This window comes from Lynx rufus, unplaced genomic scaffold (assembly GCF_022079265.1).
Source record: "Lynx rufus isolate CCGP_SWC_20201006 ecotype Redwood Valley unplaced genomic scaffold, mLynRuf1.p SCAF_4, whole genome shotgun sequence".
In the NCBI taxonomy this organism is placed as follows: Eukaryota; Metazoa; Chordata; class Mammalia; order Carnivora; family Felidae; genus Lynx; species Lynx rufus.
This window is the reverse complement of record NW_025814856.1, coordinates 148629907-148917546: the sequence shown is the minus strand read 5'-3', so window position 1 is coordinate 148917546 and position 287640 is coordinate 148629907. Positions and strand designations below refer to the sequence as shown.

Sequence of the window (287640 nt, the reverse complement as noted above, 5' to 3'; positions counted from 1 at the left end):
GGGATTGACTTTAGGTCCCCAGTGCCACACACTGAAGAATGCACATAGAATTTGTTTTTGATGAAGGGAGTTGAGGGCTGGGGAACCATGCCTACATGGCATGTCCTTGAGCCTACAAAGACTTTTCCACTTCTTGGGGGACAGCCAGACTTCTAGACCCCTCAGAAAGTTGTCTCTGTGAGTTTAGTGACATTGTCCTGAATCCTTCCAGAGGCTGGGCTAGGACGAAGCTGGGAGTGGTTTGAGTCTCTGGAGAATGCTCAAAGACAAAGACTAAGATGACATGGAAGATGAGTAAGCACCAGTCAACACATTCCAGAAGACTCTCCAGCCTCGCTCTGACCAGGTACCTATGCTACCACAATCCCTCCTGGGCCTCCACCAGGACTCAAGACCCCGGCCAAACTCTCTGCTGTGTAGTGAGGAACACAGACAGGTGGGCCATCAACATTAGAGCCCTGGCCTAAGTGAGTTTGTGACATCCAGGATGGAAATGGAGGAGGGCAGGAAGGCAGCCCTGCCTCTGTTGGTCTTTACCACACACACTCAGCACACCGTTTATCGGGGCATCTCTCTGCCACCTTGAAAAGGATGGAGAGCTCATCCCAGGGGAGAAATTAACTTGCCATGGCCAGAACTAACTCTTGGCACTCTACTTACCCCTTTACATATCTTTTTTGTTCCCCTGGAGAAGGCTGGAACGTTGTTGTGGATTTAAGAGTAAGCATGCCTGTTTGAAATGACAAAACAAAATGCAAGATGAAAATGATATACTCTCTGTCGGTGCAAGCGCTGCCCACAGATTTGCCTAGAAGTGAAGACTGTGTTGCTAGTCACGGCCTTTCTGCTTGTCTTGGGTTCAGGACTCAAGTGCTCAACAACTTGTGTGCCTTTTGCAATAGTGGAAGAAGAGCCCAGAACCAACACTAGTGCCTGTCGAAAACCCTGGGCATGTTCATTTCTACAGGTTTCCGATGGATGCGCTCTGATACCCGCCAGTGACTTCTACTTATGAGCTGTCCTTGTTCACTTTCCCCTCAGCCTCCATTGGCTCAGGCCTAGCGTTTCCCAACAGCTTTGCCTTTGATGTCCCGCTTGTCTGGGGAAGGAGTCTGTCATGTGGTATTAGGTGTGGAGGATCAGCCTCTCCGAACTGAGAGTGAGACCCCCAGATAGAACTGCCTGCGACAGGAGAGATGAGTTGGTTACAATCCGCAGCTCCTAATGAACGTAGCCATCCAATGCTGATGGGAACATTAAGGACTCAGACATGGATTAAAGCCACAGAGCCTTTCAAATGCGCATGCCCTCCAATAAACCACACGTTGAAACTGGTCAACTTACTCTTTGGTCCTCTCTTAATAAAGACCAGGACAAGCTTCCTGTTTCTCAAAGCAGGAATGCATGGGAGCCAGGCTGCCACCTTCGTCTGGCCCAGGTCAGGGTGAAATGGTTCGAGGTTCTTCTCTGATGTGCCACGTCTGGTGTGTTGCTGGACCGGCTGCTTTGCAATCGATCCCAGCTGCTGGGCAGGAGAGGTGGCGGTGGGGGCCCAGCCACCTGAGCCTCAGGTTGGAATCATCTCTTATATCCCCATTAAACTCTGAGCCCCTACCACATGGGAGAGTTTAAGGGGAAAATGAGATTTTATTAAAGCCAGGGGACCTCCCTGACTGAGCAGAAAGCCTAATAAGAGCCGTAAGGGTTTCTTATCTCGGATGAAAGTTTCCCATTTTCCCAGATTCCTCCCTTTTGTTGCTGCTGTATCGCCCCTCCTCCACCTCCTCACTTCCATGGGTGCCTCATTATTTAAAGCCACCGCTAAAAAGTCAAAAAGCAGTTAGTAGCCAAACCATCCAACAGCTTTTTCTCCCCCTAATGAAGGCCAGAGGTTTTGTGTGTATGTGTTTTATAGTGTGAACACAATGACTTCAAAAGGCTCCTGAGTTTCAGAGCAATAATGTAATATGGATTTCAGGGGGGAAATAAGACAAGCCAGAAAGGTGGATGTGCGTCTGTATCTCCTGCTCTAGGAAGTGTCCGTGACCCAAACAAGCCACACTGCCAGCTGGTCTCAGCAGCTCACATCAGTGCATCTAGAACTCAGCAGCCTACCCCCAGTCATAGCATCCCAGCATGTAAGGAATGGCCACTTTCCCCCCTCCCTGCCTCTTAACTTGTCCCACAGACCCTGGGGAGGATGTTGCAAGACTGGGCTTGGCCAATGACTGGGTCACCGGTCAGCCGGGACTGGGGATTAGCTCAGCCATGAAGTTCAGCGAGGACAGGGCTTGTCTGCCTGCCTTATAGGCTTCCTCATTACGTCTTCTCTCGTGCCCTGGCCACTTTCAAAACTCGGGATTGTTGCCTGTGCAAAATGGGGATCATGATATTTATCAGCCACATAGCATTGTGAAGATTAAAAAGGGTCATGGATTCTAAGCTCTCATTAAAGTGCCTAGTAATAGTAAGTACTCACTAAGTGTTTAGTATTTTATCATCGGCATCGCATTAAAGTGTTTTGTGATTTTGCTGGCAGACACTTGAGACATCCCAGTTGCCTTAGTGCTTCCCTCCTTTCCATGCCAAGCCCTCTACTGAACCCACAGACATAGACGATTTTCTTTAAGCCTCCCAACCTTCCCTGTTCATAGGTGAGAAAGTTGAGGCCTTGAGAATCAGCTCAAATCACACCATTGATGGAGGCAGAGCCAAAATTTCATTCATCAGGTATTTATCCAGTGCCTACTATGTGTCAGTCACTGTTCTTTGTAACTTTGATTCTAAGCCTTTGTCTTTCCTACGCATCATGCTGGTTTCCAGTGTGCGAAATGCGGGAAATGGTGAACGATATCTTCTGACCCGGGATGGGCTTAAAGATAGAGAAGACAATGGCTTAGCATAGAGCTTCTGCCCCTGCCTGAGGAAGGGATGGAATAGCTGAGCAGATGTCATTCAGAGGAGCGATCTGCCGTGGGCCTGTGTCACCTCTGTTAGAAGACCAGCACCCCCCCCCCAGAAAAGGAGCCACTTAGGTATCCAAGACGTCCTCAATGAGGAAGACACTGCTTGAGGAAATATGCACAAACCACATCGTGTGTGTGCAGAGTATGGTGATACAGAACGCTATGCAATTTATTCAGGTGAAATTTAAAAATCAAAATGGCAGAACCACTTAGGGGTATCATCTCTGGCTTAGCTTAGCCATTCCTTTCTGCTTCTTTTTTTATGATTGAAGAATAATTGACATATGATATCCTATTAGTTAAGGTGTACATCATGGTGATTGGATATTTTTATACATTTGGAAATGATCCCTCACAGTAAGCCGAGTTACTATCTATCACCATCCAAAGTTATCACAATACTATTGATTATATCCCCTATGCTGTGCATTACATCCCCATGCCTTATTTATTTTTAATTGAAAGTTTGTATGTCTTAATCCCCTTCACCTATTTCTGCATCTTTTGGATTGGAAAATTTAAGCTCTTTGCTGTCAGGAACTTTAATATTTGCTCAATATCTGGCCCCACATGGTATGCCACGTGAATATAAGTCTTTTTTCCCAAAGCATACTTGTTTGTCTGGTCACTGGAACACTGTGAGTTGATGAATATGAGATAAGAGCAAGGCTGGGGCACAAATAAGATGGGTCTCAATCTAGAAGCAGTGATCAACAATAATTAAATAGAGTAGTGACACAGATAATGAAAAGACTGTATGGTTTTGCAGTTTCTTTTTTTTTTCTTTTCTTTCTTTTAGAGAGAGAGAGAGCATAAGAGGGGGGAGGGGGCAAATAGGGAGAGAGAATCTCAAGCAGGCTCCACACTCAGTGCAGACAGAGTCTGACCCAGGGCTTGATCCCACGACCCTGGGATCATGACCTGAGCCAAAGCCAAGAGTTGGACCCTCAACCGACTGAGCCATCCAGGCACCCCAGACTGTGTGGTTTTGATCTGGGAATGCTCAGTAGCAGGCTTTCATACCAGGTTGAATTTCTTACCTTCACAATTAAGTTTCTCCAGGGTTATTTCTCAGCCTGTTTTTTGTGGACTAAAGCACTCTTCAGAGGCTGGGTGTGTCCTTGACTTTGTGTATGTGTTGAGGGTGGGGACAGACTGGGGAGGCCCCAACCTTGGGCTGTGATAAGGGAGCACTGTCCCTGTGCCTGGACCTCTGGCACAGTCTCGCAGCCCCCACCCCATGCCACCCTGCTCTGGGGCTCCCGCCCGAGGCTCACTGCCACTATGGTTTTCCTCATTCGTTCCCTCAGTGCCTTGGCTTTATGAAGCCCTCCAGGTGGGTGAATTCCCCACCCCAGCACTTCCTTCTCAGAACTACGCCCAGAAATAGGCTTTTGTCTGAGAGGTACTGAGCTCTTTGGAGAGAAATTTTCATAAGAAGTGATTCAAGATCCTAGAGGCTATGAAACAGGCAACTGAAAATGGTGGGAACACTCTTTCTTTGAGGGTCCTAGGCAATCCCTGAGGGGCTCCTGGGGTAGTTCTTGGTAAAGTTCTTTCTTGTCCACCCAAATGGCTCTGGTCTTCATTTTCCATATCCTTTCCTTCTGTTGTCTTCCCTGCCTCCCTTCTTCCCTCAACTTTGTGCCTATTGTATATATAACATGGAGCCAACTTAAAACTCAGTTCATCATTTCCTTTTTTGCTCCTGTCCCCGTCCCCACCCCCAACTCCTTCTCTGTTCTCACCTGCCTCCTCTCCCCCAAGTCCAGAGGCACATTCATTAGCAGTCAACTCCACCCTTCCCCAACCGCCCCCCCCAACCCCCCGCCATGTTCTTCTCCTCCAGGATTTCCTTTCCACTCTCCTGTCCTCTCTCCAACTCTGCCTCTGCCCACCAGTGAGGCTATCCACACACAGCCCACACTGCCCACACATTCAGGTGCTCCCACAAACCCGGCACCAGTTCCCACTACCTGTCAGGACATAGCCCCTCCTCACCGGGGACCCTTGGGGCCAAAATTGGCTTTCACATTGGCTGAGACACATTATGCCCTTTGGGAAATATAGTTGTATCTACAGACAGGGGCTGGCCTAGCTTAGTCATAGCACCCAGCGGCTGGAGCAGGCTGGGGAGAAAGGACTCGAACAATGAGTCAACAGAACCCAAGAAAGAAATCTGCTTTGAGTGAATTTGCTACTCACTGACATTTAGTTAGGTTCTCTTATGTTAGTGGTAGGAGAGGAATAGAAATAGGTAATACACGCCAAGCCCAGGAGAGTTGGCATTGTTAAGTACAGGCAAAGCGAGGCAATTTTACTAGCTAAGTAGAGATGTTTTTTTAAAAACCTAAATGAAAAAAAGAAAAAAAGAAAAAAATAAAAAAAATAAAAACCTAAATGGACGATTTTATAGAAGCTATTTTCAAGAATTAAGAATTCTAAATAGGGCCAGGGGAGGGGTGAGGTCATCACCAAAGTCCGAGAGCTGATGTCCTCCAGCGTTGGTTACATCCAAGCTAAGAAACCACGGCCACTCTGTCATGGAGGCCTGTGGGCTCTCGGGGAACCCCACTCCCACTGGCTGCCTTTTACATCCTGGGGTCTTGCGCCAGCATCTACACCGTCCGGGACAACATCGCAAGGTGTAGACTTCCGAATCCCAGCAGAACGGCATTTGGGCAGAATGGGTCTGGATTTTTCTCTGCTCAGATTCCCAAACAGGGTTAAGACGGGGAAGGGAGGACACCCAGGTTGACTCTGTCACTTCAACACTAAGCGCTTGGGTTCTCTTGCTGGGGGACCGGTGCTCCAAACTTGCTGTTCCAGGCCACACTGCCTCTACCTCTTTGTACTTACTTCCTGGGGGGCCATAATGGATAGATTAGGCATCAAAATCACTCCTCTGCAGAGAGTCTACAAAATTCTCTCTCTTTGATGAGCTCATTGTTCAAAGCAATGGTTTCAGGGCAGACATGAAGTGCCTGCTTGTCAGCGGAAACTCTGGTGGAGGTTTTCTGTCAACAGGGTAGGTGCTTGCTCTTTTTGGTGAATGTTGCATCCACCTGGGGCTCTTCCATCCTTTGCACACAGCCCCCTGGCTTCTCCCATCATCAGAGCCATGGGGATCGCTGGCCTATGCCCCCTGCAAGGCTCCTCTGGACAATGGCTGAGGAGTAGGGGTCAGGAACGTGTGCTCCTGTTCTCACCAGGCTCCGGGAGTTCTCTGCTCACCCTGCTCCTGGAAGCTGCTCCTTCATTTTCGCTGAGAAAGAGAAAGTGCACACAGTACCAGCAAGTGGTCTGGTGCTTTGTCTTAGCAGGTTGCTAGCGCCTGGGTGGCTCTGGGGGCCTGGGAATCAAAGGAGGGGCTTAGGCCACTCAGCTTAGTGCTGTCTTTGCTGCTGATTTTGCCCGAGGGGAAGACAGAAGTTGAAAGGAGCTGCCTTGGTTGAATGGCAGAGAGCTGGGATGCTCTCATCTCCAGTTAAGGGGCCAGGAGAAGCTCTGTGCCTCTCTGAGCAGCTGGGCTCAATCAGGCCCACAGACCCAAGAAGGTAACCCAGATGAGAGGCAGAAATGGAGAGGAAGAGTCAGGGCAGGGGGTGGAAATGAGCACTGCCAGGAGAGGCCCTCAGGTCGCACTGAGAGCTGCAGACATTTATAGAGTGGCGTGTGAGGTGAATGCAGATGCCAGTTACAGTGGGATGTGGGTCCCAAGGTCAGTGCTTGAAATCCAATGTCACCACGTGACTCCGGGCTGGCGACTGCAGGTTTCACTCTGGCAACCTTGCTGTTTGGGGGACTGGGCCGCAGTCCTTCAGGGCTACACCTGGCTCCTCAGCAGACGTGTGTGTGTGTGAACCCCCCTCAGCCCAGGCCTTGTCTGCAACCGTTGGCTGAGATGGGCACAGTGCCCAGAGCAGAGCGAGGTGTCCTTGAGCGAGGCAGGACAAGCCTCACCTGTGCACAGGTGCTCTGAGCCCACATGGCTGGGTGGGGGCCATGCTGTCATCCCCTTGCCGCTGAGGTTCCAGCCCTGGACCCTTCCATGTGCCAGCTGGAGCAGGGGCAGGGGTGGTAGGAGGGAGCAGGGCCCTGGCTCCTCCTCTGGTCCCCAGGTCAGTGAGGCATTACGCCAGCTGGACCCGGGTTCACACAGCTGCTCCTCTAGATTCAGGACAGGCCCACGGAGCCACTGGCAGGAAGGAGAGTGACAGGAAGCGAGGCCTGTGTGGACGCGGCCCCTTCTCTCCCTCCTCCCCTCCCCTCTACTCTCTCCTCCTGGCATCATATCTCTTTGCTGCTTTCCTTTTCTCTCACACCCTAATGATTGATCAGATACTTTTTGTACATTAACTTAAAAAAATAACTAACTGGAATAGAGTAGGCACAAATGCTCTCATTCTAACTCCTCCTTATTCTGTGTCATCACAGAAGACTCCTTGCTGTGAGCTCTGCCCCTTCCATGATCTCTTTCTTCCGTTGGGTCTGGAACATTTGGAGAAGGGTGTCACAGGGGAGGAGGGCTCTGGCCAGCAGACCTGGGTGGGTTCCAGTTCCACTACTCCCTGCCAGGGGACCGAGGGCCAGCCCTTTAGCCTCTGGTTCTTGGCTTTCTTCTGGAACACAAGCCTGAACTGCGGGTCTACTGTGAGCACTCAAATCAGTTGAAGGACGTGGCTCCCAGTGGCCATTCCGTCCCTGCTTATCCCCTTTGTTCACTTCTTCCTCCCCTCTCTGTGCCAGTCCCCAGGGATGCTCATTCTCCAGGGACATGCTGCCTCCATATGTGGTCATGGGTCCCAGCCAGATGGGTCCTCCCTCTAGACCGAGCCATCTGCGATATTCCCTGCACATGGGGGGGTGGGGGAGAAAGGGGTGGGTCATTGCCGGTGTCCTCCTTCCCCCACAATTTCTTTCCTGTTTCTCCAGCTTCTCTGTGCCTCCCTTCATCCCTCTCCCCTTATTCCCGGCAGGCCCCATCTCTCGCCAGTCCACCCTCCATCCTCTCTTCCTGGGACCGCCACCCCTCTTTCTTCTTGCGCATTTCCTTCCTCCCCGCCAACTTGTGCTTGAATCCTTCTTGAGGGCAGTATGGTTCACACCGAAGCCGGCAGCCTGCAGTACCTCTTTGATCATCGTCTGTGGCAGAACCACCAGCCCGGCCTCCTGTGCAATGTCTGGTCCCAGGCAAGGGAGTCTGTGCAGTGTCCAGGGCCTGGCCCCCTGCCACTGACCACACCCGTACATTTCCACCCCTAAACATAGCCAACCGAGTTCCCGACTTGCTCTCTATCCACGGGTAGAGTGCTATCTTTAGCAAGGGTTTCATTTCTAGGTAAGTTTAGCTGTCTCTTCCTTGGCTTATTTAAAGCTCTCATTTCCGTATCCAGTCAACAAGTCTCAACTGTTTTCCAGTGAATTTTTCCAAGGTGAATGTAAGTGGCCCTTTGTTGGAGTCTCTTTTCTGGAATACCAGCTGTCCATCTCCTTCCCAGATGGTGGCTCCTGATTTCCTGGAAAGCTGGGGGCTGGCTGGAGAAAGAGATACTTCTTATTTAATTCTCTCTCTTTTAGAAGGTAGGAAAACCCAAGGCCTAAGAGGCATAGGGCCTATTTCCCTAAAACACCGGACTTCTTCATCCAGAAAGTGAGAAAAGAAGCGAGGACTCCTTCTCCAGGTACTGAACCACATCTTGTAGGGCTCTGAGCACAATGAGCAAGGGGTGAAACACACCATTTCCTCTGGGGTCATCCTTGGATTACAGATTTCTTCCAATTTCTCTCAGTGTGAAGCTCCCTGTAACCAGACAGTCATCTTTGAGACAGGTTCACGGCTTCTAACTAATGGAGCTGTTCCTCTTCAGGAGTCGCCAAGCTCCCTGAGAGGTAGGGAGGCACCCAGGGGACTGGGAAGCTGAAGGAAGCTACCTCCTGTGATTAGTGATATGAAAGGAAAGGTGGCAGGACACCCAGCTTTCTTCCTTGCAGAGTGTTCTGCTAACTCATATTTTAAGTTCTCAGAGGAATAGAGTTTCAACAATGTCCTTAGTGATACAGGTTTCTATTTAAGAGGACTTGGCAGAAGAAATATTTCCTTGCTGCCGCCTGTCTCCTCCCTCTGAATCTCCTTCTCCTCTACAGCCTGGGTATCAGCAGTCCTGGCTTTGGGCTCCATTTTTACCCTCTGCCTCATGGAAATGCTCTTTTTTCCTTTCCTGTTACTTGTATCCCATCAGCTATAGTCCCAGAATTGTGGATCCATGAAACTATGGAGCATTCTAGAAATTAATTTATGCAGACCTTCATTTTAGAGATGAGGAAACGGAGTCCCCAAAGGGGGTGTGTGAGGAAGGATAGCCACATAGGTGGGCGTCTGTCAAAAGGGACTCTGGGTATGTTCCCCAAGGGGGAGGCTCCACTGGAAAAGATCTAACCTTTGTCACTTACATTGCGCTCTCGTGTGCCAGGCCCCTCACATCGCTCAATGAGGTAAGGCTGGCGTTCTTATTTATCTCCAGTTTACAAATGAGGAAGTTGAGGATTAAGCAATGTAGTAATTGTAGTAACTCCCTAAATTTACAAACTAGTAAATGTCAGTCCTGAGAGTCAACCTGAGTTGGTCAAATCCCAGAGCCTGCCTGCTTAACCACAGCGTTTAACTATGAGGAAAAGAAGCCATCTTTCTCCACATCCCCAGAGCAAGAGCACAGAATGGGAATTTTTGGTAGTAAGAAAAATTCCTGCTGGTCTGTGATGATTTTGCTAAGGTCTGTTCTAGGCAGGAGTGTGGGCTAAACCCTTAGTGGGTCCTGGTAAGTCCAGTGACTTCTAGACAACTTTATGGAGATGGAAAGAGACCCTCAAGCTAATCGTCAGTCCCAGATGCCAGTGGCACCCTGGGATGGGACGTGTCCAGGAAGCTCAGCCTCTTAATGGCTATGAGCTGGCATTAAATCGCTGGCCCATCACAGGAGGACAAGAACTCCAAAGCTTTGTACTCTGACAGGCTGGCTCTGATCTCGCCAGCTGCAAGGCCTTTGTGGAACAAAGAAAGGCAGTAGCATTTCTTTCTTTTTAGCCCATTATTTGAGAGCTGAGTCTCTCTATCAGAATATCCTGTTATTTGCTCCACATGACAAGATCTGAACATAAATATGTCGCAACCAAAATGCTAATGGCTTCCTCCCACCATGGCTGCCCATCCTTCCCCAACCTTCCCTCCCCCTTACCCTTCCCATGCCTGGGTCTGTGTTCCAAGAGGCAGTATGTGAGCATTCCCCCCTGCCAAGGGAAACATTACTGCCAATGAGTGGAATGTTCTTTCCCACTAGTGCGCCGGTCCTGGCCCAGGGACCACATGCCCTCCACATACCAGCGGGTGGCAGGGCGGATGGGATCAAGCTGTGGCTTCTCCGACCTGGTACTCTGCTGGAGCAAGACAGCCTGCCAGCCAAAGCCTGGGCAGCAGCAGCAAGGGAGGGAAATTTGCCACATGCTCTTGGCCAGGCCTGGGCCATACCTGGCCAGCTTCAGCTGGAGTTTCATCAGCCTTTGTTTCCTTGTGATCTTTCAACCTCTCCATAAAGTATTCCACGAAGTATTGAAATGTTAAAAGGGGTAGTGACAGTACGATGGTTCCTCAAAAAATTAAATATAGAATTTCCATATGACCCAGCAATTCTACTTCTGGGTATTACCCAAAAGAATTGCAAGCAGGGACTTAAACAGATCATTTGTATGCCCATGTTCGTAGAAGCATTATTCACAATGGCCAAAAGGTGGAAACAACCCAAGTGTCCATTAACAGTTGAATAGATACACAAAGTATGGTATATGCAGATAATGGAGTAGTATTCAGCCTTTAAAAGGAAGGAATTTTGGGTACCTGCTACAACATGGATGTATTAGGGACACATGTTAGGGATATTATATTCAGTGAAATAAGCCAGACACAAAAGGACAAATACTGTGTGATTCCACTTTTATAAGATACCCAGAGTGGTCAGATTCATATGGATGGAAAGTAAAATGGTGGCAGGAGGGTGGGGAGAATGGGAGGTTAGTTCTTAATGTGTACGGAGTTTCAGGTTGGAAGGATGAAAATGTTCTGGAGATGGATGGTGAGGATTGCAGAGCAGTGTGAATGCACTTAATGCCACTGAACTGTACACTTACAAATTTGTTAAAATGGTCAATTTTATGCTATATAATTTGCCATAATAAAAAAGAAATAACGTACTTGAACACGTTTCACAAATTGCAAAGTCAATATACAAATGCCAATTTTCATGCCATTCATATTATTTCCAATGGCAGGGCACCTGTGGCTCAGAAAGTTGTCTTTCCTAAGGTCATGGATCATGAGCCTTGGACTCCATATCTGGTGCTGTCTTCAACATACCAGGGATGGCACATCCATGGCACGTGTACCAGTGCTTTCTTCCATCCCTATGGCAGACATCAGTTAAGAGATCTCCACGCCTTTTCAGATGAAATTCACACTGGACCTCAGAATCATTCTTAACATAGCCCTCCAGGCAGTTACTACCAATCGGTCAGAGTCATCCAGGCAAGTGGCAGCTTACTTCTCATCCCTGTACTTCTGGCATTTGTATTCGTTTCTTAGTCCAGGTGCCCCATTCCCCTAGGAAGTTTTGAAGATGCAACAGACTGGTGTAGAAGGGCAGGAGCCTTCTGCAGAGAGCAGGGGGGCTAGTTACACAGGTTCCCAGCCCAGAAATGAGTCAAGTGCTTGCAGCTTTGTCTTATATGAATACTGCCTCCAGCCATCTCATCAAGATCAGTGTAGCAGCCCTACCACATAGGGGGCACCCCTTCCTACAGGTGGCTCAGCAGAGAGTCCATTCAAGATGGAGATATGAATTGAAGGCCTCTCAATCACCTGTCCCTCCCACCGTGGTCTGACTTGACCATGCGACCAAGACCTCTGTCTCATGCTTTATGTGGGGACCAGGGGAGGGGACAGGATCTGTGACTGAGAGAGGATCTTTGGTGACCTACTGGCCTTTTGAACTCCCTTTTGTTATAAGCTCCTGGTTTCTATTTGTGGGAAGCCTGGACTCAATAGCTGTTCAGACCCTACTTCATTTCCAGTTGAGTTATTGACACAAGTGAAGAAAAGAAAGGAAACAAGATTGGTGTCAATTTCCCTTCTTCTTTTTCTTTCTCTAATGTTCTTCTTTACTTTGAAAGATCAAAAGAGGGCCAAATAGATTCTTTTTTTTATTTTTTTACACCCTCCCCATCATAATAGAATACAGGAGGGAAAACTCCAGCAAACCAAATTGTTCTCAGACATCTTTTTATTTTTCCTTTCAATAGCTTTGATTTAGGTCCCATGGCTTTAATCAAAGTGTTCAGGGGGCACAGAACTGATTCTGTAAAACGAAGTCCTTGCTGCATTCACTCTTCCTACCCTAACCCTTTCTGCTCCTGTCCCGCTCGCCACATTTGTTATTATTGGTTTTTATTAATGTGGTTGGAAAAAAATATTCTCCCGACAAAGGAGAGAGGACTGGAGAGAAATTTTATTTTCAGAGCTAATAACTGGAAGCTGGCTCAGCCACTCTGCAGCTGACAGACTGTTATCCAAACCCAAGTCCCTTCTCTCCTCCTCTCTCTACTAAATTCATCCGTCACTCTGGGCAAAATAAATAAAAGGCCCCAAAACAAACCAATCCATCCATCATTTTCTGTGAACTCACCAGGCATCTAAGGTGGGCACACGAATGGGTTTCTGTGCTCGAGGCAGTGAGTGCCCACACCAGGCATTGAGGGCCCACGGGGGCCTTTGAAGACGCTGGCTTCCGTCATTGGATGGCACACTGAATGGCCTCCGTGGTTGCCATCTCTGCCTTCTGCCTGCCTGAGACACTTCCCTCTCTGCCAGCTCCTCCCAGTTTTCCCTGGAAGGTACCCTTTGAGTTTACCTCTAGAGTACAGCAGCAACACGCCCCCTGGGGCTCATTATGGCTGACTCTTTGGGGAAGGGGATGGCATCGGCGACCATCCATATAAAGGCCAGTTCCCGGGACAGGCCATCAGGCAGCTCACAGTAATACATTTACTCACCTCTTTGCCCTCTTTAGCATTCGTCCTGCAAACACTTAATGAGCAACTGGGCACGGTTAAGAACAGGGCCAGCCACCGGGGGTACAGGTGAATATGGCAGGTGTGGCTCCTGTCCTCAAGCCACATGCACTCAGTAGACTGACTTAGAGGGGTAGGGGCTAGACAAGGGTGAGTGTGCAGGGCTCTGCATGCTAAAGCCAGCAAAACACTAGGGGCAACACCCACCATCTCCCTCTTCTGGCATACCCCCCCTGCCATGTTCTAAGCCGCAGTGTGGACTGAGGCACTGGCCACTCTGCAACACTTCTATAGCAGGTTTGGCTTTCCTCTTCCAAAGCTGCTCATTTTTATATTTTTATTTTTTGGTTGAGAGAGGCATCATTTAATTCTGAGGGCCATTGCTAAGCCTGTCAAGAGTATTCAATGTTCCTACGAAAAAAAGAAATCAGGATTCCCTCCCTGCTCCCCACCACCACTTTTTAGTCCCATCGTCCTGGGAAGTAACTGAGTATCACTGGTCTCCATTTTTAGGATGAATCCTACCTCTGATTTGATATGCACAGTCTTTTACCTTGGAGTTGCAGGGAAGGGGTGATGCCTGGTACCTGGCGGACAGAGCATATTCTCCCAAGCCTTCTTGGAGTTCATTAGGAAGGCCTGAGGGATAGCAGGAAGGCTCATATCTATTTATAGATGAGGGGCAGATGCACCTGGAGGTCCTGACCTTGATTTCTCCCATGCCCTCTGAAACCGTGTGGTCCTGAGCAGCCGGCCCGGCAGAAAGGCAAGCTAAGGAGGAAAAGGCACCCATGGTTTGGGGACGTATGTAGCAATGGTCCTGAGAGTTGTAATTTGGCAGGATGAGGGAAGGGATGTTGTGTCTTTAACATCAGGTCCCTAAAGGGAGTATATTTGTTAAACATTATAATTACCCTTCAGCTGCTGAACTCCATGGCAAATGAGAACTCCATAGCAATTGAGAACGATATAGCAATTGAAGCCACACCGAGGCCCATTACTGTTCTCAAATGATGCTTTCATTTAGATAAGGCAGATAATTATACATCTTGATTAGGTCACTGCTCCCAAGGGGATACAGTGGTTTGTTATTTTTTTTCCAGGAGTGCCCCCCTCCCTGTAAATAATGCCATAGAGCTGCAGCCAATCTTCCAACTCTCTTTCCTCTTTTCTCTCCAGATCTAGATAATGAGATCAAGAGACACAGACACAGATGTATATACATACATATGTATACGCAGGCATGGCTCCTTTTTTCTGTCTGGTCTTAGTCCTTAGGGACACTGAGATGCGTGAGTCTGTGGCCAGGATGGAAGAAGTCAGAAATAATCATAATAATAGTCATAATATCATCTTAGGTGTATATATTATCCTTTATTTTACGAAATGTATTTGCATGCATTATTTCTTTTGATCACTGCTGCAATCAAAGCAGACAGAATGGGTATTAGAAGCCTTGATTTTTTTTCTTCAGACCTAGGAGGGAGCTGGACTCAACAACAACAACAACAACAACAACAACAACAACAACAACCTTCTGAGTGCCCTCCAGTCCCAAGTTTGAGTCTATTTGTGTTACTGTTTTATAAATGAGAGGACAGAGATTGGAGAGGCCCAGTGGCTTTCTCAGGGCCACTGGCGGGTTAAGATGTTGAGCTGGGTCTAGAGCCCAGACCTTCTGATTCTGATGTTTCTTCCTTTCTCTGATTCTAAACCCTTCAGTAGATTCTTACTGCATTCACAGTAAAACCAAGAGCCCCTTGTGTGACCAGCAAGATCCTGGCTACTCCAGGCCATGCCTTGTTCGACCCCTCCTCCCCTTCTCTCTTCAAGCCTCAGCTCACCTGCTCTGTCCCAGAGCGATGCCACCCAGGTGTGCCGACAAGAGCATGCCCACCCGAACTCATTCGAAGTCGTGGTTCCTTTCAGCTTGACATCACAGAATTTACACAATTGTAATTATTTGTAAAAGTAAAAAATAGGGGCCCCTGAGTGGCTCGGTCAGTTAAGCGGTTCGGCATCCAACTTCAGCTCAGCTTGTGATCTCACGGTTTGTGAGTTCGAGCCCCATGTTAGGATCTCCACTGTCAGCACGGAGCCTGCTTCAGATCCTCTGTCCCCTCTCTGAACCCCCAACTCGCTCTCGCTCTCTCTCTCTCAAATAAACATAAAAATTTTTAATTAAAAAAGTAAATATTAAAAAAAGAAGGAAAGTATGTTTTCATCCCTTTATCTCTAGCACCTACCAGAGCTCCAGTCATATAGTAAGCATCGAGTCCATAGTTGTTGAGTGAATGCATGTGTTAAGACATTAGCTGTGAATAAATAATGGTCTCGATGCTCTGAAATCAGCACACCTGAAGATCCTGTAAGGCTAATTGCTTCCAGAGAATTTAATAAAACACAATCATTCCCTTGCTTAGTTTTGTTCTCCACCAACTCTCCCCCAAATTATTTGGCCAATTGCTACTATATTTAGAGACCCCGCTGCTGTCTCCTTGTATGGGAAAGACATATTCTTCCCAGAGCGTGCAGGCTGGGGCTTCAGGGCCACTTGTTAATATAAAGGGCATCCCTGTGAGATAATTGAGCTCGAATCCCCCTGGTTTTCAAATGAGAAACCTGAGTGGCAGATACTCTCTACAGATGACAAACATCTGGGTTAAATTGGAAATGGGGGGAGAAAAAGGATTCCTAGATTTCAAAATATCTGGATAATTAAATAAAACCTCTCAATCCCCTTCCAGATGGCTGATGCCACATAGATGCAGAAAGACTTTGTTTTGGAATCTAAAACACAAGTTCGTGGTGGCAATGGGATTTGAATCTTGGTCATAAATCGTCATCACCCCTGAGGTAGCTGTCCTTCCCTCTCTGTGGAGTACCCTGTGTCCAACAACCTCCTGCTCTCTGGTGTGGGTTTCTCCATAATTCCTTTCCCCGACTCTGGCCTAAGAAAAGCCTGTACTTAACTCCGCCCGGCGCTCAGCCGAGCACTGTTATTTATTTATTAGAGTTGCCTGCAGAGTTCCAAGACCACCAGGCCTACGCGCAAATCTATAAAAACACACAATGCAATTTCCAAACACTGCAGTAAACTCCCCCTGAAGAGTCTGCTGTCATTGAGGATCCCAGACTGAGAAGGTTTGTGTAAAGGCAAAGAGAAGGCCGGCTCTCTACGAATTGAATGCTCGGGGAGATGTGAAGCCCTTGATTCTTTCTTGGGAAACGTTCTGGACCCCCCCCACGTGCCTGAGATGAGATGTTGAAGGATTCCTGGCAACCCGGGTGGAGAGACAACACAGTGGAGGGCACGTAGTTTGGAGTCTTGGTATCTTAAGACTCGAAACTGGACGTGGACTAGGGACCAGGCTACTGCACAACTCCAAGGGGGCGTCATTTCCAAAGAAGGCATGAATTGTGTCCTCAAGAGTTATTTGACACAGTGGCTCTGGGGTTACTCCCATTGGACTGGGACCCTGGGTAAGAGCCACTTTGCTTGAGTCATATACGCCTGACCACCAGGGGAAGGTGAAAACAGCCCTTTGTGAAGGGGATTACAAAGGTGAGAAGGGGGGTGAAGAAGAGAGGGAGGACAGGGGACAGGCAGGACACAGAACCCTGCACTCAGTACACCATGACAGGTCACAGGCACACCAACAGCATTCTTGGCTGGGCAGATCTGGCTCACAAGCAGCCTCCTCTGTTGACCCGTGTGTCTTCTGCAGAGATCATCTTTCCCTGGAGCTGCAATAAACACAGGCTGGGGAGTTCTGTTTTTAGATGGAGATGTCTCTGGACAAAAGTAAATTTTGAGGCTTCTAGGTGACCAAAATCCCTTCCCTACCATCCCTGTCCATGTAGACAGTGCATCTCCTGTAAGCAAGGATGATGCCTATTGGGTGAGCACCCTTGGAAACAGGTGGGTTCACAAACTCTCCTCGATAATCTTCCCCCATGTTCCTGTCTTCTTTATTCTCTAATGTGAATCCCTCGTGGAGCACTTTTGACTCTCTAACATGTGTTAGACTAAAAAAAAAGAAAGAAAAGAAAAGGCTGGCCACCAACATTCCTATGAGAGCCCCACATAGAGATAAGCAGTTCTAATTCAGTCCTGCCCCTGATGTTTTGTTTGGTTTAGAGCTTTGAAAAGTTCTCTTTGACCTTTAAAAATCCTCATTGCTTGCCTCTGGACTTCTTAGGACTTGCTGAGGATATAGAACCAATATTTCCTGGGCCAGAATAATTATCCAGTCTTTGCTCCTGGGTGATCACTTCCATAATGCTCTCGCCCGGGTCTTACTTCCGTTATGGTCTCGGGCAGCAGTGGACTTAGATCTGTCTTTGCAAAGCAGCCAAAACAGCTATGGGTGATAAAGAGAAGAACGGGGCTACTCCCTTGCAAGGGTTTGCCCTTATGCGGTTTTCTTGGTTCAGAGTAGGAATAAGAATATGAGACTATTTAAAATATGAACCTTCTACTTTTGTTTTTTAAAAACAGCATTGACCGAACGCAGGAAGTTCATCTTTAATATCACTGTTTATAAGCTGCTCAGCAATGTTTACCGTGGTTATAATTGGTATCATTAAGCTTAGGTGACATTATTAATGCTGCTGATTAAATTGCTATAAACCCCACTTCACGATTTATACAAACAGCCGAGTCTGAGCTCCCAGCGTTCACACTTGAGCACTGGGAGAGGGAAACAAGCCCATTGGGGGGCACAGTTGGGAAGGAAAATGGAACACCTATCCATCAGGTAGAACTTCTAAGAAGCTCCACCTCAAAATATCTTCACCCACTCTTAGTAAAGTGTGTTCCCTTTGTAAAGTGATTCTTTGCAGCATTGGACTTCTTGATTCTGTTTGTGCATGTCAATAAGGGACATCAAATATCTCCCTTCTTGCTCTCCTATCTCTGGATCTCTCCCTGCTCCTCCCTTCAAACCCTGCATCCATCATCTGCTGCCGTGCTGGGGTCTTTGTCTGTACCCCAGTCTACCTCTCTACTACTCTACCACTTAACAAGATGAGTACCCCCTCCTTTTAAAATTTGATTTTGTAGGGGCGCCTGGGTGGCGCAGTCGGTTAAGCGTCCGACTTCAGCCAGGTCACGATCTCCCGGTCCGGGAGTTCGAGCCCCGCGTCGGGCTCTGGGCTGATGGCTCAGAGCCTGGAGCCTGTTTCCGATTCTGTGTCTCCCTCTCTCTCTGCCCCTTCCCCGTTCATGCTCTGTCTCTCTCTGTCCCAAAAAAAAAATAAATAAACGTTGAAAAAAAATAAAATTTGATTTTGTTTTTTTATTGTGGTAAAAAAACACATAACATGAAATCTACCCTATTAACAAATTTATAAGCGTGCAGTACAATGTTAGTAACTAGAAGCACAACGTTGCACAGCAGATCCCTAGAGCATTTTCATCTTGCATGACTGGAACCTCAATACAGCAGCCACCCTCCCCCCAACTTTCCTCCTGCTCCTGGCCCCTGGTGAGCACCCTTCTACTTCCTGCTTCTGCTTTACATATCTCATATAAGAAGAATCATACAGTCTCCGTCCTATGGCTGGTTTACTTTGCCTAGCATAATGTCCTCAGGGTTCACCCATGTTAAAGCATATGACAGGATTTCCTTCTTTTTAATATTCCATATTATGTAAATCCCACCTTTTCTTTTTTTGCCGATATTGAAGTATTTTTATTGAGTTATAATTGACATACAACATTATATTGTTTTCAGGTTTACAAAATAATGGTTCGTGGGGGGCCTGGGTGGCTCAGTAGGTTAAGCGGCTTGTCTCCATTTCGGCTCAGGCCATGATCTCATCGTTCATGAGTTCAAGCCCTGTGTCGGGTTCCACATTGACAGTGCAGAGCCTGCTTGAGATTCTCTCTCTCTCCTTCTCTCTCTGCTACTCCCCTGCTCATTCCCTCTCTCAAAATAAATAAATAAACTTAAAAAAATGATAATGGCTCAAATTTGTATATATTGTGAAATAATCACCATGATAGGTCTGGTTATCTTTCATCACCATACATAGTTAGAGCATTTTTCCCCTTGTGATGAGATCTTTGAAGATTTACTCTATTAGCAAGTTTCCAATATACAATGAATATTATTTAGTTGCCATGTTGTACTTTACCATCCCCATGACTTTTTTATTTTCAACTGGAAGTTTGTACCGTTTGTCTCTCTTCACCCATTCTACACCTGACTCTCTTCTCTGTATCTATGAGCGTGTTTTTCTTTAGATTTCACGCGAGTGAGATTGTACAATATTTGTCTTTCTCTGACTTCTTTCACTTAGCATAATGCCCTCGCCATGCATCCGTGTATATAATATACACACACACACAAGTCTTTTGCCTCCTTAGCTAAGTTTATTCCTAAGTATTTTATTCTTTTTGATGTTATTATAAGTGGGATTGTTTTCTTATTTGTTTTCCAGATAGATTGCTGCTCGTGTATAGAAATGCAACTGAATTTTTTATGTTGATTTGTTGTTGATTCTGCAACTTTGCTAAATTCATTTATTAGTTCTAACCCTTTTGAGGGAGTCTTCAGGGGTTATCTACATAAGAAATCATGTCATCCGCAAATAGAGATAGTTTTACTTCTTCCTTTCTAATTTGAATGCCTTTATTTCTTTTTCTTGCTGAGTTGATCTAGCTGGACTTCTAGTACTGTGTTGAATAGAAGTGGTGAGAGTAGGTATCCTTGCTTCGTTCTTGATCTTAGAAGAAAAGCTTTCCGTTTTTTCCGTATGACATGAGCGGTGGCTTTGTCATATATCAGCCTTTGTTATGTTGAGATAGTTTCCTTCTATTCCTTGTGTGTTGAGTGTTTTTATCATGACAGGGCATTGAATTGTGCCAAATGCTCTTTCTGCATCTTTTGAGATGATTATGGGATTCTTAACCTTCATTCCGCTAATGTGATATATCGCAGTGATACCACACTTGTATCCCAAGGACTAAATCCCACTGGGTTATGGTGTGTGATCTTTTTAATGTGCCGTTGAATTCAGTTTGCTAGTATTTTCTTGAGGATTTTTGCATCTTTACTCATCCAAAGATATTGGTCTCTAGTTTTCTTATAATGTCTTTGTCTGGCGTTGGCATCAGAGTAATGCTGGCTTCAAAAAAAGAGTTTGGAAGTGTTCCCTCCTCTTTGATAGTTTGGAAGAATTTGAGAAGGGTTGACATTAAGTCTTCTTTAAATGTTTGGTAGAATTCTCTGGTGAAGCCATCTGTTCCTGGGCTTTTCTTTATTGGGAGGTTTTTGATGACTGATTCAGTCTCCACACTAGTTCTAGTCTTTTCAGATTTTCTGTCTTCATGATTGAGTCATAGTAGGTTCTATGTTTCTAGCAATTTATCTTTATCTTCTAGGTGATCCAATTTGTTGATGTACAATCATACCTGGTAGTCTCTTATGATCCTATGTATTTCTGCGACATCAGTTGTAATGTCTCCTCTTTCATTTTTTATTTTATTTAGTTGAGGTTATTTTCTTAGGCTAAGGGTTTGCCAATTTTGTTGATCTTTTCAAAAAAGTATTTCTTAGTTTCATTGATTTTTGTTCTATTCTTTATTTTGTTTATTTCTGTTCTAATTTTTATTATTTCCTACCTTCTGCTAACTTTGGGCTTGGTTCTAGTTTTTTGGGGTGTAAATTTAGGTGTTTATTTGAAAGCTTACCCCCTCCTTCAGACACTTTTTTCTCTTGGCCTCAGGGGGTCTCTCTCTCTCTCTCCCTCTCCCCTTCCTCTCTCTCACTTTCCCCTCCTCCTCTCCCTTTTTCTCTCCTTTCCTCTCTCTCCCCCTCCCTCTCCTCCTCCTTCCCTTTCGCTCTATCTGGTTTTGCCTTCTTAGACCTGTCTGCTTAGAGTGCCAGGCTCCTTATCCTTGGATCTCTTCTTTTCTCTAACTCACTACCTAGCAGGCCTCATTTACTTCCCTGTCTACAAACACCATGTAGACATTGGTGGCTCCCCAAATCACGTCTCCGGCCTCAAATCTTTTCCTTGAATTCCACGCTGACACCCATATGCTTGTTCAGCATCTCTGCTTGGGAGTCCAATAAACATTTCAGACTTAACATGCCTAACGTCACACCCTTGATTTCTCTGTAAAACCTGACCCTCCTTCCAGTCTCCTCCAGCTAAGTTAAGAGCAACCCCATCGCCTAGACCTGTGGCAATAACCTCCTCACTGGTTTCCTTGCTTCTTCCCCTTCCCCACCCCAAAGTCTATTCTCAGTACGGCACCTGGTGGAGACCCACCAGTGGGGTCATGTTGCTCCAGTGTTCAGCATCTTCCGGTGGCTTCCCAACCCGCTTTGTGGAAAACCCAGGGTTCTTCCAGTGGCTCTGGAGGTCCTTCCCCCGGCGACCTCCTGCTCTCTCCAAGCTCACCTGCCACCATGTTCCCCCCTGGCCCGTAGTCTCCAGCTTGGCCTCCTGGCTATTTCTTCAGCACACTTCAGACTCCCACAGAGTCCCTGAATCTTTGGTTGCCTGTTCTAGGGACTGTCTCTCCCCCATGTCTGCCTAACCAGCTCCCTTCCTCTCTGGAAGTCCCAAAGCCATTTCATCAGAGAAGCCTTCTCTAGCCCCACTTTATTAAGCAACCACACTGTATCTCCAGCGCTGTCTATCCCTCTTTCCTGGGTTTCTTCTCCTTCACAGCACTTACGAACACCTGACACAGGAGTTATTTATCTGCCTGTTTGTGATTGTTTGTCTCCCCAACCTCAACCAGGACATAAACTACATGAAAACAAAGATGTTCTCTTATTTGTTGCTGTATCTCTTGTACCTAGAACGGTGCCAGGCACCTAGTTAGTGCCAGGTAGATGCTAATTGAATGAAGGAAGGAAGGAAGAAAAGAGTCTGCCAAGCACTTGATGGTCTCATTTATCTGAATGTTATATGGAAATGGAGACGATTGGGTGCATTTCTTGCTCATAGCCAGTAATGAAATCTGACGTCAGCTGTCTTGGGGATTTATCAGTTAGGATGTTTCAGTTGCAACTAACAGAGACTGACTCGGGTTATCTTAATCAAAAGGAGAATTTATGGGGAAGGATATCAGGGCCTCCCAGAATGGATGAGTAGCTTGAGGAACAGGTTCGGACGAAGTACAAGAATCAGGGCACTCGGGCATCTGGAAGTGTGACGGGCATCTTTTAGCAGGAACAGTCTGCAGGATGTGCTGTCCCCACTGTGACTCACCACGGCCATCCTGAACAATTTCTAACCATTCTTCCATGTGTGTCATTGCTGGAGATCCAAAGTCTTAGAAGCAAGACTTCATTGACGAACCCAGGGCTCTTATGGCCAGAGGCAGGAAGAGGGCGCATCCAGCCCTTTCTGCCTCCAAAGTGAGGGCACTGGGTCCTGCCTGCCACCAAGACCTCCCTTGAATGGTGGGGGGGTGGTACTCCAAAGGAGGGGATGCTTGGGTCCTGGACTACCCCCGCAGTAAGTCCAGTAGAGGAAGGCATGCATTTGCCTGATCTTTTGCAATCATTTTGTTTCAAAGCCACTCAGAGAAGCACCCTAGAAAGGCGCCAGTGCTGACAAGGAACTCAGGCGCCTTCTCCACGCTTTCCTGGGGCTGTCAGCAAGTTGCCTCCCGGGAGGCCTTTGTGGAGCTTCAGACCACTTCTCTGGTTCTCTGCATTTGCCGCATCTGTACGTGCTGGTTGCTAAGCAGAGGGAGGAGCTAGATTGTCTTCCCTTTTGAAGGCAAAGAATCCCTCTCCAAGAGCTTTCCTTGCCCAGACTAATTAGAGCCATCTGCAGAGAAGGGGTGCATTAGGGACACACACATATGTATACAAACAAACACACCCACGGAGCCATGCACTAAGCAGCCTGCCCCTGCGTCCGTAACCTACACATGTTAGTGCTAAACAATGCTGACAATGTATTCTGATAAAAGTTATTTTTATTAAAGACTCTAGCCTACCACCTTCCACCATCTGAATATCCTATTCCTCGATGGGAAAAGCAAAGCTGTAATGGTAGAGCAGCAAAAATGTGAACATAAAGCACTTCAACTCCAGATAACTGAGCCCTAGAAAGATCTTAGACCCCAGTGGGTTTCAAATAAAACTTGTCCTACCTTAATTATGAAGTCCATGAGTCCATGATGATACAATACATGTTTGTGGATTTGCACTCATTCCTGATTTAAACCCCTTGCTATGCATGTATTCAGCACATGCACATGTGCACACACACACACACACACACACACATACACACACACACATGCACACACATTCTGCCAGTGCCCCCCGCTTGCAGGCGTGCACAGTTCTGGCTGTAATGATTCAGATGCCATTAATCCAATCCCAGCAGGACAGTTGCTCCTTTGATGTTCCCTTGGGGGAACATTCCAGGAGGTCCCCCTCTTACTGATGTGGATCTCTCTGGGGGTCAGTGAGCAATGAGGACATGTGTTGGGGGTAGGGAAGAGAAAACCCCTGGGGCTCAGGCTCCATGAGGGAGACAGATCTGACATGAAAAGAGCACAGACACCAAGGAGGTGCAAAGCGCCCAAGAAGCATGGCAGTCTTGGTGAATGCCTGAATAAGAGGGCCTTCCCTGCAGAGAACAGAGCAGCAGGTACCCACCCGCGAGGTCAACCAAGGTACTCTCTGTCCTTCTGCCTCAGTTTCTCCCCTTGATTAATGCGGGGGGGGCGGTGCAGAACACATGCTTTCTCTGCCTCTGAGATAGAGCCAAGTCATTCATATACTTATTGGCTCAAGTAAGACAGGTGGAGGAAGCTACAAATTGCAGAGCTGAGATCATGCTTGTCTATTTGTCTTTGTTCTTTAATAAGGTTTCTCCTCAGTTTCGGGACATTCAATATCCCAAATACACTGCACTTGCCAAACAGATATTTTAAGGTGCGACAATACGTATTGGGGGGAAAAGCTTCCTAGCGAATATAAAAAAAAAAGATTCCGTTTGTAAATATCAGATCGACAAGTGACTTTCCCGACATCTATCCGTTACATGGAACTAAGTGCACACACCTGTAATTAAGTAATAATGATAAGATTATAGCAATTGGCATCACACTGATGCTAAGTTTATACTATACAATTAGCCCTTAAACATGAGTTAATAAGGGCATAAACACATATTTAAGAGTGGATCTAAGAACAACTTAGAAAGTAATCACAAAAAGTATTCTGGGATGGAGCCATAAAATCTAGGCCAATAAATCACTGCCAACCAACCAGACATTCTGTTATTTGATAAAACTAATAATGCAAAACTTATTGCTATAGCAGAAACGTCATAAAAATGTAGTAAAAATAAACAAGCACATGGCTCTGGCAGAAGAGCTAAAAACAAGTGTGGAAATTGAAGACATCAAAGGAAAGCCAAGAAGCATCTTGGCAAGTGGGAGCAGGCGATGTTCACATATATTAGTGGAAAATCTTAAGGAATTTGGGATTTTTTTTCATGTTTGAGCAATATTTTGGGAAGTGGTATTTCATACATACTTGTCTGTGTACCAAGATATTTCTCTTCCCAACATTATTTTGTAATGTACTTGACTGGTGAGGTCTGTTACTGTTATGATGCCTTTTGGTAGAAATATTTGAAATTTTTCAAGCAAAGGAGAGGCACTAATGTTCTTAAGACATACACTCACAGTTACCTGCATTGTCTCAATTCTCAAATCAACCCTGGAAGTGGAAGGAAGGGGTGTTGCCATGTTACAAAGGAGTTACAAGGAAGTTGATCACATGGCCCAATGGTAGGCAGGGGTCTGTCTGACTCCAGAAGCCATAGGCTTGGCCACGGGACTAGCTGCTTCATACTCCTAGTCCTCGGCAGAGATTGCAAAGGATAAAAGAAGGAGGTTCCTGTAGAGCACCATTCTGGGTGTTCAGAGCCCAGTGTCTGCTCAGTGAACATTCGTGAATGCTCATCTCCCCATTCCGTGTGTGAACTCCTTTCCACCTTTCTTCCACCTCAGACTCAACCACCTGCCCCTGGGGTGCAGCCAAGGACTGACCGGAGGGAGTTATTTCCCAAAGTCTAGCAGTTGTGTTTGGGGCAGGCGATGAGAGGGGATTTGAAGGCCAAGGCCAACAAATCCCCCTCTTCATCAGCTCCCTGTGAAAAAAACCCATCTTCCACTGGGGCTCAGCCTTTACATCCACAGCTGCCTGGAACCAGAATAGGTGAAGCTGCCTGTCTCTCTCACTCTCTCTCTGGGACTCTACTCCTGCATCAGACAGATGTCTGCTGCCCAGCCTTGGGGGTGCCCACAGCTCTGAGAACGGGAGAGTCAGTGATGGGTGCTCATATTTGTGGGAGGGGCCTGCTGGGCCTCTGGGCAGTTTATCAAAGGAGGAAGAGAGAGAGGAGGAAGAGGAGGAGGACAGCTGTGTTTTGGATCTGAATGGGTCACAGGCCCCGTTTGGCTCTCGGAGGGCCGCCAGCAGGGGAAGCGGGAAAGCCGTGAGGAGAACGCCAAGTCTCCCCTGCAGGGGCCTATGCAGCTGAGAGCAGCCTCCTCACCCTCAAATCCAATTAAAGGCCAGTACTATGTCAGTGGAAATGTATGCCAATCCTAATACAGTCTAATAAGCCTTAAAATAGCACTCTGTAAGTGGAAAGCCCTGTGGTTTAATTTGATTCACAGCCTAATAACAGGCTTAATAAGAGGGAATTGGCCCCCTTTTATTTTCCAACTGGTCTCGGCATGCTCTTTTCTTCCCTTCTTTTTTTGCCTCCTCTTTCTCTGGAGCTCTGATGAGTGACAGAACGACGAAGGAGTGAAAGGCAGATGGACACTCCTTTCTTTTCAGAACTTCTGGCTGAAAAGCCCATGGCTCCTGCCGCTTGAGGGAAGGTGGTTCTGGCAAGTGGCCGGGACTCTACGTCCTTGGTCCTATGCTTGCCTCACTTCATGCCTGGACAGCCCTGGCTGTTTGCGTTGCTGCCTTCCATCGGCAATGGAGCAGATGGACGTGGGGCTCCTCCAGACACATCCTACACACCTGCCTTCTTCCTGGGCCCAGGGTCCTCCCTCCCAGGATAGTGGAGCCAATGGCCATTCTCACATCCACTGCCGGCGGTGATGGGATGGCCAACTATGGGCAAGTCTTAAGAACACAGTCCAGAAATTGATCCAAGGACCTGTTTTATGGAACCTTGGTCCAATTCTCAAGAGAATAAAGGATTCCCAAACATTTATTAAGCAGAGTTCAAGGATTTAGTATAGTGTTTCTTTTTTAAACAGGTTTAATGAGCTATAATTCACATTTTACACAATTCACCCATGTAAAGAATACATTTCAATGGCTTTTAGCATAATTACGGAGATGTGCAACCATCACGACAGTCGATTTTGCAACATTTTCATTACTCCATAAAGAAACGCCTAACCTTAGCCATCATCCTCCCCGGTCCCCATGCCTCCCATCCCTAGAAAATCACCAGTGTGCCTTCCATCTCTACAGATTCTCCTGTTCCAGGTATTTCATAAAAACAGAATCATACACTACGTGGTCCCTTGTGATTGGCTTCTTTCATTCAACATAGTGTTTCCAAGGTTCAGACATGTGGTAGTATGTGTCCACACTTCATTCTTTTTTATGGCTGAGTAATATTCCTTTATATGATTATGGCACATTTTATTTATCCAGCCCTCATGTGATGGTCTTTTGGGATATTTTCACTTTTTGGCTATTATGAATAATGCTGCTTTCAACATTTGTGTATAAGTTTTTACATCAACATATGTTTTCATTTCTCTTGGATATATAGCTAGCCCTGAAATCTGGGGATGATACCCTCAATCTATATTGACATTCCCACTGGAAACGTGTGAGAATTGCAGTTTTCCCAGCTCCTCGCCAACACTTGTTATTGTCTGTCTTTCTTCATAGCCATCCTGGCGAACGTGGAGTGATATTCTCAGTGTGGTCTTGATTCACATTTGTCTGGGTGGATTTAATACAGTCTTGGTCTGAACGGGTCTGTGAGTGACCACTGCAGATCTGAGCTACGGTGATTATGAACCGGATAACCTTGAACAGGTGACTTACTCTTTCTGAACCTCAGCTTCCACCTCTGTGATTTGAGGCTGAGATACCTCCTGAGGCTGCGAAGAAGGAGAGGAGCTAGGGGGAGCAGCCAGCTTGCAGGGGGTAGGCGCACAACACAGGCTCCTTCCCTTCCCCCACTGCCAATACTTCAACCTCTACTCTGATGCTGGTGCAGTGGGAATGATAGTTATATGTGCTCCACCGATCTTACAACAAGGCTGGGAGAAAGACTGTAACTTTAAAAAGAAAAGGAGGATGAGGATGGGTTGGGATGAGTTGGGACAAAGAAAAAAGGCCTTTGCCACTACAAAGAAATTGGAGTTTTTTGGTTTTGTGGGTTTTTTTTTTTCTAACAAGGAGATGCAAAGGGTTAGGGGTGACATAATAACCATCGTCAATATAAGAGGGGTTATGAAGTGGAGGAGGGTGACCAGCTGTTCCCCATCTCCACGAAGGACATCAGAAGGCAGAATGCATTTAAGCTGTGGGAAGCAGCCTGTAGCCTAGTTATTAGGAAGAGCTCCTTCGCGGTCAGGGTCGTGAAGCGTTGGAATGGGAATTTATCAAATTTCCTGTCCCTGAAGGTCCTTCCCAAGTATGATGAACTGCATCCGGGAGCATGAATGAGATGCCCTGAGGGGATTCCTTCCATCACAAAAGTGCTACAGTTCCTGCCAGTGCCCGCCCTTGGCGCGTGCCCCGTGTAAGACCCCCCTCTGCCCACGAGGGAGTGTCGTGGTGACCTCTCTCCCCCTCCCCCATTTGGGCTGGACCTGGTCGCTCTCCCTGCTCTCCCGAAATGGTGCGGGGGAGTTGTACAATCTCTATTTTAGTAGTGAGTGATGTGCTTTCTATACATAGCCCTAGCTCAGAACTTCTTTGGCAGCTCCCGGGTTGAAAGGTGCCGTGAAGAGAGAGGGAGAAAAAGAACTAAATAACCCTTTTATTTTGGAAAAAAAAAAAAAGTCTTTCAAGAAAAGCTCAAATGTTTGGTCCTTTAATAGAAGGCTCACCGCAGCCATTGTTGTCCGTGGCAGATCTCTCGGGGCTGGAAACCTGGCTAGCTACCCCTGTTTTACAGATGAGCAGACCGGAGTGTGTATTGGGGAAAGCATCACAGGGGGAGTGTCTCAGCCATGGAATGCCGTTCCTGTGAGGATTCCTGTCCTGATCCATCTGTGGTGGGCGCTGTGGGAGGTTCCCCACCAGTCATTCATTTCACTTTCCTCCCATAGCACGGTGACCAGAAATGTAAGGAGGGTGGCCTCTACCCCCAAGACTGCAGGTGGGTCCCCTAGGCCTGAGCTAACCAGGGGAATCCTATCTGCCTTGTCTGGCAGGGTTTGATGCAAATAATCCTAAACGAGAAGTGCCCAGAATTTCCCTGGCCCCAGGGTCTGGGGTCTCCCTAACCTGCTTTACCCCACCCTTACCCTTATCTGGGGGGTTGTGCTTTCTTGCCCCTTGCCTTGGTTGCAGTGTGCCTAGCTATTGATCCCTACAGCCCTGGGAGCCACCAGGAAGGGCCTGGGTAGCCAGAACCCCTGGAGCCATCCGCCTGCCTCTGCGAGCAACCCTCCAGGTTACCTCGGCACACACTGGAAATATGCAGGACTTTGCTGTGTGTGTCATGATGGGGAAATATTTGGGAAACACCGAAGCAGAAGAGAACAGGTTTGGAAAGAGAAGGATAGATGGGCAGTCTCCCATCTACTTGCTCACATGCTGGGATGTGTCTGCTGTGTCCTCAGACTGGACTGCCCTCAAGGCTGTAGGAGAATTGCTAGCGACAGCACTGGCCTACGTGGGTAATGTTATTACCCCATATTAGCGATTAGGGAACTGAGGCAAAGAGGTTGTGTGGGCGAGGTTATACAGTTAGCAAGTGGTAGGTCCAGAACCCAGGCAATCTGGCCCGTCCACCTCCGTCTTTCCAGCTGACTAGTGGGCAGGTGGAGGAGGGGGGCAGGTGTGCGTCTGACACCTCCTACCCCATAAATCACCCCTCCAGCACCAACCTCAGGAAAAACTGCGAGGCAAATGAAATTTGTCCCTCCTTCCCTTTTAGGGTTCTCCCATGTCTGTCCCAGAAGAGCTGTGTCTGGGAACGTACCCAAATCATGGTGTCCAACCGTCCCCTCTCCATGCTTCCTTGCAGGGGAAATCTGGCTAAAATGAACATGCCAGGAGCACTGAAGTGCCTCTGAAAAGCAAAGGCTGCCTGGACAAGCTGTGAAAGGGGGAGAAGGAGAAAGTGAAGCCAACTGAAGAAACAAGGAGAGCCCTGGGCCAAGGGTTAGAAGCCTGGGATGAGGTCCAGGCTCTGCCTCTATCTGTGTGATCCTCATTGACTGCCTTCCCCTCATCCCCCAGACCTCAGGTGTGGTTTTCAGACTCTTCTAGGAGCACACAAGTGCCTGTCCTCCTGGGCAGCCGGCTAAGCACTGGACTCTCAGCCTGCCTCTCCTTCTGTGACCGCCCCATCTCCTCCTGCTTGGCCATCTTGGACAGCTCTTTCTGTGGGCACCAAAATCTCTTCACTGAGCTGGCATTGATTTTGTCATTTCCCAGTCCGTTTCTCAATTTGTTTCTTCCCCTTCCCTCACCCACTCAGACACTCATCGACAAACACACACATGCACATACAAACAGGCTCATCTTAGGAGAATCCAAACTCCCCAACAGCTACTCCCTCCGTCTGTCCGTGTCTTGTTTAGTTTCCAGGTGATGAAACTGGCCTTGGGCCTGGGTGGTTGTCATGGAGATGCATCCCAGCTTCCCACCCCACACTGGCCCTTGAGCTCTTCCCAGCAACCTTTCTGGGCTAGAAAAGAAAGATCTGACCTTGCCCTCTGTTTCTCCTTTGTGGGGAGGGGCTTCAGCTGTGAGGGCCCGGATGCTGCCTGTCGCGGGTCATGCCACCGGGGAGGGGCAGAGGGCAGGTGAAAAATCCGAAAGCTTTCTATTGGCCTTGTTTGTATTAGCTAATTGTCCCAAGTGACAACCAGAAAAAAAGAAAACGTGGTAACGTCCATGATATTTATATTTTATCATCCTTGCCAAGGTCATCAGAGGAATGTAATTTATTTCTCTCTGACCCTTCACTTAACGTCATCTTCTTGCTGCTGAGCAAATCTCACCACCTACTGATAGCACCATCAAAAATACCTCACCTTGTCATTCAAGGCTCTGAATAATAGACAGCTCATCAATAGTATCTACCTGAGCCTTTGCAAAGGCACATCCTTCAAGAGCTTAGACTGGTCTGAGTTTCTAGGAAAGTGTGTGTGTGTGTGTGTGTGTGTGTGTGTGTGTGTGTGTGTGTGTGATTTCTCCAGAATTAATCTCTAAGTATCTCAGAGGACTTTGGCCAGTGCTCTCCATAATCCTGACCATTTTCAGTAGGAGAGCGGCATCTGCTCCTGCTGTGGTGGGCAGACAGAGGGAAACTGAAGCACAACGTATAAATGAAGAATGGCATGTCCTTTCATGGAGTCCAACAGGTTGAAATCTAGTGGCCGCAAGGGGAAAACAAAGGTTTCCTGATTGTTCTGTGGTCTTTCCGTCATGTTAGGAGAATAGGCCTACCACAAAAATTGTAGCCACAGGACTTACTTTTACAGAGAGAGGGGTGGAATTAGCCCTGGAGGGGGAATCTGGTAACCTGGGTCTTAGTCCTGCCTCCTCCATTATTGAGTTGGTCAAGTCACATAATATTTCTAAACTGGGGGGATTTTTAAAAATTTTTTTTCCTTAAAAGTTGAGTTAAAATACCCACCTTCCTCCCTCTAGGTGATCCAAAGTTGTGAAGATACTTTGAACCTTTCAAGGCATGCTAGAAATGCTAAGTTTAATTAAAGCTATGAGATATCTCATTGGGTGCTTACAACCCGCCTGTGAGGTTTGCATTATTTTGCAAGGCTCAGAGAGATCAAACATCTTACCCGAAGTCACCCAGGTAGCGAGCGGCAGTGTCTGGATCAGGGTCCGCTGACTTCAACTTGAAAGCTTTTCATCTGCCCACAGCTGTCTGTCTGTCTAAACCAGCGCAGAGACTCGGATCCAGAGAGAGGGTCATTTCAAGGTCATCCCAACAAACAGCCTGCTGTACCAGCTCTGGAATGATATGCAGCTCCAGTGACCAGGAATTATAGGAGCCTTATGGCTCGTGCAGCAGATGGGGAAAGAGGAGAAAGGGATAGAGTGGGGAGTGGAGGAAAAGTGGAGGAAAGAGGAAGCCATGTGAATTCCCATGCTGGCCTGGAAGAGGGGAGGGTAATGTGCCACGCTGACGTCTTTGAGCCAAGAGAACATGTGTGTCTTTATCTCTGTCCATACAATTTATGATCCAGCTGGGCCCTTCCGCGAGGCACTGCCAGGAGAGTTACTCTTGGGGCCAAACACTGGAGCCCCTGGGGCCCTGCCAGGAGCGTACTGTAGTCATGGTTATTGGAAGGAAGCTCCCGAATGGGGTGGGCTAGTAGCGCCCAGATTTAGAGGGCACCACTCTGTGGAGTTCCCAGAGCAACTGACTGGCTTGAAGTCATGTTAGAACCACGGATTGTATCATTTCCTTCCCTGTGAGTTGTGACAGATGCTCTTGTTGACCCATCCATTCATTCATTCAACAGAGATTCATGGCAAGCTACACGGTTATTATCATTGTAGTTGAGATATGACATGTCTTTCTGTAGGAGAGCTCAATATACAGGGTACATCTGAGTTTTTCTGCCCTCAAGAGGTAGGCAAGAGACAAATGTTAATGTGACAAGCACCCATGGATGTACAAATTATTATAGTTCACCATTATCCAAATGGCTCTTTGGAGTTGTTCATTTACTGAGATTAATGATGATCTTGTGGAGTGTCGGGTTAGTGGAATAGGTAACCAATGCTGTATATTTATATGTGTTCTGAGAACTCGAATATTAGAGTAACCAGGCCTAATGTGCTGTGAATCTGGACTTTAATGCCTGTGTCTTGTAGATTATTAAACACTCTGCCCATCAATGAATTTCCTACTTTCATATACCTACAGCCTTCCCGAAAGCAATTATTTTGAAGATCTAAGATCTAGCCAAATATATGTGTGCATTCATCCATTTGTTCACTTTACATTTGTCAGTGGTCAGTACCTATTCTGTTGAGGAAATATTTATTATGTACAAATTTCCAATGAGAAAGCTGAGATAAGATGCTTCCGAGGACACACTGGATCTACGATGATCCTCATTTCTCTTATTAGAGGAGATTTTCTCCTTGCTATGGCATGCATTGCTGTGGCTTTAGTTACAGGATCCCTGCGTGCCTTGGAGATATTATTAGCCCCTTGTTCCACTGAAAAGTGAGTTCCTCTCAGCTCTCTCCATCCTTGACACATAATTAAATTGTAATACAGACAGTGACATGACAGTACTTTGAGGGCAGAGGTAGAAATAGAAGATGTTTTGATGAACAGCTGTTGGGAATCTGCATCAAACCAGTCACATAGATAATGAAACAACATAAAGGAGAGCAAAGGAAGGAGGAAGCTGAAGAATAACACAGAGAGAAGGGGTGAGGGTGTGGGCACCAGCCCTGATTTGCAGGGGTGAGCACACTATTCTGAGTGCAGAAAGTAGGCAAGGCTCATGGTCCTTGCTCTACAGGAGTTGAGGCTCTAAGTGATCCTTTGTTGCACTAGTCTCCCCTCCCCACAGAGAGGCTCGGTATTCTGAGTGTTTTGTCTTGTGGGATGGGAAGATTCATACTTCAACAGTAGTATTATCAACAGTCCTTTATCATATCATGGCACACACAGGAAATGATCATCTCTGGGGGGCACACTGTGTCTTAGACACTGTTGGGATGCGCTCATTCAGGGGACTTGTCTCATGTGTACAAGAGCAGGTGATTTCGAGGAGGCCATCTATTCCCCTTCCTCCAGGCAGGCACTGCACTTATGTCATCCTGGTAAGGCACAGTAGTCGAGTTGACAGTGGGTGTTACGGGAGCTATGGGCGGGAGCGAGGGAGGGTGACAGCTGTGGATCAGACTAAGTACTTCTTATCAGAGAGGTGGTACCTGCCTGTGCACTTAACCTATTCACTGCTCCCAGGCAAGCCTCAGTTTCCCACTTGCTCTCTTACCAGTGTTTCTCCAAGCCAAGGATTCTGGAAGGATGACCCTTCCCTCTCAAAGGGTGAAAGTTTCAGAAGGACTTTAGGCTCCCTGAAAGAGCAGTGCAATAATGATTATGAAATGGTCCATTTAAAAGGGACTTTCCAGACAGAAAGAAGGGTGGTTGTCAGGGGGCTGGGGCCAGAGAGGACTGGGAGGCTCATATTTCATGGACACGGAATTTCAGTTCTACAAGACAGATGGCTCTGTGGATGGACAGTGGCGATGGGTATAGAACAATGCCGACATATTTAACACTGTTGAACTATGCACTTAAAAAATGGTTAAGATGGTATGTGTTACATTATGTAGGTTTTACAATTAATTTTTTTAAAAGGACTTTCCATCAAAAGCATATACCCTATCTACTCTTTGTCATTTCAAAGTAGCTTCCTTTCTTTTTACAGTATTTCTAACCTTAAAAAAAAATCTTACTCTGTCAATTGATCCTTAACACTATAACATTGAGTGCTGTTTCTCTTACCCTTTTTCCCAAGAGACATCTGCCAGACCCGGTCACCCTCAGTCCTTACAAACCTCCTAGGGAGGCTCAGCCAGGGTACCTTCTCTTGAGATCAGGGGCAGTGCCTGGGTGGTTCAGTCAGTTGAGCATCCGACTCTTGATTTCAACTTAGGTCATGATCTCATGGTTTGTGGGATTGAACCCTGGATCGGGCTCTGAGTCCGGCTCTGCTTGGGATTCTCTCTCTTCCTCTCTCTGCCCCTCCCCCACTAGTATGCGCACACTCGCGTGCTCTCTCTCTCAAAAATAAATAAAAGCATTAAAAAAAAAGTCAGAGATCACCCCCACTCTGGCCTGTGAGGGGACCAGTGGGAAATGCTGGCCTCTCATCTGTACCCACAAACACATGTAAGTCAGTGAAGCAGGAGACAGGGCTCTTGCTTTGGGTTGTGCTTTTCAAGTTTTCTATAGCATGATACCTTAAAGCCCAGCTTAACTTATAATAACAACAGCAACAATCACAGAAGCTTCTTATCTTATAGCTAAGATTAATCTGTCTGTAACTCATTATATTCACAGAACCCTTATTTGCCTAAGTATATTACTATGGCTCCTGAATTCTATTGTTATGATCAGCATTGTTATTCATATGTTTATCCAGTGTTACTATTTTTATTGAGTTGCCTTTTCCCCTCCTTTTCAGTAACGCCTTCAAAGTCCGTGTTTTACTTCCAATCATAAATTCCCCAACAGCAGGAATGATTTTCCCGATGTTACGGGGCAGAGGAAGAGGGAGCCACAGAGCAAGAGTAAACAGTCTCCTCAAGCTCTATCGATGCCACAGGGAAATCCCATGATGGATTGATCGTTCCTGTCCCATGCATTTACTGAGTATTCACTTTATGCCACTTGCGATGCTGGTGCTTAGGCCGCTCAGATCCAAAAAGATCAAAAATGGGGCGGCGGAGTCACCCAGACCTGGGTTTGAATCCCATTTAGATGAGGTACTCTACTTAGTCAATAGCTTGTGTGAATGTGGCACAGCTGCCTTCTGTTATCTGTTTCCCTCATTGCATAACAATAGCACCCGCACAGACAGAATGCATGTAGCCGTATACACTTCTATTACCTGGCATGTAGTGAATACTCAGTAAACATGAACTATCGTTCTGTCTTCCTTGAGGCACTCATGACCTACAAAAAGAACCGAACCCTGAAATACTCACAACTGTGCTGTGGAGGAATGGGGTAAGGGCCACAGGAGGATGAACCAAAGGGTCAGACGGGCCCAGAGGAGAGGGGGAGGCTGGGGCCCAGGGCGGCCTTGCATGCAGAAGGAGAAACATCGACCCAGGCCCAGAACTGAGAAGGTGTGAGGGTGCCGATGAAGGAGAATCAGGTCTGGCTGAAGTGCAGTCCACACAGCGTGGGGCCTGGGCATGAAGCTAGACGTGTTGATGAGACCATTGGGAAGGGCTTCAATGCCAAGGGATTTAGATTTTCCTGTATTTTAATACCTCTAAGACACACATTTTCCCACACATCTTAACATCTCCAAACTGAACGTATCTTACAATCAATGTGTTGTCCTAGTTAATTGCCATCATTTTTTTTCTTTTTCTTTTCTTTTTTGTTTTTTTTAGTAGTACACAAAATTATAGTGTACTTTGCAATTGGTACCTCAGATTAGATGAAATATGGTGTGTTAAAGGCCACAGGACCCAAGGTCTGATTGGAGCAAGCTTCATGCTGCTATCGTTTCCTTTCCATTCCGGTAACTTGTTCAGTGCCCCGTTGTGCTCACCTATAATTCAGTGCTGGTACAGGACGCAGTCCTCCCAGCTCTTAGCAGTGGTCGCCTCGGTGGAGCAGCCCTGGCCGGGGTCGAGTCTCCACCCGATGTGAACTCTGAGCCACATGTGGAAAATAACAAGTGCAGGCAAAGAGACAAAACGACCAAGAAAAGGCGCGGTATGTTCCGAAGACAATTTACAAACAACACTCAGAAACCTGCTCTCTTGTCCTCCACACGCACTCACCCACGTGCCCCTTGAAATGTCCTACAACCTCCTCCCAGACTGCTTCTCGCCGCCTGCACACCACTGCCAGTGGGGTCCGCAGGATGAGTTAAGAGCCCAGGCAGAAAACTGGGCTCCAGGGGTGATGCTAGAGAAGAGATCTTTTGCTGTTTTCAATTTCTTGGTTCTTTCGTATGCTTCCCCATCTCTTTTGTTCCCCCATTCTTTATGCCTCTCTTTTCTGCTTCTCTGCACTGAGTAGAGCTGTTCTTGGGGCACAGTAAATCCATGGCTCACCTGTTGTGGGGACAGGGGCAGGGGCAGGGGCAGCAGGCAGACACTGGAGAAGAACTGGGAGGTCCTACCAAGTGATGCTGAACTAGCGGAGGCTTATCTACATCCGGTCCACACAGAAGCGCCACCCCCTCTTTGGTGGGGGGGAGGGGCTGATTGCCTAGCAACAGTTCCCTCTGCTTTTTGCTCTTTACCCTCCTTCTTCTAGACATCAGGCATCATTCCTTCTCCTTGCTTCCCATCAGACCAGCCTATGAAACTCATTTTTATCCAGCTTTAACTCGAGTAAATAATTGAGAAGTGTTTGATGTGATATTCCTTAGACACTCAGCCTTTAAGTTCAACCAGGCCACTGAGGGCTGTGCATGGAACCCCCCGAGTCCTGCAACTTAGCTGTGCCACAGACTCACTGTGGGACTGGTCAAAAGCAAAGGTTGTGGGCAAGACCTAGAGAGTGCAGAAAGCCACTTGGGATCTGTCAGGTCCAGAATCCCACTGTCACCCTTTCCCTGTTATAACCAGGCAGGGAAGCTGAGTGAGTGTCTAGTCCAGATCTGTATTATCTGTTGTATATAATGTGTATGTTCATTACAGGATCTTTAGTGAAAAACAAGTCTTCATTATTAGGTTCAGTGTCTCTGCTAGGTTCTTTCAGTTAAGAATCATTGGAAGATCTGGGACACCTCGATGGCTCCATCGGTTAGGCGTCTGACTCTTGATTTCAGCTCAGGTCATGATTTCATGGTTCGTGAATTAAAGTCCTGCGTCAGGCTCTGCGCTGATAGTCCCTCTCTCTCTCAAAAATAAACTCAAAACAATCATTGGAAGTTCTTTTCAGAGCTTTCAAAGGAACTTTCAGTGAGAACCTAGTCTTCCACAGTCTCATCACAATAAATCCTGAATGCAACGTGGCATATAATTCAGCATTTAGACCGAGTGTGGGGGCCTTTTGAGTATTCTCTCCTAACCTAAAATGATGGAAAACTCAGGTCTAATCAGTTCCAATTTCTGTATCCCAGGAGACAGAGAAAAGTTATGTTTTTAAAGTTTATTTATTTAGACATGAGCAATACATTCCTAATTGCTACTTTTCATGAAGTGGACTGCTTTTTCCTTTTTTTATCAGTGGCTTGCATAGGGTAAACACACAATAAATGTGTGTGAATGGAAGGAATCTCTTGTCCCATGACTTTATTAAAACACTTCTGATGGGATAAAATATGGAAAATTGATATGTGGGGTACATGATCAAAACCTGAGATTAAGTTGGGGGATTATGTCGTTAGATAAGTTTCATATATGTTTTACCGGAGTTGTGTGGGTGGGAACAAGTCACATTATCTGGTCAGAGTTTTCACTTTCAACATGAGGGGTGGGTTGCAGATCTCTGACTTGTTGACCAGCTCTAACGTTCATGATTCCAGGTGTCGATCACTTCCTTTCACTGGTTTCTTTCCCAGTTTGTCTTCTGGTCCGTAAAATGACACGGATGCCACTTTCCCTATAGTTACTAGCTGAATAATTTCCTGAACCAGAGTGGAGTCCACGTGAGGTCCTTCTCCTCCCTGGGATTCTTGACATTCCGGGAGAACCTGTGTCTCATCACAGAAGGATCTGTGGGCTTCCATTTCTTCTCATCAGCCATCACATCCCCTGACAGGTGCCTGGCATAGAAAACAGAGATGGGGGTGGGGGTGACTATGTCATCTTGCTATCAGTGATGTGAGCCATCCTTCCTCCTCCATTTGGCACAGGGGCAGCCGAGTACCCAAATGTCTCTTTAGGATGCTGCTAGGGCCCAGAAATTTATCTTCTTGGGGGAAGAAAAGGACTATTTTCTTGTCCAGAGGACAGGAGCTAAATGCCAGATGAAGGAAGTGGGCGGTTGGGGTCATCAGTTTCCAGTTATTTTTTGAGAGCGGATCCTGTGTCTTGTGTTCAGTACTGAGTCCCCAGAGCCAGACCACCCCCATGCCCCAATATTTACAATGTGGTCACTAAGTAATTATTTGTTGAATGCTGAGTGTTATAAAAACATTCCACGGCTAGACTGCAAAGATATCTAGCTGTCTATAGAACATCCTCCTGTGATTTGGAGGGTGAGGATGTTAATCACTGTGTAAATATCTGGGTAATTACTGCACTAGCTGCATTTTTAAGACAATCTGTCCCCAACCTGGGGTGGAGCAACCCATTCTTCCCAGTTACATTTCATCCAGACTTAACAGTTGGCTGGCTCTGACAACTTCAGGGGTATTCTTTTTTGTGGGCTCTGTTCTCCATAAAAGCAAGGCTAGCATTTGCTGGTGGATTTCAAAACATTCAGGGGTCACAGAGTTTGGGGGTGGGGGGCTCTGATGCGCTAGAGTGACCCTGAGGGATCTGAGTTTGTAAGATTCCTGTGCTGGTGGCAAAAGCCAGCTCTCCTTACTCCAAGCCCAGTGCTCCTTCTTCCAAGGCATCCAGAGCCAACCATCCCACAGTCCTTGCAGAAACTCGAAGTGGTAGGAACTTGACCTCACCACAGTCTGCAGCTGGAAATCTGCGAAGAGGAGACAAAGTCTTAGTGACTTTCAGAGAGGAGCTCACCATCTGAGAGGTGAATGAATAAATACATTTCTACAGTGTAAGCATAACGAGTGTGACGAGCAGCTGTTTTCTCTGACCGCAAGAGGAAAGGGACTTAAATCGCTCCAGGAAGGACTTAGGGCAGACAGTCAGGGGAACTTCCTGGCTCTGCGATCTCTGTAAAGACAGACGTGTCAGCTACTGACTCACTCACTGCCGAGGGTGGTTTTCTGTTCTTGCACACCCGTGTTCTTCCAAAGTGCAAAGGAAGCCCCTTTCGTGAACAGGGCTGCCTGGAAGTATGTTAACAAGCAGAGCCTCATTCCCCCTCGGGCTCGTGGGTCTCAGGTTGTGAACTGGGGCGGGCTGCGTCATTCTGCGTCCAGCTAAGCCAGCTGAAGCCACTGGAACTACCTTGGCGGAGTCTTCTTAGCAAGAAGTCAGGAAGACAGTGTTCCAGCTTTTCAGCCTTATTCCTCACAAATGGTCTGAACTCACTACTACTGGGGTGCAGTTGACCACACATTTCCATGGTGATATTTATGCGAAAAGGGAATTAAGCACATTCTCTCCATATGACCGTCCATTTACACAGGTGTGTTGTGCAAGTGTGAATATGTGCATTGCAGGGATATGTGCATGGGTCCAGCTGTGTGTTTTTGCACATGCACCTGAGTATTTGTGTATATAATTGTGTGGGCTTCTATAGCCAGGGCACATGTGTGGACACGGGAAATGTGTATGTGTATATGTGTGTGCAAACGTGCACATGTGACCCTAGTCCGTTTTTTATTTTCACGTCACCCATAGCTTCTTATATGTACAGGTATCTGCAGCACATTTGCAGATGTCCATGCTATTTTTTGCTCATTTATTCTCCCTGCCTTTATGGGGGAGAAATTGTTAAATGTTGGCAATGCAATAAAGAGAAACTGATTTCAATGGAATGTTCCCTTGCCCTGCAGACACATTGCCACTGCTTTTATGCTGCACATTACACCGTGGTGAAATTTAGTTAATTTTATGGTTTGTTATTACAACAGCAGAGTGGATTGAGAGAGGCAGCTTCTGTTGACTCCATGTCCCAAATTTCCTGGGTGTGATGGGAGTGAGAGCAGGAAACAAAGTCAACCCAGAAGCAAAGTGGCTGCCCTAATTGGCTTTCAACTTCCCTAACAAGAGGAATTAATTGGTCAGCAGAGGCTTGGCTGCTGCCCTCATGGAGTGTATATTTTGATCAGGGAATCAAGACGCACGTTCACAGAAACTGTGAGAAAACAACCAGGGGCTCGACTATTTTGCTGAAAAGCAACACGTTTTGGTGAAAAGAGCTTTGCAGTCTGAATATCCCACACTCAATGTCCAGCTTTGCCAGCTATTGGCTCCCTCTTCTCTAACCCCAACATCTTCCTCTGGAAAGTGGGGATAGTGATGAACTCCCTCTGAGGTTCCTGGGAGGCAAGCGCCTAGAACGTAATGGGTGTTCAGGTGGAACACTTCCTCACTTCCTTCCTCACTTCCTGCCTGGGAAAACCCCTCTGCTCCAGAATATCTCTGGAGTCAAGAGAAAGCCAGAGCAGCGAGGTTTTGAAATCAGACCAAGTACCAAGTGGGAAAGGAATAAGGATACACAAGTGATTGTGCCCATAATGTCTGAACCCGCAAATTAGGACACACGGTCTGAAAACTTTGCAAGGTCCATTCTGGAAGATCCGCAACAAAAATCGGTATTGCCTGCATCAGATGCTGATCATTCTGAGTGTGAATGTGACTGAAACCCATTAGCTCATTGAGATATATGCCATCAGTCACTCTGAATGAGGCAAAGCTATTAACATTCTTATTTATACTACTAATGAAGCTAATTAAATCTTACATCCGAAACAGAGTTGGTGTGGACTAGAATACTTGGAGAGCAGAAGCTGTTTCCACGAGAACATGGCTTTTCTTGTTATTCTTCTCAGCTGGGTCCTTGGATCCCACCACCAATGGTAGGACAAGCAGATGACAAAGAATATGTCAGCCCTACTATCATTCCCCCGAGGTCTGGCAGCTTCTTCCCCAGGCTGGAAGACTGTTCATCTCTCTACTAGTCACTCCTTGGTTCCGAGCGTCAGGATCCCAGCAACTTCTATGAGTCCTCCCAAGTGTCATGTGCTAGCTGGGGTAGACCCCACTTCCGTCCCAGCATGGGGAGAAAGTTTCGATGGGAGGCGAGTAAACAAAGACTTACAGATTCAGGTGCTTGGGTTAGCTTTTCTTCCTCCACTGATTCAGCCTCTCATCTTTGGGAAGTTTCTTCTTTGGGAAGTTTCCTTGCCTGTCCTGTCTTAGAACTCTGGGCACATGGAAATACCATAAATTTATAGTCTCTGCCGGTTTGGATGAGAGAACAAACAACGATACCTTTGTTTCCTGAGCTGAAATGCATCATTTCATGGATAATGTCAGAGCTCATCATTTTAATATAGAGTGGCCTTGAGCTTTAATGCTCAAAAAAAAAAAAAGTTTCTATTTTGGCCCAGGAAGCCCCAGAATGAAAGTATTCGAAAACCACCAAACAAGGCTGACTCATTTAAAGACCGTTAACTCACGTGCTGTGGGGCAGTGAGGAGAGGAGGGCAGGGCTTGGGGATGAACACTGAACATCCTCTGGAGGAGAACGCAGGCTTCTGAGTCATAGCACCACAGAATAACTTGATTTGGGTGATTTTAGCTATCACTAAACCAACCCCCTTATGGTAGAAAAGAGAACACTATTCATTTATTGTTCTCCCTCCAGATTCAAAATATTCTTACTGTACATCGTCCCCAGTCCTAACTTTTTTTAAATGTTTATTTATTTTCAGAGAGAGCACGAGCAGGGGAGGGGCAGAAAGAGAGTCCCAAGCAGGGTCCATGTGGTCAGTGCAGAGCCCAGCACAGGGTTTGATCCCACGGACTGTGAGATCATGACCTGAGCCGAGATCAAGAGTCAGACATTTGCCTGGCTGCGCCGCCCAGGTGCTCCTCCCCAGTCCTAACTTTTCAATAAAGCTTGTGGAAGGTGCTAAAGAGAACTGGTCGTTTTTGAAGAACAGGCTTAGGGAATAAGGTATCGTGAGTCACTGAACTACAGATTTGGGGTAAGCGGTGACGACTTTTCAACCGATTAAAAAGCAACACATTGGCCTTCACGATAGCACTAGCTGAATACAATGTATTTTTAAAAATTATTTGGAAGCCGTCAAGATGTTCACAGTGCTTAGAGCAAATGTTAACCTGTCAATGTAAACGTGCAGACATGTGGCTCATAGAAAGATCTGGTAAATAGAACAACAAACATAATGTACGGTATTGAATTTTTTTCCGAGGTGTTTTGTAATCTGGCTTATTTTACAATCAGAAAATTAGACTCTCGTGAGAATCCCCTGTTATATTCCCATGCAATCCTGATGGCCCAGGCACTGGGGAGTGGGGTCTCTGAGGGTGGGTTTGAAGAAATGTCAGAAAGAGCATTTCTCCGGCAGTCCACAATATACATGGATGCGAGAAGGGCTTGAGGACACTCCCTTTCCCTCTTGCTTAACCCACAAAGTCCAGTTCTGATTCTGGCCCTAAGAGAACGAGTGGTTTCTAAGTCTTGACTTCCTCACTGCTTGCATTCAGGTCACAGAATCTGAAGTGCCATTTTCTAAAGTACCATAAAACTCCAGAGGACAATTCTTAGCAGAAGATCTACCTCTTTTTAAGCGTAATCACTGTGGGGCCCCTGGGTGGCTCAGTCTGTTAAGCGTCCGACTTCAGCTCAGGGTGTGATCTCCCCGTCTGTGAGTTCGAGCCCCCCGTCGGGCTCTGTGCTGACAGCTCAGAGCCTGGAGTCTGCCTCAGATTCTGTGTCTCCCTCTCTCTCTGCCCCTCCCGTATTCTTGCTCTCTCTCTCTCAAATATCAAAAATAAATAATTTTTTTTCAAAAAATAAATGTAATCACTGAGACATCTCTGGGAAAATAATAATAATAAAGACAGAAAGAAAGAAGAAAAAGAAAAAAGACTGCTTTCCACTTTCTGCCACTTAAGTATTTTACACCCAGCCACAAAAATGCCATTAAAGGTATGCTACCTAGTGTAAAAAAAAAAGTTACAGATGTTATAAAATCATCACAATTATCAAATGCAATTTAATTAGTGTACCAACAGTAGCTAAATATGTGTACAAAACACTGCTATGCTCAAAGCACCTTATAAACAGGGAAGAATTAGGTCTTACAGGACCCTGGGGAGGGACTGGAGTTCTTTCCCTGTAGAAGAGAGGAAGAAACAGAGAGGCTGGCCGTGGGAGTGAGTCCTGCGCCATGCCAACATCTGGCCCTCCTGCAGAGTGCTGCTGTCAGTGCTTATGAGACAAGGCAGGACGGGTGGCATCGCCTTGGACAGTTTCTCACTAGCAAGTCCCCACAGGACTCCTGGGAAGTGGGTAACTGTGCTGATTCTCTTCACTGAAGGGGAGACGCGCTTCCTTCTGACTGCTTTATTCTTCTCTGGGGACCCCAAGCCTGGACTCTCACCCCTCCAAGCCCAGACACCTCCTTGAGGACACCCCACAGTGGCCACATCCCTCTAGCAGCTGAGGGCCAGGCACAATTAGGCAGCCCCGTGAGCTCCAGCCCACCTGCTCCCCCCGTGGGGCTGTTAGCAGCAGGAACCAGCGACGAGTTGGGGGGGAAGCTGGTGCCTTACCTTCCACAGCCTCCCCGGGTGCTCACCCTTGCCTAGGTCACAGTTTCTTGGTGCTCGCTGCTACCTTCCCACCTCTCCGTTTTCCCTCCTCTTCCTCCTTGCTGGGATCCAGGGGAGCACCAGCGCTGGGCTGGGAGCAGGTGCAAGATAGGCAGGAGCTGGGGGAGCCCATTATCACTCTGCACGCACGTTGTCTAATTAGCATGAGGCGGGAATCCTGGCAACAAGATGGTGCTGGAGACTCCCACCCCACAAACCCCCCCCCCACCAGCCACATCCGGGGAAGACTGCTACAGGGGAACAAGTAGACGAGGAAGATATCTGCCCATCCGGATTTCAAACCACAAAGCTGGAAACTGGTAATGCCCTTTGAGGTCATCAAACGCGATGACTTTTAAATTGTGGCATGAGACCCATTAATGTGTCATGAAAGCAATTTAGTGGGTCGTAACCATCATTTTTTAAAAAGAGAAAATATCATAATGCATGTCACATATAAATGAGATTTTCCTTCCGTTGTCTGTGAGCATGTGTGTCCTGAGTTGAGATGTACTGGTGATGGCAAGTCTCAGAGAAAAAGCTGGAGAAAGGCATGGTAGCCCAGTCCCACCTCCTTCTGCACCAACTTCTCTCCAAGCTCCCTGAGCCATTGAGAACCATCCCGTCTGCAAAGATTTCTGTTCAAGTACCTCGGCTCCATTGGCAAGCCTGTCCTGGTTTCATGAACACTGCTCACTTCCACCAAGTTTCCCCTGCTGTCCTGTCTGAATACCAGTCGACACCACCTCTCTTCCTTGGTTATAGAAATCTGACCACCCTTCACGTAATAATCCTTGATTAAATTCTCCCTGTGAGGAGTTTAGAAATCCCAGCTCCTCAGGTTAAGAATTGGGCACACTTTCAATAGATGATGTCTCCCTTGCCACTGTTGTTTGGTTTGTTTGTTTGTTTTTTTTACCCAATCTCAGCCACCCTTGAGTGAGGCTCTTGCTACAGTTAAATAAGAACTGGGGTGAAGATGTTCTTGCTCCCAAACACAGACGTAAAGACCAGGGGCCACAGAGGACAGTAGCAAGGAGAGAAGCCTCCTGATTTCAGAGCGGACCAGGTCCCAGGAATGGAATGGGCAAAGGCTACATCCAGGAACGGAATGGGAAAAGCCTACGTCCCAGACACAGTACATCAGCCAAAATCTCAACTTAAATGGCAAGAACGTGCATTCCCTGGCCTGAGGGTCTCAGTTGTTATGGCAAAGAATAGTGATGTCTTTTTACACCTGAGGTGGACACAATGCTTCCATCCGCTCCCTTCATGGGTAGAGAGAGAGAAGAGTCAGGGATTCCAGAGGCTTTCAGAATGCTCCCTTAATGAACAAGTAACTTGTTAGTAAAATGTGAGTGCTTGAAGGAAATTCAGAAAAAATCTGTGCATATTTCATAAAGGATACACATACAGCCTGTTGACGTTCAGTGCTTTGCCCAGGGTCACCCAGAATGCTGTGGCTGAGCAGAGTCTGGAGTCCAGCTCTCAATGCCCAAGCGCCCCTTCTACTCTCCCCGGATCCTCAACTGTCACTACTGGGTCTTGGGGCACTCACCACCCCATCTCCTGCAGGACAAGGAGAACAGGACCAATAGTTGTCTCTCCACAGGACCCAACTGCACATCGTTTGAAGCACATGGCTGACTTCAGGCTTGGTCATCACTTTGCCCAACAGTGGTGCTTTGGCCAGCGGGATGGAGAGCTGGTGGCTTGGGACCCCTGAAGGGGAGACGTGGGAAGAGAAAGCCTGAGAGCAATGGCCGTGCATTATTATGATGAGAGAAATACTGTAAACTTGAGGTTATTACCTTTATCATTGTTATTATTAGATTTAATGGCTGAGTGAGCAGTTCGCTTGGCCCCAATAGAAAATTGCTCCTGACAACTCTCCATAACCACGTGATCTGGGGAAAGGCAATGGCAAGAAGTGTTCTCACCTTTGCTGGGGAGTGACATGTGCAGGGCTCAGACACGGATGGCCCGGGTCCCCGAGCAACAGAGCAGAGCATCTAGCTCCTTCTCTGGCCTGTGACTCTAAGCAGGAAGGGGTGGGGTCAGGGAGCAGGGAGGCTGCAGGCCCCAGTGACCCTTGGCAGAGGCGAGCACTCTGTCCTTGACAAAGGTGAGGTGTGTGTGCAGGGGTCGGTAAGGTTCAGTGGCCAGGGCCGGGAGAGACTCCCATATGTATCTTCTTTCCACTCTCAGCTGAGCCCATTAGGAATGTATCTCTGCCTCCCGATTGCTCTTCTGTGCTATTAATTTGCGGTTGTATTAATTCCTGCTGTTATTATACAGCTAGGTGATGCAGAACAAAGCTTCTCATTAACGTGGCCAAGGAGCTGTTGCTGCTGCCAGGGTTGATGCCCCCTCCCCCACTCTGTCCCATCGCAATCTCCACTCTGTCTTGACACGAGCGGAGGCTTGAACCTTGGGAAGTGACTGGTGGATGCTGAGACCCAGGCTGCAATTCAGAAGCCAAAGGTGACTGGGGAATCTCAGTAAAAGGAGCAGCTTTGCTCTGTCACTGCCCTTGGCTGACCTACCCCTTTATTCAAAAAAATTGGATTATACTCTTAAGCACCGCCTGTAACCCCTTATGACAGGCGTCTTGGACCGCTTTGGTGATGAACAGAGAAGCGTGGCACACCAGGTCATATCCACAAGGTGACTGCCTGGGCCGGTGGTGCTGTGACGCTGGACACATCCCTCTGTTTGAGCCCAGTTGACCCATGACCCAGATCGAATCCAAGCCCAGCTCAGGCGCTCAGCCCCCAACCCACCGTACCATTCACCGAGGGGTCTCTGTGGGGACCACTCACCTCCGCACCGCCAAACACAGGCACAATTTGGAACCGGGGAGGTTCCCTCGTGGGACTCCCTGGCATGTCAACTTCTTTACATTTGTACATTTTAAAGCGTGCCTTGAAGAAATACTCAGGACTGCTACTGGGCAGAAGACAGGTTTTATTTCTAAGAACTGAGGACATTTTCTACCCTTTCTCGTTCCTGTCCCCTCTGCATCATTCACTGGTAAGTGGGTTATATTTCACTCTGAGTGGTGATTCCTGGAAAGCGTGAAAGGTTCGTTCTGATGGTTACTCTGCCACTGCGAGGCAATCGATTAAATCCCTGTGGCTGTCTCTGACGCCCCAATGGGAGGTGGCCAGCACCGCTATGGCCTCCCCTCCTGCATTCGCTTTCTCTCCATCACCCCCTCAAGCGTCCTCTGCTCAGCTGCACTGAATGCCTCGCTACCACCCAAACACCCCAAACAAGGCGCGTCTTTCCCGCCTCCAGTCGTTGCACATGCTGTTCCTTAAACTGGATTTTTCTCCTTCTTTACTATGGGCAGAATACCCACTCATTCCCTAAGAATCAACCCAGGGCGGGGCGCCTGGGTGGCTCATTCGCTTAAGCGTCTGACTTTTGATTTCTGCTCAGGTCATGATCTCATGGTCATGGGATTGAGCCCCACATGGGGGCTGGAGCCTGCTTGGATTCTCTCTCTCTCCCTCTGTCTCTCTCTCTCTCTCTTTCTCTCTCTCTGCCCCTCCCCCATTCTCTCTCCCTTTCTCTCTCTCTCTCAAAATAAATAAAAATAGTAAATTTTTTAAAAAGGATCAACTGAGGCAAATCTGCTCTGTGACCCCCCCCCACCTGCCAACGCCCACAGCACCTCCTCGATTGCAGCTGTAACCCTGAACACACAATACACAGCTCCCCTTAAAAGAGTCTGGTGTCATGGATGCTGTGTGTCCCCAGCGCCTGGCACAGCACCTGGCCTCTTGTAAGCTCAAAGAGTATCTGTTGAATGAATGAGGGAATCTTCCCTATTTTGTAAATAGAAAATTTTTATCACAGGACTCAGAGCGACTGGGTCTAGGTCACCAAATATAGATACAGGGGCAGTGGGACTAGAACTTGGGGACCCTCCCTCCGTTCCAGGCAGGTGGCGCCTCCATTCATCTGTCAGGATCCTCGAATTTCCAGAGTGCGTCCAGAGGCCAAGAGCCAACCCATTTTTATCTCCGTGTCCTGTGATCCCTTGAGAATGGCTTGGTGCACAGGGATTCGAATTGTCATTATTTCGGTAATTAAAAACAACCCGTGAAGCTGGAGGCCCATGATGCAAACAAGGAAAAGCAGCTGGAATTGGCTCCAGACTCTGTGGCGATGCTGCCACAAGTAAGGGTTGTGCTTAACTGATTTTCTCTGGTTTCCATCAAGGCAGGGTGTGACAGACACGGGATCCTGGGGACGTGGGGCCATAGCAGGAGGACAGGCAGGCGGAGGGATGAGCACCCTTGAGCAGAATCTTGTGGGGACGCAAACTGGAGGAGCTCACCAACCATCTCCTTGTGACAAAGAGAAACACAAACAAAAAGACAGAAAAATACACTGAGAGTCAGGGGCGCCTGGGGGGCTCAGTCGGTTAATCATCTGACTCTTGATTTCCGTTCAGGTCATGATCTCATAGTTCGTGAGTTCGAGCCCACATGGAGCTCCACGCTGACAGTGCAGAGCCCACTTGGGATTCTCTCTCTCTCTACACCTCCCCTGCTGCACTCCCTCTCCCTCTCTGTCTCTGTCTCTCTCTCTCAACATAAACCAATAAACTTAGAAAAATACACTGAGAGAGAGTCAGGCATGGGGTGAAAGAATAATGATGGTTGTTCCCAAAGAGCAAGGGAGACTCCAGAGTGGGTCTGGGGTAAGTGCTGGAAGGGTAAGGTTGGAGCTGGATTCCAGGGACAGACTCAATTTTTAGGGCATTTCGACTTTGCCTAGAGGTTTCCTGAATGGGTTGACAGTAGGGTAGGCTTTGAGCAGAAGTTCTCAGACTTGGGTGTGCATCAGAATCGCCTGGGGGGGCTTGTTAGAACACACATGGCTGGATCCACCCCTAGGGTTTCTGATTCTGGTCTGGAGTGGGTCTGCAAACTTGCCTTTTGAACAAAGCAAGGGACGCCGATGCTGCTGGCCCCAGGACCAGCCCCTGAGAACTATAGCGAGCCACCCCTGGAAACGGGACCGTGCGAATCTCTTGGCCGGCTGTGGCATTCTGCACGGTTGGGTTCTGAGTAAAGACAGCCTGTCCTCATCTGCCATGGTTTCCCCCCCTTAGAGGTGCCATGAGCATGACCTGAAACAACGCACGTAGTGGTGCTGGTGACTCTTGTCTGCGTCAGCTAGCAGGGCCAGCTCGAGATAGTCAGCGAGGTGTCCCTAGCGAAGCCCGGTTCTGATTCATGCTCTCCTCCCCCCCCCGCCCACCTGAGAATGATTCTCATAAGAATGGGCAGTTGGGGGGCGCCTGGGTGGCTCAGTCGGTTGAGCGTCCGACTTCGGCTCGGGTCATGATCTCACGGCTCGTGGGTTCGAGCCCCGCGTCGGGCTCTGTGCTGACGGCTCAGAGCCTGGAGCCTGCTTTGGATTCCATGTCTCCCTCTCTCTCTGCCCCTAACCCACTCGCATTCTGTCTCTGTCTCTCAAAAATAAATAAACATCAAAAAATTAAATTAAATAAAAAGAACGGGCAGTTGGTGGCCCAGAAGAGAGTGTGAGCACCTCTCCACAGGCCGTTCCTGGGTGGAAACTGCACCCAGTGGAGGGGCACCCCCTCCATGAAAAGCCATCCCCCCCATTCAGGGCTGTGCCCTCCACCCCCAGGCATCAGGAACCCTCCTTCTCAGTGGGATGCAGAAGCGAAGGGGTTGATTTTCCTAAAAGCAGGCTCACGGCCGCCCCTCCCAACAACAGGTGCTGCCGGCAGCTGATCGGAGGGTAGAAGTGCTGTATTTATCCCACACGCCAGGCAGTTGGTTCAGCGCTGAGGCCGCTGCCCAGTGACACAGCCTGTAGTGCTGACTCCAGCATCCACTTCCTGTTTTGTAATTTCTTAAATGTTTTTACTTCGTTTTGAGAGAGGGAGGCAAGCGGAGGGGCAGAGAGAGAGGGAGACACAGAATCCGAAGCGGGCTCCAGGCTCCGAGCTGTCAGCACAGAGCCTGATGCGGGGCTCGAACCCATGAACCGTGAGATCATGACCTGGGCCGAAGTCGGACGTTTAACCGACTGAGCCACCCAGGCGCCCCTCCAGCATACACTTCTTAACGCCTGCTCTCTCTGCTTCGCGAGCTGTCTCCCCCGGCCCCCAGCCCTCCTCTACCCAGCCCAGCCTCAGGGAGCCACTCACTTATGTCCTGCTTGCCCAGAGAATGCCAGGAGTACAAAGTGAGGGGCCTTTTTATGGGGCCCGGATGGTCCACACTGGGTGAGCCGTGGAGGCTCAGGTTGGTGGTGCGTGTGAGGTGACGTGGGTGACAGGGCAGGGACCAGTGCTTGTGAGGCACGCGTGGCAGATATCTGGGAACATGGGGGCCGTCCCCTACAAGTGGACTCATAAGGTCTTCCCGAGAGCACCTTCCCCTGAGGGCTGTGGAGGGGAGCTCTTCCTTTCTGGTATGTTCTTCCTGCTGCTGTGGCGCTGGGGACTCCTGGGTGGTGCGCAGTGTTCTGGATTTTGCCAGCCTCCCCCAGTCCCTGGGAATTCTGCAGGGCCGATCCAGGCCGATCCAGGCAGAGGGCACACCCTCTCTTGTTCTTCATCCCCGTTTGGCTCCCATCACATCCTAAGGAATTTTTACCCTTCACGTGCTCTGAGGCCAGGGCTCTGTTGAACTCTATGGCTTCTGGTAATAATCTCTCCCAGAGTCGAGACCCCCTGCCCTCTGGTCCTTTCACACCACCCACTGGACCAGAGGTAGGAGGTGTGGGGCAGGGTTAGGCGGCTGCCCCCCGTGTTGCCCGTGCTCAAGCATCTTGCACAAAATGCTCCTTTTGTCCAGCCCTCCCCCAAACCTAGAAGCCTCAGTGACGTCGTGATGGAGACTCGGTGGGGAGGAAGGGGTGGGGGGAGGGTGTCATGGGCCAAGAGGATCAGAAATGCAGCTGAGGAGGTGGCTCAAAATAGCTCGTGGAGAACAGGCTTCTGCTTGACAGGCTGACAAGGATGTGCCTGGAGCCAAACACTCCTCTTTGAATGCTCTGTCTCCTTCTAATTATGGATCTGTCAGGAGGAAGGGAAGCCAGCGACCGCCCGACCCCAGTGACCCTTCACTTAACTTGGAGACGGAGAAGAGAAGCTCAACCCCCATTAGCAAGGCCAGACACCTCACTGGAAAGACATCTGCCCACCCCCATCCCTTCCGTGGGGACCAGAATTTCTTTTTGCCCAATCCACTGGCTTCCTTCCAGATGGATAAGAGAGGTCACCTGTGTCCCCAAGCAGGGACAGGTCTTTCTGATCTTAGAGCCTAATAGGAAGAGTGAGGACCACCTCATCCAACAGGTGGATGAGGAGTCTGGTCCACAGAGGACTTGCTCGAAAGTTGTCTGCCATCAGGGACTGACTTCGCATCCCTTCTTTATAAGGTGTTGACTTTTATATGAAAATGCTTTTTAATTTAGTACAATTTGGTGAGTAAGTCATACACAGTTAAGACTGTATCTTCTTCACAGAGAGCATTCACTCCTGTGTCCTGAGGATTTAGAGAATAGCAAGCCTTCAGTGCATGTTCTTGAACGAGTGGCCAACGCTGATGTTACCAGGATGACCAGCGGAATGCATTCAGAGAGGGCCCTACTTTCTAGGCCAGCAGGCTGTAGATCTTTTTCTGGAATAATTTACCACTTCAGAAGGTTTAGAGGTAGAGGTGGGGATGGGGGTGGTCAATAGAATTTGATAATTAGCAATTATAATCTTCCTTGGATCTCTCTCTCTCTGTGTGTGTGTGTGTGTGTGTGTGTGTGTGTGTGTGTGTGTGTATTTATACAACTGACTTATCTCTTGACACTTCCAACCCTAGACTGCAGCCTTGTCTTGGAGTGACAAACTATGGGATGCTCTAGGCATGAGCAGACCCCAGGGGCCACCCTTGGGTGGTGGATGGTGTGGGGTCAGGGTTTGGGCCCGCAAGGCTGTTCCCCTCCCCCCCTCCTTCCTTCTTTCACTCTGTCCTCACTCCCTTCCAGCCACAAAACTTATCAAGTCCCCACTTTGTGCCAGGCACCGGGCACAGATGCTGGAGGAACAGTAGGGAATAAGACCAACATGGTCCCTGCCTTCAGTAAGTTTATATTCTAGCAGGGGAAGTGAGCAGCTTTAGTTTCAGGTTGCATTGTAAAGAAAAATTAAACTGGGCAAGAGAATGGTGACCTGTTAGAGGGATGGGAGCCATTAGAATCGGAAGTATGAGGGAAGGCCTCTCCGAGGAGAGATGATGTGTGAGTAAAGGAGTTGCAAGAAGTCAGGGAGAAGCTGCCTGTGCATCCCAAGAGGATAGAGTGGTCCTGAGGCCAAGGCCAAGTTGGGGGGGCATAGCAGGAAGGTGAGAAAGATGAAAATGAAGAGAAGGGGTAGGTGGAACGTAGGCCATGGGAATGCCTGGGACTCATTAGTCGAGGGCTTCCAGGCATCTGACTCCAGGATTTACTGTCTGGGTTCTGCACAGAAACAGAACCAATAAGAGATACAGATAGATGATAGATAGATGGGTGGATAGATCGATAGATAGAGATTTATGATAAGGAATTAGCTCACATAATTACGGAGGCTGAAAAGTCCCAAGGTCTGCGGGCAGCAACCTGGAAACCCAAAAGAGCCAACGGTGTGGATTTCCATCCATATCTGAGTCTGAAGGTGGAAGAGTGATGTCCCAGCTTGAACACAGGCAGAGAGAATTCTCTTATTTGGCCTTTTTGTTCTACTCAGACCTTCACCAGATCAGGGGTGGCCCACCCACGCTGGAGAAGGCAATCTGCTTTACTCAGTCTACCCATTCAATGTTAATCTCACCCAGAAATACCCTCACAATGTTTAACCAACTATCTGGGCACCCCGTCAAGTTGACACATAAAACTAACCATCACATAAGGTGACTCGATTCAAGGTCTGTGGAAGAAAAGAGAGACTGGGTGGGGTCAGGGAGGGCTGCTGTGTCCGAGAAGCCAGCTTCTGTGGCACCCACTGCTTTTCTGGCCCTGAGGGCTCTGCACACCCGTGCCCACCCCTCCCCTTTTACAAGACCGTCCCTCACTTCCGCAGTGCCCTGCTAGGCTCCCTTGTACTCCTCTCCCAGGTCTGCTGTAACAAAGTGCCACAAGGTGGATGGCTCAAAAGAGCAAACATGTATTGTCTCGCAGCTTTGGGGGCTAGAAGTCAGAAACCAAGGTGTCCACAGGGTCCTGCTCCCTCTGAGACTGGGTAGCGCCCTCCTTGCCTCTTCTGAGCTCCTCATGGCAGCCGTCCATCCTTGGTGCCCCATGGCTTGCCTCTGCATCACTCTGATCTATGTCACATGGCGTCTTCCTCTTTTATAAGGACCTGGTAATACTGGAGTAAGGCCTGCATGAATAACGTCATCTTCTCATGATCACATCTGCACAGCCCATACTTCCAAATAAAGCCACCTTCATCGGTACTAAGGGTTAGGATCTCAACATAGCTTTGGGGCAGGGACACAACTCAACCCATGTCCCTTGTCTTCCTGAGCTTCCCACAGGAGCCAGAGACACATCCAGAGCGGTCTTGAGGATTAAAATTTCGAAAGTTCCCCTGCCATCGTTCAGTTACCCACAAACCCACTGACTATCGCTGGCCAGGTACTCCAAAGGTTCCTTTGAAGCTCTGAGGCATCCTTGCTCAGACCTCAAATCCAGGAGAAGTTTTAGGCACGCTGGAAACTAACTCTAAGAAATTGGGTGGTTAAACTGGAAACGCAGAGTGAGTGTCTCTTTCTCCTCCCGCGCTGAGCTAAGAGTTACCCCGAAGAACGACCCTTCTGAGGAACCACAGAAGTGAAAGTGGCTGGGGCGGGTGTCTCAGCTTCTGTGAGAGTATTGTGGGCAGTTTGCCAGTCAGGGGACCCCGTCCAAATTCCAGCTGGGGGAGAGAAGGCTGCTGTCCTGTTTTGTTCTCTATGAAGGACTTCCGATTCTTGATTTTAATCTCCCCCAAGGGCACGAGAAAGGCTCGTGAGTTTGAATCTGATTCCTGTCACCCATCACCCGACACCCATTCACCTTTCCAGGACTCTGTAATGCTTATGTTTGGGTGGAATTCGGTTCTCATCCATTTTCCAGTGCCCCTGCCACCCTGCTGCATCCAGACAAAAATCCGGCCGGAATGAATGCTGGGTTTAGGCGTCTCTTGCATTAGCCCTAGGGAAAGGCAGTTTAATCTGCAAAATTGCTTTAAAGTTATCAGGAGGCCTCTCCAGTTCTGAACATTTTTAATAGCCAACACTCATTCCTTTCCCAATGCAAAGAAGAGATTTATTCTGGCCAGCTTATCCCAAGTAAATCTTGGGTATCTCAGCTTTACATTTTAACGAGAAACAAGCACTTTATAATAACCGCTCAGATTAAACTCCAACGTACTTTCAAACCATTAACCTGGAAGGAATTGTAACGATAAATTAAACATATTAATGAAGCTGTACTACAAGCTCGGAATTTGTTAGGTAAATTGTAGCATTATTAACAACCAACTTGACTTATCACAATCTATCATTGGAGGGAAATGAACTAAAACAGTGATTACCTGACACAAAACCCCGCCAGAATAAATGGAAACAGAAATGATTGTTAACAGCAAATGAAAATCTGCCGGGACATTTTCATGTGAGTGTCAAACGCGGCAGATCTTTAAAATTTCTCTTTTTCTCCTTTCCCCTCCTCTCCCATCGCCTCCGTCCCTTTCACTCTCCTCTTGGGAGGATCTGAGAGCCTGGTTTGGGGTTTACCGGTTGACATACTTGTCTTCAGTTCTGGGTGCGCTTGGCAGAGAGAGCCTGGTTTCTGCACACAGCGTAAATCTCTCCGGGCACTTGTCACCCGTCGTTTGCCTGTCTCTGTCCCTGCGTGGCTCTTGGCTGGCTACAGCCCCCCTGCATGTCAGTCTTCAGGCAGATGTTGTGATTATTTGTGTCTCAATCAGTTTGCACCCTCGTAGGGGCGCAGAATCTCCTGCTTGGAGGAACCTCAGAGTTACAGAGGGCCTCACTTCCACGTGAGGGAGCGAAGGCACAGAAGGTGACCTGTCTTTCTTAACAGCCACCCAGATAATGAAGTGGCAAAAAATGGAAGTTGCAAGTCTCCCAAAAGTGACATGCCCGTACATGGGACCTCAAGTTTCTCAATCCTGGGCTCAGAGCTTTTGGTAGAACTTGGTCCCAGTCTGAGGGTGGTCTATGCTCTAGGGGGCTCAGCCTGGCCACTACCACCCATGGCCCAGGGGAGTCCCTGGTGCACTGAGCCCCTGCACAGCAGAGCACCTGCCTTGGCCGAGGATCTGGCAGACCTTCTTTGGAGGGTCTGCCTAGAACTGTCCTGGGAGATTGCAAGAGGACCAGGTCAGGCCTCTGGGTTGGGGGGTTTGGTGTTGACAGTTTTGCTTTTACTGCCTCATCATAGTCCTTGGGGATCCTAATGCCTAACTCCTCAGATCGCTGTGAGGACCGGACGGGACACTTCACAAAGCCACAACGTAAGCAAACGGCACGGTGTCATGGTCACGATTGTTGGCATGTCAACACACCCTGTCGTCACATTGTCTGAGGAACTAAGCACAAAGCACTTATTCCCACCATCGGCCCCTCCCCCACCACCACCATAGGTAAACTAAGGCCGTTCCCCAATGAGGAGGGAAAATGTTGAGAGGTAGGGCAGGGGGGAGAGGGGAAGAGCGGGTCATCTGGGGAAGGAAAGCAGGTGTAAGGGGAGGAGACTCTTGTGTTGTCTCGCTGCAGCGAGTCTCAGCCAACTTAGCAGGCTGGCAGGAGCCTGCAAAGCCAGTGGGTAAAGAAGACAGGTCCTGGACTCTTGAGCCAAGAGGGTGGAGGCACCCAGAGAGGGTTGTGGAAACCTCAGTGCTGGAATCCTGGAACCTCCTGATGATACGCCTTGACCCTTCAGCCTCATGTTCCCACCAGGGCATCTGTCTGTTGGGTTTCATGAATCAGTCACTAGCTCTCAGCAATGTACACGTACAGATGATTTACAGCCAGGTTGGGGGGAGGAGGGAGGGAAGACAGGCCGGACAAGGTGAACTCACGGGATCACAGCTCAGTGGCCACCTGAGTTATGAGTCTCTCCTTCCATAGATCTCTTCCCTCCATGAATTTCCATTATGTCACCCAGCGTACTCCATTGATGCCAGAGGAGAATTCACTGATATAAATGTGCCCCCCCTTCCCAACCTTTGTGTTTCCGATCTTAAGGCCCCGCCGGACTACACTGTCTAGTGGATCAATTGTCCTGTTTAAAGTCTGAACAGATCTGTAAGTCACAGGAAGTTGAACCCCAGGATAGTGATATCTATACCTGGGTTTGTGACATTTCTTCTTCCTGAGGGTCTCTGGCCATTTGGAAGAGTGACCCAATGATCTAAATCCCTAAAGAAAATAAGTCACCATAGTTTTGACAATGCACATGGTGCATGATGGGCTTAAGAAGGGAGGAGTATTTTAAACCGAATGAACAATAGTGGCAGAGTGGTCAACTCCTAAGCGGCCAGCCACTGTTCGGGGTGGGAGGCTGGGGAGGTTGAGATCAGATCAGAGCTGTGTCCGGTTTGATGCTCAGCCATGCCACCTTTTTTGTTGTGTCACAGAATTTGGCAACAGCCTCTTGCATTCTGACGCTCCATCTTGGAGAATCGAATTGAATAAGGCAGCCCTCTTAGGGAATTGGAACTCAAGCCTTTGTCTATTTGGTTTCCAGACTCAATGCAAATTGTGTCTTAGACCAGAGTGCCTGCATGCAAAGATTTCCAGATTTCTCTGCCATATTCCTTTTGCAAACCCTTTTCCTCACCATATTCATTTTGATTGCATTTTTTCTCACTATGACTCTACTATAATTGTGCCCAATTTAGCAATTGGGAGAAAGAGGCGTGGAAACTGGAGGGTAATTTGCCCAGACATCAAAACAGTTGGCTAGATAGACAAATATGCCAGCTTCTGCTTGTTGCCTCCTTCTCCTGGGTGTGGAGCTGTAGCGTTCTCTACACTTCCTCCTTCCCGTATTTGGCTTCCCTTCCTTCCCCGTGCTCAGCTGGGGAGTCCCTCCAGGGGCTTGCAACTGGGCTAGGAGGTAGATCACCTGCACACAGGCCTTTCCAATACCCACGCCTTCGCTCTCTCCCAAGTGCTTTCTGCTCCTCCCCACCCCCAACCCACAAAAATATCTTTAAAATTTTGTCTTGAACGTTCACCAGACTCCAACACATGTCCCCCAGGGCTCCCTCCTGCCAGTCTATCTGCCTTCCTGCAGGTCTGTCTGCCAGTGCATGCCGGCTAGCAAACACACATGGTGCACCAAAACTTCAGCGTTGCTTTGAACAAGCCCTACCAGGGGATCAGAAATGTGGAGAGCAGATGTCAGAGGTGACCCACCGTCTGCCGTTTATGGGAGTTGCTCATTCTTCGGGTCGGGCAATGTGTACGGAGACTGTCACAGCCAGTGCAGTGAGCATCCAAGAGGTTGTCACTGGTACCTCTCTGGGAATTGGACCGTGATTTTGAAAAACTAAAATAAAAAAGCTTGCCTAGAACACAGACATGCTAGGGTAAACTAGATTTTACGTTCATGCAGATCCTGGGTCTGACATCCTTGCCTTCAGCAGCCTGGCAGAGAGAAAAATAACAGTGTGTTTTGCGTGTGATCAAAGTTAAGTAAACCAACCCCTGCCAAGCTCTTCTCTTTGTCAAGCGAAAGAGAGGGACGGAGGTGAGGGCATCATAAGTGTGTGTGAGGGGGCGGCAGGAGAGCCAGGTGAGGAGAGAAAAATGCTGGCTAGTGAGTGTGCAATGAGTTGATGTGCTGGCATCTGACACCCTCTCCAGGCTAGAGATGGGGCAGGGTGGCTGGGGGCTGGCATTGCCAGGGACGGGAGGGCAGAAGAACAAGGGCATTTCGGGCAACAAGTGGTATCAGCCAGTGGCTCCTCTCCCTGGGGACACCCTTGTGCCCCCTCTACTGAAGCAATCATTCCCAGCCTTCAGTGAATTTCACGATTGCCTCGAGGGCTCCTTCTATCCAGATTGCTGGCTGCACCCTCAGAGTTTCTCAGCCAGTAGGTCTGCCGTGAGGCTGGAGAAATGTACATTGCTGACAAGTTCCCAGATGCCGCTGGTCAGAGGCCCACGCTCTCAGAACCACGGTGCCAGGGAAGTCAAGAAGCCGACTTGCTTTAGACGCTTCTAATCCAGGAAGTCACAGGGGGCTATGTATTAACTGGGCTTTCATACTGTGTCCACCAGAAGAAATGTTTTTATTCATATGAAGTATGTAGAGAGGCACTAACCCCCTAAAGCTGCTCTCTTTTTTCAATCATAAGGTAAAACATGACAGCAGTGCCTTTAGCGTATGGGTGTGATAGGCTGAATTGTATGTTTCCCTCCCCCCTCCGCCCCTCACCCAAAGAAATGTTGAAGTCCCAACCTCTGGTGCAGGTGACTGTGACCTTATTTGGAAACAGAGTCTTTGCAGAGGTAACGAAGTTATTTAGATGTAATCCAAGTCATGCTGGATTAGGGTGGGTTCTCAATCCGACATCTGGTGGCTTTATAAGAGAACAGAGTGAGAGATTTGGACTTAGAAATAGACACAGGAAAGAATGCCCTGTGAAGACAGAGGCAGAGGTTGGCTTTATTCTGCCACAGCCAAGGAAAGCCAAGGATTGCCAGCAACCACCGGAAGCTCGGACAAAGCAATGAGAAATTCTTCCCTAGAGCCTTCAGAGAGAACATGACCCTGCCAGCACCTCGGTCTCAGGCTTCTAACCTCCAGAACTATGAGAGAATAAATGTGTTGTTTTAGGCCACTCAGCTTGTGGTATTTTGTTATGGCGGCCCTGGCAACCTTATGCATGGGAGCTTCAGAGTTTGACTGTGTTATCTTAGGAGCAGTCAGCACGACCGCTTTGGGTGGGTTTTGTGTCTGCTGACTTTCAGGGAGATACCCTATACCAAGGACATCCACGTTCGGCTTTGGGCGGCTTGACTGTGGAGCCTTGCCTGGAGGACACCCAGGAGTGGAAGCTTTTCCCAGGCAATTGGATGGGATAGCAGGGAAATGGGAGAAGGAAGGGGTGCGCCCTCCCCGACCCTGCACAATCCCTGTAGAACCCCATAACCACTGAGGTGGGGGAGGGTGCTAGGCGTTTCAGGGGTTCACACAGAATGAAAGAAAGGCTAGGGTGACAGCAAGTTGGAGAAAACCTCCTGGAAGAGCCGGAAGTCAATGATCTTAGAGCACCAGGAGATTAGCATGAGGAAAAAGACGTGGTCTCTGAGGAATGCAAAGCTTGAACAATGTCATGGCAGAGGAGTACGGCGGTGACGTGTTTGAAGAGCAGGAACCAGGTGGCGAGAAGGAGAAGTTGCACAAGGCCTGAGAGCAGATGGTCGTATGAAGGCCTCCTCACCATACCTGGGATGTCATAGTTCCCTGTTTCTCAATTTGGGGCTGCCTGGCCACTGCATGGGAATCACCAGTGGTGCTTATCGGGAATGCAAGTTCCTGGGCTCCACCTCGGCCATGCTGAGAGTGAGAATCCCAGTGAAAGGGCCTGGGAAGCTGTGTTCTCACCAACTCCGAAGGTAGATGGTCTACCCATGAAGTCTGAAAACCACTGCCGCAGATGCTTCATCAACGCTAATAGGCTTACCCCTTGCTAGATAAAATTAGGGGAAGTTCAGAAGAACAGAAGAGAGAGGGAAAGGAGAAGAGGGGGTTTCTGGAGAGTTTTAGGATAGCCCTTCCCCAGTCGTCTTGCTCAGGACCTCTGTGTGGGCCACGCCGGCTTCCCAGTGCACACACCTTCCCTCCCACAGTTGGACCACAGCCGGCTGGTGCGTTTCAGGGCTAGTAGACTGGAATCACCGGCCCGTCGCAGCTCTGCCACCTACTGGTGGTAGGGGGAGATGCAGAACTCAACGCGGAGTTCCCGCTGATGAAAGAGCAGTTTCAGAAAACACACACACACACACACACACACACACACACACACACACACACACACACACACACTCACTCACTCACGCACGCACACGCGCGCACACAGACACCACCCACTAGGGCCCACTGGCCCTGCGAAGCCGCAGCAGCAGCTGTTGGTTCACCTGTTGCCACAAGTACAGATGCATTAGATTTCTCAGTTCAGGGACTGATGAGATCGGAGGCGGGGGAGGGGGGGAGGAAAAAGGAAAGCAAAGCGCAGAATGGTCACCAGAGGCTCTGAAAAGATCTCTTCCTCCTTCCTTACTGTTTTCCATGAAGAACACAGGAGGTAAGGATGATAGTGAGAGTTGTGAAAAGTGCCCTCTGTGGGGGAGGGGTGGGGTGGAGGCAAATGTAAGCCGCTGAGGTCCTCCTGGCTCCCGGCCCTAGGGGCGGGGAGCAGGGAGAGGGGGTGTGAGCAGCCCACCCCCCCTCAGCTGGGCTCTCCTGCACCCAGGGCACATGAGCACAGACTAATCTTATGTCCTTCCCGTGAAGCATACTGCTGGCCAGTATTATGGTCTCGTCTGCCTCAGTTTCCCCATCGTAGCCTCTGCCTCGTGACTACCTGCACTGCAGGCCCACTTGTTTGGGGTGAACTTCTGTCCTTGCCTTGTCTCATGCGGTGATCTTACGTCAAAACTGCTGGGGGTTGAGTTTCACTGACCAGGTTACCTTCAGTCTTTGGGAAAACAGTCAACAGATCACAGCCATTCTCAGGAGTCACAGATACTTAACACTTGTGGAGAATGCTCCCTGGCCTGCAAACTCGGCCGGCCAGTCCCCTTTGCTCTGACGGTTTCTTGTTCTCCCTCCCTGCCCTTGGCTCTCTTCCTCCCCCTCTCTGAAGCTGCTTGGCTGGCTGTAACCTGAGCCAGCTGAGGGAGGGAGCAGGCTGGGAGGGTCTCTGAAGTGGGTGTCCAGGCAATGAGCTCTGGCCTTTGCTGGTGGTGCCCTACTTTGCTCTTGCTGTGCATGACTTGGTCATTGTGAAACCACTGTGGCTTGGCAAGGGCAAGCAAGTGGACACTGAATGCCACAAAGCATACACAATCAGGGCAAGCTTTGTCTCAGGCCAGTAAATCAAATCCAGCCCGACCGAACACATTCCAACGCCACACAACACAACACGATGCAGTCCAATCTAACCAATGCAACCCAATCCAACCCAACCCATCCCAACCCAATATAACACAACACACCAAAATAAAATAAGCCCAACCAGCAGGCAGTCTTATAGCACCTTATTTACTCACCTCACTCTGCATCGATAGAACTGGGGAGGTAGGAGACTGGGGAGTGGATTTTCCTGGTCATATTCCATCCCTTATTTATAGGATGGTTAACAACAAGGGAATGTCGAGGCGGCATGGTGAGAGCAGCAGGTTCAGGAGTGAAGAGAGCGGTACCATGAATTTGGGTATTCACTTAACATCTAGGATTTTGTTCTGCATCTGTTGGCGTGCTGGGGCCTAAAGACATGTTACTAACCTGGCTCACCACGCTGTGAGGATACACTGAAACAATGGACCCAAAAACTCTTTTTCAAAGTTTAAAGGTTTAAGCTATTGTTAGCTGAGTAACTGCTTTATAGACAAGTTAAACCTATGTTTTCAAATCTTGGCCTAGAGGCCTTTAAGAGCTGGGGTTTCTACCCCACAGTGACTCAGTCGAGGAAGGCTAAAATAAAAAGCTGTCACTTACTCCACCATTTTTTCCCATGACTCCAAATTGGTTGATTCCATTTATCCTTTTTAATTAAAAAAAAATTTTTTTTAACGTTTATTTTTGAGACAGAGAGAGACAGAGCATGAACAGGGGAGGGGCAGAGAGAGAGAGGGAGACACAGAATCTGAAACAGGCTCCAGGCTCTGAGCTGTCAGCACAGAGCCCGATGCAGGGCTCGAACTCACGGACCGTGAGATCATGACCTGAGCCAAAGTCAGACGTTTAACCGACCGAGCCACCCAGGCGCCCCGGTTGATTCCATTTATTAAAGAACATATCAAGGATTTCCAAAACTCCAGTTAGAAAGCTTGCCTTGAAGAAATGTGTTATTCCCTTAACGCACACACAGAGGACCCAAACACAAGAAGTTGGCTACGACAGAACTGAGAGAATGTGGATTATTCTACATAATCCACCTCCGACACAAGGTAGGGAGCCTCTTGGTGGTGTGGTATTTTGTGTTTTCTGTGCTTGAGACAGTAAGTAGATTCTCACCTTTGTTGAAGGGATAAAAATGCTCACCTTCAAGGGTCTTCTTGTAAGTTCTCCAAATTGGGAAAGTAGAGTATGGGTGATTATCCCCTCTTATAAAAGTCAGATTCTGCCAGTCCCCGCCTCTGAAACATACACTTCCGCCTTGGCTTGAGGCATCAAGCCCAGTGCTTGGAAGAGCATTCAGGGGTCTCTTGTACCTGCCTCCAAACTACCACCCCAGGCTTCCTCCTCACCTATCCCTCTGAAGTCATCTGTCCTGGCCATAGCTGGCCAGTCCCCACTGCACACACATGACACCGTCTTCCATCCCCACCTGCTCATGCTAGCCAGTCCCAGGACACGTTCCTCCTTATAGCTCCTTCTGTGTGAATCATATGCCTCCTTTACAAGTCAGCTCAAAGCACCACAATTCTGCGCAATGCTAACCATTCTTTCCTTCTCGTGGCCACACACAGCCTGTTATCTCTGTACTTCACTCAGGAGGAGCTGGGTGTGGGCGATAGGACATGTTGGCAGAGATCTGGTAGAAAATTCTCAACTTACCACCTGTTGGCTGTATCTGACCTCAGGTATGTCATTCAACCCCTCAAGTCTTGGTTTATTTACACCTGCGATGTGAATAAAAATAACTCTCTCCCTTATTTCATCAGAATTGTAGCTCATTTATTAAATCAACAAGTGTTTATTGCAGACCTACTAAGTGTGGTGTGGATTAAATTAGATAATAGATATGAAACTGCTTTCTAAATTGTGTTTTGTATCTGAGTTGTTTTAGACAAGAAACCTTTGAGGGTAGAAAGTAGCCAAATTCCCTTTGAATCCTTTGATTCAAAGATTGTATCTTCTGTGGCAACAGTTTACTGTGTAAACAGTAGGTGCTCAGTTAGTGTCCAACCATGGCACAAACTAGAGAAAACAAGACTCCCAGAGATTGCACACAGTGGCTGATGGAAGAGCCCACAGGTCCTCTGTCTCCTTGGCCTCAGTCACAGAAATATCTCCCCTGCTCCCAGACCCTCCGACCAGCTCGTCTCAGTCGCCAAATGAAAAAGGCAGGGAGAGAAAGCCATAGAGGAAGAGCATAGGTTTCCATTGGATAAACAAAATGCTTGGGAGAGTGAAGAATAGATTATTGTTAATTATCTGACGCCCTTATTTATGTAGTGTCTGTGATAATAATAATAATAAAAACTCTCTGGAGTACTTGCAGCCCATTGGAGGCTGAGGAAATAATTACCTGCTTAGAAATCTGGGAGGAAATTAAGTGACGTGAGACAGTTTTGTTGCTGGCTTCTTTTTGTCTACCTTTCACTAGTGCAACACGACAAGCTGACATGAGCAGAGTCCTCTGGGCTGAAGAGGAACAAAGAAGTGTTTCCATCCTGCTTTTCCCTGGTCTACCTTGAGGGACAGGAAATAAAGCTCGCTGCCTAATGAATGCAGCTACAGGTCAAGCCAGTGGACTTCATGCTACAGACCAGGGATGTAGGGACATTCTGATCTAGCGCCCAGGGCCTTGGGAGGAGGGGGGGGGGGTGGTCAGTGGGGCTTGTCTTGGAACCTGGAGAGTAATGGCTTGTACAATCTCCTTCTCCCTTCCCGAGATTTCTTGACGCTCAGTTCTTCCATCTTTCCCCTCCCCTCAAGCCATTGCCTCCATTTCCCCTCCTTGCTAACTGGGGCAAAAGTTGGAAGGCCCCAAGAAACAGAAGGGAACAGTGACCCCTGGTGGTTGGTGCTGGCATGAGGCCCACCAAAGGTAACCAAGGGAAAAGGTCTGTGAGCAGGAAGGGCCCAAACGCAGGTTCCATGCTTAGAGTCAGCCCTCAGAGTATACTTCACTTTGTTTTAAGTCTTAGGTCAGTAAGGCACATAAGCGCTGAGTTGTTGGTGGTTTTTTGTTTGTTTGTTTGTTTTCATAATGATACATAAATTAGGGTTTTGAAAATGACATGGGATTTGGAGAGGAGTTCCAGAACCAGCCCCTAAGCAAAATTTTGGTGGAAAAGGAGACTTCTCTTTAGTTCTTCAAAAATGCCACCACTTCTCCAACCTGAACCATCCTGGTTTCTGTTGTTCCCTCCATTAATCTTTCACTAGGCACCCCCATTCTCTTCTGTCGTGGAAGAACTGTAGCTAACGAAAGCCCATATCTAGCCTATGTAATCGTGTAACCTGGACCAGAGAGTGCACCTAAACCCGCCATTTTGTTGATGGTACCTAGAGAGACAGGCAACCTCTTCTAGATCAGGGCCTTTCTCTTTACCCCAGTCCACCCCACCCCAAAGGTCAGCTTCCTCTCCCTCATCAGAATATTTGTATCTTAAAAGATGCTTAACCCAAACAAAAGTGCCTCAAATGCTGGAATTCGAAAATGGCAATGACTGTGTGGAGAAGATATCTTTTGTGTGTTCCTCAAAGTGACTCCCTATTCATTTGTAAGTTTATGTAAGTTAAGGCATGGAGCCTACTTAAGCTGCTGGGCTGGGAAACGGGAGAATGTTCTCATTTCTCAACTGAGTGAGCCCTCTGTGGTTGTTCAGAGGCAACCTGAAGGGAAGTGGAAAAATGTGACTTTGTGTTCTTCTCTTTCACCACTGACTTGCCAAGCTGTGTTCTTAATCCATGAACTGTGCCAGACCTGATCTCAGAGAGAAGGTGAGAGGTACAGCGGTCTAAATTCTGGCTCTGGAAAATGTCATTGTGTCGCGATTTCACAGTCCCCCTCTAGCATGGCAGTGGCCAATGGCAAGTCCTTAGCAACCACTTTCTACCTCAGCACCAGTCCTGAATCTCCAAAGGCAATCAGACACCATCAACTGGCCATGCCATCATTATCTCACATTCAGCAGATCTCAGACTCACTTTTCATCTTGCCACCCACACCAGTTCTCCAACCCAACTTGCCCTTGGTACCATCAGTCCCTTGGTCATCCAGACATGACAATTCAGAGTTGTCACTGATCTTCAAGCTCCATCACCTTCTATCTTCCTTCTTTTCTCAATTCCCACTGCCTGGAGGCTAGGCCACAGTCTTTTACTGTCACTCCATTTCTGGTCTCTCCCATTCACACCACCTAATATAAAACCTATGTTCCAGGAACACGCAGTTTCCTACAGCAAAAAAGGCTTGTAAAGGAGAGTTATTTCTGTATGATCCCAGACTGCCACCACTCATCACATTTGATCCCTTAAGATATCCTCAGAATACATTAAATAATACTTCAACCAATTTCATCCATAAGACTTTGAGTAACCATTATTAACTTAATAGTGACTCTGGACTTGAAGAAAAATGATAGGGATACATGGGCATATTCCTGGAGTGGAATGTGATAGGCAGAGGGGGTTCATGGAGTTCAAGGACCATCCCCACCCATATTCAGGAGGCCAGCTCCACCTTCAGACCATCAAGAAAGAATGAGTGTTACTCATCCTATTATGAATCTCAGTGTCAATATGGACAGGAGACCAAGCCTCTCTCCCTTACCCGTGATGCAACCATGAAACATGAGTGACAAGAGAAGGGTCTTGGAGTACCCTATGGACCTCCTGTGATAATAACTGAAAAATTTAGATGAGCAATGATGATGACGGTGTGCTAAATGCTTTTCATCTACTGACTCATTAATTCTTCCTGTCAGCCAAATGTGGTCGGTGCAGTTATTCCTCGTATTTTACGAATGAGGACACTAGGGGTTGGAGAAGTTGACTCATTTCCCAGGAGTCTCATAGCTAGGTCATGGCAGAGCTGGGTTTGGAGCCCACGTTAATGGCCTGGGGAACCCATGTGCGTACTCACTACATAATTTCTTGGCCAAGCCTGGAAAGCAACGTCCTGACAGAGTAAGTGTTGGCCAAATAAAGAAAGGAACATAATATTATTAATACGTTACTGTAACATTAGTGTATTATACTAACATATTGATTCTTAATGTTAATATTCCAACCAGTGGCTTTCCTGCTCTAGTGGTTACCTCCCACTAGGTCTAGGTTTCCACATCTGAGCATGAGGAGAGACGGTTCCCACAAGAGCAAGGATGGTTGCTGTGGGTTTTGCGCAGCGCCTCAGAGTTGTGAGATCAATAGTTTAATTGCTGTGAAACATGGGCCTTGGTGATGCTGTATAAATAATTGTAATAACTGTGGCCAGTGACGGAGAGGATGGTTTTCCAATATCTTATTTTAAAATGCATTTCTCTGCAATTAACTCCACAAGCTTCTGGCAGAATGAGTATCCCGTATAGGCACTGTTTTTTTTTTTTTCTTCAAGACCCTTCAGCTCTGATACCTCATGCTTTTTCCAGACTCTCCCTCACTGGGATCAAAGTTCACCCATCTGACTTGAGGAGAGTGTCTTTAGGCCCCTCAGCGGAGGGTGGGGGCGGCTTAAAGCAGAGTCTCTGTGGTTTTCCTAGGATGAAGGGTGGTCAAAAGACCCTTTGTGATAATCACAGCCAAACTCCCCCTGGCCCTGGGGCCCCTCAGCTTTCTGCATCTGTGAATTCCAGCGCTGTCTGGTGATGTCATCCCCGGACAGGGACGCCCTTCTCCACTCCAGAATTCTAAGCCCCAGGAAGGCTGTTCCCCACAGTGTCTTTGGGAGCAGATTTTCTGACTGCAAACCATTCACATGCCTCACCCAGGCCTCATGAATTCCTGGGTTCTCATTTGAAATAGTTCCAAGTGTTTCTTTCTCAGAGTAGCTGCTAGAAAGAAAGAAAGAAAGAAAGAAAGAAAGAAAGAAAGAAAGAAAAGAAAAGAAAAGAAAATGTGGGCAGTGGCTGCAGGGGAGATGTGTGGGAATAGAGACAGGGCGAAATAAGTAACACTTGGTGATCAGTGAGACAGTACTGAGCAAAGTCCATTCCTCAGAAAAGATCCAGATAGTTTTTGCTGGACAATAATGAACCCTGTCACTATGGTGCACGACAATACCTACTTTTTTGTCAGTTAAGCAAACTTAAACTCCAGTATAGGGCTCTACTCCCTGGCTTTGTGACCTTGGGTTAGATGAGTAACACACAGCCCTGCTCTCAAGAAGCACACAGGCAAGTAGAAAGATGGGTACACACACAAGACCCCGTGTTGTGATGTGTCACAAGTGCCCTGATCAAGGCACGCGGGTAAGTGCTTCTAAGGTACCTGCAGGAGATATCAAGTCTATCCTGGGAGACGGTGGGGGAAATTTTTGGAGAGAGTGAAGCTGAGCTGGGTCTTGAGTAAACACCAAATGTATCCCACACTTACTTCTGACCCTTATTTTGTCCATACAAAAAAAAATTCCTAGATAACCCAGGAGCTGGGGTTACTTCAAAATTTTGGTATAGATCCCAAGTGAGCAAAATTTGACTCTCTGCCTAGTTCAGGACTTTGTAAGTTTACTGACATTTGAAAGGAACCCTTAGCCATTCAGCCAGAAGCCAGATGGTGTCACTGTGACCAAAGTCCTTCCCGAGGTGGGGGGTGGGGGGGGGGTGCCATGTGGTCTGCAGGGTGAGCGGCTGATGCCCCATCCTTGACTGAGGAATTGTGTTCACCTTCTGGAAAACCAGCACCTTGGTACTTTGCACTAGTAAACATAGGCTGTTCCCAGCCTCACAAAAATACACACAGGTGTCCTTGGATGGTGCCCCTCGAGAGGGCTGATGCCCCAACAGCTTGATGAGGCTGCAGGGAAAGAACCCAGAGCAGAGCTCATCAGAGAGAGCAGATGTCGAGGTGATAAGCACTTGTCTGACGCTCCCTGGGTTATTTATTTGTCAAGGAAATTGCCAAACTGTGCCTAGGGGCTAAGCTGCAGTCCCGTGGCTTCATGCAGACAGCTCTGAACAGTCTGACAAGTGGGAACCAGAGAGGGCTGGCTGCTGCCACCGCCCTTAGCGTTCCAAACGGCACTGATGGTCCTTGTAAGGGCAGGACGTCAAAGAGATGTACGCTTGGGAGAGTCTCTGAGGAGCTGGGGTGCTGGATCTTTCTTCCATTGTGAATAGAACTCATACGTCCTTTTGTTAATTTGCCAAACTTCTATTAAGCAACTCTGGTATTCACAAAGCTCTTGGGGTCCTTTCTAGAGGTCTGTGTTCTGCTGCATTAGCATCATCTTCATCTGCCTCCTGACGGACCGTGCACAACTCCATGCTGCCTAGACTGCTTTCTATGTACTGGACACTTGAGTCAGAGCACTTCACAATCCGCCTGATGAAGTCCTGGCGGCAGCCTTGAGCTTGGAATTCTGAGCCCAGTATTTCAGCTGAGGACAGTAACTCAGTCCTCAAGTTCTGCCTGACGTCACAAACGTTAATAAGAGGCAGAATCAGGAGGCTGGCCCGGCTGGCTACGCAGCCGCGTGCATAAGCCCGATGCCGCAGACCTGCCCTCAAGGTGCCGACTCTCGTGGCGAAAGCCGACACCCTGGAAGCGTGGGAGCAAATCGGGAGAGACTTCCACGTGGGCCGAGGCACGAGGCAGCTTCAGTGGCTGCACGGGCGCCTTGGGTGACGTGACGCGAGACAGTCAGAGCGGGGCGGGTATTAATGAGAGAGCTTTTGGCCGAGTGTCTCGCGCCAGGTTCCGAGGGGCACCTGGGGTGGTTGAAAGGCAGCAGGGAGGAAACCGGAGGAAGAAAGCAGGTGAGGGAAATGGTGTGAACAGGAGTGTGAGTGGACTGATCCCATTCCTGGAGGGAACCTGCCTGGCAGGAGGGTCAAGGCTGTACTGAGGAGTGAGGGGATGCTGCACCTACACCTGCTTTGCCTGGGCAGTGCCACGTGGTTGCTGGGTGAGGAGGAGGATGGACAGGGTGGTCCCTGGAGTGAGCAAGGGGTATGGGGGAGGCCTGGGGCGAAGACCTGGCCTCTAGGGTGCCCATGGCAGAATATAGAGGATGGTCTGGAGACGGAAATGGCTGGCTAAGGATGAGAAAAATAACTAGGAGACCCGAAGGGTGGGGGGCTGCCTCCGAGCTGGGAGAAAACCGGACAAAGCCTACAGCCTTCATTCAGCCACCACTTGATTCTTGAGTCTCTACTCTGTGCCAGGCCCTATGCTGGAAGCTTCTGTCCTCCGAGCCAGGAGCCAGCTGGTTAGGACCCCTGAAGATCCTGGAGGCCCTGCCACAGCTCATGCAAGAGTCCATCCGTCTCCAGGCTCCGCTCTACTTCCGTTCTCCCTGGGTGCTCCAGCTGGACAGGGGTTTCTTCTCGTTCCGGCACAGCTGCGTGAAGCACCTGCTGGGTACCACTCCGGAGGAGTTGGGTTTCCAGCAGGAGAGGATTGCTGACTGCACACCAGCCTCTTGCTGTCATGATGCGCCTCTGTGCATTAACCCCTTTGTGACTGCAACCGTTGGGGGAGTGCAGAAGAGAGGGGATGGCCCCTTATTTGGCGGGGGACACATGGAGCTCAGAGACTGTGTGGGAGGACAGGGTGAAGAGTGATTTGTCTCTCATAAAAGAGGCAGGAGGGGAGTGTGGATGAAGAATCAGGAGCACTGATTCTGGGTCCAGGACTCTGTCCCTGACACTGTATGCGGCATGGCTTCATCTCTGGGAAGCTTCTCAGCACCCTGCCAGCTCTGACTCTGCCTCCTGCCTGCGACGGGTCCTCAGAGATGCCTCTCCTGTCTGCGAGGCCAGGCTGTGGTACTCCACTTCCCCTCCTGTGGCTTCCCCAAGCCATAGGCATGAAGCTGCTTTCTTCTTTCTCCATAAAGTCGCTGGCTTTCTGAATCACACCAAAGTGGAGACAGGCTCAGGGTTTCCCGGACAATCCCCCAGCTTCAGGACAGCCGTGTGAAGGTGTGTGCCTCCATGTTGGCGGCATGCCCGTCTGAACATTCCGTCTATGTGCACAGACCCTTCTCCACCCAGTTTCCTATCTTCTGTCCAGCAGTGCCTCCTTTCTCATCTGCCTCAGGTGGCCCAGAGTGGAGCCATAGGTCCTCTTCTCTTTCTAACGCCTAGGTGACCTTGTCGGATGCTGGAGTCCGATCTGTGGGCCACATCTGATCTCTCTACAGCGCACACGATTGCTACTCCCACTGGGGATGAGTGGGAGTCACGGGATCAATTCATTTGAATTGCCTCCATAGTGATCATGGCTAACTTTTATGGAAACTTAACTGTTACCCCTTTCTCTGTGCTAAGTGTTCTACACGCTTGCGACATGATCAGACTCCCACAATACGAATAACGATATCTGTTTGACGTCTGAGGGAAGTGATACTCAAAGTTTGGCAGATGTATCTACGGCCACAGAGTTCCTGAGTGGCAGAGGTGGGGTTCCCGTCGTCTGCTCCTGGGCTTTACCCCCGTGCTCTTCTGCCTGCAGCCCCATCTCAGGAGCCAGAGGACTCGGGTCTTTTGTAACGTGGATGAGACCACGGTGCACCTGCCGATGTGTGTAAAGCACATGGCGCGGCTCGTGGCAGACGGTGAATCAACTCTCTATTCATCCTGTTTTTCCAGGAGTGGGTGCGGTCTGTCCGGGCTCCTTTGTGGCCAGAGGCATGCAGGAAGTGGCCAACCAGGCTTTGGGGTACAGGCTACTCAAACGAGTGGTGACTCTGGGGTTACACTCTGCATGACCCACCCAAGCTTCAAACCTGTAACTTGCCCCATGCTCTTTGGAAGGGTGAGTCTCTGGAGGGGTGCAGCAAGAGAGGCTGGTTTTAAATATTTTACATTTGAGATGTGCTGGTTTGAGCCTTTTTCTGGCACTTCCTTGATATCCGCCATGCTGACCTTCCTTTTTATTCCCTCTCTCCTAGAGTTGTTCTTTGTGTCAGCACCCAAACAGGTCGGGGGAGGGACGGAGGCCACTGTTCCCAATTTTCTCTGTTTGTGGCAATGCAAGGTGACACGTCCTAATGGCAACCTAGAAATCATCATTCAGTTTCATGAGTGTGTGTTGACAGACCCAAAGGGACCCATTTTCCCGACAGTGTTCGGTAACACGGCACGGGATTCACGCACGCACGGGGCCTAATTAATTACCGTTTACACTCCTGCAGTTCCCTTTACATCCTTTTCCTCCTGGCTGGAATCAGGAAATCAAACCAAAGCGCCCTCATTGTACTATTCTGGGGCAGCTGAAGCTGTGTGAACACGGAAGCAGGGTCTAAGCCCACATTCCGAGCCCTGGGAATGGCGGCAGGAGGGTGGCTACAGCAAGAGTCCACTCTGTGGCGAGCCAGGGCACTGCCGGCCCGCTGGGGTCTGGGCTGCACAGCTCCGGCTTCTCTCCCGTGGCTGAATCTCCCAGTGAGAACACCCCCGCCTGTCTGGGTTCCTTGCTGTACAATAAGGGAGCTCTGCATGGTGAGGACAACTTGAGGTGTTGATGAGTAGTCGGAGCATTTCCATCCATTCATTTATTCAACCAGAATCTATCGAGCGCCTACTACGCGGTGGGGCTCAAGGGTTTGGGATGCGTCCACCAACCACAAAAGATAAAGACCTTTCCTTTTTGGAGTTTACATTCTAGCAAGGGAGACCAACGATAACGCAATAGATGAGGAAGTCTCAGAGTAGGCGAGAAGCTCGCAAGTGCCGTGGGAAAAAGAACAGTGAATCCGGGAAAGGGGGTGGAAGCTCCAGAGAGGGAGGGTAGGTTTTAGAGTGAGAGCCCTGGGGGCCCCGGGACGTTAGGAGTCAAGTTCTGTCTGCAGGTGGCCCGGGTTTGGGGCCAGAGGAATATTGACAGTGAGTGCCTGGGGCCCGAGGGAGCTACCCTTGGCAGAGGGTAGACTTACGGCCCTTGAGTGTGACTGGAATCTGGAGGTCATGGTGTTCACCGCCCTACAAGCCAGGGAACTCTTCCATGGGCACAGGGAGATGTGGTAGGGGCCCCTTTCCCTGGACAGCTTTACCCCTGCAACCAGCAAGTCACCGTGATGCTTAGACCTGACGTGGGTGTCTGTCTTCCTGCAGGCCCCACACACCCTTCCCAGGCCCTCCCCATCCATGCAGGGGCTGAATCACCTGCCTTCCGTCCCTTTGTTGTACACTTATAAAGGGGAAGTTCTCGAGGCTGTGTGGGAGTTGAGACAGGAGACAGAGAGATCATGTGTGTGTTGGAGTGTGGGTGTATGCCCAATGGTTGCAACTGTAGCAATTGAGGCCCAGAGTTAGTTTCTCAAGTCATTCATTCATTCATTCATTCCATCATTCATTCATTCAACAAAGGAATGCTTACTGTGCCTGATGCTGGCACTCTAGGGCTCTTCAGCCTGTGTGGCAAAATGCCGAGTGACAGTGACCAGGTGACATCACTCAGAGCCTTGGGGGGCCAACTGAATTAACTGTATGAATAAGATCCAAAAGGCTCGTTATTTTCCTCCTGAGAGACACCGTGGCCCTTCAGTGTCCCAGGAAAGTGGATCCTGGTCACTTATTCCCCACCAAGTGTTCTTCCTGCTGTTTCTGCCTCAGTGGGAGACAGGTCGAGGCCAGCACAGGGAGCCAGGACACCTACAAGAGCCAAAGCTGTGTGCTTTAGGCTCTTGAGGGGAGCAGAGCCTGTATCCCTCACCTCTTCCTTGGGCACGCCACCTGCCCCCTCTGGTTTACAGCCCGCCTGCCCCGACACAGGCTCCATTTTGCAAACTGACTCCTCTATGGGTACTTGTACAGGAGTCCCTTGAGATCCTGGGTCCTTTGGAGACTAGCCTGAAAGGGACACAGGCCTAACTCTGGCTCTGGCATTGCCTCAATGTGGGGCGTACCTCTCTATAAGCCCTGCGCCACTAAGTCTGTGAAGGAGGCCTGGCCATGCGGCCACCCACATCACTGGGTTTCCCACTTTCCTTCGTGTTTAGGTCTGAGCGTCTAGGTGGAAATTCAGTGTCCTGGGGACATCTGTCCTAGGCTTTCCTCAGCCCCAACCCCTGCCAGAGGAGACCCCACCCTCTCCTTCTTGGAGCTGGGCCCAGCCCGGAAATCTGGCAGTATAGACCTTGACCAGGAAGTTTAGGGCAAGTGAGAATGGAAAGAGGGGATCCAGGGGGTGGCCTGCATCTTTAAAGACGAATAGCACTGTTTGCTCATTAGGGAGATTATTCCAAGCAAGAAGGCAGCCAGAACGGTCTAGTGCAAGCATCTGCCTGCTACTGGGAGACGGTATTTATTGTTCAATCCTTCAATGGATGTAAATAAACAGCCCGGCCCAGATAATGTTCCAATAAACAAACAAGCAGCTGCCAGGAGCTCCCCGGATGGCTGACCTTTGCAGAGGCCACCCTGCTGATGTTTTAATAGCGCTCTGCCTGGCAATGCAGACACTCACCGTGCCAGGGAGGAAGAGAGGTGGCAGCGGACTGGCAGAAGGGCTGGAGGGAAAGAGGGCCTCGCCTAGGAATATCCCCGGGCTGCAGATAGAGCGGGAAGGGCAGGCTGGGGACGCCTGTGCACCTAGAGTCGGTGTGCCCGTGCATGCTTTCCGGCTGTGTGGGCCTGTCCCTGGTCGGCCACACGGAAGGGACGGTGCAGGGCGTCCTAGACGCTGTGACGGAGGTTCCTGTGTGGTCCAGGCAGGACCGGTGTTCAATCATTTGGTCCTAGTGTGGCCCCACCCATCGTTGCTTCTCTCATCTTTATTGAAGAATATTTGACAAATGAAAATTGTATACATCTAAAGTGTATGACTTGACGTTGTGATATATATACATACATTGTGAAATAGTGGGTACAATTGAGCTAATTACTATATCCATCACCTCACACAGTTGCCCTTTCTTTCTTTGTGTGTATGGTGTGTGAGGAAAACACCTGGCAAATTTCAAGTATACCCTATGGTCGCATTGCTGCATGTTAGATCTTTAGAATTTATTCATCCTGTATAACTGAAACTTTGTATTCCCTGACCAACATCTCCCCGTTCACCTGCTCCCCAGCCTCTGGCAACCACCCCTCTACTCTCTGCTTCTGAGTTTGACTATTTTAGATTCCACATATAAGTGAGATCGCGAAATATTTCTCTTTCTGTATCTGGCTTATCTCACTTAGCATGATGCCCTCCAGGTTTCTCTATGTTGTTACAAATGGCAGGATATGCATGTATGTATGTGTATATGTATGTATCCATCGTGTGTATGTATGTATGTGTATATTATATATATAATACATACACACTGTATCTATGTGATATATAGATCGCATTTTCTTTATTCAGTTGTCAACAGACATTGCGGTTACTTGAATGTTTGGCTATTGTGAATAACTCACAGTTGTTAAATATTGAAAGTCTTCCCTGTGATTGGTAGCTAGCTGTGCCCCCAGGACCCTGAGCGCCCACACCATCTCAGCCGCCCTTTGCCCCCAACAGTATTGCCTGGTGCAGCTGGGAGCTTCTGAGATCCTGCCCCTGCAAGCATGTCTTCTGACTGCTTGGTTTTCCCTCAGCAGTTCTTAAATGTTTTGACCGTCACCCAGGGTACAGGGGGTTCCTGACATGCAAGAGGTGTGCCCAGAGCGCCTGTTGCCTGAATGTGGGAAGAGGCATGGCTGCATCAAACGAGCTTGCTGAGCGCTAGACTGGACCAGAACCGAGCACCCACGGCTGCTTGTTGTAACTTGCTTGGGCTGATGGGGCCCACACAGTTCGTTGGAGCTTACAACTCGTAAGCTCCAGAAAAGCGAAGACAGTTAGGCACATGCATCTTGCTATAAATTGAAGGTCCCGGGAGACACAAGGGCATTGTAGCAGGGGAAGGAAGTGAGCAAGATCTCAACTGAAGTCACCTCCAGAAGGATGGTCAGCAGCCAAATTATTAACAACACTGCTTGGAGAGTGTAGATCAGAACACAGGGGTGACAGTAATCTAGAGGTGTGCCATCCAATATGATAGTCACTGGTCACACGTAGCTATAAAGTACCTGAAATATGGCTGGTCCATTCTAAGGTTTGCTTGTAAATATAAAATATATACACATCAGGTTTTCAAAGATTTAGTACAAGGAAACAAATGTCAATTTTTCACTTACAATTTTTTATACTGTATACACGTGAAAATAATAATATTTGGGGCACATTGGGTCAGATAAAGTAGATTATTAAAACTAATTATAATTCATTAATTAATTTTACCTGTTTCTTTTTTTATGTTTATGTATTTTTGAGAGAGAGAGCAGGGAGAGGCAGAGAGAGAGGCAGAAAGAGAATCCCAAGCAGGCTCTGTGCTTGTCAGCACAGAGTCCAATGCAGGGATCAAACCCACGGACTGTGAGATCATGACCTGAACCAAAATCAAGAGTCTGATGCTCAACTGACTGAGCCACCCAGATGCCCCTACCCGTTTCTTTTTTAATGTACCCACTAGTAGAAAATTTAAAATTGCGCATGTGACCCACACTTATGACGGGCATTATATTTCTTTGGGGCAGTACTGGTCGGAAGAACGTTCTGTTGGGTCTTTGGTGAGACCTGAAGGGACACCACGCCCTACCACAGAGAACACACTTACACACTCAGCCTCCTCAGGACAGTGCTGCGTGAAGACAACCACATTTTCCCCCTCCGACCCCCTTTTACATATTTTTACTCTTACTTCCCTTGGCCAACATGGATATATCTTTATAAAATCTGTTGGTACCACTAATTGTGCTACTCCAGGTCAATTTTCCTATGGACCTACGAGACTTTGTCTCCTAGGGTGGCTTTTATATAAATCTGGTATTACCCACTATGTGTTTTATTAGTCAAACTTTCGAGAGTTGGGGGTGCCATGTTGGTAGCCCACATGCTCCCTTGAGCCTCTCTTGGGGCTGGGCTGATAATTCCTGGTTATACTCTAGTCAGTGGCTAGGTCTCCTGGGAAGAAGGAACAGAGGCCTATGAACACCCTCTGTTGTAGCATTCGCCACTTGGCCTTATTTGTGTGATAGCTGAGCACTTCAGGAGGCCTCCTGGAGGGCAGGACGAAGACACCCCTTTCTTCAAACGCTAGCTCGGAGCCTAGAACACAGTGGCATTCCATAAAGGCACTTTGGATGATGATGAATGAATGTGGAATGTCGCTCTGTCAAGGGACGTGTAGGGTTAGGATGTGATTTTCTCTTCGGTGTTAGCCTCAAAGAATAACATCTTCTAAACACCCAAATTTACATTAGCAGCATCTTTACATTTTGTACCTTAAAAAAAAAATCTACTTTCTCACTGCTTAGGTGATCCACAAGTATCATCTGCGTTGTGTAAAATAATAAATCTTATTTGTCCTGATGTGTACAATAATAAATCCTGTTTGTTCTTAGCTGTCACCTCACAAACTTCAGGTGGCCCTTGAATTGCTGACTGAACCACAGCCACTGGCCAACGCATCTCCTTTGATCTCAGCTATGTCTTTGTGGCCTGAGGCATCTTTCCAAGGCTGTTCTCGCAGGCATCTGGATTATGTTTCTACCTTATCAGGAGTGAAATGGACGTGATATTCTGTATTCAAGTGAACTTGGCCAGGAGAATGGCTTCTGTTTGTCTGTTTTCCCCTGAAATCCTATTTGAATGCTGCTTGAATGTTGCTGGCCATTGGACTGTCACAGAGGATCTAGAACAGTGAATGATGACACTAAGCTCTCCTTTCTTGGTCCTGCCTCTCACTTTGAGTATTCCTTGGTCTCATTCTGATCAGTCCACGGTCCCATTGGTAGAATGTAGCTTGTTTTTCCCATAGGGAGTTAATCACTTATGTCGTAACTACTTATTTTTTTCCCATCTTTTATAATTACCAAATACAAGTTGTATGTATTTAAGATATACAACTTGATATACGGATGTATTGTGAAATACTTGGCACAATCAAGTTAATTAACATATCTATCGCTTCACATAGTTACTGTTTCCTTGTGTGTGTGTGTGTGTGTGTGTGTGTGATCAGAACACTTAAGATCTACCTTCTTAGCAAATTTCAAATATACAATTCAGTGTTATTAACTATAGTCAATTGCTGTATTAGATTTTCAGAACTTATTCATCTTATAACTGAAACATTGTGCCACTTGACCAAGATCTCCCCATCTTCCCCAACCCCCAGTCCCCTGGCAACTGCCATTCCATTCCAGTCTTTGCTTCTATGAGTTTGACTATTTTAAATTCCACATGGAAATGAGATCATGCAGTATTTGTCTTTTTGTGTCTGACATATTTCATATAGCATAATGTTCTCCAGGTTCATCCATCTTACTGCAAATGGCAGGATTTTCTTTCTTTTTTAAGGCTTTACATATATGTACATATACATATATATATATATATATATATAATATGATAATATATACACATATATATGTTTTGTGTATATATGCATATATAGCAAATATATATGTATATCATATGTATATGTGTATGTGTGTGTATATATGTGTGTGTAGATATAGATGCGTATGATCTTTCCTTATCCTTTCATCCATCTATGGATATTTAGATTGTTCTCACATCTTGGCTATTGCAAATAATGCTACATTGAGCATAGGAGTGCAGTTATCTCTTTAAGATACTGATTTTGTTTCCTTTGGATAAATACCCAGGAGTAGGACTGCTTGATCATAAAGTAGTTCTATTTTTAATTTTTGAGGACCCTCATACAGTTTTCCATAGTGACTGCACCAATTTACATTTTTTAAATGTTTATTTATTTATTTTTGAGAGAGAGAGAGAAAGAGAGAATGCATCAGGGAGGGGCAGAGATAGGGAGAGAGAATCCCAAGCTGGCTCCACACTGTTAGCACAGAGCTGGATTTCATGAACCATGAGATCATGACCTGAACTGAAATCAAGAATCGGATGCTCAACCACTGACTAAACCATCCAGGGCCCCCCCCCAATCTACATTTTCATCAACAGTGAGCAAGAGTATTCTTTCTCCACGCTCTCGCTGACACTCATCAGGAACTACTTGTTAGTACCAGCCATGTCCTGGGTGCTGTGCTGGGTGGGGCTACAATGCTGAGTCTCTGTGCCCATGAGACACGCAATCCCAGGCCTTTTGCACATGTTCAGCTCCCCTCCCCAGACTTTGCTGAGGATGCCCCATCTTTCTGTAGTCGCTCTCCATCATTGGCCTTCTTGCTATCCCAAAGGGCTTAGAATCATCTCCCTAGTTTCCTGCTCCCTCCTTGAGACCACTTATACAAAATATTAAATAAAACAAGTCATAACACCAGTGCTTGAAAAGTCCCCCAGTGCCTACTTCTCCATGCAGAAACGGGTCTTTTTCTGTCTCTAAGTCAGTTCTCTCTCCTTGGTCAAACTGCCCAAAGTCCCACAGAGACTCATTATTTTTAAATACCTTTTCATGTGGAACCTTGTCAAAAAGGCTTTTGGAAAAATCTAAATCGCTAAGAGGCAAGCACTGAGCTAGGAATCAGGAGACCTGAGTTCTAGACCCAGCTGTCACTGGTTTTATCACTCAACTTTGGGCAATGCATAAGACAGCTCCAACCTCAGTTTCTTCATCAGTAAAATGAGGATTATTATGCTAGTGGTCAACATCATAAAAATCTTACAACCATCCAGTGAGACAATGTTATTTAAGAATGCTGTGCAAGGTATAAAACACAAATATAAGGGATCATTATTTGAAAATTCATGACAGCATCTTCTTCACTCATGTGCATGATTCGCTCCCAAAAGAACTGTAGTGGATACAGAGATGGTTCCTCCAGCACTCTAAGGGTGCTGTTTGTTTAATACCAACTGCTTTCATTTCTTGAAGGGATGCAGGTTTATATAGCCGAAAGAACCTGGTTCAACATGCACTGGTGTGGTATGTAAACACAAGGAGGCACGGACAGAATCAGTCAGACCTTGGTATGGGTCAAGGCCATGCTGTTCGCTAGATGTGTGACCATAAACAACTTACTAAACCTCTCTGTACCTCACCTGTAATTGGGACACTATCAATGCACAGAGTTCTGTGGTTTAAATGAGAAGCTAATATATGTAGAAAGGCTGGCATGAGCCCTGGCACACACTAGCCACCCAGTTATTAGCAGTTCTTGTTGCTATTGTTTGTGGGAGACCAAGGGAGCCCACAACTGGGTCATCCTACCTCAATTTTATGATTGTCCATCACTCAGCAAATCCTACCACAAACTCCTTTTATCCAAGATCTGTGTGAGATTCTTTCAGCAGGGAGATGAACGAATGCTTTCCTTTCTGTTTTCTGAGATAAGTAGTGGACTGGGGAGGTGTATGAGGAGAGGGAACCCTGCCTTTCCAATTACTGATTTCCCACCCAGGTGGAGTGTGGAAGGGGGAATCATAACCCCATCTTCCCTCCCTGGGGAAGGCTCATGAAAACTTGCCCTAGGTGCTCTCTGGTCCACCCCCTCTGTCCCTGCCCCAGCTCACCTGGCTTCCTCTGATGTCTACCTATATCCAGCCTGTCACCTTGCTCTAAAGAGCAGGGAGTGGGGGACCAATGATAAAGAAGATTGATCAGACACTGAATCCAATTTCCCTTGGGGATTAGACCATGGGCACTGGATGGGACTCATATCTAGCAGCATTCCCTAGGGGAGCCTACTCCTGCCGGCAGCCTGAGGGGGCTGGAGACAAGCCAGGGTGCTCAGTATCACTCTTGTCATTCTTGTGCTGCTGCACCAGAGTTGACTCACAGCTGGGGATGAAGCCTGGCTGGGCTGGGGGCCAAGGCCATCGCCACGCGGTCAGACTTGGGTGGTAATCCCAATTGGTTTTGCATGAACTCTCATTTCATTCAGATTAAGGAAAGACCTGGCCAGGATGGACATCTGGTGGTGTGGGGGTGGGTACAGAAGCAGGAGGGCTATTGGAATCTGAGGCATTTTGATTTTCAGAGCTAAAACTATTTTCTTTAACTCCTTTATCAGTTTTGGTTTTGTTTTTGTTCTCATGAACTTAATGCGAAATCTGCAAAGAGGAGGTTTAACTTCATTGATTTATTTCTCCATTTTTAAAATAAATATTTGTCAAGCTCAAGTATTTCAGCATCAAAATTAGGAATGACTAGTGAAAACCGCTGGAATTGTGTAGACCAGAGACAGACACTGACCTCAGTGCCCTGCCTTTATTTGGGTGGCACCCCCCAGGGAGTAAACATGAGAGCCATCAAGGAACAAGGTCTCATGTAATCGATGATAGGAAAAGCATGGACTTCAGAGTGGAACTGGATTCTCATTCTGTCTCCAGATTTTAGATCTCAGGCTAATTGTTTCATGTACCTCTGCCTCATTTTCCTCATCTCTTATATCAGTATATCACCTAGGACTTTCGACGTTGCAGAAAGCCCTTTTGTTCCTTTAACGATAAGGAAATAACTTGAGTAACTAGAAAGTCCTGACATAGGGCAGGCTTTGGGGTCATTTTGTGCCTCGGGGATGTCACCAAAGACCAATTTTTTTCCATCTCTGTACCTTCCCTGGTTTCAACTCCTCTCTTTATTACAAGACGGCTGCCCACAGTTCTGGGAGCTAGCTGTTTCTTTGACCCTTTTGAGGATGAGGAGAAATTCTCTGTTCTCTGATCACAAAACACTGTCTTGCCCTGCTTTGCTCTGAGTGCACATGTTGATTGGCTTGGGCCTGTTTTCTTTCAATCACTGTGGCAACAGAATGAGATTAAACTGATTTGCTTGTGCCCATCAGGGAGCACCCCCAGGAAGCAGGGGGTGGGTCCAATCTTGCCCCAAAGGTGAGAGAGGGTGGAATGGATGCTAGAGGGGCCATGCAAGTCAGGACAAATGACCACTAAGCCCACAGGATTGAGAGGATTACACCAATAAGGAATTATGTGCAAAACCATTTCTCAGTGCCTGATGTGTAGGAAGGGCTTAAAAATAGTGCTTAAGAGGAAAGCAAACAAACAGAGCCTGGAACGAACCTAAAATCAAACACATAAATCACAAAATAACCTAGTGTCAAAATTCGGTGAATTCAAAAGAAACGAGAAGCAGCAGACTTTCAGATGAATTGATGTCATCAGTTGACATTACTGTGGTTTTTCCCTTCTGTAATTTGGTTCCTCTGAACAACCTCTCTTCTCCTTGATCTCATGAAAGGTTAAAAATTAAAAGTAAGGGGCGCCTGGGTGGCGCAGTCGGTTAAGCGTCCGACTTCAGCCAGGTCACGATCTCGCGGTCCGTGAGTTCGAGCCCCGCGTCAGGCTCTGGGCTGATGGCTCGGAGCCTGGAGCCTGTTTCTGATTCTGTGTCTCCCTCTCTCTCTGCCCCTCCCCGTTCATGCTCTGTCTCTCTCTGTCCCAAAAATAAATAAACGTTAAAAAAAAAAAATTAAAAGTAAGAGGACATTATGCGAATATATGGAATATAATTTTTTTTTAGTTTTGTTATTGAAATCTCTAAAATTACATTGTGGGTACCTTACAGAGTCATATACAAATGGTATCTAATCAAGTTTGGTGACCCTGTAGCTACTGCCTCTCCCTGTCTCCCTCCACTGTTCCCCTCCCCTTCCCATGTTCCCTTGGTCCCAACTTAGGTGAGTAAGTAGCATTATTAGGGCTGGGCAGTGATTGTGTTGAATCCATGAGCCCAGACTTTTGACGATTCTGATGCTGGAGACCTGGGCCAGCACCCAGGGTCGGATGAGCATCATGTGGGGTTGGGAAGTCCCTGTCTTTCTAGATTTGTCCTCCACTATGGGGGATGTGGGCAAAAGTCTCTCCTGGTTGTCTCCACATTGTCTAAGCAGTTCTAGGAAGTCCTGTGGATGGCCCAGGGGTAATCTACTATGCTAAGTGTTCTCGGAAGTTTGGAGATGACTCACGCCCAATACGCATTTTCCTGGAATACTCATGTCCCCTTCTTTGGGGACATAAATAGAACCTCTAGGGCCTACATCTACTCTAAAGCTTGAAGCATAAGCCAATGGTTTAATCGCCAGAAGTAGCCCACTCAATGTGAAACTGCTGGGGTTGGCTCCTTGCCTGGTTCCCCTCAACAGTATGGCAATGATAGCTGGGTAACAGTTTCAAAGAATCAGCCCACATCCTTACACCCAATTTATTTCCTGAGCACAAATGTAGCAAATAATATTGCCTTTCTATTACATGATGGCACTGATCTGTGGCAGTTTCAGTTACCCATTATTCACCCAATCCCCAGCTCCCACTCCCTAATACCAACCTCATCCTCTTCTCCAAAGATGTACAAGCCAGGCCTCAAAGACTTAAGTCTGAGGCAGAGGTAGCCAGAGAGGATAACACCGGAGAGGTAGCCAGAGAGGATAACATGCTTTGTGGAGCCCAGTTTGGTCTCCCTACCTTCCCTTCTCTTTGCCATTCCCGGCAGGAAGCCCATGGGGGGCTTCTATCACTCAGGCTCCTCAGAGCCTGGACTCTGGGCACTGTGGAGGCAGAGCTCACTGCCTCTCCCTTAGCTGTTGGGAGGGTCTCTGGACTGTAGCTTGACTTATAGGATCTGAACTCACATCATCTCTCCTTTTCCTCTTCTCCACAGATCCGGGTAGATGGGCCCAGGGGCAGTGCCCTCCAGTATGAGACTGTGCAGGTGGTAGACCCCGGCCCAGTCCTCCGGGATATGGCCTTCTCCAAGGACCACGAGCAACTCTACATCATGTCAGAAAGGCAGGTAAGGCTCTTGGGCTCTGTTAGACATTAGTCTTGCAGCAAAATGCTAGCCTGTGGCTCAGTAGAAACCTACAGGAGGCCAGCTGCAGAGGGGATTTGATTTATTTGGCTCAGTGTGTATCCTTTTGGTTAGCTGCCTGGGGACTGAGGCTGAGTACACTGAAACAGGGGATGAAACATTTAAAATATCAAAATATCTGGGAGTCTAGAACAAATCCACTAACTTCAAAGTGATGGTGAGTATAGATTCAGGGCCAGCATTTACTCTCTTTTGAAAAACATGGTACAGGTACCCAAGTTTTTGGTCTAGATTTCCTTACACAAAGTACAATCTACTACCAAAGTCAGCTTCCTGGACCCTAGAGGTCTATGGTGGGCAAGGATTTGCTGTCCAAAAATCTTGGTTGAGGGAGCATCATACAACAATCAAATGGATGGAGATTCAAAAAACAGGGTCTGTGTGTATGAGGTGAGATGATATAGCTGGTGTTCTGAGCCTTCCTGTGTATACCTATAACTCTAACATGAAGTTCCAGCAAATTCCATGAGGCCAAGCCAGGAAGAACAGAGGGTGCAGACATTACTGTTAACTGACATTGAGTAGCAAGTAGCAAAGCTGGGATTGTTTCTGGAATTCAGCTGAGTACTATGTAAGTTCTTCAAGGGTCCTTGAGCTTATACAAGGACTGATACATCTGCAGCAGGCAGAAGTATAAATATCACCTTGAAAATTCCATATATTTAAGAGTATATCCTGGAGTGCACAGCCCAGAGTGTTCCACCCCTCAAGACACACCCACCTCAAGAGTGGATTAGCACTGCCATACCTCATCTCTCTCATCTCTATGTAGGATGGGTCACTCCCAGGAGCTGTCCCTCCAGTCCATGAATATGTATGTGACAAAGGCAGCAGCCATGAGGGGCAGATCCCATCTCTTTATTCATCTTCATTAGCAAGGCCTGAACTCCCCAGAGGACCTTGCCGACAGAGTCTGGATTGTTCTGCCTGTCCCCTCTCTGCACAGCGCAGGAGATGAATACTACATTATGCCACCCACAGGGCTTGTGCATTATGCCTTGGCAGCCCACAGCAGCTCCACCCTCCCCAAGAGCTTGATGACATCTTCTCTTGGTGTGGGACTCCCCACTCAACCACACTGGGACCCATTGTGGTGCCCTCATCGAGACTGCCGTGGCTTGGGAACTGTCTGGTGTGAGGCTCACAGAAGAACATTTTACCCCAAGAGCCAGGACAGGGTATGAGGCTGCTCCTTTGCTTTCATTCCTTGCTCTTTTCCGATGGGGCCCACACTCCCTACTCCCTGCCTACCTTTGAGGCCCTAGACGCTGATGGGAAGCAGCTTTCCTTGAGTCCCTCAGAAAAGACTCAATACCTCTACAAGGCATTAAGTATTTCAGGATTTCTTGCCTTAATGTAAAAACCAGGATTCCTGAACCTAGGACTTTGAGAACTTCCAAAGATGGAAAATATATGCTGTGCGCACAGGAGCCTCCTCTGATAACTGAGTTGGGATTCTGAGCTCCTTCTCCTCTCCCATTCTGCTTCCCTGAGAGCACAATCAGTGGTTAGTACCTACCCAAGCATGGAGAATAAGGTGCACTGAGAGCTCTGGATTATAGAAAAGAAAGGAAACAAGAATGGATGGGGCCAGGGCATTCATCCATTCTGGGACTGCTCCTCACAGAGATGGAGGGCAGCCTGCCATCAAAATAAAATCCCAGATGGCTCGACACTGGTATCCAGTGGGTTTGCACATTCTTTGTGGACAGTGGTAGTATAGCACAGTTAAGCGTGTAGGCTTTGGTGTCAGAAATTCTGAGCATGAACCTTAGTTCCACCATTTACTAAGTATGATCTCAGGTAAGTTCCTTAACCTCCGTAAGACTCAGTGTTGTCAACCATTGTATGGAAGTAATAATAACATCCGATAGTGTTCCAAGAATCAAACGATGTAACATGTATAACAAGCATGAACCAAGCCTGGCGTGGAGTAAGGGCTTGATAAATGGAGGCTCTTATTTTTATGACATTGCAACAGAAGCGTCTGGACATTGTGGCTGTGTTTGAAGTCAGGCATGGGGTGGCATCAAGATCCTGGGTGATCTATCAGGTATAGAGCATAGGAGTTCAGGTCAAGGCCAAGGTGGGTCGGGAACAGGGATTCAGTCCCAGTGGAAAGCCCATCAAGGACCCAGAGCCTGCTTTGAGGCATGTACCAAGTAGAGTTCGGGGCAAGAGCAGCCTGGTAAATACACTGGGGACCCTCCAGCCTCTGTCTGCTGGCGGGTTGGTCTCAGCCATATTGTGTCAGGACACCTGAGTCTACAGGTTAGTCTGTATACGCTCAGCAATGATGTCTGCTCTGCCTGGAGGGCACTTCCCTTTCTCATCTGGGTAATTCTGACTCGTTTCTCAAAACTTAGCTCTGCTGTCATGCTCCACAATCGGTGATTGCTCACTTGTGGTTAGACACCTCTTTGGTAGCTCTTCTCATACTGGGCTTTCTCTCCTTGTCTTTCTCTCTTACCAGACTTTCAGCAGCTTGAGGGCAGCCCTGTGTCTTCTTTGTGTGTCTAAACCTCACCGAATAGGCCCTTGAAAATTATTTGATGAGTTAATTAGTTAATTATTGATTGAATCCCCACTGTCATCATTGACCCGGAACTGGAAAAGAGAAGGACTGGAGTGCCTGGGTAGCTCAGTGGATGAAGTGTCTGACTTCGGCTCAGGTCATGATTTCATGGTTCATGGGTTCGTGCCCCGCGTTGGGCTCTGTGCTGACAGCTCAGAGTCTGGAGCCTGCTTTGGATTCTGCTTTGGATTCTGTGTCTCCCTCTCTCTCTCTGCCCCTCCCCTGCTCACGCTCTGTCTCGCTCTCCTTCAAAAATAATAAACATTTAAAAAAAATTTTAGTGGGGCGCCTGGGTGGCTCAGTCGGTTGAGCGTCCGACTTCAGCTCAGGTCATGATCTCACGGTCCATGAGTTCCAGCCCCGCATCGGGCTCTGTGCTGATGGCTCAGAGCCTGGATCCTGTTTCAGATTCTGTGTCTCCCTCTCTCTCTGACCCTCCCCCGTTCATGCTCTGTCTCTCTCTGTCTCAAAAATAAATAAACGTTAAAAATTTTTTTTTTAATTTTTAGAGAAAAGAGAAGGACTGATACAAATTATTTATTATTTATTTATTGCTTAATTCCCAAGTTCAAACTTACGTATATAATTAAAAGACTACACTTCAGCCAAAGAAAGTATCTCCCAAATTTCCACCATCTGTTTATCACTGCCATAACTCCTGCCCTGTCCTGAACTAATTTTTACTTTATGTTTTTATTTAAGTAGACATACTGTTTAAACCTAAAAGCCTAGGGCACCTGGGTGGCACATCCCATTCTTGACTTTGGTTCTCATTATGATCTCACATTTCATGGGTTCGAACCCCACATCAGTCTCTGTGCTGACAGTGCAGAATCTGCTTGGGATTCTCTCTCTCTCCCTGTCTCTCTGCTCCTCCCCTACTCATGTGCATGCTCTCTCTCTCAAAATAAATAAATAAAAAGCTTTTAAAAAAAGATTATGAAAACCTAAGTAACCTACTTTAGCCATCTCTTAAATAGTAGTATTGTAGATCTGATGTGCTAGACATATATAATATACTGAATTGCAATATTGTGACTTATAATAAGAAACATATATTTGGTCTTCATCCCTATTTCTGGCACTGAGTTCCAGGACCCTTGGAGTATCCTGAGTGAATAGAGCAATGGGAGAATCTTTTGTCGTAATATTTGGTCTCTTGTCCTCAGTTTCTGAAATCTTTGGGATCCATAAAGTGGAAGGGGTGTCTTGTTATTCACAATAAGCCCCTTTCAACCACAACTGAATTTATGTTAATTGAGTGACTTTTGGAAATCTCCTAAAGATGGAGGGGGTGGCTGGTTGTCAGGGGAGCCAGTCATCATGTGATTAGAGGGTTGGAAAAGGTAAGGATGGTATAAGAGTAGAAGTAGAGAATGGAGTGTGTGTGTATGTGTGTGTGTGTGTGTGTGTGTGTGTGTGTGTTTGTGTACATACAAATACTATATAAGTCCTGGCTCTGAGACCATAGACAAGTTACTAACTCTCTCACTACCTCATTTATTCATTCAATATTAAATATTGAGCACCTACTATGAGTTGGCACTTTCTAGATACTAGAGATTCAGTGGGGAACAAGATAGACAAAATCCCTGCCCTGATAGTGCTTATATTTTAGGTAGAGAGACAGACAATGAATGAGTAAATGAATAAATGATGTATGTTACGTAATGGCGAATACAATGAAAAATTTAACAGACTCGGTGGGAAGGCAGTGGTTTCCAGGAACATGATGGGGAATGCTCCTTTAAGGAAGGTTGTCAGGGAGGTGCCAAGAAGGGAACTTTCGAGCAGAGAGAAGGATAAAGTGAAGGGCAGGAGGCGACTGGGGATCAGTCGTCATCCAGGCAGAAGGAACAGCTGGCACAAAGGTTGTGAGATGGGAACACGACTTGGTGTTTCTGGGGATGCAGACGGGCTTCTCTGGAATGGGATGCACTGGGAGAGCGGCTGCACCTCAATTTGTGACCTGTGAAATGGGGAATGTAATAAAGGGCATTGATCTCCTAGGGCGCCGATGAAGACTAAATGAGATAACGCCTGTAGGAAGAGCTTGGCTCAGCATCTAGAAGTGAGCGCATACCTAACCTATTATGATTATTTGCAAGTTGAATAATTCTAAGTGAGGATATTGCTTCTGCTGTTGGGAATATGTGACTTCCTCTTTATTCTCACCTCGAATGGCTTTCACTTTCCATATAAATTTCTCCTTGGAGTGTGGCAGTGAGTGTCCGCTGGGTGTGTTCACAGGGTGTGCGTGTGTGTGTGCACACACATGCACATCTGCTCCCATGTCTGTCCCCATCTGCATGTCTCCCATCAGTCTCCTTCTTGCTTTGTACATGTCTGTGTGTGTATATGGTGTGTATTTACACGACTCTAGTACCCCCGAGGGAATGTCTATGCACACTGAAACTGTTGTGATAAAAACCTGCCAAAGCTATGGCAGGGATGTGAGAAAAAATGTCAGCGAGGCAGATCGATGAAGAGATGTGGTGGCAGAGCTGGGCTGTCCTCAGGTACCCTGGAACAGCCCCCCGCCAGGAAAGAAGCAGCTGTCCCCCACGCAAGGCAAGTCTCTTCTTTGAAAGGCTCCAGAACAAGTGGCAGATTCAGCATCCCAGCCATTTCACACACCAGCTCTTCCCTGCCTGAAAGCCAGAGGCCTGAAACGTGTGTTTCTGCATAGGAGATACACTTTGGTTGTGTCTGGGCCAAAGCCATCTTTCATGGCGTCCTTTGTTTTACCGACTCCTGTTGATAGTGGGTCTGCTTCCAGGTGCCTGGGGACACTCACATGACTTGGGGACACTCACAGTGCTGGCTGTGATCCAGGATAGGATGCCTGTGGGGGCCAAGGAAGTGGGTCATGCAGGTGGGTCCACCTGCTACTTGGAGTCACTAGGAAGGTGGGACCAGGTGGGGTAGCTCTACTTGGTTGCTTCCGGCATAATCCAGGGGTCAAGTAGTGAGCGCCATCTTGTTTTATAACGTATTACCTAGGCCTGAGTCATCCATTCACTCAGCAAATATTCACTAAGCATCTGCCGTGAGCCGGGTGCTAGCCTTGGCATTGGGGCTACAGCAGTAAAGAAACAGGTAAACCACCTTGACTGCAGGGGCTTGCAGTTTTAGCAAGAGGACAGAGCAAAGAAGCAATCAACATACCAGATAAATCACACAGTAGGTTAGGGGGAAAAGGATATGGAGAGGGGTAAATGGGATCTGGAGACTTAGTCAAAGCAAAAGAGTTGCCATTTTAATTGTTTTTTTTAATGTTTATCGATTTTTGAGAGAATGAGAGGCAGAGAGTGCAAGAGCAGGGAAGGAGCAGAGAGAGGGGGAGACACAGAATCTGAAGCAGGCTCCAGGCTCTGAGCCGTCAGCACAGAGCCTGATGTGGGGATTGAGCCCATGAACCACGAGCTCATGACCTGAGCCAAAGTTGGATGCTTAACTGACTGAGCCATCCAGGTACCCCAAGAGTTGCCATTTTAAACAGAGTGGTCAGAGAAGTCTTCCCAGAGAGGCATAGGTGTAAAAGGGGGTGAACGGGGACCTGTTGACCTATCCCCTTCCCTGTTCTTCGTGTTTCTTTACAAGCTCTTCACTCAGGGTTGTGAAACAGAGCTGGTCAAGTATGCCTGTTGGGAGGAAATTGGTGAGAGGGTCCCTTTGTGGTTGGGATGTTTACCATGTTGAGTCTTTCACGGGCGAGTTTGGTTCAAAGGGAAGGTGGTACTGTGCTCCCAGACAGGCTTAAGCCACTTGGGGCTAGAACCTCTAACTGGATGGTGCCTCTGCTGGTACCCCTTGTGTGATGAGGGGCCACTACTGCTTCTCTGTGCCTCAGTGTCCCTCCCATCTCCAGCCTGCCTCCCAGGGGTGTTCAGAGGACAGCCAATGAGAATTCTGACAATCTTGGCTGTCTGCAGACACCCATCTCATATAAGGTGAAGCTGCGAAGATAGTTTCTGCCCCCACTAGGCTCCCGTAAAAGAGATTCTGACTCTTGGCACCAGGTGCAGGGCCCGTCTCTCGTGAGGTGCATTTGCGGTGGGTGACACGGCCGTCTGGCGTCATTCCTCCGGCCCTTGCAGGGGACTGAGCTGATGCTGCAGCTCGTGTCTGGATGGCTGACACTGTAACAAGCCCATTTGGACGTTTGCTCCTGGCATCCAGACCAGGCTGTTCTGATGGCTCCTGGGAGAGAGAACTTGAAGCACCAACCTGAGAGTGAGTGACAGGAAACGGAGCCACCTCAGACACTCGGAAAAAGAGGAAGCCTGTTGCAGTGTTTTACCCAATTTCACTCAGAAGGAAGCCTTCCCGCTCGTCTGGAGCTGATCCCGAAGGTCCCAGCGTGTCATTACTGAGATGCTCCCACCTCTCACCTCCTTCTCAATGAAGGCAGAACATCTCCATTTTACTGTCGTGGAACCGGGGGGATGACTTCCTGCCCCAGCTTCCCGCACTCACTAGGTGCCGAGAGCCTGGCTTCTCCCTCGCATCACGAAACCCCAGAACTGGAAGAGCCCTCGAGGCTTATTGGGTCCTCCCCCTCCTACTGCCTTATCCCAGTGCAGCTGAGGAGCCCACTGACGCCCAGAGAAGTTAATGGCTTGTCCAGTGTCACACAGCAGGTTGGCCAAGGAGCCAAGTTAGAATCCAACTCCATTTCTCTCGCAGTGTCTTCTCCAGCCCCTCCTTGAGGGACGTGGGGCTCTCTGTGGGGGCCAGGGACACGCTTCCCCTTCTGCCCTTGCCAGCCGAAAGTTATATACCCTACTCCTCAGGTGTCAAAACAAGCCTAAGAGGGCAGAAGAGCTTACTGAGGGTGGAGGGCTGAATGGGGCAGCAGGGGCGATGGCAGGAAGTCAGAGGTGCCTTGGCTTATTCGTCCTTGCTTCCAGCCTGATACAGGTTGGGACAAGAGCTTCCTTGCAACATTTATTCTAGAGCATCTTGGGGCACATGGGACCCCAGACACAGTCAGCCCATCCCATAGAGGGGGTAGGCAGGGGAGTCCCCTCCTCTTCCAACAGACATGCTTCTAAGTGTTCACTCGCGTAGGCACAAAGTCTTGAACTCCTGAATATGATTGAGTTTAGTAACCTCCCCAAGAGGAAACATGACAGTGGCCTGACGTTTCCCAGACGGGGTGAGTGGAAGGCAGTGCAGGATGGAGACCACAGGGTGGTCGCAAACAGGCCATGAACTCGGGCTTTCGTCCTGGTCCTTTGCTCTCACCAGGTCTGCCACTGGAGCAAATCACTCATGCACTTTGTGCTTTAATTCCTTCATGTGTAGAATGCAAATGATAATAACTACCTTTCAGGGCTTTTAGGATTAAAGGTAATAATGTGAAGTGGCTAGCATGCAGTAGGCTTTCAGCAAGTTGTGGGAGTTATCTCCACCGTTATCATCATTATTATTAGCAATACTCTTAGGGAACGTATTGTCGCCAGGGAATGGGACGCCTGGACAAACCACTTTGGTCATTAAAGGCCAGTTCAGCTCTGGGCACCAGCTCCCCAGGACGCCCTGGCACAGCCGCCCCTGTCCATTTTGAAGTCCCCCGGACGATACTAAAGCTGACCGTTCCCTTTACACCTGCTGGTGCTGCCCTCCAGGAGACTGAAGGGCCAGGAGACCATGGTCCCCCACCCCAGTCAACAGAGCTGTGCAGCCTCTGTGGGGAGCTGGGTGGGTTTTCCTCTGTACTCTACTTCTGCTCGGGGGAAGGAACTTTAGTGTGTTTGAGTCCAGTCCACTGGACTTGAGGTTATCACGCACTGGGCACCTGAAATCGCTTCCGGCTCCTCATCTGTCCGGACTTGCAGGGCAGATGGAGAATGGCCTGTTCCCCTTCTCTCTGCCCAGAACAGCAGAAGAGCTAGTATGTAAGGGTAGGGCAGCAGGGAGAGGGTGGAGTGGGAGGAAAGACTAGGCAATCCAAGGAGCAGGTGATTAGGGAAAAGCTTTGGCAGCTCCTAATTCTGAGCTCCATTAAGCATCTGTCTCCGGCAATTGCCCTGACAGTCCTATCTCCTCTCCACTCGGTGCCTGCGTCCCAAGACTTTTGGGGCACTTCAAGTGCCATTTTAAAGACAACCACCTGTAATATTCCACTTAGCAGCGTATGTGAGGAGACTCTAACAGTGTGGGCAAACAGGGCCAGGGGCTCCATCTCTGCCACTCCAGTTCCTTCCTCCCACCATGTGTGTTTATCGAGTGCCCACTACGTGCCCACCCAGCGCAGGCGTAGATGCTGTGCAGAATAGAAAAGAGCAGAAGGAAGTCGTTGTTCTGGGAGCCTCTGTTAGGGCTGAGGTGGGAGCAAACTCCAGCTTGCAGGACATTGAAACAAAAGTGGTTCTACTGCGAGGATTGCCCTGGAAACCCAGCTTTCTTGTATAGTCAGGTCTTGGATGGGGTAGAAATCAGGATGTCAGCCTGAAGGGCACATTCTCCTGGTGCATTTGGGTAGGTATCATGAGGACTCTGGTCTAGAGGCCCGAGATCTTGGGTTGTTTCCCAAGACAGTTCTCAATTCTTCAGGCACCAGTCAGCTGCCATCTCCTCTTACGTAGGGTGGGTGTGGACGGAAGCTGACTCCTACCATCGTAGCCCTCTGCTCTGTCCTCTAGGGATGGCATCTGAATGGAAGTGGTTCAGGTCGGTGAGACTGATGGACTTGTGCTTGAGTCCCACAGAAAGAGAGGCTGGGAATATCGGATACTTAAGTGAACTGCGTACTCACTTTGAATATTGATGGGACATTTTCAAAAGTAAATAGATGCATGTTAATTTGTGCCATTGTTCAAGATGACTAGTTGGCATTAGTGATGCCACATGACTTTACCAAATGCAGTATAGGTATGAAAGGAGAAATTACAAATGGCAGAATTCTATCCAATCTGATTCTCTTAAGTGCATTTCAAATATTTTGCGTAGACAATGGAGACATGAATTTGAAACTGACTCAGAGGTGATGCCATTGTTCTAAGGAAATGCACCATAGTTAAGGGGGAGACTATCTGGATATTTATTTAAAGTTATGCACAATAGCAAAGGGGTGGAGAAGCAAGTGTGAAAATCGGTGTGTCCTCTTTAGAAAGGATTTCGAGGGGCGCCTGGGTGGCTCAGTCGGTTAAGCTTCTACTCAGGTCATGATCTCACGGTCTGTGAGTTTGAGCCCCGCGTTGGGCTCTGTGCTTCGGATTCTGTGTCTCCCTCTCTCTCTGCCCCTCCCCTACTCACACTCTGTCTCTCAAAAATGAATAAATATTAAGAAAGAAAAGAAAGAAAGAGAGAAAGAAAAAGAAAAATGATTTCGAGCTCGTGCTAATATTTCTCTAGTTTATCTGCTGAATGACTTGAACGTGGTTCAGAGCAGCAGCTGGAACCACCCTTGTTTTGGGTCCTAGCTCTGCCACTTGCTACCTAGAGGACCGTGGGCAAGTTATTTAATCTCTGGATACTTCCGGTTTCTTAACAGTAACACTTGCTAGTGCCCACTGCCTGGGTGGTTGAGAGTAAATGAGAAAGCATATATAAAATTTTTAGTGCAGTGCCTGGCACATAACGAGGGCTCAATAAATCTTAGCTTTCATCTTTACTATTTTCAGTATGCTGGTCTAGTAGGATGGTGTCTCCATTTTATTTTTTAAAATCCCACCCATAATATTTTTACTTCCAATCCATCATAAACTCACATCTGTCTCCTCCGATGCATATCAGGACCCTGGTTTTTGGTGCCCAGAGCAGCAGAGAGCAGAGCAGTCCGCCTCCCTTGACCATGCTTCCCAGTCCGCTGAATCCCCAGGTTCCAAGGGTCTCTCACATGTAGCTGTGGTTATTGACTGTGCCCAGTTCACTTCTTGAGACACTGCCTCCGGCAGGGGTCACTGCTCACACCAGCGTGTACCTGCTGGATAAGAGGAAAGGCCCCTCAAGGGAAAGTCCTACTGTCCTGAAGCCACGTTAGTCTGCAAGGCTTGCAGAGACATGCTACTCTCATTAAGATGAGGGCATCTCAGGACACAAGCAATACACACATGAAGCGTGACATGTAAACGACGCCTCCCACCTGTCCCTCTGCCTTGTTACCGCTTTAAGCATCAATTAGTCCAGGATTTCCCAAATTTTCTTCTCAGAACCAAAGTTTTGCAGGTTTTTTTTTTTTTTTGGTCAAATACATTTGGAGAAATCTGACTTAAGCAGATATCTTAGAACATTTGGTGTGCTAATGAGTATTATGACTCTCCAAGCTGGGGGGGAGGGTGGCGAATTTAGGAGGTAGTGTCGCCCAATCTCACGTGATCACAGAACTCACTTTACCAGGAGCACCCAGAGCTGTTAGCGGAGTTCTGGATCCTTCACTGGAAAGACTTCATTTTGATCTTTCCCAGGGTTTTCTCTCCCTGCTCACTGGTGATCTCGCTGGCTCTAGGCCTGGCTCTGGTCTCCCTTCTTTTGTGCTCCTCTCTCTCCAGGCACAAGCTGAATTCTCTGTCTCAATTCTCCTGAGTTTAGGAAAGGAAGTTTCTTTGGATCCGAGTCTCAAGTTTACATCTGGATGTCGGGCTGTTCTTTTTCCCTTTCAGCTCACTGACCTCTGGCTTCCTGGTGCTCACTTGAATTCCCAAGACTGTCCCTCCTCTGTCCTAGGTGCCTGGAGCCCTCTTCAGCTCTGAGCTTAGCCTCAACTTTAATCTACATAACTCATTGTCCTTCTCTGAAAGCCACCAATTTTGTTAAAATTATTAAACTCCTGCCTCTTACCTACTGTTGCCATTCAAAGTTATACATTTGAGATTAATGGAGTTAATGTATTATATCATTTCACATCTGCTCAGATGGTTCTTAATTTAGGGGCCACTGTTCATGCTCAGGTTATTTATTACTCTGTCTTCAACAATTAAATAAATGTTAATGACCCAATATACCCTCAACTCACATGACTTAGAGAAGGCAATTCATTTATTTGTTTATTATTGTTTTGCTCCAGAATACCAAAGACTAAACTCTAAAACATTGAGTGCCCTTTTTGCTTCTCTAGCGTAGGGGTGTTTAAGCACACTTTGATGCTGAGTTCCCACTGAAGGCAATGAATGAGCCAATGGAGTCTAGGAAAAAACTATTAGAACTTATTTTTTTTTCTATTTAAAACAAGAAATTAGGCTTTACTCATGTTTACTATACAGTCGATACTGGATATTGTTTCCCTGCCTTGGTCTGTATGTCAGGCATTCACATGTCAGGAAGTCGTGGAGGTACGTGGGAGTCCCACATCTCCCAGTGGTAATACTAGTGTTCTTACTGGATGGTTCAGATTCAGTATATTACAATAAGTTTGTAATTTATGTCCAACTGATATTATCAATATTGTAAAAACAATCCTCGAAATAGAATCTTTACAATAACTTTGCAATGAGACGGAAATGACCATGAAGATGTTTTTGTACCACCCAGAGGTTTGCTGGTTATGGAAACATAATTAAACATTTTTCCTTTAAAAGAACCAAAATGTCCCACAGTTGCTGAGCTTTCAGTTCTGACAAGCAGCTGTCAGGAGTATGTCACTTTGCCGGTAACTTCAAATAAATTACACACATCATGTGCCCCCTCAAGATAATGGTAATACATTAACAAAGAGAAAGTAATCACTTTTAGGAAGAATTTACAGCATGGGGAGACCATTTTGAAAGAAAAAAAAAGAATGTTTGGAAATATTTTCATCTTTATGTGATTTTGTTGTTGGTAATGAGTAGGTGTGACACTTTAAAAACTTTTATCTAAAAACTTTTAAAACTTGGAAACAGAATCTTCTACTCACCTAAAACTCTTCAAGGAAGAGTTTTAGAGAGTTTTGACCTGTTTTTAAAAAATACATAAAAATTCAGCACCTTTCGATTAGTTGAAAGACTAGCTGATTGACATCAGAGAAGATGGAAATCTACCAGGTGAATTTCAACAACAGTCTTCGCATAATTGGTGCATGAGACCCAAGAAAAGTATCTTGATTTAGTCAGCATAGCCAACAATGCTCTTTTTGCATTTCTGTGTCTATGAGGTGTCTTTTTCCATTATGACAGCTACGAAAGCAAAGTTTCAAAATAAATTGAACTCTAGACCTCAGAATCCCACATCACTAAGTGCTCAAAAAGATTTTCACAAATAATAAAGCCAATCCCAACACACCAATCCCATCATTTTTAATAATAATATTCTTGATGAGAGTAGAATGTTTCATATCATTCATTAATAAAATAAAATAAAAATTAAGATGCTATTTTGTCTTTATCTCATATCTTTATTTCTTAACCTTGTGTATAGTTGATAATGCATTAACATCAGTAAGTAGAACATGTATATTCTTTATAAATAAATATGTGTATTATTGGTGCATGCTCAAAAAAACTTTACTATTGGGTATGCAATCAATACTCTTTAGTATGTAAATTTGCAGATGCGTCATAAATTAATCTCATTCGATCTCTGATCTTCACTTTCATGTTACCTTTAAAACTACCTCCTCTGTACCCAAGAGTTTGTTGTTCAGACCCAGTTCAGAAATCCTTAGGGCCCCTGTACATTGGCACATCGGTGTGGGTGGTGCCAGTATGGGCAGCTTCTTTATCCTTGGGTAATTTACCCAGTGTCTTCTAGATTTTTCTAAAGCCCAGATCCCTGAACAGCAGACAGAACATTCTCTCTGGAAGGGATGGTAAGGAATTTGAGATGGTACTGAGAGATAAGACAATCTCTAGACAAGCAGATAGCAAGATCATGGCCATGGCCATACAAGCTGGCAGGGAATATTTTTGTAGTAAATATGGCCAAAACGACTGTGGGTCTTGAGAACAGTTTGAATAGGCATAAACCTGTCAGTCTAGAGTTAGCCTTTGCTCATTATATCTCCCATTTTCCATTCATTTTTCCTTTGTCCCATTCTCTTCTTTCTCCCATTTTCTGGTATTACTCTCACCTTCCTCCTTATTTTTATCTCAGTCTCTTGTCTTGCTCTTCTCTGTACCCACCTTCCATTTTCCCAGTCTCTCAGGTGGGAGGGAGATCTAGAATGGGGTCAGGCCTGTGTTTTTTAAACTGCCGGTCATGACACATTAGTGGGTCGAGAAATCAATTTAGTGGGTCACAAAATCAATTTAAAGGGTCATGACCAGAATTTTTTTTTAAATGGAACAGAATAAAATCGAACAGAACAGTGTCCATCAAGCATAGTAAGGATAAGTACTATTTGTGAAACTATATATGTGCATTTATGTGTGCCCAGGGTTGCAATGTAAGATATCTCTTGCAGTGAGTCATGGTCAAAGTGAAAGCCACTGGTCTAGGGAATAACATTTTGCATGTACCGGCAATAAGTTTACTTAAGCTTTGGGCGTCCAACTCACATTTCAAGCAGTACTGATGACATCATCTGACCCAATGCTGGTTTTTATTCAAGTGATTTCTCAATTTCAACAATTTGGCCTCAACAGTTATTTGTTGACAGTTTAGTGTGGCAGCTGTGGAGTAGTGGATAAGGCATTGGATGCAGAGTAAGGTCAGCTGGAATCAAGTTCTGGGCTCGCAAGATCTTGAATTCTGAGTCTTAGTTTTCCCACTTGTGGACCATCAATGCATTCCAACCTGTTATTTCATTAAGTACCCATGAAAATAAATGTATTTCCACAGCTCACTGGGATGATGGAGGTCCCCTCATTAACTAGAGGGGACCAGGCTCTTGGGGTACAGTCCTCTCCAGGTATTTCCCAGCTACTCCAAAGTCTGAGAAGACCAAGATGATAGCACACCTATGGCTAATCCATGGCGACACAGCACATGTACCAGTAGGGAAGCACCGTCCAGATGACCGTAATGTACGATGTTGGCCTAGAAATTGTCCCCGCAGCTCTGTGTGTACTCCCCATGCTGGGAACATACAAAGATGACAAGACACCTGTGCCCTCGTGGAGCTTACTACTTAGTGGTTGTGTTGACCACTTGCAGTTTGCAAAGACACACTGGGTGGTACAGGGCCGGCTCAGTCACGATTAGCTTTTCTTTGCAGTGGCCTCTCCTTGTCTAAAGCCCTGGCACTCGAAGTTTCTTTTCTCTCTGTGGGGACTGAACACAGCCCCTAAACTGCCTTCCAATCCTGATACTTCTTAGTTACAGATGTAAACCTGAGTCAGGTCAAGATGAGAGGAGCAGACTCCAGTGGCTCTCCAAATGCCAAACTCTGCTGCATTCACCATGTGCACCGAAGGGAATAAAACTAATTACTACCTTCCTAAAGAGCTGAGCATGGGTGGATACGCCCTTGAAAATGGCCAGCAGAAATGCTTCTTGCAAACTGTTCTCCCCATGCAGCTGCCTGCAAGTCTCTTTGCTACAGCCTTTGCTGCCCAAGGACCCCTTCCTCGGGCCATTAGCGAAGAGGCTGGTCGTTATTAACTAGCTGGCATTGACTGATGACACTAAGCTTTTTTTTTGGCCTTGTGTGGGCTGGTGGCAGGCGCTTAGTTGACCCCTGGAATTTGGAGTTTATTCTGCCATGAAAACAAAGAAATAAATTAGAGGAATGAACAGAAGCCCGTATGGTTGGACAGTAGTTAGAGACAGCTCAACAGCCTCAGCTGGTCCCCTCCCCAAGTGTCACCAGAAGACTCCTTCCGCCGTGGCTCTCCCTCCCAGATTCCTGGTCTAGTGCTCCTGTCGAGGCTAATGAAATGAGGGAGAGATTCCTGTTGTCGTTGTTGGTGTGTGTGTGTGTGTGTGTGTGTGTGTGTGTGTGTGTGTGTTTTCCCCTGGAGTCTGGTACCGTGGAAAGAGAAGGTGTCTGCACAACAACTTGCATACTGAAGAAGATTTAGAACTCCCAGTTTCATGTAAAGGACTCATTCTTTAAAATATGCTTCTATAATAGATTGTATGTTGCGAGTACCACAGAAATCTTTCTGCACAGAAAATAACTCTTGAGGTGCCCAGCTGGCTCCTGTTAGAGCGTGCAACTCTTGATCTCAGGGTTGTGAGTTTGAGCCCCATGTTGGGTAGAGAGATTATTTAAAAATAAAATCTTTTGTTAAAAAAGAAAATAACTCAACGTGTTCTGCAGTTTTTTACTTTGTTGGTCATAGCTGATGTATTTTTTAAAGTGAGATGCACTTGTTATTAAATGGTCTCCTTTCAATTTAATTCAACAAACACTTATTGTTGACCTACTCAAGGGGTTGGCCAACTATAATACAAATCTGATGGGCCCACAGTTTTTGTAAATAAAGTTTTATTGGAACCCAGTCACACCCATTCATTTACATATGGTCTATGGCTGATTTTGACCACAACGGTGAAGTGGAGTAGTAGAGACAGGCCATATGGCCTTTGCAAAGTCTAAAATAGAAACTATCCAGCCTTGTATAGAAAACAAGGTGGTTTCTCTTGATGTATGTATTAAGCCTCAAGGTCAGGAAACAAAGGGATGGGTACAAAAGAAGTTTCGGGAAGGATCCTTGTCCTTAGGGAGGTTACACGTTCATGAGGGGAGAAGGATCTTTTTTTTATTATTATTTTTAATGTTTATTTGTTTCTGAGAGAGAGAGAGAGAGAGAGAGAGAGAGAGAGAGACAGAATGTAAGTGGGGGAGGGGCAGAGAGAGAGGGAGACACAGAATCCGAAGCAGGCAACAGGCTCTGAGCTGTCAGCACAGAGCCCAACACAGGGCTCGAACCTGAGAACTGCAAGATCATGACCTGAGCCAAAGTTGGACGCTTAACTGACTGAGTCACCCAGGCCCACCGAGGGGAGAAGGATCTTTAAAGCTTAAACAGCCATCAGCTGCCAGTTTTCTGCTCAGTCACACATGTGTGTCCCAACCCTTGGGTCTCTGCTTCTGTCCTGCTATCTGTCCAGGATGCCCTATGACTCATGTCACCAGGGTTATCGTGTGCATCCTTCAAGCATCCTCACTCACAACCACTGGAGTGTGAGCTCCTCCTTAGGTTTGTCTTGGCAGCCTCAGGAGGGTGGCACGGTGATTTGGACTATGCAGACGCTCGACAAACATTTGGTGTAATTAAATGAATCCTCCCACTATTTGGGGGAAGATGAAAGACACATGAAATGACTTTCTCTTCACCAATTTTTTTTATTTTTTTTTATTTTTTTTTTTATTTTTTTTCAACGTTTATTTATTTTTGGGACAGAGAGAGACAGAGCATGAACGGGGGAGGGGCAGAGAGAGAGGGAGACACAGAATCAGAAACAGGCTCCAGGCTCTGAGCCATCAGCCCAGAGCCCGACGCGGGGCTCGAACTCGCGGACCGCGAGATCGTGACCTGGCTGAAGTCGGACGCTTAACCGACTGCGCCACCCAGGCGCCCCTTCACCAATTTTTTTTTTAAAATCACAAATAGAGGTCAGACCCATGAGATCAGTCTCCCTACATATTCCCTCAGGTGAAGACCTTGGCTTTGGCTTTAAGCCAAGTGCCAAGGGTCCCCCAAATAATTAAACCATTTTGGTAATTGTCTTCTAAGCCAGTCACTGTTTTTGGAGGATATTTGTACATTTTTATCTCATAGATAAAAAGGGGGCCAAATAACTCATCCGTCTCCTGCTTTCCCACTAAAATCTCCTAAATCCCACTACACAAAAGGACATTTTTTAAAAATCAAAATGAGAACAATAATTTTATGTGACAGGATTATTTATATGGCTGTTCTCCCCATGATGAATCCATCTAGGGGCGCAGCACCTACCCCAGATGCCAATTCATAAATCAGGAAATGCTATTACCCACTGGCCATAAAAACAGAGCCCACCCCAATGCAGAGTACTCATTTCAGAAGTGGCTGCCCCATTTCAGGACAGAAATGAGTTCAGAAAATCCACCTGGCTGTCCAGAGAGTGAAGAAATGTCTTTTACTTGATAAATAATCAGTCTTTCTTTCCTCTCAATCCCTTTTCCCCTAGAAATATGTAGAATTAATGGCACAGATATATGCCATTCCACAGAAAAAAATAATAACAGGGCTAACTAGATTGAAATGAGGCAAAGGGCAAGAGTGAGAATGGCAGGAAGCCTGCAGATTTCCTGAGAAACCTTTCTTATTAGCTTAAATGCAGCTCAAGAATAAACAGCTTAGAGAAAATTTAGTGGGAGTCCTCCTTTCTGGGCAGTCCTCCTGCAGGCACCCATTAAGGACAGGCAGAGAGCCAAGGAAAAGTGTCGGGAAGGGGAGAGTCGTTGCCAAAAAAAGCCGAGAGTAAAACAGGGTAAGCTGAAGTCTTTGGAATTGTCTGTGGTTCCTCCAATGTGGTTGTGTACTTCGTTTTTATCTCAGCAGATATAGGTTGGAATGCGGAGAGGACATAAAGAGAGTTAAAGGAAAGAGAAGAAGGGAAGGGGGACAATGAGAAGTAAGGTGGCAGGAAAAAGTCTTCTGTGGGGGGGGGGGGTATGGTCACAGTCACTTGGCAATAGTGAAGATCCAGCTGTAGACAAAACAGATGACACCCATGCATTTATGTAGCTTTGTGCTAGGGGGATGGACAAGAAACAAGCCAGCAAATAAATAATCAAGATAATTTCTTCTGGTGCTAAGTGTTGTAAGAGAGATGGACGGAGTCACACGGCAGAAGGGGCAGGTTTGGTCTATAAGGCTTGGGAAGCTCTTTCTGAATAATGACAATAACAAGCTGCCTACTGAATATCTATGAGGTAGACATTCTAGACAGAGGAAGCAGCAAGCGGCAAGACCCTGAGGTAGGAAGCAATTGGCATATTCAAATAACAGAAGGATAGTCACCATGAGAGAGAAGACAGGAACAAATGTGGACCCACACTGGGGCACCTGGGTGGCTCAGTTGGTGAAGTGTCTGACTTGGGCTCAGGTCATGATCTCACGGTTCCTGAGTTCAAGGCCACATCCAGCTCCACACTGACTGTGCAGAGCCTGCTTGGGATTTTCTCTCTCTCCCTCTCCCTCTCTGCCTCCCCCCCCCCACTTGCTCGCTCTCTCCCTCTCGCTCTCAAACATACATACATACATACATACAAAATAAACTTTAAAAAAGTTTTAGAAAAATGTGGGCCCACACTGATGTGCAGGAGATAATTTGGAGAGTCTCCAACAGTGCTAGAGTAGCGCTAGGTCGAGATATTGGTGATTCATGTTTTGTCTAATTTATCCAGTATAATAACAGTCAGGGAGCCATGGGGGAAAAAAAAGGTGAGGGCCCTTGTGCTTTTATTTTATTTTATTTTATTTTATTTTATTTTATTTTATTGCCTGTACTGGGCTTTATTTTGAACATCTCAGTCTACAAGTACCCCCTAGTACAGGAGAGAGATGCTCCTTGAGAAAACAGCAACAATGAGAGCTAAGTTACATACTGCTTACTGTTACCTTGGCAGAGTTTGAGGGTTTTTTGTGTTTCTACACATACTTTACGCCAATGTCAATGTCTTGGTTTTGATTTATAGTTTTGTAAGGTGTAGCCATTGGGGGAAACTGGCCAAAGAGTACATGGGACCCTCTCTGTACTATCCTTTCAATTTCCCATGAATTTATAATTATTTCAAAATAAAATGATTTTTAAAAATAAAAACAATTTTTTGATGTAGAAAGAGGAAAAGCCTTTTAAATTGCACTACAATAATAATTGTTCCAGAGAATTATCTGCCATTGGATATAAAAATCAGTGGGCAAAGGTTTGAGGAAAAATGGGATATTTTCAGTCTCAAAGTATTTCCTCCAAGATATTTATTAACTACAAAGGGAAAAATAGTAACTTTACAGTGGAGAAACCACCTTAGCCAAATGATTGAGGTTAACATCATCCATAACAAGACATATCATTATCATGAACCCCTTGATAAGATACACTGAGAAGGAGACAATGTTACTTCTATGATATTCTTGCCAAAAATGCACAACCTCATTCTAATTATGTGAGAATCTCAGACAAACCCCAGATGAAAGACATTCTACAAAGTGACTGGTATTCATGAAAAGTGTCAAAATCAAGAAGACAAGGGAAGATTGTTACAAATTAGAGGTGACAAAGGAGATATAATAACTAGGTGGAATGCGGGATCGTGGAACAGATAGGAAATTAAGTAGAACTGGGGACATTAGAATAAAGCCTAGACTTTAGCAAACTGCATTGTACCAATGTTAATTTCTCAGTTTCCATAATTGTAACATAGTTACCTATGCTTTTAACATGATGGAACCCTGGCGGAAGGCGCTATGGGACTCTCTACTATTTGTGCAACTTTTTAGTAAGTCTAAAGTTAGTTCAAAATAAACCCTTCTTAAAGTTGCAAACAAAAACCTACACAATGATGCAATCGCTCTTACAGTCCTGACATAATTTCCATCACCCCAAAAAGTTCTTTCATGTTCCTTTGCACTGGATATTCCCCCACTTCTCCAGCTCCTGGAAATCACTGACCTTCCTTCTGTCACAATAGTCCTTCCTTTTCTAGAATTTCAGATGAATGGAATCATATAATATGTAGTCTTTGTATCTGGCTTCTTTTGCTCAGCCCAATGCTTTTAAATTACAGCCATGTTTAGCTCCTTTTTATTTGCTGAGTAGTATTCTATGACATAATTGTACCTGACTTTGCTCATTCACCATTGAACGATATTTGAGATGCTTCTGGTGATTATAAATAAAGCTCCTATAAACTCCTATTAAATCTTTTGCCCTTAAAAAAACAGATTGTTTGTTTCCTTATTGTTGAGTTTTAAGAATGATTTGTAGATTCTGAAACCCCTTTGTCAGATATATGATTTGTAAATATTTTCTCCTGGTCCATGGCAAGTTTGGGGCCCATCTTACAGAATAGGAAATGGAGACACAGACAGGTTAAACACCCTCCCCAAGATCACACAGTTTATGAGGGTGAAGACAAGATTAAACCTCGAGTCTATGCTCCTAGCCATTCCCCAGTGCTGCCTCTACAGACAGTCACTGTTCCAGGTAGACACATGGATAATCAGCATTATCAGGGGTACTTCTGGTGGACCTTTCCACCTGAGGAAGCTTCAGGTAACCCTGGAATAACTACTGGAAATCTTATAAGTGGGACCAGCTAGAGGCCCTGACATTTTTACGTGGGGAACTCTGCTACAGAACATTTATTTATAAATGGAGGACATGCTTTGGCAGCCTTCTGGATTCCATAAAAATGGCCAATCATTGATTAAATTATTTTTAACTACATATAACAATCACTTCTTCAGAAAATAAAATATCAACTCTGATTTCTAATGATAGCCATGTCCTGGGTTTATTTTAGCCTCCTCTACGTAACTTCTTTGGAGTTTGGTTTGACAGGCCCAGTTAGATAGTTCTTCCAGTGTTCAGAAAGGCAGAGCCCATCACACACATCTGCAGAGGATGCAGAAGACTAAGGATTTTTCTGTAACTGGAGTTCCCTCAGGTGGGACTTTTGGACTCTAATTTCTGCTTAAAATCCCTTCTTCTTAGATCTAGAACCTGTCTCTTCTTGTTTTGAACCCTTGTGGCTAGGTACTATCTAGAACTATAAAATTCTCCCAATTTTATATTTAGAAAAACTATACTAGGGTGTCATAGTAAGGCATGGCCATAAAGAGGAAACATATCCACGGGGTCCTGGGCTCCTGGTCAGGACCACAGTCATCAGCTTCCCTGGAGGCAGGTGCCTCTAAATCTGCATTACCATGCAGCATGAGAATACCCTTAGTGGGTACCTGTGCTTAGTGGAAAACGAAGTATAGATTCTGTTACTCATCAATATAACTTTCTGCACATCTCAGAATCAAGACCTCAGGTGGAAGGAAACGTTGAAAATTAAACATTTGAGTTGAGTCATCAAAGCTGCATATAATTCTCAAGACTGGAATATGGTGTTAAGATTCTGGAGCAAAGTGACAGGAGGTGTGTGTGTGTGTGTGTGTGTGTGCACGCGCACACACGTGTATGTTCAAAAACAACAAGGCACGAATTAAAGAATTTCAGGTATGACCTTAGTGTATTGTATTTTCCACTAACTTTGAGTTCCAATGCTGCTCCTTTCAATAATTCCAGAAACACACACATCACTTAGAGCAGATGATGTCTGCTTCATGAAGATGTAGACTCTGTGGGATGATCTTACACCCTTCTATTGGTTGTACAACTTGTCTACTTTATTATCACTCCACGTAGGCAAATTCATTCATTTGATCATTTACTTGCCAAGAATTTGATGAGTACCTACCCAGTATTGGTACTGTCCTAGGCAAGACAGTTATAGAATTAAATAAATCATATCCCTTCCTTTAAGGAGTTCAAGTGATCTTGAAAGCCAGCATGTAAATACATGAATGCAATCCAATGAGATAAGTGTGACAACAGAAGTGACTAGATTGTAGAGTGGTAGCACAGAGAGGGAAGTAATAGAAGAAGCACCTGAAGGAGGCCACATATGAGTCGGGTTTCAAAGATGAATAGGAGTTTACTGAGAGAACCAGAGAGGAAAAGAACATTCCAGGCAGAAGGGACAGCATTGCAAAGTTGAAGCAAACTTGAACATTATGCTGTCTTAAAGGAAGCTATAAGCAAGTTAATGTCATTGGAACGTAAATTGAGATGGGTTATTGGTGAAGGCTGAGGAGTTGGACAGGGGTGAGATCATACAGCTTGCTAAGTGCCAGACCAAAAAAAAGAAAGAAAGAAAAAGCTTGGATTTTAATCCATAAACAATGGATTCATTGACATGATTTAAGCAGGGGCAAGACAATGACAGACTTGAATGTCAAACAGATCATTCTGGTAACAATATGGTGAACAAATTAAAAAATGGGAAATCCATTTTTTGGGGACTAGGGATAGCCAAGTGAGAAGTTTTTGCTATCACTGTGTCAGGTACTTATTTAATTTAATCTTCACAGCAGTGCTGCAAAGTAGGTATTTTTATTTCCATTTTACAGATGGGAAATTGAGAGGTGTGTAATTTACCTGAGGTCACCCAGCTGCTAAGGGGTAAAACTGTGATTATGATAGTTCCATCAGAATTTAAAGTTTCACAAAGGTGTAGATTTAAGGGATATTTAGGAGGTTAAATAGCCTTTGCGATACAGTGTGTAGGGGAATGTAGAGGAGATAAAGAGGTTCAAGATGATTCTGGAGTTCTCAGTCAGTAGAAGTTAGTTGCATGATGATGTCATGGACTCAGATAAGAAATAAGAAATGCAAAGAGAAGCCTTTCCAAACTCTTATATGTTCCCCCTCCTTGTAAAAAGTGCCATCCACCAGTGCTCTGAATCCTACCCTCTTCAAACATACAAAGGATTTTCCATCCGCAGTTTTTCATCTTCTATTTCTTCCTGGTATTTGTTGTTGTACCTCCATCTTCACTCAAACTCAAGTTTTGTTTTTCTCTTTTTAATGACAGCCCCATTTCCTTCCTTCACCACCAATACTTTGAGTTTGTGGTTTACAGTTTCTACTTTCACTTTTTCACCTCTAAATCTTTCCTCAACCCTCTGGAATATGATTTCTCCAATGAAACTACTCTATTAAAAAGGTAGCCTGTGACTCCCCATGGTCTCTGTTCAGTTCTCACCCTTTTTAACCTCTGCTTGATGGTTGCATCCATCATTTCATGGCAATGATGTTGACCTTTAACTTGGCTTCTTTATGCATTGTAGAACTCTGATCATCAGAAATTAAAATATATTCTTTCGCCATTTAAAAAAGGAAGTTCAGAAATATAATTTTATGCCAAATAGAAACTTCAGTCTCTGAAAGCATTTCTATCATAGCTTTCCTAAATAAACCAACATCCAAGATGTCATTGTGGGGACATTGTGAGATAGACTTCTCTTTCTTTTTCCCCTAAGTGAACAAACTTCCCCTTCTTCCTTTTTTATTTCTTTGATATCTTTGGTAGAAGTGTAAAATTTTATTGTGATGGTCTTGGTTTTAGACACCAAAATGAGTAACCAAGTGTATCAATGAAGATGGGATAGAAGTGTTAATTCATATCATGGCAGACTTCAAATGATGAAAGTAGTTCAATGTTTCAGCACCAGAATTTGAGGACAGCTCCCCCCACACTGTAAATGATCCTGCCTGGAGATCAGGTTTCTTAACAGTACCAATTTCCTGAATTTTTATATAGGCTTGGACATATTCAGAGTCAAATATCGCAGTTAAAACCCTCTCTACTTTCATCCCTCTATCCTAAAAATTGGAGCAACTTCTTTGGTGAGCAGGAGGAGACCATCAAAATGCCATTCTCTCTCTAAGTGTTTGGTTGACAAGTCCATCTAAATTTTAAGTGACAACCTCCACTCTCTGCATTTATGAGGATGCACTGCCTTTCACCCTAATGAAACTGCCAAGTAATTTTGGAACCATGAGGGAAAGTCTGGCTCTAGCCCCCAGGGGATATATTGAATAACTTGGTTCTTGCTGACCTCAATCGGTCTATAATTTCTAGACGTTAGTAGCTATCATCTGAATCTGTCCTTCTCTCCCAGTTCTATTTGGAAACCATCCCCATGGTACATTTAACTTAGGGAGTCACAGGCACAGCAATTACTGATGAAAGAAATTCACGTGTGGCAGCTCCCTCCATACATGGTATGGAAATTAACAAGCATTTATTTTATGGCAAGATGATAACAAAACTGTAGGTAGAGATAAGTCCTCATTTCTCTGTATGTATGTATCTCTTTACATGTAGTATTTTTTCTCCAAATAAGCATTTAGGAAGATGAGTCCAGCTCTTAGAAAACCTAAGGGTGAACAGAATGGATTTCTGAGCCATGCTGGTATTCTCAATTATTCCTGTCAACCCCTCAAGCACGTTTCTTTGTCATTCCCATTAAAGGTGTGGGCCTCAGCACTGACTTTCCATAATGTGCTAAGGGCAGCTTCTGCTACCCTCTGCAGGTCCCCCTATTTGCTTTATTCCTTTCTCTTTCTAGTGATAGAAATATCAGACGTCCCAGTATTGTGTCCCTGTGTGTCCAAACCTGGCAGCATCTCAGGGGAGAGGACAACAAGATAAAGCCAATCTCTCAGGAAAAAATAAAAATAAAATAAAACCATTAAAGAGACATGTTGTTTTTGGAAAGGCAGCAGTTGGCAGAAAAATGCCCTTGGGAGGGGGCAAAAAAATTGTCAGAGTCACATCACTGGGTCACCTTTTTGCTCTTTCTACATCAGGACTGTATCTGTACCTTTGGATCTCACTGGCTTTTCCAGACATGTTATAACCTGTCACCAGAACACTATCCAGTTCTGAAGCAGAGCTGATGTGGTGTTCCACTCTGCTCTGGGCCTCAGCAGCAGAGTCTCTGCACTCCTTCCCCATCTCTAATGTTTGTTCACCAGTGAGCACATCTGGAAACATTCCAAAAATTAAGAACATAAGCTAATAGAATAATAATACCCTGTTTTTACGTAGCACCTTGCTTGGAGGTATGCCAAATCCTCTACCAACTGTATGTCGTCCAGATCCACCCCCCCCAACCCCCACTTCCAGCTCTTAGTGCAGAGCTACTGCCCCTTGCTGTAAGCACAGACAGCTTAGAATCCATAGGGGCAACTCAGGAAAGGGGACATGACACTCCTCTATCCCACATCACATACTTACCAGCCATGCCAGCAATTAATGTACCAGAAACCTGCCTCAGTTGACCAAGAAAGCAACAGACAACATCCAAGTGAAGAATGCTGACATCTGTGTTTCCACCACGTCTGGCAACCTGCTTCCTCCTGGAGGTACCCACTGTCTGACCTGTCCAGTGGGAGTGGCTTATGCCTTGGGCACCTGCACTTTGCATATGAGGCAAAAGCATGAACTTTTAGCTACTTCTCTTAGCAGACTATGAGGTGTTCCCCTCAGCCACCAAGTAAATAAGTCCTGTGTCCCTCCCACTAGTCACACTTGCTTTGCTTACAGTAATTTTTCATAAGTATTTAATGACCATATCAGTAATCCATACATAGTTTCAAACTCATGACGAATCTGATGAGGATAAAAGAACAGAGAACAGAGAGTGAGCTAGGAGCCAGTATTGTATTTGGGATTGAAGGAAGTGAAGCAAAGGGGTAAATGGTCATGATGGTCTCCTGATTGGTGCTCTGGGTATCTCTCTCTCACACTTGTGAGGAGCTTGTGACAAGCATGGAGTAGCTCTACCTGCAAAAAGAGACTATCCTGTATATTTCCCTGTGTAATATATTCTTTTGCCAAAAGACCAGGGCAACCATCAACAGGTTAGGAAGTTCTGTGCCAGCCATATTATATCTCAAGACCCCACAAACCATGGAATGGCACTAGAGGCTGGCAAGTTCATAAATTATCCTCCCACTGGATTGCATTTTTAATCAGGGTGTGCACCATGATCACTAATGGCCCTTGCTTACAGGATGAAGCCCCAGTATTTATCTTGTTTTAATTATATTAGAAAGCAGTGATATTCAATTAACCAACTAATCAAGTAAGCCAATCAATACTGGTCCTGGCAGGATCCTCCATAGCCCAGCTCCTTGTTCTGGGTGGTAGTCCATGCTTTAGAGTCAGATGGAGTTAACTCTTGATGGCCAGGGTCATGCTGCTGAGAAGTAGGCAGGAGCAAGGAAACCAGGATTCAGCTTTCAGACATGGGCAGAACCCCTACAGATTCTTTCCTTTGCCTGATTATAATGGAGATTTGCAGCAGCCTCCTTTAGGTTAAGGTGTTATTTGTTCTACAATGTATGTATTGTTTTCCAAGTACATGTAGGAGACATTTTTCCCATCATGTGGATTAGAGATATGAAATCCCCATATCCTATAACAATCCAATGGCAGAGCTCTAAATATTGAGTGGATCTGATCATGGGATGACAGCATGAAGTAACCTGTGATGTTCCCAAGTTCCAAAGACTGTCCAATGGTTACTAACTATGTGAAGTAGTCTTAACAGCAGGTGGACCAACCTGGAAAGCCTCCACCAAGACCATTTCAGGTATGTGTGTCTATATTTGTGAACAGCTGGGAGACACAGGGAGTCAAGAGCAGAGCTGGTCCCAGGGTGAAGGCTCAGTGAGCAGGCACACCCTTTCCTCCATTCACATGTCCAGGGACACATGGCTTTGTGACTGTGTGGTTGTCCAAGGCTAGGGAGTGGTTGCTGCCCAGAGAGGAAAGTGCATCCCTTTGGCTATACTCATGCTCCTTTAACTTTCACCCAGCTCCTCCTACAGACACACATGGACCTAAATGTTCATGTACCAAGCCCGCTTCTCAAGGTCAACCAATGACTGAAATTCGAAGAGCAGTGCCCAGTCATCCCCTTATTTTTTCTGACTTGTGGGGCAAGAACCAGGGTAGAATTTTCCCTAGATGCTCCCTACTTGGGTGGTTTTGTTATTCTTGGACCCCAAGCTCCATGATGGTTTCAGGAATCCCCACCCTTTGCAAAGCTGAGGATCTCAACTGGAACCTCTGAAAATGGTCTACACCTAGTTGAGGATGGCGTTGGAAAAGGATAAATGTCCAGAGAAGACGAGACAGTGGGTTCCAGGATACTCATCTCATTAGCTCACAACTGCCCACACACAAGTTTAATCGCTTTGCGGACTTTAGTCAGATCATCCTAAAAAGGGAAATAAGTCTGTTTGATGACTGCAGACTACACCCTAGTAATGCCTTTTCAAATGCATCAAAGTTCCTAAGGCAGCCTTGGAAGGAAAGTAGGAATCATTTGGTACAATCAGAAAGCCAATGCTTTTATGCAGAAGAACACCACATTGCCGGTTGGAGGAATCATCCAAGTACTCAAGTTCTTGCACCTCTGTGGACTGTTGACTCCCTGCTGCTTCAGGTGGGCTAAGAATTAAAACCTGATTCCCTGTATGTGGCTGTCTGAGCCTAAATGAGTGTAAGGGAAGGTGAGACATTTCACACAGAGATACATTAAAAAGGGAAAGAATCTTAAGACTGCTGTTCATTTCCAAACATTTGATGAGTTTCCATTCATTAAGAGTTTTGTAGGCTTGTTAATTTAATAAGAGCAAACGGGGCCCTAATGTCAGACAACAATCAGTAATTTGAAGGGGGTGAAAAAGAATAAGAAGTAAAACAGTCATTACCTAGCACAATGTTTAATCAAAAGACACCAGGAACTTTCAACTTCACAGTAATGTTTTCAAAGGTTGGAGATTTTCAAATGTACAGTCTTTGACTCTGGCAGGCAGGCTGGAAAAATGGACATAGTTGTGATAATTGGCTGTGATGAAATTTAAACGTTCAACCCCAACCCTCTCCCCACATGTGTACAAATGCCCACACTAAACCTTCTCTCTTTCCCTTGAGCTATTCAGTTCGAGTTTCAGCCCAGTACTTCAGGAAGCAGGGCTTTATCATTGCATGTGAGGCCTGCTGAGCCCTGCACTCATATTAAGTGACGATGTTCTTGACTTTGAACCATTCAGGACCTCCTCTTCTTCTAATGAATTTTTCCGTATTTTCACCTCATCATTTCCATGCTATAGTTAGGCCCTCTGTGCTTTTGCATTTACCCTGCTCTTCACTTTTCACAGGTGTGAGTATGTGATATGTGGGTTTCCTGCTCTGGCTGCCTGCCTTTTGATGGTTGCCTGGGATATTAGAGCCTGTGTGAGTGGCCTGGCAGGGTCACAGTGCACAACACTTGCAGCTGTGCCCTATCCTCTTCTTTGAGGAACGTCCAGTTCACATTTCTATCTGCTAGGGCCTGGGCCTGAGTACCCTTGCCTCATCTATACAAGACCTCTAGGTTGGGAGTCAGAGATCTGTATCTGCCTAGGGAGGACAGCATGGGTCTCATCTGCCCTATTCTTCTTTGCCCAAGGCTGAAAATGACCCTAATCCTAGCTTTTTGCTCTTTTCCTGCCATCTCATCCTTTCTACATAGCACCCTGCATATTGCCACCCAATCCTTTTTTTTTTAATTTTTTTAATATTTATTTATTTTTGAGAGAGAGACAGCGTGCAAGCATGGGAGGAGCAGAGAGGAAGACACAGAATCTGAAGCAGGTTCCAGGCTCCAAGCTGTCAGCACAGAGCCCGATGTGGGGCTCAGACTCACAAACCATGAGATTATGACCTCAGCCGAAGCTGGATGCTTAACCGATTCAGCTACCCAGGCACCCCTGCTACCCAATTCTTTTTCTTTTTTTTAAGAGAGTTCAGCTCTCGTAATTTTTCTTAATGTTTATTTATTTTTGAAAGGGAGAGACAGAGCACAAGCAGGGGAGGGGCAGAGAGAGAGGAAGACACAGAATCCGAGGTAGGCTCTGGACACTGAGCCATCAGCACAGAGCCCGATATGAGGCTTGAACCCATGAACCGGGAGATCATGACCTGAGCTGCAGTTGGACACTTAACTGACTGAGCCACCCAGGTGCCCCCCCCCAACTACACAATTCTTAATTGTTTAATTCATCATGCCATTTGACCATCCAAGAATGAATAATGTTTCAAAGGCTTCTCTTTGACTTTTAAGGTTTCTTCTTGCCTGACCTGACTGATTATAGCACAGTACATAGCCTGGGATAGAAACCCCACAAGTGCTTGGTAATTGATAAGCAGAATATTATTTTAAGTATATGGAATCGACTCATCTACTTGACCCAGATGCTTTAGAATGGTTTTGAACCCTGGAGAGTCAGGCCAGACTGAATCAGGCAGGACTTAGCTGAGACCAAGGCGCAATTCAGAATTACCACCCAGGACTTCCAGGATTTATGAACCTAATACATAACCTAAGTTCCTCCAGGGCTCTTTCCACTATACCAAACTATCTCCTGCTGCCCCTGCTGGTTGCCTTTTGTATCCATTGTTTTAAGCATGATGAAAAGCTTGCTATTATATCTACTTCTGGGATCTAGTTGCTCTAGTGGCATCAAAAAGGGACAGACTAGAGGCACCTGGGTGGCTCAGTTGGTTAAGCATCCAACTCTTGATTTCAGCTCAGGTCATGATCTCATGGCTTGTGAGATCAAGCCCCACGTTGGGTGGAGCCTGCTTGGGATTCTCTTTCTCCCTCTCTCTCTGCCTCTCTCAATCTCTCTCTCTCTCTCTCTCTCTCTCTCTCTCTTTCCCTCAAAATAAATAAATCAACTTAAGAAACTGGACAGACTAGGTATTTTTTTCTGCAGCCAATTGGTGCCCAAGGAGCAGATGGCAGTAGCTCAGGGGCATCAGGAACCTGGTGGTGTGGGTGACATTAGAAACCATCCTCCTTATGTACAGAGAAGCAGTAGAAGGACTCCAAAAGCGAGCATTGCGTATGTTATGTGTCCCTGATAACCAGCCCTGAGAGAGGGCATATGTTGCCCTTTGGCAGAAGAAATGAATGAGCTCCAAGTCAAGGAGGAGGTCAGGATCAAGTTATTTTGCTGCTGCCCCCAAAGCCTCATACCAGACAGTCACCCCACAATAATCTCTGGGCTCTGTGGCTGCATCTGCCTAAAGATAGAAGCAATTTTAGTACCCAAAGCAGAGAAAGCAGAGGGAGCAAACTCCAGGGGACAGGGTTCTGATGGGATATAGATTCCTTAATAACAATTACCACGAGCACCAGAGCTTTCAATTTAATTAAACCAATTCTTCAGCGTGGGGATCCATGCCTGGGCTTAGTTGCTTTTTCTTCCTCTTTCTTTTTTGTTCTTTCTTTTTTATAATGTGCTTGCCTCCTCGGTGTTGTATCTCAGTGTACCAGGATATCTGAAATGATGAGTGGATGAAAAAAGAAAAATGATTTCTCTTCTGGAGCCTTAATGGAAGGTAGCAAAAGAACTGAATCGAGAAGTTAATAGTTACTATCATTTATGCTCCCTGGAAAGCCTGATCCAGGAGAACTCTAAATTATCTTTGCTAATGGGACAGGGGAAGCAAATGAAATGATGTCATGGTTCTGTTTAGCACCTGACATCTCCAGCGTCCTTCCCACAGGATATCTCACTGAACATGCCCAGCAGCTCTCAGAGTCCCTATTATCTTACATAACAGATGATAAAGGTCAAATGGCTTCTCAAAAGTCACACAACCAGTGGCATGGTGGCACAGTTGGTCCCAAGCCCATGTCTTCTGATTTTAATTTTTTAAATGTTTATTTATTTTTGAAAGAGAGACAAAGTTCGAGCAGGGGAGGGGCAGAGAGAGAGGGAGACACAGAATCTGAAGCAGGCTCCAGGCTCTGAGCTGTCGGCACAGAGCCCAACGTGGGGCTCGAACCCACGAACCGTGAAATCAGGACCTGAGCCGAAGTCGGACATTTAACCGACTGAGCCACCCAGGCGCCCCAAAGGTCTTTTGATGTTAAATCCAATGCTTCTGCAATGACTCCATAAACATTTCTCATTTGGTGTGTCACTTTTAATTGTCCCTCCCACAAAATCAATGCAAGCAAATGGCCAATTTGATAGGTCGTGTTATCTCCTTTCTGTCTTCAAGGAAGGGATGCTGATGAGTCATAAAATGTTCCAAAGCAGACCTACTGCATGAAGTGCTGTCATAACAACCAAGGCAGGGATTACTATCCCCGTTTTACAGTGGAGAAACAGGCTCAGAGATATTAAGGAACTTGCACACATCTAGTGAGTAGTACGTAGAGCTGGCCAGCCTGCTCACTGACGATGTGCTGCCTGGCCGCTGGCTTGGCCAGTTCAAAATGCTGTCCATGCCCACTTGCTGGTAACCCTGTGCCAGGATGGCAGTGAATTTACATGACTGGAACACATTCTAAAAGCCGCTTGTGGCCCCTGCCCCACCGGTGGTGGGGCAGCCATATCAGCTTCCCTTCCACACAAGCTTCCCTGTTTTCCATCTCTGCTAACTAGATTTTGGGGACAGAGGGCAGGGGAGAAGTTCAGCCTCTCTCTCCCATCTGGACGTACCATCTTCATCAATGCTCTTGTGCAGGCTGTGCGAACAGAAGTCTCAGGGTTTAGTTCTATGCTTTACCAGAAGCACACTGAGGGCTTTCCATGAGCTGCTCCCCAGGAAGGAAGTGAGGCTTTGGTCTCACTGCTGCAAGGAATTGGTTCCAAGAGCAAATCGCTGCTTGTTAGCTGTCTATCCCACTCCGTCCAAGCCCCGGGCTGTAGTGCCACACGGATGTGTATGAACTTGAACCCTTGACTTTAGCCAGGGGTTCACGGATGACAAGTGACCTCTAGGGCCCAGCAGCCTTCTGATGCTTTAAGCCCCCTTACACCCAGTACCTTTTATCTTCCTCTCTAGGTATGTCATTGAGCTCATGCCAGGATGGGGTCTCTCCCTTGCCCCCAGATGCCCATCTGAAACTGATGCTTCCAGTCTCCTAGAGCACATAAGGAGTAACTCTAACAGCAATAGTAATTGATCAGTTAATTAATTTAAAAGACTCATGACCCTGGGAACCTTATTTATGTATAACACCGTGCTGTCTCTCCCTGTTTGTCTGTGTCAGTGGCTCTTTTAGACCCCCAGACAAGGAGCCATTTCAAAGGACAGTTCTACTCCCCATTATGCAGCCTCCCCTCATCCCTGGGAAGAGGGGGGAAGGCCCATCAGGGTCTCCTGTCAAGGGGTCAGCTAGAAATCAAGTTACAACCAGCACGACGTGTTTCAGAGCATCTTGGTTCCCATGCATCAGCTCAAGGAATCATTAATAATCCACAGCCTAATGACGGAGATGAATATTGGAGCAGGGGGGGGCAGCCTCGGTGCAGTGAGGCAGAGGGAGAGAGTGACTTATTAGCCCTGCTCCAGGTGTAACCTTCTCCCCACAACCAAGCCAGGGCCAGGATGATTTATTAGTACAGTAAACGGATTTTTATAATTAAAATTGATTTTTAGTTTCAGCCTGGTCTGAAAGGACCTGGTCAAGTTCAAGAGGGGAGAGGGGGGCAATCTAGGGAAAGAAAGGGAAATGTGCTCTCAATTTCCCATATGTCTTCGATTATTAGAGCAAGAAGAACCTCTCATTTTACAGGTGAGGAAACAGCAGCCCTGGGAGGTTGACATCTTTGGCCAGCCTCACGTGGTGAGATAAGGCACAGCTGGGATTCAACCTGGGTCCCCTGAGTCTCCTGGATCCCTGATACACTCATTTCCCTAGGACTATGTGTGTACATGTTCATAGAACCACAGTATACTGTGATGTAGGTTGTTCACTGCACAAGGACAGCTGACCAAGGGGATTCTCGGGGCTGAAATCCAGCCATGTCTTGTGTGCTAGAGCAGGGCTGATGCTACCCAGAGGATGTGTTGAGGGGCCATTTGAGACTGTTTCCTTTAGTGGTCAGCTCTTGGCCAGCCAGCCGCTGCCTCAGTCATCTGGGGCTGTGCCCACTTGATCCTCACCTCACAGCCCAGTGCCTGGAGGCTACATTGGGCTATTTATTTTAAAACCCGAGGGCTCTGCCGTAGATGGTGGAGACACCCTGGGCTACTGTGCGTCCAGTCCAGGGAAGGTCACCACACAGGACACTGGGAGCGGCAGAAGCTAACCTCGAGGTGGTGTTAGTGTGTCCACATACTCAGGAACACGCAAACTGGGCACATCTAGAAGACATGACTGCTGTTGCTGGCATTGCCGCGTGTGCATGCTGCTCTTGACCACGCCCTCCGGGGAAGGCCCAGTTGAGAGAAAGAAGGTGAATCCCATGTCCACATCAAAGTCCATGCAGCAGACTTCTGTTCCAGCCCATCCCAGGGCAGTACAGGCCCAGGACTCTGCATCCTTGCCCATCGCTGGCTCTCCACGCCAGGTCCCTCATCCTGTGCTGCTTCCCAGTGACTCTGGTGGCTTATCATTTTTTACTGTCTCCATAGTTCTGCCTTTTCGAGAATGCCGTGTGGTTTTAACAATTATGTAGCCTTTTCAGATTGGCTCCTTTCACTTAGTAAAAATACATTTAAGCTTCCTCCCTGTCTTTTCATGGCTTGATAACTCATTTCCTTTTAGCATTAAATAACATCTTGTTGTCTGGTTCTATCACATTTTATTTATCCATTCACCTCCTGAAGGACATCTTGCTTGCTTCCAAGCGTTGACGATTATGAATAGGGCTGCTATACTCATCCATGTGCAAGAATAGTTCGTTTCTCATCCACCTAGCTGGGTACCGCCCACCGTAGGGAAAAGACCCAAGAGTCAGATGCACAAAGACTTCAGGGAGTCCAGACTGGCGGAAAGACGCCTCATCGCACAGGTGTCCAACCCACACCTTGCGCTCAGAAAGGGCTCAGTGTCTGTCTGCTAGTGATGGAGGAGGGGCCTCTTTAGAAGGCTAAGTGACTAAGAAATGTAAAGAATGCCCTCGGTCCTTTGTTTCTGCAATTATGAGTAGATTACCATGGTGCACGAGCAGTAAACTAGGGCACCAGTACAGATAAGCACAGTTTACTTCTGCATCAAACTATTTCCTAAGTCACAACTGATTACATTTAATGGTGTGCGTAATCCTTATCATTTGTCCTTCGCCTTGGGTGTAACTGGCAAACATGTTGCATAAATGGCTGTGGTGAGTACTTGTAGCCAATAAAAGCCTGGATTCAGAGGCCTGAAGGTCTCATCCAATGCGGGGATTCTTTGCTCCTTGTGTTAGGTTTGAGCAGCCAAGTCAGGCTTTCACAGCAACCTGTCTCTCCTCCCCATGTATTCCTGGAGCTGTGGTCTTGCGTGGGTGTGGCTACTCTTTCCAAGCATCACGAAAAGTCTAAGCTTTAGACACATGCTGTCACGTATGTGAGGGGAGACTGGCCGCAGGGGACAAGGAAGAAGAGATGGGAGAATGAGGGGAAAAGCCTATTTGGAAGGTGGAGACAGTGGTGGAGAAGGGACCCTCTCCTGGGGTCGTGGGGACCAGGAGACTCTCACTCCCATCCCCTGTTTCCCAGGAAGGAGCCTTCAGCCACTACCAGGAGGGACAGCTCATTCAGGCTGAAGTGTGAATCTGTGACCCTGCCAGGCCATTTCTGATAAAAAGTAAAAGGGAGAAGACAAGGGAAGATCCAACTGCAGGGAGGGAGGCACTGCCCAGCCAGGAAGAGGGACCCCCCACCCCCCATGTGTCTGCACCTGCTTCGTTCTGCCTCCAGCCCTCCCTTTTCAGACACGGGATGCCCTTTGATTTGCACTGTCCCTAAACTCCCTTTGCTCCTTGAAGGACCAGAGGACAGAGAAGCCCTGGTGTTGGGGAGACCCTCTCGAGGTTTTGCTGAGTCTAAGTGAATAGGATGCCGGGCCAGGCCTCTTGCAGAGACTCCATGGGACCTCTGTCAGGAAGCTTTCTCATCATCTTTTCTGCCTTAAATGCCCACCTCTCCAACTGCACCCTCCATCCCCAAGACGTGGACTTACTGAGGCTTGTCCTGGCAAGGAAGCCTTTGGGTGTCTGTGGTTTTGCTGGGTCCTCCCTATTTTTAGGAAGCTGAGTTGACAGGAGGAACTGAACAGCACAGAAGGGCAGAGTGGACCCTCCCAGACTTCCCCTTCCTCAGAGAGGCTGCGGGGTCAGCACAGGTGGCAAGATCACCCAGGCCAACGAAAACCCGTCCAAGGTACCCCTCAGGTCCAAGGCCACAGCCGAGCAACTGAGAGCAAATCTGGGTCAGAACAAGCTACGCACGGGAGCGCCTGAGTGGCTCAGTCGGACTCTTGGTTTTGGCTCAGGTCATGATCTCGCAGTTTTGTGAGTTCAAGCCCCGCCTCAGGCTCCACGCTGGTGGTGCAAAGCCTGCTTGGAGTTCTCTGTCTCTCTCTGTCTCTCTCTCTGTCTCTCTCTCTGTCTCTGTCTCTCTCTCTCTCTCTGTCTCTCTCCCTGCCCCTCTCCCACACACACGGTCTCTGTCTCTCTCAAAGTAAAATAAATAAAAACTTTAAAAAAAATTATTAAAAAAAAAAAACAAGTCACCCACCCACTTCTGGCATGCGAGCGCTGTGAAATTCAAGTTAGCCCAGGCTTCTGGCCAACCTATGGGCCCAGGCCGCTCCTTGTCTTGAGACCAGACCCCTGAGCCCCAAGACAGGATGTAGATTCACTACTGAGCCCTAGGTAGCAGCGCCCCAGGACATAGGCAGGCTCTGAAGTCTGCAGCCCCCAGAGCCAGTGAAACAATTCCATAATTGGTAAAGTCTCTGGAGGTTAGGTATACCATCCCCTTCCTGCTCCTCCCAGGGTGACACTGTGCCATGCCGAGTGATGGTCTTGGGTCCTGCCCTGCGTGAGATGATAAAGCCATATTTGGAGATGAGAATCATGGGTGTTGAGATAGACCTTGCCATGGAAACATGCTGGCCAAGGAGCAATTCTAAGGGATGTTTAAATGGGACCTCTCGAACCCAATTCTGCCTTCATCAATTTCCATGATGTTTGGATCCGGCTCAGGCAGCTACTGCTCTTTGCTGGGGACTTTTAGGTTCTTGGCCCCAGGCAAGAGAGGGGATTCCAGTGGAGAAAGGAGGCTACACCAGCCGTGGAGCAGTCATAGGTCATAGGTTCTGAGTCCTGTGTCAGAGTCCTGGCTCTGCCCCTCACTGGCTGTGTGCCCGTGAGTAAGTCACTTAACCTCCTCCAGCCGATGACCTCATCTGTAAAATGGAGGCTGTCCTTCCCGGCCTGGCTTCCTCACAGGGTTGGGGGGGGGGGAGGAGTGCGGGGGAGGTCACACGTAATCATGCCTGTGAAATTGCTTTGTAAATTGCGAAGCCAAGTACGGCAGCCAGTATCATTGTTATGCCTGCTCTGCCTGTCTCTGTCCTCAGAGCCTCTGACCTTCTGCATCTCTCAGACTCCAAGGCAGAAATATATCAGCCTTAGACCCCAACTCCTCTGCCACTGTGCCTAAGGCCAGCCTATCATCAGGGTCATCAGTGGGGGCCGAGGGGAGAAGCACTGTGCTTTAAGAAAATATAGATGCCTGGCTCCTGGAAATTCTGATTTTGCTGGTCTGAGGTTGGCCTGGACATCAGCATTTTCTAAAAACATTACAGTTAGGTTTTAGTTAAAAGCTCCACTAGGTTTAGGGGCGCCTGGGTGGCTCAGTCTGCTAAGCGTCCAACTTCAGCTCAGGTCACGATCTTGCTGTTCATGAGTTCGAGCCCCGCGTCAGGCTGTGTGCCGACAGCTCAGAGCCTGGAGCCTGCTTCAGATTCTGTGTCTCCTTCTCTCTCCGCCCCTCCCCACTCACACTCTGTGTCTCTCTCTCACTCTCAAAACTAAATAAACATTTAAAAAAAATTTTTTTAAAAAGACAGCTCCGCTAGGTTTGGAACCCCTTAGGCTAGACCCCACTTCCCTGCCTTTCCCCTCCTCCCTGGCACCTCCCATGGTACCCTGATTCTCCCCTTGGCTTGCAGAGGCTCCCTGAGGGTGGTCCACACTCAGCAAGTCGTGGCATGGGGAGCCGGAGAGGGGAGTCCTCCACCCCACCCCACCCCCTCACGTGCCCCAGACTCTGGTCCAGCTCAAGCTCTGTTTACGGCAGCATCCCAGGCAGGCTTAATGGAGTAGAAAAGCTTCTTCAAATGAATGCCACTTATGGCGTGCTACCTGCCCTAAATTGTCACAATTTGTTTCCTTGCTGCTGCCTCAGTCCTGCATCCCGCAGGTTTGTTTGCAAACTCAGCAAACGCCCCGTGTTTAATCGTGTCTGGAGGCTGCCTCCTCACGTCCCTGTCACAGCAGGGTCTGCTGGACTCTGTGCCAACGCCACCACGCTGAGCCTCGCTGCCCGACCCTGGCCTGCCAGACATGCCGTGCCAACCAACGTACCCACGTGCTGGCACACAGCGTGGCCTCTTGTGTTTGGCCGGGAGCCAGCATGATTTCCTGTCCCGGACCCACAGCCAACTTTTGATTATGCCTGTTCACAGAGGTCAGGGGAGAAGCGGAATAAATTAAGGCCGCAGATAACCCTGACCTCATTTCATCTAATAGCTGGAGCGGCTCCCTAGCTTCACCTAACTTTCCCCAGTGCTGTGGGCAATAAAACAAATTCACTGGGGTTTCCTCCTCTTCCTGCCCTCCGCTTGCTGTTCAAAAGCCCAGGAAAGGCTATCAGAAAAGCTGGAGAAGGGGAAGGGGAAGCAGGGAAGTGGTTGGAAAGTTCTGAGCTGGCTGTGGGGCCAAGCCCCCCTTCCTAGGGCCAGGAATGTGGGTCTGGGGACCAGAGGGGTTCACTGGGTGGGGTTGGCCGGTCAGGAATAAGATCATGAGGTCCCACTGAGAGTCCCCTCAAGCCCTAACTCCTTGTCCAGCACCACTTATAAGGTAAACAAATGGCGGAAGCGTTCAGCTGTCCCAGGGACATACCTGGAAACCTTCAAGGTTGAACTTTTCATTTAGGGGAATGCTATCTGCCCCCGAGGAGAAGCAAACCAAAAACGTGGACCAGTCATGGTTGTCATCCCTGTAGTGACAGCTGCCACGTGTTTGGTGAGGATGTCCAGGAGCCGTGTGCAGTATTTTACAGGTATTATAGTATTTAGTTTGCATAACCTTTTGGAGGCTGGGGAATGTTAAATGCCTGCGCAAGCTAATAAGTGGCAGAGCTGGAGTCTGAATGGCAACCCCTAAGATCACCAAGCCCAGGCCCCAACAGCCGCACCGCCTGGCTCCCCAGTGAACTTCCCTCCCCACTGTGGGTTCTATGCACCCAGATCCTTCTCCCAGGCCCTCTGTCTGCCGAGCGTACCTGTCATATGCAACGAAGTTTTGGTATTGGGGGCTGTCTGTTGCTGTAACAGAGACTTGAGCGGACGGAGAAGGAGTGGCTGAGGCTCCTAGCCTCCCCGACCCCAGGCCTTCCCACACACGTCCACGGAAAATGGGTACACGCTAGCCAACAGCAGACGCCTCCTCCACCCGACCCCCACCCCAGGGCCAGCAATCCTTTCTCCCTGAGTCCCCATCTAAAGATAGCCCTGACCAGCCGCTTTTCATCTGTTTCAAGCCTTAGCCCGATGTCGATCGGATTCCCCAGCTGATGTGCAGTGGATGAGTTACCACTACCACACCCCTCACCCCTCAAGGATGAACCTCCTAATGGAAACCAAATGACCCACAGCTACAGTGCTATGGGGTCAGCTCCTGGCAGATGGATGCGGGAGGGCCCACCTTACCTCCTCAGCCTTGCTGCCTGGACACACGAAGGCTGGTGTGGCGTGGCTGGGCTGCCCAGTATAGCGTGGTCCCACTTAGAGAAAGGCAAGAATGGGCATTGTCCTCTCACATCTGCAGAGCTAGTGCAGAATGCCCTCGGGGCATCATCTCTTAATGAGGAAAACACATTTGCCCATGCGGACCCATGTCCAAGGACACTCAGACATTAGAGGACTATCTTCCTCTTTCCCCAGCAGTAGGCAGGGCCCCTGACCCCACAGGGGGTCTCTCATAGGTCCGGGAGAGTTCTTTGGCTGCCTTGAGGCAGGAGGTGAGGGCAGAGGAAGAGGATCTAGGTTCCTTTGGGGCACCTGTGGCCTCTGTCGCCTCCTTCTTAAGCCAGCAGCACCTGACTGCCTGAGATGCTGGGGCCTAGAAGGCCCCTGAGGTATATCAATTTCCTTTCATTTGGGCCCCATGATTTTTCCCAGGGTCAGACTCCTTTTTGAAGGAAGATGTTGGCCCACTATCCAAAGGAGCCTCCTGCCCAGACAGGAAGGTCTGCAAGGAAAGTTGTGTTTATTTGCAAACATGCTCCCATGGCCCCGAACACTCCCGCCCACCGCCGTGTGCAAATGCCGCACCTGTTACCAGGCACACACGTGTAGGCACACACCCTCAGGCTGCCGTGCGCCCATTCACACCAGTGTACCATTCACACGCAACCACTCTTTAGTTTGAGCAGTCAGATCATTGCTGGGGACGCTGGCCAGCAGTGCCCTTGACAGAAGGCAGTTGGAGGGAAGGGTTGGGTGCTGGGTGGAGAAGGGAGTGCCTGCCCGGTCTGCCCTGCCGCTTCCCACAAAGAGTCATGCCAGAGAGCCAGAGGGTCTCGGCATATGTCTCAGAACTCACTTGGCTCAGCTGCAGGGGCCTGGATAGAGGTGTCGCCGTGCCAGCCCCTCCCCCTCCCTCTTCTTGGCTGCTGAAACAGAGGCCTCTGTTGAGCAGGCTGGGCTTAGGAAACTCACACCAGCAGGTCCCCAGTCCCAGCTCAGATGGGACCGTGGCCTCTGTAGCCTCCGTCAGCAGCGCCTGGTGAAAGATGGCTGGAACGGGAGCGCTTTGATCCCCAGGAAAAAGGCTCCTTCCCACCTGTTGGGCTTGGGGGGAGGGAGGGAGGCTCCCAGTCCCCAGTGGTATGGGTCCCAGAGGCTCTGCCTCTTTCTTCAGCCCTGACCTTGAAGCTAGGTCAAGAGCAGACATCTTGGGCAAGAGTCTGTATCAGAATAGGGTCTCAACAGAATAGTGTTGGTAGCCATGTGGCTTTGGACAGACCCTACAGCAACTGAGCTTCATCTGAAAAATGAGGGGGCTGGCAGCTGGATTGTTCCCAGGGTCCCTTCCAGCTTATTAACTCTGTGAATGCCAGAGCATTCCTCCCATCCTGGGTACCTTCTCTCCAGCATGGTGACGGGGTGGCTCTCAGGGTAACATGTGGGTGCAGCCAGCAGTCTCCTCTGTCAAATGCACTGAACTGACCTGCCTGGGAAAACTCATGCCTTGCAATACCGCAGCTCTAGAAGTCCTGCCTCCCGGGGCACCTGGGTGGCTCAGTCGGTTAAACATCCAACTCTTGATTCCGGCACAGGTCACGATCTCACAGTTTTGTGATTTCAAGCCCTGCATCAGGCTCTGTGCTGACAGTGCAGATCCTGCTTGGGATTCTCGCTCTTACGCTCTCTCTCTGCCCCTCCCCCACTCACACTGTCTCTCTCGCGCGCGCTCTCTCTCTCTCTCTCTCTCTCTATATATATATATAAATAAACTTAAAAAAAATAGAGCATTGTGTGAATGTGAGCATAATAGTCCAGAGAGGGGAGAGAAGTTGACCTCTAAGAGATGAACTTGTGGCAATACTCCAGAAATTATGGGTTTTGGGGTAGAGCCATGATGGTCAGATCAGTTAATTCCATAGGGTTCTTGGAACATGAGCTCAACAGGAACCAAATTCATTCATTCATGTGACCCTTTACCCTCTTGCTTACGGATTCTCGTTTGCCGTGCCTGAGCTGGGCACGAGGTGTGGAAAGATGAAGAGAGAGGACTTCACAACACCCCTCAGGGGAGCCTTTTATCTGGGAGAGATGCTGGAACAACAGACTAAGTTGTTACTGGCATTGGACTAACACATTCCTATGTATCCTCCCAATTAATCCTTGCAGCAGCCCTTCAGGGTGCTTCATTGTCCTCACATGAGCAAAGGGATGCTCGGAGAAGATGAGCTGTTCAAGTCACACAGGAAGGGGCAGATCCAGGATTCACACCCCTATCTTTCCTCCAAATCTCTGCTTCTCACGAAGCACTGAGATAAAGCTATTCCAAACTCCCTTTTTTCTCTCCAACCACATTGGAAGGAGCCAGGAAGTCTCCCTGGAGGAGGAAGGCTGCACTAAGATCTACTACAGGTCTCCCTAGGGCTGCTACTCCATGATGGGCCTCTTTGCCCTCCGGAGGGGCCCTCAGCCCCTCGACTTAGCCAACCTTTCCTGGCTTCCAGCAAGAAGCCTGCTATACTGGGAAACTTTCAACCTGAGAACCGGGGTTCAGTGGAGGTACCGGAGGTTTTTCAATCCCCAGGGGCGGCAGCAGGGGAGTCGGTGTGTTGGAGCCTGATGGCAGGCTGCTGACCCTGCTTCATTTCAATTTCTGCCTTTGCCACTGCCCTGCTGTGTGACCTTGGCCAAGCTGCTCAGCCTCTCTGGGTTGTGGCCCTTCCATCTGTGCACCTGAGACGGGGATGGCTCTCTCGCTTGGTGAGGGGTCTGGTTAATAACAAACACTGGCCACTGTGGTGTGGCCCACACGGGGAGGCGGAGGACAGGGTGATTTCTGGAGGCTCTGCAGAAATCACGCTGAGAGCTCCTCGCCCAGCTACTGCCGTTTGCTAATGAGGAACAGCATATGTTGATGATTCCGGCGTCAACACTCGCTCCTTGGCTGTCCGAGTTCCCAGAGCAAACTGGCTTCCTATTAGGCATTTATACTTATTAATAGCAGCAAATTGCAGCCCTCCACAACATCTGCTACTTTTCATTTGCAAGAGCTTCCCAGACCATTTGTATTAGTAGTATTTTGCGACTGGTTCTCCTAGGCAGAGTAGGCCTGGGTCCCCCTATCTAGAAATCAGTCAGGGGAGGTGTAACGAGGGAAAGGATTTGTTCAGGGTTATCCAGACACCCGGAATGGATTAGAGCTCGGGCCTTCAGCTCCCAAGCCTCGTGTTCTGAGGCTGTTGCCCTTGTTCTTGACGTTGCCCTCGACGACCTTGACCCCAGAACTCCTGCCTACAGGCAGGTGGGGACAATGCTGACAGCCAGGGCTGCTGCCCTTGACCCTGTGCATGAGTCTGCTATCGGGGGAGACCCCTGCTGGATTAACCCCATGGCGAGAGCAATAAGCAGGAGAACCTGCAAAGTTCAAGGCAACCCATTCCTGAGGGGCTTTTATTGCTGCTGAGCAGATAAAACCATCTCCTGGCACTAGGGCAGCGAGGAGGCCAGCATGGGGGGTCCTTTGAGCATCTGTGCTGCGGGCTGGCTGTCCACACGTAAAGAACCACATTCTCTTTCCAGAGCCTTTTCTGGTACTTTGCCCAGGGCCTGGGCCTCCCTGAGATCTATAGATCTATGGTCCTAGAATTAGGAGAGCTTGGTCAGCATGGAATATACTGGGAAGATTCATTTATGATGTTAGACCCAGCTTTTAATTTTTTTTTTAACATTTATTTATTTTTGAGACAGAGAGAGACAGAGCATGAACGGGGGAGGGTCAGAGAGAGGGAGACACAGAATCTGAAACAGGCTTCAGGCTCCAAGCTGTCAGCACAGAGCCCAACGTGGGGCTCAAATTCATGGACCATGAGATCATGACCTGAGCCGAAGTCGGCCACTTAACCGACTGAGCCACCCAGGTGCCCCTAGACCCAGCTTTTAAAAGAAAGTAGAGTGGCACCTGGATGGCTCAGTCAGTTAGGTGTCTGACTTTGGCTCAGGTCATGATCTCACAGTTCATGGGTTCAAGCCCTGTGTCGGGCCCTGTGCTGACGGCTCAGAGCCTGGAGCCTGCTTCAGATTCTGTGCCTCCCTCTCTCTCTGCCCCTCCCCTGCTTGCACTCTGTCTCTTTCTCAACAATAAATAAACAATTAAAAAAATAAAAAGAGAAGAAAGTAGAAACTACCACACTGCAACCTTTCCCTCCTCCATTTACCCTCTCCCCTCTACCTGTCACAGGACCTTTATACCCTAATGTGACTTTATGGCCAGCATCTGTGTATCAGTTAGCTATTTCCATAGAAGAGCTGTGTAACAAACCACCTCCAAAGTCAGTAGCAGATAATAATAAGCATTAACTCCCATAACCTGCACACCCATTGCATGTCAACTGATCTGGGCTAAACACAGCTGGGTGGTTCTGGCTTAAGCTTCTGCACCAGCTGGGCTTGTCTTCTGTCTGTGGGTTGGGCTCAGGTCTGCTCCACACGGGTTCATTTGGCTGAAGGAGAAGCAGCTACATGGGAATCTCTTTTCATGGCCATGACAGAAACGCAAGAGGGCAAGGCCAACCACAGAGGCACATCTCAAGCCTTTGCCTTGTGCTTGTTGTCATCCCATTGACCAAATCAGGTCCTGAGACCAAGCCCAAGGACAAGGGCCTGGAAGTACACTCTATCTCTCCATTCACTGTGAGGCCAGGTAGGTAGGGCCCTGGGGACATAGGAGGCTACTTCAGGGCAGTGAAGAGTTGGGACTCATGACACGATCCGCCATAGTCTGTGACCAGCCTCCTGGCCTCAGCCTCTCTGACCAGCCTGCCAAGGTCAGACATAACTGCCATCTCTGAGCAAAGAGGATGTGAGTGACTGTGTTCCGGGCACCTGGCATGACCTGAAATAAACACAGCTTCCTGAGCCAGCGTTCAGCCACCACAGGTTCGAGCCTTGGCAGTGAGGGGGTCAGAAGTCATCACGGGAGACAAGAGCTCTTATGCAGCCCTGGCATGGCCCCAAGTCAGTAGAAGTGAGGTGTGGAAAGGCAGCCAGAGGCCACTAAAGGAAAGAAAGGGCCCTGGAGAGGTTTGGAGGGGCGCCCCAACACCACGATGCTGAGATCCATATGGATTACCGAGTTACTAATGTTCTGGAAAAGGACCGGCTTTTCCCAGCTCTACTTCCTTTGCTCAGAGACAGGAGGACAGGACGGGGATGGATGGGACAGCACCAGGGACGACGGGCACCAGGCACAGTCCCTGCACAGCTTGAGAGCTCTGCAGCAGCCCTTCAGAGTTTCTTAATGGGTCCTCTTGCATCTTTTTTCCCCTTTTTTGACAATTTTGAAGGAAACTGGGTACTTAAGGAGCCTCTCGGACATTTAAATTAACCCCCACCATCAGACTCAGCATAGGCACGGCAGCATTGGCATCCAATTATAAGAGGAGAGATGGAGGAATAACTCACATTTCGACGAGAGTGTCAAATATTTAAAGAAATGAGAGCTATGCACAGAGATGGTAGGCTGTGTCTATGGAACGTGTCTGAATGCAATCCACAGAGCAGCAGGCTCCCTTTGGGACGCTCACAGCAACTGGCGGAGTGGGACTCGACTGCCAGAAGAAAGCATCTTCCCGATATCAGGGAAACCAAGCAGAGTCTAGACAGTCGGGGGCCAGGACTCAAGAAAACTCCCCCAGCTGCCTTGAGCACACCCAGGGCCTGGCCGCTCCAGGCAGTGGGCTCTCTTGATCAGAGTACAGAAGCTTGTCAAGGTCAAGGCCATGAGCTGAAGTCCTGTGTGGGCTCCTTCACTCTGTCTCAGTCAGTCCTTATCTTTCTATCCCAGGCCACTGTTTTAATACATTCACGGCTTTGTTCGTGGGGCCGGACAGGTGAGAGAATAGAGATGATGATTCTATTTACAGTATTTAAAACCCAGATGAAGCTACACTCTATGATTTAGGGAAGTTTACCTTGGGGCAAAAGGGTGAAGAAAACCAATGTGAGTGTCGGAAAGGTAATGGGGGCGGGGGAGAGGAATAGAGGTAGACAGAGATAGATACCAGCACACAGGTTTCCTACTCATAATGGCGAATAAGAAGTGCCAAAGTAGAGACAAAGCAGTAACCGGAGTATCTTATAAAATCAGAGACCATTTGACCTCACAAGACCAATTTGAATTCCGAGACCCTGCCCCGTGCCTCTTGGATGAGGTGGGAGATGAGAAAGGGTTCTGGGTAGAACAAAGCTATGACATTATTTTTCCAAATCAGGAAATGGAGGCCCAGAGCTTGCGAATGACAGATCAAAGTTACATCACAGTCCATGATAGGAGATACTCATCCAAAACCCTTTTGTCCATGTGAGATTAAACTGAAAAGGGTAATATGCCAATCTTTGCATGCAAGGATCTCAGAATATTTTATACACATGAATTTATTAGTCTAACCGGAAATAGTTGTCTTTTGCGTCTGGGGTATTTCACTTAACATGATGTTTTCAAGGTTCATCCGTGTTGTGGCATGTGTCAGAATTGCCTTTTTTTGAAAAGCTGAATATTATAATAGTCCCTCCTTATCCACAGGGGATATGTTCCAAGACCCCTTGGTGGATGACTGAAACCATGGATCATACAAAACCCTAGATATCCTGTTTTTTTCCTACATATACATACCTATGATAAACTTTAATTTATAAGTTAGGCACAGTGAGAGATTAACAACCATAATGAATAGTAAAATAGGACAATTATAATAATATAGCATAATAAAAGTTATGCGAATGTGGTCTCTCTGTCCCCCAAATTTCTTATTGTACTGTACGTCTTGTGATGATGTGACATGATAAAATGCCTACATGATGAGATGCAGTGAGGTGAATGACGTAGGCACTGTGACATAGCTGTTGACCTTCTGATCATACATCAGAAAAGGAGATCATCTGCCTCCAGACTGCGGTTGACTGTGGGTCACTGAAACCGCGGATGGGGGGGTGGGGGCAGGGGGCCGACTGTATTCCTTTGTCGATCTGTACCACACTCATTTTATCCACTCGTCTGTTGGCTTGCTTTGGCTATGGGTTGCTCTGGGTTGCTTTCCCCCTTTTGGCTATTGTGAATAATGTTGTTATGAACATGGGTCGATGAATATCTGTTTGAGTCACTGCCTCCAGTTTTCTGGGGTGTGTACCCAAAAGGGCAACGACTAGATCGTAGGGCAATTTTATGTTTAGGTTTTTGAGGAACCACTACTATGCTGCCCCATAGGACTTTGCACAAACCCAGTGGCATATGCAAAGACGACCCTGTGCCGGCCCTGTCCGAACCCTCTGCCTGAGGAGCCCCCCGCTCTCCCCCAGCACTGCATAGGCACACACAGAGGTTCTGCAAGGTGGTGGGGCTCCTGTCTTTAGAAGCAGCGAGGGAGCTCATGCAGACACATCAATCAACACCTCTCCTGGAGTCCAGTGACCAGGGGACAAACCTCAATCTTTTGTGGTGTCTGAGACCATCCATCACTAGGATGGCTTGGGTCACATCGCCATCTGATTTGTTCTCCAAGCGGAAGCCCCCCTCCATGACTTTCTTTTCTCACCTCTTCCTGTGGTCTGAATTCCCTCACTCAGTTAATTAGCATGCCTGGCACTGTAGCTTAAGACTTTAATCAGCGTGGGGTGGTTTTAATTAATCGTGTGGCTCTGCATCTGGAGTGGTTTGTGTTCCAGGGTCAGAAGAGGAGCCGACGATGGGGGAAGGGAGAGGCGGCTTTGTTTGGTGTAAGGTGTGGGCGGAGAATCTGGGGACTTGGGGGGAAAGAATCGCAATGCCACGGTGCTCGGAAGCCACCTGGGCACTCACTCGTACAGCTTCCTAGCAAGGTGCGGAAGGTAACCTGAGCCATGAGGGTATAGAATCGCACCAAGATAAATGATGGATAATCCGTCTAGTTTTCAGAAGTGACCTCAAGTGTCAGAAAGTTTTCTGTTGCTTTCCAGAATTACCCATGGGGTGGGGAGTGAGGCAAAGCAGTCGTATAGATGGGGAGATGTAGAGTCAGTCTGGAAGGGGTTGGCCGTTCTGGGGAATGCTGCCGAAAAATGGGCCTTTGAAGGTTTCCCAGGACCGACCTTCCTTGGGAAAGGTGAGGTGAGTGACACCTACCTCTCAGGTAATGGTAACCTTTTTGCCTGGTCTATAGCATCCACACTTTAGAAAGAATGGGGGGAAGAAAAACGAGATAAAGCTCAGGAGAGTAATCAAAAATGACTGAGTGTATACATAGAAAGATCCTAAAAGAAAAGGTCGAGAGAAGCTGGGTCTCATGATAACTGCCTAAGAAGGACTTATGCCCCTGTCCCACAGGGATCTATCTAGATGAAAAGCAGAGAAAAAGACAAGTCTGTTACAGTATCTGGTAAAAGCACTGAATAAGTCCAGGAAGCAGGGCTGCCCTGGAGTTTCATCCCAGATGAAGCGATGGCTGCTGGTTAGGGGCAGACAGCACAGTTCAAGGAGGAAACGGTAATATCAAGGTGCTAAAGAAGAAAAATTCCTCCTGGCCTACTATACTCCTGGTGGAGTTCGTGGGTCCAGGGAAACCTGCCGGAGCAGTTTCCTGTGGTGTGGTAGAGAGGTAATGTGTCAGTGCAACGAAGAACGAGACATTAAGGACAAAGATGACAATAATAACCATCACTTATAATGTCCTTGTGTGTTTACACAGCAACTTCACACCTATCAGGTGATCTGTGCTCTGGGAAATCCCGTGAATTCAGGAGGTGCAGGGAGATTTTTATCTCCGTGTTTAAAGATGAGGGAAAATGAGACCCAGAGGGAGAGGAGGACCTCATTGCTGGTAAATGGTGGAGTCAGGATTTGAATCTCACTCTGTGGGCTCCTACACTCTTTCCAACCAAACTAAAATCACTCTCATTTAGAATGGGGAGAGGAAGGAGTTTATAATTCTAGGTATTGGCGTTATTAAACACCAGTTGCAAGATATTTTTAGAAATCTGAATGCAAAGCCTTTTGAGAACATCAGGTTCGCCAAGCAGCTGGCATACCCCCAGAGCCCCATGGCCCATCCATCTAAGACAGATTATAGAACATGTCAATGGGAGAAACTGGGGAGGATATTAATTAAGTTTAGACCAAGAAAATGCTTTTGATTGAACAAGCCATGATTTTCTCCTTAAGCCCATGCAAAATATGGAGTGCTAGACAAGCATCTGGAACACATGAAAACATTATTATGTACTTGTGTTACCAACTTTCACCATCTATGGCCCCTTTTATTACTTTTTCCCCTCTAGGCATCATGTTTTCAAAGATTTTTGCCTGCTAAACAAGCTGCATTTATTAAGTAATAATATATTTCCTATTCTTAATGTGGGACATACATCACTGAGTATGCACACAAAAAAGAAAACAGCAACAATCCAATTTCCATTACGCTTTGGGAAATATTGAAAATAGCGTGAGGACCTTATTACCACTCATGGATTCTGGGGAGTCCAGGTACTCTGGGCTGGGAACCCCTATTTATATGCTTACATGAACAGCATGTCTGTGCCCACTTAAGGGATGAGGAGAGATATTAAAGAGGCAATAGGAATAGGGTAAGTTCCTGGCTAGGTGTAGAGCCCGCAGGGTAATTTGTACGAAATTGATTGTCAGAATTAATTGCAAGAATGGGAGCTCTGCATGTAGGCAGAGCTCAGGCGTGGCCCCTGTAGCTTACATGAGCAGTAATAACGGGAAAGATAAAATCCCACGAGTGCCAAAAGATGTCTGAGAGGGCCACAAAGGCCAAGGGCAAAGCTAGAAGAATGGGAGGAGGAGCCCAACAGGTAACTAGGAAGAAGTAAAAATGTAGCACACGGTCAGTAAGATGGCTCAGCGGGCACCTGAGGAAACAAAACAAGAAGGTATATAAAGGGAGTAAGTAAATGAAGGTGGAAAGGGAAGAGCGATCATATGGGGTTTGGTTTAATTATTAATTAATTCCAAAAGACAGTCTTGAGACTAATTGAGCAGACCCTGGTGCCAATTGGCCTGTGCGTGAGCTACAAGTAGCCCCTGCCAAGTGTACATCATTTTAGGGAGTCAGATGCCCGTGCAGCAGCAGGGGATGCAGCCGGTGCATTTGCCTACGAAACACGGAGGCTCGGTCAGGTCGGCGTGGTTTGTACTTCTTGGTGCCTGTTGTCTGATGGCGAAAAATTAAAAAGGGGCGGCCACATCAAATTCTCTTAGCACAAGCTGAAAAATTAGGTAAGAGGTCTTCCGCTGAGATAAAAAGGTGCCCCAAATAGAAAAGGATGATTAAAAAAACCTTTTTGTGAGGAAGAAACTGGCAAACTAGAGAATAAAGACCAAGGCTATTGAAAGAAAATTAAAATTCATTTGATCCTGGGTGTCGTGATTAAGTACCTCCTATGTACCAGGCCCTGAGAAGTCATGTAAAAAGACATCCAGGCGAAGCTACATTGGAGAACAAAGAAATGCAAAAGATCTTTCCGAGCACGCAGGCAATGGAAGCAATTGGGCTAGGCAGAAACGTCGCGTGGAGCATTTTACATTAATAAGTGGCTGGCAAAAGCAAGTGGAAGGTTCTGGGGTTGGAGAGGAAGCCTCCAGTCATGAAAAGGGTGTGAGCAGGAGGAGAGGTAGCAAAGGCTGTTCTATGAAGGCACCAGAATGAAACACCTTTAGAGCCAGTTGGGCAACAGCATGAGAAAGAGAGAGGGCAGGTTAACAGCTACAAGGTGAGGTCAAAGGCATGGAGAACAAGAACGAGAAGAGTCTTGGATTTGGCTTGTGTGCTCTCTGGGACCGCACAGATGATGAAACAAAAGGAGGGGAACCAAGAAGAAGGCAGAACACTGTAAAGAAAGAAAGAAAGAAAGAAAGAAAGAAAGAAAGAAAGAAAGAAAGAAAGAAGAAAGGAAGAAAGAAAAGAGGGAGGGAGGGAGGGAGGGAGGAAGGAAGGAAGGAAGGAAGGAGAAAAAGAAAAAGAAAGAAAGAAAGAGAAAAAGAAAAAAAAGAGAGAGAGAGAAAGAAAAAGAGAGAGAGGGAAAGAAAGAAAGAGAAAAAGAAAAAGAAAGAGAGAGAGAAAGAGAGAAAGAAAAAGAGAGAGAGGGAAAGAAAGAAAGAAAGAGAAAAAGGAAGGAAGGAAAACAAGAATGAAGAAAGAATAAACATTTGGGTTTATTATATTAATAATAATATTAATATTATAAGTCAGTAGGTCATGGATTGGATGTTTGTAGAGATATTTTGGGGTTTTGACAGTGGGAAAGTTTAAATACGTCTATATAAATATCTTTCATAACAATTTATATGAACTCTAAGGAGGTTGTTTTCAAAGACTCACAAGAGAATCACAGGTGGCTGTCTCCCCTGGATGCTTATGTGGCCACCTGCTCAAATACTATTTGGGGGTGCCTGGGTGGCTCAGTAAGTTAAGCATCTGACTTTAGCTCAGGTCATGATCTGGCAGTTTGTGAGTTCAAGCCCCACATCAGGCTCTACACTGACAGTGAGGACCCTGTTTGGGATTCTCTCTCTCTCTCTCTCTCTCTCTCTCTCTCTCTCTCTCTCTGTCTCTGCACCTCTTCCACTTGTGTGTCCTCTTTCTCTCTCTCTCTCAAAATAAGTAAACTTTCTTTCTTTTTTTTAAGATCCCTTCTGGTTCTGGAGCTCTGGACCTCTTCACATTCCTGCAATGATTTAGGTGATATATCTCATAGAATAGTGTCTCTTCCTGGTGAACGCTGGGTGTTCTGCAAAATCCTAATCACCCTTTTCTTGTCCTCCTGTCCTAGCTCACTAGAGTCCCTGTGGAGTCCTGTGGTCAGTATCGGAGCTGCAGTGAGTGCCTTGGCTCTGGTGATCCCCACTGCGGCTGGTGTGTGCTCCACAACACGTGAGTACCTGAGTACCACTGGGCAGCTTCCTCCTGCCTCCTACTTCCCCACCCCACCCCCCACCCTTGCCCTCCCATAATTCTCTTCCTCCTCGCCTTCCCTGTCACCAATCTCCTTCCCTTTGATCTCTCTTCTCTCCCTGCCTTTTCTTACTCTGCCTTTTTTGTATCCTTTGCAAATCCTATCCCCTTCTTTTGTTCTGACTTCATTTTAAATTGCCAAATTCCCATAAGAAATATATGCAAATATCAGCTTGGGAATGATGATGAGTTAGGACATGGAATCACAAGGGTAGTAACATTCTAGAGGGCTGGAGGGAGGTTCCTGGAAATTTCTGACTATGGCTGTGGACTGATGTTCCAGGACTGAACACCAGGAAAAAGGCATTGATTGGACTTTTTTCTCAAGGCTCACGTAAGCCACAAAATCATGTGCGAGATACATACTCTCCATTTAGTGATTCAACGTCCACATAACACTCTTCAATATCCACCCCTCAAAAAAACTTCTGGTATTTGAGGGGTATATTTTGAGTGTGTAGCACCCAAAGACCCTCCCTCTGCTGTTCATGCACTCATCTGGCTGTCAGGGGACCCTGGGCCTGGGGTCACTAGGCCAGTGAAGCCCCGTCCCAAGTGCTGGGTGTTCTCCCTATGTTCCCCTTAGTGCTGGTTCCACAGTATTCTCTAGAAGCTGGGAGAAGGCAGTAGTATATACAATGGAGGTAAATGGTGGTCTGATAAGTGATCTGAGGACTGGGATACAGGGTATAGACAACCAACCCAGACACATGGAGGGAACTAAAGGCACTTCTTTGGAGATCCAAAGACCCTTAGCATTGCTGACCGGAGAAGCCAAAAATAGTTGGGCCCCACTCGGAGGGAATTTGATCCCAGTTAAACTACTGTTGCTGGAACCCCAGACTTCTAGTCAACACTTGAAACAGACATGTTGCGTGTTGGACACAAGTGTCATACGTTAAGGAGAAAGGCTTTAGTCTTCCTGCGAAGACTCTGAACTATGTGTGACCAACGACCATTTCTGGTCATTTTCAACTGTGAGAAGGTGAGGGGTGGGCAGGATCTTGTTTGCAGGAATGCTGGCTCAGAATTTAGGAATGCTTCTGAAAGTGAGAAATGTCCTCTTAGGTGTACATCCTCTCCAAGGGAGTGGTCACCCTCCCATCCCTGGGGAACAGGCTCATGCATAATGAGTCCTTGTGCTCTTTGAGGGAAGGTCTGAAATCCCTCATGTGTATCTTGGTGGGAAAAACGGAGACCCGCTGACCCACATAACTGAGAGATGACTGGAAACTGGGGGTGGGAACGTACTCAAATGTGTGTATGGTAACAGAGAGTAGCAGAGTCCAAGAGGGGCCGGCATAACAGAACGGGGGAGATGGCATTCAGAATTCAGATCAGCTCTGATCAGCACAGAGGAGTTGCCCAAATGGTACTTTGCAAGGCAGAAGGGCAGTCATTTCCTTTTCCCCCACAATGAGTCCTCTCAGAAAGGGACCGTGTTCCAGACCCATTGCTTCCTTTGGGGCCTAGGCCAGCTGGCTTTCTTCTCAGCCAAGGGTGGCCCAGCTGCTCCTGGCGTGGGGTGCTCACACCTGGCTTCCTTCAAGGACAAATCAGGAAAGCCAGCCCCTCTTGGACACTCTATGCCTGGGGGAGCCAAAGACAGGTCTCCATGTCAGCTTTGATCCTACCTAGAGAGACTGACCCACCCCACATAGCGCTAAGCCCTATGAGGAAGAGGGACCCGGAGGCTCTGAGAAGGAAGCAGAGAGACTGTGAGTACCCCTGTATCCCATCCCCAGAGCTGAGCCAAACAGGAAGAAGAAGAGGAGGGACCAGAAATTACTTCCTGTATGGCCTCAGTTTCTCCTTCAGAAACATAGTACCTGCCTCCTGTCAAGTGGCAGAAAACAGGGGTGAACTGGGGCCAAGGAGAAATCTGGACAGTTCATGAAGGAGCCCATCAGTCTGCACTGGGAAGCCAGCAGCTCTGTGCTCAGTGAATGTGGCCTAAAGAAAACAGCCATGGGCATGAACTTTGGGAATCTGCCACCAAGGCCAAATTCCACATCGCCCAGCTGTGCAGCAACCTGGGGCAGCCCAGCTCATCTGTGAATTAGACATGGCAGTGCCGGTCTCACCCACCTCACCAGGTCACCGGAGAATGAGATGAGGTCCCGTTGGCGAAAGCATGCCATGCACTGTGGAATGCTATGCAATGTAAGGCGGGGGTTGGGGCAGGAATCGTGACGCAGCTGGGAAAGGACTGAGAGCCCCTGGGTGTGGGCGCCCTGCCGCTTATGATTTCGGTCAGCCCCCATTGATTGTCCAGATGGCTCCACTTAAATTGCATCCTTCCCTTCCCATGGGCATCCCAGCCTCAAACTGCCTTCCTCTGAGTGCTAGATGCTCCTGCTGGATCCCCCTCACCTCTGTTAACCTGGCATCCCGTCTTCCTTTGAAGTTTACATATCTTATTCGTATGTGTCCTGTGGGAACAGCCCTTACTAGGCACACGTTCTCAGAAAGCAGGGGAAGGGCTTTCTCTGTGCCGCTCAGCACTGAGCGGCGGCGGCTGCTGCTGCTGCTGCTGCTGCTGCTGCTGCTGCTGGAGCTGCTGGCAGCTCCTCCTTTTGCCCAAAATGCCACGGTGAGAACAGGCGTGGGAGAGCCAGGAGGGACCTAGAAGGACGACGGGGATGGAAATCGCTGAAGTCTACTTCTCACTCTGCAAACGTGCTATGGGGGGTTGGAAAGTATAGGCAGCTCCCATTACTCATGGTGGTTCTGTTCTGTAAGTCACCACAAACACCAAATCAGAGAATACCGATCCATAGCTCCTGGGGTGGTTCCCGGGGCTGGGTTCCTATGAGCCTCTGGTCACAGCATGTCTGTCAACCAGTCAGTACATAACTGCGTTCTGTTTTAAAAACATTGGCGGTGGGGGCGGTGGGGGGGAGCGCCTGGGTGGCTCAGTGGGTTAAGCATCTGACTCTTGGTTTCAGCTCAGGTCACGATCTCACGGTTCATGGGTTCGAGCCCCGCATGGGGCTCTGTGCTGACGGCACGGAACGTGCTTGGGATTCTGTTTCCCTCTCTCTCTGCTCCTCCCCCGTCTGTACTCTGTATAAACAATGCTTATTTATTTATTTTTGAGAGAGAGAGAGACAGAGACAGAGACAGAGTATGAGTGGGGGAGGAGCAGAGAGAGAGGGAGACACAGAATCCAACACAGAATCATGGGGCTTGAACTCGTGAACCACGAGATCATGACCTAAGCCAAAGTTGGATGCTTAGCCGACTGAGCCACCCAGGTGCCCCAGTGCGTCTCTGTGTAAAGCCACCTTATTTAATAGAAATTGTTTCATTAACACGAAATTCACGGCCAACAGCACCACATCTCTTGCCTGAACACAGCTTATCTAGCACACGTGTTTTCCCCATAAGGCATATCATGGTCTTCTCATGCTTAAGAGCCCTAGACAGCACTTCAGCACAACACCTGGGGGCCATTTTAAAGGGTGAAGTCACCAAGAAAATGCACAAAAATGCGAAACAAAATGTGGCACTAAATAGACCATGAAAAGGACATTTGTTTATAGTATGAGATGAAACAAGAAGGCAGAGTATCACTACCTTGTCCAGCCTCTGATGGAAATGTGTGCATGTGACCACTCCAGTTTTTCTCCACTCTGCTCATGTCCAGGAATGACCACAAAGGTGCCATAAGTATCAGTGGGGGGATTTTAAAGAAATGTCAGCAAGTAGGTGAATTTACAAAAATGGAATCCACAACTAATGAGGCTCAGTCGTAACTCTGTACATCAGAAATTTGGCATCCTTATTTATGAAGAGGAAACAATACCTTCTCATGGTCATGGCAAGTGGATGAAATTAGGTAATAAAGGACGTTGTAGGTCAAGGTGATGTTCTCTGAAATCTTGAGCCTCCTGATGCTGGGGTCTATGCCAGTGCATGGTCAATCTCAACTCCTCTGGGAGGATACAGCTCATGAGCACCCCCAGGTCAAGACTGCCTTCCAGCCTGCCCACCATGACACTCCCTCCCAGGGTTAATGACCAAGGAGAAGCTCTGGTCCACATGGCTGGATGAAGAAGAGAAGGTTCCTGGATCTTCTAAGATGCTATAAGTCAGAATATAATGTTAAATATAGAGAGAGTGAGATAAGCAGATCGTAAGCGTACAGTTTGAACAGTTTTGACAAATGGGAAGGCCCAGGTAATCCACACTCCCATCAAGATACACAAAATGTCCTTCATCCAGAAAGTTCTCTCATGCTCCTTCCCATTCTTTCCAGTGGACTTTTCTTCCGAGTTGCTTAAGTTCAGGTTGAAGCCAGACACTGTTTCTTCTGATACACTCTCCATTTCATTTTATTTTTACGTATTTAATTTAATTTTAATTTTATTTATTTTATTTATATTTTATTTTTATTCTTATTTTTTATTTTATTTCCTTCCTTTCATTTTAAATAGATGCCAGCCAGACGTTCATGGTTGGGAGAGATGCATGAGGACGCGGCCAGAGAAAGCTGGAGCACGCAGATCAGAGCAGAAAGTGGCAGAGGACCAGAGGGAGCCCGCAGATGCTTCCCCTGGGGCCCCTCTGTTTGCCAGGCAGGGAGCGTGGTGACAAATGCAGGGGGTTTTTTCATGCATGGGGGTGCCATGCCCCCGTAGCCCTTGTCCATACACCTTTCACACTGGCCCTGCTCCCTTGGTGCCAGGCACTGTGCTAGGCTCAGGAGATCCAGGGGGACTACGTTAGACTGGCTCTGCCCTGAAGCTTCATGGGAACTGGGGCCCTTGGGCCAGGGAAAGGGTGGGGGCTGCAGACTGCACCGGAATCAGTGCATTTGGTAGGGCCGCATCATGGGCAAGCCCCTGTGCTAAGTGCTCCAGGGCCCAGCAAGACTGACCCTAAGGAAACCAGGGCAAAAGAGCATCAGGAAGAGGGTTCCTTTGGGTATCAAGACATGCCATTTTTCTGTCACTTTTGCCAACTTTTTATGGTTGTAAGAAGTAGGAGGGTGGGAACTTGGTAGCAAGCGAGCAGCAGAAGCTGTGTGTGTGTGTGTGTGTGTGTGTGTGTGTGTGTGTGTGTGTGTGAGACAGAGAGAGAGAGAGAGAGAAATGGAGGGGAAGAAACAAGGAACAGAAGGAGAGAGCATAAGAGAGAGAGTGAAGAGTCTAAGGGCAGGGCCCCTACTAACAGGTGGCTCAGGTGGCTGAAAGGGTCCTTTCTACCAGCAAGGGCACAGGTGGGGTGCAGACTAAACAGGCTTAAGAAACGCTTGTGTAATTGAAGCCTCCCTCCTGTTACTCACTCTTGATTGTCTCAAAGCACGGGCCTGCCAACCCAGTAGCACAGAGCATCGCCCCTTTGTCCTCTCATACGGTCCCTGACCCAGCCTGCAGGCTTGCTGGTTTCCAATGGCAACGACAGTTTCAACAAGCTGGGTTTTTGTTTGTCTGTGAATCTTGAGCTTGTATTCCCAGGGCATTTACCTTGGGCCTGACCCTACCTATTCCGACTTGGGGGAAGGTAAAGGAAAGCCTCCAGCCCAGCCTCACCTGTCTTGGGCCTAGAACATTCCCTCCAACCAGGCTTGGCATGTCCCCAGGCCTCCCTCCCATCTTCCCCCGACCAGGCCCAGGCTGAGAAGCCGATCTCAGTCTCAGCGGGTAACGGGATCCCATGGCAGACCCAGCCACATCGATTGGCCCAGACGTTACCTTTCTGAAGAAGGTTCATCAGCGTCACTCCTGGGAGGCTCATGTAACCCAAGACATCAACAGGGGAAAGATAAGACCAGCTTTGCCCAAGTCTCTCTTGCCCCCTGGTGTCCCCACCTCTTTGCAGATTTCTTCTGTTGGAAGAATGCCCACCCTTCGATGCTTGGCCCAGATTACTGCTCAGTATCCACTCCTTTTCTTCTCTGTATCATTTCTGCCTAGATGGAGAAAGGGAAAGGGAAGGAGAGGAAAAGTACTGGCACCCAGAGCAGAAGGGAGGGGTTAGAGTGACGTGCCCTCACTGTGCCTGGAGGTCACCCTGATTGCACTGACTGCGGAGGCAGACGCAGTGGGTCAGACCCCACGGCCTCCTCCACGGTCCCCGGCCCTTCCTGTCCTCTCCAAGACCAGAAAGCTCTGGCTGAGCACCCAGAACAAACCCACCACTGGAAAGTTTCCCTGCCTTGAGCAACTCCAACCAGCTACACCATGTAGGCAGTGATCAGGGACCTCGGTCTTCACTGGTCCCTGAGAGAATGCACAGTTTGTCCCATAGCCATGGCCAGGTGTCCCCTTAATGGAGCATAAATGGATTCTAAACATGTAAGTCCTTCCTTGCCGCCTTTTGGTATATCCCATAGCCTGGTTTCATTTTCTCCTTAAGCTGTATCGAAGGACTACCTAAGACCAACCTGCTAAGGCACCGGTGTCTCTGAGAGCCGTTTGCAGGATGCCCACCCACTCGTGAGGAATTGTTAGAATCACTTCTGCCCAGCAACCTTTGCAGTCTATACTCTGGTCTTCCCTCTTTGCCACAAAGTTTTCAGCCTCTGGTCCAGAGGGAAGAATCCCAGACTAGATATTGGTACAGTCGAGTTTTTCCATTGGTGTCCCAGCGGATACATAGTATGAGTTAAGGAATCTTGCTTTTTCCTCTCCCAACTACCGCCTCCCCACCCCCACCCACATACATGTGTATAACACATGCTTTCATGACCAAAGGATGTTCAGTCAGCACTGCCATCAGCTCATAGGAATTAGGAAAGTCCTGTGGTCCATATGATCTCGGGGTGCCCCTCCCAGTCTAATGACTTGACTTTCTGGGGACAGCCTGAGGGGCTGGGCTGCCTCTGAGGTTGAAGTGCAGATGTGCACAGCCATATACCAGCATTCACACATTCTAGCCACGTGTGTCCAGCCATGCCACCCTGGCCTCATGGTGTGGAGAGTGGCCCAGCTCACACAGAGCAGAGTGCTGCCCAGCACCTGACTTGGTGACATTAAAGAAAGCTCCAGGCTGTTGGGTAATGTGTGGTGTGCAAGCTGATCAAATCAACCAGAGTAACTGGTCAGTGTGTCTCAAGTAACATACAGCAGCCCCCTTGTTACTGACTGGATTGAGGGGACAGTGGACCAGGCTGCTACACCTTGCCTTTGCTTTTTCCTCCTCCTCCTCCTCCTCCTCCTCCTCCTCCTCCTCCTCCTCCTCCTTCTTCTTCTCTCTCTCTCTCCTTCTCCTGCCCTCTGTCCCTCTCCCTCCCTCCAATCCTACTCTTCTCTCCACCTCAACTTTCCTAACCTCCTCTCACCCTCAATAGAAATAAGTAGGTCCCAACAGTACCGATGAAGAGAGAGACCATCCCTGCTTCCCCCTCCAGTTGGGCACCTGCTAAATATAATTCTCTTCTCAGAAACGTAAATTCTCTTCTTAGAAAAGGGACATCCCCTTTTTTGTGTGTTCAATATATCATTTGTTTGAAGACGGGCTGAAAGGAAGGCGAGATAAGACTCCCAACTGGGACCCAGGGCAGAGCTCAGCCCCTCTGTGCAGCCTATGGTGGTGGGCCAGGACCATGTGGGCCACATAAGCCCACAACGGCTCTTGGGCCTCCTCTAGACTCTGAACCTGCTGGTGCCGTTAAGTCCTGTGCCTTCCTCCTGTTTTGGCGAGTGAGACCCAGGAGGCGTGGTACCCCACATCTGCTGCTTAGGTTGGCTTTGGAGCCTTAGAGAAGGCAAAGGGTGGTGAGTACAGTTGCCAGTTCAGCAGCTGATGGCAAAGGGGACATTTCTAAGAACAGCCTAAATCCTTAGGTCAAGACCATGGTGTTAGTCACCAGATCCTAGAATTGTGACACTGCAGGGATCACCTGATCCACACCCTTTGTGTAAGAAACCTCTTGCACACTCATCTGCCTGGAAAGGGTCCCTTCATTCTGTAACTCACCTTCCTCTAGGCTGCACAGATGTGTCTTCCCACTTCTGTGGGCTTTCCTAAAGAGGGCAAGGCCAACGGTATTGGCAAACCCAGTTTCTTCCCTCATCAGGGTTCCCAGATGTGGATACAGTGACCTGAGAGCCCCTGCTAGTAAGCATTCCTCTTAACTTTTCTGGAAAGCTCATTTGGGAAACCCTAACCCCATCTCATTTTTTTCAACCTCCTCATGTTCTAAACCCAGCTCCCCTCAAGGGTGCACTTAAGCCCAAGCCATGACCAATGCGAGATGTTTAAGGATGGGGGAGGGGGTCAGCTGTGGAGAGAAGTCAAGAGACATTCTGCGAGGCAAAGCGGGTGGGCCCCTGCTGGAAGGCCAGGGGACAGACCAGCACCTACCCCCCAAACTGGAGACTCACCCAGACCCCACCTCACCCAGACCCCACCAGCCCCAGTTCCAAATTGAAATTTGCTCACCCAGTTGGTGGCACTGGACGTTAATATTTCTATCGCTGTCCTTAGGAATTAATTTCTAAAGAACTTAATCACCACCTCTTCCCTCTCCCTCACCCCCTTCCTTTCTCTGTTCTTCTCTTTTCCAATTTTCCACTTGGCTGGGAATTCTCCAGCAGCGAAAGTTCAGGCTTAGGGGAGGGCGGAGGTGGCTGCTTCATTAGAGAGGATAATCTCATTGGAACCACTGGCTTGAATAATAACCCCTCCAAGGGCCAGGCCTCTGTCCCCATGGCCTTTCAGCACCTCTGAACTGGGGCTGGAGGGCCCAACTGCAGAGAAAGTGGAATGCAGAAGGGGCGTAAGACGAAGTTAGTAGAGCCAGACTCCAATTCTGGGGGCCTGAGCTGTCTTCTCGGCGGCCCGCTTCCTGCTGGCCACATGCAGATCTGTGTTGTGAAAGGGCGTGGTGATGGCAGCCCCATGGATGACTGTCTGAAGACTCCAAGTCACCTAGCATGCGCTTTTTGAGTCCTGCCTGGCAAACGGATGAAGCAGGTCCTTCCTCCAGCTCCAGGGTCCTCCCACAGTGGAGTTGAAGGAAATGCCATAGGAAGTACCTGGAGCCCTTTTGAAAGAAACAAGCCACCACCCCGCTACCCCCAAAAGTCATGACTTAATCCTTTGCACACTTCCCAACTCTTGCCTGGGCTAATGAGAAATCACAGTCCTAGAAGAGTAGGAGGCCATTACCCTGACATTCCCCATAAGGACTCTGAAGGAATCCATCCTTCCCCCTCCATTACCCTCTCACATCTAAGGTCAGCTGTCTGTGTTTTGGGGCATTTGCAGCCTCGGCCCTCATGGGCCCTGAGGAGTAGTAGAAATGTCAAAACATCCCTGACACTGACCTTAAACTTGACTTTCCACTAACAGAGCTGAGTACTCAATACCCTTTGACAGCTACTGAGAAAGCAGAACTCCAAGCAAGCCAGACCACTCTTTCCCTCTTTCCTCCCTCCTGGTCTCTGGGGCTCCCCATCCCTCATTAGGAGGAAAACTGCTGGAGCCATCTCTGTCTTTTTGTCTCTGGTTTGCCCCATGGGCCAGTCTGGAAAATCTGTGCTTCTGTGTCAGCTGTGGTTTAGAGAGCTTGCATGAGGAAGGCGGAGCATTGATGGGGTCACAGTGCTAGTGGATGTGTACTGATGGCTTATCGCGTACGAGCTATGCCCTGTTCTAAATGTTTTACATGCATAACTTCATTGAATTCTCCATAATAACCCTATTTGTTAGATACTGTTTTGTCCCCATTTTGTAGAAGAGAACATTGAGGCACGAAGAGGTTAAGTTATTTCTCCAAGATTACACAGTTAGATGGGATGTTTGAAATTATAAGCTACAGGTGGCTTCCCTGGTAAGACCTAAATTGGGGGTCAGGGGGATAACGAGTATGTGGTTTTGGGGCTCTCAAATTTGGGGAGCCATGGCAGGATGCAGCCACACCGACTTTGGAAGCAGCAAACCGTGCAGGTGTGCCTCATCTTGAGACCCCCCCCCCCAACCAAGTACCTTTGTACACCTGCAAGAGAAGTAGAGTCCTCTCTTCTCCATCTGAGTCTGTATTTAGTAACTCCAGGTAAGGTTTGGCCTGGGTGCAGGTTCATTTTTCTCCCTTCATAATTTGATCAAAGACATTTTTCAGACCTACTGATTGCTGTTGGAAATACGAACTTCAAAGTTGGGGAGTCAGTGAATAATTTAAGCCTGTACCAGCTCTCTGGGTCTGCTGTTAATGGGAGTAATAACACTATTAATAGCGATGTCAGTGCAGACACCCTGGAAAAGTCCATAACATTAGCTTAATGGCTGGAGGTAATGAAGTCCTCACAGAGGAGCTAGCCTGGTAAATTAACTTCCAAGACTTTTAGGCAGACGCCCTTGTTGCCATGGTCGGCTAGAGCAGGCAGGGAGTGCCAGGGAGGTGACCACATTCATGTCTGACCCTTCACTCTTGGGTTTCCTAGAAGGATCCTGGAGAATTCACAAGTTGCAATAATATTCAAAGTGCTTCCCAGTGGCAGGCAAGAAGAAAAAAAAAAAGTGATTAGCTTAGAGACAAAGCTTGAAGGGAAATTTTGAAATTGCCTTAAGCAACATGAATCGAACATCAAGATGGCAGGGAAATGGGTTTAGTCTGCAGCAAGAGGGGGTCTGTCCTTCCCTCCTCAGTCTCGAAGCTTCAGGGAGGTACAGCACAGCAGAGGCTCCAGGGTTCATCTGTGTTCAAATACTGGCTCTCTCTGTTGAGCTGGTGACCTCGGGCAAGTTACCTACCCTTCCTGCAGTTTCCTGGTCTATAAAATGGGTTTTTAAATGGTACCTGCCTTGCAGCATTGTTGGGAGACTTTGACATAAACCACAAGCCTCTTCCCAGGGAGCCCAAGAAACGCTCAGTGACTAGTAGCCATGATTGTATTACTTAGAATTGTTTTTCACTTTCACGTTACATGTCCAATTTACTCTGCACTCATCATTTTTGTCCCTGCGTCTCCCCTTCTTCCTTTTGTCCATGCCTTCAGGGACTTCTTCATTTGCTAAGTTCTCCCCCCAGACTCGCCACTGTTAGGCCGTCCCTCCCACAGAAGCCAAAGCTGTCTTCCTTCCCTGTGGCATTCTTCCTGATGACTCAGGCGCCATCTCCCTGCTGCCCCAGCTTACCTCAGCTTGTCCCTCTAAGGACCCTGCTTTCCCTTACCCCGCAGCAGAATCAGGAATCCACAGCTTCCAGATCACGGCCGCCCAGCAAAGGTCCACATTCACATGGCTTATTGGATTTGCATTAAAAGCCTGTTCCCCAAAGCTCAGATACCTCCATGCCGTGAACTCCCACTGTAAGGCAAGGATGCCCTGGCCCTGGCGGAGAGTTTAAGCACCTTCCCCCATGTGTGGTGTGCACATTTGGGTGAAGGTACATGATTCTTATGTGCATGTTTCACAAGCTCCATCAGTGAAGACTGTAAGATCCCAGATCACCCTGAATGTAGTCTACCCGTGACGCAGTGTACTTTGAACAACACAGGACGCTAAGCAATAATAGCAAACCTTCTCTAACGGTAACCCTGGGCCAGGGAGCTGGGATTCCCATCCAAGGCGGTCTGGCTCCAAAGCATGCTTTGAACTGCTACACTCTGCTCTTTTGATCCTTCCTTCCCTCCCTCCCACCCACCTACATTTGTCCTCTGGCTGCTGGACATGAGGTATACAGGGGATTCCAGAATAAGTCAGGCATCATTTCTTCTTTTGAGCTCACACCTGGTAGGAGAGGCTGCACTTAACCCAATAATTATAATATAATCAAAGACTTTCTAGACTGTAGGAAACCCCCAAATGCTCTGAACTCTGCCTCAGGTGGTAGCAGGGAGAGATTGCAGATGCACAATGGTTGAACCACATCTGGAGGGTAGGTAGAAGCTGGACAGGGGAAGTGTGGGAAGAAGGTGGTCCGGAGAGAAGTGGCCAGCACAAGGCAAGGAAATCGGAAAGAGTATTTTGGATATAGGGTGAGAATAAGTCTCAGTTTGCCTAAGAGGGGAGGAGAGTTACAGGGCTGAGGATGGATGGGGAGGTAGAATAACAGGACTTTGCAGCTCTTTATGTTAATGAGGAGTAGGTGAGGGGTCTTTAGGATGACCCCCAAGTTTCTGCATTTGGCAACAAGTGATTAGAATAACCATCTTTTTCACATTCAGGCACGGTGGGGGAGGAACAGGCTGGAGGAAGGAGGCAAAGAGGGCAATTCTGGGCACATCGAGTTTGAACATGTCCTGGGAGCCACTGGCAGTGCCTGACCTCCGTGCCAGCCCCTCACTGGAGCAAGTGGCCTTCTCCTAAGTCACTCATTGTTCGTCCCTCCCAGGTGCACCCGGAAGGAGCGCTGTGAGAGGTCCAGAGAGCCCCGCAGGTTTGCCTCTGAGATGAAGCAGTGTGTCCGGCTGACTGTCCATCCCAGCAACATCTCTGTGTCCCAGTACAATGTCCTGGTAAGGGCAGTGGGATCCGGGTCCAGGGTCACGGGAGAACCCTCTCCCCACCAAAGCCCCCCAATGTCCTTAAGAACTGGGCCAAGCCTGACCAGCAAAGCTGCTCGAGAGCAGCTTTAAAGAATGTGTCCCTGGAGAAGGAAGAGGGGGACACGCACAGGAATACTGGGGCAAGGCCCTCTGCATAATGGATGGAAAGATAGGGGAAAGTGTGACAGCAAAAATGATTGAATGGGTGACCAAGAGAGGGAGGATGATGAGAACTATATCTTCGTCTGCAAGATGGGAAGGATTCATGTGCAGAGGAAGAAAGGGGCAGGATATCGCCCATGTTCACGCACTGGGCACTTGGCGGTTGGTTTGCCGTTTTTCCAAAACAGGGGATGATGGAAGAGGAGCTTGGCCAGCAGTACCTCAGTCCTGCCCGCCTTTCTTTCTACAAACAAATCCCCTAAGCCCTCCCATTTGCTGGGCCAAATCCATTCATATGTAACGAAGTCTCCTCTGTGTCTGTCTCTTTACCTCCCACCACCTCTGGTCTTGTGATCAATCGCGGCTTTCTTTATGTTAATATCACCTCCAGTTTTCTCTCTTTTCTTTCTCTCTGATCTCTCTTGCTATCCCTCTTTCTCCTTTTATTACATACCCTTCCGTGCCCCACTTCACTCTCTTCCTCTCTCTCCCCTTGCCGGGGCTGTTCGCAGCTGGTCCTAGAGACATACAATGTCCCGGAGCTGTCAGCTGGAGTCAACTGCACCTTTGAGGACCTGTCAGAGATGGATGGGCTGGTGGTAGGCAATCAGATCCAGTGCTACTCCCCAGCAGCCAAGGAGGTGCCCCGAATAATCACAGAGAATGGTGAGTGTTCCCCAGAGGCAAAGCTGGGTGGCATGTCTTTCCTCCTGGCCTGATGAGAACTCAAGACAGGCGTGGGGGGGGGGGGGGCCGCGGAGGAAGCCCACTGGCAGGGGAGAGTCAGAGGAAGGGGGTGCTTGGTGGGTATGATACAGAACAGGAGGATGAAGTGTCTTTTTGCTGCTCTCAGAAATGACTGTTGAAACCAGGTGAGCATCCTGGAGTCGGCCTCATCCTAGGTAGGAGCAGCTGCAGAGAGCACGGAGAGAGGCAAGGCCACAGCATCAGAATGTGCCAGCTGAGTTTAGAGATTGTCCTGGAGCAGGAGAGGGTGGTGTGGAGGGGCAATGCGGGAGGGGCAGCTGGTCAGGACCATGGCCGGGGGGTGCCTATGTTAGGGCTCTTATGGCTCTGTCCCCTGCCTGAACTGCTGGGTCACTGATCTCAAACCACTGCCTCCCATCCCCACCCTGCCCTGCCTTCCCAGAGCTGCACGTTCATGGCCAGCTGCACTGGGAGGAACAGGGGTGGACAGAGGCCCAACGCCAGTGAGGGACAGGCCCAGCCTGGGCAGATTGATTCCATGTTGGCCCTCCCATTTGGGCTTGTCACATTTGTTCCGAGCTGATTGATTAATGAGGCTCTCGGGGAAGGCACAGAACAAGGCTGGAAGTGGGGGCCTGGGGTCAGGGCTGTGAATTAAACATGGGCTTCCAGCTCCTCCCTGGCGCCAGCTGAGGGTTCCAGGGACACCCACCTGAACGGAGCCCTGAGCCCACCAGAGGAGGGGGTGTAAGACCAGGGTGTCTCCTTACCGAGATGGGGAAGGAAGTCGTGTGTGCACATACATGCACATACATGCAAAATCTCTTGCGTGGCTTGTGGCAATGTTACAAAGCGTCTACATGTTTGTCCTGGTAGCTAATCAATGTGTATGTTTATAATTCTGTGAGTCTGGTGTGGACACCATGCATGCAAGCCTGTCAGGGTATGTGCACATGAGAGCTGGTGAGCAGATGAGGGGTGGGTGCCAGGAACACAGTGTGGAAGGAAGAATAGACCAGAAGCACCCTCTGCAGATGTTCTCAGGGCTGTCCTGGGACTGGGCCCCCCTGAATCAGAGTCCTGTTAGGGGAGCGGCTCCCCTTTCCCAGTGCACATCACTCTCAGTAGGACCCTCACATGGGATCCTGGCCTTTTCCCTGACCTCGTGGTTGGCTCTGCCCCCCAGGGGACCACCATGTCGTCCAGCTGCAGCTCAAGTCGAAGGAGACGGGCATGACCTTTGCCAGCACCAGCTTTGTCTTCTACAACTGCAGCGTCCACAATTCGTAAGTGCCTCCCAGCCTCACTCAACTCCCTGTTCCTGGGGTCCGTGATCATCCAGCGATAGAAGATGCTGGCACTGTTTGCAAGAAGCCCTATAAGGAGGAGGATGAAACAGACCCCTTCCGTGGCACCCACAGGGTTAATGGGAAAAGCAGAGCTGGAATGAGAAGAGTAAGAACTTGTAGGGTGGGGATCTCCAAATCCCTGACCTATACATCTCTGGCATCAATCTGCCTCACCTGATTCAGTTCCCACCATCTGTTGAGGAGGAGGGTGTCCCTCACCTGAACAACAGAGCAGCTAGCACCCTGGGTGAGAGGAGGGGTGTTAGGAGGGAGAGAAGCCCCCACGTATGTCCAGGCCAGGGCAGGTGGTCCAACAAAACCCTGAATGCTCAGCTCTCCCCAGTGCCCTGAGGGCTGCTGGGTCAGGACTCAGGCTGTGGAGAATCAGAGCAGGGCAGAAAGGTCCATGCTGGCGGGCTCTGGCCTGGGAAGTCTTACTCCGGCTCTAGCTCTGGCCCTGGCCCTGTTTGACTGAATCGTCCATTTCCCAAGGGAAGGCACAGAGGACAGAGTCTCGGGCTCTCGAGTCAGACCAGCCGGAAACTTAACCATTCTGTGTCCCAGTGTCCTCTGTCAGTGGGGAAATAATAGTCCTCCTTCCAGGACTGTCACCCACATATTCCACCTCTGACATGGCAAGGGTACTTCCAGGCAGAGCTGTGGTTGGCTGGGACACCCCTGGTTGCTGCCCCTGCACATCAACCCAGCTTGGCCCACAAGACACCTGTGAAGACTAGAAGAGTCATTACAAGCACAGCAGTTAAAGCCACTGTCCAGGCGCTGCTCGTGTTTTTGCTGTTATTTTATTATTATTTCCTCTGTAAAATGATGGAGTTGGACCAGACTGAGAAGGTACAAGCCTTCTTTTTTTTTTTTTATCATAGAAACCTTTCTCCAGCCAGAATTAGATGTGGAAGCCCAATATTCAAGACAGATGAAAGTAGGAGCTACTCTGGTTGAGGGTTGAGGGCTTCTGGAACCCCTCTGTCTTGGAATCCCATACATCTCCTCGTCTCCAAAGAAGCTCCATGGAACCCCCAGGGTTCCATAGAGCACAGTTTGAAAACCATAAAGCCCTGCTTGTTTTAAAAGGCTATCCTGTTTTCCTCTCCCTGTAGGACAAGCTAGTTAACATAACCCAAGACATTTTGGGACTTTAGGCCGGTGGAATGTTAGTCTACCTATCTGGTTATGGCAGCTGTGAATCTAGAGCTTGGCTCTCTATGGGGCTCCCAATAAGAGGTAGTCGGGCCTCCCAGCCAAAAACAAGTTGCCTCAATGCCAGAATTCTCTTCCCGCTTCTTGTCATGGAGCTGCCCGTGGCTTTACCATTTGGTGGCCTGATCCCTCGCTCCCCTTTTGCCCCTCTAGGAAAGCAGAGTGTAGACAGATGAAATCATGTGTGAAGTTCCCATGCAGTCCACAAAGTAATTTTAAGCATCTACTTTGTGCAGGGCAATGTGTCACTCATTAGACAGGAAGGATCAACAATTAATAAGACTCAAAGACTCAGTCTCTGCTTCCCAGAGTCGTGGCCTTGTGGACTAGTGAATGAACTGGACAGTGAATAAGTAAAATATGGTACAACAAGGCCAGTACTGCCCCCAGAGACATAAAGTGATTAATGGGAAAAGGGCCCAGTGTGACCAACTCTCTGTTGGTCGAAGAAGGAAGAGGAGATGGCCAGGTGAACGAAGGGAAAGCAGTACTCCAGGTAGGAGGAGAGCGTGGGGAGAGCATAGCCTGTTCGTGGCAGAAATGCCAAATACATGTGGAGACAGTGGACCTGGACATCCTGAGGGGCTTAGACTGCATGGCAAGCCATTTGGGTTTCGCCCTCTGGAAGATGGGAACCATGCTGGGTTTTTAGGCAGGAAGGATCTCTTCTAAAGTTGTCTTTGTGTCTTGGGGGTGAAGTGTAGAAGCAGGGTCGCCAACTGTACAGGGACCCACTGCACTGAGAGAGAAGCCTCAGGACCTTCCTCTGCCCAGGTGGGACCATGTGAGTCCCTGACAATGAGACCCTAGAGTCAATTTGAATTAAAAGTCAGTTTCTTTCTTTTCACTAACTTATATGGGCCCTCTGAATGAAACCCCCTACTTCAGACCTCATTGCCCCCCAATTCAACAGAAGAGGTCAGCGTCCTGTGGAGATGGAGAGTGGTTGATTAGGCCCTTAAAGATTAAGGTTTTCAACCACCTGAGTTGGGGGTGGGGGGAGGCCACCAATTCTGGGCATCCTGAGAAATTGGTGCAAAAAGGGTCAGATTTGTATCAGATTTGCCCTTCATGAGGGTTTGAAGGTGATTTCTCTTAGTATTAAAAGATATTTTACTAGACCCAGGAGTCATAGGCCCTCTGCTTTGGGTTCACCCAGGTTCTGTGATTTGTGCCTCTTCCTCCTCTGTGCTCAGGTGCCTGTCCTGTGTTGAGAGCCCATACCGCTGCCACTGGTGTAAATACCGGCACGTCTGTACCCATGACCCCAAGACTTGTTCCTTCCAGGAAGGCCGAGTGAAGCTGCCTGAGGTAGGTCCTGGCAGCTAGAGTGGTGAGTGCTGCTTGCTCTGAGCATGGGGCACAGAGGGCAGGCCTTCCCTTAAGAAGAGAAAACAGGCAAATCCCACGGGACACCTGCTTCTGCCCCAACCGCAACTCTTAAGGGACCACTTCATGAAAGCAGGAAACAAGCAAAGCTCTGTGCTGGGGCCGGTGGGCTCTGAGTCAGTCCTGGAGGCTGAGCTACAGGCAAAGGTACATTCCAGGTCATTCCAACCATGAAGACGCTCCACATGCCAGGTGAGTTCTAGAACAGTTCCAGACAGATGAGTGTGTATGTGATTGAAATAATTGTAAGTCCACAGCAAGACTGTCTTTAGACTCCTTGGCTGTCCCTCGGAGCACTGTCCACAGAGCATATCTGAGATCAAATAGGACAAGTTGGGTCAAAGGGAGAGAGAAACAAGAAAGAAAGAATGGTCAACTTACCAACCAGTGTCGTGGTTCTCAAAGTGTGATGCCCAAACTAGGGCATCAGCATCACCTGTGAATTTGTTGGAAACTCAGAGTCAAGCACTCCACCCCAGACCAACTGGACGAGAAAGTCTGGGGATCGGCTCAGTACTTGGTGATTCTGCTGCAAAGTCCCATTTGGGCATCACTAAAGTTGGCTTCATGGTGAAGAAGCTGTGTTTTTATTCTCTCCTAATCTTTATTCTCATCCTTGAACATTATTCATCACTCTAATGGAAATACTCTATGCCTCTGCCGTTTCCTTTCTTAGGCTGTAATTTTGTGGGCAAGCACCTTAAAGATAATGGGTGTAAAATTACTTTGGAGAAGTCCTGCTATTGTCCAACCATTATGGTGCTTGTGTGACTCCAACTTTCAGGCCAGTAGGACTGAACAGAGTGATTGCCTTAGAATGTTGTTATTTAGACTAGAAAGATATTTATGTATATACAGTGTTGGTTAGACCCCACTCAATGTAGAGCTGCCAGCCTGACCCATGCTCTCTTGGCCAACACTGGACTCGGACAGTTTCCAACATCTTCACCCCCTTCTCCAGCCTTGGGTGTACCTTCCAGCCCCCTTCGCATACCCACACATGTGCCATGACCATGTGGCAAACCCCACGGCTTTGAGAGCATTGTCCTGGGACAGGAAGCAGAAAAGCTGTTTAGGGTACAGGAGGGGGAATGGTGAGCACAGAGGCTCATCCCAGTGCCCCTGTCCCAGACTTCTACCCCCAGGGGTTTGGCCAAACCTTTAATGGCAGGAGGGAAGCTGTCTTGTCTCTGAGACTGACAGGTCAGGGTGATGTACGCTCTACTACCAACACCTGTGGCACGGGGCTCTGCTAAAGGGAAAATGACTGGACTCTGCCTGGCATTGAGAAAATCCGAGCTCCAAATCTTATTTTCCCAGGCTCTGATGACTGAGCAGGAGTTCTACAGGTAGAGAGTGAACAGACCAATTCATTTTAGAGGTAAAGGCAAGGAATGGTGAGGTTGTCAGGGGGAGGGGATGATCCCAGTTGAGAGGGAAGACACGAAGAGCAAACAAGAAAGAAACAAGAGAGGAACAAGGAAGAGAAAGAAGAGGTTGTGACAGTCTCCGAACATAAAGCTCTCTCCCTCTATGATGGGGTCTGTCTCTGGCTAGCCATGGCTACTCTGGATCATAATCGAGAAGAGACCCACACTTAGATTGCCCTTTTATGGGGAGAAGGAGGAAAGAGAATACATGTTGGCTTTCAAAAGGAACGTGAAGCTAATGTGTATGTGTCAGTTCCGTTCTTTAAGAGAAAATGGATCTAAAGCTCATAGGACAGACATGGGTTTGACCGCCGAGGGGCGCACCACTGACATGAAGACCTTGATAAAAGGTTATACAGTTTCCTCAAACCCTGAGCCTTTATCTTGGGGCATGCAGTCAGGAGAAGAAGGTCTGCTTCACCCACCAAGACCAGGGGCTGAGGGCACAGGAAGAAACCTCTTACTTTGTTCAGGAACCTGCAAATGACTTGATGGGAACAGAAACGAAAAGGTTTTCAGCATCTCTCCGGCTTCCCGGACCGGTGTATCTGGCAGAGGTTTCATGTGGGGAGAGGCCCAAGGATAAAATAGATGAAAGCAGAAACAATTGAGCAATCTGGTGGATTTCAAAGACGCCTAATCATTTAATTACCTTGAAGGAGGTTTTCAAATTTCTGCTTTTTCTTTCTTGTTTGCTCCTCTTGTCCCAAGTTTCTGTCTTTAAATACATAAAAGCAGCTTGCATCTGCCGCTCAGAAGGAGGAAAAAAGAACTAGAAGAGAATTAAACAAGAGCCCACCATGTTTCCCAGTGCAGTTCAGAGATCCCTACAGAAGAACGCTGTCTTTAAGCGCCCAGATTGCCAGCCAGGCACAACCCCCCATCTACCTCTGGGGCTGTGAAGCCTGCCAGAGAGTCACAGCACCTCACAGGACGTGGTTCCGGAGCCCCTAAGAAAGGAAAAGGCCTGAAAGAGCTTGGCCAATGGAGCATGGTGATGAAGTAACCTACCACAGCCACCCTCAGACATTCTCCATTTCACCCAAGCTGTGTTATGGTGAGCCTGGCAGACCACTGCAGCCAAAGGCCCCCATGCCTCCCTTATTACATCACCGAGTGGAAGCAACTTTTGCTCCTCTTTTGGATGTTTCTTTATCCTAAGAAAAGGAAGCTCTGAGGCCGTGTTTCTGGTCCAAGTTTGGAGGCTGCCTTCTACCCACCTCAATATGAGGGCCATTTTGAGTATAATGTAGTGGAGAAGCTGGAGTTGACCACTTCACGATGGGCGTTGTAGCAGCAGTATCCTGGGAAATGTACCGAAGGGAAAAGAAGTGATAAATATTTGTGGACTATTGACTGATCCAGCTATTTGGGTCAGTGGAAGGAGGTCATTGTGCTCAGAGCTTAAAAGGAAAGCCCCTGGCTTCTAATGGAAATAAGGTGATTTTTTTTTTTTTATGTCGTTGTTTTGTTTTCTATGTTTTAGTCCCTGGGAAGAGCTATAGCAAGAATAAGAGGTAACAAAGAAAATTACACATTTGAAAGGTGATGTTATAGAAGCTTCCAGACACAAGTGTCCCCTCTCCCTGCCAGGGGAAGAGCTTATTCATAGCATGGTACCTGAAGCTTCGCTGCGGGTCAACGTTTGTCCTACATTACCCAATTCCTGAGCATTTCCCATATGCAGGGCATTGTGAGAGGTTTCGAGGTGTGTTAGAGACCTGTAGTCTACATTGAGAGATTAGTAAAATGGGACCATTGGTCTACATGATCTTTTATGTTCTTTAATTGTAAATGGAAATAAGCCGGAAAGCACCAAGGAGGAGTCCATGCCTAAGAAGTGGTCTTATAGGATGAAGTTAAGTCCAGGCTGTGGTCTCCTTGTTGTACCTACCAGGGGACTCCCCCTCAGCCTCAGGGGATACCCAGGCCCAGACCCATCCCCACAGGATGAGAGTGAGGCCCAGGCCCAGAGATTCTTCTGGAAGTCCCTGGGTTTTCATTTCCTTTCAACCTTTGAGTGTGGGGACACAGACAGGGCCTTTTTGTTAGCCAAGAGGGAGTCTGCCAGGTGGCTCTTCGGCTCTCCAGCACCATCTTTTATCCCCAGGAAGGCTTTCATCCATGCGTCTTCCAGTTTCAACACTGGCTTTGTTGACTGTCACCAGGGATGTTGAATTACCTCTTTTTTTTCCCCCTGAACAAAGAGTGCATTCAGGTAAAGTTATTGGTCTGGAACAGAGAACTGGTCGATCATTGTTGTTATTATATTAATGGCAAGTATTCTAGCATAATTACAATTATTAGAAACAGAATGCCCAATAAACGTATGTTGTTTACAGTAACTATATTCCGGTTACAAGGAATGATTTTGTTTCAACTAATGATGGCATTGGGATAACAAGGCTGGGTCTTTAGATCAACTGCCAGATCCTACATACCAAAAAGAAAAGAGACAGGAAGTCAAGGAAAGCAGAAGTAGGGTGAGTCTTCCTGTGCTCAGCCCTTCTCCCAAAGTTGGGACAGACTTCTTGCTTCCCAGTGGAATGGCCTTTCCCAAGGGCAGCCATTAACCTGGCCGTGACCCCATGTCTACTAGGCAGGAAGGGCCTCTGGTCCCTGAGTGACTCTGGAATCCCCAGGCTCTGCCATAGCCTCCCCTGAACCCCCATCAGGCCCACACACTTAATAACAGTGATCCATAGGAAACAAAGGTGAACTTCCATGGAAAAACAAATCCACTGACAAGAATTTATCCTCCATACACTATTGTACTGTTATTTCTCATCTAAACTGGGATGCAAAGTCAGCTGCAGCTGAAGCTGTTCCCTAGGAGCCAGACCAGATGGGCTTTGCTAGGAAGGCCCACGGTGCACAGGCTCAGAGAGAAAGTTCCTGTAGGCCCTCCCTCTTCTTGAAGTTCAACCAGCATGTACTCCAGAGAGCAGGTGTAAGATCAGAAGAGGCAAAATGAATTCTGTCTGATTTCTGAAGCAGTGCTCGTAAGGTTCTCCTAACATCCCCTACCGACACCCCGAACATGAAGCTGTGGACAGATGGGTATTGTAAAATCTGCTGAACCCAATTGTCAGTCCTCTCCAAGACCGAAGTGTTGGCAGGGTGAGGATGGTCCTAGCCCCTGGACTGCTGTTTGCCCCTCGTGCTGAAATAAACCCCATGTCCTGAGACAGGGCAGGCCAAGGGCATTTACCTGCTGTTGGACTCTGGAGAGAAATTGGGCCATCTACCTTATAAGTGATTCTGGCAAGAGGAGCCATTCCTGGGGCCCAACCCAAGGGATCAAAACCATCCTTGCCATGCCCTTCACCTTCCTTTGAGAAAACAAAGCCAAAGCCAGCTAAAGAACTTGCTTCCAATCCATGCACCACCCCCACCCCAGGTATTCCATTACTGGGTTGCCGTTTCTCCAGACAATTGCACTTTCCATCAATCTCGTCTGCCCCACCACCCCCCTTGAGGTTATGGGTATTTCCTTTCTGTATTATTACTTTGCTCTCTCCATAAACCAGCCCATCGTAGATCACGCTAATGGCATTATAAACTTGGGGAACAGCAAGAAAATATATGGCGCGTTACATTTTTGTATTGGGCATCATGGGTCTGAGAAGGTGAGTGTAAATTTGGGGGGTTGGCTGGGGCTAGGGCTGGCTTCTTTGGAATTGATGGGGGCTGAGGCGACAGTTGTGGCGAGTGATGCCCCGCAAATCACTTATTCCTTAGCTGCCCCTGCCCTGCACTCCCCCCAGAGCTTCACATTTCCCCAATCTTGCCGTAACAACTAGGAGAATTAGAGCCCTCATCTTGTACACACACGGGGGGCTGTAAATCCACAAGCCTACCACCTGCCTCCCCAGGCAGCACCAGCCCTAAGGGCAGTCTTTCTTTTCTCTCTCAGCTCAGCAGCGTGCTTTATGTCCTTGTTCAATTATTTAAATATGCAATGAAACCTCTGTATAAAGCAGCCGCTGACATGCTGGACATGGTAGATAGAAAGGCATCTTTGTGCTTTCATACTTTGGCTTGATGTTCCTGCTCCCTGCCATTAGCATTGCTATCTTTACTTCCGTGTGCGTTTCCCTGAAAACCAAAACGTGCGTGGGGCTGGACAGTCGACCTGGAGCCCGCCGGAGCCACCTCCTAAAAGCCAAGACACTGAAGATTTTCTTTCACTTCACGCCACGGCCACTCTCAGCCCTCAGTTCTTACAACTGCAGAATGTAGCCACAAGCAAAACAGCCTCCAGGGGAATCTGGTTCTTGAACGTATGCATTTGTCTCCAAATAATCTTGTTAAATGCAGGTGCTCTCCACCTCCAAGAGCTCGCCCTTTCCATTTATAGTTCAGAGTAATCTCTTCCTTGAAAAAAGAAGAAGAAGAGGAAGAAGAAGAAGAAGAAGAAGAAGAAGGAGAAGAAGGAGAAAAATATTATGTTTTTGAGGAATTCTATATGGGGGGCTAGATAATCATCTGGGGACAAAAATCAGTAAGATGATCTGGTGAAAATATTTTGTTCCTTGTCATTGTGGGAACTGAACGAGGTCATGGGTGTCCTTGGTTCTTTTACCATGAATGTGGCCGTGATCGTATGTGTTGGCCGTGAAACAAGATAGCAAACAGGAAAGCGCGTGGAAGGTGATGGAGGTGGCGAAATGTGCACTGGATTGAAGCCTTGAATCCCTTGTACCGTGTTGACTAGAATCATAACAGCATCACACACTGCCTACCAGAGCCACACCGCCTGTATGACTGTACCAGGTTGCAATGCGCCAGTTATTAAATATTAAAATACTTCCCTACTGATAGGTAAATGGCCACTTCCGGAAGGCTCCCCCTCCAGCCCCTCCAGTGTTCATTCAGCTGTTCGATACTTTGAATACCACACTTCCACCTGGTTGAGCAGGCATTGTTATCCCAGTCTAGAGATGGGAAAACTGAGCTTCAGCAAGGCTATAAAATGACATGTCATAGTTCATCTATTGGGTTAATAATAGAACTAGGACCATAAAATTCATTGGATCCAAACCAGCTTCTCTATTCTGTGGCCGAGGAGACCCAGAGGGTTTGAGGGGGACTTGTCCAAGGCCACGTAATTGGTTGGCAGAGGTCCCATCACAGAGCATATGGAACATGCAGCTATAGGATGTCACCTTCCAGAAGAGGGAACTGCTGTTAGAGAGCAGCAGTGGATGGACCCGGGGCCTCTGTACCTGTCCCCCTGTGTTTGGGGCACTTAGAGCTGTCGGAGTTGCCAGGCTCTGAAGCTCATAAGGGGTGGGAAGAGCTGGACAGTGGGAGCTGATGGGGTGTTTATGGAAAAGCACACAGAGGTAGTAGCAGGGGAGATGGATCCTTTGGAAGTGAGGTAGGAAAAGGGAGTAGATGAGGGACAAGGTGCGGCCTGAGCTGGTCAGGCAGGAGATGAGGAAAGAACAAACATTTGTTGAATGTTTGCTGTCTCTGTGGCAGGCACTTTATATGTGGTAGTTCATGGAACACCTCCCCACCAAAAACCCTTTGGAGGAGGAGATTTTAATCCCCACTTTCAGTTAAGCCAAGCAATGACTAGAGCCCTTGCAAGATTCTGCAACTAGCAGGAAGAAGATAGCCTTGCATTCAGAGATCAGTAGCTCCCCAGCCAGGTTCTTCCGGTTAAGGACTCTCAGAGGTGATTGTCTGAACCCCAGCCTGCCGTGGAGGTGCTGGGAAGTCAGGTCTGGAGACACAGTCAGAGAAACAGGGAGGTTTCCCTGCACCTTCCCACGAGCAAGAGGTGGTTTGGACCTGAGATCTCAGCGTGAGGCAGGTCAGGATCTGAGGAGCTGGGATGGGAGGAAGGGGCAGTGTGGTGGCAATGGTCCCTTCATGCCTTGCTGCCTAGGGAAAAATTGCCATTTTACATCTCTATTAGGAGGGACACCGGGGTCAATCGGCAGTACCACCAGAGGAAAATGGGCCCAGCCCAGCCCTGGGCCTCTCCAATTATTATTAATGAACTTACTCTCAGACCTGCCAACCTTTTTATATGCAAACTAGGCCTTTATGGGGCCACTGGCAATCAGGACTCATTAAAGAACGTGTGCCAAGCCTCAGAGAGAATCTTCCAGAGGAAGAGAGGCTTATGCTTCTACCCACATCCTATCACACCCACTAGAAGCAGCCCAGCTGGAGGCCAAGTCCCAGCCCCCACAGGAGGGTGTTGCAGCTCCCCTGTCCTGCTATGCTCGGGGAGATCCTTCCGGACCCGCCACCCCATCCTGAGGGGGTCCGGCCCACCAGTAGGAACTTGCCTCTTTCATTAAGGGTAGGAAAGATAGTGGGTTGACATTCAACTTCAGCTGCCAGCATGTCTGCTGATACTGAGCCATTACTTGTCCTCTCCCTGCCTTGATTTCCCCTTTGCAAAGTAGAAGGGATCCATTAGGTTGGTCCAGAGGACTCTCAGATTCGAGACACTTTCTGAACATCGTTCAAGGGCAGCAACATTTTGCTGTAGGAGATGGAAGTGAGAGATCCAGGACTTCTCTTACTCCAAATGCAACCATATGCAGACATGGATGCAGCAGGAGGGAAGGTCAGGCTCGTGCTTGCTTTAGGGAGAGGAGAGCTGCCCAGGGCCTCAGGTAAAGGGAGGAGCGGAGTCAGGCCCCTCTGGCTAGAAACTCCCTGCTTTTCGTGGATCTTCTCTCTTGATCCTCCGCCATCACACACCTCCTGCCCCAGTCCTGAGCTTCATCCTAGTCACTATATCATTCCTGTCTTCTACGTGTCCTGTGTTCTCATCTTGCTGGGGCGGGGGACACAGAATGGAGCTTCTAAGACTCTCTCCATGTGGGACCTCCAGGTCCCTGGAGACCGTGCACTTTAGAGCCTTAGGACCGCATGCCAGGTTCACTGCTCCGCTCCTTCTCCCGTCCTGCTGGCCTGCCTCCTGCTGCTCCCCTGTGTTTTTTATTTTTAATCATGGAAAAATACACACATAAAACTTACCACCTTAGCCAGTTTTAAGTGCAGATCTGTGGCATCAAGTACATTCACACTGGTGTGCAACCATCCCCACCATCCGTCTCTGGAACATTTTCACCTTCCCCAACCGAACGAAACCCTGTCCCCCTGAAACACTAACTCCCCATTTCCCCTCCCCCAGAAAGCACCATTCTGTCTCTATGAATTTGATTATTCTAGGTGCTTCATATGAGTGGAATCATGTGATATCTGTCCTATTGTGACTGGTTTATTTCATTTAGTATAACATTTTCAAGATTCACACCTGTTGTGTGTTAAAATTTCCTTCCTTTTGGGGGGGCCTGGGTGGCTCAGTTCGGTGAGCATCTGACTCTTGATTTCGACTCAGGTCATGATCGCAGGGTCATGGGATTGAGCCCCGTGTCGGGCTCCACGCTGATTGTGGAACCTGCTTAAGATTCTCTTTCTCCCTCTGCCCCTCTCCCCTCCTAGCAAGTGCTCTCTCTCTCTCTCTCTCTCTCTCCCCCAAATAATAATAATAATAAAATTTTTTCTTCCTTTTAAGATGGAATCCTATTCCATTGTAAGTATATATCACATGTTGTTTATCCATCCATCCACTCATGGACACTTGAGCTACTTCCACCTTTTGGCTGTTGTGAATAATGTTACTACAAACATGAGTGAGCGAGCATCTGTTCTAGTCTCTGCTCTCAACTCTTTTGGGTATATATCCAGAAGTGGGATTGCCTGATCTTCTGCTCCTCTCCTACCTGCCTTTTAAAATAAAGGTATGGGCAGCCTGAAGGAGAGAGGGGGTTAGTTTCATGGGCCTTGGACACTTGCTCCTCTCTGGTCAGGCTCCATGGTAATCAAGAAGGACAGAGGTGAGACCACCCCAAATCATGGAATCAGGACTGGTAAGAGCTGAATGGGTGCTTGGAGCCCATCGGATCGAGAGATAAGGAAGTTGAGTCTCCAAGTGGGGATGTGATGTATTCAGGGTTCCATAGCTGTCCAGAAGCTCAGGAGGCACTAGAGTGTGGGTCTTCTCCCTCCTAGCTTTCAGTGACAGAAGGGGTTCATGTTTGCCTTCAGACCCAGGAGGGACAGCTGCCAGTTGCCTGATTGCCTGCAACCCCTCCAGTCTGCTGTTCTGCCTCAACCTCCTTTCTGCCTCACTCTGCTGAGGAGGAGTGCTGGGGTCAGGAGCCAGCAGCCTCTGCTGAGGGCAGCATCCTCAGGAAGGATGTGTATACCGTGCTTTGAAGCCATCTGTCTCAGCATGCCCCGAACAGTGCCACAGCAGTAGTCTGGGGGATGGTCTGTCTGGGGGACCCAGGCCCTGCTTGTGTCCTCACTCCTGCCCATGCCGATCAGGCCTGGCATACTGACTCTCTTCTACTCAGCTCCTCAAAATCCAGCCACACGCCAGCCCCCACCTCTGCAAAGAGGACAGAACACCCACACTCCGTATTTGACCCATTCCCTGCCTCCCAGCCCTTCCTGGACAGAGCTGATTGCCTCAGGGAAAAGGGCCCAGTCATTTCCTCCCTCCCCCCAAGGCCCAACGGACCCCACTCAGCCTGAGGAATGAGTGTGTTCATTGCTAGCATCCCAGGGGTTCTCCCTGTGTATCTTCTCTGAGGGGCATTTCCTTGGGGTCAGGCCAACCTCAGAGGGCAGTCAGAAGCTTCTGGATCTTAAAAGGCCTCTGGGCCTCATTCCAGAACATTCCCAATTGCCAAACTCAGCCATGTATGGAAGACCCTCCTGGCCACCCCCCTGCTGTGGTCCAGACTCACATTCCAGAGCTGGGGCCCACAGCTCACTTGTGGAGGGTCTCTCTGTCCCAACTCTTGGCAGCCTAGGACTGAAGCCCGAAGTGCGACCCGGGACACCCAGCGGCTGAGTGTGTCTCCGCTAGGGTCGGAGGGGTGCTGGGAAGAGGCAACCAGGAGTGTCAGAGTCTGGAGGGCATTAAATTGAAAACTGAAGAGAGCAGGAGACAACCTCAGTGAGAAGTGGCCTCCAGGAGGTGACTGTAGAGTCTGGGATTTCTCGGACCATTCCCTCCCACACAGAGGCTGAGGATGGGCCCCAGTGCCTTGAACCTTCTGTGGGTGTGTCCGAGGGAGGGTGGAACAGGGCAAACATCGGGGCTGTGTCCGGAGAGACCCCTGCACCTTTGGCTTCCCGCTCCCCAGCCTGAGCTGTGCTGTCTGTTCCAGGACTGCCCCCAGCTGCTGCGAGTGGACAAGATCCTGGTACCCGTGGAGGTGATCAAGCCAATCACTCTCAAGGCCAAGAACCTTCCCCAGCCACAGTCTGGGCAGCGCGGGTATGAATGCATCCTCAACATCCAGGGCAGCGAGCAGAGGGTGCCCGCCCTACGCTTCAACAGCTCCAGCGTGCAGTGCCAGAACACCTCTGTGAGTGCCCCTAGCCCTGCCACTCCCGGGCCGCCTGAGCCCCCCTCGTGCACCCCCAAATCAGCTCAGCTCTGCAGGGCTTCCCCAAACACCCACAAAATGAGCTCCCTGCCTCACTGCTTCCCCCACCCTTGCTTGCCCGGCCCAGCCTCTTACGCCCACCCCAGCAGAGTGCTAGGCTCTGAGGTCTGTCTGCCCATGGTTATGGTAAAGAGGGTCCTCTGTCAAAGGCAGGGGCCGCGGTGGCAGGGGATTATGGACCAGCCATGGGGCTGCTGAGTGCTGTCCGTGGGCAGAGAGAGGTGTTTGCACGGTGTGTTCAGCTCCGGGAACATCCGTGTCCATCCTCCTTCCAGAGACCAGCTCTGGAGTCCCTGGGCCCTGTCTTCCCACCGGGGCTGACCCGGGGGCCCCATCTGAGCCGGCAGAGGCCCACTGCTCCCTTCGTATCTGCACAGAGGCCATTTCCCAGCAAGACAGACCAAACACCTGCAAAGGGAGCAGTGGAACAGGATGGAGCTAGCCAGGGGTTGCTGCTTGGATCAGCACAAACCTGCCCGGGGCTTAGAACATCCACATCAAGCCCATGCCTGACCAAAGACAGGTCAGCAGCCCCTGCACCACCTTTCCTGCGTGGCTGCTCCCCTGCCGACCGTGTGGTCCCCCCAGCCACTGCTCTGTTCTCTCTCTCATCCTCTTTCTGGGCCACCTCTATGCACCCAGACCGCTCAGAGACAAACATTAGGCTTATAGACTCATAACATGTTCAAACTGTAGGAAACCTTAATATTCTTCCTCACCGTGCGAATGAAAACCTGGAGGCCCAGAAGCAGGGGCAGGTCTAGATTCATGGGGTTGAAACTTACACAATCTGGGGGACCCTCTTTTATGAATAAAATGTAATAAATAACAAAATTTGATATATAGGCAGACCTGAGAAGGGGCTGAAGTTCCATGCGCCTCAGGGTAACCCACCCTGGCCCAGAAAAAGATCAAAATGTCTAAGGTCACATGGCTAGGGAAGGGTGGGGCTGGGCCTGGATTCAGGGTCTCCTCCTATGTCACACTGCCTCCCATTCATCCTTCATGTTGCTGCGGGGTGCTTATATGTGGTGACTGTATTTAGGGATGTGATATGGGACCAAGAGAGTCCTGAACAAAGCAGCTCACGGAAAAACTCTAAGCGTAAGTGGAGGTCAGAGAGGCCCACATGCTTGCCCAAGGTCGCTCAGCATTACAGGGATTGAACTGGCAATTAATGTCCCAACCCCTGAAACCCCAGATGTGTCCCCACAGCTCCCACAGGTACATCTCCCTCCTGTCCTGGTGGCCAGGCTGTTTGGCAGATTTCTGCAGCATTCCAGATTAAACCCACAAGCAAATGGGATATTAAACACCTCCGGTTTCCTCATAAATCCTGAAGCCAACCAGACCAGCCCCAAGGGTTTGGCTCAAGTGATTCTCCCCTAAATAAGCAAGTTCCTGTGGGAAGAAAAAGCCTGAGTTCCACATGTGAGTCAGCAGAAGGCAGATAGGGGTTTAAACGACGTAGAAAAGTCTGTTTCATCAGAGACACTGCCCCAGGGAACCTGGCCCAAGAGGGAGGACAGAGTCTGTGGCCTCTGATGATGGAGAGCCCTTGTTCCCCAGACATAAGACTGGGCCTCATGGCCCCGGGCTTCATCTGGCTCAGTTAAACAGACGAGGGCACCCCATATAGCAGCCTGAGTTCATCCTATAAACTCCTTGGTCAGAACTCAGTGCCTCGGGACCCACTGCCTTTCTACCAATGGCCCTCAGCACTCCTGAGCCAGGCCTGACTCACTGAACGAGCCCCCTAGGGGTCACATTGCCCTGACTGTGGGGGCAAAGTTGGAGCCTCCTGAGAACACAGAATGGAGCCCAGCATCCCTGACAGGTGGGGTGGGTCCCTTGTCTGGGGTGCCTCCGCAGGGTGCCTCTCCCGACATCCTGGTCAGTACCATAGGGACAAGGGGGAGGTGCTGCTGGACATCGCTTGTCTGACGTTGAATCCTGGGGATTGACAAAATCTGCTGGTCACACACAGCTCCTTACTTGGGGATTTCACGATCTGGAAGCCTGATGCCCCAGGACACAGCGGTCAAATCTGCTTTCAGCCCTGAGAGGCCCCAGGCCCCCCATAGGGGTCTTGCCCAGCTGGCTGGCTTCCTGAGTGCAGGGGCTCAGGCAAGTTCAGATCCACTTCCAGGAGACTTCTTGTATCAGCAGGACCACAGTAGAAACATGACATTGGGGCTGGAGGCCTGCGGCCCCAGGCTCTGACCACCAACGAGAGGACATGATTCCCAGGCTCCCTGCACATCCCCCCGCCATCCCTGCAGGACCCTGAACTCTGGCCCTTGGAGCTAGGAATCTGTCTGAGGTCTCCCACTTGCCATGGGCTGGTTTACAGTATCTTACTAAGGTTGCTGCTCCCAAAACAGCTCAGCCTCTCTTATTTCAACACCCTCATGAGGAAGGTGATGGGGAAGTTGGTTTCTGTACCATTTTAAAGTCTTAGAATGTGAGGAGACAGGAGGTATACCCCACAAAGGGTAGATTCCAGGAAAAGTCCCCTGTATCTACCAGAACCTGCTGGAATATCATGCACTTCAGGAGGGCTCAGCCCTGGCTCTTCCCAGGAGCCTCTCTTTTTCAAGGATCTCAGTTTAAATGCTGTTCTTGGCCAGGATACCACTTGCCATCAAGTGACGTCCTTAAAAAACTTTGGGGTCATAATCAGCCACAAGCCTCTGTTACCATAGTTATAGAGGACAACATAATACCAGAGCAGGAATAGACTTGAGAGGGTGTCTGCTTGTGATCTGTAACAGAGGGGAATCTCTGCAGCCCAGAGAGGGCATGTGACCAGCCCCAGGTCACACAGCAAGTAAATAGCAAATTCAGAAATTCAACCCAGCTTCATAACACACACCCCCACCAATCAAAGGTTGGGCAAAAAATAGCAACTGAGCGCTTTATACCCAGCCTTGGTGCTATCCTTGGGAACAAGGTCTGATGTGCCTCAGACAGGACTGTGGGAGGAGTTTTGTTGTTTCACTTCTTCAATCCCTGAGCTTTCTGGAATGGAGGGGGGCCACTGGAGAAATCCAACAAAACCCCCGAGTTTGTGATGACAGAGGAAGAGGGGTGACAGAGATCTCAGAGGAAAGCAGAGAAGGAAAAGAGACACAGGAAAACTCCACATAGGTGGGATACTAGGCTGGGTGGGCAGGCAGTTCGTCTCCAGGCCACATTTTGGGGACAGGCCCTGGGCCATCGCTGGAGCCCTCGGTGCGGGGGGGGGGGGGCAGCAGTGGCTGTAGGAGGAAAACAGGGCAGCTCACAGGCAGCAATTGGAGGGAGGAACAACTGTGGGTATTCTTGGCCTCCTTTAGACCAAGGCTCCAGGGAAATGACAAGTGCTTCTAATAATAGTGCCCAGTCCCCGCCTCTCAGGCACCAGCAATCACAGGAGCAGGGGGGCCGCAGGGGGCAGCCAGCTCCATCCCCCCCCAGCCTCCACCAACCCACAGCAGCGGCCCATCTCCTCTCCGTGTCCCAGTTTACTAGGTGCAGAACAAGGATGGGGAGGTAACTTGGCCCCCTCCCTGCTTTACTGGAACACAACTGGGAAGGGGTCTGCTGAGCCATCGGGGGTCCTGGGGATGGTCTCGGAGGATACACAAGCTTCTTCCGTTGTTCAGATCTGTCCGCCTGAATGGTAGAATTTTCCAGCACAACATCTCAGAGCTCAGAACAGGGAATGGTTAGTGGAAAGAATGTCCAAATTAAATAGGTCTTGTCTTTGCTTGACAAGGTAGAGGCTCACCCTTTCCCGAGGTAATGAACAACATCATCCCCTAGCTGGGCTGTGATGTGCCAGACCTTGATTGAGACACTTAACCTCCTGGCCCCTGAGAGCCTGAAACATTCTCCCCTTAGTTCTGGGTTTTGTGCAGATTAACTGCCCGCTGATTGCGGAGAGCTATATAAATGCTAAATGAAGCAGAGGTGGGGGTTCCTGGGGGATGGGAGCCAGTGGTCCAGGCTCCCCAGCTGTCGGCCCCCTCCTGCTGCAGGACGCAGGTCATGGGGAAAAAACCTCCAGGAATGACAGTGACCTCCCTCGAGAGGGAGGAGGTGGTGGGGAGCACCAGGGGTTAATGGCTTCTATAATATTTCATAGTCAAGATCCCAGGAATGGGCGATAAAAAGATAAAGCAATGCCAAGCATATTTGATCCTTGAAGTCTTGTATTTTCAATTTTCCTTGAAAATTAAATGCGTGCAAACACACACATGCACTCCAAAACACATAAGCATGCTCGTGTGCGTTCATCCCATATGTACCAAGAGTCTGGTGCATAAACACTCAATAAATGCCTGCTATTATTACTTCACATAAACACAAACACAGGGAACACAAGCATATTTTTGGACGGCATCCCCAAATGTATATGCGTAGACTAAACACACAGTCATATTTGAGTGCTCATTCCTTGTGACAGGCACTGTGCTCAGCGCATTGGATGGTTATCTTGAACCCTCAAAAGAGTCCTGTTGGGTCTGCACTGTTCATAATTCCCACGTCACAGATGGGGAAACTGAGACTTACATCATTTGCTCACATTCACACAGGCGGTCACTGCGGAACCCCTCTGTTGCAGTATGTGCCCGTATGTGTGTGCGTGCGTGTGTGAACACGCAGGTAACATAGATTTGTGCTGTGAGCTCTTCTCAAGTCAGCTGCATGTGAATACGTGTGTGCACACAAACACACATGCATACGTATGCAGAATCTCTGGGGGATTTCCGGGCCTTTCTGAGAGAGGCCTGAAGGTTCTATTGATCTTTGGTTGATGGGGGCCCCTGGTCACCACCTGCTGCTTCCACATTGAATCCTGGCCAGACCCAGGCCTGAGAAGCAGGAGCCAGGCTTGGATCCTGACTTAGGCACCACCAGCATCCCTCCTGGAGGTAGAGGCAGAACAGCCTCAAGCCAGCCCTTAGCACCTTCCCTTAGCAGTCTTCCTGCACTGGGACCTTGGAGGAGGGAGATGGAAACAGGGATGGGAAGGAGAGGAAGTGGAGCTTGGCTAGGGGAGGGAGTGGGAGGGAGATCTGGAAAAGTCTGTCCCTCTCCCCTTCCCTCCCTCCTCTCCCCCGCCCTGTCTCTTGCTCCTGCAACATCTCTCCACCCTCAGGCCGCTGTCCCCTGCTTCTAGCAGACCACAGGGAGTGTGAGTGGTGAGTCTCTAACTCCCCGAAGTACTGGAGTCACAGAGTTGCCTGTTTGAAATGCATTCCCATCTTCCAATCCAGCAGGTGTAGGGAGAGGCCCTGGGACCCGTGGTTAGGCCCCCTGAGTGATTCTGAAGACTGTGGCCCACAGACCACCCTGAGAACCACCAGTCTAGAGAGGAAGAGGTTTTGTGAGGATGCCTTAGAAGGACTCAGTCTGACCCAGAAGCAAAGAACATCATCTCTGGGGAGTTGATCAACTGCACTACAGGGCAAAGGGCCTATGAGTCACCAGCTGAGCTGAGCGATCATGAAAGTCCCTGTGGTTGTTTCTTCAGGGCTGGGGAGCTTTGCTTTATTCTACGGCTTGAGCCCAGACCCTGGTGTCGCGGGTCACAAGGGAGATTCTATGAGAGAGTGGATGGTACAGAGCAAACCACCACCACTGTGGGGCAAACACTGAATGTGGCTCCCTGGTCTGGGCACGTGTCTCCAGGGAGTTAGTGAAAAATTTGGGAGTGCTAGGGTAGAGCCTGAAGAAGGCTAGACAACCATCCCACTGATGTGTATGAGGATAGTATCATGACGTATTCACACTGGAGCACATTCTCAGCAATAACTCAGGAATTTAGGGCGATTTCCCAGGTTAGGATTGTAACATCTCCTCTAGAAGCCTCTATGGATAGGCTCCAGAGGCAGAGGCACCATCTCAAGCCCTGAGACCCTCCACAGGCTGTGCGTTCCCAAGGTTCTGTAGCCTCTTAGTGAGAAGCTAGCAGCTCGCTTGCTCTGGGGAGGGGGCACCAGCTACCTCCATAATATCCATCAACACCCCCACGCCCCAGCCCCTCCAAACTTCAACTGAGTTGAAAGAGCCTTTGGCTCTGCAAACATCACTTCCGGCCAGGTCTCTTGGACTGAACCCCTCTAGCAAATTGCCAGCTCCCAGCCCCTCCTCTGCAGAAAACCTGTCTCTGTTCCATTCCTCCATTCACCCCCTGTGGAGGGCAGAGTCTGGTGGAATGATGAGAAAATCACCAGGTACAGATTGGAAATGCTGCCCTGGGCAGGGTCTGATTCCCTGCCACCTACCTCCTTCTCTGGGGATTGAGAAGTGTCTGCTGTCAGAAGGCAGATGTGGGGGGGCTGGCACTCCCTGTTCCCTCCCTGCCCTGCCCCAGCACTCAGTCCCAAGGATGAGACCCAGCCAGGTGGGGCACTGACTCCGAAGAGAGCTGGGCAGGGACCCTGTCCAGGCCTAGAGGTAGCTCCCGCATGGGCAGCCACAGAGCTGGGGCCTGGCCTCTCTGAGCCAGTGCATGCCTTTGGAGTCTTGACCCAAATTCCCAGGTTTGGTCCCTAGGGTGTCCACAGGATTTCCCACCTCACCTCTAAGCCACATCCAGCTCTCTTGACTCCTAACCTCCATCAGCTCAGCCCCTGAAGAGTACGGCCCCTTCATTTCTAGTGCCTGCACCCACTACCCCTGCCTGGAAATTGATCAGCCCTCTCTAGGTCTTTGATAAAGCACCCACCCCCTCTGACCTTGTCCTAGGAATTAACATTCCCAAGTTGAATCAAGGGCCTGGTGGGGCCTAATGACAAGGTTCCCCTGGACAGTGAGGGAGGAAGATGGGAAGCGACAGCTGGTGTGAGCCAGCGTCCGTGGAAGAGGGTTGGGTAGCTCTGCTCTAATCTGTTCTGTGAATCCATATTCCAAATGGGTGTCCCATCCAGGCCTGGCCCCTCCCCTGCCTTAGTATCCTGCCCCCCTCCGCCCTACACTGTTCCCCGAACCATGCTTCCCCACACATGCCCTCAAACACAGGCACAGTCACAGCAGGTCCTTAGCCCCAAGCACCTCGTGGACTCCAGGCCAAAGAGCTAGCTCTCCCTAGAAATTTCTGTAACCCAACTTTTTTCTTTCCTACCCCCAACCTGCCTGCAGTATTCCTATGAAGGGATGGAGATCAACAATCTGCCTGTGGAGTTGACAGTTGTGTGGAACGGACACTTCAACATCGACAACCCAGCTCAGAACAAAGGTGTGGAAGGTGGACCCCAGCGGCAGGGAGATAGGGCAGAGGGAGGGGGAGGCCCTGCATTCGAGGGCACACATTATTCCATCCCTGCCCCAGTGGTGACCCTCTCCCTCTGGCTCGGAGCCTGCCCTCTATGCCTGTGCACTGCTCCGTGACCTCTCGGGTGCAGGGCCACCATGGGCAGGGGTCCTGGGTGTGGCGGAGTGAGCAGGACTGGCCACAAGAGCCCTGATGATTCTGGAGGGAGACCCACTTCTGATTAAGTTTCGCTGCCTGGGGCCCAAGTTCTCTTTTGCTCTTCTCTGTGTCAGAATGGCTAAAGGGACACGGCTGCTTGGGTCTCATCATCCGAGGCTGGGACTGCACTCCTTGTCCACAGTCCCATCCCCTCCCGCTTCCCCTCTGCCCTTTGCCCGCAGTTCACCTCTATAAGTGCGGAGCCATGCGGGAGAGCTGCGGGCTGTGCCTGAAGGCGGACCCGGACTTCCAGTGCGGCTGGTGCCAGAGTCAGGGCCAGTGCACCCTGAGGCAGCACTGCCCCGTTCACGAGAGCCCGTGGTTGGAGCTGTCGGGCGCAAACAGCAGGTGCACCAACCCCCGCATCACAGAGGTAAGCCATGGTCCTCTGGGCCGCTCTGGGTGGCCGAGCCGTGCCCTGCCATGGCCTGGGGCCTCACCAGCCATGCCCCGCCGTCGTGTCAGCCACCCCAGTGATTACCAGGGCAGGCTGGGGGCATCCTCGTTTTCCTGCCCGGCTTCTGCAGAAGCTGTGGGTTTGGTCCAGGGGTGTCTCCCTTATCAAGGAAGGTTGAACACAGAGAAGGGCTCCACTGTCCTGTTGGAGTCTCCATGTTAACAGTAACAAAAATGACTCTAAGTCCTGGCCACTCTCCCTTTGTCTCTCAGAATCTGGGTGATGAGGCTGTTAAGCTCCATCGGGGACAACCTCACCGATCATTCAGCCATGAGCAGAGGGTGCATGGGGTTCCAGGGCACAGAGCCCAGCCCTCGGGAGGTGGAGAAGGTGGAAACGGTGAGACCTTGGGACTCACTCAAAGCAAGACCTAAGCCGGTAGATGGCAGAAATGGATTTGGAGCACAGTTCAGGGGACATAGGCCATGGAGCAAAGACCAGTGAGAGGCAGGGAAGAGCTAAACGTGCCAAGAACAGGACTTGAATCCCAGCTCTGCCAGCCAGTTGCTGGGTATCCCGGGGCTAATTTATCACTACCTTCGTGCCTCAGCTTCCTCACGTGTGCAAGGAGTCTAAGGTTCCATCTCACAGAGGAGTCACAAGGATTGTCTGAGATCCGAACCATGCAAAATGCTGGCTCTGTGCCCAGCCCACAGGGGTCTCACCATCCTCCTCCTTGTCCATCATCAACGTTGTTAAAGCCGTTGCCATCCATGTCTACACCGAGGGGTTCACTGCCCCTGGGGTTTATTTAGGCCACTGGTGTCTTCATCTCCCCACTCTCCACTCCTGGCAGAGAGACCCCTCAGGCATCACCTCCCACCGTGTTCCCCTGGTACAATAAAGAAGGGGCGTGCATGTCTCAACAGCGCGACCCTCTGGGCCTCTAGCACAGCGTTTGTACATTATAGGTACTCAACGCCCCCTTGCTCTAGTGGCTGCTGATCTTAATAACAAAGCAGAGAGGGGCAGAGAAAAACACAGGAAAGGGAGTTCTGTCTCGCCTCCATACATAGTAAAGATAGACAGGTATGTGGCTCTGTGCAGAGTTTCACAAACACACACGTATCCAATAGCCTGACCGTGGCAGTTACCATAATAGGCCAGATGTTGGTGTGGTCCTTCACAGTTTGCGAAGCAGTTTCCTGTCCCTTGCTTTGTCCGTGCTCACAGCGACCCCCCCCCCCCACATGGTTCCTGGGGCTACCACCACACAGTACCGCAGACGGAGGGGCTTCAGAGACAGAAATTTGCTATCTCTCAGTTCTGGAGGCTGGAAGTTGAGACCCAGATGTGGGCAGGACCGGTCCTTCGGAGGGCTGTGCGGGAGGACCTGCCCCAGCCTCTCTCCTGGCTTTTCTCCCTGAATTTTTCTCATTGTCTTTCTGCGTGTCTCTGTCCAAATTCCCTCTTCATATGGGGACACCCACCAGTCATGCTGGATTAGAACCCACCCTAATGACCTCATTTCAACTTGATTACCTCTAGAAAGACCTTTTCTCCGAATAAGGCCACGTTTGGAGGTACTGAGCATTTGGACTTCCACAGGTGGATTTGGAGAGGACACATTTCAAGTTATAATGCTTGCCAAAGCCAGGGTTATCAGCCCCCTTTCCCAGATACAAAGAGTAATGCCCAGAGATGCTAATGCCCTCACACCAAAGCATAAATCAAACGGTCCCTGAATCCCTGGTCTCTGGATTCCTAGATTAGCGCTCTCTCTCACCACAAAGGCAAGGCACCCATAGAGATACTCCCTCACCCCTCCACTCACAAGCTGTGACACCTACAAAGGATGGAGAAAGGCAGGTAGGGAGCTTGACCTTTGCGAGTACACAACCTCCTCCAGCATAGTGGCCCCACGGTGGTGGCCCTCTGTATGTGCCCCCCCCCCCTTCAGTCCCTTTGTCCTCTGCGTTCCTGGTTTTCCAGACACGGGGAGTCTCCCTCAGACTCTACTTCAGTCTCCTGCATGGGTAGGAATCTCAACAGCAGTTCTCGAGTTGAGGCAAAACACATGCATTTAACCTGGGGAAGGAGGGCACCTGAGCCCTACGTGCCCCAGTCCCCCTCCTTTACAACTTCCCCCACCCGCAGAGCCTTTAACGCAGAACCACCCCCGGGGGCCGCCACACGTGACTGCTAACCGTGTGTCTGCAGCAAACAGTACGACTTGCTTCCTTGTTGGCCTGAGACCAAGAAAATCACAGGGAGGAGATGGCAAATTAAACAAATCTCCCTGTGACGGAGGCTATTTACTGGCTCCATACTGGCGTCAGCCCTCCGGGGAGCCCGGGGAACCAAGGACTGGGCCAGAGATAAAGCTCCTTTTTCAGGACAACACGCCAGGGCTGGAATATCATGAAGCCACTCCTGCCTGGTGCCAGTAGGGCTTTGGGGACTGGCTGGACAGGCATTTGAGAACATACCCTCCGCCTTCCAGCCCTCCCTATATCTGCCCGCCTCCCTCTCACAGAAACGGCCCCTGCCTCCGAGGGATCTGTCTTTCCACTACAGTGGGAACATGCATTTGAAAACCCTCGCACTCACGTGCACGCTCACTCGTGCACATGTGCACACATGGGTAAGAAGCAGGAAATATCTTAACTCGTAGGTGAACAGACTTCCCCGCAAAGCCGCCCCTCCAGCCTGGTTTCTCTCACCCTCCTCCAGGGTGGAGCCGCCAGTTGTGGCCTTTGGGGGTGGAGAGAGTAGGAAACATTAAGAGGTGGGCCGTCTGGGCTCCTTCAGTTGCGATCCCATTGGTGTTGGCCAATATCCAGTTGCTGGTGTTCAGAGACACCAGGAATGGGAAATGTGCCCTTCTCTGGTCTTTCAAATGCCAGGAGAGGCTGGCACAGAATGTCTTCTGCCACTAGGGTCACTGCTGCGGGATGTCATAATTAGATCGCATGAACTGTATGGGGCACCTACCTCAAAGCAGGCCCTTGGTTGTTGGTTCCCAGCGTCTCAATCATGGATTTTTAACACCAATGGTGACATCTTGGAAGGAAAAGCCAGTCATTTTGGCCAGTATATGAGGGTAAAGTCTAAATTAATCCCATCTCTGGTAGAAACCAAGCCAGACAATGAAGGCAAAGGGCTTGTGACAAATGCTCTTCTAAATCCAGGAAGATGCTTGGGTAGTTGTGGTTTTCAGCCCAATGACAACTTGAGAGATAAATATAGTGCCATCACTGAGAAGTCCATGGGAAATAAGACACCATCCCTGAGCTCAGAGACACAGGATCTGAAGGATGAGGAATCAGACACCAGTGACTGTTACCATGACAGTGGTACATGTCAGTGGAGAGAGAGGGGACAACTGCTTATGGGGAAGTGACATTTGAGAAGGATCTTGAAAACTTGGTGGTTTGCCATAGCGTGGAGGGCGGTGGGCATCAAGAGGGTTGTTCATTTTCCTTCAGAATGAAACAACACAAGCAAATGCTGGGAGGCTTTATTCCGTGATTTTCTATGAATCACCCGAGAACGGTGTATATCATGTTCCATCCCCTCATCTCTTCCACAAAATAGGAAGGTGAATGAGGGGATTTGAACACTGTTCCTAATACCACAGCCAAACACGGACTTCTCTACCCGAAGTTCCTGCCATTAAGCGTCCCAGACCTGGGTGCCCTCGTGGACAGGGGCCCAACTCGGGGAATGGGGCAGAGATGGGGAAGAGCCAGAAGCCTCTCCTTGCCCCACCAGCAAGTGGGTAATGGCTCTCTCTCGGTGCCTGTCAAATTACCGCGCTTCCTCCCTTCAGATAATCCCAGTCACGGGTCCTCGGGAAGGGGGCACCAAGGTCACCATCCGAGGGGAGAACCTGGGTCTGGAATTCCGGGACATCGCCTCCCATGTGAAGGTGGCCGGTGTGGAGTGCAGCCCTTTAGTGGATGGCTACATCCCTGCAGAACAGTAAGTGGAAGCCACACGAGACGGCTCTCTCTTGTTGTTGACCCCCCTTCCCTGGCCAACAATTGACAGCCAATGGCAAAAGGTGCTAGAGACCCTTGGGGTGGGGGGAGTAGAATGCCCCTAATATTCTAGTGTACTCCCCACCCCTGAACTAGCTAGCTACCATATTGGCAAGTGTAGAAAGGGGAGGGGGACATGGGGCTGGGAGGGAAGAGAAAAGTGATCACTACCTCCTTGGGGTGTGACTGTGGGTAGTGGTGAGACAAAGCAAAATGAAACTCTGCAAGAGAAGTGTGAGTTCAGTTCCCGACCCCCTGCAGTCCCTAACTCCCCACTCATGTCCTCCAATTATGAAAGAGGCTAAACCTCTGGTCCTTTCTGTGGAGACTGAAAATGAAACCCCACACCCACTCTCTGGCCTGTGGGAATTTTGGATTGTTTTTTCCTCCATGCAGTTTGCTGGTGCCTGGAGTGGGTCATTCCATGATTGACCTTTACCTCCCAATCCACCTGTTAGAGGACGTTTGTGAGTCATGTATCATTGCCTTGGAAATAAGTAAGCACAGTTCTCCAGCCCAGCAGACTCTCCCATGAAATGTTTACCAGCACGATAGAATCTATCTTCTATACCATCTTGCTGCCCCTCCCAGAGTGACACCTTACCACCTGTCCTGTGTGCGTGAGTTACTGACTCTTTGCAGGTCTCCCATGGGTATGTCAGTGCGGTTTACCTGTCAGCTTGCTGGTCTTGCGCAGGTTTCGTGATTCTGGAACCATCAGTACCACCATCGTCACTTCCTCCTGATATCCCTCCAGATCTTCCTAAAGCGCTCTTAGTAGATGCTATGATAGAAGGATCTATTCTTGATAGGACTCACCTCATGGCCCGTCACTGCTTATTTGCCCAAAGATCTTTCTGTGGCTCTTTCAACTTTCTGAGTCCTTCTAGAACAAAACCAAAAGCAAGCTGCTACTGATGTATTGTGATTTGGGGAACTTTAAAATGCCCTACTCTGGACCTGCAAAGCCAGACAGAAAATATATTACTATAAAGTCACATGATTGAAATCTTGTGGTACTAGTTAGATCAGTGGAATAAGATAGAACACCCAGGAAAAGAATCCTGATACATAAAAAGTCAGCGATGTGATAAAGGTGACATTTCAAATCAGCAAGGGAAGCAAAGATCATTCAATAAGTGGTCCTCATTAACTCCCTGAAAAAAATATACGCCAGACTCTTATTTCACATTATATGCCAAAATAAATTCCAGATGGATTAATGAATTAAGTGACAAAAATAAATCTGTGGAATGACTAGAAGAAAATGCAGGTGAGGATTTATTTGATTTCAAATAAGGGAAGTATAACTGTGCTAAGCATAACAGCAAAAGAAAAAAATTATAAAGAAAAAGATCAGGGGATTGGAGTATATAAAACTTAAAATTTGTTCATCAAAAATCAAAGAAAAATATGAATGATAAACTGGGACTATTGTTATAACCAATTAGAGTTAATACATGCTTTTTCTTAACATACAAAGAGGTTCCATAAAAAAAAAAAAGTAAATATCAGAAAATGAGCAAAGAGCATGACTGTGCAATTCACAAAGTAGACAAAGAACCAAAAGCCATATAAAAAAGTTAAAATCATTAGTAATCAATGCAATGAAAATTAAAATAATGGGGAACAATTTTTAAAAATCAATGTCCAGTGCAGATGAGAAGCAGGAGAAATAACATATTCATACATTCATATTGAGAATGTAAATTGGGACAAATTTTGTGGAAAGAAATTTAGAAGTGTGGATTGAAAGTCTTCAGTCTGGTCATAATATTTCTAGAACTTTACTTAAATAACCAGAATGCACAAATATTTATTTGCAAGAATACTTATTTTGGCCTTATTTTTAACAGTGGAAATTTGGAAGCAATTTGTGTATTTTAAAATAGGGAATTAATCAATCCCATCAATTATTTTACATGCACAGGCAGGTTACTATATAGCCATGAAATCTGATATTACAGAAGAATCATGACCAGGTGTATACTCAAGGTGTATTAGTGAGAACATCATTTACCAAGCAGACTAGAGTTTCTAATTAATTCTATAAAAGATAAAGAAGACTGAAAACATGTACATCAAAATGCTGACAGCAGATACTTCTGGATGGTTGAAATGGGGTGGGAGGAGGTATATGTACGGCAAGTGTTTTCATATACTTTCTATCTTTTCTTTACACTGGACGTGTGCCAGGTATGCTATCTGGACAGAAAGGCTTATCTTTTTACTGGACTCTCACCCAGAAGTTCTTTTTAAGACAGACACAGAACCTGGAAGCCACAAAGTAAAAGAAGGAGCAGTTTTTACCACAGATACTTTTAAATGTTAGTGGAGCAAAAGACATTACAAACAAAGTTGAAAGACAGATGACAGGCTAAGAGAGAATAATTGCAATACTTACTACAGACAAAAGTTAATACTGCTCATTCAGAAGCTCCCACAAAAAGACAATCCATTAGCAATATAAGGAGACAGCTTCAGACAAATCAAAGGAAAGGCTATCTAAGATTTTTTACAGCCACACACACATGCTTGAAACTATCTACATGACTGGTAATCAGGGAAATAACAATGAAAACAAAAAGGAGATCTTTTTTCCCTATTACATTGGAAAAACTGTCAAAGGATTGATAATATCTAGCTTTGGAAAAAGAGTGAAAGAATCTCCCTCTGTTGCTTTTGACAGAAGTGCAAATTGGTAACAACCCTTTTGGACCATTATTTTCTTCTACCTATCAAACATTAAATGCCTAAACAACGACCCCGCAAGCTCCCTCCTCAGAGATTTATTCTAATAAATGTGCAATGCTTCGGGACGTATGTGTAAAAAGTTGGTTCATTTTGCAGGGTTATGTGGAGTAGGAGAAAAATCAGGATAAGTTAAATGTACATCAGGAGGAGGATAGTTAAATAAATAATGGTGCAGCCATAGTATGAAGTGCAATGAAGCTGTCAGGAAGAATACAGGAGGGCTGTGCCTGACACGAGGCAAATCCACGCTGTGTCTCTGAGTAGCACAAGATGAGCTTGGAACGGTGGAGAGCCATGTTTCACTTTTATTTTAAAAATCCTGTGTGTGTTTATATTTGTATGTTTGTATATAATTGTTCATGTGTATGTACATAACACTAATGTTTATGTGTGTGTGTGATATCACACATTATACACACACACACACACACGTGTGTGTGTATATTTGCAAATATATATATTCGGGCAAGTTGCCTAACTTTTTCTGTGCCTCAGTTTCTTCATTTGTAAAATAGAGATCTTAATTATATATTGATCTTGTGTGTGTGTGTGTGTGTGTGTGTGTGTATGCACACACACACTATGTGTGTTTGCATAGGTCTAGAGAAAGGTCTATGAGGATATATACATATACACCAAGCTTTTATGAGAGATTAGGAGTGAAAAAGGGACATTTAATTTTACTGTCGCACTTCTGTTTTTGAGGGGTATGAACAAATTTTGTAATTAAAACAATGAGCATTTTTAAAAGGGACAAATGTGTGACTCTCCTCCATCCTTCCCCCTCCCCCCAAGCACGAGTCTCTCCATCCAGCCAAGTGGCCAGCTGGCACCGAGGGGGCAGAAAATACTCCACTGAGGCAGTCCATGCAGTGGGAATGAAGTGCCCCTGTGTGAGGGTCTGAAAATTTTAATTAAGTCTGCTCCAGGGTCCCTGTCTGACATGCTGTGGGCCCTTGGGAAGGTCACTACCTCTCTGGGCCACACCAGCGGTGTTCCCTGTGCTATTTGGCTGAAACATTTCCCACCCTCTGATTCACAATTCAGTGGACAATTCCTGAACGAGGGAGTGGGTGTCTAGGGTCAGGACACAGGGACCCTCCCCTAGGCTCCTCACTTTCCAAGGGTCTCCAAGGAGACCCCTGTAGGTTGTATTTCCTCATTTCCTGAGAACCAAAAGGGAGCCTCGCAAGGAAGAATCGGGTGTCTTTCCCCTCCTCCTCCCCTGCCCACCCCTGAGATCCTACTGCAGAGGAAAGGCCTGGGTAGGTATGGGGCCCAGGGGTCACATCTGGGAGTCCTGTGACCACAGGGTCTGTCCTCTCCTCTCTGCAGGATCGTGTGTGAGATGGGAGAGGCCAAGCCGAGCCAGCACGCAGGCTTCGTGGAGATCTGTGTGGCCGTGTGTCGGCCCGAGTTCATGGCCCGGTCCTCACAACTCTATTACTTCATGGTGAGTCCCATCCGTCGGTGACCTGACCAGCACAGGCTACAGACCTCGTGACCATGGTTGTTGCCCGGCTAGACCTCTGTGGGCAGACTCCAGGCTGCTTGTGGGAGTCTGTCTGGCAGTGTGAGAGCACAGCCCTCTAAATCTGAAAGGCTGGGTCCCAATCCAAACCTGCGGTGGCTGGCCCGGCCCCAGGGGAGCTGCTGTGGCTCCCAGGCCCAGGGCCCCCAGCTGGCCCAGTGGCAGCGTGGCCAGGCTGGGGTTTGAGCCCTGGCTCTGCTACCTACTCGCTGGGCAAACTTGGGTGAGTTCTTTAACCTTCCTGTGCCTCAGTGTCTTCATTTCTAAAACGGGGGTGATAATACTTACATCTACCCCATGGTATTGTTGTGAAAATTACACAAAATGGCTGTGTCACCTCTCTCATTTCTTGTACGGGTTCTGTGGCAGCCGGTGTTTCTACTATGGCCTGCCCTCTCCTTGTACACAGGCACCTGTCATTTCTATCCCAGAACCCACATTCATTCTGCCTTCCCCCCTCACCAGCACCCCTTCCCATGACCTCCTTAACCCCACCCCAAGCCCCACCTCACCAGCACCCCTTCCCATGACCTCCTTAATCCCACCCCAACCCCCACCTCACCAGCACCCCATCTCATGACCTTCTTAACCCAACCCCCACCTCACCAGCACCCCATCTCATGACCTTCTTTACCCAACCCCCACCTCACCAGCACCCTGTCCCATGACCTCCTTAACTCCACCTCAACCCCCACCTCACCAGCACCCCATCTCATGACCTTCTTTAGCCAACCCCCACCTCACCAGCACCCCTTCCCATGACCTCCTTAACCCAACCCCCACCTCACCAGCACCCCATCTCATGACCTTCTTTACCCAACCCCCACTTCACCAACACCCCGTCCCATGACCTCCTTAACCCCACCCCAATCCCCACCTCACCTGCACCCCTACCCCACCTTCCTTTCCCAGGGCTTGTCTCCAGACCTCACCCTGACCTCCACATCCCCTCCAGCCAGGACCCTCCCTGGCCCTGCAGAGGCGGCCCCTGGTGAGGGGCTCTGCGGGCTTGGGGCTCTCGGGACCTCTCAGCCTTGTCATGTCCGGCAGGTGTGCGGGAGGCATGGGCATCTCTGTTGCCTCTCACGCTGCCTCATTTTCAAAGTTTTGCCATCCGGTTGATTCTCGGGTTAATGACAGCCGTGATGGGGTAGTTTCCTCATTATTCTAAGCTGCTTTTGGAAGCTGGAAGCCTGAAGTGATGGATGGGCATCAAATGCTCCAGAACAGTCCAGGGGAGCCCACTTTCCACCCTCCGCCCCTTCCTCCCTCCTCTTTCATCTGCCTCCCTCCCCCTCCTCCTTCTTTCTCCATTCAGCTGACAACTCTTTAGCACCACCTGGCAGGATCCTTCTCATGAAATTGTTTGATAAATATTTGCTTAATTGGTTGAATTTCATAATTTAATTCGGTGGCCCCGGCTTGTGGGGGTTACAGTGATGACCCAGACCGGGCACAGTCCATCCCTCGGGGGCCTGAGGTCTAGAAGGAGAGGTATGGCGTACGTGCAGATGGGAATGGAGACGTGTGCATCAGACGCCCCTCCAGCCGGCGCCCGTGCTCTCTGCTCCCCCTCTACTCCTGAAAACCTCCCCTCCTTCTAAACACAGTTGGCTCTCACTGCACACGCAGGAGCTCACGTAGAAGAACACGCATGTGTAATGGATGGGTTTAATGGATGCGTAGGTTTACCTGGCTCTTTAGGATCTGTACCCCCACCTTCTTCTGAAAGGATTTGAGGAAGTTGCCAAGGGAAACCCAACACACGTGAAGGCAATCAGCGATAAATGTGTGTGTGTGTGTGTGTGTGTGTGTGTGTGTGTTGTGTATGGAGAGAGGGCATCTATACCGTACGTTATCTGTATGTATATACCCAGAAGTTGTTAATCCAGCAGAGTCGAGATACTGAGAGGGAGACTCAGACAACTGAGGCAGAGACGGAGACAGTGCTCCCCAAGTGTTTAGAGGTGTGGCATGGATGCCAAACTTGGGCACAAAATCCAGCTCAGAAATTACCTGGCCAAAGCAAGCGCTGGTCAGCCAGTCACCTGCCCTGCAGTTTGTTTTATGTATTGTTTATTTTTTAGAGGGAGAGAGAAAGAGAGGGCGCAAGTGAGCGAGGGGCAGACAGAGAGAAGGAGAGAGACAGAGAGGGGGAGAGAATCCTCAATCCTCCAAGCCCTGCTTGTGAGCCACTCCACACCTTCTCCGAATACCCAGCCCACAGCACCCATGGAAACTGGCTTACTGGGGATTCCATGGCATCTGCCTGCATGACACTCCGTGTTGCCTCTTGGAGCCCCTGCTCCCTCTGTCAGACCAGTAAGTCTTTGGAGATGAATCCCCGACTGTTTATTTCTTTGTTAGCCCCCATGGTGCTTAGACAGTTCTAAACCTTCCTACATGTTGGACTCTCCCAAGGAGCTTCAAACAAAATGCTCCAGAGCCCCCCTGAGCTAAATCACACACTACAGGTGGGGCACAAAACTCTCCGGGAGATTCCAACTCAGCCCAGCCTGAGGGCCACTGGCCTAGGAGAAACAATGTTTGTAGAACAGCTGCTGTGTGCCCGTTGATATCCGGTTCCAGGCTTAATTCTTACAAGGAGCCTATGTTGTAAACATTCAAAAGCCCCTTCGGCTCTCAGGTAAGGTCAGTCTTGCCTGCATGACAGTTTCTGCCCCAGAGCAGGATGTGGTTAGATGCAGGGCATCAAGGTGAGGCTTCATGGAAGAAACTGGATGGAAAGGCAGGATAGGATGTTCCGTGTGGATCTCGAGTAGTGGGAAGCTGTTCCCGGCATAAGATAGGAGTGCACCTAAAGATGGGAAAAGAAGGGAGGGAGAAGGAAGGGGGTCGATGGCAAGGGAAGAGGTTGGGACAGAAAGAGAAGTCAGTAAACAAAAGAGCTGTTGCCACAAGGCAAGAATGCACCGGCCCAGTGGGGCCCTGGGACTTGGCGGTTTGTGAGGGACTGTGCTGATGCCACGTGTCCACTGGGGAAGATGTTCAGGGAGGGGAATGATGCTGGGGAGCTCGGTCTCCTCCCCCGTCCCTCCTGTGCATTTAAGGGCCCAGTCATTGAGGCTACCCCCAGAACTCCTCAGGGTCCAGGGAGGGAATGAGGGGCAGAGGTTCCCATGAGTCTCAACTGAGAGGTGGGAAGAGACAGAGTGACCCTCTCTCCAGCATCTTGGAGCCCTCATAGCCTCCCCACACAGCTAGGCAGCTTGCAGGTGGCCCTACTTGGGCCCCACAGAGAAGCCCGTGACTCCTCTGGGGTCCTGGGACAGCTCGGGAACCCCTTCCCAGGGGTCCTCCGGAGACATGGGGCACGCGGGGGAGCCTCTTCTTCAGGGATGCCTCTCAGGACCTGGGGCATGCTGGGGAGCCCCCTTCTCTGTGCTGAGATTGGGAGTAAGGTTTGAGTCTGATTCAGTTTCCCTCCACAAATCAGGCCAGACTCTGATGTGTGGGTTTATTCACCCAAAAGCCAAAACCCGACCGCCAAGGCCAAGGGATCAGCATCCTTGGTCTCGTCACCCGTTCTGTCCCTAGAGATCTCCACGGAGGGAATCTTTCCCTTCCCTACCTCCATCCAGGAGCCAAGTGAAGGGGTGGCAAGTAATACAGAATTTGATTTCCCGTGCAAACCCGCCGTGAAATATTTATGAAGCATGGCTTGAATAATTAATAGTTTCTCACAACTTTAAAACATGTCTCAGTATCATCCACTCCTCACCCCCGCCCCCAGCCCGCCACTGCAGAGCCAACAAGGATTACTCCCTTCCACCCCTTCTAGAACCCCACCCACAGGCTGCCAGAGAGCCTCTTCTTCCCATGTTGCTGCCACCCCCATCTGTCTTAACCTGCCTGTTTTTTTACTTTATCTCCAGGCCCCCCCTTGCCTCGCACAGACAGCGCCCTCTTTCCCTTCCAGACAGTGGGACAAAGGCACCATGTGGGGGAGGTGACTGCAAGTTACAGAACCGGAAAACCGGCAGGCCCCTTTGAGATAACTATGTTTTGATCCAGCTCCCTGATTTTGTGATCAGAGAGGTTACATGGTTTGTCCGGAGTCCCACAGCATGATCTGGGCAGAGCTGTTCTCCACTCTTTCCACAGCCTCACCCCACCTGTGTCCCAGTCTCCATTTGAGCCAGCAGCAGCTCCAGAATGAGGGGTTCCCTAGCATTGTGGGTGCCAGGGGCTCGAGATCTGCAGGGACCCGGTGGGCAGATGGGCCCCACGTGTGGGGCGGACACTGGGCGGTGGGCAAGTGTCCCCGCGCCCCCCCCCCCCGCCCGCATACCTGCCAGCCTCACTGGGGCTTCTCCCCTCCTCCCGAGGTGTTAGTGAGGCCTCTCCCGGGGAGGTCGCCTGCGGGCTGGGAGCCCAGTAGGTTCAACTTTTGGTGCAGAATTCTTTAAGGGGCAGGGGAGAGCGAAATCTTCATTTAAATGCAGATACGGGCTTCTCACCTGGGACTGAGGAAAGTTTTTTTCCATTAAAATGCTAATGAAAGAGCAGAGCACAACTCCAAATCCTCAGCTCACAGGTGCCCCCTCCCCATCCTCACTCCATCCCTGACCCTTCTTCACTCCTCCCCCTGGGTTTCCCTGGGGCCCTCACCACCCATCGCTCAGGTCTCTGAGCGTTTGGACAGCTCTCTTAACAGGCCCGTGGAAGGAACAGGTCACCTTCCCAGAAGCACCCGAGACTGGAGAGGTGGTGGAGAACCAGAGCTCTGGAGTCAGATCTCAGATGTGCCACTTGTTAGCTGTGTGACCTCGGGAACTTTACTTAACATCTCTGATTTTTTTCTGTAAAATAGGTAATAATACCCACCTTGTAGAATTGACTGAGCAAATAAATTATATAGAGATGGATGAAGATATAAAGCGTGCCAGTTAAAACGTCAGCACATAGCAGCTGTTACTACTGTTATGAATATAGAGGTGTAAGCTCTCAGGGTCCAGAACGTCGCTTTCCCACACAAGCGTAATAAAATCTTCATGGGCTCTTTGGGAGGCCACCGTTACTGAGGATTCCAGAAGGCAGCTCCGGGGAGCGGGGTGCTGCCTCTCTTCAGACCCTGCCCCAGTTGTGTCTCAGGCCAGATCCTTTCCTGCACAGACGCTGACTCTCTCGGACCTGAAGCCCAAACGGGGGCCCATGTCGGGGGGCACCCAAGTGACCATCACGGGCACCAACCTGAACGCGGGCAGCAATGTGGTGGTGATGTTCGGGAAGCAGCCTTGCCTCTTCCACAGGTAACTCAGCTCAAGGCAGGCCTCAGGGGCCCGCAGCCCAGTGGGTGGGGCCGGTGGGGCAGCCTCAGGGCAGCAGACGACCAGGGCTAACCTCCTAGAAGTGCCTTCTCTTCCCTGAGAAAGTGGCCTTTCTCTTTGAGGGAGGATTTGATGGGCCGAACTGGCTGTGGATGTTTTTGCCTCAGTCTGGAGAACTGCCAGGCACCCCATTCATGCTGCTGCCCACCATTTAGCCTTTGTGCCCCTATACCAACCGCTGTGCAGAACCCTCCGGTTCCGCAGGACTCCCTGGGGAATCTAGAGCCCCTGCCTGCAGGCTAGCCTCTCTCCAGCGGCTGCAGAGCCCGCCAGGCCTGCCGAAATCTGCTAGGGGCCCCTACCCCAGCTGGCTGAGGTTCAACCTCCAAGGGCAGCCGACTTTCTCCCCCACTGATTCCACCATCCAGGCCCAAAAGGGCACACCTTCTGTAAGCCAGGAGCCTGGGGTATATAGGAGGGAGGTGGGAGGTTCTTCTGATGCAGGACTCAGATTTGGTGGGGACGTGACATTCTGCAGGAGAGGTTTTCCTGGGACAGAACTCTGCTGAGGGCTGTGACAGATCTGAAGTCAGGCCAGTGATCAAGAAAAAACTGTTCTGACACTTGCTAAAATGGTAAGGAAGAGTTCACTCAGGATTATTGTAATAGGCACCAAGAGTATCACAAGGGGGAAGGAAAGAAATCAGGTTTGACTCCAAATACGGCAAAGACATGGGGGGATTTATAGCCAAGCAGCATAGTGAGGGGGTCAGTGATGGCAAGTTACTAAGATGAATAGGAATAGGGAGATTCTTGCTAAACGGACTTAACAGGATTCTTGCCCAAGGCAGCCCAGGGTACTCAGGTATCAACTGGAGGGGGGTCGGGAGTTTTGACTTAGCAGGATTCTTGCTAAAAACGGGGCTTGACAGGCCCAGGACAGGGCCCAAGGATAAGGCCTTGTTGAAAAGAGGGCTCAGAGGAACCTGTCTACCGTTAGGTCAAGTCTTTGCAGTAGTGCCTGGAGCTTTATATCTGAGGCAGCGCTGACTTATTGCCTCTGAGGAGCCTGACGAACAGGGAGGGGTGGGAGGGCCCTGACCCGGACCCCTGTCCCCATCAACACCCGGAGCCCAGCTCCATGTCTGCCCTCCCTGCAGACGCTCTCCGTCCTACATCGTCTGCAACACCACATCCTCAGATGAAGTGCTAGAAATGAAGGTGATGGTGCAAGTGGACAAGGCCAGCATCCACCAGGACCTGTTCTTCCAGTATGTGGAGGACCCCACCATCGTGCGGATCGAGCCAGAGTGGAGCATAGTCAGGTAGGGGCAGCCCTGACCTCAATTTTCCTTCCTCAACTCTCAAGAGCCAAGGACAGTTCTGGGGCCCAGTTCTGCTTTGAGGACTGATGAGTCGGGGTTGACTCAGAGCACCCCCCAAATCAGACCTTCCTCCCAGGGCGCCCTCCTTCCACCGAGAGCACCTCTGAATGGGACCCGGCCCCTGAGGCCAAGCTCTGACCGGCAAGAGCCCGTGACCCCTAATCTGAGCATTGGTGGGTACACCCGGAGGAAATGATCCCGTCATAGTGACTGCTGAGGGGGTGCCAGTCCTCTTCCCCGGAACCTCCCTTCTGGCAAATATGGGCGATAATTCCAATCCTGCTGAGGGATGCAGGAGAAAGAGATCAGATCCAACTTCTTCTTGGCCTGCTCTTGAACAAAAACGTGCCCCGACCACCAGGGTGCAATTCAGATGTCTGTCCTCTGGGCTTCTGTAGCATCCTGCCATTCCTCTGTCCTGCTCTGTCATGACCCCGAGTTGTCTGCTTGCTTCGACCTTCCCTCTATTGCAAACTCCTCAAGGGCAGGGAGTAGATCTTGTTCCCTGCTCTTTTCCCGGGGGCCCAAAACAAGTATAGAGAGCGCATGTCCTAGGAGGGAGCCAGGTATGTGCTGTTACAGCAACACCCTCTAAGGCCACCTCTCACGCAGCCATTCGCAAGCTGACTTGTACCAGCTGCGTAACTTCCCGGCCTCCCCTCTGGAGAGATTCCCAGGGGGCTTTGGAAACTCCAGGATCCCTAGGGACCCTCCCAGTCCCCGCTTGGTGGGGCTGTGGAGTGTGGCATCTCCCTTCAGGGAGGGAGCACTGTTCCAGTCCCTGGGGGATACATTGTAATGGGAAGGCGATGCTAAGGGCATCCTGACACCAAGGGCCCTGCTGACCTTTGGGAAACTGCTGGGTCAGGGGCTGAGGTGGAATGGAACAGGCCTTGGGGTCAGAAGGAGTGGGCCCAGCCCAGCTCTGCTTCTAACCAGCCAAAATAACCAATCACCTTAAAGGTTACTTGACTTCTCTGGGCTCATGGTTTCTCCTCCATCAGCTCCCTCCTGGGGCACTGGGAGGGGTAAGCAGAACACATACGCACAGTGCAGTGCCTGGCCCAGCTCTCTCCCACTGCCCCTCACCCAGTCCTTAGCCCTCCGCACCGTGGGCTTCAGTTCTAGAGGACATCTGGCATCAGGGAAAGGGGGAACGCATAGAGATGTGGTCTCCCTGGCTGAAGCGGGGGTCAAGGACAAGTCCAGTACAGAGAACAATCTTTTAAACTGGGGTTGAGCAACCTCCAACCTGGGGGCCAGATCTGGCCATCTGCCTCCTTTTATAAATAAAGTTTTATTGGAACACAGCCATGCTCATTCATATATGTTTTGTCTGTAGCTGCTTTCTCAACACAACAGCAGAGATGAGTAATTGCAACAGACCATATGGCCTGGGAAGCCTAAAATATTTACTCTCTGGCCCTTTCCAGAAAAGTTTGCCACCCCCCGCCTTACAGCCACGAAAGGCAGCCTTTGCTGAGATTAGATGTGGTTGTCCTCAGCAGTTACCTCCTAAGACCCAAACTTTATAAGCTTTAGCCGTGATTTTAAAGTAGATGAATATGAGGCACAAAGAGGGGGGAAATAGTCTGTAGAAAGCTATTCTGGGATTTGCCCCCCGAGGCCCCGGAAAGTTGGTGTAGCCCTTTGCCTAGACAAACTCTACATCTCCCTAAGGAATTCACAGTCTGGGTTAATTCAGCTCTCCCTCATGTCATTGTCACAGAAGTAGAGGTGTTGTCCTTCCTGGCGCTCAGTAGTGGACCCTGTGTCACGTTCATAACAAGAGGGAGGTTGGAGGTTTGGGGCCTGCCAGCCGGCCCTAGAGTTTTTGCTGCAGTGAACAAATTCTCCGATGGGGTGGGGCTCTGCAGAGTGAGGCTTCAGACTGTTCCCAAGAGTCTGGGCTACTAAGGATCAGTGATGGGGGGCGGGTCCGTTGGTAAACGCGTGTTGAATTGGTGATGGAGAAGATTGGGAGATGGCCAGATAGCAGAATCCCTTTGTGGAACACCGCCATGGGCAGAAGAGCCCGTCTGGGTTTTACAGGAATCTCCCAGCATGCATGTGCATGTGTGTGTAGGCGCATGCTTGTGTGTGTGTGCACGTGTTGGGGGGGAGGGAGAGGGAGCAGGAGGGGCAGGTGGAGGGCGAGAGGAAGCCAGGGAATAACTGGGAGTGCAGAGATGAGCAGATGCATAGAGAGGTAGAAATGAATGTGGGTGACAGAGATTCTTTATTCGCCAAGCTTGTAACTGTTGCGGATGAAATTGTAGTAATTTCTGGGGAGGAGACAGTGCTCAGACCCTGGAGGGTCTGGTGGGGGGCGTCTTGGAGCAAGGCTCTCATTAGGCCAAGGCTAGTGTGAAAATCTCCCTGAGATCGGTGAGGGCTGGGGCAGACACACCAGGGGCTGCGGAGAAACATCTGGCTCCAGTCAGGAGGCTTCAGAGCCTCCACGGGTGTCCAAGCTCTCGATGAGCCCAGTGCTGGACAGCCGCAGACATCTGGGTATCACTGTCGTCCCCTTGGCTGCTGAGAGCTCATCCTTATCATTATTCAGTCAGTTTGTCATCATTGTCCCCGTGAACATTATCACGCCTCCTGGCTATCATTGTCTTTAATGTCAGAGCTCAGCCTGATTGATCATCATCATCATCTTCAAGTGCCTTTGCTATTCCTATCCCCGTGTTGACACGCCTCCTCCTTTCTTCCCCGGGCAGTGGAAACACACCCATCGCCGTATGGGGGACTCACCTGGACCTCATACAGAATCCCCAGATCCGTGCCAAGCATGGAGGGAAGGAGCACATCAATGTGAGTCCAGGGTGGGCAGGGAACATGGGCAGGAAGCATGAGCACCACTCAACATGTCCCGACGGGACCCAGACACCCTGGAGCACTGGGACGATGGGATGAGGGAGCAGACATGAGGGCATTTTCATACCTTGGGGTACAGGCACGGAAGAGCAGTCACTTCTGGGGGTTCTGGGGTTTCATATCCTCATTCCTCCACCTTTCAGACCTCCGGTGCTGCCCCTTAGCTTAGAGATCCCCTAGTCACTGCCACACCCGCTGTGGACAAAGCAGATCTAGATGTCACTGCAGAGTCTACTGCTTGAGTGCCCAGGTTGTGTGGTCGTGGCTGCGGAGGGGTGGCGGCCCAGGTCAGCACCATGCTGTTTGATGGCACTGGGGGGACCCTGGTGGGTGTGTTGGGGCTCTATGGGTTCAGGCGCTGCATAAGTCCCCCTTTCTGGCTCCTCCAGCTCTGTGAGGTCCTGAACGCCACTGAGATGACCTGCCAGGCTCCGGCCCTCGCTCTGGGGCCCGACCACCAGTCTGACCTGACCGAGAGGCCTGAGGAGTTTGGCTTCATCCTGGACAACGTCCAGTCCCTGCTAATCCTCAACAAGACCAACTTCACCTACTATCCCAACCCCGTGTTTGAGGCCTTCGGGCCCTCAGGAGTCCTGGAGCTCAAGCCTGGCACTCCCATCATCCTGAAGGTAGAGTGAGGTGGTGGGCGGGAGGTGGGAAGCCGGGAGGCTGCTGCATGGAATGGGGATGCTTTTCAAGTGCCAGAGAAAGGCCAGAAGTCATGGGCTCCGGCCCAATTTCATGACCGCCGTCCCTAGCGGAGGTTGTGTCATAGTCCAGAGCGTGGAAAACACTGCCTCCGAGTTTGTATTGGGAGGCGAACTCTCTTTACAGGCCGTAGAGACCTGATCGGGGCAGCTGGACCCATCCTGGCCATCTGCCTCCCAGGTTTCCTGTGTCCCCCGAGTCCAGGACCTGGGAGGTCAAAGGCGCACACTGCTTCCTCCCGTGTAGCCCTTTGCAAACCACAGCATAGGGTTTCTTTGGAGCATGGGTAGCAAATTAATTTTAACTCCTGTGACAATTTCAATCAATTGGTACCGATTGACTGTAGCTCTGTGTTGAGAGGGATTCTGAGGCTGCACTCGGATGAGCTCAAAAGAGTGCCCCGATCACTGACTCCCCACCGAGGAAAGGGGAATGGCAGTGTATGTGCCACAAAGCTTTTGGACTTGTTGTGGAAGGTGGCCTCTCCACCAGCTCGCCAGCAGGATGGGACCTCTGGGTGGGAGACGTGGCAGCCAGCCAGGAGCTATGATGCTGACTCTGGGGTGGGAACCGAGGCTCTCCTGTCCCTCCAGGGCAAGAACCTGATCCCACCGGTGGCTGGGGGTAATGTGAAGCTGAACTACACCGTGCTGGTTGGGGAGAAGCCGTGCACGGTGACGGTGTCGGATGTGCAGCTGCTCTGCGAGTCCCCCAACCTCATCGGCAGGCACAAAGTGATGGTGAGGCCGACGGGGCCCCGATCTGGATGGGGCGGGCACTTAGGGATGCGAGAGTGTGAGCGGACTAGCTCCATGCTGGGCTGCCAGGGCTTTCCGGGAGGCGATTCTGGCCCGCTCGGAACTTCCTTCGTGGCCACCCATCACCCCTTGTTCCTTCTCTCTGTCATGCTTCCCACCTCCTTCTTGTGCATTGTCATTCTTTCCTGACGCTGGTGCTACAATAAAGGCCATGCAAAACATCTCTAGGGATGTGCTGCATGGCCTGTTACAGGCTAGAGACCCTTCCAGGAGAGCACCGTTGTTGGCCCCAGGAGGGCCATAATATGCTCTGCCTCAGTCTTCCAATCCTTATGATGGAATGAATCTCAGGGAGCGGTCATTGAAGACGTGTCAGACTTCTTTAGGTCCCAGTCGTGGGCTGTTTCCTTATGAAGATGGACGACATTAGTCCCGGCTGAGGGAATTTGCAGCTTCCCGTCTGCGGGGGTGGCCTGCTCTGAGCCATCCGGACCCATCCCCAGGCCCCCACACACCCTCTCCTCTGTTCCAACCCGCGGCGGTTTTCCTCCCTCGAGCCCTTTCCTTCATCCTGCCCCGGGGCTGCTTCCCCAGGGTGCTCTGTACCCGCTCCCAGCTTCCTCTCGCGTGCTGTGCCCCCAGGCCCGAGTCGGTGGCATGGAGTACTCCCCGGGGATGGTGTACGTGGCCCCGGACAGCCCGCTCAGCCTGCCCGCCATCGTCAGCATCGCCGTGGCAGGCGGCCTCCTGGTCATCTTCATCGTAGCCGTCCTCATCGCCTACAAACGCAAGTCCCGCGAAAGTGACCTCACGCTGAAGCGGCTGCAGATGCAAATGGACAACCTGGAGTCGCGTGTGGCCCTGGAGTGCAAAGAAGGTACTGGAGGACCGGGGACCATCCCCCCGCCCCGAGTCTGTGCGCGTGCGCCTCACACAGGGCAGCGGGCTGGGCACCTGCAGGCCGCACTGGGGGCCGGGTGTCTAACTCTGCTCTCCGAGCCTGTATCCAGACAGATCCCTTATCCCAGCAGACCCACCCCTTCCCGGGCGAGGCCGCCCTCCCCTCCCTCCAGGTGCCCCCTTCCCCTCTTTCCCCAGGTCAGGCTGGGATCATCCTAAGCTCCGTGAGAGCAGTTTCCAGCTCAGAATCCTGGCCGCCGGGGTTTTATGCTCTCCTGTTGGGGACACCTTGGGGTGTCTTGACATGACACATTCAGCAACCTGCAGCTCCCTTCCTTGAGGAGGAAGGTACGGCTGTAGGGCTGATTTGAGATGTAGAAGGAAGAGGGTTTCCCAGCCTGTATGTTTAAAAATTATCAACACCGCCATGATGTGAAATCAGCTGCGCTAAACCCAAGAAGGAAATTTAGGAGTCAGACTCTTGTCGCCTGCCAGATATCATGATATCATTTCGTGAGTCACCCTGGGAGGGTCTGAGTGGATTCTTTGCCGTGGATTTATTCTCCGAGCCAATCCGGCCTGTACCTGGGGCTGTCCCATCCCCACTAGGGAAGCCGCAGCTCCCTCTGATGGGGAAGTGGGCCCATCCCGTCCCCTCAGTACATCCTTAGCTGTCAACACTGGCATCTGCCTTGTGGGACTGTTAATTACTGCCTTTTATTATATTTACGCTGCTTAATTTTTTTCTCCGCAATGTACTCTTCCCTCTAATTAGGTGTAGTGATTAGAATCTCTTTTATGTGTGGCAGGCACGAGGCTTTGAATGTTGGAGGCGCTTAGTGACTTGAAGGAAAGCTGCAGACAGATTAAAAAACCACCCCCCTCCTTCTCCTCTCCGCCAGCTGAGCACCCCCAACGGGGAGCGGGCAGAGAGGAGAATGTGAAGCCAGGTTCCTCTCAGAAAGTTCTGGAGAAGGAGGAATTAGCAGTCAGGGAGTCCAGCCGAAGAGGGTCAGCGGAGGCGCCAGGAGAGGACCTTGGCTTCTGGCTCGGGAGAGAGCTCTCCTGCGTGAGTGAGACGAGAGAGGTGTAGAGCAAAGTACACGGAGATTCGCCATGGAAGTATTCGTCGGGGGTGCCCAGAGCTGGCTCTGGAACATGTAAGGGGCAGCTTGGGTTCGGGGAAGGTGACTCCCCAAAGACTTGAGAGTAAGCCGGGACGTCACCCACACGCAAACCCAGACCCTGCGCCGGCCTGGCCTCTTGAGACATAAACACACACACGCGTGCTTACACGGCCACAGCAACTCACTGACATGCACACACACCCAGACGGTCACTCACGCACACACTCACTAATGCCCACGCACACATTGCACACATTCCCACAAACACACACGCGTTCCTCACTCAGGACATACATGAATGTTCACCAGTGCTTTCGGTGACAGCACGTGCCAGACGTCTTACCGAGTCCTCCTCCTGCACACGTGTGCACACACACTGGTGTGAGTTCTACTTGGAGGCGTTACGGTTGCTCTGCCTTTGGAGTCGTTCGCCTTGGCAGGGCCCCCCCACCCCCCCTGTGTCAGTGTGACCGGGGGTGCGGACGGAGAGCAGTGCAGGGGAGGTCTGGAACAGCCTCTCCAGGGGCCCGGGTGGGGTCCTCACGATTCCGTCAAATGAGAAGCAAATGAGAAGCCTCGAGGCCTGGAGACCCAAGGTCCGTGGGCCCAAGTTGGCACTGTGGGGTGCAGTGGGGCCCCCGTCCACAGTGCCTGGGGCAGCCGTGTTGTGTTTGTGTCGTGTGATCAGTAGAGCCCACAGAATACTGTTTTCCCATTCTTGTGTTTATGGAAATCGTAAGAAGTATCGTTTCATCGGTGCCCACTGGCTGTGTTAATCCACGCTGGTTGTCTGTGAACGTGCGTGTGTCTCACGCATGCATGCACGCGAGTACGTGTGCGTGTGCCCTGGAGGAAGACGGAGCAGGGGGACATTTCTGACGGCCATCCCGGGGCAGAGGGTGGCCTGGGAGGAGGGCTGTGCTCAGGACAGAGTGTGGCCGCAGCTTTGGCGCTGTGTGACCACCTGGGCCGTGTGCTAGACTTCCTTGGGGGCAGGAAGGAAGGGCGTCTTGCAGCTCCATGACCATCTGGAGGCCTGAGCTGCCTCCACAGACAGCAGTGCCCACATGCAGACCATAATTCACCGTGGAGTGGCATCACCTTGAGGAAGGAAAGACAAAGATACACCCTGCATATCTATCCAGAAGGAATACAGTAATGTGGCAGAGCCTTCGTCTTGGCCCCATTGGATGGTTTGTGGTGTGAAGGCTCCAGTGAGCTGTGTGGCCCAGAACTAGGACTGCAGAAGAAATTGTTTTTCACTTTTATAAGAAAGCCCACTATAAAACGCAGAATTAGGAATAGACCCTCCACCACTGGAACCTCTCCCCTCCCTCCCCCGTCCTTTGACGTCCCCCCTACCCCCCAGCATATTCTGTAAACCAAAACCATTCAGGCCCCAGCAGCAGGACAAATCTGTGGACAGCCACCCCCACCCATGCTTTGGAAGGGATTTGGCCCAAGACAAGCCTCCTTGTGACACATTCTATCTCTCCTTCCTATATCATTCACCCCAGCTACTTAAAACATCCCACGTTATTCCTGCACACCTGCAGCCTATTGCCCGTGTCTCCTAAAGGCCTGGGTGGGGGTTCTGAGCCTCAGACTCGGGGCCCACCCCAGCCAGCAGTCTCACGGGCTTCCCTTTGTACCAGCTTTTGCCGAGCTGCAGACGGACATCCATGAGCTGACCAGTGACCTGGACGGAGCTGGGATCCCCTTCCTGGATTACAGAACGTACACCATGCGGGTGCTGTTCCCAGGGATTGAAGACCATCCTGTGCTCCGAGACCTCGAGGTGAGAAGTAGGACCCGTAACCAAGCCTTCCCCATCAAGGTGCTAGTGCAGAGAAAGGTGTCGGTGACCTGCAAATGCAGCCACCTCATCGGGAGGTGAGAAAGCTGAGGCCAGGGAGGGGATGTGACTTGCCCAAGGCTTCCCCCTACCCCCTGCTTGTCAACGGCAGCCAGCCCGTCCCTCGGGAGGAAATGGGGACGAGCCAGGGAGCCATCTGAGCAGAGATGGGAGTAGATTTGGGTTCTAGGGGTCATGGAGCCCTTGAGAATTGAATGGAAGTTGAAGAAAAACTGTACATATACACAAAAACAACACATCTGGCAGCTAATGTAACGAGCTCACGGACTCCTGTTTAGGAAACTCCCATGATGTAAGGGATTTCACCACATAGTTGGTGCTCAATAAATACATGTGGAAAAAATAAGTGATGTGCTGGGAAGGGGGGGGTGGAAGCGTGAATGATAAGAATATAACTGTCTTTTGTACCAGCAGGACCTCATCTTTTGAACATTTTATCACTTCCTGTCTAGCATAGTATCTGGCTTATGCATATATTCATACTGTGCTTTGTTCCGAAAGGGATTTCGGATGACTTATCAAGATAAATACCAGAGAAAAGTGAAAAATATAAATGAGGAAACCAGGGCAAAATAATAATCGTAAGGCATAATCGCTGTTAGCGGGCTGCCGACTAAGCTCCCGGTCCAGTTGTAAGTACTTCTTCATACGTGTGTGCGGATTTACTATCTCACAAGCAGTCGGAAGAAGTCGCGCTTCTTTGAGAGGCAGCAAAACTAAAGGCACAGAGAACTCCGGGGCCACGCAGCTGGGAGGGGGTGGCACCAGGATTTGAGTCCTGCAGTTAGACTTCAGGGTCTGTGCTCCCAATGATGAGTCTTTGCACGTCACTGTCGTGCCTTCGGGCTCTGGATACTTATTAGGACGGATCAAAACTCTCCAGGCAAAGCAACAGTAGAGATTAAGGCTAATTCCAAGACTTATGTCGTGCATAACATAACAACAGACGCCTCGCTCGGGGGTTGCACGGGTTTGCAGGTACCGACCCCTGCGGGAACATCTACACAGTTGTTCAAGGGGGTGGAGACGCTGTGCGTCTCTACAGAAAACACAGCAAGTCCCCAGGGACTTTGGGGCCCATATGCATTTCTCCATAATTGTTGAATAAATTGTGTGCCTGTGTGTGTGTGTGTGCGCACGTGTGCACACTTCTATAATGAGGGCACAGTCACTTCTGTCTGGAGGAGGGTCCCCTCGGCTCCTCAGTGGATAGATACCAAGAGGCACTTCCAAAGGCCGTAGGTGGTAGGCTCTGTGTCCTCACTGATAACGCACCTCTGCTCCGTGTGCACATCTGCTCTTGTGTGGACACGTATAAGGTATACAGGTGTGTCGTATAAACAAATGAAAACATCGGCTATATCATGATACGCTCTTCCTTTTCTTGGTCTCACCCTTTTTTCTAAATGAATATTATCTTGTTTATTAATGTGTTTACTTGTTTACAGTTCATATCTCTGTAACCCCCTCCCCCCACACAGGCTGCATTCGAGCAATAACCGTGTTTATTTTATAGACGTTAATACCAGAACACCAGGTGGCACCAATTTGGTGAATGAAAGAAGTCACTCTATAGCCTAAGACATATAAAATCCACAATTGTTTATGAAATTAAAGCACCATACCTGTGAGTTGACATTTTAAAAGGCTATAGGTCTTAGATCTAGCAAAATAAAGTATTATAGTTGACATATGGCTCTGGTAAGTTAACAAATAATTGTTTAAAAATATCATTTGGGGGCGCCTGGGTGGCTTAGTTGGTTGAGCATCTGATTCTTTTTTTTTTTTTAATCCAAGTTAGTTAACATGTAGTGTAATGATGATTTCAGGAATAGAATTTAGTGATTCATTACTTATATACAACCCTCAGTGCTCATCCCAACAAGCGCCCTCCTTAATGCACATCGCCATTGAGCCCTCCCCCCACCCAACACCCCACCAGCCGCCCTCAGTGTGTTCTCTGTATTTCTTATTGTTTGTCTCCCTCTCTGTGTTTATCTTATTTTTGCTTCCCTTCCCTTATGTTCATCTATTGTGTTTCTTAAATTCTGCATATGAGTGAAATCATACGATATCTGTCCTTCTCTGCCTTGGTCTCACTCTTCACGCCTATGCCCCTCTCTCATTCTCATTCACTTTTCTCTTACATTTATACTTTTTCCAGCCTCATTTTTCACCTGCTTCAAACTACTAGGGTGTTAGTCCATGGAAGAGTACGCACTTTCCACATTCATTTGCATCTCCAGGGATTCTCAGACTCTCAAGCCTGGCTTGGCACGAGTTTAACACACAGACTAGGGCAGTACGTTCCCAAGGACTGCCCGAGGTGGTGGCAGGAGAGTTATAGGGCTCCTTCTCCTACAGGAACGCATGGGCAGTTGTGCAGGTTGAACACTGTAGTGCTCCAGATGGCATCATTCATATGCAGCACCTTTGGGGTTGTTCAGTGCACAACCTGCTTCACTGTCTACAGCAGCCCTCTTTACCTAGGACCAGAATACAAATGATTCCCTCTCATTGCCCTTCTTAATTGTACCAAGCCTCTCGCTGAAAGCTGTTGGAGTCCCTAGCTGCCCTGCCGGGCTGTAACTACCTGAGATGCTCTCTGGGTAGATACCCCGCCCCGGTTCCGACGGCCCCAGTATAAATCACATCATACCCTACCACGGCCTTACTCCTCATCTGGCACGTTCAAGTTTCCCCTCCAACCTGAGTCTTCTCTCTTCTTTGCCTTTATCATGAGGACAGACTCGCAGCTCCCACCCTCCTGCTCACGAAGGAGTTACAGCCACCTGCACCAACTTCCTGAGTGGGAGCCCACACAGGACAGCTCACTGTCACGTACACTCTGCTTCACACAGGGCACGTGGCTCTTCTTTGTTTGAGTGGTGGTAAAATAAGCATAACATGAAGTTTGCTATTTCAACCATTTTTTACATGTTCGGGGCCATTAAGTACGTTCCCACTGTGGTCCAGCCATCCCCACCATCCATCTCCAGGATGTTTTCATCTTCCCCACTAAACACTAACTTCCCATTTGCCCTCCCTCAGAAACCCCCATTCGATTTTCTGTCTCTATGAACTTGACTGCTCAGCGTCCCTCGTGTAAGTGGAAACACACAGGATTTGTCCTTTGGGGACCGGTTTATTTCATTTAGCAGAATGTTTTCAAGGTTCATCCATATCGTAGCATGTGGTAGAATTTCTTTTCTTTTTAAGGCTGAACAATAGTCCGTTGTGTGCGTAGACCACATTTTGTTTATCCGTCCATCTGTCAGTAGGCACAAGGGTCACTTCCACCTTTTGTCTGTTGTGAATAATGCAGCTAAGAACGTGGGTATACAAGTACCTGCTGGAGCTCCCGCCCCTGGTCTTTTGGGTATATGCTCAGAACATATGACTCTTCATTTCTGTTAAACTCACTAATTAATTGACAGAAGTCAACTTTTACCATCCCACATTAGCCTGGGGCCATATGAGATCCAGCATCCTAGGCAAGACCCTGGGATTTTGCCCGGATTATTCTGATTTGCTTCCAGCCCCACCTTGCCACTGAAATAGTTTCTCCCTGTTGGCTTTCCTAGTATGGAAATATTCCCAGGGAAGCCACTGATAATCTAAAGCGATGTTTCCTGACCTTTCCAGCCACTGGAATCGATGCCCACTGATTGGGCATGAGCAGTAGATGTGTGTGAAGGAGGAGTTATCCTCTGGCTCTATCTGTCCTGGACTTAGCCCTGGGTGAAGGGATGGCATGTGGTTAGGGGGCTGCCCAGGCACTGGGGACACACCAATCCTTTAAAGACAGAGAGCAGACAGTAACCACACGCCCCGTTTTCAACCTATCCTTGTCTCCTAAACTTTAACCTGTTGGGTTACAATTAAAATTTACTATCCGGTTTTTAACTCACAAGCTTCAACTAAACTGTCGAACCATCTGGTGAATAAAGAAAGTCTTGTTTCAGAGTGACGTTTGCTTAGGGAGCTGGTTGGGGGGAGGTGGCAAGTTACAAAGGGGAATTGTGCTGAATACTCTTCTTCACCGAGACACTTCACCTCTATTGCCCCCTTCATCAAGTGGGGAGAAAATTCCTACCTTCTCCACCCCCCAGACACTGGGCTGATGTATTCAATGTCTTAGAAACTCCTGGGCAAGAGGGATGGGTGAAAAGCAGCCAGTGGAAGAGGAGAGGCAGGTAATAAAACTGCCGTTAAGTGCACACTATGTGTGCCAAGCACTTTACATACATTATCTTATTTAATGCTCATAAAACATTATGACATGGGCACTCATATTCTCATTTTACAGATGAGGCAATAGAGCCCAGAGGTGACAGGGCTTTCCTCCATGTGTGAGTCAGTGAGTCTTTCTGATTCCAAAACCCACGCTGCTGACGGGGTTCACCCCACAGCTGGCTTTGCTAACCCTTCCTCCCCAGGGCCTCAGTCCTTGGTGCCCCGGAGGCGTGTGCAGCCAAGGCAAGAAGTGCAAAGCACGCCCTCTCCCCAGACCTGCCCTTTGGCCAGCGCTGTGCCCTCTTCCTCCTGGTGCCAGACCCGGACGTGACTCCCCTGCCCTCGATGGCCAACCTGAGTTGCCAGGAGGCCCTGCGTGGGAGGCTGCAGGGGAGACTCAGGGCTGTCTCTCGGTCACCTCCTAGGCCCAGGGGGAAGACTAGGTGTGGTGAAGGACGGGCAGATGGATGGGGACTCGGAAGCCAAACAAGCTTGGGTTTGGAAGCCCAGCACCATCCCGCACCAGCTGGCTGGCCTTTGGAAGCCCGCGGTATCTTCTCTGAGAGGCGGTTAAGAGGACACCCTCACCCTTGCGAGGTCCTTAAAGGCTTAGATGGAGCCATGATCGCAGTGTGCCAGCACCGGGCATTGCACGTGCTGGGTGCCTCGGAAGTGGCATTATCTATCAGCAGTAGAACGAGTTGTGGGCATGTTGCTCCGGCGGGGCGGGACGGGGGAGGGGTGGGTAGGGATTGAAGGACAGAGGAGGTAAAACGTGCCCACGTGTGTTGGAGGCCGTCACAGGGCGAGGAGGGAGGTCGGCGGGACACAGACGGCTGGGTAGACTGAGGCCAGGCTGACAGCAAGGTGAGGCTGTCTCATACCCTTGTCTTTCCCTTGTCAGCCCCTGTGGAGAGGGGAACTGGGGATCCGGGCAGGATGCCAGCTGAGATCGGGCCCACCTTGGGGAATGAGGAGTTTGCCAAGGGCAGCTGGGCCGAGAGCCGGGACAAGCGGGGCCCCGGCTCTGGCGAGTTCGCATCTCTCTCCTGAGTACCGCCTTCCCACATGGCCTTCCGGAGGGGCCTCCTGCTGACCATCCAAGGGCAGGCAGGGGCCTGCCCCGTCTCTGCCTCCTCCAGGGCCTCGCCTCGAGCCTGGGACACAGGGGAGCTCAGGCAGTGAGCGGCGTGAACATTCCAGCTCTGTGCCTGCCACCTCCTTGGACCTTGGGCACACAGCGTTTCTCCGCTGCCTGCATCTTCCCCAGTTTAAAACTTCTGGAGTAGAGTGGGATGCAGTTGCTACCATTCGGGAAAGGTGACTGTGTGTCAGGCCCTGCACTGCCAAGGTTTTCGCGCACCTTCTTCTTCAGGGCTCACACCAGCCCCCCGAGATGGCAGGATGCAGTGCTGGCTGCCTGGGTGCCGTCCCGGCTCTGACACTCCTGTGTCTTGGGATCCCGGGAAAGTTCCTCACTGTCACGAGGCCCTGGGATATTAACGGTACCCAGCTCATAGGGGGTCACGTGGAATAAATGGGTCAACATTTCTCAAGCATGTAGAGCCGTGCTCAGCAAAGTATGGTCTACAGACACATTAGCTGGAGTACCTTCGTTGCGCTGTTGGAGGAATGGAGCCTTCTCAGGGTCCCCGACTAGTCTATGGCTGTGACAGTGAACCCAAGCTTGACCCTCCCCGAAACTGCTGGCTTCACTGCTGCCCACAGGACGCTCCTTCTCCAAGACCCCCGCGGGGGGGGGGGGGAACAACCCTCCACACGGCACCTCGTTTGAATGTCCCTGCTCCTCCCGCGCCCCACTCCACGACACGGGTGCCCTGCTCTGTTCTCCGAGGGCTTCACCTTGAGGGCAGAGGCTGCGCTTTATTTGTTAAGCAACCTTCTTGCTATAATGAAAGAACACCTACAGAGCAAGGCACACGTTGTCGGGACACAGCCCAGTGCATTTTCCCTGAGTGAACACAGCCAGCAGGCCAGCACGCAGATCAGGAAGCTGAACCCTACCGGCCCTCCACAAACGTCCCCGGGTGCCCCCTTCCAGTCACCGCCACCCCCGAGAATAACCATTTTCCTGCCACCGTTTTCTTATGAATCTTTATGTAAATGGTACTACACGGTATGCCCTCTTCTTCCTGACTTTTTTTCATTCCGTTGTCTGCAAGATGCATCTGTGCTACCGTGAGTGGTAGAAAGCCCTTCACTGCCGCGGCCGTGTGGCTTCCCGCTGGGCGAATACACCGCACTTCCTGGAGCCGCTCGCTGTTGCCGGGCACCCGGCTGATTCCAGTCTGGGGCCCTGACACGCAGAGCTGTGGGGCCCGCCTGGTGCATCTCAGAGATGCGTTCTCCAGTTCTCCATGCCTCCTCGCCCAGTGGCTGGCTGGTGTGAGCTGGGTAGACCCTGCCCCCCCTGCCGGCCTCTGCTGGTGGACAGAGGACGCGGGCAGGAAGATGAAACCTCCTTCCCCGTCTTCCTCCCGTTTCCCTGGGTGCGGCAGGGTCTCAGAAGGGTCTCTGAGAAAACATCAGATGCTAGGGTCTGTGGGGCTTAATCTTCTTTCTTTAGGTGAATCACCTTGGGGCCCCAGAGAAGTTGCGGGACCTGCCAGAGGTCCCACGGGGTGGCGGAGTCAGAGCCTGTGTGGACCCCGAAGTCCTGACTCTGAGGCCACTGGTCTGTCAACAGGATCCCCGTGGCCAGAGAAGGGTCAGCATGAGGACAGGTGGAGGCTCAGGTGTGACCACCCCTCCGGGAGGCCCCCGGGGGCTGTCCGTCATGCTCATGCGCCCTGGCGCAGGGCCCCCCACCCGCCCTGTGCTGCCGTCAGGGACGAGCTCGCGCTCAGCAGCGGACTCAGATCCCAGCGTGGCCATTATCACTCAGGGTGCCTTCTCTCTGTGCCCCACTGATTCACCTCCAAACAAGAGGCAGTGAGCCGCACGTGGGTTAAGGAAATAGCTGGCACGGTGCCCGGGGCCAGATGAGGGCAGGGTCCACAGCGTGCGGCACCCACCCCGTGGGGAGGCCCCTGGGCCCGGCTGGCCTCCGCCTCACATTGGCGGTCGGCAGTCAGGACTCCCCCGGGGGCTCCTCCGCAGGTCCCGGGCTACCGGCAGGAGCGCGTGGAGAAGGGCCTGAAGCTCTTTGCCCAGCTCATCAACAACAAGGTGTTCCTGCTGTCCTTCATCCGCACCCTGGAGTCCCAGCGAAGCTTTTCCATGCGCGACCGCGGCAACGTGGCCTCGCTCATCATGACGGTGCTGCAGAGCAAGCTGGAGTACGCGACCGACGTGCTGAAGCAGCTGCTGGCCGACCTCATCGACAAGAACCTGGAGAGCAAGAACCACCCCAAGCTGCTGCTCAGGAGGTGAGGGCCTGGCCGGGCGGGCGGCAGGGGGCGGAGGTCGGAGAGGGCCCCTGCCCAGCCCAGCCCACTTGGCCTGGATCTCATGCCTTCTGGGGAGACGGGGGGCAGAGCTCCCAGGAGGAGCAGCCAAGTCCCGCCAAGCTCAGGAACCAACCTGCCCAGAGACCAGGGCGCACCCCATGCCCTTTTGGAAGAACCCGTCCATCCCGGCCCGTCCACTTGCCCTGCTGCTTCTCTTTCACCCTCTAATTCCGCTCTGCCTTCTTCTCTCTCCGTCCTTACCCTTCCCTGGTTACAGCCCTTTCTACCGGAGTTCTTCTCTCGTGGAATCTTCAGAGGTCACTTGCCCAGCCCCCGGCCTTATCTAAATCAGAACATGAGTTAGGAGAGATACCCCAGGGCCTCTCTGGGGACCGTCCTCACCATCTTAAGACTGGAAACTTTAGGGGCGCCTGGGTGGCTCAGTCGGCCAAGTGTCCGACTCTTGATTTTGGTTCAGGTCATGAGCTCATGGCTCGTGAGTTGGAGCCCTGCGTCGGGCTCAGCGAGAGCAGTGCGGAGCCTGCTTGGGATCTTCTCTCCTTCTCTCTCTGTGTCTCCCCTGCTCGCTCTGTCTCTCTCAAAATAAATAAGTAGACGTTAAAAAAGATTGGAGACTTTGGCCCTGGCCCCTCTCACTGCTGTGAGCACCACAGCAGCGAAGCCACTGGGAGCTTCTCGGTAACACAGAATCTCAGGGCCCAGCCCACAGCCTCCTGGATCAAAATCTGTATTCTAACGAGAACCCTAGGTGATCTGAAGGCACAGCGAAACCCGAGAAGCACCGGTCTGGCCTGTGTTCGAATGAAAACCCTTCAGTGGCCCCTTGCCTGATGCAATGCACCAGGTGTTTCCTGGCACCGGCTGGGGACTCTGCACGGGTCCAGGTGCACCACGGCACACTGCTGGACGCCTCATCCTTGACACTGTGGAGACCTGAATGGTCACATGTGACCGCAGAAGCCATATCCTGTGGCTTCGGCTTTATGGCAAATAGAGGTTCTCTGACTCCATCCATGCCGCCGTTCACGTTTTCCTCCTGCTGGAAGGCCATTTCCCCTCTAGGCTGTTAGCGCGGTGTCTTTAGCCTTTCTGTGGACAAAGCTGGAAAACTCCCACATCAGGCCTTTGCGTCCAGCCCTCTGCCTGGACCGCCCCAGGGGCCGTCTGCCTCTGCCTGTCCTCTGCCTCCGTCCTGGGTGTCTGGGTCTGAGGCAGGGCCCCCTGCTTGGTCCAGTGGCTACATTTGGCTTCCAGAAGTGTCTCCTTCAGGCTTTTTCCTGGTGCCGTGGGCATTCGCCTGCACAGCTGCAAAAGGTTGCTACATTTCGGAGCAATCAGACAGCTTTGGAAACAGCAAGGTAGATCATTTTGATTTTTGTTTTACTTCCACCACGCAGCCACCCACCGGCATAATTCTAGGGTTGCCACTGCCTGCCAGAGCTCCCACCGACAATTTCCCCGCGTGGCCTCGCTCTGTACCCGTGCGTCTCCACCTCTTGTTTTCCGCTCGCTGCCCCCCAGATGCCCTCTCTCCTTCTGCCCTCCTCCGTCTCCCTTTCTTTTCCTTGCCCTCGGCTGGGCCCCTCATTTCACCAGTCTTGCGCTTCTCTTCATTTGTGTGCTGGCAGCTGCCTCAGGATCGTACTTATCCGTATCTTCCGCCAAGTGCAACTTTCAAAGCCTATCCACACATACCCGAGCGGGCCCGTGTCTCCATGGAGGAGGCCACAAGCTTAGCGCAAGTTCGAATGGCGTTTGTTTCCTCCAAACGGGTGCAACCAGAAGGGTCTTGGGGCCATAACAAGGCCGCAGCGTCCTTCCCTTCCAGAGTAAAAGAAGGGGACTTGGGTAGCAGCACAAAGGGTGCGAGCTAGACTCAAGAAGGCACTTCCTGCCGTTGCAAATGAAACACTAGCGAGGTTCCAGGGGAAGTTCCAAAGTAATTTGAAACAGGACAATTTTGGCATCTCTTGGGATGAGCTAGGTATTAGCTCTAGGAGTCTTTAGCTTTAGGGGATGGGGTCCGTGTAATCCATCTGGTCTTTGTCCCACGACCCGCTTCTCCCGCTGCCTTCCTTTCTATCCCCTGCCAAATTAGTATCTCCCCGGGTTTCTTATTCTTCTCTTCCCCACCCATAGGAAATTATAAAGTTCTCTACGCTCGCACTGTCTGACGTTGCAGCTACAAGCTACACGTGACCATTCAAATGTAAATTGATCACAGGTCAAGAAAATGTAAAATTCGGCTCTTCAGATGCACTAGCTGCATTTCGAGTGCTCAGTGGACACGTGTGGCAGGCAGGGGGCTACCACGCCGGACAGGACAGTGTTTTCCTCCTCGCGGAAAGTGCCGACGGGCAGCTGGTCTAGCGCGTTCCCTCCAAACGTGCACCAGGGAGCCTGGCACCAGAATGTCATCTCCTGGCTTCGTGGGCAAGGCTTGTCCTATCATTACGGGGTGTCTAGGAGGCTATGGAATCCAAACGTTCTTTAGCACCTCAAGATGGGGCCCAAAAGCCACAAGCAGCAGAATCAGTGCGGAGTTGTTCCCTTGCCTTCCCAGTCCTTGGGGGTCTGACCAGCTGCTTCTGTCTTTGTCTCGCTCCATCGGTTCCCTTGGTGACTGGTGACAGGACTGAGTCGGTGGCTGAGAAGATGTTGACCAATTGGTTCACTTTTCTGCTCTACAAGTTCCTCAAGGTATGATTGGATGTGGGGGTATCTCTGAGGGTACCCCCCTACCAGAGCCTGCATGCCCCCAAGCCCACATTCCCCACGGCCTGGCTCGTAGAACCCCACCAAGAAATGCGGTCCCCCCTCAGCACTGTCACTGGCCCCGAGGCGGCAGACTCCTGACCATCTCAGGAGACAGAGCCTCTGTCAGCCCTTGCGTGAGAGATACCATCCCCTGTCCCCCAGGCCGCTTTCTCCAGAGCCGTGAGAGCATCCCGCGTGAGCCCTAAAGCCAAGTTCCCCTTGTGAGCCCAAAACATTTCACCCCTTATTTCCTTGTTTTCCCTCTTCCTCCGGTCCTACCTCTCCCAGCCCTCAGGCCCATAAGGGTTCCAGGCTGGTACCTTGCAAGGCACGCTGCCCGTGTGTCTGGGAGGTAGAAAATCCGTTCCCCTCCAATCATTACCTGTTTTCTAAGGCTTTGGCACCACCAGGGACTGACCTCCGTCTCATGATGGGCAGGGGTGGGGTGGGGTGGGGAGGAGGAACAGAGAAGGGACAGGAGGCAGGGGAGGTGAAGAGGAGGGGGCGGACAGGAGGAGACAGGTGGTCGAGAGAGCTGAGAGAAACGCCCGTCTGAAGGGGGAGTTGGCACCAGAGAGGAGGACGGGGAGCAGGAGAGAAACGAGACAGAGGAGTGGAGAGCGGCCCTGTCCAGAGAAACGGGCTCCGGGGGGCTGGTCCGGCGTCCGCCCAGCACGACTCTTCTCTGTGTCCAGGAGTGCGCCGGGGAGCCCCTCTTCTCGCTGTTCTGTGCCATCAAGCAGCAGATGGAGAAGGGGCCCATCGATGCCATCACAGGAGAGGCCCGCTACTCCCTGAGTGAGGACAAGCTCATCCGCCAACAGATCGACTACAAAACCCTGGTAAGCCGGCCTCACGCCGCTGCCCATGCCCCTGGACAAGGGGCTCTGGTCCCACGCAGCCCCTGCCCAGCAGAGGGGATGGCTGAGGTGCTGGCGAGCCATCTGTCCTTACCTGCCGCACGGGCCCAGCCAAGCGTCCCACCTGTGCCTGTCACCCCCAGACTCCCTCAGTTACCGCCACACCGGGGCAGCTGGATTTGGGGGCCAGTCACTCAGGCACAGCTCAGCCACACTTCAGCAAAGACTAGTGTGGTTCCGGGCCAGTGCACTGAACGTGGGGTCCCAAGCCCTTGCCAACAGCTGGCTGGCTGATTCCCCAGAACAAACTCCTCATCAGGAATCCCAGTGTGGAGAGCGAAGGTTCCATGCAGAGCAGGTGGAGGCCAAAGGAGAGGAAACCGGAAAGAGTTCCTTATGTTTCAGAAGCCCAGCTCTGCCTACAGTCTAAGTGCAAATACGCCCATGACCCGAGCTATAGACCACAAGGCCGGGATAGACTAGTGGTTAAGGCGCTTGTCCAGGGAATGTAGGGATTCCCTCTGTCAAGGTTAGACCCCCTCTTCTAATAGCAGCTGTCACCCTAGGAGGCAGCCGAGCTCAGCATGTAGGAGCATGAGGTCTGGATTAGAGCCCTGACTCTGCTTCTGACCAGCTGGCTGATTTGGGGCAGATCCCTCAATCTCTCTGAGTTTGGGTTTCTTTATCTGGAAAAAAAAAAAAATGGAGGATAACACTAGAACTGATTTACCCGGGGATAACAACCGTGCATACCTCCCAAAGTTGTCCAGAGGATGGGGTGTGGTGAGGAGCACAAGGCAGGGAGCCCACTCTTTCCCGCCATGCCTGTCCAGCAGGCTGCCACTGTCCCTCCCAGCAGGGCGGGCACTCACACAGCTCTGGGCTCTTGTGTATGGAGGTGTGATCTCCCACCCGGCCTCCTCTAGGAAAGGGGGGGGGTGTGAAAGGAAGGAGGTAGAACGTAAGATCACAGATAAGCGCTGCAGGTGAAGCATGGGTGGCCTCAAGACCGGTGGACAGACAAAAGGATTTAAATGCACTTACGGGGAGATGAGACCCATGCAGGCTGGGCTGGCACAGGGCAGAGTCGGGCAGGAGCAGTGAGCCCAGGGCGAATCCCAGACCCCATGGCCAGTGGGGAGACAGCCCCTTCTGGCTGGGAATGATGCGCCTGTCCCCCTCCATCTTCAGAGGGCCGGCGAGGCGGGGAGGCACCCAGTGGGCATCTTGACAGACCTGCTGGGATGGGCTCCACTGGGGAAACTTCAGAGGAGCAGCGTGTGACCGAAGGCTTGGCTTCCTTGAGTCACATTCTGCTTCAGAGGAGAGAGTTAGAGGCTCTGATTAAAATGAGAAGGGGGGGGGGAACCTTCCCAAAATAGAGACCCCAATAGATTTTTTAATGAGCTAGAAGTACCATTGAAATGTCTCCTGCCTGATCTCCCCTGACCCCTTCCTTTCCCGTCCCATCCGTGGTTCCCCAATACTGAATCCAGCACCGTGAGCTGCAGTGATGCTCTGTCCCCAGATCGCAGCATCCTTCCTTCCAGAGGCCCCGGCTACTGTTCACACGCCAGCCTGGTTTCAGACGATGTCAGGAACTAGGAGTGGGTCAGGGGAGCGCAGCCATCAAGTGGAGAGACCTGGGGAAGAGGCGCCATGTGGAAAGGGGGAGGAAATTACCATTGTTTTGCCCGGGGAAGAAAGGGCTGCAGGGAGACAGGCTGCTACCACAGGCCTATGAAAGGAACTCCCAACAGGCAGAAGGGGAACAGCCCCTGGCTGGCAAGAAGGAAAAGGAAGCAAGCGTCTGAGACAAGACAGCCGCAGACAGGGCTTCCCCGGGGCCGGAGCCACCGAGATGAAGGGGTCAGATAAAAAGAGGGGAAGTCGTGGGATTCAGCAGTGCCGGAAGAGCCCTGGGCAGTTTGGGCCAACTGCTGCTGTCCTTGTCCTGGGCGGGAGGGGTACCACAAAGGAGACAGGTGCTGAGAGGCTCAGGGCTGCATCACGTTCTAGTTAGGTGCCCTCAGAGGTATTGAGTGATTAATTAGCTGGATACTAGAACTTGGGCTTGCGTGTTCTAGGGCCCTGCTGCTGGGAGTGGCTATTGCATCACCCAGGAGACTGCCAGGTGCTGGGTGCTCACCCGGGAGCTTGCTAGGTGCTAGACCACTGGATGCTTCCCTGCCACAGTGCAGAATCGCAGGCCCCACCCCAGACCTCCTGAGTCAGAATCTGCATTCTAACAAAACCCCTGAGTGATCCTATTCACATTAAAACACCAGAAGTACTGAGTTAGCAGGGAAAAAACCTCAGGCAGTTTGCTCAGAAACTAGCCAAGGGGCATAAGGAATGGGTGTTCTGGGTGGAGCTGTGGCTTGGCCGGTGGCCAGGCAGCCCTGTCCCTCAGTACTTCCTCTTCTTCTCTAGATGCCCCGATGCATCCCACGGGGTTCTCCTAGGGCCACCATGAACCCCTGGGGCAAGTAGAAACGTCAGAAGGGCATACTCTGGGGTGGGGCAGCCTCTGCCTCGAGGTTCTAGAGGGAGGAAACCCAGAAAAGGCTGCATTGCTCCTGGAGGAGGAGGCTGAGTCCAGAGCACAGGACGGCAGGGGCAGCCAGGGCAGCACAAGGTGGCAGGCTGTGCCCAGCCACGGAGGGGACAGCGAGGGTCCGGGAAAGCTTTAGAGCGACGGGCTGGGAGAGGGCTCAGAAGGGACCCATGGTCCAGAATTCCTTCCACCATTGTTTTCATTTTAGGACACGTTGAGGGTGAGAATCTGGATTTATAGATTTAGGAGGGTTTTTTTTCCTTCTTAATGGAAGAAGCATGTTCCTGTTTGAGCTCACAGCAGTCTGGCTGCTAATAAAAGGCAGGCGTCCAGGGGCCAGGGTTCTGATTGCAGCCACATGGAGCAGAAGGGGGTGGGGGAGGAAGCTGTCGTCTGAGTCTGCAGACATGTGACATCTGAGATCCGAGGTGGCAGGGGTGCAGGGAAACATCAGGGAGGGGGCATAGGGGGCTCAGGCGGCAGGGGCAGAGGGAGGGTATGGGAGCCCGGCGTGCCAGGCCGCCGAGTCCACCCGCGCCCCATGGCACCCACCCCACCCCACTGTGGCCGCCCCCCCCCCCAAGCATCCTGCACAGCCCCATCCACGTAGACAGAGTCCTCTCTGAGAACAGCAAGGAACGAGAAGCCTTGGGAAAGAGCCCAGAACTTTTTAAAGGAAAAAAAATACAGCTTGCTGCTTTAAGAAGAGGCTGAATTTTTCTGACTAGTTCCAGAAGGAGACTTTGAGGCCCTGGGCCAGGGTGACCACTTTCCCTTAACACAAGTTTGTGGGTGCAGAGCCAGGAAGGGATCTCAAGTGGTTTGAACCTGCACCTTTTTATTTTTAAAGAGCCCATTAAGCTTCTTATAGATTCTCCAACCTCCAGTCAGCCCGAGACCGTCACAAAAATCGAAGCTTATGAAATCTCTTGAGCAAGGAGCCAGATTCGCATGAGTGCGTGTACATTGAGAGGGAGTGACCGGGAGGATGGACCCACACACGTGGAAGGGGAGGGTTCAGAGGGCAACGGGCTGGGTGTGCTGCTGACACAGTGCCGTGTGCGTGGGAGAGAGAGCGAGTGGGGGTGTGTGTGGTGGTCTGAGGATGCCCCTGGGACTCGGCTCTTCCTGCTGCCCTCCCCCACGCGCCTCTGCTCCCCCTTCCCCAGGTGCTGAGCTGTGTCAACCCAGACAATGCCAACAGCCCCGAGGTCCCAGTAAAGATCCTCAACTGCGACACCATTACTCAGGTCAAGGAGAAGATTCTGGATGCCATCTTCAAGAATGTGCCCTGCTCCCACCGGCCCAAGGCTGCAGACATGGACCTGGGTGAGTAGGCTGTCCACCCAGGACTGTCCTGGGACCGGTCAGAAGCACCTCCTACAGACCAGGGGGGCCAGGGGGCAGGGGGCAGGCACCCCTCCGTGTCTGCTCAGTGAGTACTAGGCACACAGGGGACTGCCACCTGCTGGCAGCCCCACTGCCTCTGGTGTCCCATCGGCAGTGAAGGGGACGCAAGCTGAGTCTGTGTGGTCCAAGCTCCTGCCACCACCGTCATTAGCCCCCCCCGGGCCCTTCCCTTCCCCTCTGTTCTGTGCGTGTTGTTTTTGCTGACTACCTAAGGCAGGAGGGATCTGGGTCAGTGATGGAGGATGGAGAAAAAGAAGAGAGGAAAATGAGAGGTGACAGCCTGCTGGGGAGCCGGATGACATTTTATTTGAATGTTCCATGAATAGATCGCATAGCCTACATAAACAAGGGCATGCCAGTTAGGGCCAGCTGTACTGAGATCCAGTTACGGCTCGCCTGGGTGTTGAATGAGATATTGTCCCGGGGAGACCCTAGTGGGGAGCTCCAGGCTCCAAAGGGGCCAGGACTGTAGAGAGGCAGTTTGGCCTCGTGGCTCATTCTCACACCCGGATTGGAGTCCTGACGCTGCTAAGTTGTAGCTGTGTGACCTTGGTCAAGTCACTTAACCTTGCTGTATCTTAGTGTCTTTACCTGTAAAATGGAGATAATAACAGTGCCCACCTCACTGTAAGAAAGAAATTAGATGGTGCTTGTAAAAGCCTCTTAATGCAGTGCCTGGCCCGTAGAACCCACTCAGTACTCGCTGTTGTTACTGCGGATCATGAGAATAACACCAGTAAGGAAGTGCTGTGTGTCTGTTGATCCCGGGCATGGAGAGAAAGGCGTTTATGTGTATGTGCTTATGTCTGGAGATTTGTGGCAACGTGGGGGTAGGAGGGCCTCCAGAGGCCCCTATTCCATCCATCTGGCCTCTAAGCTGCCTTCAGTTAAGCCATCCAACCCAGATGGGCATCTATGCTATTTTCTAAAATCCAAAGGGAATTTTCATCTCCTCCTGCTGTGCCTGAAGACTCAGGGTCAGGAAGTTCCGCTCACTCACCTCAACCCTTTCTGCTTCGTTTAACCCCACCTCCTCTTGCTTGGCTCTCGGCGGGATGTGTTCTGCCCCACGCCCAGGGCTCTGACACCCAGGGAGAGACATTGGGCGAGCACGTGGTCCCCTTCCCTTGAGAGGTGTCTGTGTGCGTGCTGCTCTCACGGGAGAGAGTCGGTGGTGGTGACGTGTGTGCAAGCATGTCCACGCGTGCATCCCAGGGCACTGGGCACTCCAGTCAGAGTGAACACGTGTGTCTGCGTGCGGGTGACTCTGTTGCCGTGAAGATCCCACAGCCTGACATAGGGAAGGGGCTGCTACGGGACCAGTGGGAGGGAAACCGACTCCCGTGTTCCCCACCCCCAAACACCTAAGTGGGTGGCTCCATAATGGGTTTCTTGGGGAGAGTTGCGTTCACCCGGGATGCCAGGTAGCACCCACCACTCCTTTTGTTGATTTACGAAAGCCGCATCAGAGAGCTTATCTGTGCTTCTCGGTGTCCTTATCTGCACAGTGGGCGGGAGGGTGACCCTGACATCATGGGGCCAAGAGGAGGAGCTGTTGTAAGAACCTTCACGCCAGAAGGTGAGTTCGGAAAGGTGGTGTTAGAACACAGGAAGAGCTCCTGTGAGCAGGTGCATATAGGACTGTTGCTTCTCACGGTTGGGAAGGGGTGACTCCCCGGGAGGGAGAGCAGCAGGTGGCTTCGTAAGCCTCTACCTGAAGCACCGAGACAGAGTTTTTGCTCCGGAACTCCTCTCTTCCTTACCAGAACAGGGCAGATGGGTGGTAAAGAACACTACCTCCTGTGGTGGTTCAAACACTTAGTAGATTTCAGGAAGGGCGGGAGCCAACGTTCTCCAGTGTCCTCTCCACCCCAAGCTCAGGGGGCAGCGGCCGGAAGCAGATTCAGGGGCCACACCTTCTGCACCTGCTTGATTTCCTGGAGGGAGAAATCCAGTTTCACGGTTCAGGATCTCTCTCCCTCCCTGGAATCTGCACTGCCCCCCGCCCCAGCTTGGGAGGGGAAGGGGCCGCTTCTTAGCCTTAGAAAATTGCTCCCCTAAAAGGCCTGGAGATGCAAATGCCGGGCAAAGCAGAGCATTAATGAGAAGATATAAAGCATCCGGCAGCCATCGCGGTGAACCATTTGGAGCGAAAGTGGCAGCCTCAGAGCACCTGTGGCTCCTCCCACCCCCCCAAGGCGGAAGGACCTTGCAGCAAAGCAGCCAAGACTGCCCCCCGGGGTGCACATTCTCGAGCAACAGGCTGCTTCCCAGCAGGGGCGGGGTCTCCTGTGACTCACCGCCCACCACGGCTGCCCACGTTTCAGGTCCCAAGACAACAAAGAGGGCACCCCTCCCATGGGAGCTGCTGCTGGGAAGGACCCAGGAGCTACCCTGGAGGGATGAGGCCTCCGACAGCAGGGACAGACAAGGGGGAAAGCCAAAGAAGTGGGGACCTCAGGCGGTTCGAGCCTCAGGGCCCCATCTCCCTAGGGGAGGAGCCTCTTGCTGGACTCCTCATAAAGGCCCCCTGTGGTGGGTGCTTTTCTGAGGAAGGTCCTTTTTTCTATGAGATCCAGGGCTTGGAGCCGCCCCCAAAGCTCTGGCCTTCTTTCTCCCAAAGCCACATTGCATAACAAGGAAGTGGGGCCTCCTCAGAGATCCAGATGCTTTTTCCACATGATTCACCTCAGCCTCGTGCCCCCAAGGAGAGTTTTTCCGCATCATGTAGGTGATGGTGCTTGAAACGCCTAAAAGCAATTTCCAAATGTAAGGTGTGATTACTATCAAAAATTAATTTATGCCAAAGGGACATAACACATAGGCACGGAGGGGACTCAGACCCATGCTCTGGACAGAGGCAAGATAGCCAAGCATTCTCCTTTCATCCTCCACCCCCGCCCCCACAACCCCCATAGGAGGGCATTGGGCCAAGACTGCCTTCCCCCTCCCGATGCCAGCTAGCCCCTGGCAAAGCAGGGACACCTGTCTAAGAACAGCTCAGAAGGGGACAAAGACATTTTAAGCCACCCCTGTCACCGTCCTAAGTAAATCCAGCCCCAAACACTTCTTCCTGCCTTTCATCATCACCCCTGGCCTGGCCCCTCATTCCAGACACTTCCATCCACTGCTCCTCAGACTGAAGTTCTCTCACCTCCCCACCCCACCCCCATCCACCCTTTCCCTAGACCTTTCCAGGTGTTAAGCAACCAAGATGGGGAATGTATTAGTCAGGGTTCTCCAGAGAAAGAGAACCAATAGAATGTACACAGAGAGAGAGGTTTGTTTTAAGGAATGGCTCGCGTGATTATGGAGTCTTAGTCCGTTTGGCCTGCTATAACGTGATACCATGGACTGCATGGCTTATGAAGAGCAGAGATTTCTTTCTCGCAGCTCTGGAGTCTGGGAAGTCCAAGATCAAAGTGCTGACAGGTCTGGGTCTGGTGAAGATCGCTTCCTGGTTCATTGGTGATGCCTTCTTAGTGTGTCCTCACATGGCAGAAGGAACAAGAGAGCTCTCTGGGGTCTCTTTGACAAGGGCACTGATTCCATTCATGAGTCTCCACCTTCATGGCCTTTTATTTGACATAGAACCCACCTCCAAATCCCATCGCATTGGGGGCTGGGATTTCAACATGGTAATTTTGGTGGGACTCAACCATTCAGTCTATAGCAAGGGGGCTGGCAAGTCCAATGTCTGCAAGGCCGGCTGGCAGGCTGGAGACGCGGCGAAGAACCCACCCTGCAGTTCAAGTCCAAAGGCCTTCTGCTGGCAGCATTCCTTCTTGCTCACAGGAGGTCAGTCCTTTCTTGTCTTCAGGCCTTCAGCCCAGTGGATGAGGCCCACCTACCTTATGGAGGGCAATTCACCTTACTCAAAGCCCACCGATTCAAGTGTTAGTCTCATCTAAAACAATTCACAGAAACTTCCAGAATAACGTCTGACCACATAACTGGATGCCTAGGCCCAGCCAGCTTGACACATAAAATTAACCATCACTGGAGCCAAAATGAAGGACAGGAAGGCCTGCTTTCATTTCCGTCTGTTGGAATCTAGGGAAGGAAGGAAGGAAAGATACCACAGGGCAGGGGTCTGGGGCTGTGCTGGGGCAGCTACAACTTCCGGAGCTCTCAAAGCACAGTGGCAACGGTACCCCACTCTTGTTACACACGAGGCTGTCCTCACCACGTTTATGTCCCTTTCCACCCCTGGGGCACTAAACTCTTCCACAAATGTATCAGAAGAGCCTAACTTGGGGCAAGCTCTGTGCCAGGCATGGGATGTACCAGTGTGAGCGGGATGATTTCCTCATTTCTTCACACAGGACACCCCTCCCTCTGAGCCGTGGGACTTTGTCTCAGTAAACTGGAAATCGTTGGTGCCATTCTGTTCCACGGCACGGGACAACCCGCCACTCAGAGACACAATGCCTGGGCCCTGGTCACACAGCAGGAAGGTGGAGAGAACACCCATTTCCTCCCCATACACTCGCCCCGCCCCGTGGACCTTGACCTCCAGAGATTCCTCTGGTTTCATGCAAATGCTCTCTCATAGCCCCCCCGGAACTCTGGAATGCTCTGCCACCCCCTCTGTCTTGCCGTTCAAGGTTCAAGTCATGCTGTAAGGATATATATTTTTTTTCAAACGAGTAATTCCTGCATGCAATAAAAAGATACACTATCTTCTGAATGAAATATAAAGAGTTCACAGCAGCTGTCTCCCCAGTTTGCATTTTCCGCTGCAGCTGATAGGAAGGACAGATAAAGATAATGGGATTTTTTTTTTTTCCTTTCTTCTTTCACCTCCCTCTCTCCCTGGAAGGTGGAAGTGTAACAAATTGGATTGTGAGTGTGTCTGTCCTTTGTGCTTGGAGCCGGGACCAGGGCATCGGGCTGCCAGGCAGGAGCTGCGAGGGAGAGGTCAGAGCCACCAGCTCTGTCTTGGTGCCGTGCGCCGTGCATATGAACCCCGGGCCCCTTCTCCTCCTCCCCAGTGCCCACCACCTGCCTTCTCCACTCTTCTCTGACCTTGCACACCGCAGCCCCGCTGGACGGCCACCGGAGCCTCTGTGTCCCATACTCAAGAATGTCCATTAAGCCCTAGCTCCTGTGTCCTAAACTGAGTAGCAGAGCACAGCCTCCTTCTGCCTTCAGCTCTCCAGACTTCCCCCAGATAGCAACAACTCGCCAGTGCAGGGCACTTTACAGTTTACAGAGACCTAGTACCTTAAATGCAGACGGCAAGTTCTACCTGAGAATTTCGTCTACTTCTTCTTCTTTTTTTTTTTTAATGTTTGTTTGTTTATTTTGAGACAGAGAGAGAGCACGCGCATGCAAGCAGGGTAGGGGCAGAGAGAAAGGGAGAGAGAGAATCCCAAGCAGGCTCCATGCTATCAGCGCAGAGCCCAAAACGAGACCCGATCTCACGAACCGTGAGATCAGGATCTGAGTTGAAATCAAGAGTGGGGTGCTCAACCGACTGAGCCACCCAGGCGCCCTGGGAATTTCTTCTTTTAAGCACCTACCTCTTGTTGTAGTTCGGCTATTTTATATTTTAGAACTTGCTCTCACAATAAATAAAATACTTCCTTTTCTTTTTTTTTTTTTTTTAAAACAAAACATAGTTAGACAGTACCCCCTCCCATTCCTGGGTCAATTTCCCAACCTTGTTTGCAGTGACAGTCTGATCCTGTCATGGCCCCTCCCCGTTCTGCTTTGACACACGTTCCCTACCCTGCTGAGTTGCTGGGAGTTGAGGGTCCCAGGGTCCCCTGCCAGGTGTCTCCTTGGGGTTCACCGGTCAACAGGTGTGCAGCAGAACCCATGTCTCCTCCAGCCCTCTGCTCAGGGTCCTGTCTTTGGGGGCAGAGCAGGCGCTGTGCAGGTTGGCTGTGCTCCTGGTGAGAGCCTGCTCCCCGTGCCCCCAAGGTGAGACAAGGTGGCCTGGGGTGGCAGCTCAGGCATCCACCGGGAAGGTCCCCTGTGGATCAGGAGGGCTGGCTCAGCCAGTTCTGATGAGTCTGCCTCTTCCCCTGCCCATCTGGGTCAGCCTTTCTCAAAGCTTCTGTGATAGATCTGAGGAGAGGTGCTGATAGGAAGAATGGAAAGGGGGGGGGGGTTGCAAGCCTTGAGCCCCCACCCTAAGGTAAAATGAAGTGCATGCATGAATGTGTGTGTGCCTACATCTATGAGTGTGTGAGTGTGTGCACGCATGTATATGTGTGCCCGTGCACACACGTGCACACACACACACAAGGGAAACAGCTTGTGCAGGTTTGTGCTCTACGTAGGGTGTGTCCCTCAACATAGCACCTGCTGGGAGGCAGGGGAACCTCCAGGAGCAAGGCCAATGATGTGCTTGGGGCCAGTGCCTCCTTCCAGGGATTTCCTGCACCAGAATCCCTCCCTCGTCTATGCCCCAGCTTCCAGCTATTCCCTCAGCCACCTTCTCAAAACTTGGGGGACATGCCGTGGTGCTCCCATCTCCTCTTCCCTGAGAATTTCCAAGCACTGTGTGGTCTATCTCCTGAACACCCCCTACGTCTGTACCCCAGTCCCTACTGCTTAGCTCGGGCCCTCACCATCCGCCTTGGCCAAGGGCAGCCATCCTTGGTGGGGCTTCCTACCTCCGTGTCCTTCAAGAGCTCCCCCCTTCTCATCCACCCTGTCTCCCTGCCCTGGAGCTCACCCCCAGATGCCTTAGCCTGGCTTGCCAGATCTTTCTTACCCCACTTCTGCCTTGCACATGGCTCTCCAGACTCCCAGCCTCTCCTTTCCACTGCCTCCCACACTGACACACATCTACAGGTCCCCAGAAGCATCACATAAGTGGCATCTTCGGACCAGAGCACCCGTCCTCCTGGCCGCCCAACCCTCAGCCCAACAGCCATCCCTGGACCCAGCCCCCCCCAGACGCTGCTCATTCTCCCCCCTACCCCCCCCCCCCCGATCCCAGGGCCCCCGATTCGTCCTGCTTCCTCACAGCCTTCCCCTAGAGAGCCCTTCAGGAGCCAGGGCTTCAGTCTGATGAAGCGTCATGTTGTGCTAGCACAGGACCTGGCACGCTGTGGGCACTGAGCAGACGGTGCTGGAGTGGGCGAGTGTGAATGGGGCTCTGAGGTTTCCTGGATCTGGATTTTCAGCACGGGGGCCGCAGGAGATGCGTCTTCCCAGATGTGCTGGTCCAGAGCATGCCCTGTCTCAAGATTCTCTGGGGCCATCTCTGAGCTCAGTGTCTCCCATCATTTGGTGTCTGGAGGTATTTTCTGGTCCCTCCCTGTGCCCCAAGGGCAGGCAAAGCTGTGTGGAGGCTACGCACTCACCCGGAGGATGCTGGCCATCGGCCCAGCTGTCCCATCACCCCTCAGCTACTCTAACAGGGCCACCTCATACATACATAGCAAGGTGTGGACACAAAAGAGAGATATTTTTAGCACTGTTTTTATAGGCAAGACAGAAGGAGCCTATCTGGTGAAGAGAGTGCTGGACTTGGGATTGAGAGGCCTGGTTCTATTGATTTGCATTACCATCATTAACACGGAGCGTGTGTCGAATATACAACAATACACAGGGTGCAAAATGAGATACGTCCTTGCTCAGGGGCTTCCTGAGGATGACCTAGCCAGCCACACGCTGCCAAGGGCACGAGGCCGCTGTCCTTCAGATCTGAAGGTGGCAGGCCTGCCTTACCCTCAACCGGTGCAGCCGGCCCTTGGGTTCCTCACTGCTGGGCAAGGACGGTATTTCCGGAAGCCAGCTATGGCCTGCGAAGGGTGGACACTCTGAGATGGGGAGAAGCCAGCCGCTTTGGGCTTTGACCTTGTCCCTTCCTGGTTCTGGCATGACTCCGTAGAGCCCCAGTTCCTGCCTCTGTTGAGACAAGGTCACGAAGCTATGCAAGAGCACTCCAGAAAGCCGAACCCATGTCTGCTCTCCTGATTTTCTGGAGACATTCCATGATGAGTCTGGGAAGAAAAGAGAGACCATGGCTGATGTGGATGAGGGATTTCAGGAAAGGAAGGAAAGTGTAACACAGAAGCAGAAATGTGTTCAGGCCAGCAGGTAAAACTAAGGACTCCGGCCAAGAAGAGTGAGTTTCAGGAATGAGTTTCCAGGTTAGCCCAGGTTAAATTACTCGGCACCGCACCGGGCAATCCCCTGCCTTCCTGCTGCACTCCGAGTCCCCGCCTCTGCTGGGGGTCAGCTTGGCCGGCTCCCCATGGCCTGGTTCTTTCTTGTAGCCCAGGGCTGGAGTTGCCAAAACCAGGCTCCCTCCTCCCTGGGTTTCCATCCATTAGGACTGATTTGGGGGGCGGGACAGAGAAGTTCACTGTTTTATCTTCCTTCTATTTCAGCGGGATGGAAAGCAAATCCAAGTTTTCTCTTTTTTTTTTTTTTAAGTTTATTTTTATTTATCTTTGAGAGAGAAATAGAGAGTGAGTGGGGGAGGGGCAGAGAGCGAGGAGACAGAATCCCGAGCAGCTGACAGCACAGAGCCCGATGCGGGGTTCGAACTCACAAACCGTGAGATCACAACCTGAGTTGGACGCTTAACCGACTGAGCCACTCAGGTGGCCCACCTCCCCCGATTTTTCTGTGTGAGAGGTAACGAGAAGAAACAGGTTCAAGAGATCTAAAAAGCAGGGCTAAGTGCTCCCCTTGATTCCAGCTCACCGTCCTCGTGTTGGTACTTGGGGGAATATCCATAACTTTTTGAGATAACTGCTAAAAGACTTGGTTTTATGGACAGAAAGCTGCTGGGGCCTGAGGGACACTGCCTTCTCGGATTCCTAGATCTCCCACGTCTAGAGAACACGCAGGGCACGCACGAGGGCTCCTCTCATGTCACTGTATCCAGATGACCTAGTCCAGTGTCCTGCCCAGAGAAGGAGCCCAGTTAGTGCCCGTGGAAGAGAACTCAGCTGGTTATCAGAAGGAGCAGTGGCCTGAGGATAAGGACTTCTGCATCTGTCTTCCCAACCTGTTTCTCTAATTTCCTGGTCATAACACTGGAAGAATGAGTGACAATAATTTGAGACAACTTTCCTTCGGGCACTGGCTTTGCCTGGCTGTGTTTCTGAAGAGTTCAGATCAACCTTTGACCCAGGTTGCTAAGAGAGTAGTTCACAGTTCCCCTTTAACTGCAACTCACTGCCCACTGTGAGCACCAACACAGAGGCAGAAAATTCTTTTGTACTGCCTAGAAAATAGGCCACCATCACTCACTCGCTCATTCTTCTCCTTCCTTCCTTCATTCATTCACTTATTCATTATTCTTTTAATAAATACTCATCAAGTACATACTGTGTCCCTGGTGCTGGGCCAGCACTGCTGGTAGACATTTAGCAACATCAAATTTTTGTACTCCCAAGGACAAGCCATCATTCCTTGACTGCCCTGGGGGAAGCATAGCCATACTCTGCCCTACTTTTTTTCAGTTGGGAACACAGATACAGACTGATTTTCATTTGCTTACATAATTATTGGACATGACTCAGAAACAAGGCTGCTGAGTACAGCTGCACAGGCTGCACACTGCACAATTTCAAGGGGAGCTGTGCAACCGGGAAGCGTTCCATCGGGCTCCAGAATCAGTCACCAGCTCTCATGGCTTAGTCCACCAGGCTGTGTGGCTTGTTCAGATCCTACTGAGATGTGCTACAACTCCATCAGCAAACAATGCCAGGGTAGCTGCTAAACCAGAAAGCTGGTCCCCATCTAGTCCTGGCAAGCCCACAGCCACTTCAGTGGAGGAGACCTTCTTCTCCCTTAGGAGAAGCCAGTGGACCTAATATCCCAGCCAGTGGACCTAATATCCAGAGTCCTCCCCTCCTTCTCCCCCAATCCCTGTGTGGGAGAATGCAGAACACTGTCTTCCGTGCCCCCAAGCTGTCTCTGTACTGTTCCTGCCATGCAGCCTCTGACTTAATAGCCCTGGAGCTATTCACCAGGCAAGCAGGAGAGACCCCAGAGGCTTTGTCTTTTGGGACTGGGGTAGAGCATGCCACTGCCATATTCCTTAGCCCCAGGCTGGGCTTCACCAAGAGTCGGACTGTACCACGTATCAACTGGCTGACCAGGGGCCAGATATTCTACTTCGTGTTCCCCACCACTCAAAAATGCGTGCATCCGCCCATACCCACATAAAATGAAAAACAAAAACAAAAAAAAAACACAACCAACAACACACTGCCCTCGAGGTGCCTCAGTGGGGCATTTCCCCTTTAGTCTATTACCCTACCTGCCCCGAGGCTCTAATCCTTGCGCTCAACTCCAGCCATGCCTTCAACGGCACTAAGTGATAGGCAGTGCCCAGGGACCTTCACTCCAGTGAACGTGCACGATTATCCTCATGCTCTCATTCCTCGGGCGGCCTGATGCTACATGAAGCTTTAAACCAGGCAGCAGACAAGCCCACGACCTCGAGCAGGGACTGGGGTATTACGAGCATCTCTGCTGCCCCTCAGGGCAGGCAGCTCTCTTTCTGGGACTGTCTTTCATCCACAGCACTGGTCATGCCAAGTGCACAAGGCAGGGAGGAATCGGTGCCCTCTGCACCGCAGATGTGGCCAGTCATGGGCCCACAGCTCAGCCTTGACCGGAGGGGACAGCGGGGCTGGGGGTGGGGTCTGAATCGGGTCTCTGTAAGCCATAGGAGAATCCACAGCGGGGTCAGGCAGGGATGTCAGGTGACTCCAGCACCCGACTGTGCTCCGTGAATCCCAGGGCTCTTGCACGTTTCAGGAGTACTGGCGTCTGTGCGGCGTTGAGCGGGGTCGTGATTGCCTGGAAGCCAGATTCGTGGCTTCCTGGCTGGAACACATGTTGCATTTGAATTTAAAAGGCCGTTTTTTCCTCTCTGGTGTGTGTATGTGAACATACGTGCGTGTGTGGGTGTGCACGTGCCCCTGCACTCGAGAGCTGGCGTGCGCCTGGGTCTCCGTGCGCACACATTTCAAGACTGGAATGTGCAGTCCTTCGTCTGCATGTGATTTGTACCATGGGTGGTGATGGCAGTTTGGTTGATGGGAAGCAGTCCCCTGCTTCCCCGTGCGGGAGCCATCAGAGAGCCTGTGTGTCGGTGGTGCCTGGGCCCCCGAGGAGAACGTATGGATAGAAGTATATACCTAAAGCATCAGATAATGAGGTGTTGGATAGATCACCAAGACGCAGGTATTTACATTAAGTCCGTGGGGATGGGGCTGGTCCCGGGCACGAGAATGGGTTTTGCTGATCCCTCCACGTGCATTTACCCGGCCTCCCTGCCAAGGGTGCGACCTACCTCCCAGCTTTCAGGTGCAGGACACAGCCCTGCAACAGGACCAGGGTGCACAGAGACTGAACCTGCAGCCTCTCCTTAGCTCAGAGACCTTGCAATCGAGCAAATGAGCCTGTGGCGGTGATGATGCCGCCTGGCATTTACTTAGCGTTCTTAAATGCTTTGACCTGCCTCATTCACTCAGCCAGTTTTTATAAGCACTGCTCACGGATGTGGCCGCTCGCAGCGGACAGGTGAGCAGGGGAGGACAGGGGATGTCATCCCACTTGTGGCACACAGTGCGTTGGGATGAGAACCGGGGCTGGGACCCAGGGCGCCTCTGCACTGAGAGCTTCTGCACCCCTCCTCAGGGGGTGTCTCGTAACACCTGTTGGTCCACGGATGCACCCTGGAGATCATGCATTGTAGTTGCCCGCACAGGGGTCCTTGGGAGCACCGCAGGGAGCTGTCCTTGGGAGCACAGGGGCCGAGGGCCTCTCTGAGATGCATCTGCTCTCCCTACAGAGTGGCGACAAGGAAGCGGGGCGAGGATGATCCTACAGGATGAAGACATCACCACCAAGATTGAGAATGACTGGAAGAGGCTGAACACGCTGGCCCATTACCAGGTGGGGTGACTGCACAGGAGGGATGGGGCTGGTAACCTTCCGTTCCCTCAGAGTCTCAGTCCTTGAAGGATGGGGTCACCCTGAGGCCGGACACCAAGCCCTGCAGCCACCTCTCCGCCGGGACTTCTGATCCCTTAGCGACCCAGGGAAACTTGGTGTCCGTCAGCCAGGAAACCCTGACCTCTTTGGAGATGGGATGCCAACATGCGTGCTTCTGGCAGGGCGTGCTTCCGGCGGGGTGTGGGCAAGTGCCCAAGAAAAGGCCTTTCTTGGATGATCCCTGGGGCGTAAGGCCGGGTGCTCTCCCAGGGAAGCCTCGGGATGGAGGGTGCTGGTGAGACGCTCTTGCCAGAGTTGCTCTAAGAGTTAGCCACGGCGTAGGATGCTATTCAGCGTTCAGGTCTGTCTTGTTTCATCGAAGAAAGCCGACCGCCTCCAAAGCCCCCCCTGTTCTTGGTGAGGCACTGATTGCCCCTGATATCCAAGTAAATTCCTGTTGTCCTTATTTCCTCAGGTGGCAGAGTTTCTGTGCCCAGTCTCTTGTAAGCCTTTTCCTTGTAGGTGCCAGATGGCTCTGTGGTGGCTTTAGTGTCCAAGCAGGTGACAGCCTACAATGCCGTGAACAACTCCACAGTCTCCAGGACCTCGGCAAGTAAATATGGTGAGTTCTGCCAATCGTCCTGGGGAGGAGAGGATGCCCGAGCTTGTTGTGGTGATCGTCACATTAACAGCACCGCTGAACAGCACTGGACCCCCGGACAGGGACGGGGAGAGGGAGGCGGGCAGGCTGACCACGGCTGGGGAGAGCCCGAATGGGGAGGAGTCTCCTCGTTCTGGAACTCTGGTGCAGGAACAGGACTTTCAGCCTTGAAAACAAGAAGAAAATCTAACCTTCACGAGCACCTCACAGTCTACAACACGGTGCTTTCATTTTTGCGGTCTTCATTATCGCACGTCATGTTCGTGACAATCAGCGAATTAAATAATTATTATTTCCCCCTATTATGCAGATTAGCAAATTATAACTCAGATGCTCAGAAGCTACACAACACGTAAAGGTCACACGGTTATGAAGCGGCTGAGGGAAGGTGCAGACCCAGGGCTCCAGCTCCGGGGTGCGGGGTGGGGGGAGGATGCTGGGTCCGGGCCGGGGGCCCCCGGTGCAGCCCTGTTCTGCCTCCACCTGTGTGCTTTGGGGCCAGCTGCCTGACCGCCGTAAGACCTGGTTCTCTTACCAGCAAAACTGGAGAGGAAAAAATGACCAATTCCCCAGGATCACTGTGAAAAATCAGTAGTAAACATACAGTGGTGCCCGCACACAGTAGGACCTTTTCTGCTCCACACTCATTTCGCCACAGCCCACAGCAAGCCAGTGGGAAGATCTGGCCCGGGCCAGAGGGGAGGATGCAGGTAAGCAGGTGACAAGGTGATCACTCAGCTGCTCCACGGCATTAAGGGAAACACAGCACACGTCCTGAGACATCACCTCAGAACCCTTACCAGGGAAAGTGTAACGACGGACAGGCTGATAGTCTTACAAACTGAATAATTAAGGGCTGGAGAGATGCAGGTACAGGAGGGGGAGGAATCTCAGCGGGCCAAGTAGCCGCGGAGGGTTTCCCGGACGTGGCGAGAAAAGCATCCCACTCGCAGGGAATGGACCGACGCAAGGCAGGCAGCCAGCAGCACCCGCAGATCGCAGGCAGGATCAGACGGTATTGGCCACGGCCGGAATGGGGGGCGTGTGATGGGTCATGGAAGGGCCTCACACACGCGGGGTCATTGCCTTGGCAGAAAACATGATCCGATACACCGGCAGTCCTGACAGCCTCCGCTCGCGCACACCCATGATCACCCCCGACCTGGAGAGCGGAGTCAAGATGTGGCATCTGGTGAAGAACCACGAGCACGGGGACCAGAAGGAGGGCGACCGGGGGAGCAAGATGGTGTCTGAAATCTATCTGACGCGTCTGCTGGCCACGAAGGTATGGGGCTTCAGACGGGCTTCGGGGCACGTGTGGGGTGTGGGAAGGAGAGTCATCAGCCCACAGAAATGCCAAGCTGGCGGATGCCTAGCATCTGTGCTCGCCCCACCCGTTATCCACTCAGCCCCAGTGCTCTTTCCCAGCACCGAAACTCAGAATCCTCAACCTCGCGCTTCAGGCAAGCCCCGCGCGTGCATCGGTGTGCAGCCCGAAGCACTGCTTCCATCCTGCTCTGTGCCCCGTTCCCAAATATGGAGACACTAGCCACATCTGTTCATGTTCTTCTGTCATGCCTGTGAGAGAATGCCTCCTTCTCAAGGGTGTCACATACGACCCCTAGTGAGGCAAAGTGGGGCTCCATCAGTGACTTTCCAGGCACCATTTCTTCTTTTTTTTATGTTTTTATTTATTTTTGAGACAGAGAGAGACAGAGCATGAGCGGGGGAGGGGCAGAGAGAGAGGGAGACACAGAATCCGAAGCAGGCTCCAGGCTCCGAGCCGTCAGCCCAGAGCCCGACGCGGGGCTCGAACTCACGGAACGTGAGATCGTGACCTGAGCTGAAGTCGGACGGTCAACCGACCGAGCCACCCAGGCGCCCTTCCAGGCACCATTTCTGATCCCGGTTCTGGGAACATTGTGTGCCTGCGCTCAGCCCTTCAACTTGTGAGGCTGGCCTCCGCTCTGAGCTCTGCAGAGCTGACTGTGTAACTGCTCATCAGCCAGCGTGAATGATGCCCAAACAAAACCAGCAGATTGTGTTTGTCTGCTCCGACCGAGTGAGTTGTTCGTTAGCATTTGTGAAAAGTGCTAAAATAACACCACCAAAGGGTGTTAAACCAACCCATGTTGTTGGCAGAGGAAGGCTCGCTTAGGTCCAGTCATCAGCATTATATCTATTTTCCACGTGCACGGGAAATTTAAAGCTGTTGGAGGAAGGTGAAGACTGTAGGAGACTTGATGCAGGCACTTGCCCAGCCTCCCCGCTCTCCCCCTCCCCAGCAGGCCACGCACCCTGCCCTCCCTGCCCCTCTCCTGGTCTGCCGGGCAGATCTGAGACCCTGTCCTGAGAGCTCCCTGGGTGGAGCTGTGTTCTGAACCAGTCCCCCTCCGCAGGGCACGCTGCAGAAGTTTGTGGACGACCTGTTCGAGACCATCTTCAGCACGGCGCACCGGGGCTCGGCCCTGCCCCTGGCCATCAAGTACATGTTCGACTTCCTGGACGAACAGGCCGACAAACACGGCATCCACGACCCGCACGTCCGCCACACCTGGAAGAGCAACTGGTGAGGGAGGCCGCCGCCCCCGCTTCCTCTGCAGGGACCCGGAGCAGGCCCTGCGTCTGGGCCTCCCTGCCCTCTCCTACTGCGTCCGCGCTGGCTTCCTCTCTCACTTCCCTCCACCCAAAGCATCCTTGTTTCCTATCCATCAGTCGAGCAGGTTGCAGACACTTATTGAACCAAGTAAGTGAGCGAAAACTTAACACGCCAAATGTTGCCACCAGACCCCTGTCACACCCAGAGTATGCCCGACACCGTGCCTGGTGTGTGCACACATGGTCAGGCACGGCCACCGCCGCTCTCGTTGGGCTGACAGGCGTGGGTAAGAGACAGGCAGGTGGCTGTTGGGACAGGGAGGCCGAAGATGCATGCATGCAACCAATTCTAGAGCCGGCACCTCAAGCACGGTTGTGACCTGAGAGTCGTCTAGGCGAACAAAAGGTGTTTCCGTTCTATTCGAGAAGCAAGGGTCTTCCCTTCTGCCAGACTCGTCTTCCCAACTCCCTTTGGGGAGGAGACCTTCCCGTACCTGCTTTGTCCTTCTTTGAGGAAGCAGGACTCTCTGAGCCCTGACACCCTAGATGTCTCCACTATGGTTCCTGTGTCCTTGAACATAGGCCCTCCTTTCCCTTCGTGGGTGTATACTCTGTGTTTCCATTTGTGGCTGCAAGGTCAGACATCAGTATTCAGCACTTGGTGTGGAACCTCGCACAAAGCCGTGGCTCGATAAATATTGATGAAGATGTAGGACCAAGGTGGTCTCTATCTGAGGGCTCTGTCTCAGGCCAGGCCGGCTTGTATTTGGTCCCATCAGTTCCAGAATTGCCTCCCTGGAGCTTCTCGACAGTCCCTGTCCCAGGTTGTTCTTCCCCAGAACATTCTTCCAAGGCAGCACAAGCCTGCTGCCCAGCACCTGCGGCCAAGAGCGGGGACGGGCCCGGCTCTAGGGCTCGGCCAGGCACCCCGGCAGCCAGCCTGGAGCCCCAGACCAAACACGGATCATGGCAGGAGTCAGAAGTGGCACTAAAACCTCACTTAACGTCATCTGCTCTGGATTCTCCTCTCTTTCGCCTGAAGAGTAGTGCGATCTCTGCTGAAACTGGAAATGCGGGCAGGAACAGAGGTTTGGACCATAGCACTAAAGAGTTGGGTTTACGCCCCCATTAATTCTGGGTGAGAGATCTTGCACTGCCGAGTTCCTGCACCCTTTCTGAAATAAGACGGTTAGACTCCGGACTCCTGAGGGGCACGGGGTGAAGGCTCTTCCCTGCTGAAGGCCTGCCAGCCTGGTCTGGGTAAGAGTGCTTTGAATTCTGCCCATCCTCTTAGCGCGGCTCTGCAAAGCCGTTCCGTGGGCCATGTCCCTGACCTACCCAGTCTGCTTCTCTCTGCCAGTCTTCCTACTCCCCACCTCATCCGAATGTTAGCAGACTCCACAACACAAAGAATGCTCTGCCCAGCCCAGCTCTTGGGCCTGGCTGTGGAGGGCTGGTATTTCCAAAACACTCAAACACCCCTACATGCCCTCGTAGCTCCTTACCAGCAGACCACCTGAAATGGTATCTAAATCATTCGTCTTCAGCCCATACTTTGGCTGGGGTGAGCACCGCCCCCCTCCCCCCCCCCCCCCCCCCCGCCGCCCTCCAAGGATGCCATAATGCCCTTGGCGTGGGGCCAACCTTCCCTTCACACCAGCTCCTCCCAGTACTCTGGTGTCATCACAAGGAACCCCAGGGCGGTCGTCCGCAGTACCCGGCTCGAGTTCTCTCACCCAAGGACATGTGCCCCCTGACCCTGCTCACTGCCCAGGCAAGAAGCAGTTCGTCTGGGAATTATGAGATCTGTCTGCATCATGACTTACAGTTCATCGTCCCTGAGTAAAAAAAAAGATGATTTCTTGATTCCTGGCCAGAGTTGCAACTCACCTTCTCCCCACCCGCTTCCTCCACGTTCCCCTACCTTTTCTCTTTGAAATAAACCTCCTGCTCATTTAGCCTGAGTGGCTGCAATCAACCAGAGATTACTGCCACCACCAATGTTAATAATATGCTAATATTTCATTAGGCAGGAGCCTCGGTGTGGTGCCCCGTTGCCCCTGTTTGATTTGCCTGTCAGCACAAGTGGCGTAAGCAAGGGAAACGACTGTGTAGCAGATATTAGACTCCCCGAGACCGTCTTCTGGATGAGACGCCCAGAAACAGGAAGGTGTGGACAGACCCCATGGGCGGAGCAGCCTGGAGTCCATGCAGGGCTCTGACCCCAGCTGTCACGGTCTCCCCTGGGCAGCTATGATGACCCTGACTTTCACCGTGTGTTGCAACTTTCTGTGTCACCCCCTTATTTCCTAGTCCCTATTTCAAAGGACGAAACAAGTGCCACTTAACGTTGTCAGATCTCAGTGCTGCCCGAGATCTGACAGTCCTGTGCTGCACATTTTGTAGGAACGTAATACTTGCTGGTCGATCGGCAGTCTTGAATATGAGGTCTTACTGTAGTTTAGCATCTGTTGTATGGAGGTACCGGCCACTGGGAGATGCAACAAATAGAAATGTATTGTACTCGCCAGATTGAAGTAAGTAATTCAAAGCGCTGAAGTTTCAAGAGGCAAGTCAAACACATAGGAACGCTGTAACTATTACCAACAGTGAGAACAGCTACCAAAGCAATAAAACTTCAGGGCAGAAGGCAGGAGGTGAGGAGGAGGTGGGGGGCAGAGGGAGGGAAGCAAGCGATCCCTTGCTTGGTGCCATCCTGCTTCCTTACCCGCATCTCAGTAGGCCGGATGGAAGCCACAGGATGCGAGAGCCGGCAGAGTGTGGCCAAAGGGGACAGGGGGACAGGTCTCTCCCAACCCCCCTTTCTGGCAACAGAGAGTGTGACTTGTGTTTATCAGACCACACTGCAGTTTTTCTCCTCTTTGGCTTGGGTTAGGTGACTCCTCTCCTGCTCCCTCCAGGTTACTCCAGCTAAGGAATGCATCTGTGTCTTTAAAACTCAGACCATCTAGTGTCTTTCCCTCCGTGAAGACTTTCTGAACACTTCCCTCTGCATAGACTCGGTGACGCCTCCCTGTGTCCCACATCAGACCCTGCCTGTCCTTGGGTTCCAGCACTGATAGCTCTCAGAGCACATGCTTGGTGGCAGGCCTGACTCCCCCACGAACCCACCAGAAAGCTGGCTTCTTGAGGGCAGAGGATGTATCCCCAGTTGTTAGCGTAGTGCCTGGTATGCAGTAGGCGCTCAGTGTAAGAAAGAGGGAGGGGAACACAAGGGGACAGATGAAGGGCTGTGAATGTGGGTTTCTAAGCATGCCGGCTCAGGGAGGAGAAATTAGCTACACTTCAACTGCTCAGCCCCAGTGCCTTCACCGCGTAGGGTCAAACTGTACTGTCAGGCAGGGAGGAAGGATGTGCTCTCTTCCGGGTCATACCGTGGATGGCAGAGAATAAGATACAAAGCCAGTATTCCAGGCTATTCTTTAAGGTTTGCCGATTGGATGTGCATTATATCCGGCATAGGGGGTGGACAGTGGAATAGAATCAGAAACTCCACTTTATAGCACCCACACTGGCCGCTCTGAGCCCAAGCCTTGTGCTGCCAGGGAAGGTTGTAGTCCTGCAGTCTTCAGGCTGGGCATCAAGCCCTCCCCAGTGCCCATCAACATTTTAGCCGTGGGTGGAGTAGTCAGCCTTGCTGATCCTCAGTTTCCTGGCAGGTATGTTAGTGGCATAGGCTTTGCTTTTAAAACAATCGGTTCTCAGCCTTTTCTCTTTCCCCAGAGAACTCTCCAGGCCACGCCACACCCCCTGCCCTCTCTTCCTGACCATCTGCCTCTTCCCTCCACACAGCCTACCCCTGCGGTTTTGGGTCAACATGATCAAGAACCCTCAGTTTGTGTTCGACATCCATAAGAACAGCATCACGGACGCCTGCCTCTCCGTGGTGGCCCAGACCTTCATGGACTCCTGCTCCACATCAGAGCACCGACTGGGCAAGGACTCCCCTTCCAACAAGCTGCTCTATGCCAAGGACATCCCCAGCTACAAGAACTGGGTGGAGAGGTGAGTGCTGGGCCCGGGAGCCAAGGTAGGACCCCTTGCTGAGCAGGCAACTGCCCTTGATTTGGGGTCCCCTCGCCTCCAAAATGGGCTGGTGCTTACGGACGGGTCATTCACAGAGCCCGATCCTGCAACTGGCAATACCCACACCCCCACGTCCCCAGTGGTATTGTCAAGTGAAATAAGACCCCAGGGAACCTGGCTGGACATAGCCTCTGTGCTCGGCTTCCCTGCATGGAGGGCCCCAGATCTTAATGGCCGAAACGCCTTCAGGCCCCGGAAGGAAATCCAGTTCCTGCGCTAACCCCCACCAAAACAAAACAGAACAAACAAACAAACAAACGCTCAAGGAACCAAATAACATCTTGGCACAGGAAGTCTGGAGTCCTCTACCCATCTGTCGCTGTCTATCCAGTAAGCCTCTCTCCACATTCTGTGGGGATGTCGTTCTCATTCTGACACTTCTGACTGCCCCAGACCCTTGACCTTCACAAGATGAGCTCTTGATGCCCTGTGCCCTGCAGTGCTTTCTCAGCCATTGTAGCCATGACCTTAACCATGGTCTCACACATTGTCCTGTGACTGGAGGGCCAGTTGTAAGCTGGGGAGCCCGTCTTCATGCAAAGCTAACTCATGGTAAAGAACGTTAATGGTGTGTCTGGGCCAATCGGCTCCAGGTAGCAAACACCTGAGCTAGGCAACCAGCCAAAGCCTTATTTATTTATTCATCACCGTAGTCCTGTGTCCAAGAGGATAGGATTAGAACCTCATTTTCTGCCCATGAAAGCGAAGAAATATACATTCAGAAAGGCCAAGATGAGAGGTGATCCCCAAACTCAACTAACTCCTACTTTTGTACCATCAGTGATGCTTCTAGTCAGGGCCTCTGCCAACCTCTGTGGTGCCTCTTTGTGAATTCAACAAGGTGCCCTTTCCTACCGGAGGATGTAACTCCAAGCCAGGGTGCATGGTTTGTTGAATGATGGACTGGTTGTCAGCCCAAGCTCCTTTGTGCAGTGAACAGCCTCCACAACTCCACAGGGCAGTCCTGATTTTAGAGTCCCTTTCTCTTGTTACCATGAAGCTCAGATTTGGTGCCTTTATTAAGAGTAAAAGATGCCAGAAATTGTTCTTGACTTAGTAACTGAAGACAAAATGAACAGTATCATTTCACCCATGGGAAAGAGACAGTCTCCATCTTCATACTTGAAAATTGTCTTCCCTTGTAAAGAGGGACTAAGAGAGAGTGGAGACTTGGCCACCTCAGTAACATAGTTCTGCTAGAAAGCATTGAGTTTCGTTTTTCCTCTTCCCTCTGTTCTTTGATATCCTCCCTACCCCTTCCTGCTGATGCATGTGCTGGGCATCAGTCTTGGCCGTCAGAGAGAGAGAGCTCTCATGTCCTTGTATCTCTTGATGTCTGAGTCACTAGGAGAGGCTCTCAGCTCCCTCTACATAGATGGTGGCCCATTCTTCTGACGACAGAGCTGCCAGGAACAAGCCCTCCTCTGTGGTCACCAGCCCTTCAGCAAAGATAGGAGAAAGGCGACAGTGGGGCTCTGGTTATCTCAGCACGGGTCACGGCGCTAGGACCTCAGGCGGGGAGCGAGGAAGCAGGGGTGTGGAGGGCTGGAGGCGTTTATGAAACACCTGCAGAGAGGACCCTCCCCAGGACACGGCTAGCTAGTCAGAGGTGAGAATAACGCGTGCGCGGGGCTAACGGTCTTCCTTCCGCCTGGTGCTAAATGAAATTTGTGCCATGCAGCTGCTACAGGTCATGAGTAACCCCAGTCCATTTGGTTATTTTTAGGAGTGGCTTGATGGTTTCCATTCCTTATCCCGCCAGTTTCTTAGCAACCGGTGGTACTCTAGGGAGAGTCATCTCTCACTAGCTTGAGATCCCACCCAACCCTTTTCTCCTCTCATTCTGGGATGAAGTACAGGGACGGAGGGATCGGGAGACACAGCGTGAGCAGGTCTGGAGATCAAGTCTAGAGTGCTTCTTCACTTGGTGACAGATGGATGAACTCCACTGTCACTCGCGAGGAGCCTGGCCTCCGAGGTTGTCTGCCTGCCGGAAGGTGAAGTCGAGCAGCACAGAACTGGCTCGGGGTGCACAGCAAGCCTGGTCTCCCACCTTGGCCCACCACAGGCACCGGCAGCATGCAGTTCAGAGGAACAACAGTAGAACCCAGCCTCTCATGGCCGGCGCTTACCCACAATGCTATTGGCTGGCAGCCCCCACTGCACACTCCCAGTCTTTGCCGCCTCCGTCCAAGTATGCGGGCTTTTGCTTATGGCCACATCTAGAGAAAGGGCAAAGGACCTCCTGGCCCCCGGTAGCCATCTTAAAGATGCTACACTCCTTAAAGAGCTACACTCTTTAGATGGCCCCGGTAGCCATCTTAAACCGCGACACTCCTCTTAAAGAGTCACGGCGAACAGTGTGTCGTGACCAGTTATGTTTCCTATCTCATTAGCAATAGCAGTAAAATTTGCATGTCGGTGGGGGGGGGTGATTTCCTCTCCGCTTAAATTGGAGGAGGCTCAAGGTTATTCCTGTGGCCGCGTTAGCCTTTCTCACCTGCCCTCAAGGCTTTGCAGGTAGGGCTGAGCGGAGCGGAATCTCAGCCGACCCGCTCAGAACCGGACTGGGGTGTGCCACACATTTCAGGGCCATCTGTCACATGTGTCACAGTGTGAAAAAGGTTAAGAATTTTGAATATTTAAAAATGCCTCTTAGGAAGCCATCCATTCAAAACATAAAACGGTGACAGTTCACCCTGGGAGCAATACCAGAGGTGAAGTATAGACATTTCATTAACTTATTCATCAGTCCATGGGTCAAACATTTACGGTCTCCATCAGAAGCGTATGGGGCACTCGGGATATATTACACTTGATCCTTCCCTTGTGGCTCTCGTGGTCAAGGAGGACACACAGACAGGCCCTCGGCAAACCCCGTGGAGCTGTGATCATGTGGCTGGGGGAGTGAGAGCCTGATTCTGCTGGGCCTGGAGAGGTCTGTGAGAGGTTCTCAGAGATGAAGATTTCTGTGCGGGGCCTTCAGGCTCTAGATGTTTCTCATATCTACACCTTCATCCTCGAGGTGTTTGGAGGGATGACAAAACTTTGTTCTTCTAAGAGTTCAGGGCATTAGAGACCACCTTCTTGATCACTGGAGCCATCCAAAGGCAGAGATGAGACACCCACCATCACTCACTGGGCCCATCCCCTAGAAACCCACAACAGACCGCTACAGACGGGCCGACAGCGAGACATTCAGCACTCCAGGGCCCTGTCCTTTCTAAGAGCTCCCCAACGACCCATAAGGGTACTGGCATCCCATCTGATGTGAACAAACTCAGCAAAGAAAGCTGAGTAGGGCCGGTGGTGGGACCCAGACCTCGTCAGCAGGCCGGGCCTTGGCCAGCTGGGAGCGGGGGGTGGTCTTGGGGGACTTTCCAAGCGTCAGTCCCTTTTGAAGGGGCTCACCTGCAGGCAGAAATCCCATGGGAGGAAGTTCAAGTACAGGAGCCCAGGCTGACCTCTCCCTTCCTCACTGCACAACCTGCTGATAAGAATATTTGTTTGAAGCTCACGAATATGGGGCATAATTGCATTCTTCACAATCAATAAGCCTTCTCAGTGGCGGAGCCCGGCGCAAAGGCCAGCCCAGCGGGAGCTGAGAAGGAAGCAATTGCCCACACAGCCGGGGAATCCAGGGCAAGGTCATTACTGGGCTCAAGGGGTGCTGGCAAGGCCAGGGAGAGAGGTGGGGCACAGCCCTGAATGGAAGCGAAGAGAGGTCAAGGCAGGGTCACATGCCTTGTTGGGTGGATGGTCCCGGCTAGCACCAGGCAAGGCTGGGGTCAAGACCCAGGCAGAGTTTTAGCTGGACCACAAACGCCACACTCATCTGGGAAATCGAGCTGTCCAGGGCCACTCAGCTCAGCTGTTCAGTGCTTGCTGAAGATGAGGACATGTGGTTGGTCCATTCAGGGGCTAGTGTGTGGCCTCAGGTGTGCACTGGTCCAATCCAGTGCCCTCCGCATGTAGGCAACAGAGGAGAGACTGGGCCACTCTGTGCAGAAAGGCCCTCACTGTTAGAATAACGCAAAGCCATCCGGGTGGCTCACCACCCATTTCTTCAGGTGAGAAGGTTGGAGCCCCTGCCCTCACCCTACTCCGCTCCCAACCCCTCCCTCCCTCTCTTTCTCACACACAGACACATTTGTAAATATTCTCTTTGGAGAAATGGACTGGGCTTCTGGCACACACCAAGGCAAGCCACGTTAAAGGGACAGAGTGTTGGGCGTCTGCTGTTTGCAGTGGACACAGTGGTCCCTAACTTGGACCCACAGGAGGCATCTCAGGGTGCAGGGTGCAGGACAGACCATCCATCTACCTGTGAGAAGTCTCACAGGCAAGTATCAGAAATAGCAGGAGTCTTTGCTTCTGAAGACAGTCATGTCCTGTCAGTGAGGACCTGGGTTTTTCATCCCGGTCAGTCTCTCTGACCATCTACTGGTGACAGAGTATAACTGTCGGGAGGAAGCTCTGGACCCAGGCAGGTTAGCAGAGATGCGCCTGGTTGCTGGCCATGGAGAAGCCAGGGAGGTCCTCTGTTCATGGTTTTCCCCAAAATGACCTGATGACATAGCCCTTGACCCCACAAACACATGTACCTCGGCAAGTGTGAAGAGACAATGGTGCATAGCTCCTTAGGAGGGGCGGGGGTGGGAACCGTCACTGAAACCCCTAGGTCTCCACTATAAAATGGAGCATTGGCATTTATTGCCTTCCAGAAATAGTGTCAATGAGTCGAGTCTCTCGCTGGAACGTTTATACCTGGAATGTCATTAAATCACCCAGAACCCTGAGGAATCTGACGATGTTTAGGGGGTGGACGGCAGGTCGGAAAGAGAGTGAGCTCATCTGGGATGGAGTGAAGGAACCAAATTGCACCAGGACAGGGAACAGAGGGCACTGAATGTGAGAAGCGGTGGGGGGGGGGGGGGGAGCCACCCACACTAGACGAAGGTTGTGAAGGATGAAGTCCAGGTGAGGCAGGGGGCAGGCCGGCCTCCTCTGAGGCCGCAGGCTCCTCTGAGAAAGGTCATTCCATTACACTCTTGTCCCCAGGCCCAGACCTCCCGCCAAAATGCAATCAGCTCAACAAAGCAGTTGGCGAGCGTGTCTGTGTGTGGCTGGCTTTCTGAGGTCAGAGGAGGCCCCCTCCGACCGGCTCCCTCCCTTGCCAGCGCGCTCTGCTTTCATCTCCCTCCCTCTGCCTCCCTCGGAAGGTTTCCAGAATGAACGACGGGTCTGCGGTCACAGCAAGGCCGTGGCTTGGGGCAGGGTGGCCATCACCGCCCTCACTGGCCCAGGAATGCTCTGGCAGCAGATTGAACTGTCATCCCACTGCGAGCCTCTGAGCGTGATGGCTCGAGGAACACAAGAGTGCCACGTGTGCTGGGCTGTCCCCGAACTCCTCGGCCTGGACTGGGGGAGGTGGAGGTGTGGGCATGGCAGAGGATCTATGGATTCATGGTCTCGGTGCACTGAGGGATTCGGGCCAGGGTGAGACTGTGCCAGAGCCCCCGAAGATGCCACTACACTTGCCTGGTCAAGCCCAGTTCTGGGACTGCCCAGGGCCTGTCATTGGTACCTGCACCTACACAGCTCACCAGTGCCCCACGTGCCTCAGCCTGGTCCCTGTACCCACCCCCCTCCCCCCGGTGATCCCATCACCCTCCTCTGTTCTAGATGCTCAGGCTTGCTTTCACCGGCTCCGAAGCCGTAAGCATTCAGCTGCAGGCCGAGCTGGGATGACCGACACTCCTGGGTGCTCCCCCGCTGCCCTGATGGCTCCCTGCTTTTGTAGGTCCCTGGCCCCTTTTATGTGGCCCACAGTGAGCAGGCAGCTTGGGAGGGGGGTATAGCTGTCTCTGGGGGGCACCGGGGCCCTTCTCTTCCTCATTAGGAAGCCGCACCACTCCCCTCTGGCGGAGAGGTTGGGGTTTGCCGCATAAAATGTCAAATTGCAGAAATTAAAAATGTAAATGCTGGCATCTAATTAGCCCGTTGACAGCAGCACACAGCTGCAAGTGACAGTGACTGATTGCCTTCTGCCAGCCTCTCTCCCCAAGCAGCCCCCGGCCCCGCCCTTCTCGCGGGTAACCCCCCAGAGAGGGGAGGGCATCAAGGCAGAGCAACTGCTTCGAAGAGCCTTTGGGCACTGGGGGGGGGGGGGGCAGCCCTTGCGTCTGTGGGAGGAGGTGTCAGAAGGACACCAGAGACACACTGGACCACACTTTGGTGGCCAGGAGCAAGGCCCATGCAGGAGACGGCTCCTCCGTAGTCCTGCTTCCACCCCAGTTCACCCTCTGCCCAGGTCTGGGCCACATCCCTTCCCTCTGCGCCCCCTGCATCCAGAGCTGTAGAGGGGCTCTCCGGGGCCAGCCCCTGAAGCACACGTGGGAGAGAGCCCACCAGGTCCCCAGGGGATCACGCACAGGCATCCACTGGCCCCAGTGCTGGGAGGATCCATGTGTCCTCGACTCTTGCATGCACAGCTCCAGCTCCTTTCTTCCGCACTCCCTTCCCTGGTAGGTATTACTCGGACATCGGGAAGATGCCGGCCATCAGCGACCAGGACATGAACGCATACCTGGCCGAGCAGTCCCGGATGCACATGAATGAGTTCAACGCCATGAGCGCACTCTCGGAGATCTTCTCCTACGTGGGCAAGTACAGCGAGGAGGTGAGCCCACCCTGCCCGGCGCCTGCTGGGAAGGACAGGGAAGCTATGGAAAAATCCCCGCCTGTGGCAATCTCTATGCACAAGAGCACGGGAACCCCAGACCACGCTCTGTGTCTGCTGGGGAAGCTGTCTGTCGCCCTGGATTTGGGGGCTCTGTGCCACAGATGGGGATCGTAGGAATGCCCCATTCTGTAAATTCCGCATCAATCCTGTTCTCAGATACTTAAAGTGTCTGTTTCTTTCCTTTTCTTTTTAAAATTCTTATTTCTTCCCTGCTTGTCCCTCCTTTTATTTTTCCCTTTTCGCTCTCTGATCTAATCCTCTTTAAACAAGCAGTTTCCCACTCTCGTGGCAGGCTGAATGGTATGGTATGGTATGGTGGGATAGGACAGGACAGGACGGGATAGGACAGGACAGGACGGGACAGGATCAGAACAGACCAGATACAGAGCAGAGTGGAATGGCATCTATTTTACTTGCTGTGTTCCCCAGGTGGAAAACCTCACCTGGGGTCATTGCCACTGCAGACACGGCCTTCTTCCTGGCCAGTACAGAGGTGCTTCCAGATTTCTTAGTCATGCAGGCTTAGCCCAAATGGGTTCAGAATCCAGGCTCCCTCTGTCTGAGCACCAGCATAACCACCTTCTCCTTGAGCAGAAGGTAGTAACAGGAGCTAAAGCCAGTGCCCCCCTTCTCTGCCTCCTCTCTATCTCGTCACTGAGAGAGGGTCTAGGAACCCCAGGCTAAGGAGGGAGCCCCAGCAGGCCACGGGCAGCACAGTGCTGTGAACGCCAAGTGCAGGGGAAGCCAGCCGTGAGTCCCTTAGGGGAGGGACCGAGACTGCAGGCCATTGCTGGTCTGGGGCAAAGTTTTCACCTGTCCGTGGCCACGTGAGAGAAGGAAGGACGATGCGGAGTGTGTTAGGGTGGGAGTGTAACGGCCTCATCTTGGAAGGACTGCCCTTTAGTCTACAAGGACACTCATCTGCTCGTGGTGTGAAAATGTCCCATCCTCGTGAAATGCTGGTGCCAGTAACTGGCAGTTCTTGGCCAGCTAAGAAGTTGGCAATTCCATCTTGGTCTCCCCCATTAAAACTGCATTAAGTGGGCCAAGAAATCCAAGGCTCCAGGAGCCTCCCTTCGAGCCTTCACCCTCCTCCACCTCCCTGCCCCTCAGCCCCAGCACCGGCACAAGCATGCCTGTTTGTCTCACGCACCCCTTGTGGAGCAGACTTTGTGGGAAGGGCACACGCGTGTGTTCTGTGACTCTGTCCTCTGCACTGGAGCAGCCCACGCGGGGACCAATAGTTCCCCCATTTTACAGATGAGGCAGTGAGGGTTCAGAGAGGTGACATGTTTTGCCCCAGATCACCTCGCTAGAAACTGGTTATTCAATCCCGTATCTCCTGAGTCTGAGTCATATTCTAACACATTTTCCATCGTGTTCCACAGTTGCTCACCGTCACTGTCCTCAACCAACCATCTGATCTCAGAAAAGGCTTTGGCAGACTTTGTCATGAGGTGCTGATGACCAGGAAAGCTTGAGATAGGGCTCTTTGAAGGATATTTGTTTGATAATGGACAGTAAAGCCAAACGACTTTCTAAATGTGGGACGTGGGGCTTCGTGATGCTGATAAGGAAGATATTCCTTTTTTTGGATGAAGGGTGGGATTTCTTATTATCTGTGAGGTCCCATTCCCCAGAGACACAGGGCACCGGACTTTACAGGGGTCACTTGTTAACCTGCAGGTCACTGGCACATCGTTGCACAGGTGTCTTCGGCCCACTGCCAGCTGTCTTCCGTGGACAGTGAAGTGCACACATTTATTCAGACATGCTGATGTAGGTGCTGACACCCTGAGCTCACTGACACAGGGCTACCCACACACTGCACCCCGCGCCCGCGTTAGCCAGGCTGCCTGCTGACCCAGCAACGTTCCGTGTGCATCTGCACATACACATGGCTTCCCAAGCCTGACCGCACCCGCCCCAAGAACGCGAACGTGAACGCACAGACTCGTAACCCCCCTGTTCTTGGCCCTTCAACAGATCCTCGGACCTCTGGACCATGACGACCAGTGTGGGAAGCAGAAACTGGCCTACAAACTAGAACAAGTCATAACCCTCATGAGCTTAGACAGCTGAGAACCGTCCTTCCAGGGCCCCTGGGGGGAGGGACACACCAAGCCGTGCCTCAGTCTAGATTATCATCTTTACCAAGTGCAAGTTCCGACTGGCGTCAGCAGCATCCCCTGAGCAGCGCTGTCTCTCTCTCCGCCTCTTTGCGTCTCTCCCTTCTCCCTGCATCCCTTCTCTCTCAGTTGCTCTGCCAACACGACCGAACCACACCGCCACCCCTCAGTTAGTCCAGGATGGCCAGGCTCAGGCGAGGGGCCCAGCCAGAAGATACCAGAGGGGCTCTCTTTACCGGGTGAGCCCAGGCGTCAGCAGCGGGGCCCGAAAGATGGCCGAGGAGCCGCGGAGAGAGGACGTTCCTGTGCTGCTGCTCCCCCCCCTCGCACGCTGGGCCGGACCTTGGTCTAGGGAAGAGGCAATGAGCTCAGTATTATCTTCACTGGGAAGACATCACCCGGCTCTCTCCCTTCTCACATTTCCACCTCCAGGGGGTCCGTCCGTGTGTGGCTCTGTTGTAACTGTGAGAAAGGCCACAGCTCCTGCATGGCCAGAGTGGGGGCAGGGGTGAGGAGCTGGGAGGTGCTTTTCAAGCTGCCTCTCACTTGTGTTGGTGTCCCGAGGCTTCCTTGTCCCCTTCCGGTCTTCTTGGAGCCCTTCCCAGTGCTCCTAGGGACCTGCCTGTCCCATCTCCTCCCCTGTCTGTGGAAAGCCAGACAGGAGAAACAGCAGTTACCTTCCACGATGGAGAGCCTCCAGACCTTCTGGTCTGGCTCAAAGGGGCAGAAACATAACATGGAGGGGGAGAAAGGGAAAGAGAGTTGCATCCACCCTGGAAGCAGAATTTGTTGTTTTTCATTCACCACCCCCCCCAAGTGCAAGTGAAGCACGCCCGTGGTCATGGGTCTAATCGGTTGCCAGATCTTCGATGCTGTCCAGAGAAAGCACCTGCATCCTCCTTGGTTGGCGCTCATCAAGGGTCAATGTAAAATGCAGAGTACATCCAGGAGATTCTACCTCCAGCCGCCTTTATGGCTCCGTCCTCACCACCCTTCCTGAGAACTCTAGAGAATGCTGGGGCAGAGAGCCGAGCCCCCGCCCCCCTGCAGAGCCTGGTGCCATTGCTATGCAGATGACTTTGTCATTCCACTGTCCAGACCTCCTTGGCAATGACTCCTTCAACATCCTCTGTCTCCTCAGTCACTGCCCTTCCTCACCTCCTCCCCAGTCATTATGGAAAGAATCACACTCAAGCACAGCCTCATGGAGACAAACCAAAATGCCAGCCAAACTCAGCCCCCAGCTTGCCATGTCCGGGACGGACCGAGAACTCTAGCTGAAGGACGTGGCCAGCAGCGACAGAAGAGATATACAATGGACCTCAGCCCTGGCGTCTGTTTCTCCATCTGTCCCTCCATCTCTGGATGGATCATTTCAGCTTGTCAGGCAAATGTGTGCTGAGACATGGGTGAGCAGGGGCTGTGGTAAGAGACGGTCTAACAGAGGGTCATGGAAACCTTAATCCTGAAGGGACCTTAGATGCCATCTGACCCAGTTTCCCACCATAAACAAGATTCTCTCCTGGCAGCCTTGGTGGCTAGTTGTACACCACTCTGGGAGATGAGAAGCATCATCTAAGGTGCGGTTATGGGTGAGGGTTCCAGTCTTGCCTTCACTCCCCGAGCATCAGACGTTATTCCCCGCAATCCACTCAAAATGAGCCCCCATTGGAAAGAGGAAGGAACCGCTCCATTTCCAGCAATGGAGCACCCTGTACTTTTAAGAACGCTAGCCCCTTTGGGTCTGAATATGTGTGCATGTGTGAGTGTGTGTGTGTGTGTGTGTGCACGCGTGGGTGTGTCTGCCCCAGAAGTAGGCAGAGAGCTCAGAAGGATTCCTTATCCTATGTAGGGGACTGTGAAGTGTTTCCCTTCTCCACCCTTGCTCATTCATCGCAGCTTCAGGACATTTCAACGCTAGCTTTCCATGCTGAGTACGGGTGGAAGGAAGGAGAGCCACCTGTCTGTAGGAAACCAGGGTGGTCACTGGCCGAAAGCGGCCTGGACTTGACTAGAGGCTGGGTGGAGGTGACCCACAGCAGGGCATTATGTGGCGTCAAGGAGGACAAATGGGGACAAAACACAAGTAGCCTAACAGGAAGGGGAGGACGGGGATGAGACACACGCCAAGGGGGAAAAATAACCAAAGGTTTGGCGGATAAAGTGCCAGGTGAGGAGCGTGGGATTTCTACCCTTGACCATTTTATTTCCTCCCGAGAAGCCACGGGCCCTGGCCAGAAAGCAAGCACGTGGGAGGCAGGCGGAGGAGGCTCCACGGCCACTGAGATGTATTTGCACACATGAGGGGTTGGGGAGGTGAGAGACACAAACCTATTTAACAGATTTGCTGAATGCAAGCGAGTGTATGTGTGAGCGCATGTATGAGTGAGTGTGTGTGATTTATTTTTTAAGTTTTGCACAGTTAGAAAAAAATGAACAGGCAGACAAGAAGACTGTTATCATGGTTCTGCTGAAGCTTTTATTTTTTACCGGATTATTATTATTGTTGTTATCGTTCCTTTGTCGGTACAGAACTTCCCCCCTGACCCCCGCCATGTTTTGTCACAAGAGAAACTTCAAAACCCTCAGAGAAACCTCAATGTCAGGAAGAAAGAGGAGAGGACAGTCTCCTGGCTCTCCTCCTTTCTCCCAGAAGAGGGTTTGAGGACAGATTTTACCTTAATTGTTGGCGGGGGGCAGGTGTGGGTCGCTGCTGGTGTTTTGTTTGCCGAAGCCTCTGCAGCCTGCTTGGGCTGGAGAGAGAGGATAGACTCACCCAGAGCTGCAACCTGTCTTGCCCACAAAAATTCTCTTTCCTTTCGCTGTTTGTTTTCCATTTCTTCCGTTTGGATTCATGGTGCATGTGTGATACGTTTCAAAGTACAGACGAGGCAGCATTGTCAAAAAGCTGTCCTTGCCTCCCCCATGTTCTTTCCAGAACTCCCCTTGGGATCCCCGATCCCCTCCTGGCAGGCCAGAGACCCCGAGAGCTGCCCCGGGGGGACATGCGGGCCAGCACACCGCAGAGAAGGGAGCTGGGCAGACTGGTCCGGTGGAAGGGAGCCCCCTCGAGGCCTCCCCCCGCCCCGTGACAGTGAATTTCCAGGGTCATAACTCTGTTTAAGGTGGAATCTTTATCTAACTCCTTGAGTCCCAGGCAGAGAGGAAGGGAGACAAGGCCCATCTCCTCTCACCTCTCCCTTCAACCACCTCCTGCACCCTCCACCCCTGAGATGGTGCTGGGAGATCCCACAGTCAGAATAAATGACATGGGTTAGGTGGGGATTTTGAATGTAGAAGGGAGATGGGCTGAAGGCTGGTAGTGGTAGGAGGTGGGAGCTTGGTGGGGTCCCGAACTGAAAAGGATGGATGGATAGAAGCTGAGAAAGACAGCTGCAGGCAGGTCACTCCTCTCGCGGGGCATGGGTCTCCCCACGTGTGGGCTTTGCCATCCTTTGTCCTTCCACGGAAGGAGAGACCCCCCCATCTCTCGGTAACTGCAGGCGGTACCACTAAGTGAAGTTGGCTATGGTGTCAGTTAATTCCTCAGGAAAATATTTTTTTCTTGCCTTCTTTCAATGTGGTCTGAATTTGGGGACCGAGGACAACCTGAGTGTTCACAGGCCAAAGTAGGCTCACACCCCCAGGGCGCCCTAGACCCTCCCTCTCGGGAGCCGGTGGGCTGGCGGGTCAGGCCCCGGATGCTTGAGCAGGGCTACGGTCGAGAGAGAAGTCATTTTCAGTAATCCCAAAGTGAAGCAGACTGTCCAGGACTGTGCCAGGCAGAAGCGGGAGTCGCCGACAGGTAAGGTCGCTGACCTGGTCCGCTCGGGCCCCCGTCTCACCCCGCCCCCTGCCAGCCCTGGGCTAATGTCGAGGTACTGTCCCAGCACCCCACTTCCCCCTGCCCGAGGTCCTTGTGCTCATGTCCCTCTTGCATGTCTGGATTCTGAGGGTGTCCCTCCCCTGCAGAGGGGAGTGTGTCCCCTCATCCCCCTCACCTGCAGTCTCTGCCCCAAGGCCATGCATCCACTCTAACCCGGAGCCTCCGACCTCACAGCCCAGCCCCCCTTCCCCTGCACCACCCTGGGGAGGCCCTAGGCCCCTCACACCCTTTTGACAATGCCTCCATGAGTAGTTGGGGGTCTGGCCCTGGGGACCCCCAGCAGAGGAGCCACAAGCAATGATTTCCCAAGCACCCTCCAGTCCAAGAGGCAAGTCCTGATGTTTCCAGAGCCCTTAACAACCTGTTAAGATGGGGCTCGCTTTGACCTAATAGGCAAAACCCTATTTTCCATCTGTCTCCGTTCTTAGGAATAAGGGGACACTGCCTTTGGCTTCATAGGATGTAAAGTCAAATACTTAACCTAGCGAAGGTTAAGCTTAATTATTCATCAAGAACAAACTTTCCCACCTCTCATAGAGCAAGGAGGGAGGGGAAGAGGCAGGGAGGCCCAGAGACACCCCTTCCCTGGCCCTTCCAGGAATGGGCCACCCCAACAGGCAGTCCCAGCGAGAGTCTGAAAGGCCTCCGAAAGGCATTCCTGGGAAGGACTAACCCCCAGGCACCAGAGTCCCCAAGAGAAGACCCTACCCTGGGCGGATCCTGGCTCCTTCGTGGCCTTTCTCCTTGCTCCTAGTTCACATCAAGGCCCTCCCGTCAGCCCCCCATGCCTCCAGTCAGCTCCCAGGACAGGTGACAGAGGGCCCTTGACCCCTCAGCCCCTCCTTGTTTCTTTATTCTGTATGTGGGCTGTTTATTTGGGGTTTGAGGTTGGTAATTTTTTGTCTGTATATGTTTGAGATTAAGGAGGGAGCCCAGGTGTGGGTGAAAAGTCCAAATTGCTGGAAGGAAGAAACAAGACTCTTCACCTGTGACTTGCAGGGATGAAGAGAGCCACAGGGCTGGGGGTGGGAGGGGCTCCCCGTTGTTAGAAAATGGATCCAAATAGTTCCCAGATGTGGACACGCCAGTCCTGGGGAAGCTGATACTCTTGGTGCTTCCCCTGCACCTCTGATAGCTGGGGCCTGCAATGCTACCCCTCCTCCACCTGCCTCCTGCCACCTCACCCCTACAGGTGTGGCAAACGAGAGCCTTTACGGAGCAGGAAGCTGAGGTACGGCCACAGGTGACATTGGAGAGGCAGCTCCAGAGGCTGGGACACCATGAGCCTCTGAGAGTAGGGGGCCCTCCGCTGGAAAGCTTATAAAGAACATTCCTCCCATTCAGAAAGGAGTCTCTGTAGGAAAAATTTCAGACTTTCAAAAGCGACCTTTTTTTTTTAACTACAAATCTTTGCTCCCCGATAAAAATTGTGGGGTTTGTGTTTAGTAGGGGGGAGTATCCAACTTTATAAAATAGGATTTTTTTGGTTGTAGAAGTAATCATACTCATTAGAGTCTCAAATTCCTTGAGTAGACTGGTGACAACTCCCAAAGCAAAGCTAAATGAAACAAAAGCCCTAATAAATGAAAAGAGGTGTCTGTCTGTATTGGCAGAGATAGTGAGGTGGGTGGGGGGCTCTGTGCCCTCAGCTGGGTGCACCCCACCTTCCCTTCTCCTCACCCCCTTTCGCTTTGTCCAGTCTTGGCTCTCTGGGCTGCCCCTGGTGTGGCTGAGTCCCGTGCGGTTCCCATCAGCTTCCCTCAAACCGTAGGGACACCCTGTTAAGGATCGGTCATGGAGGGATGAAGTCCCCTCCCCTGAGAATGCAAATGCCCATGGCAAATAGGCACGGTCTATGAACCTCATCTTCCACCATTTTTTTTTTTTTAATCTGGAATTAGAACATCTTTTGTTAGTATCTTTGATCTTATGACTCAAGCACATTTTGGAAGGGCTCCCTTCCAAGAGTGGAATTCAAAACAGAGGATATGGCTAAAGAGCAACACAAAGGACGCTTAATAAAGTGAGACCGTGTACCAAACAGGACTGCTGGATGCAAGTCAGGCCCACGACCAAGATGGGATACGTGTCTCGTGTGTTCTCCTTCCTTCTCCCTTCCCTGATGTTCTCCCCAGCTGTTGGCTCGTTCAACCTTCCGTTCTTTAAAAAGAAAAGCTAGTTTACCTCAAAGAATCTTGTTTCCATTTGGAAACCAATGACTTTGTGTTCTAGAGTAGATGACCTCCCCTCCATCACTCCTTGCCTGGGTCTGGTGTGCTTGAGGCCTGAGGTCCTTGCTTAGTCGTGTGATGGCCACGTTGACCAAGAACAAGAGCCCCAGGCCCTGAGATAGACAGGAAGGGTTGGGTGCAGCTGGCCTCCTCCCCACCTTAGCTGGTAAGGACCAGCCTATCTCTGCCAGCAGGGTCCTGCCAAGTCACCATTGTAACCAGCAACTCCAGGGTACCACCAACAGAGAATGGCTCCATGAGCCGAGGTGCAGGGGAAGCGGAGTCTGGCCTGGTCACACAACCCAGAGTCAAGTCAAATACTAGAGGGAAGAGGAGAACAGGAAAGAATGAATGGGTGGTTTGAGGAACAGGCAGAGGCCTTTGAGTCTCAGAGAGAGGCTGCTGAAGGAGGTAGGGCGGGTCATTCCTGCTCCAGTCACCCCCTTCCAGCCCCGCCCCACCTCTGTTTCCATAAAGCTCCCACCTTGAACACTGACCCTTTGTTAGAACAAAGCAAAACATATCTTTAGACAACAGTGTTACAATGAGCCTCAAAGATAGGTGGATGAAATCTTTTAGAGGAAGAGGGTCTTCTGGTTTTGATTTAAAAAAAAAAAAAAAAAAAGAGTATCCTAGCAAGATTTAAAAAAAAAAAAAGATTTAAAAAGTAAAGTTTTTAAAAAGGAAACCTATGCTATTTAAATTGGAGCCCAGTTGTAACTTGGTAAAGGCAAGCTTCTGTACCTTTGTTATAATTAATTGTATACCTGTGTATGTAAATATAAGGCATTCCTATTTTGCAGTTCAGAACAAAAAAAAAAACCTATTTGTAATATAGAATAAAGTTTATTAAAAAATAATAAAAATGCAGTTTGGGATTTGGGTCTTTCTTCATGTGTCTGGCTGGAAGGGGGGAGAGGGGAAAGCTGGCCATAAATAGGCCTCCATGGTGCACAGATATGGAAGCGTCCCTCTCCAGCTCCATGATGTCTAAACTCAACCACCAGAGGTCAATTCTTCCACTTAAGGCTCTGGCTTCGGTTACAAAGCAGCTGTCTCTGGAGGTGATAGTCCTCCCAGCAAAGGAGAGCAAGCATACTTCCGGCCAGTGCTGTCCGCACACATCACTTCCACACAAAGCCGGATGAGCCTCTGAATCCTTCCCAACACAGCCCTCCAGGCACGCACGACTGACCCGCTAGATAGAGTTGGTGCCGGAGAGAACACGAGTTGCCATCCCTGCTTTAAGTCTTCTTAAGCCAACCACACCTTAGCATACGTGATTGTATCAGTCTCTCTGTCCCCGAGCGTTCTGATAGACGGTAGAAATCCTGACCCCAGTTGTGCCCCTAGTGTAGAAGTAGGACAGGGGGAGAAAGAGAACGGGAGGCGTGGCGGTGGGGGCAGGGAGCAGGGAAGAGGCGGCCGTCTGCCCCCCACCCACGTCCCTCTGTGGTCCAGGCTGGCGTCCAGGCGGCAGCGCCAGGGGGAAAGGGAAGCGCAAGCAGACGGGGCGGTGTGGGCCCCAGTCTGGGCCCGGGGACTCGGTGTCCTCTCCTGTATGTTCTACTGGCCGCCCTCGGGCAGATGCTTTTGCCTCTCTGAGCCTCACCCAGGTCAGCAGACAGAGAAGGTTGAGCTCCACGTCTCCACCATTCTTACCATTCAAGGTGAAAACCAGAGAAGAGAACAGGAAGAGGATGAGGAAGGAAAGGAAACATGCAAGGGGGGAGAGTAAGTGAGGAGGAGAGGTGGGAGAAGACAGACCCTAAGCACTCAACAGCAAATCCTGCCCTCCCGCGTCTCCCTGCTGCCCCTGCGCCCCCGCCCCCGCAGCCCCTCGGCTCCTCCAGCCTTCAAAGCAGAGCCCCCAGAGTGTGAGGGCGGGAAGTTCACCAACATGGGACCTCTGACTTGGTGCCGAGTCCGCAAGTGTTGGCTTGCCTCACAGAACTCTCCCACCTTCCAGAAGAGACCCCCTCCTGAGGTAAGAGGGAGCTGCTAAGGGGCCAGCACAGCTCCACAGTGAGACCAAAACACTATCACCTCTGGGAGACACCTATAGCCGGCGACCAATGACGGGCACCTTCAACCTGGGGACCATGAGGGAACAGATGACAGCTAGGAGGGAGAGTGGGAATTAGCGACCCCAAGACCAGCCCAGACTGCACGGATTGAGATCGGAGTGGTGGTTTTTGTCTCTTTCAGTAGGTCCAACTGACGAGGAAAGTGTATTTCTCCCTTTTCCTACATCATGAGGCAGGCTGTGGCAGGGACGATGGTTTAGTGTGAAAGTTCCAATCAGATTCCACACACGATCAAGTTCCTGCCACGTCCGCAGACTCCTTTACCTGTATGACCTCATACTTTATCACAAGCAACCACCATGACCTTGAGCAGACCGCTTCTCCGTGATTTGGTTTCCTTATCCATGACCTGAAGACACTTCTAGCTGTTCTATGAAACCCAGGAGATTGGGGAGGGGGGGGGAAGGCCGATTTAGATAACAAAAGTGAAAAAAGACCCAGAGCGCCACGAAGGGTCACACGTGCATGCGGTATTGTTATTAGTCATAAAAATGATACTGTACAAACAAAAGAGTGGATCCAGCCTGGGGCCTCAATAACAAATTGAGATTAGATGCCGTATTCCTCGGCTCAGGCTGCTGTAACAGAATACCAGACTGGGGGGCTTAAACCACAGGCATTTATTTTCTCACAGTTCCAAAGGCTGGAAGTCCAAGATTAACGTGCCGGGATTGGTTTCTAGTGAGACCTCTCTCTCAGGCTTGCACAGAACTACCCTCTGTGTCCTCACATAGCCTTTTGTCGTGTGTGCATGGAGAGAGATCTCGGCTGTCTCTTTTCATCAGGTTAAGGCCCCACTCTGTGGGCTCCCTTAACCTTAATTACCTCCCTAGAGGCCCTACCCCAAAATTCAGTCACATTGAGGGTTAGGGCTGAATTGGGGCGGGGGGGGGGGACACAATTCATTCTGTAACAGTGCCTTATTGATTCATTGCCAAAAAGTAAGTATCTAACATCTTATGAAAAGGGACATGTATGTACTTTGATTGTTAGACTGTAAGACTGTTGAAGGCAGAGACCATATCAGCTGAATGTATGTTACCCAAGCTTAGCAAGCGTCCAGCACAGAGTGTTCAGTAAATCACGAATGGGTGGCGGGAGGAACGCGGGCAGTGGGACTGGCAGAAAGCAGTCGGCCACAAAGTTGGTCACTTGGTCGTCTCCCCACCCAACTACTATGCCGCTATTATTTTCCGCATCAGGCCACATCCTCTCCCATGAATATTTTCTCTCTAGGAAACGAATTCCTTGCCTTGCAGCCAGCGGCTTATCTTTTGCAGGTGAAGAGAGCCAGGCGCTGTGGTCAAGCACTCTCCCGGGGTTGGTAGGGCTGCTGTTGGCCCGAGCAGAATAAGCGGAGGCAGGGGCAGGTCACTTGCACACCAATCACTTTCTCCAAACCTGTCCTGCTTTCCTTATAACAAAACTCATACCCTGAACACTGCCCCCAAGCCTGCAGGGCTACGGGGAGTATGTGCTAAAGGTGAGGCAGGTGTACGAGGCTGGGCCGTGCATAGGTGATAGGACTGTGTCACTGTTCAGCAATAGCCGCCCTCCCTCCCTGAGTGAGCATGACGGCTTCCCACCCCCTTCACGGCAGGCTGGCCAAGTCACTTGCTCTGGGCCGTGGCACATGAGCACTCGTGATATGCTACCTGCGGTGCTCCATCAGCCTGGACCGTGAGGATGATGACAACATAGAGCCGAGATACTCGATGACTGTGCTGGCCACGTAGCATGAGTGGAAAATACACCTTTGCCGTTTTAAGTCGTTGAGGTGGGAAGGATATTTGTCACCGCAGCATGACAGACGATCCTGACTGCTACAGGGTACCAGAAATTTAACCTGACCAGTAGGTAGCCCCTTAGTTAATAGCTGATATATGAAATCTCACCATCCACCTATAGAGAATTATTCTTTTGACCTAAGTCTGTTTTTTTTTTTTTTTCAAGACGTTGTTAGCTATTTATACTCAATGTGACTTACTGTGTGGAAATTCCTAATTTTCCTGAGCTGGATTTTTGGGCAGGCGGGAGAAGAAGGGGAAGACTCAGAAAATGAAAGAGCAAATCTATAGAGAACAGCAGAAAAGGCAGTGGAGGGGAGGGAGGCTATCGGGAGAGAGAAATGAGGAGGATTAAGACGATCTGGAAGGACAGCCTTCGGCCAGCTCTGTGCCAGAAACTGCCTGCCTGGTGCTCACCCAGCTGCCTGCAGTGGTGAAGGGTTTTCAGCCTCAGGTAGAGGTCACAGCACTCGCAACCCACACTGCCCTACGAAGCTGTATTTTCCATCTAGGGATGAATCCAACCAAGGTCGTTTTAAAGCATAACGTATAGTTTTCTATATACAGTAAAACCTTGCACCGCAAGTAACTTGTTCTGCGAGTGTCCCGCAACAGAGCAAGCCTTTCTGATCAATTTTAACTTGATGAACAAGTGAAGTCTTGCCATAGGAGTAGTACATGACGTCAAACGTCACATGATCACAACTGAGCCAATGGTTCTGGAAATTCGCTTTGAAATACAAGTGCTTTGGATCACAAGCATGTTTCCGGAATGAATTATGCTCAGAAACCAAGGTTTTACTGTACTTGGATTTTCAACAATGGTCCACTTCCAGGAAAGCAGGGAACTTGTCCTCACTACGAGGCACAGACCATGTTCTCAACACAAGTCCCACTCAAGATGGCAAGCCACCCTTAGGAGGCCACAAAGAACAATGTCTCACGATGCCTAGAAAGGCCCACCCACACACAGATGCTGGCTTTCCTCAGCAGCACCTACCGCTGCCTTGTACTAAGGCCTGGTGGCCCCTCTAAAATGCAGGCAGGGGAGCAACTTGTGCCCCCAACCGAAGAGGGCCATTCTTGCCCTTGCTCCACATTGGAGCACACACCTGGACCACTGCTTCCCCATCTCCCAAGTCCCCAGCCATTTCCTGACTAAGCCTGCCTGACTCTGATGAGCAAGGGCAGCACCTGGGGGGACAGGAAGCAGGGGGATCATGGAGGGGAAGCTGGCCAGTCACCAGGGATGCCTCCACCCCATTCACCTGGAGCACATCCTGTTGCCTGCACTAAAAGGACCAGAACCCTCCCCACCCCCGGCCCCGACCTTGAGTGCCAGCCTCCACTGCCCCTAACTCTACACTGATTCTCATTCTTTCTTCTTCTGTAGTTTGCCTCTGCGGGTGACACAGGCTAATATGCCTCGAACTCAGGACTGGGTGAGCACACCCGTCCACACTGCTGTGACGTCAATCCCCTTCCTAATCCCCCCTTTTGCAGCCTGCACACCATCCCTACCTAGAGTAACGGTGAGACACTGCCCACCCGTGTCCAGCCGTGTTACCCTGCGTGAATTCCTAACCAGCTCCATATCCTGGTCTCATCTGTAAGGATGAGAAACAAAATAACACCTTCCTCCCAGAAGATCAAGTGAGGCAAGGATTACAAAGCTATCAGAGCAAGCCCTGACATCTCGCAAGTTTTTAGCGGATGGTAGTTTTTCTGGTACCGAGCGACAGCCTTCTTGAGGAAAAGCCCACACGTTCTCCCTCTGGCCCCAGCTTCTGGGACAGCATATGGTGGTCACTCTAAAAACGTTTGTGAAATAAATGAACAGAGAGGGTCGAGTCAGCGCCAGGATGTTGCAAATGCCCAAATCCTGAAATGCAAGCCGAGATAAAAGCTTCGCAATAAAGTATAGACATGAATAATTAAAAATGGTAAGTGCCTGTGGTTCCCACAAAAGCAGAGCTTGAGACGAGGGCTTGTGAGCAGGTGGCTTATTTGGGGAAAGTGGTCCTGAGAAACAGAAGTGGAGGTCGGGGGAGGAGGACAAGCCAGTGCAACGCTGTGTCACCAAGCCCGTCCCCGCCGTGGGCAGCAAGACTCTGTCTCGCTGGGCGCCCTCAGAACAGAACGTGTCCACTGACTCCCATTCCCCGCTGCTCGGAGGCCGCCAGAGGGGCCGTTTATCCCCGCGGACTCCTAGATCTGCATCTGGAAGAATGGCTACGCGGGTTCCCCCAGTGACTCCAGGGACGGGAGCAGAGGGGCGCTCACGAAGAATGCTGGGTGGATGCAGCGTCCGTCCCTAACGCAGGTGCGGTCTGGCTACCGTGCAAGCCACCTCGTTGCTGTGGCAACAGCTGGGGTTGAAAGGTGGGTCAAGAGCGTACAAGGTGGAGCTCGAGGAAGTCTCCAGCACCATACAGAGCCCTTTAAAGCCCTTAATAATTCTACAAAGGCAAGATTAAAGTCATTTCGAAAAGTATTTTCTCCGTAAGGGCCCTCGCTTTTCTTCTACCTCTTCGCTTTTCTATTACTTCCATCACCAGCTACAGGCTTTGCCTTTGTGCCTCCTTTCCATTATTCACCACAAAACCAAGTTTTATTCCACCTCGAAAGTTGTCATATGTGTGAGACAGGGAAAGAGCCTCCAAGCAACAGGAGACCCGATGGGATGTCGGATGTGAGGGTTGGACTCGCCCGCTGGCTCTGTGACTCATCAAACTCGCAGGTGACTTTTCAGAGGGACTTGTTGCTAATTTAACCTTCCCGGCACCTTCCGCCTTGCTCCTGTGCGTTACACAATTAGCACCTTATCCCCGATGGCTGCAGCTCTAATTGCCTGTAATGTGACACTCAGCACCTTATTTTCACAGATCAATGCTGATACGTACCTGATAATTTTATTCCCTAAAAATTTTACCTTCTTTTCTACTTCCTCATCTCAATGCATAGACCAGGTGTTACATTTCTTTTATTCTGAGTTGAACACTGGATACATAGTAATAAGATAAGTGCCCACTGTTTTCTCTAAAATTAAAAAAAAAAAAAGCCGCAAGATTGAGTACGTCAAGAAGCACATGTAATGAAACCAAACTGATCCTGAAGATGAGGGTTCAAAATGACCAAAGCCTTCTGTATTCTATAAAAAAAAAATTGACTTGGGGCGTCTGTGTGGCTCAGTTGGTTAAGCGTCCAACTTGGGCTCAGGTCATGATCTCATGGTTCGTGAGTTCGAGCCCCACATTGGGCTCTGTGCTGACAGCTCAGAGCCTGTAACCTGCTTTCAATTCTGTGTCTTCCTCTCTCTCTGCCCCTCCCTCTCTCATGTTCTGTCTCTCTCTCTCAAAAATAAATAAACATTAAAAATAATAAAAATAAAATAAAATATAATGACTTTAAGAAAGGTAGTGCTAAGGGGTGCCTGGGTGGCTCAGTTGGATGACAACTTCGGCTCAGGTCATGGTCTCGTAGTTCATGGGTTCAAGCCCCACCTCAGGCTCTCTGCTGTCAGCACTGAGCCTACCTCAGATCCTCTCTCCCCTCTTTCTGTCCCTCCCCCACTTGTGCGCACATGCTCTCTCTCTCTCAAAAATAAAATATTTTATGGGAATGCAAGCTGGTGCAGCCACTCTGGAAAACAGTATGGAAGTTCCTCAAAAAACTAAAAATAGAACTACCCTACGACCCAGCAATTGCACTACTAGGTATTTATCCAAGAGATACAGGTATGCTGTTTTGAAGGGGCACATGCACCCCCAAGTTTATAGCAGCACTATCAACAATAGCCAAAGTATTGAAAGAGCCCAAATGTCCATCGATTGATGAATGGATAAAGATGTGGTATACACACACACACACACACACACACACACACACAATGGAGTATTACTCGGCAATCAAAAAGAATGAAATCTTGCCATTTGCAACTACGTGGATGGAACTGGAGGGTGTTATGCTAAGTGAAATTAGTCAGTCAGATAAAGACAAAAATCATATGACTTCCCTCATACAAGGACTTTGAGAGACAAAACAGATGAACATAAGGGAAGGGAAACAAACATAATATAAAACCAGGGAGGGGGACAAAACACAAAAGACTCTTAAATATGGAGAACAAACTGAGGGTTATTGGAGGGGTTGGGGGAGGGGGGAGGGGCTAAATGGGTAAGGGGCACTAAGGAATCTACTCCTGAAATCATTGTTCCACTATATGCTAACTAATTTGGATGTAAATTGAAAAAAAATAAAAAATAAAACAAGTTAAAAAAATAAAATATTTTAAAAACAGAAAGAAAGTTACTACTGATAAGATACTTGGAGTAGAGAAGACAATACAAGAGTTGGTTGGGGCTGTAACCCTGATTCAATGCCCGATGACAAAGGGTCACCCCTTTCCAGGCCACAAAGACCTACTCAGAGAGATGATTTCATAAAATGAAATGATTTTTTAAAAAGTGAAATTATTCACTCAATTCTCAGGATCCAGCCATATGTAGTAGCTGCCATTACTATGCCCATTTTATAGATGAGTACACTGAGGCTCACAGCAATAGCTACTTGAGTCCCTAAAACAGTAACAGAGCTGACATGTGAGCCTAGGTTTCTCTGCCTCTAAAGCTTATGCTTTTAGCTATTGTGCTGTGTTATAGCACACATTAAAGTCTCTCTCCCATCAATGGGTTGACTGATTTTCACCACAGCTCCGGAAATACAGAGGACGTTGTGAGAAAATGAGCAAAGATGGGTATTGGATTGCAATTGTGAAATAAAGCAGGGCGGGAAGAATAGAACTTGACTGGGAATTTAACTGACAGATTTAGGGACTGCCATTCACAGGGATGAGACACCGGCAGGCCTCCTGGCAGGATGCACAATAATTACAGAGGAATCGGGCCTAACTCTCCAACACCATACTCAACCGTGTGTGTGTGTGTGTGTGTGTGTGTGTGTGACTTTCGACAAGTTGATTTACATCTGTCCCTATGCCTTACTTCCCTTCATCGGTGAAATGGAAGTCATTTGTGAGAAAGTTGTGAGAATTAAGAGTGATTATGTGCACAATGTCTGACGCGAAGTAACCCCACCTCAGGAAAAGTAGCTGTTGTTTAACATGCATCACTGACTTGCCATTGAAGCCTGCTTCCGGAACTCTCTCAACCTTTTTGTTTTACCCTGAATGTGACAGAGGCTGCAGCTAAAGCCAGGGCAGGGTAGGCATATTGACAGCCACCCCCTCCTCCTCCCGCGGCACATCTTCTCAGCTGGAGGAGGGTCACTGCCGCCTCCCTCAGCAAATGATCTGCTCTCTCTGTGAGCTCTTCAGCAGCCCTGCTGTGTGTTTGCTCCCTGATGAGAGGCTGGTGGTCGCCATCTTGTAAAAGGGCCAACTGCAGACGTGGCCCAGACAAAGGGAGAAGCGGGGCACCCTCATGCCGCTCCACCTCATCCAGTGAGAGATCCAGAGTCCTTGCTCTGTGGTCCCAAAGCCCCTTGCGGAATGTCACTGCCCACCCCCCAGAACCCCTTCCATCTGGTGTTGGGCCTTGTAGTGCTGCAGCTGGCCTCTTTGGTCTCTGTTCCTTGGAACTCACTTTGACAGCATCTCGAACACTGAGGCCCAGCTGCCAGCACCCAGTGCAGCCAGCCCCTCATATTCCTCAGGGGGCCTAAGGGGGCTGCGTGAGGCCTCCGCCAAGGGAACCTCCCATCGCTGACACCCTGACTGGGGCCCGGAGTAAGAGCTCGGGCCGGGCTGGACGAAAGCACAGGCCCCAGTGAGTTATGAGGCTGTAATTCCACCAAGGGCTTCTGGAGAAATCGTAAACTCACGTCCTACGTCTCCCGTCCCCCTGGCCCCTTTTTTTCCCCCAGAGTGATTTATGACCCTATAATTATGAGGCAGGACTGCTTCTTATTTCATATAATCCAAATATTGTCCTAAGGCAATACGGGTCCTTCCTTCTCTTGGCTTTGAACTTCCTGCCTCAGTGCTCAAGAGTGGCAACAGCGCCGTCTAGTGGCCGGAGACCTTGGCGGGGGGGGCTCCTGGGTGGAATCCCAAGCCGCACCCTTTCTGCCACTTTGTGTAAGTGCTGCTTTGAGCTGGCATGCTCTGAGATGGCATGTGGAAACCCACATCACACCTGAAACCCCGAATGGGTGTGAAGGGCCTCACCAGGGGGTTCAGAGACGTGCAGATGTGGCCCGGAGGGACTTACCAAGCGTTAATTTCCATGGTTCCACAGACTAGCATCTAGTGAGCCCTAGTTTATGTGGCGCTTGCTAGCGATCCAATGAGTCGCATCGCCAAGCCCGGCCTTCTCTCTGTGGCTGGGTCCTGGCCCTTCAGATGCCTTCAAGTACTAGAGACTGTGTGTCAATTTTCTACCCTGGCCCCAGGCCTTCCTGGCCCTGTGCACACGCTCGGGCCAATGGAAGGTACCGTTACCTGACGTCATAGTTTATGCTTGTGCCTTTATCGTCTGCCTCTCCCATTAGAATACTAGCTTCATGAAGGCAAGCACTTTCTCGGGTTGGCTTCTGCTCTATCTTCAGCATCTGGAACAGTGCCTGGCCCCGAGCAAGCACTCGAAACATGTCTGTCGAGTGAATGAATGAAGGCATGAGCAAGTGAACGAATCCGCGAGGTGGCTGTCTGGTCGGCAGCACCGACCCCGATCAGCGATGGTGAAACTGAGGCTTGCCTCAAGTCTTAACCCCAAGCCTGAGCAGTAGCTGGTACAGGAACCTTCCTGCCATCTTTCCCTTATTGCCAGTTCTGCTTGGGGTGTGGAACCCCACAGTGGGTGGCATCGTAGAGGGCAGAGGGTGACTCTCCTGGAGCTGGCACAGGTTCAGGGCCAGAGTGGGACACCTGAAGGGTAGCAATCCATTCTGCCAGCTGTGCTGAACGCCTCTTAGCTGCCTCAGTGTCCTTCACAGAAAGCTGCAGTGGGTGATGTGCTGTCACCGGATCCCCAGGCATCTGCCCCTGGGATGGAGACAAGAGCTAACGGCTGCAGCTGTGCCGAACGGTGGCCACGCTCTCCGGCCCAGACCCCTCCTCCCCACCTTCTGACTTCCTTCTGCCTGTGCCTGCTTTTCCCCTTTAAGATCTGCTCGTGTTCTCCACGGTGGTGGCTGGTAACTATGGAAACTTCAATTAGGCTGTTTTGCTCAGTGTCTCTAAAAATTGCCAAGTGCAGGCAGCAGCAGCCCCTGACTTACCAGGGACCCAACCTGAGCTCTTCCATATGTTTTGTTAGGACACGCCCTCTGAGCATTTAAGAAAATACTCCTCAAGCCACCTGTGACGGAAGGCCAGTTTCTCTTTGTAAACGTTTCCAATTCATCACCGTCCTATGCTTCTCTAAAATACGACGAGAACAAATCAGAAAAATGAAATTTAAACCAAAAAAAGACATACAACAAACAAGCCCCAATAATATAACATAAATTCAATAGGCCCGAGAGTACTAGAATAGCTATAGAAGCTTCTCAGTGCCTGCTCTCAATTTCGATGCTATATTACCACGGGTGAGTATCAGTTTGTGGCGAGACTCAGTAACGGACCACACTTCGAATAGCCCTGGCCTGGAACCCCAGGGAGACGCAGGATGCCACCCAGGGTCCCCCCTAATCCAAGGGCATCTCTGAACGAGCCTGCTGACCCAGTCCTGCTTTGGCCTGCCCTCAGGCATGCCTCAGGCCGGAGGGTGGAGGGTGGGGCTTCGCAGGGGAACACCATGGAAACCTCTGCACCTGAACTTGAGCAAATGCAAGACGGAAGCAGCTGCCGTGCCAGGAAGTGCCCAGAATCCTGGGCCTGATCATCCAGTCACCCTGAATCCCTGGATTCCAGCAGGGGATCTGATGGCACAGGCCAGGGGTCACTCAGAGGGGCTCTGACCGAGTTTGCCCTGCCCTGGGATACACCAGATACCCCACCACTTTCCCCACCCCTTCTACAGGTACAATGATTGCTGTTTGCATGACCTGGGTGAGCATCCAACATTTTTCTGCCTGGCCCCTGAGCCCCTTTCCTCTTTTAAAAAATTAAGGTACACTCTTTGTAAGTAATTACACAAATATTGAGTATAGCTCTATGAATTTTTGTACACGTATACCAACAAGATGAAGATATAGAACACATCCAGAACGTGCCCTCATGCTTTTTCCTAGTAGATACTAACTTTCTCCATCCCCTAATTAATTACTATTCTGATCTTTATCATCATAAACTAGTTTTACATTAACTTCATATAAATGAGGTCAAACAGTGTATACTCTTTTTTTTTTTTTTTAACTTCTTTCACTCAGTATAACGTCTGTGAATTCATCCATGCTGTGGCCTGGTATCTGGTTCTTTCTTATTGCAGTATTGTATTCCATCGCTGCTGTGAATGTTCTTGTATGACTTTTGGGGGGCACACACATTTCATTGCTTTCAGATGAATATCTACATTGCTGGACCACAGAACAGGCCATGTTTAGGTTTTAAGCAGATACCGCCAAATTGTTTTCCAAAGTAATTGAGGAAATTCATACTTCCGTCAGAAGCGTCTGAGAATTCAGGTCCCTCTACCCGTTCACAAGACTTGATTCTGCTGTTCTTTTCATGTTTGCCATCCTGGTGGGTAATAATGGTGTCTCAATGTGGTTCTAACTGCACTCCCCGGACGAATAATAATGTTGATGACCTTTTCATATGATCATTGGCCATCAGGATATCCTCTTTTGTAAAGTAGTTTGCCCTTAAAAAAAAATTAGATTCTTGGGGCACCTGGGTGGTTCAGTCGGTGGAGTGTCTGACTTTGGTTCAGGTCATAATCTCAGGGTTCGTGAGTTCAAACCCCACATCCAGCTCGCCGTTATCAGCACAGAGCCTGCTTTGGATCCTTTCCCCCTCCCCCCCCTCTGCTGTTCCCCTGCTTCCGCTCTCTTTCAAAAATAAATCAACATTAAAAAAAATCAGATTCATTTTTTGTAATGTTTATTTATTTTGAAAGAGAGTGTTAGCAGAGGAGGGGCAGAGAGAGAGAGAGAGAGAGAGAACATCAAGCAGGCTCCTCACTGTCAGCAAAGAGCCCAACTCAGGGCTCAGTCCCATGAACCATGAGATCATGACCTGAGCCGAAACCAAGAATCGGATGCTTAACCAACTGAGCCACCCAGACCCCAAAACCAGATTCTTTATTGGAGGTACTCTGAGTATCTTCTTTTAGTCCATGGCTTCATGGCTTACCTATTCACTTTCTAAGAGATTTTTTTTGATGGCAAAAAACAAGGTCTTATTTTAATGTAGTCCACTGTATCACTCTGCTCTTTTATGGTTAGTACTCCCGTGTGCTGTTTGAGAAAGTTTTGCACATCCCCCAAGGTCATGAACAGTTGTTTGTTGCCCTTTGTTTTCTCCTAGAAACTTTGCCGTTTTATTTTTCACATTTCAATCTACGATCTACCAACTATTAATTTTTGTGTATGGTGCTAAGGCAGAGGACAAAGCTCATTTTTTCTCTACAGATATGTAATTGTTCCAGTACCACTTATTGAGAAAAGGCGTCTTTTCCCCACTGATTTTCAGTGGAGCCTTTGTTGTACATCTTGTGACTGAATATGTGTGGGTCTATTTCTGGATTCTCTATTCTGTCCCATTGATCTATTTGTCTCTCCTGCACCAAGAGCACACTGTCTTAATTGTTACAGCACTATGGTAACTCTCAAAAGCTCTTCTTCCACCTCTCCGTCAGGGTTTTACAATCTCTAGTGTAGCAGTCTCACACGTCTTTTGTTGAGTTTATTACTTGCTATTTGATATTTTTGATGCTACTGTAAATAGCTTTTTGTGTGTGTGTGGTAAGAAACACTTAACAAAATCTACTACCTTAAACATTTTCAAGGGTACAGGACATACCCTTGTATGCTAACTCCGTGCAGGTCGTGCAACAGATCTCTAGGACTTTTTCATCTCACACAACTGAACCTGTAAACTCATTGAACAGCACCCCGTTTCCCCCTCTCCCCAGCGCCCCCCACTTTCTACTTTCTGTTTCTATATATTTGACTACCCTGGGTTCCTCACCAGTGGAATCATACAGTATTTGTCCTTTTGTGACTGGCTTATTTTGCTTAGTATAATGCCCCCAAGTTCATCCATACTGTGGTATATAACATTACAATAATATTAACAATATATATAATTGTATAACAATACAATAACATTCAAATGCATGTATATACCTCATTTTCTTTACCCATTCATCCATCAATAGACATTTAGTTACTTCCACATCTTGCCTATTGTGAACACTGCCGCAATGAACTTGGGTGTGAAAATATCTCTGATATCCTGTTTCCAGTTCTTTTGGATATATATACCGAGAAGTGGGATTGCTGGATCACATGGCAATTCTATTTTTAATTTTTTGAGGAACCTCCATACTGACTTCCATAACAGCTGTACCGTTTTACATTCCTCGTAAGTAGCATTGAAAAAATCTTATTGTCCAATTGTCTGTTGCTATAGCATCAAGAAATGCAACTGATATTTTTGTATACTGACCTTGTATACACTGATCCTTGCTAAATCCAGTTGCTAATTTCAAGAGTTTGTAGGTTCTTTCGGATTGTTTATGCATACAATTATTACATCTGTGAATGAAGAGTTTTGCTTGCTCATTTTCAACATTTACGTCTTTTGTTTCTTTGCCTTGCCTTATGGAGCTAATGAAAACCTCCTGCACAGTACTGAGCAGGTGATAGTGTACATCATTATCCCTAAGTTTAAGGAGTCTCCCACCTCATGAGCCTTGCTGGGAAGCAGAGTCCACCTCCCATCTAGAAGCCACAATGCCAGATGCTTCCTCTCTCAGCTTCTTTTGCAACCAGGGCATAAGGAACAGAAGGCGCACTCAGATAGGGTTCAGGAGAGAGGCTACCAAACGGACAGCCTGTAGTAATGTGGGCGGAGCTAAGGAGCCCATAAAGGGTCCAGGCAATCAGACACCCACAACAGTAGGAAACTGGCCTGGAAGGGGCAAGGTGAGGAGGTGGTGGAATGCTGCCCGAGGCTGCCACGCGGGCAGAGCTAAATCCAAGAGAGATGCGCCTACAGCCACAACTGCTGTGCTCAAGTCAGAGGGAGTAACTAGGGGTAGAAATGCCCAGACTTCTCTTTCTGCTCGTCCTTCAGTCTCCTACCGGCAGCTGCCATTGGTCTAACCAAATGGAAACCTGATAGCAAGGGAGTCTATCAGGAGCAGTGGAGCAGTCCCTGGATATTCAACCCTGGGACAAGAAACTGCCAGAAAAGAGTGGAGCATAAATGGGGTGGGAAGAAGGGTGATGACAAGAGCTGACACAGGCAGGAACGCATGGCCTAAGCTGACCCAATCAGATGCATCCTTCCCAGGCCATGAATCAGAAGCTAGTGATGCTAAGAAACAGAGGGTAGCAAGAGGGATAGCAGCAGAGTCCAGAAGCAGGGATGCAGTGTCGCTGGGGCAAGCTGAGACATCTGCCGTGACAATTCTGTGAGCTGCCTAATATCTATTCAACAGCTTCCTCTTCTGTCTAAGCTAGCCAGAATTAACTTAGTGGCAGCTAAGAACCTCGCTGAAGCACGTCCCAGTGATGGCAACTTCTCTCCACGCTTAAAAGATCTTAAAAGCGTCACATTCTAGCACCTGATTCAGTCAACAAATATTTCCTGAGTACTCCTCATGATCCCAGCCTAGGCTGGACATGCGCTGAGATACCTCCAGTAGAACTCAGTGCAGTAAGCACACGTGGGGTGAGAAGTAGAAGCTGCATTTTAGGGACAGGGAAGGCCACAGGCTAAAAATGGAAATCTCGAACAGAAATTTCACTTAACATTTTTTTTTTTGAGATAGATTACATAATTTTACTAACGAATACATAAAATGTTTTTATATTGAAACAATCATGCATCTTACGGAGTTGAACACAAAATTCACTGGGTCTCTCAAAACAAAGGATATGCCTTCAAAGAAATTCCAAGCATACAGTGGTCCGCTCTTTGATATAAAATGTCAGGAAAACCCATACTGGGGTCTCTGATTCCCGTGCCCATGATGTGGAACATCAGATTGCTTTGGGGGCCTGGGGTCACTTTCAAAGTACTCTTGATATAAAGAAAAGTTGATTATAATCTAGGCATTAGGATTTAGATATGAGTGCTATGTCTGAAATGGAAGAGCATGACTGACTTTTATTAATATATTTTTTAATGTTTGTTTATTTTTGAGAGAGAGAGAGAGAGAGCGCTAGTGGGGGAGGGGCAGAGAGAGGGAGACAGAGGACCAGAGCGGGATCTGTGCTGACAGCAGAGAGCCTGACGCAGGGCTCAAACCCATGAGCTGTGAGATCATGACCTGAGCCAAAGTTGGACGTTTAACCAACTGAGCCTCCAAGGGGCCCCTATTAATGTATTTTAAAAGGTTTGGTGAGTGTCTCATGCCCTTAAATGCTGGGCATCTACCAGTTTGACAGTCCCCTTTGGTTGTTGCCTATGAGACAACCCTCACTTGGCCCCTGTATTAGTCGGGGTTCTCCAAACAGAATAGGATATATAAAGACTGATTACAAGGAATTGACTCACATGAGTATAGAGGCTAAGAAGTTCCAAGAACATAGTGGTCAAGCTGGAGACCCAAGAGAACTGATGGTGTAAGTTCAAGTCCAAAAGCCAGCAGGCTTGAGACCCAAGAAAGACAGTGTTCTGTGTAATTCTGAAGGCAGGAAAAGACCAGTGTCTTAGCTCAATCAGTCAGACAAGCAAGAGTTCCTTCTTACTCAGCCTTTATGTTCTATTCAGGTCTTCAGGTGATTGGATGGGGCCCCCTACAGGAGGGAGGGCAGTCTGCTTGACTCAGCCAATGGATTCCAAAGTCAGTCTCACTCAGAAATACCCTCATCCTCACAAACACTCCTGGCATAAGGCTTGACCAAATGTCTGGGCACCCTGTGGCCCAGTCAAGGTGACACATAAACTTAGCCAAGACAGCACCATCCAGAAGTCCCAGTGGTCCCCTGGAGAGGCAGCAGGACCCACAGCTAGTGTAGGTTCCCTTCGATGCACTCACCAAGACCCCTCATGGGAGTGCTGTTTCTCCCCTGGTCGCATGAGGCCAAAGCTTCCATGAGGACTGTGGACTTCTATGACGGACTACCTTTCCACCATCAAGGTGCAGCCTAGGGGACCAACCTGTCCTGGTCTGCCTGTGGCTTTCCGGGTGATAGCACTGAAAGTCTCATGTCCTGGATTTCTTAGGGGACCAGGAGGCCTGGCCACACTAATCCAGCCTCCCCTTGGAGTGGTGAGAAGCTTCAAACCTTCACACCCCATCTGGGCTAGGAATCTTCATTGTCTTCCTCCTTGGTCTAGGGAGGATGGGTGGGAACATTAAAGCTTGCTTTCATTTGACTCGCACCAGGTTAATCACATGGTCTAAAGCCCAGCCATATAGAGAACAGAGAAGATGCTTTTAGTCCCACGTTTAGATCTAAGAAATTAGTTCTTAATCAAATGAGCACTATCAATGAGGCAATGTGCTCCCCAGCCCCTGCCCGTCCTCCTCAAGGACAGAGCTGGTTCAGGGCTTGCTGGGCTGGAAGTCACCTGGTCACTGTTCCCCAGGATCCTCTTGAGGGCTACTGATTCTTGGGATCTCTTTTGTGTTTCTGAAAACGCTCTCACACTGGCATCTATCTGCTTTATGGATTCTTTCCAACCAAATGCAGCCCTGAACAGGAGTTGAGTTTTGATATCCTCATCAAAGAGTACTTAGTCTGTGCAAAGGAGCTTCAGGGCCATGCAGTGTGAATCAGAAAAAAACTTGCCCCCTGACCTCCCTGGGAGTTCCCCCCAACCCCCAAGCCAATAATACTACCAGAAACACACAGACGGGGCTCTGAACAAAGATGGGAAACGAGAGTGAGAGAGAGTGAGAGACAGAGCAAGTTGATGGGGTTTTCTTTCCCTTTCTCTCCTCGGACAATTCGGGGCCATTATGTTATTGCTGTTGGTTTTCATGTTTTCACAAATGGGACGTTGCCTGCTTGCACTCAGAGGCTCTGTCGGCAATGGGAAAACAGAACCTCTGTTTCTGGCAGAAATGACCCAGCCTCACGTAGGTCTGGTAAGCCCACAGGGATGAGCTTAGGGGAGCTGGGGGTATGACCTGAGAGGAGATCCCCATGTTCTGCTGAGATAGGACAGCACCTCCCTCCTGCCCCTGACCTTTGCCACACTTCGGGGGTGATATAACTGATTATTAATTATTGTTATTACTGTCACAGGGAAGACATGTACATGACACTTAAGTCAAGAAGCACAAAAGGGCGTCCACCCTATTCACGTTCCCTGGCCATCAGCTCCCTTCCCCGGAGGCAGACACTGCCCCTGTCTATCTCGTCCTTGTCCAGGAACAGCCCACACGTACTTTGTGCTGCACTTATGCAGTCTGATATTTGTAGGAGACACTGGCTCGAACTCAGGAAACAGGGCTGTAAGGATCCAAAGCTGGCTTGGGTATGTGTCAGAGCTCCAGAAGCAGGGGTTTTGAGGGCAATGGGGGGTATTTTCTCAAAGGAAAGACAGTGCCACGTGAGAAGAGAGATAAGCAAGAGCAGGAAGGAAAGGAAGAGAGGCTGTCCTGTATCAGAGTGCACATCTCCCCACTCTTCCAAGTCCGAGGTCCAAGTTATAAGCACTCTGCGGCTCCTCGGGGCTCCGCCTCGACTTGGCTAGTGGTTCCTGGAAGCCATCCTTCCATGGGCTCAGACCGGGACCTCCTCTCCCGCATCCAGGGCTCTCCCACCACGGGGCCGGAGCACTCACTAGTTTCCACCACGCTCCTGGAAACCTTGGGATTGCCTGCAAGTTACTTCTTTTTCTTAAAAAAAAAAAAAATTATTGTATAGACTAGACTCTCTTCCCACACAATTACATTGAAAGGCTCACTCTGCCTTCTGGAACCAAGATGACAGCGTGCATGGGCGGGCTGGAGGTGGAAGGGAGATACAAAATGAAGCCAACTTTCCAATCATGGATTTGTGAGAGCAAGGGGACATTTGGGGGACAAGGTCAGTGGGAGAGGCAGCTGCCTGGCCCTTGTCACGGGAAGGATGGGCTTGCAAGATGGGGCACGAGAGGCACACGTGGTGGGTGGGTTGCTTCAGACCAGCCCTGCCCTGCTGTCAGCCCCGGGTAGCCTCCTAGCAAACACCTAGAGGCAGCCACAAAAGGCAGTCTTGCTCCCAACTCTACTTCCCAAGGGCTCCCCAGGGAGGAACGAGAGTTTTAGGAGGAGGCCATGCCACAGAGTCCGGGTCTCCTGGGCCCTCACACTAAACGCAAGAGCTTCACCGTTCTGGGCACAGAGCAGGAGGCCAGACCATAGGAGGCTGGTCCCTGCCCTTCAGAGGTCCCAGTATAACTTGACCAGACCACAAACGGGGTGAGAGTCAAACAGATGACTTACCCACACTTTGATGGCAGCAGAAAGAAATGCTACAAGACAGTCCATGATTCATTGCTAAATGGGGCAGTAAAAGTGTAATTGCCACAGGGGCTCCATGGACGGAGCAAAGAGCAAAGGGTTTCCAGAGGAGTTGGGACTTGAGCTGCGCCTCGGAGGGTGGTAAGTTGCAAACAGGAGAGAGAAAGTGATTCAGCCCCGTCAGAGAGAGTCAGAAGTCACCCCTGAGCTCAGGGGACCTGTTCCCTGTCCACCCACAGACAGGCCCTGATACCTGGGAGAAGTCAAGACCCTGCCCAAGGTCAACAGCCGAGGCAAGTCAGGTTGTATGACTTCCAGTTCTTGTGTTGGCCCCAATTAGGCCTCCCAGAGCCTTTCTCCCTTTCACACGTTACACCCCGTCACGTACGCTCTGCAGGAGCCCGAGAAACAGTGGCAGGCAGGCCGCCATCCTGGAGGCGGCGGCAGGAGACAGTGTCAGCAAAGCCCTACTATGAGTGTCTACTCCTCTCTGCCTTCTGCTGGCACCTCAGCCCCGCATCCTCTCACTTGCCTGCAGCTAAGTGGCATAAACTGCTTTTGCTGCTCCTTTTTTCCCCCTTCTTGTGTCCCCTCACTTTCAGGGAGAAAGAAAGAGCTAAAGACACAGAAGAAAATTGCCACTAATGTTCCCTCCTCTCCCTCCATTAGAGTTAGCGCTTATAAATATTGAAGAGCTAAGCTCCGCCAACCCCTGTGAGTACCATTGTCTGGTGGCTGTTCCCTCCCCCTCCTCGTCTCCCAGGGCAACCCTCCTGGGAGGTGGAGGAGGGACCGGAGGGACCCACTCTGGGAAAGCCAGGGAGGCCTGCTGGAGCTGCCCTGCCCCGTGAGCTGGGCCACACATGGGGGCCCGAAGGTCTCCTCCTACTGGGGCAGCTGCGAGCCTGGAGGAGGAGTGGTGGAGAAAGGCTGCAGAGAAGACGAGGACAGGGTCAGGGAGCTGGGGTTCTCCAGAGGACACTGGGAAACAGGTTACTAAAATCAAACGGCCCCGGTAGAAAGAAAAAAAACAAAACTCACACAAAGGCACCCACTCCTCCAACGGGCTCCTGGGCGAGATCCTGAGCTGAGAGGCAGGACTCAGGAGGTTCTGGTGAGCTCTGGAACACCCAGTAATGGGGGCTCCCACCTGCCTTACTCATAGACCCCGACAGGGAGGCCAGAGAAGGAGGGACCCTGCTAGTAGAGAAGGGATGGGGGTGAGCAGGCTCCTGGAAGCGAGACCCAGGCAGCCCCCACATGCCTCTCTCCAGTTGACAGAACTTCCCAGTCCTTCATTCTTGCAGTCAGGATTTCCTGCTCCAAACACACCCTTCCCAGGCCCTCTCCTGGGGTGCTCCCAAGCCTGGCTGTGGGCCCTCCGGACGGTAGCACATCCTTTGAGGGCAGGTGTGGGGCTGTCAGGAGATGTTCCGTACACTAATAAATCAGGGGGCCCGGCCAAGGCTTGTGCCCACATTAGCTTAGCATGGATTACCATATAAATTGGATTTTACCGCCATTTCCAGTTTCCCCTTCCTAATTTACCTTTTCTACTTCCTTCTGCCCTAGTGAACCTCTCTCTGGAAAGTCTTCTGTTTCCACGGGGAGAGAAACCCTTGCTGTCTGGACTCCAGGCCCTCTGGGTCTGCCCCAGCCAGCCAGAAATCTTCTTTTCCCACCCATCTGATCCAATATGGTGCCGTCTCTGGATTGTGCCTACAGACTGGCTCTGAGTTAGCCTGATCTGTCATTCTCGAGGCCTTTGTATTTTCTAAAGTACACCTGCAGCCTGTTTTGGCATTGCTCAGCTTTCCAGCTCAGATAGTGTTCTGGAAGCAAACCACAGGGGTTCGGGTGCTCTGCCCTACACAGACTCAGGTTTCCTTGACTTAGGAACGATCAGTGGGCAGAAGGATTTTTGCCACCCTTATCACCTCAGCCTCTCCAGCACCAAGCTGTCTCACTGCAGCAACTAGCTACAGACCATCTCTGCTCCGAGTGGCAAATCGCGAGTGGAGACTGGCCCCAAAAGAAAAATGAACAAGAAATGCAATATAATGAACGCAGGGCTCTGATGATTCCCGTTCAATGCCTTGTCTTTTCCAGGCTGCCAGGGACTTTTGTCTTCTCACCGAAAGATTGAAAACTGTCACTCCGACTAAGGCCCACAGTTCGACTCATAGAAGAAGCAAGGAGAGGCCCGGCCCATCGCCCACCATCTATCTACCCCTTTCCGATTCCATCAGCTATAAGATGCTGAACGGGAGTCGGGGGAATTCCCACGGAGGGAACTTCAGCCCCGATCAAAAGAACGTCGGGCTCCCAAACCAGTAGCTTTTTATCTTGCTCACTATTTGACAGCCAAATCAATCCTCTTTTTTTTTTCTTTTTTTTTTTTTGCAACAGTTTTTGTTCTCACTCTGATCAGCTCACAGCTGGTGGAGAGGGATGCTTTTCTCCTAAGGCCACTTCCACACTCTTAATTTGTGTTTCTTAGGAAAAGGAGGAGAGGACCCTAACTGCTTGTGGTCATTCTCTCTTGGCTTCAGGATTTCTGCTGGTCTGGTCTCAGGGAAGCCACTAACAAAAAGATCTCTAGAAACTGAACAGTTAATATGCTCCGTGAGAGATTCACCTTAAAACAATGCAGGCAAAGAAAGGAACTGGAGAGAAGAAACGTTAACTAAGCGTGTAGCACGTGCAAAGTATTGGGGGAGGCAATTAACATATAATAGGAATATCATTTATTAACATGTCAGTTTACCACCTCTTGCCCCACCGCCCCTGGCCACCCAGACTTGCTTCTGCTTATGCCCCCAGCCCTAGCCCTGTGCATACTCATAAGCGGAGACATTTCCAGCAAGATTCTTCTGATGTAATTGGGAGAGTGGGTAAGTAGAAAAAAAAGAGGCTAGAGGCAGGGAGTAACAGGAGGGTTTGGCCAGAAAGGCTAAGACCATATACATAACTTTAAAAACAACAACAACTAAAACAGACTAAGAGAGCCAGAGCGAAAAATGTCAAAAGGTACATGGCTCAAGAGAAGGTTCGGGGGGGTGCCTGGGCGGCTCAGCCAGTTAAGTGTCTGATGTCAGCTCAGGTCATGATCTTGTGGTTCACCAGTTCAAGCCCCGCATCAGGCTTCGGATTCTGTGTCTCCCTCTCTCTCTACCCCTCCTCTGGCTCCCACTCTGTCTTTCTCTCACTCTCAAAAATAAATAAACACTAAAAAAAATTTTAAAGAAAAGAAGATTTGGGAGATTAGCATGTAGCCTCTGGAGAAGTACAGATAGAAGAGAAGAGGCAAATGAGGAAGAGCTCTCAAGAGTTACTATGGGCTTGGGCTTGTATTCTCTTTAACGTTCCTCAAGGGGTGCCTGTGAAGTTTGGAATTCCTTTTAAACTGCCCTTTGGCTAACGTTTGTCTATACTTCTTTAAATGCAATTCTATACAAAGACTGGGCTCTGAGGGTTCACAAGATTTATTCAGGTTACATATCAAGACCCTTTTTGAACCTATGGCACAAAATTTCACTGCACCTCAAGTTACAAACTGTATCTTAGACTCAAAACAAGAGCGGCGAGGACAACTTCTCCCAGGCTACTCAGTTACCGGAGTCACCCTGAAAAGGGAGGGAGCGGGTCGAGTATTAGAGCGGCAGAGTATTGCCTTGAATGAGTCTAGACTGATCGGGCATTGACATTCTCTCACTGCTCAAAAATGATTTGAGTATCTTAGGAAAGTCAGTTTATTAGGGTTGGGATAAAGAGGAATGTCTCAGCTTTGTAAGACTTCTTTTTCTCTCTCTCTTTTTTCTTTCTTCCCTTTTTTTTTTTTTTTTGGCATTTTGATTCAGTGATCTCACATAATGCCACATGAAACATCCTTTTCCAAACCCTCCATTCTCCTGCAAATTGCAATGCTGGCTTGCTCATCACCTCCCTGATTTCTCTGACTTTGAGGTTGCAGTGAATGAGCCATATGGGGCCTTAGGATTTATTTTGAGTGCGGATACCATTATCCCTTAAGGAGATGAAGACGCAGTATTGTCTTTCGAGTCTACTCTTGGTACCTAATTCTTTAAAATAAAATTGTAGCATCTGACTCTTTTGAATCCAGGAAAGCCAAGATAATTGTGAATTTAAAACAATTCTAGCTATTTTATACAAAATGAAAGAAAAGAACTTCTCTTTTACCTCAGGTTGCCCCATCTTATTTTGTCCCACCATTTTTTATGGAAAATATTCACCCATAATGCAAAGATGATACATTTTTACAGTGAACACAATATACCCACTAACTAAATTCATCCATTAACATTTTACTAGACTTGCACTGTCGTGTTTCTCTGTCCATCTATCCATCCATCAACCCATCTTTTTTATTTTACCATTTATCTTTATTTTTTATTGAAGTGTAATTGACATATAAGAATGTGTAAGTTTAAGGTGTAGAACATATTGATGCATCTATATATTACAACCTGATTACCCCACTGGCATTAGCTAGCCACTGCTGTCACTTCACATAATTATCATTTCTTTTTTGTGGTGAGAACAGTTAAGACCTATCTCTTAGCAACTTTGAAGTTTATAACACAGTATCGTTGACGGTCATCACATTAAATCTCCAGGACTGGTTTATCTACCGGTTCCCAGGGTACCCCTTCGAACAACAGATGCCCAACTCCTCCGTGCCCAGCCTCTGGTAGCCATCATTCTACTTGCTGTTTCTACGACTTCGGCTTTTTCATATTCCACATATAAGTGACATCCTATAGTATTGGTCTTTGCCTTATCTCAACATAATGTCCTCAAGAATTTCCTTCCTTCCCATGGTTGAATAATATTCTGTTGCATGTACACATCACATCCTCTTTATCCATCCAGTGATAGGCAGTTGGCTTGTTTCCATATCTTGACTGTTGTGAATAATGTTACATTGAAGATATCGGTTTGATATCCCGGTTTCATTTCCTTTGGATAAATACTCACTGGTAGAATTGTTGGATCGTATACTAATTCCGTTTTTTAATTTTTTGAGGAAATTCCATACTGTTTTCCATAGTGGCTAAACTAACGTACGTTCCCACCAACGGAGATCCAAGGAGCCAAGAATGCCCAAGGGAGAAAGGAGGGTCTGACGGGAAAACTGGAGAGCCACATGCAGAAAGATGAAGTTGGACCCCTAGCTCAGACCACTCCCAAAAATTAACTTGAAATCGGTTAAAAACTTAAACATAAGACCTGATGCTATAAATCTTATTTTGCACGAGGAACCACAGAATAAATTCTCTAAGTTATCTTATTTGTGGTGCATTGCACATGTCAGTACAATTCTCCCTAAATACTTCAACATGGGTGTCATTAACTAGATGTAAGGATTTGTTACAGATTTCTTTTATTTTTAGATAAAATTTATACACAATGAAATGCACAAATCTTAGGTGTACTTCTGCTAAGCTGGGATAAGTGAGTGCATTATTTGTTGTAACTTAAATCCTAATCAATACATAGTAGAATTTTGCCATCACCCCAGAAAATTTTCCAATGCCCTTGCTCATCAATTCCATCACTCCTGCTCTCCAGAGCAACAGCCATTATGAATTTTTGCTGCCATAGATCAACTTAGTTAGTCTATTCTAGAACTTCATAGAAATGGAACCATACAGTATACTCCATCCCATTTTACTTGCAAAATAAAGTAACCTCTAGCCCCCTGCAGTAGAGCAAATACTGGGGCATTTTCTCCTCGCATGGTTTTAGAAAACAGGGAGTCTGCTTGCTCCCCATAAAGACCAGAGTTCTGTGGGTCATCAGTCCTCATGTTGGATGCATGCTACCTATAGGCTCGAGTGGGTTAGCTGAACCGTCCAGAACAGGCAAAGCCAGTGAAAACATAGGATATCTGTGGTTTTAATGGGCTCTGTGATGGGTTCCTGTAGCCTTCCACTCATTTGTAGGAAATATTTCAGGAAGCTTCATTAGCATCGAGATCTTCCTGAGCTTCAAGGGACTACGTGATCTTGCTCAAGGTTGGAAGTCAGGGTGCACAAAACACTTGGCATCATATAAACCCAGCCTGGGTCCTCATTTGCTTCATCCCTTTGACCCAGAGGGTTGCAGGCATCACATCTTGGGTTCTTGGTCCTGGAATCAGCACTGCGAGGGCCCTGCGGACCTTGCCATAGCGGAGAAACGTCTTGTTTTCCTTGCGCTCTCTACAGGAGGGAGCAGCCAAAGGAAGGAGCTGTCTGCATCGCCTGTGGTGTAAGACCACCCGCCAGCACAGAATAGGAAGCCGAGGGAAGTAAACAAACCAAATTCTGAAATGCGTTCATCAGTGCAATCTGTCCTCTGAACGCTTTTGCATCGAGGGATGGTTGAGACGCAACCAAGCGGAAGGACCTAATCAGCTGGCCTCAATGACAGCATTAAGGAGGGGAGGAGAAGCATCCAGACAGCAGTATCACCCCCTCCCCCAGACTCAGCAGGGCAGGAGGCTGTGCCTCCAGTGCAGTGGGCTATCTGCTTTAGACAGCCAAATTGCTTCCCTGCACATGGGAGGTTTTCCCTCATCACTACTGCCCTAAGTGTAGGCACTGTGCTCCTATGTGCCTAGTGCTGAACCCAGGGGTGGCACAAATGGGAATCACGGTGGTGGTGGTGGTGGTGGTGATGTAAAGGGAGGATTCTTTGGAAGCTCCTATGCCCATATCTCAGGGGTGGGTGAGACTGGGCACTAACAGAATTCCGCAGAGCCGACCGAGAGAACAGTCAATGTTAGTCCACATGGTCAATGGAATGGGGGAGGAAGAGGGGTTGCCTCTCCTTCGCAAGGCTAATTGAAACTAGCCTGATGTTCATAAACGTTAAGACCCAGATCCTGCCTTGATAGGGCCGCAGCTGCAGAGACTGCTAAAGAGAGGAGTCCACAGGTTCAGAGTTTCTGGTTTGGACCTAATAAGAATGATAATGGTGGTAATTAGAGACCAATCGATTATCAAGGATGAATTGAGAAGTGTCATAGGTTGGTACGCATTAAAGCTTGAGGACCATGTGTTCTGGAAGCATGAGCCAGATTGTGCAATCCCCAGCTTCTCAGGATGGGGTGGTGAGGCTCGGAGTTCTGCACACCCAGCCAGCAAGGGAAACCAATCTGCAGCAGGTGGCCATTGAGGAAGGACCAACAACTTTACCGGGAAGCCGAGGGCCAGCCAGTGGGAAAGCATGAAAGAGTTTTTTCCTATGTCCTCCTGACTATAAATTCCCAATGTTGAGCCTTAGTTCTCCTTGGATGCTTCATTCGAAAACTATGTAATGACCCTGTACCTTGTACCAGAAAGGACCCTGTCCTTGGAGCTCATAATCTAACTCAGGGACAATTCTTTACCCCCTTTCTGCTTCCCTGTCAGCTTTACTTCTCCTCCCTTTTTTGACACCAGTGCAGGAAAGAGAAGGGGCCTGAGTATTTAAAAACTGAAGCAAAGGCGGGGCCCCTGGGTGGCTCAGTCGGGTGAGCGTCCGACTCTTGGTTTTGGCTCAGGTCATGATCTCACAGTTCGTGAGTTCGAGCCCTGCATCGGGCTCTGCACCGACGGCCCAAAGCCTGCTTGAGATTTCTCTCTCCCTCTCTCTGCCCTCTCCGGCTTGCGCTCTCTCTCTCTCTCTCTAAAAAAATAAATAAATAAACATAAAAACTATGGCAAAGGAAGGAGAGAAGTGAGTAAGCATTACCCTGCCTCCTACTGTCTAGATGTATAATAAACGCACACACATGGTTACTATCCTCAGGACCTTCTTATCAAGTGGCAGGCTAAGAGACAAACTGGATGACTCAAAAGTTGCAGATGAGGCATCTGACGCGGGGACTAAGGGACAGTTCCAAGTTCCAGTGCCAAATACCACAGCCAAGAACTGATTCCAGCATTCCACAGTCTACACTGAAATTAAAAACCCTCTAGAAGAAACTGCCTTGAGGACTGCCCACTATTACCCCACCTGTTTACTTACACCTTTGTTCTCCTGAGACCCAGTCTGGGTCCACCTGCCCCTATCGCACACTCTTTCCCTTCCCCAGGCTTGGCCAGGCTCTCCTCCCTCCCAGGCGACCTCTTCACCAGGACCGGGGAGAGCGTGGAGAACTCCCCACACTTGTGCTTCCAGATGGTTCTATTTATATAGCTCCTGACTTCTGGCCTTCCCAGCCCTGGGCCAGCTGTCTGATTATCCTGGTGGCGTCCTGACCATCCATGCTTGGGTCACCAGGGGGCACAGCCACATGACTCAAGGGCAGAGTCATGGGCCAGGGGCCAAGGCAGGGCTCGGCCCCACCGTGTCCACAGAGGGTCTGCTGCATCAGCTCGCGAGTGCCGGTCCCAGATGGCGCAGCCAGGCCTGCCTTCTCGGGAGCCTCACGGCCTGACCATTAAATGGCCTGTTGTGCTTATATTGTCACCCACCCCGTCTACCTGTTTGTCTCCCTGTCGCTATTTCATGCTCCCTGAGCATTCACAGAGGCAGGGGCGACTCTAAGCAAGGTCCCCCTGCCCTCCCGGCAGCTGCAGTTCAAAGCACCTTTTCTTCTTTGACAATTTAAAGAGCAAGAACTGTCATATCCCAAGTTTCTGTGCTCAGTGAAGCATTGCCAATTAAGTCTCCAGGGAGACTGCATCTTCGGGGAGCCACTCACGAGAGGGCTGAGTCTCCAGGGCTGGAAACAAGGGGCCCCCACGGGGGGTGCTGAGGGGCCAGCTCCAAAGAAGGGGTGCCGAAGAAGCTGTTGCTTCCTCTTGGAAGCCTGGGCTTCCTTTCTAGAAGCCTGGGCTAATGGAAAACTTCCCCTTCTTCCAGACATTTGAACGCCTAACCAACCACCTCCTTCCTAACCATACACACGTGCACACACCCAAGCACATATGTGCACACACATGTGCACCACAGGGATGCACACAAATGCAAGGTGGCTTACACCTACACACACACACACACACACACACACACGAGTCTCCACTATCCAAGCAGGCGCGATTACCCTCGGTCATGCTTTCCTACCTGAGACAGTTCAAAATGAAACAATTGCTTGATAAAAAAAAAAAAAAAAACTACAAAAATAACAATTTTGCAGCGTGTGACCATGTCTGAGTTATACGGACTATGTCTATTAGCTCATGCACGTCACTGTCATCGGTCTGACAGAGGGTGCACCTGAAGGGCCCTGACAGTGCTTGTCACTGGGGAGCTCAGTGCCTGTGCAAGCCACCTCGCAATTATTCTAATAAAACAAACACGAATCCAATTCTAAAAAGAGTATCCCCTAAATCACGCTAATTGGAGTTTAAGGGAGCGACTGGATTTTGTGGAGAGTGCTTTACTTCATGTAAGAGCGGGTTTCAAACCCCTGAGTACACATTGGCTCTGGGATATGGTGGGAGGGAGCGAGTGTGCTGGGAGGTGTGGGGGAGAGCCGTCCTGGGACAGGAAGATGCTCTAGAAGGTCGCTAAGGGCTTTTCTTCCTGCAGGTGAAGACAGGATTTCCGGGGGGCCAACAGTTTGGGGAACCACAGCAGCAGACCCAGAGGGACCCTCAGAAATAAGTTCTTCCAACCAACCCACATACAGAGGAGGACGCCCAAGCCTGAGAGGCGAGAATCTGAGGAAGGATATGAGTCACCTAGTATAAGGGATGGGACCAGGACCGGCCTCAGACTCCCTACTGGTCCTGTGTCCCCCGCAGCACACAGGTACGGCACGGTACAGCTCTGCCCCAGCGAAACACATGTGACAGAAGCCTCCCTCAGCTTGACAAGTGGAAAAGGCAGATTAGTTGTATCTCCAACCCCAGGACAACGGACAGGCTCCTCTGCTCCCCTCTGGACACAGGGTCCTGGCGGTCTCTTCTGCGCATCCTGTGGGTCGCCGGGAAATCTATGTCCATAGCCAGGACAGCCAGTGGGAGTGACCCATAAGAAAGCGGGGAGACAGAGTCCCTGACTACCCGGAACCCAGTCCTCTGCACACGGGCCTCCCCCGCCCCCACACACCGCTGCTGCCACTATCCACTCCCTGCCCGACCGTGTGCTCCTCAAGGGCAGGGACCGTGCAAACTCAGTGCTAACTCCAGCGCCCAAACTGGAGAATTCTACGCGCAGGTGTGGGGCATAAATTAAATCAAACTGGATTGGATTAGCCGGTCAACGGTAGCTGGCTTTGCGGTGACTTGGACACATCAGGGACAGCAGCGGGACCTGGAAGAGGAGGGGCAGGCCCCTTGCCAGGCTGCAAGGACCGAGAAATAGGTCAGAGAGCTGACTTAACGGTGGGGCCGTGGCCTCACTTGAGGAACAGTGTCAGTTCAGGGGAAATGCCCTTTAAATTGCACACAGGAATTTACAGGACGCCTCTTTGCCCACATGTAGTTTAGAAGCGGGATTTCCAAAACGAGACGAAAGCCTTGGTTGGAGAGTGACGTGGCCTAAGCCAACTAAATGCAAGGCCAACAATGCAGGTCTTGAGGAAGCACAAAAACTGAGAAATACTGGGGTCATAGGGACCCGGGGAGTCATGCGATCGGGCCGGGCCCCTTCAGATGAGGAGGCCGTTGGCTGGAGAAGGGAGGCAGGCATGGAGTGAGTCACCCATGGGCAGGAGCCCCGTCTCTTGCCTCCGGCCTTGGCGGCTGCTTCCCCACTCTACTCTGCTGCAGCGGGAGGACACCACTGACCTCCAGAACCCAGGGCTCGGGGACAGAGCTGCGGAGACTCCCCCAGGGCCAGAGCCGAATGGCCCTTCACAACCCCACAGAACTTGAGTAAACAACAGAATCCAAGCCAGACCTCAGAAGACACCAGAGGGCACCCGAAAGGCCCAGATCCTTCTTTTTTCCCCACTGCCTCCTCCTGGATTCCTCCAACTCATGGCCATGCTCCCCACTCATCGAGCCAGAGGAAGAGCAGAGAGGAAAACACACAAGCACAGGGACAGACTGAGCAAGCAGGTGGCACGGGACAAAGCAAGAGCTCCTTCCAAAGAGGCTATTCCAGCAACACGGGTTGCCAGTGCTGTGCCAAGGACTGAGGGTACAGTGGGGAGAACAAGACAGAGGCCTTACACTGGAAACTCGGCCGTCAGGGCACCTCACTCCTGCTCCCTCCTCCCGTCCCACCTCAAGAGGGGGACGGGTGTTCTTCCACAGGGTATGGCCCCCAGGGGCAGGGTGGCGGGTCAGGGGACATGCAGCACCACCTTCCTTCAGATACGGCCACCGACCCCCACTCTGGTCCATGTGGCTCTGTCCACACCCGCTGGACTCTGGGATCACAGTGGGCAACAAGAGTCTCCACCGAGGGCCGAAGGGCCCGACCAGCTGCACATTCCCCAGAGCTTCCCAGACAAGGGAGCAGATGGCACTCCAAGTGGAGGGTTAGACATTGTCAGGACACCTCACCTGTCCGTGATCACAGGATCAGCAGGGGCCAGGGGTGGCGGCGGCTTTCTCGCCCTTCCACCTCCCCTCCTGCTCTCACGGGATGCAGCTAAGTGTGGTAGACACATCGCAGAACTTGAAAGTCTGTGGACGCGACTTCCAATTCCAGCTCTACCCCCTACCAGCTGGGTGGCCTTGGGCAAGGACCCTAAACTCCTCACACCTCCCGGTATCTATCTATGTCTATCTGTGCAAGGAAGATAACACCTCGTCTCTCGGGCTCCTTGTGGGGATGAAGGGAACCAGGAGAACACATGTGCAGGTGAGCTCTGGCCCCTGAAAAGTGCTCAGTGAGGGCTTCCTTGCCTTTCTGCTTCCCTCCATGACCCCTGGAGGGCTTGGTACTCCTCTCAGGAGCCCCTTTCCCAGCCTCAGATGTAGTGAGGAAGGGGGGAGGCAGCAAATAATAACATTTATGTAAAGTTTACAAGCCAGACACCATGTTCAGTGGTTTATAAGGATCTCCCACAACTCTGTGGACACAGCTTGTAAATGGCGGAGCTGTCTCTGTGGTCAACCATTAGTAAGAGGAGGACCATGGTGAAGAAACCGTGCACAAGGAGAGAGCGGAGCATTTGGAAGAGGATTCGGGCTGCTTGGTGCATCTAGGTCTGCGTGTGAGGTGGGGGACAGTGAGGCTCACTCTGGTCACCTCTGTCCCTCCAGGAGCCGGGCTGTGATTAAGCATGTTTGATGAGGGCTGTTTGTTCTGGAAATCACCTAATGAGCTACAAGACCGTTATCTAGCACCAAAACAGTATTATCATAAATATTACAAATTAGATTAGGCCACCTTTGCGAAATCAAACAAATAATAAGAGTAACTGAAAAAATGAGAATAAATCAGCCCACTCGGTTCCTCAAGATGCTCTTGTTGATTTGTGTATCCGCTTTGGACCATGTGGGCTGAAGACAAAAATTGATCCAGTCATCTGTCAGGGCTGTTGTCTGAATGAAATTCTCCCAGGAACGAAGTGAATCTACATGTATAATGTGCACAAGCATGCACACAGGAGAAGCTGTCCCACCGTGCCACACTGCCAAGTGACTTCAGGCCTTCGTTCTCTGGCAAGATTACACCATTCTCTACTTTCAATTTGCAGATGGAAACGGATTTCATTTTTGACATTTTTATCCATAGTTTGAGAGAACAACGTTTTCTGTTGTGATTGGCTGGAGTGAACGAGACGATTTTATTTATCCTCATGAAAATGTTGAAGCCCTACTTCAAGTAGTTTCTTACAGAAGAAATTGGTCTCTCTTTCCATTACTGGGAGATCACCCTCTCTCTCCTTAGTCTTTTCAATTCAACCACTACTTGAAATAATCGATATTTGATTTTTACACAAAAGCATGTGGACAGTTCCACTTTCACCAGCACAGAATTGGATGGCATTGGAAAAATTATTTCTGAACCCACAAACTTTTGTTAAGATGACTGTTCAGAGACTATGCTCTATGCTCACCTCTCTGCTTCCTCTTTGTAAACAGCAGGAAGGCTGTCTCTCCCAGGCTCCCCTGCGATCAGACAGCGGCTACGTGAATGAGTCCCGGCCAAGTGGATGTGAATGGAGATGATGTAAGCCACTTCTAGGTCTGATCCTCTACTACGGCGACCTTGGAGGTCATGTGTCCTGGGTGTTGTATCTGCAAGATGAAGACCTAAGTGAAAATCTTTGCTGCAGTAAATGCTCATGACTGACTAACACAACGAGGATGCAGTATTTCAGCTCCAGCTCACACGTACAGACAGCTTCCTCCATGGTGTGGGTGATAACGTATCTGAGTATGAGAAGTCCTTTGTGTCTATCCTCATCACCAAATAATCTGATCTAATTCTGATCACTTTTTGATCAAGAAAGCAAGAAGGTTTTTGTTTTTATAAAGAACGTATGCCTCTGGCAGATTACTTGGCAATAAAGAAAGCTCTTACCTCATATAGTAATGAGATAGCAACTGCTGGTTTATTCTAATACAACAATCTGGCGGATAAATATCATTATCCCCATTCTACAGATAAGGACATTGAGGCTCAAAAACCTAAACAACTTGTCCAAGTGACATCACCACGTCAAAAGAGGAGCGAAGGGGCACCCACGTGGCTCAGTTAGTTGGTTAAGCGTCCAACTCTTGATCTCAGCTCAGGTCATGATCTCAGGGTCATGAGTTCAAGCCCTGAGGTGGGTTCCATACTGGGCATGAAGCCTACTTAAAAGAGAGAGAGAGAGAAAGAGAGAGACAGAGAGAGAGAGAGACAGAGAGAAAGAGAGGATCCAGGATATAAACTTAGATCTTCCTTGTTTCATGAACTTATTTTTCTTAAGCCACATTGTCTCTTGACTCTATTATATTCAAATAAGGTAGATTGCCAACATGGTATGATGAAGGGTCCGCTTTGTATATCTTTAAGCCAGAGAAACCTGAGGCTGAAGATAAAGGAATGAGCCTTGAAGGAATTCACACACATGCAGATAGGTCAGATTTTTTTTTTAATTAATAGGCTTTATTTTTTAGCAGGGAAAGTCAATGGAAAGCACACAAAGTTTCCATATACCCCCTCTTTCCCACCCTATTATTGCTATCTTCTATAATTGCGGTATATTTGTTACAATTGATGAGCCAATATTGATATATTATTATTATCTGAAGTCCATAGTTCACATCAGGGTTCACACTTTGTGTTGTACAGTCTATGGGTTTTGACAAATGTATAATGATTTGTACCCACCATAACAGTCTCACACAGAAGAGTTTCACTAGAGCGAAAATCAGGGAAGGATTTCATGGAAAATGTGAACACAGGTTGGACTTTCAAAAATGGATAAGGGCACCTGGGTAGCTCAGTCGGTTAAGCATCTGACTTTAGCTTAGGTCATAATCTCACAGTTCATGAGTTTGAGCCCCACGTTGGGCTCTGTGCTGACAGCTCACAGCCTGGAGCCTCTTTAGATTCTGTGTCTCCCTCACTCTCTGCCCCTCCCTAGCTCTCTCTCTCTCTCTCTCTCTCTCTCAAAAACAAATAAACATTAAAAAAATTTTTTAAATAAAAAATAAAAGAATGGATAGGATTTGGGGCACCCGGGTGGCTCAGTTGGTTAAGTGTCCAACTTCGGCTCGGGTCATGATCTCATGGTTCATGGGTCTGAGCCCCACATCGGACTCTGCTGACAGCTCAGAGCCTGGAGCCTGCCTCGGATTCTGTATCTCCCTCGCTCTCTGCCCCTTCCCCTCTCACCCTCTGTCTCTCAAAAAATGAATAAATGTTAAATAAATAAATAAATAAATAAAGGATAGGTTTTTTAGATGGATCAAGAACCATGAACAAAGCCAAAGAGAAGGAAATGCACAAGGCGTTATTCAAGAGGTAGTGGGTTTCAGTTTGTCTTAAGGACGGGGCTTACACTTGGGAGATAAGAATGAATGCTTATTTGACACAATTATTTGACACCAGGCAATTGCTAAACATTTTACATGGATTAAGTGATCCACAAAATGATTTATAATAGAGATGCACTGTTACCATATTTAATGAAAGGTGTGCAAGTTAAAGCTTAGAAGCATTTTTTTTTAACATTTATTCATTTTTGAGAGTGAGAGAGGCAGAGTGTGAGCAGGGGAGGGGCAGAGAGAGAGGAAGGCACAGAATCCGAAGCAGGCTCCAGGCTCTGAGCTGTCAGCACAGAGTCCGATGCGGGGCTCAAACCCACGTGCCATGAGATCGTGACCTGAGCCGAAGTTGGACACTTAACCAACTGAGCCACCCGGGTGCCCCAAAGCTTAGAAGCATTTTTAAAAATTTCTCTGCAGTGACACAGTCGATATCTGGAGCATCTGAAGTACAAACTTAGGCTGAATGAGCCCAGAGCCCTTTGACTCAGTCACTGCACCATAATGCCTCCCGAACAAAACAGGACAGAGCAGATAAAATGGAAAAGGTAAAATTGGGGACCATTTGAGATGGACTTGGAAGTCGGGCTGAAAAGTTGTTTTCTTTCAGCAATATAATTTTCAAGAAAAGTATATACTAGTATTTCCTTTTGGTAGTTGAAACCATGGGGGAAAAGGATAAGTATGAATCTACAGAATCTTGTCTGCTTTACAACAGCTTATATAGGCTTAAAAAAAAAACCTCTATTTAGGAGAATGACATGATAAAGTCATATTTGAGGATGTTATTTATCCTGAAGATGGAATGTCAAGTAGATTGGGGAGAAAGAAAGCTGAAGGAGAATCAGTTAAAAGTTTACTGAACATCATTCAGGTGGTGAGCCAGAAAGGTTTGGACATGAAACGGTGGTCGTATGAATCAAAATAAAAGGATGGTTATGGCAAAAAAGAATGTCAAGAGAATTGACCAGTCTGGGGGATGAGGGAAATGTCCGAAAGAGTTAATGCTGGAACTATTTTCAAAAACACTAAAGGTTAGAGAAGGGGAGCTTGGATCACAGCCATGGTTATGATTCCATCATGATGGAACTGTCCAGCAGAGACATGGAAATCAAGTCTGGAGTTGAGTGAACGGGTCAGGTGCAGAGTCACAGATTTGGAAGTTGCCTTTGTAACAGTGATTAGAGTGAAGGGTGGAGAGAGGGAGGGAAGAGGAAATGATTGGACCATGCACGGAGGAAGGAGGACAATTCAGCAGACGCAGGAGAGAAGATCATCGCTATGGCAGGGAAGCTGGAGTCCAGGACTAAGTGGGCTTCGACAAGAAGATCGAGACAAGACTGTCAGATGCTACCCCACCGAGAGACCAGAGGCAACACGACCAGGAAAGGGCCTCTGGAGTCCTTTAGTATGACCTGGAAAACATCCAGAAGGGAGAGAACGGAGATGTGGATGGCTTGGGAGCAGTGAGCGGTGTCTGGGGATGCTCGAAGCACAGGAAGAACATGACTTTTCTCTGGCATCGAAGACCCAGGAGGATAGATTTCCTCAAAGCTGTTGTTGAGACGCCAAGGGAATAAGCAGCAGCACCAAAGCTCAAGTGACTGCAAGGAGAGCCGTTTCTGAGCAGGTGAGTCAAGAAGAGACACCTGAGGCACGTTAGGCGGTAAGCACTGCAGGGGAGACAGGCCACCTCTGGAGAGAAGGGGTGGGAACGTAGTGGGAGGGAGACTCAGCTGCCACCATACCGCATATGTTGAGTTTCATACCATGTACAATTATTGCTCATCTGAACTGGGCAAACAGGTGAGACCATCACCCTTCCCCGCGATGCTGCATCCAGCTGGAATCAGGGGCTCTGAAGTTATATATGGGAAAGCAGACCTCTCCCCTGAGCAGAAAATGTGCAGTGGGCTTAGGTTCTGAGAACTGACTCCACTTTGCATTCCCTCACTAGTCGTGGCAAGAAAAATCAATCAGAGGCAAAGACGAGGCTCCTCCTCCACCACCTTCTTTTTTGTCTTTTAGCCCTTTTTCTCTCCTGTGCGTTTTCTCCCCAGGTATTTGCATCACACGCAGTGGATTCAGTGCTGTATTGAGAACTGGTTTTATTTTTCATTGGAAAGAAATGTTGGTTTTAACATTAGTCCAAGAAGAGCATGATTAGGAAGGCAAATCAGCTCCGACGAATGATCAAATGGTACATTTCAAAACCAGATGGTAATGATTTAAAGATTATCCACTGGCTTTGGATTACCCGTGCTATTGCTCACCTCCATCAGCACTGCTAACCATGAGGTGACTGGGATCCATAAAAGCCTTTAAAGCAAATGCAAAACTCCCATCTATTGCCTAGTTTCGCTTTTCCCCCACAGCACTGATTTAGACTGCAATCAATTGTATATGAACTCAAAGCAGAGAATGTTCAAATTAGCACTTGCCAACAAGTAATCAGAATCCCAGAATATTCTGTTTTGAAGCTCATTTTCTTCCCTCTACACACACACACACACACACACACACGCGCGTGCGCGCGTGCACACACACACATATACATACACGCACTACAAGTGTGGAGAAACCCACATTAATCTGCTTGCTGGGTACTGATGTTAATGATGGAATTACTCTCTCGAAATCCAAATCTATGTGTTAGAGCATCATGAAAGGGAAGCCACTTTGCTTGGTAATGATTGAATGCTGCTCTTTGCTCCTTTAGACATTTCTATTTTGGGTGTCCAGACTCTTTTGAGCTCTAGACGCAAGTCCTTAAAACAGGAGAAAAGGTCAGTGACAGAGAAGGCAATCTATGCATCGGTTCTGCCAGGAGCTCAGAGCTGGGAACCAAGAGCTAAACTGGAGCCAGCATGTAAGTCATCGGCTCCATTTTCTAATCCCATCATGGCGACCTCACAAGGCAAGTGAGCTGGCCCTGGTCCTGCGCCAGCTGGGGCCAGAGAAGGAGAAGGCAGAAAGCTGATGCCCAGCTGCCCTTTGCTGTCTTTCCAGGCACCAGGACCAGACTCCAACAAGTCAAGTACATAGCTTGCGGTCAGGCAAAATTTCATGCATTCTGAGTGTGAAAGACAGCCTTTGAGATACAGTTTGTAAGCCAGAAATTCCAGCACTTGAGGGACATTCTGAAGTTTGTGGAAACAAGCAGCCCGTGTGACACAGCCAGCCTGCCTGGACACTTCAGAATGTTTATTCATCCTATACACCAAATTCACTTCTCACTCACCAGATTTGTCTTTTACCTCATGGTTCCCGGAGGAGTTCCTGGTAGCAGGGACCAGCATCTGCCAATTACCTTCAGAAGTGAGCTCAGAAGCCCAGAAGGAGCCTTCCTCTTGCGAATTATGCCTTCTTTGGGCATAATTGGGTTCCTGTGTTTGGACTTGCAGGGCTGGATGTGGGACAATCTGCTTCTTTGGATGACTACACCAACTGGAGAGAAACCAAGTACCCTTCCTGACCTCAGGCAGCAGGATTGGGATATAGGATGTTTTGCACATCCCCGGAGCCCTTTTGGCATAAGAACACTAGAGAGGGAGAATTACTAGAATTAAAGTTTAAGATTCTGACATCCAGACAGGATCTTGCACTCAGAAAGTTCTGGCCCACCATGAAAGTGGCCCACCATGAAAGACAGCAAGGAAGAAGTATGTCAGAGAGTGCTTTATCTCCCTCCCCAAGAAGCCTGCAAAGCATCACAATGCTTATCTCTTCTAGGTGGACCTGGGACACTAAGAGTTCCAGATTCCAAGATGGTCCCAAGCCTCTGGCCCGGGAGAAAGGAGCTGTGCCAGAAGCCTGGGGTTTGAACATCAACTGTCCTGATAAAGCCTGCCAGCCATGTGCTCTCCGAGCTCACCAAGGACTATTTTACTCTTTGCAAGGGGAAAGAATTAAAGACTCCCTTTTCCGCAAAAATACCACGGAGGTGTTTAGCACATACTCCTCCCCGGCTATCCGTGCCACTGAGGCAGTCCCACCCCCCTGTCAGAGGGTGCCTGGCAAGAGGTCAGCAACAAATGAGCCAGACCAGGATTATCAGGATCCAGATGTAGGCGTGAAGGCCAGGAAAGGCAATCCAGCAGGGCGGGAAGCATCTGGAAGATCCATGCCTCCCTCAAGGCTTCAGGGGGTGGAGGTCATCCTGTCTGGTCTCAGACAACAAAGCTCCAGCCATGAGCTCCAAGGACCTGATGCAGAACTGTCAGCCACAGCAGCACAAAGAAGAGCAAGACAGGACTTCAGCGACCGAGAGCAGAGAAATACACCCGGGGGTGGAGAAACGGGAAGGTCCATCCCAGGAGTAAGGTACAAGTTCAGGGCTTGAATGGATCAGTACTAGGAGGCCAGTAATGGGACCAGGGAATAAAGTCAGCGTGAGAGCAGAAAGAGCTACTTGGTGCTGAGCTGGGTTGGGGAACTCTCGGCATAAGATCAACATTATAACTTAATAGCCAAATACAGCACCAATGGTGAAAATAGGGGTTCATTCTTCTAACATCCAATAATCTGGTTATGCTTGTGGGGAGACAGATAAATGAGACCATTCTCTGCCCACCAAGGAGCTCACAGCAGGGTGGAGAAAGACACCTCTGTGAACTGGTAATCAGAACAGAGTAGCTGGAGTGTGGGGCACATCCACAGAGTATGAACATCGGAACTTAAGAGGGAAGTGGAGGGTGGGTAGGCTCTCAAGGTGAGCCAGGACCAGGTCGGGGGGGGGGTCCCTATAGTCCATCTCACCCTAGACCTGACCTACAGATGGCAAGGGGCCATTGGGTGGCCGTTGGCATCCATTCAGGTCATATGTAACAGAAACCAGCTCTCACTTAAGTAAGAAAACCCACGTTGGGGGCACCTGGGGGGGCTCAGTTGGTTAAGCGTCCGACTTCGGCTCAGGTCACGATCTCACAGTTCATTAGTTCGAGCCCTGCGTTGGGCTCTATGCTGACAGCTCGGAGCCTGGAGCCTGCTTCAGATTACGAGTCTCCCTCTCTCTCTGCCCCACTTGAGCTCTGTCTCTCTATCTCTCTCTTTCTCTCTCTCTTTCTCTCATTCTCAAAGATATATAAACATTAAAAAAAATTTTTTTTTCAAAGAAAGAAAACCCATGTGGAAGGATAAAGGTGGCTCACTTACCTGAAGCCCAACCAGGAGTCTAGGAGACAGATTCAATCCAGGGCATCTCTGGGACTCCAGAGATTTAGGGAGCTACCAACAGGACAAATCAGCCACACCCCCACTCCACTGGCAAGTCACAGTCTCAGGGAGAAAGTCCACTGCCAACCTGTGGCCACATGCCCGCCCCTTGGTTGGCGGTCCCACTAAACACCAGGTGCTGTGAGTGGTACTTTCCCCCAAAGACGATCAGGGTTCTAGAGTCAAAAGGAGGGGATTGACTCTTGGGTGGCCAAAAATTAATTGAGAGCATGCCTTAAGTGTTTAGGCTGCAGAGTGACATAAACACATGTACAGTTTAGAGCAGAGGGTCAGCAAACGTTCTCTGGAGAGGGCCAGAGAGTAAATATTTTCCGCCTTGTGGGCCATATGGTCTCTGTTGCATCTACTCAATGCTGCTGCTATAGCACAAGAGGAGACAGACAGTATATATACGAATGGGCGTGGCTGGGTTCCAGTAAAGCTGTATTTATAAAAAGAAGCAGTGGGCCAGACTGGGTGCTCTCTGTGTATGATTCATGCCACACTGGGGTAGAAGCGAGGTACAGGAGGGGAGAGAAAGGAAGCAAAGAGAACAATACAAAACCATTCTCTCCATGAAAATATGCCCTGTGGGTTTTCTAGCAGAGTGCAGCCTCTTGGGGAGAATTCCCTGTTTCTCTCTCTTTGGGATAAAACTACCCCTCGGTAAAGAGTCCCTTTATACATTTTATTTTCATGAACATTAAGTTCGGTTTCCTCTTGCATTTAACTTGTTTCTTAATTGTTTGTTCCTGTAGGGGGTTCTATTTGTTTGCTATCTTTCGTAGGCTTTTCAATTCCCGCAAAGGCAGCAGCAACCTTCCTCAGCAGGATGCCAGCAGCGTATTGACTCCCCCCCTCCCCCCAACCCTTCTTATTGTACCGTACTGTGGGTTTCCCAGTGTGGGACACCTGTATTTATTTGAGGCCAATCTCAAAAACACAACACAACCACATCCACACTTTCCGGGTTGCCATCTTGCTCACGGCTGGCAAGCCCGAGAATCTTCCTCCGAATCGCATCTCAGCCATTCCGGCTCAGCCAAAGAGAAGGCACTGGGGACTTGGAGACAGCGTGTAGAGTCACGGCAAGGCAAAAACCTAGCCCCTCTTTTGTAATCACCTCTTCGGTATGAGGCAATATGCTGTGAATTAGTGTGTTCCAGGCCTGGAGTGGTAACATATGGTGTATCTCTGCTCATTCTACATTAAATCCTGACATTTTGCAGCTGTCAAGATAAAGCTGTTTATATGAGTAACATTGTAGTTTGTTTATAGGGAAATAATGTGTAGCAAGTTATGATTAATCAAGGTGTCTAAAATCTGCTGGAGGCTTCTAAATAGATTTGTTTTCACTGCCGTGCTTTCTGTCTCCTAAATCAGGGGGTTAGTGGCCCTCCGCCCCCTTGGTACCCCATGAACATTTTGGCCCTGTCCCCTGTGGGGCAGGTGGAGAGGGAGGCCGGGCCTTCCTGCAGAGGCAGGAAGAGCGGGCGTGTTGCATGGAGTGAGGAGGCGGGGGGTACTCACCTTAACTTCCAAACTTCAGGAAGCCCCTCAAAGAGCCTCTGTATCTTCATTCTTGTGTTTAGACTCCACGTCTCCAATTGGATTGTCCCCTGAAGAGCAGCCAGTAGGTGACTGAGTCCCCAAGGAAACAGACAGTGCACCCCCAGAAGGGTCCCAGAGGTCATGGGCCTGGAGGCAGTGCGGATTTGAGGAGTCACCTTCTAGAGGTTATCTCAACTCCTCGTGTCTGTGGTTGGGGGTTCCAGTTTTCTCTTTGGAGGATAATTGGTTAGAACCCAAGGCTCCTGAAAGAATCTAATGTGTTGCCTTGCTGAGCTACTGTCCCAAGGCAAGAATCCTTCAACCTCGCTGACAACCCGCGTCAGGCCACCAAGTGATCTGTCTCAGCAGAAGGAATGAAGCCACCTGTACCACCGTGGGGAGGGTCAAACGCTGGGAGGAAACTGCCTTCTGACCCTGAGCTGTATCTGCCCTGTCTTGCCCTGGGGAACAACTTGGGGCTGGCTAGCCACTTTTCCAAATGAAAAACTTTCTGATCTTGCCAACAGCCACCATCTCGTCCACAGGCCAAACTTCACGGTCCCCGAGCACTTCTTGCAGTGCCTAGCCCCCCTCCGTCCTGGCCACGCTCCCCTAGCGCTTGCCGGCTGGTCGTGATGCACCTGGAAATGTCTGCTCCACGATGGACCCATCTCAGTGTCCAAGGTGGCTGGAAGCCTCAACTGAGCTCTCTTGCCCTTTGTCCTCCTTTCTGAGGCCACGCAGTAGTCCCTGCCCCACTGCTGGCCAGGTGGAGAGGTGGGCAGTGAGCCCCCACCAAAAGGGCACAAAGAAATCCAGGGCCCTGTGGAGGTGGCTTCATCCACGGACTGGAAGATGCACAAACAGAGACACGTTCCCCCAGCAACGCCTGCAGTGCAGCGGCAGGGACCAGCTGCCTTTTGGCCACAGAGACAGAGCCAGCAGTAGTGGCAAGAAGAGAAAGCAAGTTGCCGTAGCATCACGGGCCTGCGCCCCATGCCTTCCTGGGCACGCGGAAGGCAGCTGGCAGGAAGGCAGGCAGGAGGAGAGGCAAAGGATTTGCTGCCTGAGAGAGCAGGGCGATTCCACAGCTGTGGATGGGACTTTGAGTCATCACCCAACCCGTTTTCAGCAGACAGCCTGCCCTCCCCCAAACCACTTGTACCTTGGATGTGCTTCTAGAAGTGTCCACGGTGAAGGCTCACAGAAAACAGCAGATGGCTCAAGCTGGAGTCTTAGGAGATGCCCCGGTTCAGGATGGAGGGGAGGAAATGAAGCCATTGGTGGAGCCTGGGCAGGACCGGGCCCAGGGGCAGAAGGAGAACTGTTTTGAGGTGTTGAGGAGTAGTCAGCCCAGAGATGTAAGTTAACTGACCTGGCCAGGGTGGAGCGGTTGAGCTCGCCTTGGAAGATACTGAGTTTAGCAACACGGAACCCTCCCTCCTGGGGTTAGGAGAGTCCCCTCAACAGTTCAGAGGTTATTTCTTCTCCTTAACTGGACATCTCAGAGACCCTCTTCAGTGTCGCCATGCGGCAGAGAGAGAGAGTCACTGAGGCCCCCATTTGATGGGTGAGAGAACACAGGGAAGACCAAGGAAAGGGCAGAGGGCACGGAGCCAGGGACGAATGGTGCAGGAAGAAAGGATTACAGCAGAAGGTGGTGCCTTCTGAACGCGACCAGAACAGACAAAGAACTGAATCCAACCAGGAACCTTGGACCCTCGGTCCACCCCCGCCACCCCCCACGCCCCCTTTTCCTGTAGGGACAGCAGAGTGAGTGAGCCTCTTGTCAGAAATGAATATCGCACGGGACAGTTAATCAAAGCTGAACCGCCCCCTGCCCCTGTGAGCGAGCGGTGCTCGGAGGGGAGTGGGCAGCCCGGCAGATGGAGGGGAGGAAGTGCCTCCCCCGGCCGCATCCACCTGCAAGGGGGGGGGGTGGCGCTGTAGGGGAAGCACAAAGCCTATTTCTTCCCATAAAAAATGATATGAGGTGAAAAACCGTTTACTGGACATTAGGATCCACAGTTGGGCCATTTGTATGTTTTACTGGGATGGTTATGTCACTAAACGAAGCCTGAAAAATCCATCATGGGCAGGGAGCCTGACAGTGGCCTGGTCACGGGAGGGGAGTTGGGGGATGGGGGGAGCTGGGCAGAAGAGGAGAAATGGGAAGGGATAGATACTGGTGTCTGGGGGGACTCGGGTCCATGCACTGTCCCAAATCACTGGGGTTCACGTCGGAGGGCCCGGTGAAGCCCCCACCAACTCTGTGGTTACTATTCTTCCTAAACAGGAAGCCCAGAGGTTCCCTCTACCCCAGTCCCTCTCGGCTGTTTCTGGGGATGCACTCATGTGCCACTTCCAATTCAATGAGTGATTTTAATTAAATTCCTATGTGCTAGGCGGGGGACCCTGTCACCCGCGTCACCCATCAGGACCCTTCCCCTCCATCCTTTGAGCCATGACCAAATCAGCACACTTGTGGTTAGAGAAAGAAGTGACTGAGAAGGCCCTCGCAATTTGGGGAGCAGATATCCCGGGAGCGGAACTCGGCAGGAGGGGAGTGCAGAAATGTCATTCGCGTGGCTGCATTTAATCAGGAGCTCTGTTAATGAATGCCAAGGCCGGCCGCCTGAAACGTCAATTCTGACTTTAATCATCCACCTGTACCTCTCTCCCCTTGCCTCTGAGCAGTGTCTAGCTTTAGCAAAAGGGTCAGGAATTGGGGGCCTTCCTGGCCTCCCCAGCATACCACTGACCCTCCGTTATGTGTGACCCTCGGATCCCAGAGCTAGACAGGCCAAGAGAATGTCTGAGTGGAGCCTCTTGTTATCCAGGTAAGAAACCCAGGCTAGTACTAGAACTCTGTTCTCCTAATTCCCAGCACCTCCCCACCCCCTGCCGTGGCCCCCCGGGCCAAGCTTGCAAACGCAAGGGAGCCCCAAATCACTAATAGCCATCTTCCCTGACCGCCCAAGGTACAACCCGCGACACAAGCAGCCAGGGCATTTGCCGGAATGCAAGACGTTCTCATCCCAGCCTCCTGATCTACCATTTCACTTTCCCTTGTCATAATACATCGTCCCCGGGCACCACCACACTGAGAAATAAGGACACAAGCTGTAGGCAATGGACAAGCAGTTCCCGGTGCCTGAAGGAGAAGGGCAGGATGTCACTAGATGCCAAGTGAGGAGATACGCTGTTGGGACGGCTGCCCGGACCCAGAACCTCCAACAGCCACGAGGCAGACCGAGCACAAGATGGAGAAAACAGCCACCGATGGTCCTTGACCACACCTGGAAACAGCGTGCGGCCGCCAAGTGGACTGGCGGGATGCTGGTTTTCGCTGCAAGTTCATCTGAGGACAAATCAGATGCCGCATTTTCACAGAATCGACTCGGCTGTTCCATTCATCCTTCGAGGTGAAGGAAATGGATGCCAGAAGAAAAAACAATCCCACATGGCAGGTGGGTAGCAAAGAAGTTGTGTGTCCAGTCCTGACACATGCAATTTCCTGCAGCGCGAGAGTGAGCCAGGACTCTCCCAAGGCCCTGAGACCAAGAGTGGATGGTTCACAGAAGAGGTACGGGATCCCAGTGTCTGGGAGGCAGCCCAGGCTAGCGGCAGGCACGCAAAGTCTGGCACCAGGAGGCCTGGGTTGTAATCCCAATTCTGCCACTTACCGGATATGTGGCCTGGTGCAATTTCATTAACCTCTCTCTGCCTCAATTCTCCCATCTGTAAAATGGGCAGAATAATAGCACTTGCCTTTTAAGGCTATCTAAGGATTTAACAGATTCCTACTTGCAAGTGGCTGGCATGTGATCAATGCTAGAGAAGTCTTAGGTGATATAAATGAGTCTGCTGTGAACCAAGAACACCGAGCCCTGACACAAAAGGCAGAAATGGTTCTCAGTCAAGAACTTCTCTGCAGGTAAAACTGGGAGTGACTGAAGGGGACACTGCAACCACACACACAATGACTGACATGATGTCCTCATTTGCCTTGGTTCCTGTCATGTGTTGCCTGTGAAATGACATGCATCTTATTTTCTTATTCAATTTCAAGATAAAATTAGGGTTGTGTCCCTTAGGGAGAAGATGTGCCCCCCCCAAAACAACAGGCTCCCTAGAGAAAGCCTGTTTAAATCACAGATTTAAAGAGACATCAATATTTTTTGACAGAGTATTAGTAACAATAAATAAATTGCCAAATAGGGCTGCAAACTAGCAGGACTGCTCAATATTTGAGTGACAGTTAACATCTCATGGGAAATAGCAGTGACAGCTGAACATGTCACCAATGGCACGGCCTCAATTGCACAGTATATGAGGGACTCCTTCCGGGAGACAGGGGAAAGCCAGGGCCAATGACAGCCAAGGCAAGGGAAAGCCAGGAGGTAAAGGTGGGCTGTCCACTGTGGGACAGCCTCTAGTCCAGAGCTCTGTGGCCAGGAGGGGACAGAGGGCAAGGTCCAGGGCTGAGAGTCATGGGGACAGATCTAGGCCTTCCTAGCCTTGTGTCAATGTGCTAGAAGATGATCTGAGTGGGGAGGCAGGCAAGGCATAATTTAACACTCATAGGGTTGACGTTGTTTGCATCAGGGAGACAT

At 49.8% G+C, this 287640-nt stretch overlaps 1 protein-coding gene across 1 annotated transcript; it reads left to right on the top strand.

Moving 5' to 3' along the window:
* Positions 1 to 58814: 58814 nt before the first annotated feature.
* On the top strand, positions 58815 to 237387 carry PLXNA4 (plexin A4). Its single transcript, XM_047095252.1, has 31 exons — positions 58815 to 58886; positions 81816 to 81923; positions 82170 to 82301; positions 132954 to 133054; positions 145422 to 145545; positions 146250 to 146403; positions 147632 to 147731; positions 150209 to 150323; positions 161047 to 161247; positions 168460 to 168556; positions 168973 to 169163; positions 173020 to 173171; positions 177320 to 177437; positions 182652 to 182788; positions 183967 to 184131; positions 186918 to 187011; positions 187464 to 187703; positions 188376 to 188522; positions 189183 to 189417; positions 192223 to 192365; positions 199800 to 200068; positions 202744 to 202810; positions 203563 to 203709; positions 207454 to 207613; positions 219477 to 219580; positions 220142 to 220241; positions 221375 to 221565; positions 222680 to 222849; positions 226692 to 226904; positions 233517 to 233667; positions 235717 to 237387. Exons 1-31 carry the CDS (start codon positions 58815 to 58817, stop codon positions 235810 to 235812), a joined length of 4494 nt encoding a protein of 1497 aa, XP_046951208.1. The 3' UTR covers positions 235813 to 237387.
* Positions 237388 to 287640: the final 50253 nt, after the last annotated feature.

Bases quoted from the DNA above. Each gene is read 5' to 3' on its own strand.
- PLXNA4 (XM_047095252.1), top strand. From the start codon at position 58,815: ATGGCAGAGGAGTACGGCGGTGACGTGTTTGAAGAGCAGGAACCAGGT. The intron at 81,924-82,169 runs GTAGCCAGAGAG...TCTTCTCCACAG, and splicing joins GAGAGGATAACACCGGAGAG to ATCCGGGTAGATGGGCCCAG. The intron at 187,012-187,463 runs GTGAGTCCAGGG...TGGCTCCTCCAG, and splicing joins GAGGGAAGGAGCACATCAAT to CTCTGTGAGGTCCTGAACGC.